The 288,358-nt window shown below is 43.4% G+C and overlaps 3 protein-coding genes across 5 annotated transcripts; 1 reads left to right on the plus strand and 2 right to left on the minus strand.

Annotated features, from left to right (window-relative positions):
* Positions 1-44,334: 44,334 nt before the first annotated feature.
* ZCWPW2 (zinc finger CW-type and PWWP domain containing 2) lies at positions 44,335-97,311 on the minus strand. Its single transcript, XM_084858289.1, has 9 exons — positions 97,270-97,311; positions 90,568-90,904; positions 89,526-89,685; positions 68,948-69,062; positions 68,227-68,285; positions 62,102-62,163; positions 58,881-58,948; positions 48,582-48,703; positions 44,335-45,351 (listed from the first exon to the last, which is right to left on the minus strand). Exons 2-9 carry the CDS (start codon positions 90,852-90,854, stop codon positions 45,178-45,180), a joined length of 1,047 nt encoding a protein of 348 aa, XP_084714415.1. The 5' UTR covers positions 90,855-90,904; positions 97,270-97,311; the 3' UTR covers positions 44,335-45,177.
* A 160-nt stretch (positions 97,312-97,471) lies between these two features.
* On the plus strand, positions 97,472-124,676 carry AZI2 (5-azacytidine induced 2). Of its 2 annotated transcripts, none has more exons than XM_084858284.1 (8): positions 97,472-97,722; positions 102,679-102,908; positions 104,865-104,990; positions 107,127-107,226; positions 109,660-109,808; positions 113,770-113,831; positions 119,079-119,200; positions 121,278-124,676. In XM_084858284.1, the coding sequence occupies exons 2-8, from the start codon at positions 102,684-102,686 to the stop codon at positions 121,628-121,630; spliced, it is 1,137 nt and encodes a 378-aa protein (XP_084714410.1). In that variant the 5' UTR covers positions 97,472-97,722; positions 102,679-102,683; the 3' UTR covers positions 121,631-124,676. The 2 variants fall into 2 exon arrangements, with proteins under 2 accessions (XP_084714410.1, XP_084714411.1); XM_084858285.1 differs by having other exon boundaries at positions 102,679-102,783.
* Positions 124,677-126,016: 1,340 nt separating this feature from the next.
* CMC1 (C-X9-C motif containing 1) lies at positions 126,017-179,901 on the minus strand. Of its 2 annotated transcripts, none has more exons than XM_084858286.1 (4): positions 179,785-179,901; positions 164,095-164,187; positions 132,425-132,515; positions 126,017-126,231 (listed from the first exon to the last, which is right to left on the minus strand). In XM_084858286.1, the coding sequence occupies exons 1-4, from the start codon at positions 179,807-179,809 to the stop codon at positions 126,102-126,104; spliced, it is 339 nt and encodes a 112-aa protein (XP_084714412.1). In that variant the 5' UTR covers positions 179,810-179,901; the 3' UTR covers positions 126,017-126,101. The 2 variants fall into 2 exon arrangements, with proteins under 2 accessions (XP_084714412.1, XP_084714414.1); XM_084858288.1 differs by lacking the exon at positions 126,017-126,231 and adding an exon at positions 128,627-130,800.
* Between the last annotated feature and the right edge of the window lie 108,457 nt (positions 179,902-288,358).

Consider the following 288,358-nt stretch of genomic DNA (forward strand, 5'->3'; position numbering starts at 1 on the left):
CGTCTTCTGATTTCCTGGCTGCAGTCAGCATCTGCAGTAATCTTTGCACCTAGAAAGACAAAGTCTGTCACTGCCTCCACGTTTTCTCCCTCTATTTGCCAGTTATCAATCAAGCTGGTTGCCATAATCTTGGTTTTTTTGAGGTTTAACTGCAACCCAGCTTTTGCATTTTCTTCTTTCACCTTCATCATGAGGTTCCTCAGCTCCTCTTCGCTTTCAGCCATCAAAGTGGTATCATCTGCATATCGGAGATTGTTAATGTTTCTTCCAGCAATTTTAACTCCAGCCTTGGATTCATCAAGCCCAGCACGTCACATGATGTGTTCTGCATACAGGTTGAATATGTAGGGTGAGAGTATACAACCCTGCCGTACTCCTTTCCCAATCTTAAACCAGTCCGTTGTTCTGTGGTCTGTTCTTACCGTTGCTACTTGGTCGTTATACAGATTCCTCAGGAGGCAGACAAGATGACTTGGCATCCCCATCCCACCAAGAACTTGCCACAATTTGTGATGATCCACACAGTCAAAGGCTTTAGAATAGTCAATAAAACAGAAGTAGATGTTTTTCTGAAACTCCCTGGCTTTCTCCATTATCCAGCGGATATTGGCAATTTGTTCTCTAGTTCCTCTGCCTTTTCTAAACCCAGCTTGTACATCTGGCAATTCTCCTTCCATGAATTGCTGGAGTCTACTTTGCAAGATCTTGAGTATTACCTTACTGGCATGTGAAATAAGTGCCCCTGTTCGATAGTTTGAACATTCTTTGGTGCTTCCCTTTTTTGGTATGGGGATATAAGTTGATTTTTTCCAACCTGTTGGCCATTCTTGTGTTTTCCAAATTTGCTAGCATATGGCATGCATCACCTTGACAGCATCATCTTGCAAGATTTTAAACAGTTCAGCTGGGATACCATCATCTCCTGCTGCCTTGTTATTAGCAATGCTTCTTAAGGCCCATTCAACCGCACTCTTCAGGATGTCTGGCTCTAGCTCACTGACCACACCGTCAAATCTATCCCCGATATTATTATCCTTCCTATACAGATCTTCCGTATATTCTTGCCACCTATTCTTGATCTCTTCTGCTTCTGTTAGGTCCTTGCCATCTTTGTTTTTGATCATACCCATTTTTGCCTGGAATTTACCCTGGGGAAGGAAACGGCAACCCACCCCAGTATTCTTGCCATGAAAACTAAATGGATCAGCCATGGGGTACAATAGGTTTTATACCATACATGTCAGCAGTGAGGCAGCATGACAGCAGCAAGTATTGATTAGCATTCATTCCCAGCATAGACTAACAGTGCTTATTCAGAAAGAAAACAATCAGAACTTTCCCAGCACAGCCACCTGTAACTTGGCATAAACATAGCCTCACTTCTCAGGCACATCCTAGGCCCTGATCAGATACTAGCCTTCGTTAGCATGGAATGTGCTGACGCCGCACTATTGACCTTTGACTCATCTCACATGCTCAGAGGCCCGCTAGCAAGGGAAATGCACTTAAAATGAACCTAAGCCAAGCATTATGGATCTCTAGGCCCCTCTAACACTACAGGTGACTTGGTTGCACTCCTGGGGCCATTATACTCAGCGAGCATGGGAGGGGGTCAAGCAGGGGCAGGTGCTCGGTCAGAGTGACTTGGAGGTTGTGGGCAGTCCACTGGAACCCCGGACCGAGATGGGTGCCCACACCATCCTTAATGTGGGCCTTTGGCAGGTGCCCAACCATGCCTGCCCTGGATGCCAGCCCTGTGCGTACATGCAGCTGTGTGTAAGCTTTGTTGGGATCATGGTGGAGGAAGGAAAGATTAAACTTCCCCTTTCCAATGCACTGTGGTTCTGATCCAGATCATCCCACCCCGGGCATTTACTTTTAAGTAAAAAATAACAACACAAAGAAACTACATGATACATATTCAGTGTAACATGTCATTTGGCCCTGTGCTTTCCCCTAAATGGCATTTTCATTGTTGTAGCTGTCAAGTGTGTGTGTGTGTGTGTGTGTGTGTGTGTGTGTAATTCTCTTTCCTCTAAGGAGCATTTTATCCACATACAAACCCTAAGCCTAGTTTTTGCAAACAGCAGTTGAGGTGGTAAATCTGCGTCTGTACTTTACTGTGTCACTCCAGACCACAGGTGATGACTCATACAGTTGAATGCTCCTCTATTTCAAATCAACAACAACAACAAAAATCTGTACATAAAAACTAGATGTCTGGCAGAAGGGTTCTAGCTTATCCTTAAATCTCATTTGCTAGGTTGGGGGCAGGACAATTTTATACATAGTGGATCCAGAGCCTTCCCACCCTCTCTGATGTTGGAGCTCCAATGTAGGAGAGGCATGGCTGGCCCTAACATTAGGCAGAGTGAGGCAGTCACCTCAGGTAGCAGATACTGGGAGGTGGCAGCAAGGTGTTGGAGGAGATTGCTGTGGGCTATACGGCCTGCCTTGTGTCCCCTAAGCTAGCCTTCAGGTTTGGTTCAGAATGTTGTCTCATTGCCAGTGCTGAAGAAAGGTTAAGCTGCCAGAGTCAGGTTTTGTCCATGGAATAGTAGGGTGCACCATCTTGTCCTTCACCTCAGGCAGCAAAATGTCTTGGGCTTGCCCTGCAGAGAGTTGAGGGGCATGGATATTTCCATGGGGGCAGGAAGGGGGTGGGTAGCAGAGATCAGCTCTCCTCCTCTAAAACTGGAACTGTGTCTCCAACCTTGGAGATGATTTATGACCCAGGGACCACAAGGTTGCTGCCTAAGTGTAGGAATCTTTTTGTGTGTGTGAAGGAGAACTCCATCACATGAGCTCTTTCCAGCAATCTCGAAATGGTAGAGCAGAAACACAGGTTTGCCCTCTCTTCTGCTGTTTTTAAGAGTTAGGCCTATGAGTAAGTGCAGAATCAGATCAGGGCCTAGTGGTAGGTCTCTGGATGATTTGCAGTAAATCAACAAGGATTCCTGACTCCCAACTGTTTAACAATAGCAAGTAAAATCAGAAGTTTTTTTTTAAAAAAAAATCTGCCATGGCTGGCTATCTCTTAGCCTCAGTGTTCCTGACCTGTAAAATAGGAGTATTAATGGGCTGCCTTTGACCAGCTCTTTGTGGAGCTCTACTGGCCACTTTGTGTTAGAATTCTTGATCACTCAGAGATGTGGATTTGTGTTTGTATAGGAGATTGTATGGTTCCTGGAATGAAGGAGGTAATTGACTCCACTGTCTCCCCCATTTTGCACCCAGTTCTGATGACTGGACCTTAGAGTTCTATTTAAAAAACCAAGTAATGGAGACTGGTGGCTCCAATGTCAGTGAGGCAGTGAATCCGCTTTGGGTTTCAGTCAGAACTCTAAAGGAGCTATCCAATGTGCTTCACACCTTGGATAGCTCCTTTAGAGTTCTGACTGGTTCTGACTGAAACCTGGAGCAGAATCACTGACCCACTGACATCGGAGTCACCAGCTTCTATTGAAACAAAGTAAATCCCACAGGTCCAGAATCTGCCCACCCTAAGACAGGGTGAAGTTGACACACCTAAGGCCACCCAAACAGGTTCGTAGCTGCATGGGGATGTATGTCTTAGTCCATCTTTTCTACAGTGCCAAATGGAACATGTTTAGTGTCCTGTGATTTATAGCAGAATTCATGGTACTGAATTTAGGGGAGGGGATTTTTATTTTTATTTTAGCACTACTGCTTCAGCCTTACAGTCTGCTTTTATCCTACAGTTTACATAAATATTCTGTCACACTTTGTAATCTAACCTTTAAGAAATAGGCACAGGGCCGAAATTTGAGATTGCATCTTTAGCAGCTTGCAGAATATTGGCTGTCTATACAGGATTTTTTTTTTTTTTAAAGTGTAATCCAATTGGATGGGACACTTTTATACACCATTATTAGAGGAAAAACTCTTATGGAGAACAACCATTGGCAAGTCACTTGAAAGGAGAAGTGGAAATATAGGAGTACAAGCCAATTCAGTTCAAGATCCCACTGTCAGCTAAACAATACTGCGCAGTCCATGACCTAAGAAAATCGGGTTGGAAGACTTCTCACTGTGTTGGTCCAAGAGAATGAGACAACAACTGCCTTTTTATTGGAACAACATGTGTGGGTGAAAGTGCATGCAGGCTTTCTGTTTCGTGAGAGCTCATCATAAGCCAAAGGAGTACTACAGTAAGTTCTATAAGAGAAGGATTGGCACACGTGCCACGTACTTTTTGTAACATTTGCCATGTTTTGAACCTACTTTATATACGTGACTGTTTCAAAACATAGCTCCCCAAAATGGAGACAGGAATCAAAATAGAGGATGATTTAGAAAATAACAGCAAAAATTGCAGATTGCATTGGATCCAGATTTCGTCCAGATTTCGTCAGGGACAGGAATCAAAATAGAGGATGATTTAGAAAATAACAGCAAAAATTGCAGATTGCATTGGATCCAGATTTCGTCATACTTAGAGCAGACCCATTGAAATCAATGGGATTTAATTTAGCCTTTACCAACTTACATCCCACTGATTTCAGTGGGTCTAGGGATGTATGAATTTTATTAAATCTGTTCCAACTGTGTTTTGTGGATTGTCAGGTCTCTTTCGTTCTGTCTTCCAGTCATTGATGGAATCGGATTGTTTTAACCAGAATTTCATTCAACTTGCATTACTTCGCATGAGCACTAATATGCACTTGCATAAATGTGGTAATGCACATTAGTTAATGTATATTAGCACATTTGCACAAGTGCACACATTAATGCTAATGAGCACTTGTGCTAATGTCTATTAGTGCAATTCTTCTCCCTTCCAAAAAGTGAAAAACCAGTTTCCAAGTCCTTGGAATCTGTGTGATGGAGGAAGAAACCAATCTGCTGAGGAAACCACAGGTTGGATTCATGGAAATGCCAACTCATTTGAATCCATTGTGGATTTCTCTGACATCCCTAGTCCACTCTAAATATGACTAAACCCAGATCCAACCCATTGAAGAGGCATTTGTTGGGTGTCATTCCTTACTCACAGTTGTTTACAGGTTGTTTAAGACATGTCCCTCCAGTTTCACTTCTGTTTGTAAACAGCACTTTCTGCAAGTATTTTTAAAGTATTTAAAATATTTATTCTGCAAATACTGCTGTATTATTTCTGATGGCAAAAGAAAGCAGGATTTCCTCTTGTGTATTTATGCTATTCCACTACACCACCATGCCACCTAGAGGTTAAGTAACAAAAAAGCAGGAAAGGAAATGCTCCTAGTATAGTGATCAGATCTCAATTCTGCAATGAAATATTAGTACGACAAAATCTGGATTGGACCCATAATGTTCAGTGGTGCTTAGCTTAGTCTCAAGAAAATGGCTTTTTAAATGGAAATCCATAAATGGGACAATGTAACATTATAATTAAGCAAGTGCTCAAGGCACAAGATGTAGCTTTCTGGAATCAAAAGCAATGATTGGGGTTTAACGTGATCACAAAATGACAAGAATAAAATGCAGAATTGACCCAAGGTTGAAGGTGGGGATTGAAAAGTTCTTGGTCTTCCATTATTATTAATGTAGCAGCCACTAGAAACAAACTTTGATGATCAGGATGTACACCCACTAAGAGAGACTGACTATGAGCAATAGGGGACTAAGGCTTCATCCTACGGAGCTTATTTTCCTCAAAATAGTAAGAGATGCATCTGGAGAAATGACGTGGCAGAAGTCGTAACATAAGCCAGTTGGCTAGTCCAGATACTTCCCCAGGCAACCAATCCTTTGGGGTTGTGGTGGTGGAGGAACGGATATATTGCCTTTTCCCTACACTATCCATGTAAAGTAATGCATGATGCGGAAGCTACTATATGCAAGGGACAAATTCCTTCCAAAAGGAGTAGGAGGAAGTACATACAAACTGAGCCCTTGCATGGCAGGCAGTGATGGGTGTATGCTGTGATTCCACAGGAATGCAAGTAAGTACACACAAAAAGGAGTACAGAATGCAGTATTGTATATAGAATTCAATTTCCTGAGAATCTTTGCTTTTATTTTATTTTTGAAAGCAAGTTTCTACCCTCATGGCTATGAAGATATGCCGGATGTGTGCGCAGACAATGCTTGCTGAGATGCTCCAAATTCCGAGATGCTACTAAAATAGATTGCTTGGGGCTGTGGTCAGACATGAGTGCTCTTTGCCTCTCCCTGTGAGCAGAAAAACAGCACAAACTGGGGGCAGGGGAAATAAGAAACCTTACTCAAAATTGCTCAGTTTGAATAATTATACAGACTGTAGAATACAACTTTTCTTCATTCAGAATTTATTCTATTTTATTTTAGTGCAAAAAGCAAAATACACACAGCCCTGCATAGGCCTTCCTTCATATGGGGGGCCCTCATCATGGGTCTGATTTGAAATGGTGACGAGAAACTTTTCAGCATCCTACTACTTGGTATCTGATCCAAGAGGTATCTGTCTTGGCATTTTTGCCAGCCGGTAAAATCACTCTCCAGCATATCATTAGTAACTAGGGCAGCTCTGTCTGGGACTGTTTCTATGGCTGATCAAGGGAAGGATAACTATATTCTTCACAAGTGACACAATTTGTGTTATACATTTTTGGATGAATCAACATGTAACAAAATAGAGAAGTGTATGCTCTTCACCTATTTTGTTTCCTCTTTCCCAGCCTCCCCCAACCTGGTGTTCCCCAGATGTGTTGGACTACAACTCTCACTATCCCCCATGTAGGCCAGTATTGAAGGGAGTTGTAGCCCAACACATCTGGAAGGTATCAGCTTGGGGAAGGTCACTCTTTCCTATTTATCTATACAGGGGAAATACCTTTTATAAAACAGCCCTTAATCTGGTTTGAATTTATATCAGGGTTGTAGACTGGACTGTCTAAACATGAAGACTGTGTGTTTCTTCACACAGAGCTTTTATCCTGCTACTGAGATTGATTACTCATGGAAGTCTGCAGGCCCTTTAGATGATGTCGTCAGCCCCCAGAGCATCTCCAGCATTAAATGACCTTAATTCCATTTTTTAAAAGATCAGAGATAATGAGCTATCAAATTACAGCGCTTGAGTTCCGTTTGCGTTCCCTCATAAAAGAAGAAAACTCGCAATAAGAGGCGCTAGACTACAGCGCCATCTAGTGGCTATATAATGAAATATACCAAATATATAATATACCAAAGACTCAGATAAGGGGGGAGAGGGGGGAAAGGGGGGAAAGAAGTGCATGTAAAGGGAATCCATCTTGATCCTGTATCTAAAATGGAAGCAGAAAGCCCTGTTTTAAATGCGGGATTTTAGGCTGGTGTAAGGTTATGCTCAAAAACCTACAAGCTAGGCTTCAGCAGTATGTGAACCGAGAACTACCGGAAGTATAAGCTGGGTTTCAAAGAGGCAGAGGAACTACAGATCAAATTGCCAACATTCGCAGGATCATGGAGAAAACAAGAGAATTCTAGGGATGGCGGAGAATTCCACCACAGATTTCAGTGAGGCCAAATGCACTGGCATTCGGCCCCCCCTGAAATCCATGGAGGAATGGCCTGCCACCCCCCGCCCCCTGCGGATCCCCCCCCCGGGACAAGACTTACTTGGGGCGTGTTAGATAAAAAGTCCTTGCTTTCGGTTTAGAAGAAAAGAATGCCAGGCAGGCAGCAGTGGATCCAACACTATTTTATTGAACGTTTTGCAAAACGGGTGCAGAGCAGTCTGGACCCCGAGACACGTGTGCAAAAGCCCTTTATATCATATCGCTTCTATTGTTCTTACCAGTAACCAATGAAACAGTCAGTACATCGGCTCACTAAGTTAATATCCAATAAACAGTCACTATCAGCTTACCAAGCTGTTAGTCATGAGCGCGTCAGTATGATTCCCTTTTTGCTCCGCCTATATTTTCCCGCCACTCGGGCTCTTACGTAACTTGAGACGCCAACGGTTATGGAGTCTCCTTTTTTCTAACAATTCCCTCCTTTAAGTCTTTATTCACGTCTTAAAGCATTTAAAACGGAGTATCTTTATCAGCACAATAAAGCAAGAGCATCTGTTTTGACAGAGCGGTTTCAATTAACCGCTGGGATAAGCCTCTAGCGCAGGGGATAATGCAACAACCAAATAACACTAAAACTCCTATCATCACTACAAGCGAAATAAGGGTTGAGGCTGCTAGGTGTTTCCATTTTCCAAACCATCTCTCTAACCAGTCAGTCACGGGGTTGTTAATCCCTGAATTCTCGGCTAATTCTTCAGACAAGGCGGTGAGGCCCTGCAAAGCCCTTGTTACCGTGCCATCTGGGGCAGTGTTGTTAGGGATGAAGGTGCAACACCGTCCACCTAGCATGACACAAACCCCTCCTTTTTCTGCTAACATCATATCAAGAACACGCCGATTTTCCCAAGCCATTTGGCTGGTGGCATCTAGCTGCTCAGCCAATCCTTTTACAGCATCTCGAGTATAGTTTATAAACCTCTGTTGATTATAATAAACGTAATTGATCCAATCTACATTTTTGTTAATGGTCACCCACCAAATCAGGGTAGATTCAAATCCTGCAGAAATTTGATTTCTTCCTTTGAACTCGTCTGGCACTCCCCTTGGTACTCCTATGGAGTCAATATATATTTGATCATCAAAAGGGGTTACTGATCGTTTCTGCCGGGGTTGGCCAGTCTTCTCTGCTGGATGGTATGCAATTGAAAAGGGGACTGCCAACTGAACTAACCCACAAGCTCCAGACCAATTGGAGGGCAATACCTTATACAACTCTAGACCACCACAATACTACCAGAGATCAGCTCGTGGGATTGAAAGGGAATTATTCCTAAAGCGGGTGGAATTAACACATCTTACTTTACTCATCAGGTTCCCTATACGCCCCTCTGTGTCTGCAAGGTTTCGGTGTATGCATCTGGTATGGTTTCTTCTTTGCAGGAAGACTGTGGAAGGTCTGACACGATCCTTTGATTTGAGTGGGGGGTATAATTTATTGAGGGTTTGGCATTCCTCCTCTCCCCATGCATCAGGGTGTTGGAACAAACGGATCACGCAGGTGAGGAGGGAAGGAGTGTCCCATCCCAGTGGAAAGGGCAGCATCTTTGCTACAGATCTCCCTGTGGCACAAACAAAACAGTCAGACTTATTTAAAGACTTGGCTGTATACTTTATCCACTCTAACCACACATTATCAGTTTCCTCTGTTATTGGGATCCCTAACCTAGTTCTCCAGGGACGCCTCTCTTTCTCAGGGATCTGTACCAGAAGTGGTCTGAGGGGTGTTGGTGTGACATTTCGGGGTTTTATCTTAAAGCTGTCAAGCCCAAGTCCTTGAGGTATCACCATCCACGTTAATATTTCTTTAACTAACATTACCAACACCACCCACAATACTTGCTTCATATTACAAGTTTTTTGTAATTCGAACCCGAGCTTTTCCCAGATGTTGTGACTTGTATATTACAGGCGATTGTGGCTCCTGGATGGCTTCTTCGCCTGTGTCCTTGGCAGCTTCCGGAGGGGTGCCAGGGAGCAAAGGACCGTTGCCTGTGTCCTCCTGTTCTTTCCAGGTGACAGAAGGAAGCGAGGGTCGCTTAAATGGCTTTATCCGGCTGCAATGTGTCCATTTACTAGAACCCACAAGCTTTACACACGAGTGGCTGGTTGGTCCCACCAAATAAGGCCCCTCCCACCCTTCCTTTAAAGCTTCTTTATTCCACTTTTTCAGCAACACCTCGTCTCCCGTCTGGAAGAGATGGATAGGTGCATCTAACGGCAGTCTCTGAAATGGAACGGAATAAGCTCGTAGCTGTGAAAGAACAGACTGTAGAGAAGTCAACTGATCCCTTAGCATCTGATCACCCACCTCCCACTTGACTTCCTCCCTCCTTCCGCAGTGTACCCGAGGCGGGAACCCAAACATCAGTTCGAAGGGGGACAATTTTATGTCCTTTCTTGGCATCCTTCGAAACTTCGTTAAAGCTATTGGCAGAGCCTCAACCCAAGTGAGCTTCACCCCTCATTGGAGTTTGGTTAAAGTCTCCTTGAGGATCCGATTGATTCTTTCAACCTGTCCACTTGCCTGGGGCCTCCAGGGGCAATGTAAATGCCACTCTACTCGCAGAGCTTGTGCCAGCCCCCGTGTAATAACTGAGGTGAAATGTGAGCCCTGATCGGATTCTATAACTTCAGGCTGGGAGAACCGGGGCACCACCTCCTGTAACAATTTAGCAACAACAGTTTTAGCTTGGCAGTTCCTACATGGAAACGCCTCTACCCACCCTGTCATTTGACATACTATTACAAGCAAATACCTGTAACCCCTACATGGTGGCATCTCAGCAAAATCAATCTGCGCCCTCTGGAAAGGATAGTAGGCCCATGGTCGCCCTCCTTTTGGAGGAGGGGGTGCCCCGGGAGGGTTGGTTTTCTGGCAGACTTCACAGGTTGCGGCTAGTCGATGGGCGCATACAGTTAAGCCAGGGGAGACAAACAGCCTCTTGCAATAGTCGATCATGGCTGATGCTCCAGGGTGTCCAAGAGAATGGTGAACTTGCTCTAGAACAACCCTCTGCAGGGTCTGTGGAAGAAGCAGTCTTCCATCTGTCATCTGGATCCATCCATCATCGCAGGGACTTATTCCGTGTTCTTGTGCCATCCGTAACTCAGCAGGGAAGTATGTGGGGCGCTCTTTTCTTTTGGGTAGAATGAGGAATGTTCCTTGGATTCTCTCTCTGGCTGCTGTTTTTGTGGCCTCATCTGCCTTCTGGTTTCCCTGTCTCCATTTTTCCTCTTTTTCTTTCCCATGGGCTCGGACGTGGACAACAGCTACTTGTGAGGGTAGCTGGAGGGCATCCAGAAGATCCACTATTAGGCCGCCATTAGCCACTGGAGATCCGTTTGCTGTAAGGAATCCCCTCTCTTTCCACAGTTGCCCATGAGCATGCACAATGGCGAAGGCATTTTTGCTATCGGTATAAATAATTACTCGCTTTCCCTTGCTGGCTTGCAGGGCTCTTGTCAGGGCTACCAGTTCAGCGGATTGGGTGGAGAAATGAGGAGGCAGCCTTTCCTCGCGCACACTCTCCTCTAGAGTAATGACGGCCGCGCCTGTGTAGCGCCTTCCATCCAGCATATAGCTAGATCCATCTAAAAACAGATCTCTGGCTCCCTCTATTGGTTCATCCTCAAGGTCCGGTCGGCCTTTGGTGTCTAGGTCTAATACTTCAAGGCAGTCATGATCTGGGAGTCCTGATCCGTTTGTGCCCAGTAATGTTGGCAGTAGTGTGGCGATATTAAAGCTGGAGCAAGCCTTAAAAGTGAGGTTTTCGTTTGTTAGTAAACCTATTTCATATCGGGAATGCTGGGCTGGGTTGAGAAATTTGCTTCCTCCTCCTGATCCCAAAATTTGTGGCACTCCATGCGGCACCCAAACTTCAATGGGTCCTCCCATTGTAATTTTCTCGGCTTCGGTACAAGTCAGAGCTGTTGCCGCTACTGCCCTCAGGCAACTTGGCCATCCTCGTGCTACGACATCTAGGACCTTGGAATAATATCCCACTGGTCTCCAAGAGGGCCCTTTTCGCTGGCAAAGCACTCCCGAAGCTATGCCCTTATTTTCATGCACATAAAGTCTAAATGGCCGGCTGGGATTTGGTATGGCTAGAGCAGGTGGTGACACAAGAGCAGCTTTAAGACTGAGAAAAGACTTATTCATTTCCTTAGTCCATTTCCATTTATCCAGTCTATCTTTCTGCAGCGCCTCATACAGCGGCCGCGCTGTCTCCCCATAGTTTGCTATCCATAGTCGGCAGAATCCGGTCAGCCCCAGGTAGGCCCTCAATTCGCGGGGGGACTTAGGGACAGGAGTGTCACGGATGACTTCAACTCTTTCTTGCCCTAGGCTCCGAGTCCCTTTAGTTATGTGGTAGCCTAGGAATTTTACAGTTGGTTGGGCCAACTGTACTTTTTCTTTTGACACTTTATACCCCCCCCCCCGCTAGATAGTTGAGGAGGGAAACCGTCCCACTCAGGCACGCATTCTTGGCCTTGGCTGAAATCAGGAGGTCGTCACAGTACTGGAGGAGATGCACCTCTGAGTGCTGCTGGACCCAGGGTTCGAGATCCTTTTGGAGCTGCTGGCCAAAGACCACCGGTGAGAGATTCAGCCCCTGAGGGATGACTGTCCATGCTAATTGAACTTTTGACCCCCCCCCCGGGCTTTCCCATTCAAAGGCGAACAAAGGCCTTGAATCAGGGTGGAGGGGGATGCTGAAAAAGGCATCTTTTAGGTCTATGACAGTGAACCAGGCGTGCTCTTCCGGAATTCCTACAAGGAGGGTGTGTGGGTTGGGGACCACAGGATGGGGGGCCTCGATCTGCTGATTAATGAGCCGGAGGTCTTGCACTAAACGAAAGCCCTTGCCCCCCCCTCCCCTTTTTGGCACAGCGATGATGGGCGTGTTATAGGGGGACATTATCTCAATGAGCCGGCCTTCTTCTCGGAGCTTTGTTATTACTGGTTGTAGGCCCTCCTTTCCTTGGCGGGAAAGGGGATACTGTTTCACATGAACAGACCTTGCTCCCTCCTTGAGGGGAATTTTGTATGGTGCTGCCGACTTGGCAAGAGAGGCCCCTCCAATCCCGGCCCAAGCTAGAGGGTTGACTCTGTTTTCTATTAAGCTCCAGTCCTCAGTGGCCTCTGGGGTGGATTCTTCTGCAACCTTCAAAAGGGCCATTTGGTAGTTACTACTCTGCTGTTTAGGGAGCCGTATCTCCATCCTTCCGTCAGGAGTAAAAGCAATCTCAATTTGGAGTTTAGTCAATAAGTCCCTCCCTAGCAATGCCACTGGACAGGAGGGGGTACAGACAAATGCATGTTCTAGGTGTGTTTTCCCAACCTTGGTGAACAGGGGACGAGAGAGGGGCACTTGGGTTGCCCTTCCCTTGACCCCAGTTATGGTGGTGAACCCCCCACCTCCCGTTGGGGGCTCACTGAGGGGGAGGACGGACAGGGCGGCCCCTGTGTCCACAAGGGCTTTGTAGGAGCGGCCCCAAACCTTTATTTTGACCATGGGGTCCCGTCTTGCCTCAGAGATGGCTAAGAGGGGGCCAGGCCCCGGTCTGTCCTAATCTCTTTCCTGTTCATACAGAACTCTCTGCGCTCCTCCCGTATTTTCCCCTCTCTCTTTCTGCTTCAAAGCCTCACAGTCACGCTTCCAGTGCCCCATTTTCTTACAAAAGGCACATTGATCTTTCCCCAGGGGAGATCCTTTCCTTCCCCCTTTCCTCCCCTTCCTAGCTCCCTCTTTGTCAGGTTTAAGAACTGCAGCAAGGAGCTTGGCCTGCCTCTTGTCTTTTTCTTTTCCTTCTTCTTCTTCTCGCCTCTCATAAACCTTTTGAGCTACTTCAACTAAAACTCCTAGGTCAGCTGCCAACCCTCCTTCAACTTTTTGCAACTTCTTTCTGATGTCCTGGCAGCTATTTCCCACGAACTGAGTCGTGAGGATCCTTAAATTATTTGGATCATTCAAGTCAATGTCAGTATATTTAGCGAAGGCTTCCCACAGCCTTTGGAGGAACATGGCAGGAGGTTCGTTTTTGTCTTGCTTTAGAGTCAGGACATTTTGCAAATTGGGGGCCCTTCTCGCGGCTTGCTTCATGCCTGCTAAAATGAGTCGAAAATAGTCAGCATGTAAGCATCTATGTGCCGCTGTGGCCACCCCCCAATTGGGTCGCCCTGTGGGCAGAACCTCCGCCGTCTCATCCTCAGTTGCCTGGGGATTTTCCTCCCTATACTTGGCTCGTGCCCCCACAAGGATGGTTGGCTTTTGGCTGAGAAAACAGGTGTTCAATAGCATTTGTGTATCGTCCCATGTGGGGTTGTGAGTAAGCCTCACATTCTCCATAGACAGGAGTGGCCCGGGATCCTCTTCAAAGGAGGGGTTAAATTGTTTCCAATTATACAAATCAGATGTTGTGAATGGGACATAAACAAACATCGTCCCTTGAGGATGTTGGGCGGTAGGGTCGGGGACTTCTCTGATGGGGAAAGTGAACTTCACCGGTGGTTGGGGGTCCTTTCGCAGGTTGTAGTTAGGTCCCCCTTTTGCCTCTCTCTGTAGGACCTCCAATCTTTCCTCTAGGGAATATAGACGATCTTGGAGAGTGTCCTGGCGTTCAACTAGAGGGGTGGGGTCCTCTGGTACTATTTCATGAGAGGGGTCCTTCTCGGGGGCATCTAACCGCTGGGCGGGCCCCTCAGGAGAGGGTGGTGGTTGCAACGAGCGCCCTGCGACGGCTGTCCCGTAGGGAGGAGGAAGCAGTAGGTCCTCCGGTGCCGTGGCCACGACCCTGGGTGGTCCTTCTTTTGGTGGTTTCCTTTTGACCACCATGGGAAGGGCAAGGGACATGCATTTAACAACCCACGGAGCAGGTCTGCCGCCAAGGGGCACACAAGTTGCCCACGAATCAATATAAGGGAACTGGTCCCAACTTCCCCTCTGTGCTACTATTGTTCGCACATCAGATACCAAGGTTGGGTCAAAAGACCCCTCGGGTGGCCATTTGGGTTCTAATATTGGCCATTCCCGGGTGCAAAAAAAGACAAGACGATCCGTTGTCATCTTAGTTCCATAATCCTGCTTAAAATGTGACCAATTGCGCAAACAACACTCCAAGGGCGTATGGGACTTCTTTGCAGACTTAGATTGGGACCCGCCCATGACGGTGGGAATTTCAGTCAGCAATTCGTGCGCTTCGCCCTCCTCTGACCTAGCCCGTCTCCGGGGTAAGGAAATGCAGATCGGGGCTCCCCACTCGCTTCGCCTGTAGGCGTCTCACACAATCACAAACACACCACCGTCCCGCGTTTATCCCCTAATGTAAGCTGTTTCACTTACCCCAAAAGCCTCTTCTGTCCCGCCCGCAGCTGTGTCCAGCTGCTTATTGATCCACTGCCGGTGCCTAAAAAGACACGTCTCCCTCTTCCTCTGGCGTTGGTCCCCAGGCGCCTCTGCCGCCACCGTCGTGAGGAGAAGGCAGTGTAAAACAACCGCCTGTGGCCACTTCTCCTCCGCAGCCCCTCGGCTCAGCGCGAAGGGGACGCGCCCCGAAGCAGGATCCAAGTCACGGCACCAAATTGTTAGATAAAAAGTCCTTGCTTTTGGTTTAGAAGAAAAGAATGCCAGGCAGGCAGCAGTGGATCCAACACTATTTTATTGAACGTTTTGCAAAACGGGTGCAGAGCAGTCTGGACCCCGAGACACGTGTGCAAAAGCCCTTTATATCATATCGCTTCTATTGTTCTTACCAGTAACCAATGAAACAGTCAGTACATCGGCTCACTAAGTTAATATCCAATAAACAGTCACTATCAGCTTACCAAGCTGTTAGTCATGAGCGCGTCAGTATGATTCCCTTTTTGCTCCGACTATATTTTCCCGCCACTCGGGCTCTTACGTAACTTGAGACGCCAACGGTTATGGAGTCTCCTTTTTTCTAACAGGCGGATGTTCCGGACGGCGGCGGCTCCAGCGGCGGTTGCGGTGGCTGGTCTTCCGACCGGCTGCCGCCACTGCCATTTGCAGTCTTTTGTTTTTTGTGTTTTTTTACATAGATGTGATAGGCTACATAAAGACTTACGTGGCCTATCACGTCTGGGTTAAAAAAAAAACGCGTACGCAAATGGCGGCGGCTATGGCAGCCGCCATTTGCGTTCCTTATTTTTCACCATCTTAGTCTATGTAAATATTTACGTAGACTATTACGGTGAAAATAAAGGGGAACGCAAATAGCGTAGTGGGCGCTATTTGCATTCCTTTTTTATTTGCTGTTTTACGTAGCCTATCACGGTTGATATTTACGTAGCCTATCACGGTTGAATACAGGGATGCAAACAGCGGCGGCTATGGCAGCCGCCATTTGCGTCCCTGCTACCCAGCAGCCGGATGTCCGGCTGCTGGCAGAGCCGGCCAACGGCTCCCCGGAATCCCCACGGAGCGGAGCCAGCTGGGCAGGACTCTGGGGGGAGGGACAGAGCGCCTCCCCCCTGTCGAGGATTCTGGGGGGAGGGACGGAGTGCCTCCCCCCCACCGCGAAGCAGATCTGTGAAACGGTAAGTAACTTCTGTACATCCCTAGAGAATTCCAGAAAAATGTCTATTTCTGCTTCATTGACTACGCTAAAGCCTTTGATTGTGTGGACCACAACAAACTGTGGCAAATTCTGAAAGAGATGGGAGTACCAGACCACCTTACCTATCTCCTAAGAAACCTGTATGAGGGTCAAGAAACAACAGTAAGAACCGGACATGGAACAACCGATTGGTTCAAAATTGGGAAAGGAGTACGACAAGGCTGCATATTGTCGCCCTGCTTATTTAACTTATATGCAGAGTACATCATGAGAAACGCCGGGTTGCATGAATCACAGGTCGGAATTAGGGTTGCCGGGAGAATTATCAACAACCTCTGATACGCAGACGATATCACCCTAATGGCAGAAAACGAAGAGGATCTAAAGAGCCTCTTGTTGAGGGTGAAAGACGAGAGTGCAAAAGCTGGTTTGAAACTCAACATTAAAAAAATGTAGATCATGGCATCTGGCCCCATCACTTCCTGGCATACAGAAGGGGAAGAAATGGAAGCAATGACAGATTTTATTTTCTTGGGCTCCAAGATCACCGCAGACGGTGACTGTAGCCATGAAATTAAAAGACACTTGCTCCCTGGGAGGAAAGCTATGGCAAACCTAGACAGCATAGTAAGAAGCAGAGACATCACCTTGCTGACAAAGGTCCGTCTAATCAAAGCTATGGTTTTCGCAGTAGCAACGTATGGCTGTGAGAGCTGGACTACAAGGAAGGCTGAGCACCGAAGAATCGATGCTTTTGAACTGTGGTGCTGGAGAAGACTCTTACAAGTCCCCTGGACTGCAAGGAGGTCAGATCAGTCCATCCTAAAGGAAATCAACCCTGACTGCTCACTGGAAGGACAGATACTGAAGCTGAAGTTCAAATATTTTGGCCACCTAATGCGAAGAGAAAACTCCCTGGAAAAGACCCTGATGCTGGGAAAGATTGAAGGCAAAAGGAGAAGGGGAAGGCAGAGGTTGAGATGGATAGATAGCATCACCGATGCAATGAATATGAACTTGAGCACACTCCGGGAGAGAGCGCAGGACAGGAAGGCCTGGCGTGCTATGGTCCATGGGGTCATGAAGAGTCGGACACGAATGAACAACTGAACAACAAGAAGAAGAGATGCTCTGTATGAAACCTAATACACCCCCACAGAGAGAGAGAGAGAGAGAGCGCAATGGCTTCAGAGTTTGCATTGTGTCCCATGATGTGGAAGCCGCAATTGCCCTGGGATAATTTTGACCTTTTGCAACCCTCAAACCATTTAAATCAAAGTCTTTCTCATTTTGACTCAGACTCCTTGGGGCCCTCAGTCAACACCATATCTGTCAACTGGCATCCTGGGCTCTTTTACCCTCTAGGCTGTGCATCGCAGAGTTGCTTCCTCATGCACACACTGACCTTACTGATAATTCCCTCTGTACTATATGTTTCAAGGTAGATGACATGGATGTACATTGAGTTGCTTCCCCATACATCGATCACGGCTCCTCTAAGGGGCTTTGCAGCAAGCGTACAAACATCCCGCTGTATAGAGGTTACTGACATGCACAAGCTTCTAGGTGTACAGGCCCTTGGAGATTTGCCTTTGAGGCACACAGTCATCTACATTCTCAGAACGCCAACCTGACAGAAATATGCTGTGGAACAACATTGTTCTACCATGGACATGGAGAGAGGGCTTCCATGAAATCCTTTACACAATTCTCACAGGAGGTAAACCCTAAGGACCCCTTTTGGTGTTAACAGCATCAGTGGGTTTAATTCAAATCTGTGTGTGTGTCGGGGGGGGGGGTTGTTGTTTTTAACAACATGTCTGTGAAGCCTTGGCTACATATTTAATAGCTATGATCGAAGCTATGATTGAATAACATTTGCACTGCGTTGTCCTTTTGTGTGGCCGTGGTTTAGCAGAATAGTTCAAGGCCAGTTCTACCTTTAAGTAAGGCAAGGAAGCTTAAGCAGTGCTTGGACTCGGGGGGGGGGCGGGGGGAAGGCAGGGCGGACCCTTAATGGAATCCATAAGCTCCACCTCCTGGCGGCTCCCCACCCACCATTTTAGCCAACTCATAGCCAACTTGAGGATTTTGAGGGCCCTAGGGCAAGGCACCCTCAATGCACCCCCTCCCTCAGAGAGTCTGCCTTCTCATCGCTGTTGTCACCTGCCGCAACTGCTCCTCACCCTCTTTCTCATCTTTGCTACCACGTGCTTGGCACATGACTGTGCAGCCAAATTCTGTTGGCTTCTCAGTTAAACAGGGATATGAAAATGGAGAGACATGGAGAATTTCATCTCATTCCCCATGCTATTTAACATTTACATGAAACCGTTTGGGAGAGTAATTTTTGGAAGACTCAGGTTTGCAGTGTGAGTGTACTCCTGGATTCAGCTGATCACGTATAGCTCTATTTTATTTATTTTATTTATTTATTGCATTTATATCCTGCCTTTTTTCCTCTTGCAAGGAACCCAAGGCAGCTTACATTATCCTCCTCCTCTCCATTTTATCCTCACAACAACAACCCTGTGAGGTAGGTTGGGCTGAGAGTGTGTGACTGGCCCAAAGTCACCCAGTGAGCTTCCATGGTCGAGTGGGGACTAGAACCCAGATCTCCCAGCTCCCAGTCCAACACTCTTGCCACTACACCACACTGGCTCTCTATTTCTATTTCTCCTTTCCGACTAAATCCAAGGAAACTGTTCAAGTTCTAAATCTGATGTTGGTAAAGGACTGAATGAGAGCTAACAAACTGAAGCTTAGTCCAAACAAAACAGAAGTGCATTCAGTCAAAAGGTGGGACTGCAAGAGAGGACTGTCTTGGTGGCTGCTCCCAGACACTTGAACACGGGAGGCCAGGCGAGCTCCAACTTTGATGTCTGTCCACCAGCAGGCAAATATGTTGTTATTTAGAAAGGCATTTGGTCTTTAAGCTCCCCTGTCAGTTGGTTAAGATAGGTTTTAATTGGCAAGTGCTGTTTATTTCTTAATTTTATTGATGTATTTTAGCTGATTTGCTTTTGAGTTATTGATGATAATTTTGTATTTTATATTTTAGTTGCTAGCCTCCTTGATTACCATCTCTGGGGATAAAGCCAAGAAATATATTCAATTTAAAAATAAATAAATATTTTTAAAAATATTTTTTAAAAAATCAAGCCACTCCAATGAAAAATCTTCAACTGCCCTGATGTTCTAAAGAAACTTCTAGCATTTTTTAAGGTTTGAGCTGTCTGAAGGTAAAGCTGATTCATGTTTGGCACCTTCTGTGGAATTTTTCAAATGACTGTATTTGCATCCAATATGTTCTAATTAAATGACTGCATCTATGCTGAAGTGCCTATGAAATGGATGTACATAGATGCATCATTTTCATGAAATTGCTTTTCAATTTCTGAGTGCTTTTTAATGATAGAATACGTTTATTGCAAAACTATTGCATGCATTTGTCTTCACTCTTTTTTTGGTTTTCCAAAACATTTTGGTGCCTGTGGTGGAAAGGTCCAAATAGCACCCCTCTCCCACAAATTAACATAGAGTTCAATCCACTAGTGCATTTTTCTGCTCTTGTATAGCTCCTGTTCATTCCAATGGGCCTTGTGCAAGAAAGTGCCCTGGTGGCTCAGGCTCCAAAAGCATTGTAGCAGCCTTATGCAGCTTCTGTTTAGGACTGTGCAGAACCCCTAGTGGATTGTACTAGGGCTGTGCACTGCTTTGGCCTGAAGCCCAAGTTCCGAGCCAAAATGGGGCGCTTCAGGCCACTTCTGAGGCAAGGCGGAGGGGGCATGAAGTGACACAAAGCAGGTTGGGTCGCTCTAAAGTGCTTTGGCGGAACTTTGGGGCAATCTGGAAGCCCAGCTGCTCCACCACTGCCACCGCCCAGCCCCCAGCTGGGCCTCAGGACGTGTGCCGGTGTTACAAAAATTGTGTTCTTTTCCCTGGTAGACTTTCTAATTTGTTTACCAAGAACGAGAGGAGGCAGAGATCTGGTCCAACACAATTTTATTCTGCAGAATAAGGCAACCCTTGGGGCTAACGCTCCAACAAAGGTCACAATCAAGTGATGTGATCCAAAAGTTTATATAGGCAAGAACTTTGGGGGCTGTCTTATGCTTGCGCTGTACTAATCTCTTTGTCTAGCTGAGAGGGAAACAGAAGACAGGCAGCACCTTTGACATATCTAGGCATGCGCAGAGAGGTAGCCTTGTACTCTAGTAAACACATTCTTGGCATTCCTGAGTCTCTGATAAGGCGCTGTGTCTTTGTTTAGCATGGCAGTCTCACAATGAGGTAAAATAGACATAGCCTAGCTTATAAAATCATGGGATAACAGACATACTACAACTGAAATTTCTATAACACTCCCCCCTCAAAAGGCTTTTCTTAAATCTTATACCTCTCTTTGGTCCAGCAGTGGACTACACACTTAAAGGCACAAACCATCATCAATAGTATCATAACAATCAAAACTGCATTGATTACAAGTTGTTTTAACCATGCAAAATCAGGGAGCCAGGAAGTCAACTATAACCAAGGATCACTTGCTCCTGAATAATTCTGTCCAATCATATCTTGTAGTTTGGCGATTTCATTTTCTATGGTTTTGTTTAAATCATGGAACTTTACTCTACACCCTTGCTTCACTAGGGTGCAGAAGCCACCTTGGCGTGCTAAGAGATAATCTAAAGCAAACTGATACTGGGCCACTAGCTGGCTGAGATCTTCAATTTCAGATTGCGTGGCCCTTACCATTATGGCTGTGGCACTGATGGTCTCTTCTAGACGGCAAGTGAGGCCTAGGATACTTTTTCTGCAATAATTTCTGGGTATAAACCCAGGGTAACCAATCCTGTAACTAGTTCACCCCCTACCTTGTTTGGTTCTGAATCTGACAGTTGTTTTCCAATTATTACAGTGTCATCACAGTTTTTACTCATTTGTTTTATAAGTTGCCCTATTTTTCTAGTGGTTTGCTACTTTAACGGTGGCCTTCAGGTGGGTCAGCTTCTGGTGTGACCCTCTCTGGTGCAGGTGATGCTTTTATGTGGGTATGATGGATCCACTTCTTTCTTCTAGCGACTTTTATAGCCGTGTGAGTGGTGAGTAGAACCTGGAATGGACCCTTTCATTTCTCAATAAGTGGTTCATCTTTCCAGGATTGGATCACCACCTAATCACCAGGACTGAAATTATGCACTGGAGCATCTAAAGGCAAGGATTGGTATGGTGCTGCGAACCTGTGAAGACAAGACAAAACAGACTGCAAGGCAGTAACATATTCATGGATCTTTAAAGCCCCTACTTTTAAGTTTATATTTAAGCTATCAGCCATAGGTAACATCTGAGGTGGGCGCCCATACAACATTTTAAACGGTATCAATTTAATACTTCGCCTGGGGGTGCACTGTATTCGAGTTAAGGCGATTGGCAAGGCCTGTGGCCATTTTAATTTAGTCTCTGAGCAAATTTTAGTTTGCTTTGCCTTGTGTTTAAGAGCTCTCTCATTCTCAGCTGGAGAGTAGATTGGAACCAAGTCTGTACTCAAATATGGGATTAGGGGTCTTTCATAATGCACCTCCTCACTTCTTATTTGTGCGGCTTCTTTTGCAGCCTTATCTGCCAAAGCATTGCCTCTTCTTTCTTTGGGATTGGCACTCTTTCCATGCGCCTTTTCGAGAGTAACTACTGCACATCTTGTGTATCTACAAACACTTCAAGGTTTGGCTTTGGTAACAAGGAATCAGTGAGGTCAGGCCTGATCAGGGTTACCTGACTCTAAATTTTTAAACACTCATGACAATTTAGATCTGGCTCAGGGAGCAAGGTGGCAGGATGAGGCCTGGGCTTGAAAGCAGGGAGATCTCATAGCGTGACTGGCGTGACGGATAAAAGCGCAGTTGCTGCCACGGCCCTTAAGCAAGCAGGCCATCTCTTTGCAGTTGGATCCAGAGTCTTCGAGTAGTATCCTACAGGTCTCCAGGAAGGACCTGTCCTTTGGGTCAAAACCCCTGATGCCACTCCTTTATTTTCATGTACATAGAGCCGGTACGGTTTATTGGGATCTGGTAAGGCCAGAGCGGGTGGCGACACCAAGGCTTGCTTCAGCTCAAGAAAAGCCTTTTTCCATTTTATTTGTCCATTTCCAGTGGATGATATTTTCCTTTGTCAAAGCTTTATACAGGGGCTTCGCCTTCCCCCCATAATCAGGTATCCACATTCTACAAAACCCGGTGAGCTCAAGGAAAGCTCACAACTCTTGAGGGTCTTTAGGCCTCTGTGTCTTCTGTATGACGTCCAACCGTGCAGCGCTCAGGTCTCTGGTTCCCTTTCGAATCAGGTAGCCCAAGAAGGTGACATGGGTCTGGCAAATCTGAGCCTTTTCTCTTGACACTTTATAGCCTTTCAAGTTTAATTCTTGCAAGAGGGAGATAGTCACTTTAGCACATGAGTCCTCTGTCTGGGTGACCAGAAGAAGGTCATTTGAATATTGAAGCAAGGATACCCACGGCTGGTCCTCTTTCCTTTTATGGCCACCATCGCCCCCCTCTTCTTCCCCTTTCACTTTGGGCAGTCTTTTTGCCAATGTCCTTTCTCTTTTTTTTTTCTGCCTTTTCTGCTTTATACCATTGAAATCTAACAGCATGACTGAAAAACATTTTTTTGATGGCAGGGCATGGTGGAGCAGATCTGGCAATCATACTGTTCTTCTGCCTGCACAGCCAGGGCCCATTAAGATCAAGGGAAGGGCATTTTTATATATGCAAAAAGTTTTAAGCCACCATTTTTGCATCAGCAACTCCACACTTTATGAATTTTGACAGAGTGTCAGGCTTGCCTCTGAGCATATAGAGTGTCCAGACAGTTCAGATTTTGAGAAAGAGCTGGAACACGTGGGGCAGGAACTTTCTCAGGCTTTAGAAGCACAGCTGGGCTTAGAGATGCCACAGGAGAAGGGGAGGGGGAATTTTCCTCTCTCACTTTTTAAGACAATTTATTGGCCCCCTTTTTTTCTAAACGGAAACTAACTTTCGTAGTTTCTCTTTGAACTTTTTGAAGGCTGTTTCCTTTGTAGTCTGTGAATCTCTCAAAGCCTTGGAAATACAGCTTTTTATCTGAGTGTTGAAGTTACAAATCAAACTGTGCACTGAGCTGATCACAAACAAACACACAATCTACAACAACCGGAGTTTATGGCTATGACAAGCCTCACAGTACTGTTCATGGCAAGTCTCTAACAGTCTAAAGTTCTAATCCATGTGCAGAGTGCCTCTCAAAAATCTAAACAATAATGGATCCAAACAAAAAGCTTTGGGCAATAAAAATGGGATGTTAGCAAAGGCTGTCTGTCTTTTCATTAGTTTAAGAGTGGAAGGTGTAACCTTACACCTCTTTTAGATTCTTCGACAGATAAGAGCAAGGTCTGCTTAGCTTTCCAGCTGTGATGCTTTAACTTGGGCAATTCTTTTGCAAATCTTACTGTTTCTATTAGGTCCTTACAGACATCTTCTGGTGGGGTCGGGCAACCCCCCCTTAGCTCTGCTTTCAATAGACTGGCAGAGATAAGCTTACACAGACCCAGACATTGCTCTGTCTTTGTTCCTTTAATTTTGCCACAGTCTTTAAGACTTCAAACAAATCTCTTTCTTCAGAGTTTACAACTTTTATGTTGTTGTTGTAGCTGTTCTTGCTTCCTCTAACAAACTTGAATACACTGGAAGATGTTTCAACTTAGAAGGAGCTAGACTGAGCGAGACTTGGGGATGTAACAGATGGGTTCTCCGTGGGGGGGGGGCTTCTCTCCCTCCTCCCAACCTAACAGGCCGAATAGGGCAGGGGAAACCCAGGGAGCCTTGGGCAGGATCTCTTAATCTCCAAGCTCTTTCCGTGGGGCTTGAGTCAGGGAGAACAGGGGCTTTGGGCTTCTTCTCGGAGCATACCATCATGACTTTACAATATTGACCTTTATATTTTCTTACTCAATCAGGATTTTTCAATATCCACATTTGCCAAGCATCAATATAAGGCAGCTGATCCCCATGGTTATCAACAATCACTTTATTATATACCTTGGACCCAACATTTTTTCAGCTTCCCCCAGTTGGCCAGCCAACACTAAATGTCACCCATTCCCCATTACAAAACTTTATGAGCTCATCTTTTGTCATTAAACAACTTAAAATTCTTAAGCATGCATCCCAGTGGGTCTTGGCTATTTTCTCCTATGAAAGTTTCGATCCTATCCTGTCGGCCAATTTTTTTATTTTTTCTTTCCCAACTGCTGCTTAAGCAAGGCTCAGTTAGACAAGAATGGGAGATTTGCACTCCCCAGACGGCCCAGAAAGTGCAATCCGACTTACCTCATAGCTCAGCCTCTAAACGACCCCAGAGTCAGACAGCGTTTCGTCCTGTCCTCCAAAGACCACCACTCGCATTGTCTCTTCAGGAGTCCTTTGCTAGCTGGGTTGCCAGGCAACAGCTGCCTCAAACCTCACGGTGAACCAAACAAGGTCCAGGGTGCCCTCCGCTTGGGTTGATCCAGCGTTTGCCTAGCTCCCAGGTCACACAGGGCGTCCCTACGGCAGAGTCACCAAATTTGTTACAAAAATTGTGTTCTTTTCCCTGGTAGACTTTCTAATTTGTTTACCAAGAACGAGAGGAGGCAGAGATCTGGTCCAACACGATTTTATTCTGCAGAATAAGGCAACCCTTGGGGCTAACGCTCCAACAAAGGTCACAATCAAGTGATGTGATCCAAAAGTTTATATAGGCAAGACCTTTGGGGGCTGTCTTACGCTTGTGCTGTACTAATCTCTTTGTCTAGCTGAGAGGGAAACAGAAGACAGGCAGCACCTTTGACATATCTAGGCATGCGCAGAGAGGTAGCCTTGTACTCTAGTAAACACATTCTTGGCATTCCTAAGTCTCTGATAAGGCGCTGTGTCTTTGTTTAGCATGGCAGTCTCACAATGAGGTAAAATAGACATAGCCTAGCTTATAAAATCATGGGATAACAGACATACTACAACTGAAATTTCTATAACACCGGCAGCCCTCTTCATGTTAAAATGGTGACTCTCTGGGTTGGGGGTTGAAGGCCCCCCGAAGCAGCCTGAAGCAAAGTGAGCCCACCTCAGAAGCCCTGAAGCAGCCTCCAAGGCAGATCAGGTAGTCCGTGCAAAGCCCTAGACTTTATTCCATAGGCCAGATTTGTCTATTTCCCACTCTGATGCCCTTAATTCCAATCCAAAACTTGATGATGATGATTCCTGCTCCTCAGCCCAAAACATTCCTGGAGCAGCTTACATGCAATCAGGGAAACAAGGCAGTTCCTTCCTACAGGCTTACAATCTAAAATGACATAATACAGAAGGAAAGGGGGAGCGGGAGGGTGGAGGAGAATAAAATAGAGTCTTTCAGCAAGGCTGGTGAAAAGGCCCTGCTTCGCCTCTCATCCCCTCTGCAGAGCCTGCTCCGATGGCTTCTGGTGATGATGGCTGAGGGAGGAGGCTCCTCCAAGGGGATGGTTTTCAGTTGCTGCCTGAGGCAACTGCCTCATGGTAGAGCTGCTTCTGAATGGTACCTGACCATAATGTAGTAAGCAAGAGCAGCCAACAGGCTCTCCATGTGTATCACCACCAGAAAACAGGACGACAGAAGTGTTGTCCCTGCCTGGTGAACTAATTCTCATGCAGAATGAGCCCTACTGGGCTGTTGACTACTCTTTGTCCCATGTGAGAAGCAGGGCTAGGGGAGAAATTCATTCAGTTTGCATTTTAATGCAAACATACCTAATTCCTCACTTTGGAACCAATATGTGAGCTGAAACTCAATTATCCTTCGAAATTTGCACTTTTTCAAATTTTGCAGCGGATTGCTCCAATCCAAAAATAAATACATGTGTATATTAGGGGAAAGTGCACACAAAAAATGTGTATATTCATGAAAATAACATTCAAGAACACATTATATTAGGAACATTGCTTGAAGAAATGTGATTATTAGACAAAATTGTGTACAAAAATGTGTGCGTTAAGAGAAAGGTACACAAAAATGCATACGAATGTTCATGCCAACTTTTAAAAAGATGTCTCAAAATTCAGGGCAAATCAAACTTGAGATTGGAACCATGAGGAATGGAGAGAAACAGACACTGAGAGATTTGTCCATCCCTTCTGAGGAGTGTCTAAGGGGCATATTCTTGATAGCATAGTGAAGCAAAGTCATTGGTGCTTGTCTGGGATTTGGCATAGCCCCGGGTAGAGCGGAGTGTCAGAAATCAAGTTGCACTGGGACGTCCCATGCCACTTTGTTTTTTTTAGAGCTGTAACAACTACATCCGGTTTCAGGTGGTGCTAGGCAGCTGCCATTCCTCCCCTCCCCTGGAAATGACACTGGGTCCAGGCAATGGGCGGGGGGGGGGAGCCGCCAAATGGGGCTGCAGAGAAAAGGTTTGCTACTGCAAAAGCAGAAAAATAAATGGTGTTTTTTAGGGGGAGGGAAGTAAAGTAAAAAAAGAGATCACTATTGCCATGGTACATCCCACTCTTTGGGCTGGATCCAGGATCTGCCTTCCTCCAGAAGAGGGGACCTTCCAAAAGGGGAAAGGCTCTGTTCACGGAAGGTCCCTCTGCCCCATTTCGGGGGATCCATCTCCATCACACACACCATAGTTCACCCCAGTCAGCACGGCCTCCTGACTCTCTGTGTAGTGTTTTCACAGGGGTGGAGGGGCTGCCATGGGAAGGACGGCGTGGCGAAGTCCACTTCCACCAGCCCAGTTGATCCAGCTTCGATCTGGATCCAATCCCTGAACTTTTGGATGATATGTTGTCCCCTGCCAAAATGGATTTAACGGAACCAAAGTCTGATTTCATTGAACCAAGTTTTGAACCAAAAGTAACTCAGCTCTGCACTAATTTGAAGATTAGTTTCAGGCAAGCTACATAGCTTACTACCTGAGGTGGCACACATTCAAAGCTGATTTGCATAGACATCCATATCAGCCTGTGTGTCATCATTCACTGACTTATCACTGGGTGATCTGCATCTGAATGAGTGAACTGCCTCTATTAAAAACAATTGTGTTTGAGGCTCTTTGGGATGACAGAGAAAGCTCTGTCTACAGTGTTTGATCTCTGATAGCTGTTTCAGAGTCATGCCAATCATAAAACATGATGTTTGGGGGCCAATTCACATCCACAGCCCCACATGTCAGATGTATACATTGAGGAGCATAGAGGCACATACCCTCCTTCTCCTTTAATATAAACCAGAACTTATGTACACAAATTCTTATGGGACTAACTCCTGCTCAGGCCATCTGTCAGCTGTGTTAAAGAGGGATGGGTGAATGTTGTGAGTGGGGCCTACTCACTTGTAAATGCAGGCCCCTGATCACACTAAATCCTCCATATCTGCTGGGGGAAGGCATGTGAAATTGTACCCATGTTTTTACCTTCAGTAGTCTTTTCTTGCTCTTCCAACAGTCCTCATCAAACCATGCCCAACTCTTAAACCTGCTGCTGCCAGTCTGTTGACTGGGGCTGGCTACAGGGAGCATACAACTCCCCTGTTAAAACAGCTTCACTGGCTCCCATTCTGTTTCTGGGCACAATTCAAAGTGTTGGTCATGACCTATAAAGCCCTATGTGGCTTGGGTCCAGGTTATCTGAAAGACCATATTCTCTCCAATGAGCCTGCTCGTGCCCTGAGATCTTCAGGGGAGGCCCTTCTCAAGGTCCTGCCACCATCACAGGATCGTCTGGTAGGAATGCGGGAGATGGCCTTCTCGGTGGCTGCTCCAAGGCTCTGGAACTCTGTTCCCAGGGAGACAAGAGTGGTATGTTTTTGGTATGTTTTTGCAGGCAGGCAAAAACTTTTTTGTTCCTGCAGGCCTTTGTGGATAGATAGTCTGGACCAGTGAGAATATGATGGATTGATACTATTGTTTATATTGTTGTTGGCTTTTTTAAATTCTAAAATCTTATATAATTTTAATTTTATTGATGATGTAATTATATTTTTAACTTTTGTATATTTCTATACAAAAATTATTATTAATGTTGTAAAGCCGCCTTCAGTCCCAGTATTGGGAAAAAGGCGGGATATAAATAAATTAATAACAATAACAACAACAACAACAACGTTCTTTTTTTAATCATACTAGTTGTAGTCATAAAAGATCATATTTGTGTGATTAAACTCTCATAAGCACCGATAATGTTGCTTGTTTCGAATACAATTTTCTCCCTTAGTATAGCAAAATCAAGGGAGTCCAAAATCTTAGTCATTTTTTCCTGGACCTGTCCATTCCATTTTAGCCTCCTATTACAGAGTATCAAGTACTTTGTTTCTTCTAATGATTTAGGAGAAGTGGGAGGAGAGACAAGTTGTGCTAGTGACAATTCGAGAGAGAAGTGGTCGCTGTCAGCCCTTGAAATTATTTTGAAAGTATCTCGATCTGGTTAGAGATCAATATATAGTCAATAGTGCTAGTGTACCCACTATGAGAAATAAATTCTACATAGCCCTCCTGGTCCCCTAGTCCACGTCCATTGCATAACAAAAGATTGTGCTTTATTATCAGTTCACAGAGATACTTCCCCACACGATTAGAAATCAGTAAACTTCAGTAAATGTTGCATCATGCAGGGGTGCAGAACCCCTCTCAGCCCGAGAGCCACATTCCGTCTTGGAGAAGCTCTCAGGAGCCGCATTCCAGTGGTGGGCAGGATCAAAGGCAAAAGGGATGGGGCTGAAAGCAAAAGGGACTGGGCCAAAATACCAAAAATACCAGCATATTTTAGCTTACAGAGCTTACTGCCAAGAACTAAGCCATAAGAACATAAGAAGAGCCCTGCTGGATCAGACCAAGGGTCCATCTAGTCCAGCATTCTGTCCACACAGTGGCCAACCAGCTGTCAACCAGGAACTCAAAAGCAGGACATAAGTGCAACAGCACCCTACTACCCATGTTCCCCAGTAATTGGTGTACATAGGCTCACTGCCTCTGGTACTGGTGGTAGCACATAGCCATCAAGACTAGTAGCCATTGATAGCCTTTTCCTCCAGGAATTTGTCCAACCCCCTTTTAAAGCCATCCAAATTGGTGGCCATCAGTATATCCTGTGGTTCCCATCTGTAAAATGGGAACCACAGCACCCTATTTGACGGTGCTGTCATTAGCATGGATGTGATGAAGACACCATTTGCATGCTCAAATTTACGGCAATTAATTATCCATACATAAAACTGAAAGGAGACCCCTGCTGGGTCACATCAAAGTTCCATCAAGTCCTGAAAAGTCCCCCACCCCACTCCCCTACGGGGCAAGCCAGATGCCTTTGGGAATCTTACTAACATTCTGTTCTCTTCCTATCCAACTCTTCCTATCCAATTCTGTCAATATGCAGACTGATACCCGAGCATTTTTGTAAAGTTCTAGGTGTAAAAAATGGTACCAATGTATGTAATGGCTAGAGCTTGGGTTCTAGATGCGGAAAACCCAGGTGCAAGAATTCTATATAGCCATGATGCTTGCTGGGTGTTCCTACAAAGTTTGCTATGTCTCAGCCTAACCTACTTTGCAGGGCTTTTGTGAGTGTAAAATGCTCTTCTAAGTTCCTTGGGGGAAGGGTAGGAGGAAAAACTAAGAAGCCAAAATCCGTGGAACTGTAGTTTTCAGTCTGGGACAGCCTTCCCCAGTCTGATGCCCTCCAGATGTATATCTCTATATCACCTATCTGCCTAGATAGCATGCCAGATACCTTGAGGGCACCAGGTTGGGGAAGCCTGGCCATTCTGGCTGGGAATAGTGGGATTAGCAGTCCACTCTGGAGGGGAAGGCTGGCCTAGGATATGGATGTTTGTGTAAAAGTATCAGAACCAGAAGCTGAAGGTTTCTTTGAGTGATGTACCTGATATGCCTGTATGAACATAAGCACACACTTTAAATATTTTCATTCAACATACTGCTCATTCAGGGTATTTCTTCCAATATTTGTTCATTTTATTTCCTCTTTTAGATTTGCCTCATTACATCTCATTGCTATTTCCCCTGGGGGAGAGGAGGTGGAAACGATATGTGTATGGTAGATGGTAGCTTCGGTTAGGAAGTATGTCCTTTAAATAGGCTTTATGTTCACCAAGCGCTCATACACTTTATCCCAGGACAAGACATAAAAGGCACCAAGTCTCATCCTGATCATGTAACAGCCCAGCATCATATAATGAACTTGGCTGGATCTGGGATGTGCCTCCCCCCACCATTTGGGGGGATCCTCCCCTTCCCACACACACACAGCTCACCCCATTCATCAGGGACTCCTCACTCTCTGTGTAGTATTTTCAGGGGGCTGGAGGGCAGGAAAATCCACTTCGATCAATGCAGTCGATCCAGCATAAATCTGGTTCCAACCAAATATCTTTTTAAAAAACATCCGAATTAGAGTAAACCAAGTAAACTCCAAGAGTTGCAGAAGAACAAAGACAGAGACAGAGGGATGCCGCAGATGCATATTAGCGCTAGGCCAAAATAAGATAATACATTATCTGCCCGTTTGCATCTCACGTGATTTTCTGTGTAATGCCCAAGAAACACATCTTTTAAATTACAGCTGTGAGGGGTGTGTGATCAGATTGGGACTGCAGCATGAGGGGTGGGTGTCTTAACCCTTTCCCCCCAACATGATCCCAACAAAAATCCCCTCTGCCCTGAAGCTGGCATTCACCCTGGGATGAAAGCTTGCCATTTATCTCTCTTGTTTTGTTTTTAATGGGGAAATTGTGTAGTCCTCATGGGGAAAGAACTGTGCAGGCAGAGTAAGCAGTAAGAAATAAACAAACAAAAAAGTGAAGTTGTTGTTTTCAAAGCTTGCTCACTAAAGTTAATTTAAGTTAATTAGAACGGTTGAGTGCTGAAACCACATAAATAGCTTTGAGAGCTAAGGTACCAGATGTCAGTTACGTGAAAAAAGATGTGACAAGGATTGATCCCTTGATCTTTGAACATGCTGCATCAGACCAGAGAAGCTCTACCTAGTCCAGCATTCTGTTCCCACAGTGGCCAGGCAGATGCCTATGGTAAGCCCAGAAATAAGACATAAGCCCAATAACAAATATGACACGAGCCCTCTGACTCCATCAAATAGTATTCAGAGGCGTTCTGCCTCCAGAACTGGAGGTAATATATAGCAACCACTGATAGCCTTACCCTGCATGAATTTTATGATTAGTCGCCTTCAGCGCAATTTTTGGATGGAAAGGCAGTATATACAATAAACAAACAAACAAACCATCATCTTATTATTAACTAACAAAGCCACATGTGTTATTCTTTCTAAAAGGTTTTTTAAAGGAGGGATGGGCAACGTGTGGCCCTCCGGTTATTTTGGCCTACAACTGCCATCATCCCTCACCACTGGCTATGCTGGCTAGGGCTGATGGGAATTGTAGGCCAAAGTTTCTGGAGGGCCACAAGTTGCTCACCCCTGCTTTGAAGCATTTTAAGGGTTCTGTGTAATAGACCTATAAGGTCTAGGAACTTGACCTCTCGCCTAAGGCAGGCAGTTTTTTCAGGCAGTGGTGTCAAATACGAGGCCCCCAATCCAGCAGGTGGTAGTATGGGGGTTAATGATCGGGAGGGAGGCCCCCTAACACAACTCAGAAATCAACTGCCACTCTGGAATACACACTGTGCAGTGCTGAAGGCCCAGGCCTGGCATCAGGAGTTGGCCCAGGCGAGCAGCTGCCGACTGCCCAAAGACTCAAAAGGGCCCAGCCCTGGTCCTGCCACAGCTGCTGCCAGGGCTGGACCGCTACTGCTGCTGTGGTGGTGGCAGCTGCTCCTCCTCTCTGCATCCCTTTGCCCGCTGAGGAGGAGGCCTGGAGGAGGAGGAGGAGCTGCTGCCACCCCTGCCCCCAAACTTCTGCCACCCCACTCCTGGGCTGCCACCACCAGGGTAAAAAAAAGGAGGGAGAGAGGGCTAGCTCACCCAGTGGTGGCAGGGAGGGGGGTGCAAGCGGGAGGCCCATCGGCAGCACCTTACTGGTTCTGTAAGTCGCCCACTGGAGACTGGTTCTGGCCAAAGGGCAGCCTTTTATCACTGACCGTTGATGTCGACTGTCCAAAGATATGTATAAGTGATGAATGATTTCCTTGGTAAAGAAGCCATCCATCCACATTTTACAGCCATGGCTGAAAACAAGCTGGGGTCTGGGGAGGGTGTCTTGGAGAAAATGCTCTGCATATGCACTGGGGAACGTGCTGCTTTATTACAAGCTTATTGTTGCCAGGTTGAGGAATGCAGCCCTCCCAGTTCATATGAATTTAAGCCCTCCTGGTTTAGTGGGATTAGAATCAGGCTGCCCATGAGATCATTGTTTGTGCATGGAACACCCTGCCAGCTTAGTTGCAATCCATCCAACAAAGGGACACCAGTCAGTCCCCTAGCTTGTCAAAGATCAGGCATTTTGATGACAGACTGAAAGTAAATAAACAGTGTAATGGGTATAACAAACATAAATTGGAACTGAAGGAAAAATGGCAGTTCCAGTGAAATGTGCAGTCAGTAGGACATGACATTGTAAGATCTCAGAAATCCTTGAGGGTTAACTTAAAAATCAAACCCACCGTTCCCTATAGTGGATGACAATAGCTTGGGCGCATAGTTTTTGCTCATTGTCATTCTATTATTGGCAAGGAACGTGCACCTACAAAAGCCTACACACGCACGACCCAGGCTGGGTAAACACATGCAGGTGGGGGAGCTGAAAGTGCATATTTATTTGCAAAAAAAGAGGCTGAGTTCCAAACTTTGAATTTACATAGGTACATGGTTGTACAAACATGAAGTGTGGTTCTGCTTGGAAACAAGGCTCACTTTCTCCATATACCTTGTTTTCCTGTGAAATTGCCACAATTATAGCTGTTGCTGCAGCAATTTGGCATTAGTGGGAATGGGGTGTGGCCCCTGGTGCATTCCAGTGGGGGCAATGCAGCCCCCAGACCCCTGGACCTTGCCCATCCCTGGACTAGATAACTTCCATGGTACCTTCCAACTCTATGACTCTATAAACCCAAGTGGATGCACAGCATGCAAACAAAATATCTCTTAAGACTCTGTCAGAAGACAGCACTGTGAAAACTTCATATTGTGAGACTATGTTCCCCACATTTGTTTATGAGCAGCACAAGTGGTGTCATATCTCCATTATTAACTCATGGTGCTTCCAGATGGAAGACTCCTAGCGCTATCCAATAAAAGGCATTGTACAACTTTTCTGTCTTTTCTTCCTTTAGGGATTTTTTTTTCTGGTAAGAAAAAAAGACAGAGGAAGCAGTGGCAAAACGGGACGGCTTCAAATGGAAGATGATGATGTCTGGACCCCTCGTAAAATTCTGTGGATGAGGCCAGCACTGGAAGCACCCTCACACATGCTGGAAGCATGCTTTTCTTTTAGCAGAAAAACGGAATATGTGAAAATTGAAGCCTAATAAAATAATCGGGCGCACTTGACTTTATGCACTTAATATAAGAGAATTGCCTGGAGAGAGAGACAGAGAGAGAGACAGAGAGAGAGAGAGAGAGAGAGAAGGCGAAATGGCAGTTGTTATAAACTGCAGGGTCCAGCATTAGCTAGAGGATTGGTACTGTAAAAAAACCCCTCTGTTCTGTTAAAGCAAAATATTGGGGATTACTGGCAGCTTCAAGGGGCTCTGTGCACCTTATTGATTTCTCACACAACAAGGTCCGGCTTATACTTTTCAAAAAAAGTCTCTTACAAGTTCTGTGAAATCAAGTTGGCCGTCCCTTTTATTTTTTTCAAGTGAGGCACATTCTAGTTGAACGAAGTGGATATACCCGTAGGGATGTTGCAAAAATTCTCAAGTGCTGAGTTCAGAGGCAGTTTCAGTTCTCTGTTGAAGAATTTTCCATTAAAATGGAAAACAAATGGTAATATACAATGCTAGTGCAAATTATGTTGCACTAGCATGCACAGATGCTTGCGTAACATACAGTCAGGGCCAAAAATATCGGAACAAGGATAACTGTTTTGGCAGTTGGCCTCTGTACACCACCAGATTGAAGTTGAAAGGAAACACACCCAGATGGGAGCGAAGTCAGGACTTTCAGCCGTAATTCAAGGGGTTCGACAAAAGTGGGGCACTAACCATTCAGGAAGTACAGCCAGTGGCATACATACACACCCGTTATTGGGGGCTCATAAGTAATGGGACGAATGGCTGACAAGCAGCTGCATGGCCAGGTGTGGCCTGTTTCCTGGGTACCCCATGACCAGTCCTGCAGATAAAAGGCCTGGAGGTGGTTCTGAGTGTTACATTTGCATTTGGTAGCTGTTCACTGGAACCCCCAACTAGGAGTGCACGAAAGCCACTTACCTGGTCTCGCAGCTTTTCACGGTGGGGGGGAAGCGCTTCGCTGCTCTCCCCCCGAAATTCAGGCCAAGGAGGAGGCGCCCCGCCTCGCCCGGCCGCGAAATAAAAAGTTTAAAAAAACAACAACATCGCCCCCGTGATAGGCTACGTGACGATTAATGTAGCCTATCATGGCTAGATCTGCAAAGTGAGCCGTGATAGGCTACGTCAATCGTCACGTAGCCTATCACGGGTGACTTTTAAAAAAAAAAAGCGCGTACGCAAATGGCGGCCCCCATAGGGAGCCGCCATTCGCGTACCTTATTTGGTCGCTGTAGTCTACGTAAATCTTTACGTAGACTACGGCGACCAAATAAGGAACGTGAATGGCGGCTCCCAATGGGGGCCGCCATTAGCCATACGCGCTTTTTTTTTTTTTTAAAGTCACCCGTGATAGGCTACGTGATGATTGACGTAGCCTATCACGGCTGACTTTGCAAATCTAGCCGTGATAGGCTACGTTAATCGTCACGTAGCCTATCACGGGGGCGTTGTTTTTTGTTTTTTTTTTACTTTTATTGGAATGGCGGCGGCGGCAGCCGGTCGAAAGATCGGCTGCCGCCCCCGCCCCTGACGAAGACCCGACGAACCGCCGCCAGGACCCGCCGCCGGGAGGGACATTCGGGAAAGGTAAGTCCGGCCCCGGGGGGGGGTGCGGTGCGGTGCGGAGAATTTCTCCCCGAAACTTCTTCGGGGGGCCAAACACGTTGGCGCTCGGCCCCCCGAAGTTTCGGGGAGAAATTCTCCGCCAACCCTACCCCCAACATGAGGTCCAAAGAGGTGTGCATGTGAGTGAAGGAGGCCATCATTAGGCTGAGGAAACAAAATAAACCCATGAGAGAGACAGCAAAAACATTGGGAGTGGCCAATACAACAGTCTGGAACATCCTGAAAAAGGAATTAACTGGCAAGCTCAGCAACAGCAAAAGGCCTGGCAGACCACGGAAGGCACCTAAAGTGGATGACCGCAGAATTCTGCTCATGGTGAAGAGGAACCCTTTCACAACGTCTAGCCAGGTCAAGAACGCTCTTGTGGAGGTAGGCATGTCATTGTCAACATCTACAGTCAAGAGACGGCTTTATGAATGTAAATACAGAGGCTTTACAACAAGATGCAAACCGCTGGTAATGCTCAAGAACCAAAAGGCCAGATATGCCCTAACCCTGGCGCCAGCTTGTCTGGCTGAAAGGGGGGGGCATTGCGGGCAGGTGGGGTGACAAGACGTAGGGGCCTCTGATTGGTGCACCCCAGTGGCACCACCATGCAAGGAGGGGCAGGCTGAGTTGCCTTAAACTCAGCCCCCCTCCCACTCTCAGCAGACTCGTCGTACGCCAGAACGGGTGCTCTTACATGGGCACGTTATGATGTCTTGAGCTGCATGAAGGGCTTGTATGTCGTCTGCAGACTTCAGCTTCTGTCACCCCGACACATTAAGATCCAGTGGCTTCACAGACAAGGCATACGGTGGGAGTCCCCTCCTCACTCTGTTCCACCAAAGTTTGTCAGTCTTCCTCCGCAGATCCAGGTGCTGCACATTGAGAGGAATGACTTTGGCTGGAAGCCAAGCAAGGTCCTGATTGAACAGGCCTTGGTTGAGATGCAGGTGGTCTGGCATACCTGGCCGGAAGTAGCCTATTGCAGTCCTCACCGCTCCCATGGATCAATGAGAAGGCATGGAATTATGTTGCCAGTGGCAGGGCACGTCGGAAAGTGCACAGAGAAATGGCTTATGGCGTATGCAAATGAGGTGATGGATGCACCACCTGCCAGGAAATTCTGTGGACATGGAGGGAGCGTTACAGGAAGGACGGTGTCCGCCTGTCTCATGTAGTGAATAACATATTTCTGTCTGATCTGCAAAGGGGCCTGCGGGAAGTTCTTCTGCGCAGGTGGGGGGAGTTTCACAAGCGCTAGGCTTGTGACTCCTGTGGCGGGTAGGATGGGCAAAACAGGAAGGTAGGGATGGTGTGCATGCGGAGGCACCTTATGGTGACAGGTGACGCCTGAGGCCCCCCGAACGGTTTGTGCGGCTTGGCGGGGGGATAAGGGTTGCCTGGGAGACCAACCCAGGTGTTGTGCGGCACCGGGTTGAGGGTGACACCGGAAGGTCTACCTCCCCCAGAAGGGGCAGTCCAGAGGGATGGCGAGATCACCGCCACCCCTCAGGCTGGGTGTGGTTTCGCCCAAGAAGTGCCAGCCAGCCGCTGTCACAGTTAGATGCCTGTCCTAGTTACCCCTTTGGAGGTATTTCAATAAATGTGGCCCAATTTTCAACCCAAGCTTGTTGTCTGCGTCTTCTTTAACCCATCTCCGCTCGCAGTAGCCTTTGCCAGCAAACACCTAAAAAAGCTTGCCCAGTTCTGGAATAAGATTCTTTGGACTGATGAAACCAAGATTAACTTGTACCAGAATGATGGGAAGAGAAAAGTATGGAGAAGGAAAGGAACAGCTCAAGGAACTGGCAGAAGAACTCTCAGAACCACTGTCTATTCTCTTTGAGAAATCATGGAGGACAGGGGAAGTGCCAGAAGACTGGAGGAGGGATAATGTTGTCCCTATCTTCAAAAAGGGTAAAAAGGAGGAACCTGGGAACTACAGACCAGTCAGTCTGACATCAATCCCTGGGAAAATTCTGGAGCAGATGATAAAGCAATCCATCTGTAAGCACCTTGACAACAATTCCATGATTACTCGAAGCCAACATGGATTTGTCAAAAACAAGTCCTGCCAGACAAATCTGATCTCATTTTTTGATCAAGTAACCTCCCTTGTAGACCGTGGGAATGCTGTAGACATCATATACCTTGACTTCAGCAAAGCTTTCGACAAAGTGCCCCATGATATCCTGATGAGCAAACTAGCTCAAAGTGGGCTAGATGAAACAATGATCTGGTGGATCCACAGTTGGCTACAGAATGGGACTCAAAGAGTGCTTATCAATGGGACCTTCTCCAGCTGGGGAGAGGTAACGAGTGGGGTACCGCAGGGCTCAGTCCTGGGCCCAGTGCTCTTCAACATTTTTATTAATGACTTGGAGGAGGAGGTGCAGGGAATGCTGATCAGATTTGCAGATGACACAAAATTGGGCGGGATAGCGAATACTTTGGAAGACAGAAACAAAATTCAAAGTGATCTGGATAGACTGGAGCGCTGGGCAGGAAACAACAGAATGACATTTAATAGGGATAAATGCCAAGTTCTGCACCTAGGAAAAAGAAACCAAATGCACAGTTACAAGAGGGGGGATACGTGACTCAACAACACTACAAGCAAGAAAGATCTTGGAATTGTTGTCGATCACAAGCTGAATATGAGCCAACAATGTGATGCGGCTGCAAAAAAGGCAAATGCTCTTTTGGGCTGCATTAATAGAAGCATAGCTTCCAAATCCCGGGAAGTACTAGTTCCCTTCTACTCAGCACTGGTCAGGCCTCATCTGGAGTACTGTGTCCAGTTCTGGGCACCACACTTGAAGAAAGATGCAGACAAACTGGAGAGGGTTCAGAGGAGGGCAACAAAGATGATCAGGGGACTGGAAACAAAGCCCTATGAAGAGAGACTGAAAGAACTGGGCATGTTTAGCCTTGAGAAGAGAAGACTGAGGGGAGATACGATATCGCTCTTCAAGTACTTGAAAGGTTGTCACAGAGAAGGCCAGGATCTCTTCTTGATCATCCCAGAGTGCAGGACACGGAATAATGGGCTCAAGTTATAGGAAGCCAGATTCCGGCTGAACATCAGGAAAAACTTCTTGTTAGAGCAATACGACAATGGAACCAATGACCTAGAGAGGTGGTGGGCTCTCCCACACTGGAGGCATTCAAGATGAGGCTGGACGGCCATCTATCGGGGATGCTCTGACTTGGATTCCTGCATTGAGCAGGGGGTTGGACTCGATGGCCTTGTAAGCCCCTTCCAACCCTACTATTCTATGATTCTATCCAAAGCGTACCACATCATCTGTCAAACATGGTGGAGGCAGTGTTATGGCATGGACATGTATGGCTGCCAATGGAACTGGGTCACTGGTGTTTATTGATGACCTGACTGCTGATAAAAGCAGCAGGATGAATTCTCAAGTGTATAGGGCTATACTACTGCACAGATACAGCAGAATGCTGCCAAACTGATAGGACGCCACTTCATATTGCAGATGGATAAGGACCCAAAACATACGGCAAAAGCTACCCAAGAGTTTCTCAAGGCAAAGAAGCGGGATGTTCTTCAATGGCCAAGTCAGTCACCTGATCTCAACCCAATAGAGCATGCTTTTCATTTACTGAAGACAAGACTGAAGGCAGAAAGACCCACAAACAAGCAGCAGCTGAAGGCAGCTGCAGCAAAGGCCTGGCAAAGCATCTCGAGGGAGGAAACTCAGCATTTGGTCATGTCCATGGGTTCCAGACTTCAGACAGTCATTGACTGCAAAGGATTTTCATCCGGGTATTAAAGGCAATCCTTAAGTTTGAAATGATGTTGGTTTGTTCCATTACTTATGAGTCACCAATGATGGGTGTGTGTGTATGCCACTGGCTGTACTTCCTGAATGGTTAGTGCCCCACTTTTGTCAAACCCCTTGAATTACGGCTGAAAGTCCTGACTTCACTCCCATCTGGATGTGTTTCCTTTCATCTCCAATGTGGTGGTGTACAGAGGCCAACTGTCAAAACAGTTATCCTTGTTCCGATATTTCTTGCCTTGACTGTAACTAGTTCAACTGGGCAAAGTGATGATTTGACACTAAAAATCAGTGCTGCTACTTTTCTCTGTTTTTTCCTGTTTCTACAACCATTGGTTTATGCTAGTGCAAAGTCATTAGTACTAGCGCGGAGGCACCATTGGATATTACCTATTCCTAGAATCTGGCTTCAGGATTTCCCAATTGTAAGAAGGAAAGGAAGATCCAGAGGCCTTGAGATCAGGAGACTATAGCCTCTCATTGTACTTAGCCCACTGCCAGATGCCTAGGACAGCCTTCTCCAACTTGGTTCCTAACAGATGTGTTGGACTACAACTCCCATTATGCCCAGCCAACATGACAATGGTGGCTGGGGGTGATGGGAGTTTAGTCCAACACATCTGGAGGGCACCAGATTGAGGAAGGCTGCATTGCCATGAGGCTAGTGATAATCCATCTTCTTTCCATCTTCTTCTAGATCCTCTTTCCATCTTCTGTGTCAGTTGATAAAAGCCAGTTATCTGGGAGCATCATATTTTTCTTATGTTTCTCACCACATCCTGGTGATTAAAAATGGACAAACTATTAGGGTTCTTCCCCAACTCTGTCAATGCGTATGTTTATGTGTACAGTATTTACTATAACAAATATAAATGAATACAGGGTAATAATTCATGAGAAGATGAAGATTAATTCATCAGAGATAATTACTCTGAAATAAAACAATGTCGAAATGAACCCCCAAACTCTTGAAAATTTACCACAAATAAAAAACCAAACAACCTCTGAGGGCAGAATGTTTCAAGAGTACTTTGTTTATTGTGAATAGCCACATTATCAACTGATTAAGAAATCAGTGATAATTAATGTAACAGCAAAAGATTATGTGGACTCAGTCCTTTTAACAGATGCAAGATCACCAGCAGGAAGTACCTTCTAAAATGTATATTTAAGACATTCAAAGAGGGATAAATATGAATAGCCTTGCAGTCTGCTAGCTATTTTGTAAAGAAATAGTTATTCATTAGCCACCATTTCTAAGAGATAAAGATTGCCAGAAATTTATGACTAAAGTAATGCCATTCCTCTTAGTCTTGGCAATCACTCTCTTTTAAAAAAATGTGAAAACTTCTATATGTTCCATCTAGCTTGCAATAAAATTGATCACTTATATGTAGGGGTGGACGAAAGTCACTTATCTTTTCTCGCAGCTTGTTCGCGGTGGGGGGGAGCGCTTCGCTGCTCCCCCCGCGAAGTTCAGGCCGGGGGGGGAGGCTTCCCGCCTCACCCGGCCGAAATTCAGGCCGGGGGGGGGGAGGCTTCCCGCCTCGCCCGGCCGAAATTCAGGCCGGGGAGGAGGCTTCCCGCCTCGCCCAGCCGCGAACACGAAAGTAAAAAAAAAAAAAAACAACGTCCCCTGATAGGCTACGTGACGATTCACGTAGCCTATCACGGCTAGATCTGGAAAGTCAGCCGTGATAGGCTACGTGAATCGTCACGTAGCCTATCACGGGTGACTTTAAAAAAAAAAAGCGCGTACGCGAATGGCGGCCCCCATAGGGAGCTGCCATTCGCGTTCCTTATTTAGTTGCTGTAGTCTACGTCAATGTTTACGTAGACTACGGCGAAAATAAGGGCAACGCAAATAGCGTTGCCCTTATTTTCACCGTAGTCTACGTAAACATTGACGTAGACTACAACGACCAAATAAGGAAGGGGAATGGCGGCTCCCTATGGGGGCCGGCATTATCCGTACACACTTTTTTTTTTTTTTTTTAAGTCACCCGTGATAGGCTACGTGACTATTCACGTAGCCTATCACGGCTGACTTTGCAAATCTAGCCGTGATAGGCTACGTGAATCGTCACGTAGCCTATCAGGGGACGGTTTTTTTTTTTTCTTTCATTGCAATGGCGGGGGCGGCAGCCGGTCGAAAGACCGGCTGCCGCTCCCGCCCCGCTCGAACACCGGACGAACCGCCAGCCGGACCCGCCGCCGGGAGGGACATTCAGGGAAGGTAAGTCCCATCCCGGGGGGGTGCGGGGTGCGGAGGATTTCTCCCCGAAACTTGTTCGGGGGGCCGAACACGTTGGCGCTCGGCCCCCCGAAGTTTCGGGGAGAAATTCTCCGCCATCCCTACTTATATGTTTGTCCTCTTTTTGTTTTCAAGAAACCATGCTCAGCATGCACAGGACCAAGTGAAAGGTTTACAAAGGCAACTAGCTGAGAAAAAGGCAAAGGTCTGTAGACAAAGTTGAAGATAACTTTATTAAGTATATTTGTTTGTTGTTGTAAGATTGTGTTTGCAAATTAATAGCAGAAATATGGTGTTTCATTTCTGTAAATGGCCTTAGAGACTGATGGGTAACAATATGAAAATAAATAGGTGCCAATTTGTGGCCTAGCTTTTGTGCTCAAAAAGAAGGCCTCAAGCACCTCATTTGCTTCTAGAGAGTGTCCCAAGCAAGAGTAGCAGCACCACAGAGGGACTACAGCAATTACTCTATTCAGCATATGTAGGATAGGAAGAGAAAGAAAATATAAATATTGTATTATTCTTCAGTCTGCTGCAGCCCACCAATGACCAATATTTAAGGTAGCTTGTCATGACATACAAAGAGTCAAAGTTAGTCTGTGATGGACTTCATGACCAGATCGTTATGGCGAAAAGCCTGCATGGGTTAATTTCCCACCCCTCTACCCCATGTTGGCTACCATGTGCTAGGTGGTAATGAGTATATTTTGATTAGATGAGTCACTAGGATAGTGATAGTGGTGGTGGGAAATAACAGTGTATTATCAAAGCCTAGCATTGGTTGTATGTGAGCTTCATGGCCCCTTAAGTCAGCAGTTCTAGCTATGCTGATATAGTCTCTGTGAGGGAACAGCTGCAGTTTCCTTATTTAGTTTTGGATGGTCACAGTGAAAGTAATAGATGTACTCTTCATTACAAAGCAACTGGTTCTCTACCATGCGGATGGATGTACTTTTATGTTCTGTAACACACACACACGCCCCGAAGATAGTCATTTGCTTGTTCTGTTCTGTCATACACACTAGAACGTGCACTGTAGTGGTGATTGCAGTAGACCCACCCAATAAGAGTTTGTTCTATTCCCTATGCAAATTATAGAACTTTGTGAGTAAGCTGTATTATCTATGCTTATTTCTAGACTATCCTGTTGTCTGACAAGTGCAGAATATATACCTAAAGGCACATGCTACTAACTGGGGAAGGCACTCAACTGCAGAAACACATGCCTTTCAAAGTAAAGAAAGCAGTAACTAACTGTGGAAGACACAGCATGTGTTTTGCACATGGGCAGCAGGTGGTACAGTTAAAATAAATGACTTGGAAGCACACTATCCTTAAGACTGTGATTCTCAAGAGTTCAATCATGGTATATTTCTTTTTCTCTTTCCCCCTGTCTTGAAAGGAATGTTTATATCTATATATCTACATCTATATATCTATATTAAGACGTAACAGTGATTTTCAGAATTGTTTAAATAAATCTTGAAAGCTGCCAATCCTAATTGGAGAGACTAAAGTGGCTGTGATAGTGTTAATTTCTAAAGCTGAACAATAAATAAGCAACCTGTCTTTTAGTGTTCTCTCCAAATACATGTTTTTATAGGCATTTGTTTTTGTTAGGAATATGGGGCCAGTTTCATGGCCCTTAGGAATTCACACTAAGACATCCCTTTTCCATTCCCTACCTCGCAAATCAGAGTAAAAAAAACAGTGGTCTAATCCAGCTAAGGAGATATGTGGGCTGAGGCAGGATTCTTGGTGGATCAGGAACCATGCGTGCAGATCATATCCATAATGGAATATACATTGAAATGTGGATACCATCAATCTCTGTGCTGTATCGCTTTCAGTGGCATGTGCACATTGGCTCCTCATTCCCTTTGCTCCACACATTAATCAGCATCTACACCATGTGTACATTTCCTCTATATAAGTTACGCAAATTATTCGGATAGTAATGGTCCAGGACTACTAAGTGACTGCCTCATTCAAGATATAGTGCAGTAAAACAAATCCCTTTTGTGGTCCTTTTCATTCTCCACTATGCTAATACCCCACTATGCTACTCTCTTGGTACTCTTGGGTCCTCCCTTGGACATTTTTTCATTCCTGTGATGGAACAATCATATCTGATTGACTTTCACTCAAACTCAGTGGGACTAATTTGATTGCTCTGGTCTTAATGGCTCCAGCCTGCCAATAATCCCTATAAAAAGGAGGAGCTGCGGGCAGACAGGTGAAGAATTCTTGTCTAAAGTGCTTTGTGCTCAATGTGTACCACTGCATCTCTTCTGCATTTTTCACCCTTCTGCGAGCAGTTTCCCAAGCAGCCTGTTCTCTGCCTTAAATTCTTGTCCAGTCTTGACTGCCTACCTGCCAGGTCTGGCTTCCCTAGCCCAAACCCTGTCAAAATTTGCCTTCCAGACCCTGATGCAGTTAACAGTGATCCGGTATCCTTATGCATTCTGGCAAATTCCTGGCTCCTGATGACTTTTCTCAGGCTCATCACATTGCTGTCATATTCCTTTGAGATGATGTTGAGCTTGTCAGTTCAATCTATGGCAGCAATGGACAATTTGTAGCCCTCCAGATATTTTTGGAGTGCAACTCCCATCAGCCCTTACCAGCATAGCCAATGGTGAGGGAAGATGGGAGTTGCAGTCTATCATCAGCTGGAAGGCCATAAATTCCCCACTCCTGGTTTATGGCTTCCAGTCCACTATATTGTAACATTTCCTGTCATTATTTGTGGAGAGTCATCAATCCTTCAAACTATAGAACTTAACTTTTTAAAAGTTCTGGAAAAATTTGAGAAATTACTTGTTTCATTGTCTTCTTTAAAAAATACTCACTTTTTTCCCTTCAGAGTTAGTGACTGATATATAGATGTGACCATATTCTGCATAATCCAGTCATCACAAATTGACATGCAGCATATTAAATTGGTACTGTGGGTATTATTTGTTGCTGCATCACAATTCCCTTTAACTCGGTTCAACCTATGTTCTGAATATTTTTAGGTGAGTCAAGTGATATAAGGAGATGCAGAGCAACACATCGATTGATCCATGACTTCTACTGATAGCACCAGAGACAACATAATGCATATGCTACTATTATTCCTATGAATCTTTTATCATCTACTCAAATGCAAAATATGACAACTTAAGAGAGGAAACATCTTTAGACAAAATATTCACCTTCCATGGCTAAATATTCACCCTCCATGGCTGAATTATCTTCAGGTGAATCCCACTGAGTACAGTTTAGTTGGAATTATATACATGGAACAAAGCTCTGATCCATAAGTGTTTCGTACTAGAGAAACTCATGTAGTTAAAGTTGTAAAACTGAGATTATGATCCCTATAGGATTTTCTTAAATTACTTCTTGAAGAGTTGTAAGCAACCTTTTTGTGAAGCCTCAGAAATTCAAGGCATGCTTAAAATCTCTCTATGATTTCTCTTTATTTTTGTTCTGATTTTTATTTTATTTTTTAAATTTTTTTGACTTAATTTTTGTTCTCCTTTGATCTTTATAAATGAAATAAAGAATACTAACAACATAATCACCATCTACAGTTTCCAACATTACAGTATTTTTGTTCTGATTTTTAGAAGAAATTTAAAATTTGCTTAAACCAAGAAAAATATGTATCTAACAGGGAAAAGTATCTAAAATTGAGTGACTTTGCTATTAAATCCTGCTTTTTTATCTGAACACAGACTAAGTCTGATATCAATTTTATCAGTGAATGTGATGGGGGCGGAGGATACTCTGTTAAAATGATACTAACTTCAAACTAACAATACTGTTGAACTGCTGTTAAGGATCTCCCACTATATGTGAAAAAGGGTGTACTCTAAAGCTGTAAATAGTATAATAGGTTCTCTCTTATCAGTGCTACAAGCTGTCTTGGAATTCAGCCATTAAAGAATCTATTTCCTTAAACCTGTCTGTTATGCTCTCAATGCACTCTCCAGCCTTGAAAGCTTTACCATCAATTATAATACAGTCCTCTTGGGTGTTGATTTCCATTGGCCTTTTTTCAGTAAACTCCATGCAGCAGTTAGCTACCTAGAAGAAAAACATTTATACTGTGGATATATTAAACACAATTTTGCAACAAAAGGCCTTCATCTGATCCACCAGCAGGAGGTTTATGCATGTGCAGCCAATGTGAATACAGATGTGCATCTAGATCCACATCACAGTACACATCTGGTGAATCACCTAGATGTGTCATTTGATGAAGATGGGAATATGGGTTCTATCCAGAAACTCTGGGTTGGATCTAGACTTAGTCATGCTTAGAGTAGGCCATTGAAATCAGTGGAACTTAAGTCAGTAAAGACTAATTAAAGGCCCATTGATTTTAATGGGTCTGCTCTGAGTATGATTAAGTCTGGATCCAGTCCTCTATTTCTTGCATTAGAATAGCTGTAATCAACTAGTGCTGGATGGCGGGGCGGCAGTCATTGTATATTATTTTTGGTTTTAAGATCACTCAACTCTCAGTCACCTTATCTATAAAGTATACAGGAAGAAAAAATGTGGACTAATCTGTACTCTCCATATGCATACAAACAAAATGAAACAGTTAAAAAAGTTGAATTTTTTTGTTTCATTCTTCACAAAACTACTACAGGAAAAGGCTGAAAAGACTGTAATAAGCTATGCAACAGAGATTATTTTAACAAAATTATTATGGGAACAGGCTGCAAATACTATTTTGCCTGAAAGTTTCAAGAACCCATAACAAAAAATAATTAAGAGACTGATGGATACCTTCATACTGTTGGGATATCTTTATATAGGTTTTTGAAGGTCAATGAAAAAAATGGCAATAACCCTCCCCACTTTGTCTCATTTTCCATTTCAAAAACTCTGAGAGTATTGCACAGATGAATGGCAAGAAAGATATAGCAGGGCTGCTTGGTGGAGACTAACATCAAGGGGCAAAGCAGTTCCACCTATCTTGCCCTACCGCCTTGGAGCCTGATAAACCCTGTGTAATGCAGACCTGCCACTCCAATGTCTCTCTCTTTAAGCAAACTACAAAATAATAGCTCTGGTTCAGTGTAGTCTATTCCACAGAAAAACAAAAACGAAGGGGACAGAGAGAGACTTGACCAGCTGGAGACTAGGAGCTTGGGGGAGCAGCCTCCTTACATATGAGTAAAGGTGCCTTACATCAGGAGAAGCACAATTGCTCCCAACACAGGTTGATGAAGACTGTGTGATGGCAGCTTTCCAAAGGTGGATAATTCATTGCTAGTGGTCTGCATTAAAGGGTTGGCACTGGAACAGCTGTTGCTCCATTATTATACCCTGCTGCCTGAAGACACTGCTGGAAGGGGTGCTTGGTGGAGAGAAATTGACTAATGTCAAAACTGACTGTCAAGAGAGGACTGACAATATTTATTGGGCAGTATAGAAATGAAATAAAGTAAATAAATAAAATAAAATTGTGAGTGTATGTGGGGCTTGAAGGAGGGCTGGCAATCTTTACTGCCCTACATGAGAAATGGGGAAGGGACTGAGAGAAGAGACCCACGCAGGATCAGGGAGGAAGGCTCCCAGAAATGAGAGGTGTGGCTGCCAACCAGTGCTTGTAGGTTAATTGTGGAGAACTCTATGGAATGGTGATCATTTGTCCCTGTAAGTAGTTTATTTTTCCCAGTCTTTGGCTTTTTCCTTGCTCCTGTTTAGTGCTAAACTGTTGGATTAGGTCAGTTTATTTGTACTGTTTTATTCAAAATACAAACTCGAAGATGACAACCTATCCAATGCAGGGCGGGCAGAGCGCGGAGGGGATCTTTGCCTCCATGCTCCAGCCACCCTGCATTTGTGGCTAGATGGCTGATTTAGATTGTCTAGCTGCAGCACTTCAGAGTGCATGGGGGGGGGGCAGACAACACATAGGAAGCATTGTATTGGCCCTTCCAAGGTCCCCACCCATCTCTGCCCCAGGGAACACCCCCTTTCCTCCTGCTCTGTATTGCTCTTACGAGCGCAGAGCCCAAGATGATCTGCACCACCTACGAGGAGGTGGGGATGGGGAGGTGGTTTCCTGGGAACCGACCTCAGAGCACTGGCTCCAAGGTCAGTTCCCGAAAACCAAATAATCCTATGGCTGTCTAGCCACTGTCTAGCAGCCATAGGATTGCGCATTTATTTATTTATTTATTTAAAAATATTTCTTGGCTGCCTTTCAGGTCAGTAGCCCTCCCAAGGCAGCTTACAGCAATAAATTTATATTTTTAATATATAAATATAAACATACTTATATTTTAATTATGCATCTATTGATACTGTGGTTATTGATAACTGTTCCTATGGGGTGTTTTATAATTGCTGTGTTCATTACTGTTTGTATGATATGTTGTGAACCGCTTTAGACACAATCTTATGGAAAGGCAGCATACAAATAAACAGATGCTGCTGCTGCAAGTGGAAGCTTTGCCAGAAAGCAGTACAGAAATGTAACACACAAATATCTAGTTGCAGATGTAAACTAAAAGGCTACCACATTCCTATCCTTGTAAGAATGATTTTTTAAAAGTGAACAATTAATAAAAGAAACCAGTGCTTTAGTCTCATGTGGGTACATGCTCACAAATCATTCTGAGACCTTGGACACATATTATGTTCTCTGTGCATTCCTGGAAACAGTCAAAGCACATTGCATAGAGTAGCTGCTGAATGATGTGCTAGGCCAATGTTGCTAAAACGCGACAGAAATAAATACATGTGATGCTGCAGCTTTGTTTTCTAGTGTGTCTGAAAAATGTCCAGGTGTTATATTGTAATAATAATAATTCTATATAGTACCCTTCTTTCTCTCGTCTTTATAAACAAAGAAATAAAAATGCTCAGAATGCCATAAGTTCCCTCTATCTGTTTAAAAAAGCTGTAGGGGGAACTTGGCGTGGCAAAGGAGTATTAAAATGGTAGCTGTTTTGCCTGTTTGTATGCAGATATATGCAAAACAAATAATAACAAGGTTATCAGAGAATGCAGCTTCCCTGGTCTGGGATCCCAGTGATAAATATTAATTTCAAAAATGGTCTCGTTAGATGCACGTACTTATTGAAGTGTACATGATTTTAACAATTGTATTCTTCAAACAGTATTATAATTTCTCAATATATAACCCTTTAGAGTCTGGTATGAATATTTTTTGTAAATACATTATAAGCTTAGACAATATTTCAAATTGTGTTGCTTAGCCAAAAATAAGCATTCTGCCAAAGTGCTTTTCCTAATTATTAGTAGTTAGTAGAAGAGCTATGAATAATTTATACCTCTTCCCTCACATCATTGTCCTCTCCATCCAGAAATGACTCAAAGGATGGCTTGGAGGTGGCTGCAACACGCTTGAGAATTTGGTCCAAATCTTTTAGTATACTTTCTGTCTTGGAGACAACTAATAAAACAACAATATTAATATTTTAGCTAAAATATACATTGTATATTAATGGAATGCTATTTATTGCTCAGTGAACTGCTTGGACAACAGGCACTAAGTGGAAGGGGTAATCATCACATTTCTTAACACAAAAATAAGTTTCAAATGACATTAATCCTGCGCAACAAAATGCAGTGATTGCTCTCACTGGGCTACATCCAGAATACTAGGACTGGCTTCTACTGACAGCACTATTTGTACCTATTTTTTAACCATTTAAGGGAGCAATCCAATGGCCACTAGACACTGTCTAGAGGACCATAGGATATGCTCATTTCCAGGAACCGACCTCAAAGCCCGCACTCTGAGGTCAGTTCCCGGAAAATTGACCTCCCTGCTTGTCCGCGCTGCCTTGGAGGCAGCGCGGAGAAGCCCCAACCTCCACGCTCAGAAGAGGAGCACGGAGCGACTGAAAAGGGGCGTTCCAGGGGGGGCGTTCCGGGGCAGGGATTGCGGAGCTGTGTGTATGACACATCCAATGTGTCGTACAGCAGCTTCCTCTCCTGGTCAGTCCACCCACCTCTAGACAGCTGAAAACATGAAAAATAGCAAGGCAGGAGAGGCGCGGAGGGAACGATCCCCCCCGTGCCTCTCCTGCCTTGCTTTGGATAGGCGGTTGCCTCCGCATTCAGAGGCGGCAGCCTATCTAGTTAGGATTGCGCCCTAAGAGATATAACATTCCTTACATACAGCTCATATCACAAACCAGTTGAGACAAACTGCTTAGATTATATTGTTCCACTAGTGTCAAAGTTAATTTGATCAATTTGAATCCAACTTTTTCAGTTAAAATGGATTACAAATTGGAACAATACACAGAAATTACTAACAATTACAATCCTACTTGTAAATGAGAAATAGGAACTTCTTATTGCATTTGGTGGACTTAATAGCGTGTAAGGTTTGATCTGATATTAAAATGGCAATAAATAAAATGATTGGTTTTCTCTTAGACACAGACTCAATATTAATTTTACTAAGGGCAGAATGCTATGCACGTCTGAACCGAAGGAAGTCCTACAACTCCCAGCGTTCTCCAGCTAGCATTCTAGCTGGGGACTGCTGGGAGTTGTAGGACTTTTTACAGTCAAAACATGCATAGGATTGCACCCTAAATTACACAAAAAAATCTTCCACTGACCCTTTTTGAAATGGTAGCATACATGATTAATATACTTAGAATATTGATGTGTGCTTGATACATGTGTGATGTACTGAAGGATAGATAAAATCCCAAGTATAAGGGAGTGGGAAAGTAAACTACATGAATACATATTTTCTGCACAATTAACTCATTAAATTTGATGTACAGAAGAAAAGGTGACAAAAGAATAGTTTTTCTTAGAAACTAACAAAATTTTATAAACTGTTGGAGAAAAAGTAGTTATCTTCCTTTTACAATCAATAACTGTGGGCTGGATCCAGAGTATGTTAGTTGGACATAGTTCTCACTGAAATCCACAGAATAATCCTAACCTTCAGATCTGCTGGCTGGAAGGAGTTAGGAAAGTGTAAAAATGTTAGTGGAGAGGGGTTCTGCTAGTCGAGGGGCCACTCCTGGTGCACCCCGGAATACCCACAGAAAGCTCCACATACATATATGTACTGCCAGCAGTGTTTCCTTTGATGGTAGACCTCAAAACAAGGTGTTCTGGGACAGGTCAGAGGCGGGCTTGGACCTACTAGAGCTGGCATAGGTATTTTCCTTCAAAGCACAACCTGACAGGGCTTTGAAACTCATGGACGCTCTGTGGCTTCACTCCCCCCTGCCATCCCCACTTATAATTGCTCTGCCCTTTGTCCCATTAATTCCAATGTTACCAAACTTCAGCTAATTTAGTCTGGATCCAGTCTTCTATGCTTGATCTATTATAATCCTAATTTTTATTGTCGTCTTATTTGCTTCTCTCTTTGTACATTTTTTATAACTACATGTATGTTAATATTAACATTTAAAAGGTGGAAACGGGCATCTATCAATATCACTGCTACTCATCTTTCCCGCTCATCTATTTTTCCATCCAGTATCCAATTTGAATCTCTTTACTTTCCAAACTTTGCTTTCAAATGAGGTAAATTGGTAACAATGTTCAATTTGTTTAATGTAAATGTTTTTTTTAATCTTATATTTTAATACCATTAGCTTTAGGAAGTTTTAGAAGGCTACTGTATTTGAAGTAAAAAAAAACAAAGAAAGCAAAGAAACTAATCTAACACAACAAATTCTAAATAACTTTACTTGTTGAAATAAAAATGCTCAATTGTGCTCCTGGAAGCCAGAGCTAATAAAGCATCAAGTAGAACCTTATAGTTGTGGTTAGATATAATCTAAACCAATTTTCACTGATGTCACTTAGATGTGTAAGGTAAGTTATCTAGTCAATTTATTGCATGCCAGAAGCTACTAAAAATTAATAGCAGGATTTACACAGAAAAGACATTTGTATATTTTGTTCAGCTGTTATGACATTAACATCTATGAAAATTATGTGCATGGCAAGGTATTGTTTGGGAACCATTTACCTATAAATGAATAATTATAGATCATATGTTCTTTTTATGGGGGTGTAATAAATCTGTTTCTGCAGATCCTTGCAGACAAACCCAATGCTAATTTGACACTGTCGCCATACTGGTTCTGTACTGAAGGAGATGCTTTAGTACAGAAAAAAGTCTCTCTTTGAAATGCACCAGTCATTTCCAACCTCTAGTTCTGAAGAAAAACTTCTTTGTCCCCTATACTGCATTTCCCCCAATGTCTACTGCCTGATAGCTTTCCCTTCAAGCCCTCTTCCACACAATACAGGCAGAAGTCAGAAAACCACCTGAGTGTACCACATATGCATAGCATCTTATCACCATGAGAAATTATGTCATGTAGAGTTTTTGATTGGAGAAGGAAATGGCAACCCACTCCAGTATTCTTGCCAAGAAAACCCCATGGAACGTATCACAAGGCTAAAAGATATGACGCCGGAAGATGAGCCCCTCAGGTCGGAAGGTGTCCAATATACTACTGGGGAAGAGCAGAGGGTATTTCCAAGTAGCGCCAGAAAGTGTGAAGCGGCTGGGCCAAAGCCGAAAGGACACTCAGCTGCGGATGTGTCTGGTGGTGAAAAGAAAATCTGATGCTGTAAAGAACAATATTGTTTAGGAACCTGGAATGTCAGATCAATGAATCAAGGTAAGCTGGAGGTGGCCAAACATGAGATGGCAAGATTGAACATTGACATCTTGGGAATCAGCGAACTAAAATGGACAGGCATGGGCGAATTTAATTCCGGTGACCATCATATCTACTATTGTGGGCAAGAATCCCTTAGAAGAAATGGAGTAGCACTCATAGTCAACAAAAGGGTGGGAAAAGCAGTAGTGGGGTACAATCTTAAAAATGATAGAATGATCTCAGTATGAATCCAAGGCAAACCATTCAACATCACAGTAATTCAAGTCTATGCCCCAACCACTGATGCCGAAGAAGCTGAGGTTGATGGGTTCTATGAAGACCTACAACACCTTCTAGAACTAACACCAAAAAAAGATGTCCTCTTCATCATAGGGGATTGGAATGCTAAAGTAGGAAGTCAAGAAATCACCGGGATAACAGGCAGGCATTGCCTTGGTGTACAAAATGAAGCAGGACAAAAGCTAATAGAGTTTTGCCAAGAGAACACGCTGATCACAGCAAACACTCTTTTCCAACAGCACAAGAGACGACTCTACACATGGACATCACCAGATGGTCAATATCAAAATCAGATTGATTATGTCCTTTGCAGCCAAAGATGGAGAAGCTCCATACAGTCAGTAAAAACAAGACCTGGAGCTGACTGTGGCTCAGATCATGAGCTGCTTCTTGCAAAATTTCGGCTTAAATTGAAGAACGTAAGGAAAACCACTAAACCATTCAGGTATGACCTAAATCATATCCCTGATGAATATACAGTGGAGGTGAGGAATAGATTTCAGGGATTAGACCTGATAGAGTGCCTGAGCAACTATGGATGGAGGTCCGTAACATTGTTCAGGAGGCAGCAACTCAATCCATCCCAAAGAAAAAGAAATGCAAGAAAGCCAAGTGGCTGTCTGATGAGGCTTTACAAGTAGCTGAGGAAAGAAGGGAAGCGAAAAGCAAGGGAGAAAGGGGAAGATATATCCAACTGAATGCAGAGTTCCAGAGAATAGCAAGGAGAGACAAGAAGGCTTTCTTAAATGAACAATGCAAAGAAATCGAGGAAAACAACAGAATGGGAAAGACTAGAGATCTCTTCAAGAAAATTGGAGATCTCAAGGGAACGTTTTGTGCAAAGACGGGCATGATAAAGGACAAAGAAGGCAGGGACCTCACAGAAGCAGATGAGATTAAGAAGAGGTGGCAAGAATACACAGAAGAACTATACAGGAAAGATCTGAATGTCCCTGATAGCCATGATAGTGCGGTCACTGAACTTGAGCCAGACATCCTAGAGAGTGAAGTCAAGTGGGCCTTAGGAAGCATTAGTAACAACAAAGCTAGCGGAGATGACAGTATTCCAGCTGAGCTATTTAAAATCCTAAAAGATGATGCTGTTAAAGTGCTGCACTCAATATGCCAACACATTTGGAACACTCAACAATGGCCGCAAGACTGGAAAAGGTCAGTTTACATTCCAATTCCAAAGAAGGGCAACGCCAAAGAGTGTTCAAATTACCGCACAATTGCGCTCATTTCACATGCCAGCAAGGTGATGCTCAAAATCGTACAAGCTAGGCTTCAGCAGTATGCGAACCGAGAACTACCGGAAGTACAAGCTGGGTTTCGAAGAGGCAGAGGAACTAGAGATCAAATCGCCAACATTCGCTGCATCATGGAGAAAGCAAGAGAATTCCAGAAAAACATCTATTTCTGCTTCATTGACTACGCTAAAGACTTTGATTGTGTGGATCACAACAAACTCTGGCAAATTCTTAAAGGGATGGGAGTACCAGACCACCTTACCTGTCTCCTGAGAAACCTGTACGAGGGTCAAGAAACAACAGTAAGAACCAGACATGGAACAACCGAGTGGTTCAAAATTGGGAAAGGAGTACGACAAGGCTGCATATTGTCACCCTGCTTATTTAACTTATATGCAGAGTACATCATGAGAAATGCCAGGTTGGATGAATCAGAGGTCGGAATTAAGATTGCTGGGAGAATTATCAACAACCTCCGATATGCAGACGATACCACCCTAATGGCAGAAAGCGAAGAGGATCTCAAGAGCCTCTTGTTGAGGGTGAAAGAGGAGAGTGCAAAAGCTGGTTTGAAACTCCACATTAAAAAAACGAAGATCATGGCATCTGGCCCCATCACTTCCTGGCATATAGAAGGGGAAGAAATGGAAGCAGTGACAGATTTTACTTTCTTGGGCTCCAAGATCACCACAGACAGTGACTGTAGCCATGAAATTAAAAGACGCTTGCTCCTTGGGAGGAAAGCTATGGCAAACCTAGACAGCATAGTAAGAAGCAGAGACATCACCTTGCCGACAAAGGTCCGTCTAATCAAAGCTATGGTTTTCCCAGTAGTAATGTATGGCTGTGAGAGCTGGACTATAAGGAAGGCTGAGCGCTGAAGAATTGATGCTTTTGAACTGTGGTGCTGGAGAAGACTCTTACGAGTCCCCTGGACTGCAAGGAGGTCAAATCAGTCCATCCTAAAGGAAATCAACCCTGAGTGCTCATTGGAAGGACAGATACTGAAGCTGAAGCTCCAATATTTTGGCCACCTAATGCGAAGAGAAAACTCTCTGGAAAAGACCCTGATGCTGGGAAAGACTGAAGGCAAAAGGAGAAGGGGACGGCAGAGGATGAGATGGCTAGATAGCATCACCGATGAGAGCGCAGGACAGGAAGGCCTGGCGTGCTATGATCCGTGGGGTCACGAAGAGTCGGACACGACTGAACGACTGAACAACAAGAGTTTTTGATATTCTACATTGAAGATAGCTTCTTATTTATCTGTATTGAGTTGGTGTGACTTTCCCTCTTTTAAAAAAAATAAAAATGTCTTTTTAAGTGTTTTAAAAATAGTGTGCAAAGTCATTAGATCATTTATATTTGTAGACATTCATTAAGCTGTTTTCCCTATACCAGATTTTCCTGATTTGGAACACAATCCAAATCCCACTGAAGCCAACAGTAAAATTCTCGTGACTTTTAATGAAGCTGGATGGCATCCTTTATTACTAGATATAAACACCTGCACTGATGGGAAAAGTAGAGGAGCTAAGGCTGCAAACTGAACTTTAATAATTTTAGTCAGCAGATACTTCTGTCTGTGTTAATGTTAACTAATAACGCTCCTAGTGTGGCATTTGGAAGGAAACAGAGTAGCAGGAAACATTTAATTTACAGCAGCTTCTTGCTGTTATTGCAGACATGGCTGTCAGAGTACTAAGTAAACACTTTGCACACTGTTTTTAAAATACTTAGTCCTAAGACTGGAAAGAGAGGAGAAAATCACAGAAACTCATAAATAATTTTATTTATTATACATCAATAAAAAGTTATCTTGAATACAGGGTATCTTCAAATTCCATATGACATAATTTCTCCTGGTGGTAGGTAAGAAGCCATGGATCTGTGGTATATTCAGATCAGCCATTCATGCCATAGAAATGTGATAGTAGGTTCACAACTACAAGCTTAACTCACCACTTATTATTATTGTGTTTATTATTAAAAAGCTAGCTTGAAGCTAACACATCCTGTATGTTTCAAGCCATGATATGATAACTGCAATCACCATGTAAATCCACTAGGAAAAACAGATGGCTTACTGTAATGTATGAACTAGCATCTATAATTTGCTAATTTAGAGAATTACAGAAGACTCACAAGAATGAAAGCAAGGCTGAGAGATGTCTTTACAAAATCCGGAATGTACAAATGGACTACTTCTTAAATATTACATATATTCCAAATTATTCACGATTATAATAATTTACAATACCTTTCCCAAAGTTTTATGCATGTAAAAATTATGGAATCTTAGAATTGGAAGGGAAGTCATTCATGGGTCATGAAGTCTATCCCTACCTGACCTGGTTCGCACAGAATGGACAACCCATGGTTAACAAACTATGGGTTGTTTGGGAGAATATGGGAGCAAGTGTTCTGGCTCCCGACCACTTGCCCTCTTCCACTGTGCTAAACAAGCCAGGGATGCTGCATTCCTGGGTTGTTCTCTGTGATGTGTGAACCTGGAATTCTGGTTGTTGAGGGAGAAGCAACCCAGGGTTTGAACTCATGATTTGGGTTAAAATTCTGGATTGGTTCTCCATTGCCAGCCCAGAGTTCTGGGTTCACACATCACAGAAGAGCAAGCCAGGGACAGACCATCCTTTGACTGTTTAGTGCAGTGGAAGTGGGTGAGCAGGCAGGAGCCAACACCTTCACTCCCATGCACTCCCAAACAACCCACAGTTTATTAACTATGGGTTGTTCAGTACATGCGAACCAGGTCAATATCTGTATCATAAGATCATCAACAGAGGCATTTTCCTAAGTGCCATCTCAGTCTGAACTGTGGAGGTTGGCTATGAGAAAGAAGGTCTTCTCAGGGTGGTGCTCTCTCTAGAGAGGCTCACCTGATGTCTCTTTGGCACCAAGCAAAGACGTTCATGTTCTCTCAGGCCTTTTATCATTTCCTCATTCTAAACCAAAGACGGATATTAATATCATTGTTTCTGCTTTTATCCTGGCTGTGTTGCTTTTAGCTGTCATGTTTTTAGCTCTTTTAAGATGGTTTTAGCTCTCCATGTGACTCCATGAATTTTTATTGTAGCTGTTAGTAGATTTTATTATCTGTGCTGTTTTGGATTTTACTGCAGTATTTTTACATCAGGAGTGATTAACCAATATAAATGAATAACTATGGTGGTTTCCCATTGGTGTTCCTCTGCTGACAGAAGGCATCTGTCAGAGGATCAGAAAGGGAGGGCGAGTTTCAGCGATTCCCCCTCTCACCTGCAGCTCCCCATGCAGGGTTGAGAGATCCTTCAGAACACTGTGGGAAGTGGCACAGGGGACTGATGGGGGAAGGGGAATTGCCAAAAATCACACACACACCCTCCCGCTGCTGACAGATGCCTTCTGCTAGCAGAGGGGCACCAATTGGATACCATCTAAACAAATACATAATCCCATTCCCTGACAAATTCCTCATGATTTATTATTTTCTTAAATCATCCACTGAAGGAGGACCAATTTCTTCCTAAGGCAGCTTGTTTGATTGTTGAACAGCTATTAAAAGATGTTTCCTCCAGTGTTTTAACATATAGATGTTTGAGCTATGTTGTGTTATCTATATGTTTTATCTATATGTTTATCTATATGTCACAACACTCTGTCTGACCATTTCCATATTGTCATTAACTACCTAAAGTGAATCACTCAAAAAAGTGAACATGGTATTTTAAATCAGTATTTTAAACCAGTACTGGATAGAGAGCTACACTTTTACTTTCTTCAGCTGTTTTAATGCTGACTATGATGCTGCTCATAATACAACCTAAGATAGCATTGTACTTGTGTGCTACAATATAATATTGCTGAATCATGTTGATATATTTAAGCCATCATGACAGTGCTACTGCTGAATATCCTTCACCTTTTTTGTATGTTTTTTCTCCTTTTATCTCTGACACTCGCGTATTGCTGTTAAAAATTTCTGCAGTCAATATCTGGTCTTAGATATGGAGCCAAAGAATAGACAGAAGATATACAACTGTACATGTTTTACTTAAAAAGTATAACCCAACATCTATATCAGGGTGACAGCTAGCACTAGCAGCTGTGATCTGGACTGTACATTCGCATTGTTGGTGGTAGGCGTAATAGTATGGGAACTCAATATAAAGGGTCTGTTCTGCTGCATGGATATCATATTCCTTGGATATGTAGGCAGGGACTCTACAATAAGGTTAAAATGGAATTTGCCAGCACTGAAATGGCTTGAATATTTGCAGCAGCTGAAAGGGCATAATGGAGCATTTGGATTGAGCTGTCAATGAAACAGATGTAAACAAGATCATGGTTAAACCCTGGGATAGGGGAAAAAATCCCATATACACAGAAGCTTAGTCTAAGGGCTGGTATATGACTTACTTCACCTCACCAGATGTACTACAGTGACCTTCTCCCAATCAAGCACAGCTTGATAAGAGTCCCAGATGATACAATAGCAAACAAAGCAACTATTTGTTCTCTTCCTCCCTCTCAACAACATTGTCCCTTGACCCAACTCAAGATGTGGCAGTGCAGCAGCTACAAGCAAAGAACTGCAGATCAGCAAATTACTAATCAGTGCTTAGGTACTGGTATTTCATACCACCTATTTTCAAGTAAAATGTTAGGAAGCACTCTCTGAACTTCATAGAAAGCTATGTCTATAATCAAATCTGCCTACAAACCCCTTTACCAAAAAACAATGCATCTACCTTAACCATTCTATCAAAAGAAATCTTCCATTTATAGTTTAATTACCTATGTGGCATCTGATAAAATATAAACTAGCTTGTGACCCAGGTGAACAAGGGCCCTTACTTCGAAACTGGCTTTATAATGTCATGGAATCCTAAAGCTGGGAAAATGTATTTATTGATTGGACTTACAGTTTGCTCCATTATAAGGACTTGGGACAGGTAACAGTATACTAATTAGTCCAACCTATTCCTCCCTGTTCCTGGCAAGTAAATCCAGAGTGAATAAGAAGCCTTATACTGTTTTTGGAGGATGTAAAAATTGGGCTTTGATGAGTTTGTAGGACAGCCTTCCAGATGTTTGGGATGAACTCCCAGCATTCTTGACCACTGGCCATGCTGGCTAGAGCTAATGGGAGTTAAACTCCCAAACATCTGGAAGGCATCAGGTTGAGGAAGGGTGTTCTAGGGAAAGAGAGCTCTGCAGTTCAGGAATGCCACATGGTCATGAACTTTTAACCCCTTAATGATCCTCCATACTTCAGACCCCTAGAAACTAAACCCCAATTAATCTAGACTACATTGTCCTGCAAGGAAAGGTACATGTTCTGTATCCTATAGAGATGTGAATAAGTTCCTCAAAAATTTGACTCTTCTGATTAAAGATACTTGTACATATTTATACAAACCTAGATTTTCTGTTGACAGGATATCTTCTGAGCTTTCTATTTCAAGTGAACATGTTAACATTCTTTTTCTAAAAAATGAGAAAATATTTGTTGCAAATCACTTACCCAGAATAGTCAAATCATGCCTGTGAATATATAGGGTTGGATCCAGACTTAGTTAAATGTAGAGCAGGCCATTGAAATCAATGGGACTTTAGTCAGTCATGATTAGTCAGTCCTCTAAGTATAACTAAGTTTAGATCCAACCCATAATGCTTTATGCACAAAGCTATCTTCCATTTACACCAGAAGGCTATTGATAGCCATTGGTGAAAAGTACATCATCATTAACACTGTATCTGCTTGTACTATAACTTATCTCAAACCACTTGATCATTTATTAATGGGATTATGTTCCCCTAAGAAGATGTGTTAGGAGGGGCAATGTTTATGTATACCTGCACAGAGATAAATCTAATCACAGGCCAAATTTTAGTCACTGAAATGTCTAAGACCTATACTGTATCTACTAATCATCCACCCAGATAGCTAAATAATCCAAATCAGGGGTGGGCAATATTTTGTCCTCCAGACACCGCCCCCCGTGAGTGTAATAATAATATTAATAATAATAATTTATAAATGGCATCCATAGTGGCTATAGAGTGCCTAAAGGGTCAAACGTTGCTTGTTTCCAAGCTATTTTTGACCCTTTAGGCACTCCATAGCCAATATGGAAACCACTACAAATTGTTATGGATGTTGTTGTTGTTGTTGTTGTTATATTTATACCTGCCCTTTTCCCAGTACTGGGACACAAGGTGGATTACAAAAATTAAAACATATACAATTAAAACATATGAAAATATACAAAACTTAAAATATAAATTAAACAACAATTAAAATTATATTAAAACATTAAAACAGCATTTTAAAACAGCATTTTAGCAGCTTACCCCGAGGTTCCAACTATGTCCCAAAGGCCTGCTGGAACAAGAATGTTTTAGTCTGCCTCCAGAAACACATCAAGGAGGGAGCCATCCTAGCCTCTCTGGGAAGGGTGTTCCACAGCCGTGGGGCAGCCACCGAGAAGGCCTTCTCCCGGGTTCCCACCAAACGTGCCAGTGTCAGTGGTGGGACTAAGAGAAGGTTCTCCCCAGAAGAACTCGGGACACGGGCAGGTTCATAAGGGAAGATACAGTCTTTCAGATAACCTGGACCGGAGCTGTATAGGGCTTTATAGGTCATAGCCAGCTCTTTGAATTGAACCCGGAAACAGACTGGAAGCCAGTGAAGCTGTTTTAACAAGGGAGTTATATGCTCCCTGTAACCAGCCCCAGTCAACTGTCTGGCAGCAGCTCTTTGAACCAACTGCAGTTTCCGAATACTCTTCATAGGCAGCCCCACGTAGAGTGTGTTGCAGTAATCCAAATTTACTGAAATTTGGGGGCAGCAGGGGGCGCATGTGGCCCATAGGCCATGTATTGCCTGCCTGCCCCTGATTTAAATTGTATATAAAAGTAACTGTCTGCAATAACTAAACAACAATAAAACTTTATGAGAGTCAAGTTGGAAGCTTAATCTGCTGCCATGCAAATTAAATAATTTAGAAAGGTAAATGGTTATGAATATATGAAACAAATTAAGAATATGCATATTTAAACTATGTAAAAATGGCTCAAATTGTAAATATCCATTCCTTGAGGGTTCCTTTCAGAGTAAAATTTCCCCTTTCAATCCTTAGAGTGCCATTCTGTCATGTTAGAAACACAATAGAGGTTGCATTGGAATATATATTATTTATTTATTGAAATATTTCTGTCCCACCTCTGAGTCAAAGGCACCAATATTCCAATAAATGAAGAGGTGGCTAACAATATTTTTATTGTTTATTTTTAGCCGTTGATTATCTTAGTGGGTTGGATCCAGACTTAGTCATACATAGAGTCAGCCCACTGAAATTAACAGAACTTATATTTGTCATGTTATTTTGGCCCCTCCACCTTGGCCTTTGGCCCCTCCCACTACTGGAAAATGCTCCCTGAAAGCCTCTCTGAAATGGAATTCAGCCCTCGGGTTGAAAGAGGTTCTGCACCCCTGCTGTAAACTTCAATGAAGGGAGAGAATCTCTCTTTACATATAGAATTCTCTCTAATTTCAAAAAGCAAAGGTAGCCATGTTGTCCAAAAGAAAGACCACCACCACCCCAATTTAGCCAATGCTAAAATCTGTATTAAAGGTATTACACTAATATGGGTTTTAACATTTTTCTTTTAGAATTTCTCTTATTTCCATTTTCTTCTATCCTTACTGTGTCTTTCATGTGTATAAGAGCGTTGGTAAGGTCTTTGAGCTCTTATGTCCAGTTTGTCAGTAGTGCACTTCCTGTTCAGCAGCAATCTTCTTGAGCTCACATGGAGGCTCTTGTTTCCCTCCCAGTTCTTCCCTGTGCTCGCTGTATTGTTTAGCATGTATATGCACCTGGGACAACATGTTTGCATGGAAGTTTTCAGAAACAATATTTGAAGATGGCTTCACAGCTTCCTGAAGAATCCCTTTGAAGAAGGCAACTGTCTTGGTGTGTGCTAAGAGTAGAGTGTAAGATATGAGATCATCTGATATTGGGATCTTCATCAGAGGCCTAACTCTGGGTGTCTCCATCTGAGGTGAAGTCAGTGGCACAACCAGGGATAGGGCCTTCTCAGTCATGGTGCCTCAGTTATGGAACTTCCTCCCTATCAGTTCAGCAGGCACCAATATGATGTGTGTTAGGTGCCAGGTAAAAACAGCCCTGTTTTCCTGGAGTTGTAATGGTTTTAATGGCTTTTAGTGGCTCTCATTGATCAGATCTGCTGCTGTTGAAAAATGCTGCTGCTTTATCTGTCTTATTGTTTTTATTATTTTATTGTAGTTTTTAAATGTATGTTGTAAGTCACCCCCCAAATATTTTATCAAAGGTCAGGGTACATATATTTTAGATAAAGAAAATATGTATAGCTGCTATGTTATGAAAGAAAGATTTCAGTTCATAAAATTCCCTATTCTACTTCTTTCACCTGTCAAAAATAGGTTTGTATCCATGCTCAGAAACATAAAAACACATTCTTCCTAGCATCACGGGAACTACAATCTCATCTTACTTTCTCTTTCTTTCAATTCTGCAGCTACTTTTCTTCCCAACACTGGTGGGATGATTTAAAATTACCTAATAAAGCAACTTAACAACTCAGTCTTAAACTTACTTTCTCTTTCGTTCAATTCTGCAACTACTTTTCTTCTCACAAGTTTTTGCCCACCCTTTTATCTGGGAAACAAAATTAATCAATAAATGTTTATATTTGAACATTGGCTATACTTAATGGGTTGTATCCAATGTAGCGCTATTGGGAAAAGTACAAAAATACAAGAAGTGGTGTTGTTCCACTAGACGTTTGTGTTCTGCCAGCAGTTGTGCAAGCACTAGTGAAACAACTACCGGAAGCAACACCTAGTATAATGAAGTGATAATGAGTTATGAAAGTGTTTGTGCAATGGCTTGCACAGGTGGAATCACTGCATCTGACACTTGCACATGTTATATTTACTATTCGGGTCGGCATGCATCAGCACACCCAGTACTCAACATGTGAGCCACGGCTACCATACAGTTGGTTTCCCCATCCTCACCAGCAGCCTCCATTGACATGGACTGGAGTTTAGGAACCTTACCATATGATGGCCCAGCTCACATGTTGAGCCCTACTAGCTGATACAGTGTGTGTGTGTGTGTGTGTGTGTGTGTGTGAGAGAGAGAGAGAGAGAGAGAGAGAGACAGACAGAGAGAGACAGAGACAGAGACAGAGAGGGATTCATCAAGGGGATGCCATTATGTGATGAAAGTAAGGTTTTGTTCAGCCCTATGTCCCTTCTGCAAAAGTGAAGATGTCATTTTGGCCCTTAACTGCTAAGTCAAAACCAGTGGTGTACTGTACTTTATTAGAGCCCATAAAATAATAAAATCACTGTTCTCCCCACACTCCTAATCAGCAGGAACTGTGGCTGTGGTTAATGCTAACTGTGGTTCAAACCTGTGGTTTGAAGTTGGCTTTTTTTAATGAACCATAGTTACTGTTAACCTTGTTTTGTTACTCCAGATGACACAACAAGCCACAGTTAAATAAAACTGCAAGTGAAAGCCTCTGAACCCCTCTCGGCTGCATAGGAAGAGGAGAAGGGATGGGGATCACATGAGCCTGAAGCTTGCAGCAGCTTTTTCATCTTGTGTCAAACCATGATGTTTGAACATGGCCTATTTCTGATATACTAAGGAAGAGAAAAATAATTATGAACTAGTGGTACCTATTACAAGTTGCAATGCATTGCTTATTGATATTTCATTCTAAGTTTCTTTGGGGGTCCTTTTTCAAGGGAAAAGGTAGGATATTTCCCGCCAGTCTGTTTCCCACCTCCCAGCTGAGCAGAGCAGAGCAGAGCACAGCACAGCAAGCTGCTCCAGCTGGTCCAGGGACTACAGAAGCAAGCAAGCTCCCAGAGAGCGAGCAACCAGAGTGAGCGAACAGGGGGAGCAAACAGGAGTTGGCCGGGAGAGCTGCAGTGGTAGAAGAGACAAAGGAGACAAAGGAGACAGAGGCTAAGAGGTGAGTGGGCTGCAGGAAGCCCAGGGGGCTGCCCTTTATCCTTCTGAGTGGCTGTGAGCTCACCAGGTGCTTCTGAGAGCTCCAACTGAATTGGGTGTGTGTGGCCTGAGTACTCCCAGCAGCTGAGTGGGCGGGAAGCTTCAGTCCTCCCAGCTGAGCAGAGCAGAGCAGAGCAGAGCAAGCTGCTCTGGCTGGTCCAGGGACTACAGAAGCAAGCAAGCTCCCAGAGAGCAAGTGACCAGAGCAAGTGGACAGGGGGAGCGAACAGGAGTTGGCCAGGGGAGTTCGGCAGGGGAAGTCAAGGGGGAGGCCCCTAACATTTTTTTTATTTCTTTTTTTCATTTTTTCATTTTATTTTATTTTTTAACTAACTTTTTTCATTTATTTGTCTTGTAACACATACTTCCACACCAGTGGGACTCTGCTTTTAACCTCTACTGAGTAGAGGAGTAGGCACAGGCTAGTCTAGAACAATCACAAAGCTAAACACAAAAAGGGAAAAGAGGCAATGGAAGGACAAGACTCTCCAGTGGTGGTGACCTGCAGGGTGTGTGCAATGTTTGTTTTCTTGCCTGAGAACAACATGGCCTACACCTGCAACAAGTGCAAATTGATCACGCTGCTGGAAGAAAAAGTAAGTGGACTGGAGCAGCGACTGTAGACCCTCTGGGGAATAAGAGAACATGAAGAGTTCTTGGACAGAATGGGGGAACTACAGCAGCAAAGGGAAGACCAGAAGCTTGAAGAGCAACAGCAAGATGAGGCAGTGGGAAATGCTGAGGTGAAGAAAAATGGAGTAGAGGATACTCCTTGGAAAAGAGTGACAGTTAGGAGAAGAAGAACTAGATGCCACACTGCACCAGTGGAAGCAGTGGAGCTGTGGAACTGATTCCAGGTACTTGCGGATGAGACTGGAGGACAGCCTGCAGAGGAAGAATCACAGGGGAACCTACATGAGAGTGAGCAAGAGGCTGAAGGTCAGTCAAACAGAGGTGATGAAACCCAGGCTTACAACAAGAAGAAGAGAAGAGTGGTAGTAGTGGGAGACTCCTTGCTGTGTGGGATCGAGACCCAAGTATGTCGCGAAGACCCGTGGACTCGCCAGGTATGTTGTCTCCCGGGAGGACGGATTAGAGACGTGACTGAAAGGTTGCCTGCACTCATAAAGCTCACTGACAGGTATCCCTTTCTTCTCATCCATGTGGGAACAAATGATACCACCAAGCAGAGCTATGAAGAAATCACATCAGACTTTGAAGCTTTGGGAAGGAAACTCAAGAACTTTGGGGTCCAGATAGTTTTCTCATCCATACTTCCAGTAGTTAGAAGAGAGATAGAAAGGGAACGAAAAATAATCCAGGTGAATGACTGGTTACGAAGGTGGTGCCGACGAGAGAGATTTGGATTCTGGGACCACAGGCTATACTTCCTGGAAGATGGGTTGTTGGCAAGGGAAGGGTTGCACCTCACAAAGGATGGGAAGAATGTGTTTGGCCACAGCATGAAGAACTTCATCAGGAGGGCTTTAAACTGAATCCTACTGGGAAGGGAGATGTAATATTGGGGGTAACAATGGGCGTAGGCCCATGCACTGCAATGGAGAGAACAGCTCTGATAGCTATGCCCAATAATAGTCTTCAGACACATGTAGGAAGAAAGCCAGACTATGAAGCACATGGTCTTCGATGTCTATATACTAATGCCCAGAGTATGGGAAACAAACAGAACGAACTTGAACTCTTAATACAGGAGGGAAATTATGACTTGATAGGTATAACTGAGACTTGGTGGGATGACTCTCATGACTGGAATACAGTAATTGAAGGATATAACTTGTACAAAAAGAACAGGAGGAACAGAAAGGGAGGTGGGGTTGCACTGTATGTGAAAAACACATATCTCTGCACAGAAATACAGGAGGAGGAGCTTGGTAGCCCTATCGAGAGCATCTGGATCAAAATAAATGGAGCAAAGAATAAAAGGAACCTGGTGGTCGGAGTCTACTACCAGCCACCCAATCAAGGAGAAGACGAGGATGAAACTTTTGAAAAGCAAATAGCCAATGTTTTAAGGAAGCATGACGTAGTAGTAATGGGGGACTTCAATTTCCCCGATATTTGTTGGGAGACAAATTCTGCAAAACATGGCCCCTCCAGGAAATTCCTGACTTGTGTGGCGGATAACTTCCTCCTACAGAAAGTAGAGGAAGGAACTAGAGGATCGGCTATCCTTGACTTGATCCTAACCAACAGAGATGACTTAGTGGATAAAGTAGCAGTTAGAGGAACTCTGGGGGAAAGCGACCATGTTGCACATGAGTTCTTGGTTCTAAGGGAAGCAAAAGCCGAGTGTAGTCAAACACATACCTGGATTTTAGGAAAGCTGATTTTAATAAACTCAGAACAATGGTAAGTAAGGTCCCATGGCAAGCGACGCTAACGAGAAAAGGAGTCCAAGATGGGTGGGAGCTTTTAAAAAAGGAAATTCTCAAGGCACAATTACAAACAATTCCAACAAGAGAAAAGGTGGAAGACAACAGAAGAAGCCAATGTGGCTTCACAAAAAGCTTAGGGATGACCTGAAAACAAAAAAGGACACATATAGGAAGTGGAAAGAAGGCCAAGTAACAAAGGAAGAGGGCAGGCAGGTAGCACAGAATTGCAGGGATGGCATCAGGAAGGCTAAAGCTGAGAACGAGCTGAGGTTAGCGAGGGATGCTAAAAACAACAAAAAGGCTTTCTTCAGCTATGTGCATAGTAAAAGGCAGATGAAAGAAATGGTTGTTCAGCTATTAAATAAGGATGGCAAAACGATAACAGATGACAAAGAAAAGGCAGAGGTGCTCAATTCCTACTTTGGCTCAGTCTTCTCCCAAAAGAGGGTCTATGACCCCCTTGGCAAAGGCGAAGTACAGGCTGAAGGGGCAGGATTGCAGCTTGAGATTGACAGGCATATGGTCAAGGAACACCTAATTACTTTGAATGAGTTCAAATCTCCAGGGCCAGATGAACTGCATCCTAGAGTAATAAAAGAACTGGCAGAAGAACTCTCAGAACCACTGTCTATTCTCTTTGAGAAATCATGGAGGACGGGGGAAGTGCCAGAAGACTGGAGGAGGGCTAATGTTGTCCCTATCTTCAAAAAGGGTAAAAAGGAGGAACCTGGGAACTACAGACCAGTCAGTCTGACATCAATCCCTGGAAAAATTCTAGAGCAGATGATAAAGCAATTCATCTGGAAGCACCTTGAAAACAATGCAGTGATTACTCGAAGCCAACATGGATTTGTCAAAAACAAATCCTGCCAGACAAATCTGATCTCATTTTTTGATCAAGTCACCTCCCCTGTGGACCGTGGGAATGCTGTAGACATCATACACTTCGACATCAGCAAAGCTTTTGACAAAGTGCCCCATGGTATCCTGATGAGCAAACTAGCTCAAAGTGGGCTAGATGAAACAACGATCCGGTGGATCCACAGTTGGCTACAGAATGGGACTCAAAGAGTGCTTATTAGTGGGACCTTCTCAAACTGGGGAGAGGTAACGAGTGGGGTACCGCAGGGCTCAGTCCTGGGCTCAGTGCTCTTCAACATTTTTATGAATGACGTGGAGGAGGAGGTGCAGGGAATGCTGATCAAATCTGCAGATGACACAAAATTGGGCGGGATAGCGAATACTTTGGAAGACAGAAACAAAATTCAAAGTGATCTGGATAGACTGGAGCGCTGGGCAGGAAACAACAGAATGACATTTAATAGGGACAAATGCCAAGTTCTGCACCTAGGAAAAAGAAACCAAATGCACAGTTACAAGATGGGGGATACGTGGCTCAACAACACTACAAGTGAGAAGGATCTTGGAATTGTTGTCGATCACAAGCTGAATATGAGCCAGCAATGTGATGTGGCTGCAAAAAAGGCCAATGCTATTTTGGGCTGCATTCATAGAAGCATCGCTTCCAAATCCCGGGAAGTACTAGTTCCCCTCTACTCAGCACTGGTTAGGCCTCATCTGGAGTACTGTGTCCAGTTCTGGGCACCACACTTGAAGAAGGATGCAGACAAACTGGAGAGGGTTCAGAGGAGGGCAACAAAGATGATCATGGGACTGGAAACAAAGCCCTATGAAGACAGACTGAAAGAACTGGGCATGTTTAGCCTTGAGAAGAGAAGACTGAGGGGAGATACGATATCGCTCTTCAAGTACTTGAAAGGTTGTCACAGAGAGGAAGGCCAGGATCTCTTCTTGATCATCCCAGACTGCAGGACATGGAATAATGGGCTCAAGTTACAGGAAGCCAGATTCCAGCTGAACATCAGGAAAAACATCCTGACTGTTAGAGCACTATGACAATGGAACCAATTACCTAGGAAGGTGGTGGGCTCTCCCACACTGGAGGCGTTCAAGACGAGGCTGGACAGCCATCTGTCAAGGATGCTTTGACTTGGATTCCTGCATTGAGCAGGGGGTTGGACTCGATGACCTTGTAGGCCCCTTCCAACCCTACTATTCTATGATTCTATGTATAAATAAGCTTTATAAACAAATATAAATAACCTGTCAACACTATATCAAAGTTGAAACAAAGTCAGGTTTCTGATCAGGGAAAATGCAAAAATTGTGGCAGACAATGGAAATACTGGTTAGAAATTTCAGTTGAAAGCACAGGTTTGGTTTGCAAACAGGTACTGATCAATTAAGATTGTAACAATATATATTTAAATCTTACCATTTTCCTGCATACGATTGCCTCTGTTCTTGTTTTTGTTTTGGCTTCTTTATCTTTGCCTATAAACCATTGTGAAACCAGTAAAAGCAACAGTTGAATGATAATAATTTGCAAATAAGATTATTTTGCATAGTTTTGTTCTGTTCACAACTGCATCAAGTTGTAATAACAAAATGTAATACTTAAATGTGAATTATTTTCTTAATTATATAACAAAGGATTGAATGGTATGTTTCCATGCTATATAACCACCCACATAGGATTCTCATCCCTCTCTCTTTCACTCACACACACACACACACACACACTCACAGAGAGAGAGAGAGAGAGACTTCTGCATTCATTTAATCTGCTGTGCAGTTGTTTTGTAACATACTACCACCTCCACATGTCATGTTATAAAGATATGGGTATCAAGACTCCAGGCATCTACAGGAAACATGTCATAGGTGTTGCATGGAGGGCAGTGACAGAAATCCAGCCAGCCCTTGAAGGGGATATTTGACTACTAACTGGCTCAACCCCTACGTATCAAATAGGTCCAGAGACATGTCAGAAATGAGCACTCAGAGTAAAAGACACAGAAAAAAGGTATACTGATCAAAACAGTGGGAACTGCAATAATTATATTACCATGGACTTCTGCCACAATTATGGGGGGTGGGGATGACAAATAATGAAGTCAATGTATAAAGACAAATAGAAAACCAGGTAATTGTACCCTTTTTAGATAGGTAGCACATTTCAAGCTTTTGCTGCGCAGAATAAGCAAGCAATTTGTTTGCTTCTTCCAATGCACTTTTATACCAGGCTTTTTTTCTCTTGCATACATCAGCCTATGAGGGAAAATCATATTAGTTGTCACAGTATTAGTACTACTTCTGCTTAAATTCTGTATTGGTAGAAAAACATGCAAAAATGGAAAAAGAATGCATAGACAATAAAAATAAAATTAGAATCAAGTATGAAACAATTTTAACATCAACATCTTGAAAAGGCACTCATATCCATTTTTCAGAACTTTATAAGAACCAAAGTTAGATATCTGATCTGTAGGGCAGATTTGCTATCCTATTAAACGACAGCAAATTGTCCATCTATTTCTTTCTTTAAACAAGGGAAGGTCATTTGGTTTTTCTGCCTCAGAGATCAAAATATCTTCATCTGGCCCTGGGAAGTTGCTATGGCACACATGTCACACTTGTGGGCTTCCCACAGGCAATTGGTTGTATGAACAGAATGCTAGACTAGACAGAAGTCCTAAACATCTGGAGGGCACCATGTTGGGGAAAGCTGTGTTAGGACTTATATACAGTTTTAAAACTAGGTCTTTTTACATTTTTGGATCTTACAAATGAATATAAATCCAGACAGGTACAATGACCACATTTGTGGAATCCAGTGTCAGCTACATATACAAACAACTTTTTATAAAACATTTGTATAGCAGTTTGCAATAGTACAATTCTAAAATGGATATATGGAATAACACAGTAAGCCAATAAAAGTATGCTGTTCTCATTTGTGTACTATCTATAATTAGGTTTGAGAATTATTTTGCTTTGAATGGGAAAAGAAATATGTTTTCTGAGGTGAAAAGAAAGCTGTTTTAAGGACTTCTGGTGTGATGAAACACGGAGGAGAAAGAAGCCTCCCATAAGAGTATAGAGAATAATGGGGAAAGTAAAACAGTACAGTTTGGACCAGGAGTAGGCAACATGGTGCCTGTAGGCACCAATGTGCCCCTGGACACCTTGCTTGGCAACTTCCAAGGTGTCCTGCCCCTCCCACTTTTTTGTTTTAATTAACACATTTACTTACCAGCAGATGGGATTGCTGTGAAATAGGTTTCTGTTAGTGCTGAAAACTGTGGGTTCAAAGGAGTTGTTTAGTGTGTTGGGGCTCAGACCCCACCTCTGCCTTATACTCAGTCTTTGGGGCAGGCTACTTGTCTCTTATAATGCCTCCCATGGTAGCCATTTTGTGGTGATGCCTAGGACAGTTTTCAAATTGTCAAGGTGCCATGGCCCAAAAACGTTGCCTACCCCCAGATTAAGCAAATGGAAACACTGGACATTATCCAGTACTACCGCTGTGCCTCAGTTGGTTCAGTTGCACTTGTGGGACCCACTGTGAGCACAATAGGAACTAGTGCTTCCTCAAGGAACTCTGGAAATGAGCGGAAATGCTCATTTCTGGAACAGGACAGGTCAGCAGAGCTCCCTTCTGCAAACTCTACTGACCTGCGCCATTCCAGAAATGAGTGTTTCCACTTGTTTCCAATTACTTTGGGAACCACTAGGTTCCCATTGCACTAGTGGTAGGTCCTGCTAGTGCACGGGCAGTATTGGATACTGCCCCCAGTGTTTTGCAAAGAATTCAACCTCTAGAAGCAGGACTGTAGAAACCATGCTTTTTTACATGGTATCATGACACACCCCATTCTGCTATGAAAAGAACAATTTGTTTCAGTTGTTGCCTCACCTATCTCATAGGCTGAGTGTAGTGAACAATTATTTTAACAGAATGAAAAAAATGACCTGGGATTTTAAAAAAAAATGAAATTGTGTTCAATACAGTACTTGCACATCAAATCATATATTGCACCTTGATAAATGTTGTTTATTAATATTTATATTTACTCAACTGAAACTAAAACTGGTTGTTTTCCCAAGAAAGAAAACTCCAGTTAGAAATCTATAGGGGCAATGATGAAAGATTGCTATTCTTAATTATTCAGTCCATAATATAAGCTATATGATGAAATATACTTAAGGTTAGCATGCTACCTTCATGTTTTAGAATTAAACAAATCTAACAGAAATGCCTCTAGCTTGTTGCTAGGCACCATTAACTAAACTCGGCATCTAATCCCTGCTTATGTAGAAATTGTAAATTGCATTCTGATGATGATGATGATGATAATAATAACAATAATGAGAACTGATTAGAAGTTATTAATATTTTCTCTATTTTTACAAATATCTTGTCAACAGACAAGACTATTTACTGCAGTACTGCTTGTTTTGCAGTTGGATTTTTTTTCTATAAGAAGATAAAAGGGGGAGGGAGAGAATCCTATCCAGCCATCTATAGACAAAAATGAGCTTTCACCAGTACGGTATTATTTCTTCTGAGAAACACAGGACAGTTTGACTTCTGCATACTGTGGTTGTTGGGTATTGTCTTGAGCCTCAGTTTTAGCCTTTGCTATGTTTGTGTGGTACAACAAAATGTGAAATCAAATACAGAATATTTTTCTCTAGCTAACTATGCAAGTAAGCCAAAAGTGCAAGTTTAAGCTGGTTTCATAGTCTTCTTCTGTCAACATATATTTTCTAGACATTAGGCATGATGACACCAGCCAAGTACAGCTGAAGTGGCAGAGCTCTCATATACAGGGCTGGCACTACTATTAGGAAAAGTGAGGTGGTCACCTCAGGCAGCTGATTTGGGGTATTATTATTATGTTGTTATTGTTATTTCCAGTGAGAGGCACTTGTGGGATTTTCTGCCTCAGGTGCTAAAATCACTTGGTCAGCCTTGGGTATTATCCAGTGACTGGGGGTGGGAGGAGCACCATTTGGTCTTTTGCCTCAGGCAGCAAACTGTGTTTGGCCAGTCCTGCACACACATTATATTTAAAGTTGGAACTCTTAGAGAATGTGTAAAATCAATACATCCTGAGGAGAAACATAGTTTAAATGTGGTATAAATGTAAAAAAAACACAAGAGTGTGTTATGTGTTATAATATAGTTTGGATTGGGAATAGTTAACTGTGAGAGGTGCAAAGGTGGGCAGTTTACCTCTAAACAGTTACATTATATGTGTGGCCTGTGATTGGCAGTCTGCCAAGAGTCAGCATGCATGTTATTATTACCAAGGAAGTGATTATAGGTCTTAATGGGCTTACAGTTAGCTTCAATTATTTTTACAATGGACAGAACAATATAAAAAGGACAGACTGTGATAGTTTCATTAAAAAACATTCTGTTTTGCTCATTGGCTCTTACATTTCGGCTAATAAACTGGCAGTTAAACAGGTGTTAAAAAATTACTGGTCAGAGGGTTCTGGCTGCAAAGTATATAAGGGCAGATATAACACTGAGCCTGTTCAGATGTCATGCTAAGCCATGATGGTTAGGAGTTTTGAGCTAACCATGATGGCTTAGTGTGACATCTGAACAGGGTCAGACCCAACCATGGTGGTTTATTAACCATGCAAAAATCATACTCACTGACCACCTGCTGCAAGATGCTTAGTGGTTCTAACCATAGCCTAGTGTAATATCTGAACAGGCCCCCGTGGTTAATGGAGCACTTCCATCGAGCTCCACAGCAAGAGTGGCTGAAAACAGCCATTACAGAAGCAGGGCTGCTGATGGCTGTTGGTGGCCATTTTCTTCTTTCTTTCTGATTCCATTACAGAAATAAGGAAAAAATAAATAAAAATGCCAAAAAAATATGCAAAATCACCATATCACTAAAATGTGCATTTGCGCATATGCGCAAAATCAATTTGGCCGCCAACAGCCATCAGCAGCCCCGCTCCTTAATGGCTGTGTGAGCCACTCAGACTGCTGGGATGCATGATGGAGCAGTTGGAGGACTACAGGAGGGAGGGTAGTTAGAGAGTGGTTAGGCTAACCACGCTGCGGGCCATGGTTAGCTGCATGTGTGACAGGGGCTCTCGCAGTGGTTAGTGGTAACCACCCTGCAACATAGTTAGCCTAACCACCCTGCCCCAATGTGTATCTGAAGAACAGGGTCACTATGTAGGGTCAGTAGGAGTTGAAAGGTAGAGCCAGACAGAGAAGAGCATGAGGGAGAAGAATGTTTCAGTAGGACCTAAGTGAAGCAGCAGAGCTGAAATCACAGAACGCAGGAGCTGTTAAGATTTTCTGGGAGAGGAATATTCCAGCAGCAGTTCTACATGGAAGCTTCTGGTAAAATTCTTGGCTGAAAGAAGCTGACATCAGGAAGCTGTGAATCTTCAGCAGGAGGTAAGATTCCTCTTCTCTGCTGTGTCCCTATCAGTGAGTCCCTGACCCATTTGCACCTTCTCCTCCTCTAACAGTGCAGTCCTATGCATGTTTACTCAGAAGTAATTTAGGACTTTAGCCTTAGGAGACATTCCAAGTCCTGGTGTCATCCAACAGGGATGGGCAGGTGTTTGGAAACTATGGATGTCTGAGACATCACAACTCTGGTGTTCTCCTTAATTTACTCTCCCTACTGAACTCCCTATGCTTGGAAGAATTAGTGTAATCCACAAAAATTACATAAGAGTTCCTAAAATTGCTTCTTTTCTTGTACACACTTCAGTTTCTGATGCAATCTACTATCATCTTCTTACATGCAAACTTTCTTAAAATAAATGGTTGTGCCTAGGAGCAGTACTTGATGAATGTGTCCAAATGCAACCCTGAACTCAGCCAGGCTTACCAACAACATCTTTTCAACCAATGAAACCCTATGTATTCCATATTGCTGTCCAAATAGGTGAAGCTAACTGTTTTTCTCAGGTATATTTGCAATACAAAAGTCCTTGCCTGCTCTTTGCATGTTGTGCTACATATCCGATTTTGCGGGTCCTTCTGAACCTGGACCTTGATATTACATAGGAACATATGCAGGACAGAATAAAAGGTGAACTTTTAATAAACCAAATAAAATTGCATTTCACTGTTCGTTTCTAAGCTTTCAAATTAAAAAGAAAATCAGGCACAATTGTTAAGAGCAGGGTTCAAAATAAACAGAATTGTTTTCTCAGATATCCATAGTTGCTTCCAGTTACTCAATCTTCCATTGTTTTCAGAATAAGCTAGCCCAAATTCCTACTATTTTATTTCCCTTAATTGGTCCAAGTAATTATGCATAGTGAGCGACCTGGGGCTGTATCTAATTCTGCCAGTGCAACACACCACTGGTGAAGAGAATGCCCCTCCCCCTGCAGCCCACTGTGTATACCTCAGATAAACTCCAGAGAGTTGGGGGACCCTCCAGACCAGATTTGGGGGGGCATGCAGGGGGGGAGGAGAAGGAAAATTCCACCTGTGCAAGCAGACGTCCAGTCACGCAATATTGGATTTAGCCCTTGTTTGCCCTGTGAATAGTTGCAATTACAAAACAAAGAAAACGAGAATTATTCAAGTAAAAGTATTTATCTTCAATGTCTCTTATTTCGTAGGATGAACAAGGCAAATACACACTAATTACAAGGAAATATGTCATTCACAAGCTCTTCAGATTAATATAGTAATGTTATGTGTACAACAATTCAATCTTAACTTGGGGAGGGAAGTAAAGAGGTGGATGATTCGCCACTTCCAAATCCCTGTCGGTTTGTGCCAGCCAGGGCAGAAAGATGACAATGGGTTTTTTCCTCTTCAGGTGATCCTTTATTTTTTAAATCCCCCCATTAGTTTCAGGGGGAGGGGCTAATTAAGTATGTCAGCTCCAGCATGGCATAGTTGAGAAGCCCATTTTTTTACTCCCTCACAGGGGAACAAAGGGACTTTGGAACCAGCTGATCCAAGGCTGCCTCTGACCCACCCTGACATGCCCTGTTTTGCTAGATCTATGCCTATGGAGTTTTCTGCAGATGTAACTGGGGCCTCTCAGGAGATATGTCCCCCACTGCTGGCAGGGCTCTTCTCCTCTCCATCCTAACACCCCTCCTGCCAGTGGATCTGGGGAGGGGTTCCAGTGGATCTTAGGCCTGTTTTCATAGTAATGTGCTGATTTTAAAGGAATGACATAATGATAAAGCATATTTAATAGCTGATACTAGATCATTTTCCTCACAAAGTTAGTATACAAAAGGAATTTCTAATAAAATTGTTTAGAATACTAAGGAAGGAAGGAAGGAAGGAAGGAAAAAGGATATATTCAATATATTAATGGATGTATGCCACCTTGTGGTGAGACTCTTCAACATTTTAAAGTATTATCTTTGCTGAGTAAGGCCAGGCATAGTCTATTTAATCAAAATAGACATACAAGTGGACATTCTCAGTTTCAGAAGAACATTGTCCCGCATCCAAATTGATTTGGTACTTATTTCCTCATGTGGGTGTTTTCTTGCTCACTGCAAAAAACTACAGTTCCCAGCAGCAGCAGCATCTGCTTTCAGTCTTTCTCACTCACATTCTGGTCTGCTGCTTCTTACAAGATTCCACTTGTAATTTGCAAACCGCTGGGCTATTTACTATTGTGATGTCAGGAGTGTTTCTGAGTGCAGGGAGGGGGATAGCAGTTCAGATTCTGAAGGAGAACCATCAGACATGGGGGAGGTGTTTTCCCAGGCTAGTCCAGATATGAGTAGGCCTGCTGAGCATGAGGGTCCCTCCTCACACCCCCCCCCTCCTGTGAGAGGCAGCGAACAGGAGGAGGCGGGGTTTGGGGAAGATGACCTAATAGATGCTAAGTGCAGGCACACAGCAAAGAGAGAGAAGGCAGGGGCGGAACTTAGACCGTCTACCCGATTGGCCTTGCGTGAAAAGCTGTGCTTAGAGGCCTCATGAGAAGAGAGGGGCCTCCCCGCCCTTAAGTTAGGCTAGCCAGACCGCCTCCCTCTTCAAATGGCGGGAAACTCTCATAAATCCCATTTGAACCCCTGAAGGCATTCCTTTGTAGACGGAGAGTCTCTGAGAATTTGCATCTGTATGACCCTGTGAAGTAATGGATTAAAAGCGATAGACTGAAGCCTCTCGTCTGTGTATGTTTGGGCACTGAAGTAAAGTGGGGGCCAAGGGAATCCTTTTATGTACCTCCTTTGCTGCTGTCTCTGTTACTATTGATCCTATTGCTTCAGGAGACTTACCTCCTATTAAACATCACCATCATGGTTTCAAACAACCACTTTCAATGTACATTATGTAACAACATGATGCTAGTATAAGTAGTAGGCAAAACTAATGAGAAAGCAACAGTTCAAGTACTTAAACACCATTCAAATACCAAAGAGACTTAAATTGCAAAACTATGCAGTAAAAAATAAAAATCAGAAATGTATTATATTATAAAATGCCACTAAAAAGGTATTATCTAGAAAAACATATAGATATATTCCTATATTAATCCACAGTAATTATAGAAATATTTTCACACCACTAATCACTTTACCAACATCTAGTAAAGATGTTCACACCATTAGTCACTTCACTGAAACATATTGAATGCAAATTAATAGTCATTACAATGACTAGGGGAGTGGTAGTCCAAAACATCTGGAGGACACCAGGTTGCCTACCACCAATACATAATTGCCTGGCAGTCAGTCTCATTGAATTTCTGAGTAGACAGGTATAGGATTACACTGTAAATTAGTTGAACCTGGGTCCCATGAAATCAATGGGACCAGTTAGCTGGGGGGCAATTCAGTCCCCCACCTCAAATTGGTTCGGCACCCCTGCTTTTGAACAATGACAGCAGAAGAACATGGCAAACCTGACCTAACATGACTGTCTGAGGTCTTGGGTTACACAGTCTTTCCAGTTCCCAAATAAAACATTTGTGTGATAGCCACCCATGCTTAGAGGTTCCACAAACATAGAGCCCAACTAGATATGACAGTAACTCTTAATGCAACCTGGGTCATCCAGAAGGCCTATAAAGCAGCCTTCCCCAACCTGGTGTCTTTCAGATGTGTTGGACTGCAACCCCCATAATTCCTAGCCAGCATGGGAATTTATAGCATAGGCTGCTATATGTCTGTGGGATGTCAAAGTGCAGTATGGATAGGAGGTAAGGAAACTGCTGAACTCCCCTCCTCCGCCCTCCCACCATGCTTTTCTGCAAATGGCTTCTTCTCAGCCTTTTTTCTCCTGGCAGAGGTTACTTCTGGTCTTGGAGCCCCATAAGAAGGAAAACAGCTGGAAAGAGGAAGTTCTGAGGGAAAGCACAGGAAGGAACACATTCCACTATTGATAATGCACTTTAATTCCCAGCACCGCCTCTGCTTCAATGGCAGCAAGATTCCAACACCAAGGCCTGCAGTCATCACATCTAGTTTGGGTCAGAGATTCAAAACTCTGTGTTAATAAGGGAATACTGGGTGATATTTGTGCAATATTGATGCATAGAACGAGGCTTTGAATGCTCCTGTTTAGGAAAATTGAGGCCAAGAGGGATTCTGATTAGGACTGTGCACGAACCCCCCCACTTCCCTTTGGATGCCACTTCTGACCTTCTGAAGTGGCCCCGCTTTACTTCGGACCAATTTGGACCCCATCTGCTTCGACTTGGATCCTAATCTGAAGCGAGATTTGGACATTCAAATCACTTGTTTTTGGAGTTTTCCCATTGACTTGCATGGGAAAACACAAACAGCCATAACTTTTTCAGTTTTCATGATACATACATGGAATTTAGGGAACTCTCATCCCCTCTGGAGGGGTGTCCACGTGCCAAATTTCAGGCAATTTGGCCCAGTAGTTTTGTGCTAGGCACTGGTGAAATTTGATTTTTTTCAAGGAAATCTCTCAAAGCAAAGAGCTATAACTTTTCACTGCTTGCACAGACGTGCATGAAGGTTGGGGAATGCTCATCCCTCCTAGAGGGCATCCCATGGGCCAAATCTCAGACAGTTTGGCCCATGAGTTTTTGTGCAAGGCGCAGGTAAAATGTGCTGTTCTCAGAAACTCAAACCAAAGTTCATAAATAGATAATCAAGTTAGGTGTTGAAGCAGTGAGGAGGTCACTGTCCCTAAACTCTGCTGTAGGTTTCTTTGAAGTGCAAATAACCCCTTTTCCCTAGAACTACTTCCCTATTCACAGTCAATAACCTCAGGGTCTCTTTGGCTGAATTGCCTGGGGAAACACTGGCTGGTAGGCTGGAAGCAAAAACAGCTAAGAACCCTGCCAGGTGAGCACATTGACTTGAATGAAGAGCAAGGACAGTTGTCTGCTGGACTGACAGAGGTAGGAAGCAACACAGCAACTCTGCCAGGGGGGCCCAGCAGCACCTCGCCCACCTCTGCCCCTGCCAAGACCATGAAGACGCCTCATATTGGGCTTGCTTGCTTAGCAACACACAGTGTAGCATTATATTATTTAAATAATAGCTGCTAATGCGTGTAGTGCTTTGTCCACTGTTTTTGGAATGTGCACTGTGTGCACTCCTTTGACACACACTGTTTGCTTGTCCATACAGCACGCGTGCACGCGTGCATGCACACACACGAGCAAAAGAACAGCAAACACTGAACTACAAGCAAAGGGGAGGGGGATAAGTATAATCATAACAGAAGAGAAAGGGGTTTGATTTTTTTTATTTTTTTAGGGAAAGGAGATCAAAAATGGGAAGGGATACAGGAATATGGGAACTGAGAAGGGGAGGTGGAGGGGATCCAAGAACAAGGAAAGGAAAGTTCTATCTATCTATCTATCTATCTATCCATCCATCCATCCATCCATACACACACACACACACACACACAAAGGGCTAGATGTGCCTGATCTCGTCTGATCTCGGAAGCTAAGCAGGGTCAGCCCTGCTTAGTACTTGGATGGGAGACTGCCTGGGAATCAGGCTTCCTGCATTGAGCAGGAGGTTGGACTCGATGGTCTTGTAGGCTCCTTCCAACCCTATGATTCTATGAAATCTAGACAGAATCAAAGTAAGGGCAAATTAATGGTTGAAAGAGAATTGAAAAGCTAGTGGTGGGGGAAAGATAAGCAACTACAGTGAAATTTTCTGGATTTTTAAATGAACAAACAAGAGAATTAACTGTAAACGTATTACAGAAGGGTGGGGAGAGACTAACACAGCTGTCATAGTACACGCCTTTTTCTTGGCTTCATTCTGCCAAAGGAGGGCGGGAAAGATTAATCTCCTTCCTGCTCTTCCTCAGCAGGATGCCAGCTGCTCTAGTGCCATGGCTTCCTCTGCCATGCCTAGCAGAGACTGGCACAGTTGCTCTTGGTGGCCACAGCAGAGGCAGGAAAGGACTGGAGCCAAGACAGAAATGCCATGGAGCTTCCCTCTCAGCTCCCATCCCATCCTCCTCCTGCTGCCGCTGCTGCCACCACCATTGCACACAATGGCAGCTCATCAGGGCAGCGGGAGGCTGCTCAATTATCAGGCAGCTTGCGCACCCCGATGGATTGTCTTGTGCACCCCCTGGGGCAGGGGGGTGCACCCCACTTTGGAGACCACTGCTGTAGCCAAATAATGTTCAGACAGTCCTCTCCAGTTACACCACCTCTTCCACAATGAGCAAATGGAGGCTGACTCATAGCAAAGCTCATTCCATCCTCCTCCTCCTCCGCCTCCTCTCCCCTTCCCCCCTCCCCCTGCCCCTCCACATGATCTTTCAGAAGTGAATACATTTTGGAGACAGCCTGTCTGGGCTGCTCAGAAAGCATAAGAAGAGCTACGAATCACTGAGGCGGACGAGGCACTCCTCAATGAGCTGCGTCACTTCGGGGTGCCTCACTGCTATTCTGATCTGCTTCTGATCATGACAAGGCACCTCCAAATCAGCCTGCTTTGCCTTGTTATTCGGGCTTTGGACCGAAGCGGTGCACAGCCCTAATTGTGATATTGTTATTTTTTTAAAGGAACAACAGAATTTTCTCATTCATATGCGTTAAGAGAAGGTATACTGTCATTTAGAGCATTGTGGGTACACATCTGGTAACTCCATTTCAAAGATGATCTCATAGAACTGGAGAAGGTACAGAAAGGGGCAACAAAAAGTTTAGGGAAGAGAGGCATCTTCCTTATGAAAGGCTAAAGAGGTTGGGGTCTTCAAGGTAATTTTTAAAAGGATGCCTAAGGGGAGACATGGCAGAGGTTTATAAGACTTTGATTTGGAGAGAGAGAAGACAGAAATGATTGCCTTTCTCAAAAGTTTAGTGCTGAAGGTGATCCAATGAAATTGCTGAACTATTTCAACCACAATGAACAAAAGTCAATTAGGAAGTAATTGCCAAGATGCAGTGAAGGTTACTAACTTAGATGGAGTTGAAAACTGATTAGAGAAATGTATAAAGCTATATAAAACAAAAGTATTTGCCGGAGCCAAAATGGAACCTCTATATTCAGAAGCAGCATACTTCTAACAACCAGATACTTGGAGGAAACAACCCAGATGGCTGTCTCCATTGTTGCCCTGCTTATGAGTTTCCTAGAGGCATCTAGTCACTGTTATAAATAACACGCTCAGTTAGATGAGCATTTGATCTGATTCAAGAAGGTAATTCTTAAGTAAAAACACACTAGAGCTCTTTCAGGATACCTCATTTTTGTATTCCAGTTTATTTCAATCCCTGATCCATTATCAAATTAACCTGCCATACAGATTTAAGATGATTATATAGGTTTAAGTTCTAGTTCTTTGGGTTAACTGAACTGTATTTCAGGCCATCAGTGATTTTGGAACTAGAATGAAGCTTTTTTTGTTGTTAAATAAAAAAAAAGCTTTTCAAACATTCCACTTAGGAGTGATTTATCCTATTTTGTATTGCTTATTATGCTATTCACTTTGGGATAATTTTTTCCATCAAACCTATTTCTCAGTGTGTGAGAAACACATCAAAAAGGTTAATCAAGATATAGTACAGGTTACAAATTCTGAATTGCATTACAAGAAAAAAGTGATTTGAGATTAAATAGTGTGTTGCTATTTATATAGTTAGATACGATCTGCTTATGTGGCAAAATACTTTCAGTTCTTACAGAGATTGACAACTATTAAAGAAGTGCTTGCGAAGATTGCATTTTTGAGGAAATGCAAGTTAAAGGATCTAATAGTATGATGGAGCTTCAGTTCTGAGAGACATCATTAATCATTTGCTTGAAATAAATTTGACATATCATTGAGGTTTGTTGGGCTGGTAACCACCACATTTGAGGACTTAGTAATACTTGCTTCAAAGGAGAAATCTTCTTCAGCTCAGATTAAAATCTTTTTGGCTTACTCCTGCTTTGAAGGACTGCACCTGAAAACTACTGTTTGAGAGCAATCACCCACCCATCACAGGGGACCCTCTTGCCCCAAGGGTTCCCTATGGAGAATGGGCTTGTCCCCTAGCTGCAGCTATTTGGGATGCAGTCTCAGAAAGCCACCCTTATGCTAACTGTTGTTTTCACCTGTTTGCATTGTGAAGTTGCAACTACAAAAACTGCTGCTGACCTCCCCGCACCCACAGCAGACTCTTGGGGCTAGAGGGTACCCTGTGGGGGTTGGCTGTGTTCCACAGCAGTAGTTTTTCAGACTGCAGCCTCAGAAAACAGCCTGTGCACAAACAGATGGAGACAATCATCTCCAACTGTTTGAACAGGGGCTTCTTTCCAAGGGCTCCTTCACCCTGAGCTTTTATCCTGCGATTGAGATTGCTCCTTCACGGACGTCTGTGGGCTCTTTACATGACGCTGTGATCATTCACGGCATCTCCTGCACTTTGTTCTGTTTTGAAATAGATCCCAGATCATGAGCTATCAAATTACCCCATTGTGTTCTGCTTCAGTTTCCTCCATGAAAAGAGTAAAAGCGGCAAGAAGAGGAGCGAGATCAATGAAAGATAATGGAAGACTCAGATACGGGGAGAAGGAGGGGGAAGGGGTGGGGGGAAAGGAAGCGTGTGTAAAGGGAGTCAGTTGTTGATCCTGCATTTAAAATAGAAGCAGAAAGCCCTGTTTTAAATGCAGGATTTTAGGCTGGTGTAGAGATGCCCTTCTGCACTCAGAAAAAAAAAGCTATTGCTGAGAGACAGGGGTCATTTTCCAAGATTGGCTCAGAAAATGACCCGAGTTCTTTCTGATCAGTGAAAAACTCATTCATCTCTAAAATGCATCTATTAACATCTATAGAGTGATACAACTGATAGATGGGTTCCAATCCAGAATTGATACATAGATTCCAATTCAGACTTTCAAAACCAAAATATTTTGAACTTTACAAAATGTAAATTATCTTGATTTATATGCAGGAGAGAGGTTCACAAGTAATTGACCTGGCAGCAGTCACTGAAATTCTTTTGTGCAGGTTCTGCTGGGGAAAAACTGCAACTGATCTTTGAAAAGTGATTGTTAGAGCTTAATATTAAAGTATTAAAACATTTATTTTGAACTTTAGAATATCCCAGGAATGTATAATTAAAATGCTTAAGATATGCCCATCCAACTTCAAACTAAATCAGAGAGGGAACACAGTGTGCAATGAGCCTCTGAAAGCTCCATCTCTATGATGGGTGCTTTATGCTCCAGTGGTGTGGCTAGACCTAGACCTTGGGGCCAAAATCCAGGGCCCCACAGCTCAGGGCCCCCCCCAAATGACCACCCAGAGAGTGGCAGTTGAAGAAGCAAACTCCACTTTATTCCTGTAGTCACTGTGGTGGTATTCTTTAACTGAGTTTAAAATGCAAAACTGCACATGCTCAGAGAATTCATTTTTTAATCAGGGTTGGCAAACAATTTTGTTGTCATTCTAACATATCAGGAATGTAGAAGCAGAGTTTTAAAGCATGGAATGGCAGTGGGATGGGGGTGGGGGGGAAGAGAAATGTCCATTGTGTACTTCACAACTGAAGTAATACACATGGCCATCTAAAGCCGCCGCCACTATCACCATACACACACACACACACACACACACACAAGACCATTAAGTCCAGGGTCTAAAATTACCTAGCTATACCACTGACATGCTCATGCACGTTTTATGATCTATGCAGCTCACACTGATTGAGATGGGTGATCACAGGACCAGTGTGAGCTGTAGCCAAAATAACTGCCTTTCCAGCATTTGCAAAAATTGAAAATGCATTTTCAATTTTCCTGAAATTGCATTTCAGTATTTGCATTTTCCTGAAATTCTGCCTGGTAGAGCGCCAAACTGCAAAGCACAAGAAGTTGCACATGTCTTTAGACAGTATCTGAACCAGACATACAGTGTGGACTTAAATGCTTGTTGTCTCTCAGTATGGATATTCTAGGAATAAATTCTATGATACTTCAAGCCTTTAGTTAATCTCTTCACTAGATCCAGTTAATGATAATTATATTATTAAACTAAGCCTTCCTCATAAGATTGCATAGGATAGTATATATAGTTGAATTTCTGAGTTGAATATACTGGTTGAATTTCTAAATATTTCTGATAATTATTAATTGGTAAAGTTTCTGGGCTTCACATTTTATCTCTCTGCTTATTTTTAATATTAATCTACTTAACTCATATACAATTATTTTAGCCAGTTATGGAAAGTTAGAAATGTGTGTGTGGGGGTGGGGGGGTCATCTTAGTGTTTTTTTTACTATTCTGACATGCTGCTATATGACACATAGTGTTTTCATATCTATGAAGGTAGTAAGTTACTTGGGGATAAAAAGGAAAGTATAAGGAACAGGCTGATTTTAGAAACCATCAAAAGAATTCATAATATCTAGAAGCCTTTAAGTGCAATAAATGGTAATTATATCTGAAGTCATCTTAAGTAGCAGCCTTGGGTTGTACCCAGTGTTAGTCCTACATAGAGCAGACCTGTTGAAAGGAATGGGACTTGCATCACAACTGTCATTCATCCCATTCATTTCAATGGGTCTACTCTAAGTAGGATTAACATTGGATACAACCCTTGTCTGCTTAAGAAGTAACAGCTCCACTTCTTGGGCTCTCTTCACACCTGGCATTTTATCCTACTATAAAGTGGTCCTTTTGATTCCAGACCTTTTCTGGGATTTACACAGGCCCTGTATACAGACATCTGTCATAGCGCATCCCTCCTCATTATATCTTTTCATGGCTGGGACAAGCTGCATGGAACAATCAGGACAGAAGGGGGCTGCTGGCTTCATACCTCCACCCCTCCCCTGATCATTGATTCCTGAAACATGATTGATGGCTCTGCCCCATCCCTCCACTACTCAGCAGGGTTGTACCCAGGCCAGGAGGGAAGTCAGAAGCAGTTCTAGTAGCATGGCTAGGGTCTATGGGAGCTGGTCGCCTCTTTCCTCCAAGGGAGAGAGAGTCTTCTTGATGGCTTACAGAGGGTGCTGGCGCTGCTAGTCCTTCTCTGCTAAATATGTCAGTGTGTGATGGAATTAAATGCAGTATATTGCTTGCACTACTGATTTTGAAGGGTATACCGATTTCCGCATTCCCAACTACAGCAGTAAGAAATCCACAAACAGACTTGTATACAGTCAATGCACCAAGCCATCCCTAGCAGCCCCCACCCCCTAGGCAACTGCTTCAAGGGGGACACCTTCTTCTTTAAAGCCGGCTTGCTTACCCCCACCCCATGCTGTTGTTGCTCTTCCCCCTTATTCTGGCTTCCCAACAACCCTTCAAGGTGGGCTAGGAGAAGAGATAGTTGCTGGCTAAGTCGGAGGGAGTACTATGGAAAACCACCTCAGCATTACTGCATTGTCTAAAACAGCTCCACACCCAAAAAGGAAACTATAAAAATGACCATTCCAAGCTCTGCATGATGAATTCATTCAGGGCAGGAGAAAAAGCACTTTTAATACCCATTGAAATCCTAACTGTCAAGCCTTTCTCCTGAGAGGCTGAGAAGGGAGACTCCCCCATCCACCCTGGGAGGAAAAAAGCCCATCAATCTGGTGAGAAGAAGCAGTCGGTGAAGTCAATGGGATGGGGAGGTTTAAAGTAAATGCATTGGAGGATATGGGAGACCTTCAGACTGCTACTCTAAGTACACTTACAGTGCACTCCTATGCATGCCTACTCAGAAGCAAGCCACACAGATTTAAATGGCACTTCCTCCCAAGAAAGGAAAGCCTTACAGCCAATGAGTTTACTCAGAAGTAAGCACTGCTGTGTTCAAGGGGATCTGGGAGCCCATAGTGGAATGGGAGAGAGGCAGAAACTGTCAGTGACCTGCCCCCCTTTCTCACCAATTTGTTGTTATGACAATGTTATTCAACACCACCCAGCAACACCCCCTAGCCCATGCTTACATAAAATGGAACAAAGCACTAAGGGGAAATACACAAGGGGAAAATGACGATTTCAGTTGCAAGCACAGAAAATACCGGGTTTTCCCCAGTCTCAGATAACACAAGAAGAGGGAAGGAAAGTTGTGAGATAGCAGCAGGAGAGCAGCAGCATCATTTAAAGCTCCCACAAAACCAGTGATTGAAAAAGAACGATCTTCCTAAAAACCTCAGGTATGAAGAGAGCCTTGATCAGCAGACCATCATCATCCTTTGCCTATAGGCCACTTAAATGATCTATGAAGCTTACAACTGGGCTCTGTTACTGATATTTTTTCCTGTCATCAAGATGTAACACTATTACTTGAATAGTGCTTATCAATGGGACCGTGCTTATCAATGGGACCTTCTCAAACTGGGGAGAGGTAACGAGTGGGGTACCGCAGGGCTCAGTCCTGGGCCCAGTGCTCTTCAACATTTTTATTAATGACTTGGAGGAGGAGGTGCAGGGAATGCTGATCAAATTTGCAGATGACACAAAATTGGGCGGGATAGCGAATACTTGGGAAGACAGAAACAAAATTCAAAGTGATCTGGATAGACTGGAGCGCTGGGCAGAAAACAACAGAATGACATTTAATAGGGATAAATGCCAAGTTCTGCACCTAGGAAAAAGAAAGCAAATGCACAGTTACAAGATGGGGGATACGTGGCTCAACCACACGACAAGCGAGAAGGATCTTGGAATTGTTGTCGATCACAAGCTGAATATGAGCCAACAATGTGATGTGGCTGCAAAAAAGGCCAATGTTCTTTTGGGCTGCATTCATAGAAGCATCGCTTCCAAATCCCGGGAAGTACTAGTTCCCCTCTACTCAGCACTGGTTAGGCCTCATCTGGAGTACTGTGTCCAGTTCTGGGCACCACACTTGAAGAAGGATGCAGACAAACTGGAGAGGGTTCAGAGGAGGGCAACAAAGATGATCAGGGGACTGGAAACAAAGCCCTATGAAGAGAGACTGAAAGAACTGGGCATGTTTAGCCTTGAGAAGAGAAGACTGAGGGGAGATATGATAGCGCTCTTCAAGTACTTGAAAGGTTGTCACAGAGAAGAAGGCCAGGATCTCTTCTTGATCATCCCAGAGTGCAGGATACGGAATAATGGGCTCAAGTTACAGGAAGCCAGATTCTGGCTGAACATCAGGAAAAACTTCCTGACTGTAAGAGCAATACAACAATGGAACCAATTACCTGGGGAGGTGGTGGGCTCTCCCACACTGGAGGCCTTCAAGACGAGGCTGGACAGCCATTTGTCAGGGATGCTCTGACTTGGATTCCTGCATTGAGCAGGGGGTTGGACTCGATGGCCTTGTAGGCCCCTTCCAACCCTACTATTCTATGATTCTATGAATAACAATGTATTTGAGGAGCCATGCAGCAGTGCTCCAAGACATGTATGGCCTAAAAATTATATAATCCTTAGCTGGTGCCTGTTCTATTAATGCCTGAGCAATGTACTTCAGAAGGGTTTTGTGTGTGTGTGTACACACACACACACACCTCTGTGTTTATTATATGCTGAGACAGAGAATTCCTATGATTTCTCTATCATGCAGGGGTGGGCAACATGTATGCCATGGGCAACACGTAGGCCATGGGCCACACTTGGCACAGGATGGCCATTTGTGTGGCCCCTCAGTCACTGCCACTGTTGCCCCTCTGCCACTGAAATCTCAGCAACTCCAAACAGCCCCATTCTGCAAAAAAATAGGGTGTGTGATTACCACACTCATTGTTTCCCAGCAGCATTGAGTTCCCAATAGCCCACTAAACAGCTGTTGGTGGGCTGTCTGGAGTGTAATTATGCTGGGAAATAAGCTGTGTGCTCCCTGTGCACCCTGTTTCCCAGCAAAATCACTGTTTCTGTAGAGAAACAGGTCATGCATGGATCACGCACCCTGTTTCTCTGCAGAATGGGGGTTTTGGGTAACCAATTCTTCTGGGTAACAGGGTACATGCTCTCCATGTGCCTTGTTTCCCAGCATAATTGCTGTGATTCCACTGGTGTGACCACTTCCAGTGGCAGCAGGGGAGAGGCGTGGTTCCCACAGGGATGGGGGGGAAGCAATGCAGCTCCTGAAGATGCCCACCCATGCTAGAATGCATAACCACAAAGGGGGATGTCCTGACAAAAGGATGCAGAGAGAGGTACACAGAAGAGTTCAAATATTGTGACATTTGGGATGAATCTAGCTGCCCATCAGTGCTACCCATTTTTAACTAAACCCGTGTCACCTGTGTGGAAACACCGGGAGGCTTTGATAACAATTTTAGGGGTTTCTGTGTGTGTATGTTGAATCAGTGAGCTATAGCACCTGGTGCAACTGCCTAAGGAAAAGTAGGAACATTTAAATGGCATAAGAGAGGGTATAAGTGAAAATTCCACCAGGCAAAGCTTTCCATACACCTGTAGCACTGTGACATGACAACTTGCATCTGCTGAAATTACCTCTTCTACATAACCATTAAAAGGTATATGAGCCTACATTTCCAGGGGTTGGTCATCCCTATTCTAAAGGATTGCCTATGAATATACGGATTTGTGAAACTTATGGACTGGTGGCCCAGTAGGGGTGGAGCAAAGACTGTAAGCTGGAGCAGCTGGAGCTAAGCCACATTTGCTTCCACGGACACTGCAAACAGAGCTGCAGGATTCTTGCCTTTAGAGGAGACCATACAACAATAACCAAATAAAGACTGTCTATGTATATCAGCTTTCAGACTTTTCTGTCTTTCAGTTAATGACATAGAAAAGTCCAGAGAAATCATCAGTCAATTCTATAATCAGCAGTGACTGTCCTTGAATTTAGAAAAGGAAGAAGTAGCAGATTTGCAATGTCACATAAAAAGAAAACAGGGCAAGTAGGGAATGAAAGGAAGAATAAAGAATAAAAGATGATAGAGTTTAAAAGATCAGTCAGGGAGAACAGAAGAGCATTTATTGATAGGCAGGCATTTGAAGTGGAAATGGCAGAAATAAGAGTAGATTTAAGGGCACTTTATCAAACTACTAAATGATTGGCAGGAGATTTAGCTACAGAAGAGATCATCCAATAAAAAGGGAGAAATCTCACTCATACTAGTGGAGTAAAAGCAAAGATCTGAGCAGCATTTTTATGTTATACCAAAACCAACACTTAACTTTGATAACATAGAAAAGATGATGGAACTTGACATTTACTCTTTGAAAACCATTGCTGAAAGCTGAATATTAAGGAGCCAAAGGAACATCACAGCACAACTGCTCAACACAAGTGATGCGGTCAACTTAAAACCACTACAGCATTTCTTCAAATTGAATAGGAGAGAGGTTATAATCAAAATGCTCCCAACAGTGATGTAGCTAACTGCATAAATTGGTAGGACTATGAGGGTTTCCATTCCAGAAAATATCATCTTCAAAATGATGCTGCCTTTGAGATTTTTTCTCACAAAGAGCAAGCCACCTTGACCTGATTAAGTGTTATTACATCAAAGCTTTTATCCTACCTAAATACCTCAAGCTATTTTAAAGAAATAGATCATATTGTAGAATAGGGCCTATAGGCCATGCAACAGGATATAAATACAGTCAACTAACCAACAAAAATTAATAGATAACTTGTACCATATAGACAGGTAAGTGTGGCATTTGTCATATTATTTAATTTATCAAAAGATTGATTAAATTTTCAGTATGTACTGAATGTAGATGAGGAACACCAGCGATAACAATCATCTTATTATGTTTTGAGTCAAAATTGCTCCAATTTCTCCCATTAAGTTCTCCCTATCCTGCTGTTATTCTCCAGCAACTGATATTCAGAGGCATGCTGCCTCTGATTCTGGAGTTAAAACAAAATTTGTAAAAACAAAATAGGCACACTATTAATGAGCCAGCAAGTTTATGAAAGATCAGTTTGTAGATATTCAACTGTTAGAAAATATATGTTGATAGCTGAATTCATGTTAACAGGTAACTGTATAACTTAATGGTGTTCAAGTCTGTCAGTTCTGATATCACCAATCATCCATTAAAGAAGTGGGGAAACCAAATCCAGGTCCCTCTTACCATGCTATCCCAAGCAGGTGATCAGTGGGAATTTGTCATGGAATCCATGCTGCTGCGCATGCAGATCTATGAAACAGGAGTAATGTTTCTGGGATTTCTGTAAAATGCTCAAGACTTTGTAGAAAAGTTAAAGATAAAGTTCTCAGCAACCCAAAATTTTGTTTACAATTTTTTTAGGTACATTGGGTGATCAAGGAAGTCCATATCTATCTGATGTGTATTATGTTGTTTTTAATCTTATAGTCTATAAGAAACAAAACTGCAGCTTTAAAAGTCCCTACCTTAAATGAACTAGGATAATGGCCAATGTATTTCATGGCAGCCCAACCCCTGGAATGGGGTTTCCCCAGAAATTCTACATGATGACTTTCAACATCTCCATCCAAGTCATATGTCACATACTGACCATCAACAGGATCAGGACAAATAATGCCAGGCCATCTTGAAATAAAATGTTTTTTTTAAGATCAATGCAGAGAAAGATAAAACACATAATGTGCATGCTCTTTACCTCTAGATAGAAACACAAGAACAACTACATTTTTGTTCACAAAAAGCCATGTCAAGAGAAGGATATTTAATAGTGGGCAAAGCAATACTAAGTTGGGGGTGGGGGAGTGAAATAGCAGACAATCTGCCACCTCCAAAGGAGGGAGGGAGTTTTTTGGAAATGTCTGGTCCGGTGGATCTTTGTTGTCTAGAATTTTCTCCCTCACGAAAGCAATGCGGGAGATGGGTAAATATGTTAGCTCCAGGCTGGCATAGTAGATGGGCTCAATCATGAGGCCTCTCAGGGGAAAAAAGGAACTTTGGACCCAGACTTCCTCTGACCCACACTTGGAACACCACGTTTCTGCAGGCATAGCGAGTGCCTCCATGGCAGATGTCCCTCTTCACCAGCAGAGGGGCACTCTCGCTCCAACCAAACCCTCTCCATGCAGCAGATCTTCCTGTTTTGCTTGCACTGTTAGACATCAACTTAACTTGCCTTCCAAAATGATGGCATTCTAATTTGCTTATCCAGCTTTTTTCACAAGTTTGGAGGTAACATTTGTCTGTGTTTATCATGAATTATCTTTGCCTGTCAATAATAACCTGCTGTTCCCTTTCCTGTAAATCTTTTCAAGAAAGATACTGTTCTGGTATAATTTTTAAATAAACTTAATTTTACAAAATTTCAGAGCACATTTTCTATAGAATAGTTGTTTTGTCCCCTCTTTTTTAGAGAATAAAACTGGTTGCAATTCACACCACAATAATACATTTTAAAATTAGAGTGAACTTGTATTATCCGCAATTACATTTTAACTTCTTAAACCTTACCTTGGCCACATTTGCATCTTCACCAAAACTAAACTTCCCAAAGGAAGTTTTGAATACACATACTTTAATCCATGTTTTTGAAATTGAGACTCCTCAGGAAAATAGTCTTCAGAAATAGAACATTTATTAAATTGTGGATCAGTATTCATATAACAGTACCATGGTGCATTGGGATCTACATATGCTGCATCATCACCTTCTAATAGTCTCCATTTTAAACAGCTGCTATTCTCGCACTGTACCCACACTTTACCTAAATAAAAATTATTATCTGTTACAGAATCCATATAACAGTCTTCACTCTTATAGGTCAGAGGTTGTAAAAGTCTTGTTTCCTCTGAAATATAAAGAAAAGAACAGCATCAGACTAACACAAATGCAAATATATTATACTTACCATGAAGAACATGCTCACATGAAGCTCCTCAACTAATAACGCCTTTAATAAGCTCTCTAAAGTAAGAGATAGTTAATGCTTGTAGCTCAAGGGAAACTGCAGAAAATGAGCTAAGTATTAACATACTCCCAGGGTAACTACTATTCTAAAGACTTCTGGAGAAGAATTAACTATGGGGCTCACAAACTGGTCGGCAAGAGATGCATCACTTTAATATTTAGTCTAACATTTCAATAACACCTGAATATTTAAAGATGGGAGTGAACATTCCATCCAGAATCATTGTTATCTTTTAGGTCTGTATTTGGGTTGCCAGGCTGCAACCTGTAAATTCATGCTGTACTTTTATACTCATGGAGTGCGACACTAAATAATCAAGTCTTCTTCCTCCTGTTCCTTCCCTGGTACTGTTATCTGCCCTATCTCCCAGCCTCTGAGCAGCACATCTGGAGTCCTGGCTTATAGAAAAATGCAGGAAAGTTCACAGGTGCTTTATCTGTGATTCTAAATGTACAGCATGAATCTCAGGGTTGCTGTTGAGAGTATTTGAGCAGAGCAAAGCATGTGACCTTTTTTATTGTTGCTACCCCAAACATTTAACCATATTACAACTTGCAAAACCCTCTCTCTATAATGTGAGCCATGATATTTTTAAAAAATTCCATTAGAACTATTGAGATAGTTGTGCGGCCAGCTTGATCACTGTGAATGAGTGAGTGGCCAAGGACCTCACAAAATAATGTCAATGTGTCTTAATTCCTGTGGATGATTTCCTGAATGGAGAATTCACCGGCAGGTGGAGAGTCCTAAGAATATTCTTCTGTCTTCTAACATAATACTTTGGCCAAGAACAGACATAATGTTTGTGGTCAAACAAGATGTGGTTTGTTGGAGTGATAACAGGTGATGAGCTCCTGCTCTCTTTCTAGTCTAGGAAAGATATGGAAAAAAGGTACTGCACCTGAGCAAAATTGGAACAGGAGCATTTGAAAGTCTTTCCCACTCAGAAATGATAGTGATTATTATATCCAAAATCTGACAAAATTGAAGCATGGGATCACACCAAAATTTGCATTTCAAAATGGCATTCGTGTGCTAATTTGAAGTTAAGTGTAATGAACTGAGCACGGCTGATATGTCATGGAGTTCATTATTTATTTATAGAAAGTTATAGAGTTTTCAATCCCCCAAAGTCATGGGGTGGTGTCCAAGTGTTACCTGTGAAGGCATGTGGAAAAAATAGATAGTTGCATGTATCATCACTGAGTTGCTGTCGAATGCTATAAATGTTAGTTAACTTATGTTATGATATTTGGGTATTGTTGAATATCTCATATAAGTGTTCATATAAGTTGCTCTGGAAACTGGAGCTAGTGCAGAATGCAGCAGCTCGGCTGTTGTTGGAAGCTGCCCCTTTTCAGCATGCAACTCTTTTGCTGAGGGAACTGCACTGGCTGCCCATTCGCTACAGGGCCAGGGTTAAGGTTGTAGTATTAGTGTACAAAGCCCTAAACAACTTGCAGACAGGATACCTGAGAGAGCGCCTTCTCCCTTACCAACCTGCCCGGTCACTGAGGTCATCAGAGGGCACGCTCCTGGTGATTCCACATGGACCCATGGTCCAACTGGAGACCACTAGTAAAAGAGCCTTCAGTGTGGTGGCTCCCTTTCTATGGAACTCCCTGCCCCTGGAGGTCAGGCAGGAGCCAACACTTTGTTGCTTCTGGTGCCTCCTGAAAAGAGTTGTGTTCCAGGAGGCATTCCTTAAATGACCAGCCATGGTTTTTATTGGCATTCTTTAATAATTTTAATATGCTGTTTTAATTTTTTAAAATCTTTTTTACTATTGTACTTCTTGTGTTCACTGCTCCAGAATCTGTTTGGATAAAGAGCAGTATACAAATGTTGTAAATAAATAAATAAATAAAATACATAAATATTTTTGTCACGCTGTGTGTGTGTGTGAGAGAGAGAGAGAGAGAGAGGGACTGTGAGAATGGCCCCCTGTTGGATGCCTGAGGAGGACATTTTTTGTCCCTACGGAGGACCCATAGGGGGTTGAAGGAATTTGGAGAGAGAGAAAGGGAGAAGTTATCCAGTGAGGAAAAAGCATTTAGGGAGGAGAAGGGTGAGCAAAGGAGACAGCAGTGCCACCGATGCAGCTCACAACCTGAGACAGTAGCTGTGCTGGCAGGCAGTGAGTGACTAACTGAAGGCCTTTTACTTATGTCCAGTCAAGGACATGAGAGACTCTGAGGACCTCATTGTCAGCCTGAGATTTAAAAATATGGCTGGGTTGGCAGACGTTTGCATAATCTTTACAGAAATAGTAAAACTACAAGAGGTCTCAACACTAAGAGAAAAGGGGGAAGAAAGGATCAATTCTAAAAGCAAAGAACATGGCAGTGACATATTTTGCAGCTGCTGGCTCAAAAGTGCATGTTGCATGCCAGAAGCTGTTTACCAGCATAAAATCCATAACTTGTAAGAAAAAAAGGTTGCAATGTGATACCTTCAAAAAGAAGTATTTGTTTAAGTCAAGAGTAATTTAATAGTCAGACTAGGTTTAAAGATGTGTACTCCAGACTAAATGATCTCACTGAGGAACAAGCACTCAAGTCCTGGGCCCAGTGCTCTTCAACATTTTTATTAATGACTTGGAGGAGGAGGTGCAGGGAATGCTGATCAAATTTGCAGATGACACAAAATTGGGCGGGATAGCTAATACTTTGGAAGACAGAAACAAAATTCAAAGTGATCTGGATAGACTGCAGCGCTGGGCAGAAAGCAACAGAATTACATTTAATAGGGATAAATGCCAAGTTCTGCACCTAGGAAAAAGAAACCAAATGCACAGTTACAAGATGGGGGATACGTGGCTCAACCACACGACAAGCGAGAAGGATCTTGGAATTGTTGTCGATCACAAGCTGAATATGAGCCAACAATGTGATGTGGCTGCAAAAAAGGCAAATGCTATTTTGGGCTGCATTCATAGAAGCATCGCTTCCAAATCCCGGGAAGTACTAGTTCCCCTCTACTCAGCACTGGTTAGGCCTCATCTGGAGTACTGTGTCCAGTTCTGGGCACCACACTTGAAGAAGGATGCAGACAAACTGGAGAGGGTTCAGAGGAGGGCAACAAAGATGATCAGGGGACTGGAAACAAAGGCCTATGAAGAGAGACTGAAAGAACTGGGCATGTTTAGCCTTGAGAAGAGAAGACTGAGGGGAGATATGATAGCACTCTTCAAGTACTTGAAAGGTTGTCACAGAGAAGAAGGCCAGGATCTCTTCTTGATCATCCCAGAGTGCAGGACACGGAATAATGGGCTCAAGTTACAGGAAGCCAGATTCCGGCTGAACATCAGGAAAAACTTCCTGACTGTAAGAGCAATACGACAATGGAACCAATTACCTGGGGAGGTGGTGGGCTCTCCCACACTGGAGGCCTTCAAGACGAGGCTGGACAGCCATTTGTCAGGGATGCTCTGACTTGGATTCCTGCATTGAGTAGGGGGTTGGACTCGATGGCCTTGTAGGCCCCTTCCAACCCTACTATTCTATGATTCTATAAGTACCTCCCAAACAGTCAGAACCTTTTGCGTATGAAGCTCTTTTGGGGAAGGATGTGTAAAAAGAGAAAGTTGGTTCAGCTGGACAAAGCTTCATGCAAGTTGCATGGCCTCAAAATATAATAGCTCCTCTACAGCTTGGTCTAGTAGTAAGGGTGTATCATAATTTTAGATTAAGGTAACCTGACTGATACTCTCCATTCAACTGGCTTTTCCTTGTCATACGAGATGGGGGGAAAAAAGAGTGCAATGCGGCTGCTGTCACAAGGTACTGATTTCATTGATACATTAGAGCAGCCTTCCCCAACCTGGTGTCTTCCAGGTGTTTTGGACTTCAACTCTCATCAGCCCCAGTCAGCATGGCCAATGGCCAAGAATACTGGGAGTTGTGGTCCAAAACATCTGGAGGGGATCAGGTTGGGGAAAGCTGCACTAGAGAGTATATCTGTTCTTCTAGGTTCAAACAATGTAGACCAGAATTCTCCAAAACATCTGGAGGGCATGAAGTAGGACTACAACTCTCAGCATTCCAGACCATTGGCCATGCTGGCTGGGATTGATGGGAGTTAAAGTCAAAAACATCTGGACAGCACCAGGTTGGGGAAGGCTGATGTAGACCGTAACGTGTGCACCCTGAATGGAGAGGATACATTCCATGGTTTGCCACACAGATTGTGGCTATCACATGATTGCAGTTGTTTGTTCAAAATCCTTAATCACCCCTGAACATTTGCAGCCAACAACACCACAAAATATTGCAGCCTTTGCACATACTTCCAAATCCTACAGTAGGAGTCAATACAACACTCAGACCCCATTTGAACAGCATGGTAAGCCACCATGGATTAATTCACCCACAGGGCTCTGAGATGTGCGACAGCTGCCATTTTGAATATGCAAGCCATGGTTGGCAGGGTTGGGGGAAGTGCCGTAGCTTGTTGTGTAGTGCGAACTGGGCATCATGGGTTATTTGAGGGATAAACAACCCTCAGATGTTCTAGGGTTATCGGAGGGTTATTTACCCCTCAAATAACCCACAATGTCCACGTTTGCACAACATGACAAGCTGTAACTCACCCCCACCACAGCTTGCATATTCAAAATGGCGTCCAGAGTGGGGTGAATTAACCCACTGTGGCTTATTGTGATGTGTGAACCAGCCCTCAGTCAATGCTGAAGACTGGGGTTGGTCTCTGAAAGATGATGTACTGGCCAAAAATGTCTGATATAGCTGCAGTTCCTGAATCACTTCTGAAAATGATTAGGCTTAACTGTGTAAGAGTGTGTTCATTACATCGTGGATACAAACTTGGTTCAACTCCTTGTGGCAACTGCCAAGTCAGTGGATGTGACAATGGTTTGACAGTGTAGTATGACGACAGGGATTGTGAATCACAGGTTCATTGAAACTGTTTTGCCTTGAAGAAGTTTCATTATTTAACTTAGCTATATAAGGGAGCAATCCATTTCCCCTTGACAGCATCTCAGGGGGACATAGGATTGTTCGATTTCCTGGCTCTGAGCTCATAGACAGAGCTCTGAGCTCATAGACAGAGCTCTGAGCTAGGAGCCAGGAAATCGCAGTCTCCTCACCCTCATAGCCGGTGTGGAGAGAACTGTGCCGGCTACCTCTCTGAGCTCACAAAATAGAGTGCGGAGATGGGGGAAAGGAGGCATTCCCGGGGGCAGGGCAACAGCCATAGGATAAATCCTATGGCTGCCCCAGCCTCCTCCCCTTCCCCTCCAGTAGACAAGAGAAAATGCCTGTCCAGCTTAAATGCATAGTGGGCCCCTGCTCTGCATAGGATACTCATAAGCCTCTGAGTTCAGAAGCTTAGGAGTAGCCAGGGCTCATTCCATAGGATTGCACTCTTAGTTTATTATTAGTTATGTTTATTATGTATGAAATGGAATACCGTGTTCCTGGGCCTGCAGTGGTTATTTCTTAGACATTTAATGATTTATTGCTAGCCACTGGGGCATTACAAAATTGAAAAATAAAAGTTTGAGATATTAACATCTGCAAATTAGCACACCCCCTCCATTTTAAAATGCAAATCTGCGGGAGTTACCATATTACAATTTTGGATATGCTCATCACTTATTTCTGAATGGGTAACACTTTCAGGCGTTCCTTACAGTTTTCCCCCACTATTGTTCCTAGACTATTCCTCCCCCATGTTCTTCTCACATACCCAGCTGCAAAGGAGACTTCTTGGCTTGTTAAACCCGTTCCCCTACGAGCTTGAGCCAGGAAACTCATACAGAATGCTCTTCCAGGCTTTTAATTGTCTTAATGTTTGTATTATCTTAATTCAATTGGTATTACTGAAGCAGGCGTGTCTTTGTTTAGCCCTGTGCGATTGCTCTGGTGTTCGTATTAATCAATATGGTTATAGTTGCCTGCGCTGCTTTTTACTTGCTGCTTTTAGTTTAATCTGGTGCGTTTTGGTCTTATTTACTGTTCGTCGCACTGAGAACATTTTTGTTACAGATCGACTGCGGCTCAGAGATGGCATAAGTATATAAATACATCGCCCCAAGAGGTCCAACGGTAACTACCGGGTGACTTAAAGGGGAATGGGGATAACTAAGAATGAGTCGCAAGCAGCTCTTCCTCCTCCGAGGGCGAGGGAGGAAACGAGAGGCGTAACACGAGGCGATTCCTCTCACCGCACGGCCTCATCGCCGCGCGAGGCGGCACCGTAGGGATTCTGACAGGGCCACGCACCGGACTACAACTCCCTGCTTGCTCCGACTCCTCGCGTTGTATGGCGGGAGCAGAACTCGCGCGCTCTAAGCTCCCCTCCCCCGCCCCGGAAACGTGAACCTACACATCCCGGCATGCCCCGCTTCCCTACGACCGGAGGTGAAAAGGTATTGCCGGCACACGTTGGTGTCACGTGAGGGGAGGGGGCGGAAGCTTGGCTTCCGGGGGGGGGGGTGAGGCGAAAGGGAAAGAAGGGTGTCCCGCGGCTGCTTTGGTTTTGGGTTACAGCTGCTGCGCTGGGGCTGGGCGCAGGACGATGAGCGTCGTGAGGGGGCGGAGGAGCTCCAGCCGCATGGGAACCTCCTTCCCGTTCCCCTCCGCGGCGGCCCCGTCGCGCTGTTGACTTGCGTGCCCGGAGGCGAAGGACACTCAGGCAGGGGCTGCCCGCTTCTGCGACGAGCCTGGTGGCCGCAGGTAACGCCCCGCTCTTAAAGCGCCGCTTCTGCTTAGGAGTCCCGTCCGCTGTTCATCCCCACACCCATTTCCTCCCAGGTACACCACCCCACAGCCTTGTTCCCCGCCCCGCTTCCTCCCTCGCACAGGGCTTCCCCCCGCACCCCACGCCCAGGAGATGCCCTATCCTGGACGGCAGGGCCAGTGCGATTCGCAGGGCGCAGCAGATTTTGACCTGTTTCTCTCTCTTTTTTTATAATACTTATTCTACTTTTATCTTTTTAAATGAAATAAAGAACGCCAACCACATAGTCTTCTACAGTTTCCAACATTGCAGTATTCTTAAGAGGACCCATCAATAATAAAATAGAGGGAAAAAGAGAAGGGAAAGAAAAAATATAAAAAGGAGAGAGAAGAACAAAGGGGAAAGATTTTGACCTGTTTCTCACAGCCAAGGTAGTTAACCCATGTGACCGGGGTGGAGGGGAGAGACTTCAGGATTGCAAGATCTGCTTACCTTTATTATTATTTTTAAACTAGAAGGCCAAGAGCCACCAATTAGAGCCTTAAAGAATTCTGAGGCCAGGAAGTTGTTTTGAGTACCAGAACTGAACAGAGGTCACGGTCGTTGCAAACAAAAATCCACGCCTGGTTACCCCAAACTTTCTTCATTTCAGCAGTATGATTTAGGGCAGGGGGTTTGTTTTGTTACTGCTGTTGTTAAACAGCTGGGAGTCAGAAACCATTGCCAATCTACTACAAATCACGTGGAGATCTCCCAGTAGATCCAGATCTACCTTTTGCTCATCTCTTGTCCAGATAGTACTACTGCAGACTGCAGGTAGGGCTGCTAGGATCAACACCCAATCCTATGCATTGGTTGTTATTTATTAAATCCCTTTCTCTAAAAGCAAGACTCAGGGTGTCTTATGCAGGAGCTAAAGCAATTAAAATGCCAAGACCTGGTAAAATAATTAAATTAAGAAGCCTCGCCATATGTTGTCAAATGCCTACAATACTCGTAGGACACAATCCAAAATACCTGGGGAAGGGCACAATCCTATCCAGATAGTCGGCAGCCTCTGAAATCAGAGGCTGCTGAGTATCCAACGCAGGGCAGCTGGAGCACGGAGGCAGTCCTCGCCTCCATGCTCCGGCCACCCTGCATTTTTGGCTAGATGACCAATTTCAGTTGTCTAGCCACAGCTTCGGGGAGAGAAAGAGGCTGAGCAGCACATAGGAAACTGCATAAAGTGGCTTCCACTGCCTCCTCCCTGCCCCTGGGACTGCCCCCTTTTTCCTGACTGCGCTCCATTTCTGAGAATGGAGACATAGGCAGCACAGAGAGAACTGATACAGCTATGAGGGGCCAGGGAGTATGGTGTCTGGGAACTGCATTTGGAGCTCTGGCTCCAACCTCGGTTCCCAGAAACCAAACCTCTAGACTGTGTCTAGTTTGCCTGTAATTTCTATGTGAAAGTGTCTTCTGTTTAGGAAACCTTTTGAATGTGACGCATGACATTATCCATGTTTTTCCTACTTCAAAGTTATTTCTGTATAGAGAAAAACTATTCTACAAAACATCCAATAATATCTCTTCTCATATCTATATCTCCATATCACCCAAATCCCTTATTATAATAGCTTTGTGGCACTGACTAAGCTTACTCCTGTGTGAGTAGTCCAGTCGTTTAAGTCAATCTAGACTAAAATGTTCAACTGCATGTACACCAGCTTCAGTAGTTGTGAATTCACTTGGGAAATGAAATACTCTTGGATGTGTCTTTTATTTCTTACACAAAGAATCTATAGCAATAATTACAATGTGCCTTTGTGGAGCTCTTATCCATGGATATGCACAGACCAGCTTTTTGCTCAAGTGTTATGTTTACACCCTTTCCTCACAGCACCTTCTTCAGCTGCAGATTTCCTTCACTTTTTAATCTATGTTCAGTCATGTTCTCTCTCTCCTCCAATCTGAACTGGTGTCTTTTATCAACCTTCCCTTGCTAAGCAATTCCCTCTGAAGTGATAACATTCTCCAGTCTACCCATGGATATATAATACCTCAGGAACATCTTAGATTTCTTTGGCTTTAACCCAGCCTTGCAAATAAGCCCACAAAAGTTACTAGCCCGCAAAAAAAAAAAAAAAAGTACTAGCCTGATGGGAGCTGTCAGATAAGGGATGGAGATCTGCATTTCTTTGCCGGGTAAGGAGGAAGGGCTTCCCTTCTCTAGCAGTCCACTTGGTTTCTGTGCTGGCCAAGAGAAAGGAGTGCTCTGTCCCTCCTTTGCCAGCCTGCTCACTCACCTCTATACAATTATTTGTTTATCTATTGCAACCTGATGAATGCATAAATACAAGGCTACTTTTAATCGGGGTCATTTCATTTGATGTGTGGATTTGACTTTTTCAGACGTACTGTTAGTGGGCAAGTTTATGTTTGTAAACCACAGTGGCAACTGATTAATCACAATCTTTGTGTTGATCAAAGATGCTGGTTAAAATTGTTGTTATCCAGGTGCTGTGGAACTGATTCTTCATTATTGCATTGAGGAAAGTCCAATGAAAAAGAAATCTGTTTGAATAGGGCTACTTTTAATAAAAGGTAGGGAAGCTGTGCCTCAGAAGTTGGCGGTTGCCAAGTGTCATTAAACATATCCGCTGCTGTTTTTAAAACTTGAGCAATAGAAATGTTCATTTCATATGAAGAGTGTGGGAAATTGACAGGTATGACAAAGCTTTTAAAAATACATTTGCAAAATAAAGTGGGGGTCGGGGGGTTGAGGAGGTATTAGACATTTCAGTTTAGAATACTTGGCAGGAAAAAAACCCACCCAAGTTCTTCCACTTCATTTTCTGTATCCAGGAAATTGGATTGGGGATAACTATTCTTAGACTGCTTTTATGTCTACTCTTAAAGCAGTTGGAAAGGGAATCAGAGATCAGTGGTATAGGCAGTAGACAAGGTATTTGCCTTGATCCATTAAGGAGCCCATCTTTCACCTTGATTCTTTGTTTGGAGTCCTGTAGTGAGGTGGACTCCCGAATGGGTCACAGGATCTGTTTAGGCTCTTGCCCAACCCCACTGACCTCTTATTCCAGTCTTAACTGCTTTACATCTATCCTCCGTTCTCCTGTTGAGCGACACCTTTCTCTGCGGTTTCTTGTGAAGATTGAGGAGTTCCTGGGATTTTTTTTTTTCATTTGTGTGTTCTGTGTTCCTGATATCTCACCTCTCACTCCATGGAGCCCTCCTAGCCCAAATTGTATCTCCCCCCATTCCCCCCCACAAAAGCTTGAGCCAAACGTGAAATCATCTGTGCTTCATACACTGTTCAGGAGCCTTTGACTGTAGTGAGAATGGGAAAAGTGTTAACAGTTGACACGAGTCCCCCCGGCAAAAAGAACTAGGGTGTACTGCTCTCTAAGACTTGGCTCTCATTTGTGGAGCACTTGTGTGAAAAGTTCTTACATAAACACTGTTATCATTAGAAGGTTCCAACAAACAAATTGCTTTAAGCCTTTGTAGATTCTTGTTCTCTATCTTTGGCCCTTCAGACTGTAATTTTAGATTACATGGATAATATTTGTCAGAAAAGTATTTCTAAACAATACTCTTTGGGTTGGATCCAGAATCTACCTTTTGTGGACCGAGGGGCTCTACTCACAAAAGGTGCTTCTGTCCAATTTGGGGAGACATTCCTCCCCCCACAACACAGCTCACCCCGTTTAACAGGATCCCCTGACTGTCTGTGTAGCATTTCCAGGGGACTGGAAGGGTTGCCATGTAGCGCAGTCGCCAGCCCAGTTGCACTCTCCTAAATCTGGATCCAATGTTCTGCTTTAGATGTAACCTACCATTTCTCATTAGCTGAGAAATGGTAGGTTATATGAAGGGAGGTGATTGTGGATTATGTAAGAGATATGTAATTAAATTATGTAAATATCACCAAAAGGGAAGTTGTACCAGACGGAAATTTTCTTGGGCACCTCTTTCCCATCTGAACTCTATAATATTCATTTCAGCGTCATGTGTTGATTTTAAAACAAATATTCATACGGAACCAAAACCAGATGCTACTCACAGGGGTTGGGGGGATGACGATCAGCAATAAATCTGAAATGTTACTTGAAAGCTTTTGCTGAAATACTACTGAGAGGCATTTCTCAGTTGTTGCCCCCCGGCTCTGGAACTCCCTGCCAAGGGGTGTCTGTCAGGCTAGTTCCATCATTGTTATCCTTCTGCTGGCAGGCTTTATTCAGACAGGCTTTTGACGTGTTCCCTAAAGTGGATTTAACGGGTAGGTGCTGTTTATTTTTATTGTGTTTTTAATTATTTGCTTTTAGGTTTTAACTATAATTTTGTATTTTATCTTATATTTTATTGTTAGCAGCCTTGAGAGTTACTTGAAGTGGAAAGGAGGGATTTAACTTTAATAAACAAATAAAACAAATAAAACTGGGGGGAGAAAATCAACTTGTTAGTTTAGGATAAATGTTCAAAGACTGCTTTTGCTGTGTGGATTCTAAACTGTATTTAGAATGCTCATGTTTGCCATCCTACAGCAGAAGTATTTCACACACAGCAGAAACATCTGGAGGGATTTCTATGCACAGTAATTTCACAAAATGTAAAAAAAACATGAAATTATGAAGTGGGCCTTAGCTGACAGTAAAGTATTGCGAATAAGATCAGCTGCTTGCCTTTTTGTGTGTAAGCCTGGGGTAATATTTTGTGATAATAGCAAAAGTGTAACAGGTACTATACAGCTGGGGTAGGTAGACTGGTGCACTCCAGATGTTTTGGGCTGCAACTCCCACAATCCCTGACCATTGGCCACGCTGGCTGGGGTTTATGCAAGCTGTAGTCCAAAATACCTGGGGAAGCATCAGGTTTCCCATAATTCTTAAAGTTTTAAATGTTTGTGAGGTATACTTACAGCGTTTAATAACATTACGGCTTTTATTCAGCTGTCATGGATGAATTTGCCGAAGATGATATTGATATTTTGAACCATGAAAAAGCAGACACTCATCATAAACGAGATGGAGAGATTCCCATTCCACTGTATACAGGTGAAGAATCTGTTGCTTCACATTTTGCACTTGTCACTGCTTATGAAGATATAAAAAAACGACTGAAAGAGACAGAAAGGGAGAACTCTCTCTTAAAGAAAAGAGTAAGACTGTTAGAAGAAAAGGTATGTAACTTTTGAGCAATGCATTGTGCTCCCCCCCCCCCTTGACATGATAAGGTAGCTTACATTTCATTTGTGATAATAGCAGGGTGGATTTATTTAAATCATAGATTTAAATCAGCAAGAAAAAGGGTTGATTTAAATAACTGATTTAAATAGAGTTTCTCATTTAACCTTTTCATATATTTCCTGAACAATATAGCCACTAAGCTATATTAATTTACAACTAAATAGAGCAGCCTTCACAAACCTTTTGCCCTCCAGATGTGGAGGGCACCAGGCCATGATGGCTGGGAATGATGAGCGATGTAGTCCAACACATTTGGAGTGTGCCAGGTTGAGGGAGGCTGAAATAGAATATTATTTACACTTTCATTCTTCTATGCAGGCTTTGCATATTTGTCTTGCTTTATATACTTTGCATGCTTTCCTTTTTTACCTGTAGAGGATATTATAGGCTCTTATGACCAGCACCTATGACAGTTTCAGTTTAACAAACTCAGAAATACTTAATGCTTAGCATACTCAGAAATAAGTTACATTGAGTTCATTGGAGCTTACTCCCGGGTAATTGGATATAGGATTGCAGCTTACGTATGGGAGAACAGGCAATTGCACACTGGACAATTTTGTCATATTTTTCTTTCCACTGTTGCTCTTTTCTGCTTTACTCTTCCTTGGCCCAGCTTAGCCCTCAAAAACTAAGTAGGAAACAAAAATGAAATGCCCACGATTGATAGGTCAAAGCGTGGTTTGATAGTTACAGCACAGGCTACAACAGTCTGTTTTCATCAGATGAAAAGGAAATATTTATATTTGGGTAGAGTATAAATATTTGAGAAATTATTCTTCATTGAGATATAAAACCTTCCTTTAACTTGAATATAGCTGGTAGAGGCATTCATTCAGTTTAGAGATGGCTAACAGGCTTCTATCCAGATTATTTAATGTTAACCTAGTTACTAGTTAAGAGAAACTTAATATTTATATTTTTTTAAAGATACAATTCAATTTTTTAAAAAACTGGTTGTTTTTTAAAAAGTCATTGAATTTTATCCACCGTCTTACACTGTCTGTCCTCTGACCTTTCTTCTGTCTTTCTGTCCTCTGCCTTGCTTGGCCCAGCTCCACCACCACATAAGCACAGAACAACAACAATCCAGACTGTGTGTTTGAAAATGTGACTTTCCTCAGAGAAATAGAAACCAAAATCTCAGAATTTTCAAGAAGCTAGAGGTGGTAGTTAGGCTGGACAGAGCCATTTTCATGAGATGAAAACCTACAACGAACGCCCATGTTTGATTGAATTTCCTACCAATGGGTCGGTTCACATGATCGCAGGGTGGTTAATAACCCTACAACAGTTCTGGATTCTGGGTGGTTTGTTACCTACCCCAACAGGCCACTCTTGTTAGGTTCGCACAACACAAGAAGACGTGCCAGTGAGGGCAGTTACACAGATCTGGCCGGTGTGCACCAGTGGCTTGTTAACCACACTGCAGTCATGTGAACCAGGCCAATGTGTGTGGATGTGACAGGGCCGTTAATTCATATTTATGAGACTGTAATTGTAGGTTTAGCATGTTTATGATGAGACTGAATTGTAGCTATGTTATTTTTTAAATGAGAGAAATTTATTATGTATGGTGTTTTTTAATTAAAAATCTGATTTAAATCAACATATTTTCTTGTTTTTTATTATAAAAAATGTTGATTTTTATCCACCCTGGATAAAAAGGGTGGGAGATCCACCCATAGTAAAAGTTCTAGAAAAAATAACATTTTTCTGATATGTAATGGTTAGGATAATTAAGCACAAAGCGGGACAGTAGTTGGTTTAAAAAAAAGTATTGCTGGCTGTAAAATAATGCATCAATTAATTGATTTGGTGTAATAGTAAATATTTCCATTTGACAGTATTTGAATAATAAAGCAATCTTCACATCTTTGATCTTTTAGCTTCTTGGCTCCCATTTGGAAGAAACAACAAGCTCTGTAGGTCGTGAGCAGGTTAACAAAGCCTACCAAGCATATCGGGAGGCTTGTATTGAACGAGATAATTTGAAAAGCAAACTGGATAAAGTGGTATGTGGCGGCGGGGGGTTGCAGTGGGTTAAAAGGATCTGTGACTTTTATAGGGCAACCAAGATAAGACCTTCTGACCACTGAAGCAAGTAGTTGTTAGGCTTACTAGTCACTAAAAACATTGGCTGTGATCTAGCTGAAGGCAAATACTAAAGTCATGTTGATTTCAGTGCAAGAGCTAAACATCTACTTAAACCTTACTGAAATCAGTTGGAATGAAAAGTGCTTATGTATGACCTATTCAACCTGTACGCAGAACAGATCATGATGAAGCCAAGGCTGGAGTTAAAATTGCTGGAAGAAACATTAACAATCTCCGATATGCAGATGATACCACTTCGACGGCTGAAAGCGAGGAGGAGCTGAGGAACCTCATGATGAAGGTGAAAGAAGAAAGTGCAAAAGCTGGGTTTCAGTTAAATCTCAAAAAAACCAAGATTATGGCAACCAGCTTGATTGATAACTGGCAAATAGAGGGAGAAAACGTGGAGGCAGTGACAGACTCTGCCTTTCTAGGCGCAAAGATTACTGCAGACGCTGACTGCAGCCAGGAAATCAGAAGATGTTTACTTCTTGGGAGTCCAGCAATGACAAATCTTGATAAAATAGTGAAGAGCAGAGACATCACACTGACAACAAAGGTCCGCATAGTTCAAGCAGTGGTATTCCCTGTAGTAACCTATGGCTGCGAGAGCTGGACCATAAGGAAGGCTGAGTGAAGGAAGATAGATGCTTTTGAACTGTGGTGCTGGAGGAAAATTCTGAGAGTGCCTTGGACTGCAAGAAGATCAAACCAGTCCATACTCCAGGAAATAAAGTCAGACTGCTCACTTGAGGGAAGGATATTAAAGGCAAAACTGAAATACTTTGGCCACATAATGAGAAGACAGGATACCCTGGAGAAGATGCTGATGCTAGGGAAAGTGGCAGGCAAAAGGAAGAGGGGCCGACCAAGGGCAAGATGGATGGATGATATTCTGGAGGTGACAGACTTGACCATGGGGGAGCTGGGGGTGGCGATGGCTGACAGGAAGCTCTGGCGTGGGCTGGTCCATGAAGTCACGAAGAGTCGGAAGCGACTGACCGAATAAACAACAACAATGACCATCATGTCCAATCTATGCTCTTTATGTTCATGCACTTCATGAAGAGAGAGAAACTTGGAAATAAAGCTAGGTTTCGTTCACATTGTTCATTTCCTAGATAAATTTACAGCTTGTTAAACTAAGAAAGCAAAGAGTTGTAAGCTATACAAAAGTAGATAACAAGTGGGACCTGCAATAAAGTGTTGTACTGTATCCTTACCCTCTAACAAGAATGCTCCTATTCAGAGTTACAGCCAGCCATGCCCTCCTCCAGGATGCTATAAGGGACTCAGGCAGGCCAATTGAATTTTCCTGCCTCCCCACACTTTCTCCGTTTTCTGTTTTTCTTCTTGATCTGACACTCAACATTTTGTGGCTCCTGGAGGCTACCCATCATGCACAGTCCTTCTTGGGCTGTCTTTTGGTTCCTTTCTGCCCCTCCCCCCTTTTTGTTTTTTAAAATATTTTATACTTCTTCATACTTTGGGATTCACCCAACCACGCTAATACCTCTCTTATTTCTCAGTGACCCCATTTTAGCCTCAGTCTTTTTGGCACTCAGCCACCTGAGTTTGCTTCTAGAAGGCATGATGATATAGGCCTGACACAGAGGTTTCAAGTAACACCAGCCTTCTGGAGATACAATATGCATCAAGTGATAATAATATTAAAAACAACATTGAATGTGGTGCAGAACCTTTGGAAGACAGAGAACAGATAAGGCAAAGAATAATAAAACAAAAAGATGGCAAGCCTGCGAAGTAGTTGAGCTCAGTTTGATGGGCTGTCTTAATGGCCACAAGATTTGGTCTTGTGCCCTCTCAAAACAAAGTACTATCTTTCATAGTGTACAATGATTTGATATCTGTATCTGATGTTGACTTGTTTATTGTTTCTAAAGCACTAAGTGAGTATCTAACAGATTAGCCATCTGATTATGAAAAGCCAGTTGCCATTTAGTCTCTTGAGACTTCAGGCAAGTGTGGATTTTATTAATTACTGGCAAGCTAGACTGACAAAGTCCTGACAGTGTGTTCTTTTCCCAAATTAGATGAAAGAGAACACTGAATCCCTGAAAATCTTGAATGAGCAGCTGCAGTCTAAAGAAGTGGAGCTCCTACAACTAAGAACTGAAGTGGAAACTCAACAAGGTGTGTATTGTCTATTGGAGGATAAATGTATACACCTGACTACAGAGCTGCATCCATGTCTGCAAACCACGTGGCCTTTATCTGTTTTTTCTGCTAATGCGTTCAGTTTGTGTATCAGGACATCGCTGCAGTTCCCCATATTGAAGCATAGCACACTGTCTTTCTGTTTGTTACTGACATCACTATCACTATGATTATATTTTACCAGCATTTCCTTCCCAGTTGGAGAAGGAAAGCTGACATTGCTTCTAGTTTAACTAGATGCAAACAGATAAGGCGAAAATATTTTGTAACTATTTTTTGCACCTTTCAACTTAGTACAATACAATTCAGTGATATTTTATTCATGCCTTGTCCTTCAACAGGTTCCTAGAGTGACTTACAGAAAGTTAATATTACAATAAAACAAAAGAAACATTCAAATCTCACAGTATATAACCCCCCCCAATAAAAACAAACGCCAAGCATTGTACAGGGGATTTAAAAGCCTGGGGAAATAAAAGGGTCTTTGGCCCCAAAATGACATCGGAGTAGACACCTGGCAATAGATGTTATCTGCATATTGATGACACCACACTCCAAACCTCTGAATAACCTCATTCAGCAGTTCAATGTCAATCTTAGAAAGAATCAGAGACAAAATAGAACCTTGAGGGACTCCATAACACAAATGCCAGTGAGCTGAGCAGCAGTCCCTTAGCACCACCTTCTGAAATTGGCTGTCTTAAGTAGGAGTGGAACCACCTTAGCACAGTATCATCAGTCCCCAGCCTAAACAACGAAGGATACCATAGTCAGTGGTACTGAAAGTCTAGGAGAATCAACACTCCTTCCATCTATTTCTAGCACAAGTAATCTATTAGGGTGGTCAAGGCAGTTCCATGTGAGCCAGATTGCAAGAGTCTCCTATAGAAGAGACTTTCCTAAATGACTGAAGCGTTGTTTGATGCCAGAGAAGGCTGTCAGGTTATCTCCGGGCCTGTAAAAACTGCTCAATCGTGTTTAAATCAGCCATCATGCCCATTCTCCAGGCATGGAGGGTGGTACTTTTGGAACAGGAGTAGAAAGCATGCCCTATATGCAGTCCCAAAGCAAGATTTTCAGGCAAATTGTCGAGTTTCATAAAGGAAAATTAACACAACAGGTTCTTAGTTGCTACTGGTCAGGGATGACTTCATACTTTAGGGAGTATCCTATTTCTGCTTCAAGGACCTAGAGATTGACAGCAAGCACACAAACTAACACCTGCCAGTAAAGAAGGCGAATGTGTCAAAGGAAGAATCTTGGTCATATACAAATGTAAAGTGGGTTAAATTATATACATAGGTCTATCAGTAGCCAGTAGTTAGAAGTCAATGGAGCCGCCATGATTGGAGGCAGTGGTGTTGGAACGGGGAGGAATGGGATTTGGCAACCATGTTTAGAAACTTATTTATTTATTTATTTCTATACCGCCCAATAGGCGAAGGTCTCTGGGCGGTTCACAAAAATTGGTTGTCTTAAGTAGGAATGGAACCACCTTAGCACAGTATCTCCAATCCCCAACCTAAACAACGAAGGGTACTATAGTCAGTGGTATTGAAAGTCTAGGAGAATCAACACTCCCTCTTTCTATTTCTAGCACAGGTAATCTGTTAGGGTGGTCAAGGCAGTTCCATGTGAGCCAGATTGCAAGACTCTCCTATAGAAGAGACTTTCATAAATGGCTGAAGTATATAGTTGACCATTGCGGGAAACAGTGCTGAGACGAGATTAACTGTGGTTTCGATTCAGCAAGGTTATTTGTATGTGACCTACATACTACTAATTCTGGATTGCTTCTAGTGTTCGAATTTCATATACACAGATATACATTTGAGTTTGAAGGTGAATGTTTTGTATTGTGAGACTGGTACATTAGTCTTTTTTTAAAGCAGAGTTAGAAATTAATATTTCAGCTTCCAGATGCCTGTACTGAGCTGAAAAGACACTTGTACAACTAATTCCATATTATAAAATATACATATCTTCATGCATGGCATTCTACCTGCATATGAAATTATATTCTTAGAGGTAATCCGTGGACTCCTATGAAAAATGTGAATGTGGGCCCAGCCTTTTCTGTTCCTTGCTTCTAATGGTTTAAAGACAAGGTAGTAAGGGAGATTGTGGATGTCAGGTTTGGTATATGAGTATGTGAGAACTTCTACAGTAAAGCTTTCCCCACCTGAAATATACTGTTGCCACATATTGTTTCTTAATAACTTAGTTACTTTATAATTAGCAAGCAACTCGTATAACAGATCCAAGGCCTGGCTTCAAAGTTTTCTTTAGGCTCACAGAAGGACCTTTTCTGTGAGCCAAAGGAAAACTTTGGATCCATCCCTGTTACCCTTACTGCTGAATTCAACTGTATTGAGACTAAATAGTTGGTCTTTTCTTGTTTCTTTACAGTGATGAAGAGTCTGAATTCAAACCCATCTAACTGGGAAATAGACAAACTGAATAATGCCCTGAAGGTGCACAGTTTGGAGCAGGATTTGGAGAAGCTGAGAGAAGAATGTAATGATCTTAGAAAAGAATTGCAAACATCTGTTCAGAAGGTATTACGGTATTAGGGATTCTATTATGAAGATGGGGAGAGAGGGTGCATGAAACTATGAAATTGAATGTTGGTATGGTCCAAAGTTAAATTTTTGTCTTGCACGTTATTGGCCGGGATTGAAAAATCTATGTTAAGCACACCTAAAAGCTTTTGCATACCCATGTATCCAGTGTTAGGCTAACTTATGTCACATTCAATTCAACGGGTCTATTTTAACTAGGACTAACATTGGGTACAACCCATTGTGACTCTTGAAAAGCCATGCCATGCTCATGCACTGTTTTTGGAGGTGGTTGTCTTTTTCAAAAGAGGTTTGCCATGTGATTTGGGCAGTATCTGTGTGTGTGTGTGCGTGTGTGTGAGTGTGCGTGTGTGTCTGCTGTCCGAGAAACACAACCCCAGGGCCCTGTTGCATTTGCAGAACTAATTGCATGGTTCTCTGGATTTTGGCCGTTATGTAGAAGAAAACTTGTATTATCGGCCACCCTGAGCCAGGCAGAGCAATTGTAGTATTTTCCTTGATAAGTTTACTGGTGTTCTGCATGAGATGTATGCAGTGTATACTATTCTCCCTCCCCACTACATTAAGGCTTTTGATGACAGTCTCAGAACTAGGTAAATGTAAACATAAGTGGAAGTTGCCTCAGGTTGGATACTCAGATGGTTTTAAAGCCACAGTTAAAGAGTCTGGGGAGAGATGCCAAGCAGAATGTCATGGCAGTCTCCCAAATTAGTTTTAAAAGGGTCAGCTCTGTATTCCTCAACATTTCAAAGTCTTTGAAGTCTTTGAGATACGTTTAGTTGGTTATCTAGACAAAAGAAGCTGATCAGTAACTTTTGATACTACTTCCAACAAAGTGAACAAGTAAGGGTTTCTGCAACTGTCTTTCATTTTATTCCTCTGGGTGGGCTAATAGGCTAATTACAGTTCTTACTCCTTTGGCTGGTTAAAATGATATACCTTAGTTTACTGTTAATGTTTCTGAGGTAGCAAAAACTAGATTGCAGATTTCGAGAAGCTCCACTAGATGGTGCCAAATACAAGATGATGGCTTGAGTTGATGTTTGTGGGAGAATTGGCATCTTTTCAACCCACTGCTTAAAATATGCTGAACTGAGCATGTAATTCATGGCACTTATGAATCCTTCTGATTTCAGTAGGATTATTCATAAAAAAGCCTTTTTTCCAGTTGTTTCTCTGTGGAAGCTGATTAAAGCATAATTTCATTACTTCTGTTTTATTTTTTGTTGAGCAGTCATGCGCTTTCACTTCAGTAAACTCCCATCTGTAAAATGTGGTATGACTTGAAAACATAATATGACTCAAATGAGTTTACATAGAATGACTACGATTGTACTGAAACTGAAATCATATGGGCTACTGCTTCTGATATGCCAGGAAGTCTTGAATGTACAATGAAATTTGAAAACAGCTGGCGTGTATGTGTGTGAGAGAGGCATGCTAGTCATTAGCTTCTGAATAAGTTCTTTGGTACTTACAGTCTATATATAATAGGTTCTGTGCGATTGATGGAGGTCATCAACACGCCTTCCATTTCTCACAACAGAGAGAGGGGGAAAGGGAAGGCTTTGGAAAGTGTGGATCCAGGTGGATCTGTTCTTTTTAGGATAACAGTCAAATGAACTCTATTCAGGTGTGGCTCTAATAATACAGAGCCTGTATAAGGTTGGAAACCGGGATTGTTCTTCCTGTTCCCTACCCCCACCCCAGCATGCCTCTATGAGCTCTAGGCCCACTTGTTATCTTTGCATTGGACATGGGAGCCAAGATACAATACCTGTCCACTAAAATTGGGAAATAATGATTGTACAGATCATGACCTGTATTCCAATATCAAGTCCAGTGCATGGGTTTAGGTGGCCATAGAGAGTGAGTCACATGCTCTGGATGATGGGTTGGAATGGGGCAGCATGATCCCACACCTCCACTGGGTATAGGCTGTTTGCATAGGACAAGACTAATTTCTAACAGAATTTCTTCACTAATTCTGAAAATAGAATTATAATGGCTTACTTTATGAGATAGCTATGAGAGAACAGGAGAGAGGCTGTAAAATACCAATATAAATAAAAATGTTATACACATTAGAAAACATTGAACTCTTCCAGCTAGCATATAAATTTTAATATTGTAGTAGCATCTTTTGTAAGCTGTAAACATTTTTTACCTACACTTATGCAACTTGGAATATTTCTTAGATTGTGAATAGCTGTTCTATAAACATGGAATGACAGACTAATCTAATTTATATTTCTAAACCATTTAATGTTCACAAGGCTCTTGTTACCAGAAGAGATCCAGGCAATAGTTACTGGTGGTGACAGAAGCTGTTTATCCAGGCTTTGGGATGCTTTGATTGGGTTTAAGAAGTGGTATCCACATGGCAGTGCATAATTTCCTCTTCAGTCGACAGAAATTGTTTCATACTTGGGTCATTTGGGAAGTTTCCGATTTCTTACAGGCTTTTTGCTTCAGTGATCCTGCTCCATAAGACCTTAAAACAGGGATAGGCAACCCAGTGCCCTCCAGATGTTTCAGACAACAACTCCCATCCCAAACCATTGGCCATACTAGCTGGGGCTGATGGGAACTGTAGTCCAAAACTTTGGGAGGGCACTAGGTTGCCTACCTCTGCCTTAAAGCATGGGTGGTCCCCCTTTGCAGCCTTCTCCCTTCTTTTAATTTAACCTTGTTTATTTTACAATGACTGTCCTGGATTTGGGATCAGAGGAAGCACTGTTAGCCTGTGACGTGTTTCGGACAATTGTCTGCAGATAACTGTCTATAATAGTCCCCCCCCCAAAAAAAAAATTTACACTACTATGTCTTTTTGCAGAAGACATTCCATTTCTAAACATATATAGTTTCATAACATGAGAAATATAATGAATGGATACAATAATAGTCAAACTGGGCAGTTTCAAAGCTGTAGTTCAGTGCCAATTTTAGCAAAAAGGTGGGATATACATTTAATAAATTAACTTTTTTCAGGTGCTATCCCTGGAAAGCATGCATGTATATATAATATGAAAGCATAGCTGAAATTATTATATTGCCAGTTTTCAGTGCCTTTGTCTCTTTGTTTTAACAATGGGCAGTATCCAGCAGGGCTGCTGTGCTTCCGCTGATTGTGTTGCACCAACGGGAGCAACTTCTAGTGCAACGGGGAGTTAGTGGTTTTAAAGGTAACCCTGGAAACAAACAGAAATGCTAGTTTCCAGAATGGGGCAGGTCAGTGGAGCTCCCTTCTGTGAGCTCCACCAACCTGCCCCATTCTGGAAACAAGTGTTTCCACCCATTTTGGGTTGCTTTCCAAACTGCTAACTCCCCATTGTGCAAGTAATCACTCCCGCTGCACATGGCACAATAGGATACAGCCCAATGTAAGGATGTGTATGCTACTAAGTTCTCAAGTCTTGATGATATTTACATGAATTCCTATAAACATAATTTCCAATTTGAATTTGTTTGCATAGAACATTTAACACAATTATAATGCAATCTAATAATACCTGCTCAGAAATAAATCCCATTGAGTTCAATGGGGATTACTTCCAGTTAAGTAGAGATAGGGTTGCAACCTTAAGTGTGATTTATAAGATTTTTTCCTTGTCAAACAGTTGAAATGCTCTTGGCCCAGGCTATTGGAACAACTTTTGAGATATTTATATAACATGTAAAATTTAACACACCATTATTTTAGTTTTATTTACTAAATATAAGTCAAAGATACTAAATTAAATCCCAGTTTTGATTTAGCGTATCTAAAATTTCTGATTCAAAATATATGGAAAACTCATGCGACTGCTGCCAGTTGAGCTTTCCATCTTTGATTTTGTTTTTAAATTAAAAAAGTATAACTTTTTTACTTTGTCTAAATAAGACAGAATTTCCCAAAAGCGGGAAAAGTGAAATGTTTCCTTTTGTTTTTTTTCAGGTTGAATCTGAGGAAGGAACTGCAATAAATGGAGAGTTTGTCCAACAGCAGAACATTCATAGGTACAACGATCCCATGAATTTGTTTGAACTTTATTATAGAGTACAGTGCAGAGGAGTCCCTATGACTAACCCAGACCACATGACTTAATTCCAAAGAACACATTGGTTTGAATAGAAACTCATTTGGGACCTAACCAATCAAATATGCCCTAGTGACATCCTGGTGGGGCATGTTAGGCTAGTTCAATGTGTGACTGTCTTTGAAGAGGGTTCAGAATTGACAACAGAATGTGACTGCAGGACAGGACACAAAGAGCATCTAACTCTGATTTTGAGACAAGTTCACTGGTTTCCAGTTAATTCTGAGCCCAATTCAAAGTGCTGGATTTGATCTTTAAAGCCTTAAACAGTTTGGGTCAGGGAAACCTCAAGTACTGCCTTCTCTCATATGAACCTAAACATAGGCCATGTACAGAGAGCCTTGCTGTCCCCTTTTCCCTTGCTGTCAGAAATGCAGCGGTTGACTATGCCAGACAGGGCCTTTTCACCGCTGGCACCAGTGGTGTAGAACTGTCTCTCTAGGGAGGCTTGTCTCATTCTGATCCTGATAGCATTTAGATGGCAAGTGAAAGGAATTTTTTCCAGAGGGCTTTTGAAGTAAATATGATTTACAGTGCACTGGCTGTTGGGCTTCCGTTGGTTTCTTGTTCTTTTGCTGGCTGCTCTGTGTATTTTCTTCCATTTTGTTGTCATTGGGTTGGATCCAGAGTTCTGACTTAGAATAGACCAGTGTGATTTAAGTTCCATGGCTAAGTCAAGTCCAATCTATTTCAATCGGTCTACTCATGGGATTTAAGTCTGGATCCAACCCACTGATTTTATTCTTGTGGTAGAAATATATGAGTTGGCTGTGTAATAAAATCGGTGATAGTAAAAACAGATCCAGTTATGGGCAGTGGCCCCAAATGTTGAAGGCAAATAATACAGTGATTGAGGTATATCAGCATATATAAATGGTGCATAATTATATAGATCATCACATTTATGTGATCAGAACACTGTAGAATTTGGAGCTGAAGCATGGACTAGAAGACCACTGCCCGTTGCCTTGTCTCACACTTCTCCTTCCACCTAAGTGCTTACAGCTGAGGACCTTTGTGGTGGTGCTTCCCTAAACATTTGCAAGGTTCAACCATTCACTTCTTCTTTGGCCTTTTTTCAGTTAGCTGATGGCACTTAGGATGCAGCTTTTTGAGAGATGTCTTCACAAAACTCAGGTTCAGCTGGCTTAGGAGAGGGAGAAGGTTTTCTTTGTGAAGCTTGTAATCATTGTCAAATATGGATGAAATCAAACTTAAGGCATGTTAGAATAAGAATTGGCAAAAGGACTTCAGATGCTGTTCTGTGAAAAAGAAGCAATACAATACCTTATCTCCTAACCATTATCTCTTACCAAAGTTTAAATTACTCTTCATAAGATGTTTTCTAATGTATTATTTGATGCCCTTCTTTGGAATGCTGCATGAATCTTGTGTTTTCTCTACCTGCTTCTTGTCTAGCATCCCTCGCAGGCTGTGGATGGAAACTGCAAGAGAAATCTGTGCAGTGACACAGCAGAGCAGACAAGCTCGGGGACTGCACTTTGAACTTTCTGCTCCTCGAAACATTGACCTAGAAAGAAGGGTGGGGCTCTTCAAAAATGCTGTACTGTGAGCAGCATAGAGACTGAACACTAGGCAAATCAGTGACCACTCCCTTCAGACCACCATCTATGCAATGTGCAGTTAAGCATGACAGCTCCTCAAAGCGAGAAAAGGCATCATGGATTATAACATCCTTATTGATATTTTCCTTGGAAATGCATTTTCCTTGTTTTCCACATGAGGGAGGAATAGGACTTGGTTAGAAGAGGTCATTTCATAAGCTACTTTGGGACTTCCTTTAGAAAAAGGGAAGGGGGTAGACATGTAAGAGTGTATTGGGCCTCCGCTGTTTTAAAAACGTATTCAGCATAACCTTTATTCATCTCAATTAGTTGACTAATGTTCTTGCTTCTCCAAAACAATATTTAGATAGCTTTTTGGTAAGTGATCACTCTATTAGAGAGACATTTATTTTTAAAAGTACGTCTTCTGTATCAGCCTGATATGTAAATTAGCACATACAGACTTTAAGTTGCAAAACCAACTATAATTCACATTGACTGTGAAAACGAGTCTGTAGCTCCACTCACACCTACAGGAAGTTCTTTGAAATGTTTATTTCAGCAAGTACCCTTTGATTTAATTTGGATGTCAATATTCACTTACCTAATATTCTTGTGAAGTATTTGTCACTTGTCAGTGACACAAGAGATTCTTTGATCAAATATGAATTGTTACTTAAAAACAGCTCTACTTTGGGTAGTGCCGTGGGATTGTGTTGATTAAAAGGAATTGTGACTTAATTCACAAAATTTATGGTAGTGAATTCTTATATCAATTTTTATTACCGTAATAAGGGTAGCTACAAGCAAAGGCAGATTAGTTTTTCATACTGAACAACTGAAACACATCTGAGGAACAGGGAATGGCACTGGAAAATAGTTTTTTTAAAGGAAAAGAAACTATTTTTTTAAGTTGATAATTATGAGTTGTGTGTTCATAACTGGAGAGAAATCTGTGTATTATTTAGTGCAAGGGTGCAGAACCATTTTCAGCCCAAGGACCGAAGTCCATTTCAGAGAAGCTCTCGGTGGATGCATTTCAGTGGTGGGCAGGGCCAAAGGCAAAAGGAGCAGGGCTAAAATGCCAGCAGCTTGGAGCGCTTGCAGCCTGTAACTAAGTCTTAGGAGAGGCATTTGAACCCTTTAGAATGGGGGGAAAACCACATAAAAAGGGGGATACCCCCAAATGATAGGTGGTTGGGGGCCAGGGGAAGGGAGCATGGCCCTCTGGGATTGGGACCCCGGGCAGGCTGGGGTTCTGCATACCTGATTTACTGTATGCTGACTACAGTCCAGCCTCATCTTGCAACTTCATTCTGGAGCTGAAATTTTGTAGATCCTTCAGCCTTGTCCCCAAGCCCAAGATTGTTGCTGTGGCTCCTTGGCTGAGTTCGATGCAAGCCTAACACTAAAGTTCTGCATCTTCAAAAGCCAAAGTCTGTGAATGATCCACACACGGAATCAACTGGATTAATTTTTCACTTAAAATTTGTATTCATAGGATGCAGTAGATCCAGCCAAATTAAATAGAGCATCAGCAGAAGGGATTTATTCAAGATGCTGCCACGTAGTTATGAAATAGCTGTCCTAATTGTTGTAGTTGGTGTTAGTCATCTTGTCCTAACTGGAAACTGTACAGTAATTGAGGTGAGCGATTCAGGGGATACTGGCAAATAGTAGGCAGGGTGGTAGAAATGGGGACTCAAATCCATGAGCAAGGGAGATATGAAGAACCTTCCTGGCTCTTACTCTTGCGCTACAGCCTTCAGCTTTTTAAAAGCTTACTTAGCCAACCATGTGTCTAGAAAGTTGGGATTATCTAGAACAGGGGTACAGAACATTATTGTTGCAGTGGGCCGGTTGCCCTCTGGCAGGCCCCCCACGCCCACTGCAGTCATCCTGCCCTGGGGCCCTCCTCGTTTAGCTTTTCTCCAAATTCTAGAAGCTAGCAATTGGGTGAAGTGAATACATTGGTAGGCAAACTCTGAAACTGAGGGTATTATTGCTACTCGTCTGTAAACTATTGTCTGTAAACTATTATTGCTACTTGTCTATAAGCTATTGCCGGCTTTTCGTTCTCTGTACTATCATTGTTGGGGTGAGGGGGTTGCCTTTCATCACTTGAAATGCAGCTTCTTAAAGACACCACCAGCACTGAGTTTGGTGTTATCTTCTTAAAGAATGATGAAAGCCATTTTCCATATTTATGGGGCAGCCTGTCACATCGTGGGGGAATCTCTGTGAAATGCAGCTCCCACTGGTTTGTTGACCAAATGCTTTCACAGACACAGAGACCTTACAAATCATGTAGGAAAGCCATGCCCAGTCCACGTTGCAAACACAAAGGCTTGTCTCTCTACCATGTGTGAAACAGCTGAGTTGTTATGTTTGCTTCTAATTCCCGCTGAAGTCATGGAAGGCCACAGAGAGTTGTCTCTCCCTCCCTCGGCAAATGTTGTACTTGTGAATCAACAGTACTTGGCATTTACATAGCAGATTGCAAGGCAAGTGGTCAGAGTATTTCACAGGGATTCTCTCAGGAATCCTCACAGCAGCACATTAAGTTAGGCCTATAGGAGGTGTGGGTAACTTGTGGCTTTCCATATCCTTTTGCCTTCAGCTCCCATCATTGTTGGCTGTACTAGCTAGGGCTGATGGGAGTTGTGGGTCAAAACATCTGGAGGGCACATCTTGCCCACCCTGGCCCATTGTGTAACCTTGCTCCCATATTGCAAATGGGGAATGGCTGAAAGAATGGTGGCTTGCTTAAGACAACCTACTGAGTTGTAGCTGAAGTGAAAGTTGAACAGGAAATGGGAAAGGCTAAGGTTTGTGGGTCATTTTCATCTAGGGAAAAATGATAGGTGGGAGCATAATAGGCACGAATGCTGTGGGGTGGGTGAATGGATAATTTTTTTCTCCCTCATAATTTTAAAACTTGGGATCACTGCAGGAAGTGGATTTGTGGTAGCTTCAGGACAGGCTAATGAGAAAGTACTTCTCTGTGCAATATGTAATGAACATGGGGAATTCACTACCACAAAATGTGTTGAAAGCTGTTTCGTTTAGATTTAAAAGGCTCAGCCAAATTTATGGATAACTACTGGTACTCCATCTATAGAAGTGGTATGCTTCCAAAGAATAGATTGCTGGGGCAACACTTGGGGCGATCGCCATCAGCAGGCGATATTTATGAGTGCTCAGAGGCATCTTGCTGGTTGCTGTTGGAAGCGGGATGGTCCTTTGGACATGGGCTAAGAGGACCTTTGTCTGATCCAGCTAGGCATTCCTTCCATTCTCCTTATGATTCCTCAGCTCTCACCTCTGTGTTAGCCCTTGTGCTGTACCAATCATAAATAAAAGTGCATTGTATTCCTTGACTTAATAGCTGGATAAATGGATGGTGGTGGTGCCCCAATGAGATATGAACTTTGGATACACCTGGAAATAATGACTTTTTGTAGTGAGTTACAAAGCCTTTTTTTACTAGCTCTGTGAACCAACTTCTTTTGCTTTGAGAAGCTTTCCGTAAATGGCAGTGATTATAGGAACTGAGAAGTGTAAGGCCAGCTGAAATTTCAACTTTAAAAATGTGTTTTCAGTGAAAAAGTTCAGCAGGCATACTGGGAATTGAAGAGGGAGATGTCTAATCTGCATCTGGTGACTGAAGTGCAAGCTGAAATGCTGAGGAAACTGAAACTGATCCCACCTGCAACCAAGAAAGGCAAGTCAAGGTTTGCAAGATGTAGTCTTGCGAATGCAACCCACGGTCCATAAGCTATACCGTTTTGGAGTGCAGCTTGCTATTGTAGCTTATCAAAACCTCATCAATTGAAGCCGATAAACCCCATTTTTATTATAGTTCCAGCCTCCCCATTTTCTGTCTTGACTTCTTTCTCGTACTGGTCAACTTCACACTTAAAGGTGTTGCTGATGGGTTTTTTTTTTCCTCTTCCCTTGTGGCTTTTTCCTCAGTCAAGTGTTGCTTATTTGTATGAGGCTGAGGTGTTAAGTTTAGTTGTATTTGACCTTTTAGCACAACTACTTCATATTAAAAAAGCACCCAAAGACATTCATTTTTCAAATGCATCCCTACTCTACAAGGAGTGATCTCTTTAAAACGCACACGCACAAAACCAAAATATGAATACTCCATATTTCTTAACCACTTACTGGGATCATTCATTAATCCTAAGAGCCACTTTATACACCATGAAATTTGTCCTTATTTTCTTCCTGATAAGGAGGTCTCCTATGCTGTTGTGAATTTTTAAGTGGACAGTCTTGTCTTCAGCATTGAGAAGCCCTAGAATGTAGACTGTCACCTATTTCTTTACACTTTGGGGCCAAAACAGACACACATGTTTGTTAAACACATGGTTGCTAGCTCAGCTATAAGTGGGGGTAGGTGTTAACATTTTAACCCTAAAAGGAAGACACAGGGTGTGGCCAAAACCCATCTACTTCCCTGCCTTACCACCTTATATACTGCTACTTTAAGATGTTTTCTCCCTACAGACTTACTTTGGAGGTGGCTGGGGGAAAATGTTTGAAAGCAGCAGAGGACTGGGAGAAGCAGGCAGGCTGGGGGTTGGCCCCTCTTGTTTAGATAATAAGGATGTTGGAGAAATCTTCAGCAGATTCAAATGAGTTCAGATTTCTATGAATCTGACCTGTGCATTCCATGGCAGAACAGGGCTCTCCAAGTCACACAGATTGCATGGACTTGTGGGCCAGTTTTTCACTTCTGGGAGGGGGATTTACATTAATGTGCATTAATGCACACTTGTGCTAATGCATTTTAGTTAAATGCATTAGCGCTAATTCACATGCACAAGTGCACATTAGCTCAAGTAGAGCGAGGTTCTGGTTTAAAAAATCCGATTCCACCAGTGAGCAGACAGCAGAACGAAAGATGCCTGACAATCTGCGAAACACAGATGGAATGGATTTTACAAAATCCATATATCCCTACGCCCACCATTCTGTTAGTTTGCCTCATAGTGTGCAGTTTAAGCAGGAAGAGGTATGAGAGCAAGTAAGGGAAGGAGCAAGAAACCCTCAAGAAGACACAGCAAGAAGAGACCATGCCTCTTCTATTCTCTCTATTCTCTCTCTAAGATTGGATTTATTTCCCCATACAGGCAGTGTCTTGGTTCACACATAATGGCAATTCATGAGTTGTTCAACCCATAAAGTGACAGGGCTACACCCAAGCGAGTGTGCTGTCTCCGGCGCACTCCCCGCTTCCGCTTTACATCCACTTTCATAAACAAACCAGGAACTCCCCGTTCCTAGGTTGCTTGATGCAATGTCCTAACCCAGAACATGGGGTTGATGTGGGACAAACGATCTAGAGTTTTAACACAACTTTAAATCATGGGTTAAAGCTCCGGTTGGTTCTTCAGTAACCCAGAGTTCCAAGTTCGGATGTTGCATCAAATAATCCAGAAACAGGGTGTTCCTGGGTTGTTTATGAAAGCTGATGCAGCAAAGTGGCGTGCAGGAGGCAGCATGCTCGCTTGCTGCTGCATGACCCCAACCAGGTGGCTTGTTTAACTCATTGTTAGTCATGTGCGAACTGGGCCAACGTCTTTTACTCAGCTCTTGAAGAGTTAAGCATGGGGTGTTGAGGTTCTTGAAGAACAGTATTGAGTCACAGTAAAGCCAGATAAATGGACAAGCTAAAGATTACATTATTAGTCATTCTGGTCTGTTTAACAAAAATATGAAAAATATATTAGTGTTTTGAATGTCTTTTGTGTTAGCAGAGAACTAAGACTATTTGGTTATTTCCATAGTGTTATCCTATACTGCTGTTCAGTGTATTGAAGACCTTGAAAGGGACACCACAAATCTACATTTTGCGGCTTCTGGAGCAACATGCAAAAAGAGGTTACTTCCACCAAGTGACCACATTTTCAGCAATGCTGTGTCTTCCCCATCATGTACTGAGGAGAGACTTTGTGACTCTCCATTTCAGGAACATAACTCCTACGGAAAGAGTTCTCTGGAAGATAATTCTTGGGTCTTCCCAAGCCCTCCAAAACCTAGTGAGACAATGTTTTGGGAAACGAGAAACAGGGTGTCTCACTTAAACTTTCCAGAAAACAATTTGGATCAGTGTAACCAAAACTGCCTGCACAAGAGCTAAGAACTTTAGGACAAAGTTGATACAGCTTTGAATAGGCTCATGTATGTGTAAGCGGAAAGTAGCTAATGTGAAGGAGGATGAAAGTGCAGCAATCCAAGCTGGATCTTACTCTTTCCCTGTTGTCTATATTCAAAAGCAGTCCAATGAAATCAAAAGGAATGGGATGCGATGAAAAGCCTGCTGTACGTGAATCAGTCAGTCTTCAGTTCTGATTGCACACATGCAAATTACTAGAGTATTAAGCCTCAGACTAAAATAAAAGCTGTACATTGCAGCTAATTGTGTGAATAACATTGCTTTGAAATACAGTATCTTCAGACATTTCTATAAGCTGTGAGACTGTCCTCTTTTTTGACAATATGTCTCCTCCTTAGGCTTCTCAGGTAAAGAATGTAACGTGATTTAGTTCTGAAGCAGTTACTGGGTTTTCCTAATGAGTGGTATGTACTGGGAAGAAAAGGTGAACAAATTGTGACTTGTGTAATAAGCCAAATTACTAGAATTCCTTGTCTCAACTCTGTGTCCTCATTATCCTTACGCAAGAATCTGACATAGAAAACTGAGAATCTCTTAAATATTATGGTAAATTCTGCTATCACTTTACAAATGGGTAATGGCATTATGTACTTATTGCTACCAGTTCTGGGGTTACCCTAACCAAAATGCAGTGACCATTTAGGTGCCTATATGCCAGTTACCAAAATCTTTGCTTTATGATTTCTAAACCCACTAACTTTCCTTTGGTATAAAACCTCCAGGCGCCCTAATCTAAGCAGGAAGAACTGTAATATTCTAAATGCAATTAATCTTTTTATAACGCATAACTGATTTCCTATACTTAATAAGATGCATCAGGTGTCCGAACATTATGTACATGGGTAACTCAATATTTTAACTGGCAGCATTCAAATAATTTTAAGCCTTGGCTCCCTACCCTATATTACTGATTAGTTTGGAGCCAAGATTTAATAGTAAAATCTGTTAATCCACATTGAGCTACTTCAAGCAGAGAAGAGTGGATGCCTTTGGAAGTATATAAATCGACAGGTTTCTGTGCTGCTTTTCCATACTTAGCTTTTAAAATGCACGGAGAATGATGGCCTTTTATACTGAAGCTCTGATGAGGACCTGACAACACAATGATGGACCAGCTGTATGTGTTGCTAGTTCAATGCCAGACTCTCATCAGATCATTCTGGTATTTACAAATTCATGTCTTCTGTTGTTTCCCCCTTGCATCCCAACATGCACTTGAAACATGAATAGGGAAAAGTAAAATCTGTATTGGACCTAATAGATGCATGTTCCTAAATGATGATAAATGACCTGTCACGGAGCTGTGTAGATAAGTACCTGAGCAGCACAACCATATCATTCGTGTACTGTGAAAGAGGGAAAAGTGTGTCTTTTCTTCTTTGCATTTCTATACTTCAGTGTTGGCTGCCGTATTCCTTGTCTCACATTGGAGGGAATATAATCTGTGAAGGAAGAAAAAGGATGCCTTCTACTGTGTTAGTGAATGGCATACATAAATAATGTACATTCCATTCACCAGATATGTTTGTTTTATCTCTTATCTTGCTCACGTATCCTGGCTTGTCTGTGATTAATGGAAATGCTGTCAGATGCTGGAATTTATTCTGACCAATGAACATAGCTGACTCGAGGGAGTACAATCTCCTGAAGAGTAATAGAACAAAACCCAATATGCATAAAATAAATCCAAGTCACTAGACTTTAGCTGATAGAACCAAGTACCTGTGTAATAACAAAGCAGCAGAAGCCATTTCTCATGTGGCTGCAAACCTCTGATGTGTTTCTCAGGGCTGCTTCTTTGGTTATAAGAAACTTGGATAAGTAACATTGTCCAGCACGAGAGCTGCTTAAGATTTTGAACAATCTGATGAACTGATGAAATCGTCTTATTTTTAAATAAATTATTTTTGTTTGAGAATTCTATTTGTAAATTGATACAAATACAGTCTCCTTTGACTGCTGTGAACAACATGTTCTTGGCAAATGCTGTCTTTTTATTACCTGGGGCATAATTCTATATCTGTGCAATCTCTGCTTTGATCCCCTCTGCCTCAGGTGTCTGGCTTGAAAGCCTTAAAGCAGAGCAGCCTTGCCCAGCCTGGTGCCCTCCAGATGTTTTGGACAACTCCCAGCATTCCTGACCATTGGCTATGCTAGCTGGTGCTGAAGTCCAAAACATCTGAAGGGCATCACATTGGGGAAAGGTGGGACATCATGGGGGATTCTTTCATTTTGTACACCTAAGCAAAGCAAATTTACTTAAAATCATTTATATACTGCTGTTCTTCCTAAAGGAAAGCAGAATAATGTATGCTAAAAACAGTAAAACAATATAAACAAATGCTAGCAAACACCAAAACTCACAGCAACCAAAATACCTAGGATATTTTCTGAACTCATTCCTAACCAGGACAGTTGTATCTCTTACAGGCTGCCGTATAATTTTGATGACATTTTAATCTGCTTGGTTTCTTGAGATGGAACTATTCATGGAAATGTTTGTTCTTTCTCTCCGATCTTCCCATTTTAAATTCCAGCAGACATTGGAACTAACATGCTGTGTTACATGATTTTCTAAACTGCAGTGATAATTGGGATGGGGCTAATTTATGGAGAAGAGACACTGGCTTTTAGGAGGGGAAGAATTGCTGTAATTTGGATTTGTAATCCAGTTGTTTCTAATTACCCCCCCCACACACACACTGCTCAAGGGGAACTTTTTGAGTTTGAAGTCACTTGGGAACTGATGAGTTTATGAAGCTTTCATATATTTGTGAAATTGAAAATCCTGCAATTAGACTAAATAAGTGCCTGTCACTTTAAGTATCTTCTTTTCAAATCAAAGCTCTGTTGCTCTGGCTCTTAACTTGAACCACGGTAAAAAGAATAAGGGCTGTCTTTTGTATACACAAATCCAGCCAGTTTGATCAATATGAAAGTATGTGTGAAAGCTGGAAATTCCCAGAAGTGCTGAGAGAGATGCCTCTGCAAATGGGCAAGTTGCAGGATTAAAAAAACAAACTTAAAAGTTTTGAGTTGAAGTTCATTTGGTCAACAAGTTGGATATGTGGTGGTGTATATTTGATTGCTTAATGTTACAGAATTGAAACAAATATATTTGTTAGGAAATATTTCTTATAGTGAAAAAAGGAAGGTAAATACTAAATATTTGCTATTTTTCACATGCTTTAGTAACTCTTGGATGAGGAGCGCATCACTGAAATCATGGAGGGCCACTTCTTACATTTTTATTAACAGCATCACTAGCTGAAGGGGGCTACATCAGTACCTTAATGGCAGAAAAAGTTATGACTTCACTCAACTCTTTCTTGAATCAGTCCTGTTAGCCCCTTCTCTATATAACTATGTCTACGCTATCATCTAGTATCACCCCTTCTTCTCTTTCCTAACCCATGGTTAGCTGTCCTCTTGCCTTCCTCTTTCCATGCTTCTTCCTTTGATTTCTGTTCATTGAAATCTTACTGCCTTGCTCTTATTTATACTCCTTGGTAAGAGCATTCAGTGCTTTTGTTTTGCTGCCAACAATGTTTGTGGATCTCAAAGATGCAAGTGTATCACATCGGGATGGAAAACATGGTGCTAACTCCCCCACATGCCTTTTGAGGCTAGGGGTAAGGAACACTACACATACAGTGAGGCATGCAATCTTCTGCTCCTACTCCTATCCTGGAGAGGCTTTGGGGGGCTTTTAGATCTTCCCATGAAGAGATGGGAAAAGCCCACAATGACTTTTTGAAATTGCTCCACAGGGCTGTCAAGGGCCTTCTGTTATTTGTAAGTTGCACTATAGTGTTATTTAAACATTTCCCCAAATGTAGCTACCTTAACACTTCACATCCCTTTGGGATATAAATGAGGGTGGGGGACTGGCCATAGGGAAAAGGATTATAGTGCAATGCCAAGTTACATACAGGATCAGTGAAGTGTTTGCAGATCCCTAGGGGCAACAACTGCCTTCTCCTAAATTGTAGCAGTGTTCATACCAGGGGTGGGGAACCTCTGGCCTTCCAGATGTTTCTGGACTCCCATCAGCCCCAGCCATCATGGCCAATGGCGAGGTTTGATGAGAGTTGTAGTCTAGCAACATCTAGAAGGTCGCAGGTTCCTCACCCCCTCCTTTTATAAGACTTCTGAAAACAAGCAGTGGACAGCTGCCTTCAAATCTAGCTATATTAAGAACTAGTTCTAATGGAGATGTTAAGCCTAGGAGATAGCTGTAGCAGTTTAGAATACTGGTGGAGGTTTCTATGACTGGATACCTCCAACAAAGATTCCCTGCACATAGAAAATCACTATGTGATTGGTGAGTGCTACACTAGGCCCCTGACCTTTGGTATTCTGTATGGAGGAGCGAGTCCTTACCTGAAATGATAGAGCAGAGACCCAGGTCTGCCGCCTCAGTGATGATTAGGGCTTATGAGACAGAGTGACAGTCCCACTTGCAAAAGAATTGGTATTCAACTTGAGGAGCAGCTATTCCAGGACTCCAAGCCAGAAGTTCCTCAAATGGAGAAGAGGGGCTCTTGCTCTTCAGGAATGGCAGACTAGAAAAGCCAAACCACACTGTTATCGGCATTTTCTTAAGTTGTGCCTACACCGTGCGCTGATCAGTGAAAGCCACTACATGGTGCTCACCCTTCATGGTGGTACCTGATGCTTTAACTGGAGACATCAGGGACACGGATTTTCTGTGCTTTGCCACTTAACTATGGTCTCTCTCCATAGGAAGAGTGTGGATGAGAGGAACTGCAAGAAGGCAAAGTTCAGACTAGGGTTGCCTGGAAGAGGAAGAGTCCAGATATTCTCTAGTTACAGAGAAGCTGCAGGTTCTCGCTGGTGCCACTTTTTTTTCCTGTATTTGGTTAGGTTAGCATCACATCTAGATTTGTGACATAGGGTGACAACTTTCCTATTTAATAAGCAAGCCAGTACATATGGTACCTGCCCTTAGAACCACTGGTTATTGCCACACAAAGAAAGCACCAACCATTGTCTTAATTTCCCTTTGAAGAACCCTTGCATTGTCATTCCCATTGTTGTTGTTCAGTCGTGTCGGACTCCTCGTGACCCCATGGACCATACCACGCCAGGCCTTCCTGTCCTCCGCTCTCTCCCGGAGCGTGCTCAAGTCCATATTCATTGCATCAGTGATGCTATCTAGCCATCTCTTCCTCTGCCGTCCCCTTCTCCTTTTGCCTTCAGTCTTTCCCAGCATCACGGTCTTTTCCAGAGAGTTTTCTCTTCGCATTAGGTGGCCAAAATATTTGAGCTTCAGCTTCAGTATCTGTCCTTCCAATGAGCACTCAGGGTTGATTTCCTTTAGGATGGACTGATTTGACCTCCTTGCAGTCCAGGGGACTCGTAAGAGTCTTCTCCAGCACCACAGTTCAAAAGCATCAATTCTTCGGCGCTCAGCCTCCCTTACAGTCCAGCTCTCACAGCCATACATTGCTACTGGGAAAACCATAGCTTTGATTAGACGGATCTTTGTCAGCAAGGTGATGTCTCTGCTTCTTACTATGCTGTCTAGGTTGGCCATAGCTTTCCTCCCAAGGAGCAAGCGTCTTTTAATTTCATGGCTACACTCACCGTCTGTGGTGATCTTGGAGCCAAAGAAAATAAAATCTGTCACTGCTTCCATTTCTTCCCCTTCTATATGCCAAGAAGTGATGGGGCCAGATGCCATGAACTTCGTTTTTTTAATGTTGAGTTTCAAACCAGCTTTTGCACTCTCCTCTTTCACCCTCAACAAGAGGCTCTTGAGATCCTCTTCGCTTTCTGCCATTAGGGTGGTATCGTCTGCATATCGGAGGTTGTTGATAATTCTCCCGGCAATCTTACTTCCGACCTGTGATTCATCCAACCCGGCGTTTCTCATGATGTACTCTGCATATAAGTTAAATAAGCAGGGCGACAATATGCAACCTTGTCGTACTCCTTTCCCAATTTTGAACCAATCGGTTGTTCCATGTCTGGTTCTTACTGTTGCTTCTTGACCCTCGTACAGGTTTCTCAGGAGACAGGTAAAGTGGTCTGGTACCCCCATCTCTTTCAGAATTTGCCAGAGTTTGTTGTGATCCACACAATCAAAGGCTTTAGCGTAGTCAATGAAGCAGAAATAGACGTTTTTCTGGAATTCTCTTGCTTTTTCCATGATCCAGCGAAAGTTGGCAATTTGATCTCTAGTTCCTCTGCCTCTTCGAAACCCAGCTTGTACTTCCGGTAGTTCTCGGTTCACATACTGCTGAAGCCTAGCTTGTAGGATTTTGAGCATAACCTTGCTGGCATGTGAAATGAGCGCAATTGTACGGTAGTTTGAACACTCTTTGGCATTGCCTTTCTTTGGAATTGGAATGTAAACTGACCTTTTCCAGTCTTGTGGCCACTGTTGAGTGTTCCAAATTTGTTGGCAGCACTTTAACAGCATCATCTTTTAGGATTTTAAATAGCCCAGCTGGAATACTGTCATCTCTGCTAGCTTTGTTGTTAGTAATGCTTCCTAAGGCCCACTTGACTTCACTCTCTAGGATGTCCGGCTCGAGTTCAGTGACCTCACTATCATGGCTATCAGGGACATTCAGATCTTTCCTGTATAGTTCTTCTGTGTATTCTTTCCACCTCTTCTGAATCTCATCTGCTTCTGTTAGGTCCCTGCCTTCTTTGTCCTTTATCATGCCCGTCTTTGCACAAAACGTTCCCTTGAGATCTCCGATTTTCTTGAAGAGATCTCTAGTCTTTCCCATTCTGTTGTTTTCCTCGATTTCTTTGCATTGTTCATTTAAGAAGGCCTTCTTGTCTCTCCTTGCTCTTCTCTGGAACTCTGCATTCAGTTGGATATATCTTCCCCTTTCTCCCTTGCTTTTCGCTTCCCTTCTTTCCTCAGCTACTTGTAAAGCCTCATCAGACAGCCACTTGGCTTTCTTGCATTTCTTTTTCTTTGGGATGGATTGAGTTGCTGCCTCCTGAACAATGTTACGGACCTCCGTCCATAGTTGCTCAGGCACTCTGTCTATCAGGTCTAATCCCTGAAATCTATTCCTCACCTCCACTGTATATTCGTAAGGGATATGATTTAGGTCATACCTGAATGGTTTAGTGGTTTTCCCTACGTTCTTCAATTTAAGCCGAAATTTTGCAATAAGACGCTCATGATCTGAGCCACAGTCAGCTCCAGGTCTTGTTTTTACTGACTGTATAGAGTTTCTCCATCTTTGGCTGCAAAGGACATAATCAATCTGATTTCGATATTGACCATCTGGTGATGTCCATGTGTAGAGTCGCCTCTTGTGCTGTTGGAAAAGAGTGTTTGCTATGATCAGCGTGTTCTCTTGGCAAACTCGATTAGCCTTTGTCCTGCTTCATTTTGTACACCAAGGCCATGCTTGCCTGTTATCCCAGTGATTTCTTGACTCCCTACTTTAGCATTCCAATCCCCTATGATGAAGAGGACATCTTTTTTTGGTGTTAGTTCTAGAAGGTGTTGTAGGTCTTCATAGAACCCATCAACCTCAGCTTCTATGGCATCAGTGGTTGGGGCATAGACTTGAATTACTGTGATGTTGAATGGTTTGCCTTGGATTCATACTGAGATCATTCTATCGTTTTTAAGATTGTATCCCAGTACTGCTTTTCCCACCCTTTTGTTGACTATGAGTGCTACTCCATTTCTTCTAAGGGATTCTTGCCCACAGTAGTAGATATGATGGTCACCTGAATTAAATTCGCCCATGCCTGTCCATTTTAGTTCACTGATTCCCAAGATGATGTTCAATCTTGCCATCTCATGTTTGACCACCTCCAGCTTACCTTGATTCATTGATCTGACATTCCAGGTTCCTAAACAATATTGTTCTTTACAGCATCGGATTTTCTTTTCACCACCAGACACATCCACAGCTGAGTGTCCTTTCGGCTTTGGCCCAGCCGCTTCACTCTTTCTGGAGCTACCTGGAAATTCCCTCTGCTCTTCCCCAGTAGTATATTGGACATCTTCCGACCTGAGGGGCTCATCTTCCGGCGTCATATCTTTTAGCCTTGTGATACGTTCCATGGGGTTTTCTTGGCAAGAATACTGGAGTGGGTTGCCATTTCCTTCTCCAGTGGACGACATTTTGTCAGAACTCTCTGCCATGACGTGTCCGTCTTGGGTGGCCTTGCACGGCATAGCTTATGGCTTCACTGAGTTACGCAAGCCCCTTCGCCACAACAAGGCAGTGATCCATGAAGGGGCATTCCCATTCTATCCTACCATTAAAACTTCATGTGGAGTTTGTCCTAATGTAAACATCCCTGAAAGATTCACAACCAATTAAGGTTTCTACAGCTCTTGGGAGCAGGTTCACTTTTGGCAAAGTTAACACTGTGAGCAAGTTATAAAGCATTTGTGTAAAAGGAACTCTGCTCCGTTACTTTCAGAAGTTAGCTATTTTGCAACAGACTCCAGGTAAAGTTATTTCCTTAGAAACCTGGTGTGGCCCAGAGACTCAGAAGCATAGTGACAGTCTGAATATCTGAGAGCTTTAAGAAACTTGTACATGCTTCTTCCCCTCCCTAATACGTCTTTGTCTACTGAATTTTAAATATACTGTAAGTGACCTCAAGCGCTTCTGTTAGTAGGCAAGGTATAAGTACTCCAAATAAATAAGGATTACAGGTAGGGCTTTTTTTTTTTAATATGCAGTACTCTGAGAAGTTATACATTTAGCTTAAGATGTCAACCGTTGTGACAATCTTGCTTCATGTCTGATTATTCATTAATTGAATAGTTACTTTTACTGTACAAAGTTTGATAACTGAATTGGATAAGATTCTCTTGCTGTATTAATCATACCTTCTGGATTCCTGGATCCAGGGTACATTGTTTACAATGACAGCATACAAGCACCATTTATTTCAGTACAATCAAGCTGAGAAAAATCGTAGGATCTATTCAATTCCATTATTTAAAGGCATATGTTCAAGTAAAAAAACTTCAGCCAAGACATTTAAAACTTTAAATGCTGGTAGGAAGCTTCTGCTGCTTTTGACCAGGTCGGATTCCTGTTGCTCTGTATTCTTCCCTTTGCTTCAAATATTCATCCTTGCATTCTTCATAAAATGCTGGATCAGTATAGCTAGAAGATGGGAAGTGTGATAATTAGATCTAATTATTTTTTACCCACTTGCATTTACTTTTAGACTACTTACTGACCTGTAAGTAATGGCGCAGGGAAAGCACTAGCACCATAACAATCCTTGGTCTATGTGCATATTACATGTAAGTGTATAATTGTATCTGGTGTTTACTCTGAGACTCATGGTTTTTATTTTTAAGAGAAGCCAACTCCTGAGCGTGCTGTTGCAAATATATTGGAAACTGGGGTGGAGCGGTGGTGAGGAAGAGATATGTGAATTTCAAGAGCCAGTTTTCAGGGTTCTGTACCTGTACTTCTTTTCTACCCTAGCCACATGTATACGTGGATGGAAGAGGTTCAATATAAACTAGCAATAAGTAATAACATTCTTCAAAACTATTGTGCGTCCACATTTTAAAATTCTTGCTGCATTGCTTCCAAGGATAATAGGACAAAACACCTTCCTTCCAAATACTTGGCAGCTGGGTGTGGGATGTTTCTATAAATGATGGTGCGATACAATGGAGTATATGGTCCCAAATCCTTTAGCGTATATATAGGAGAAAAATGGTTTTTCTCTACAAAAACTCTAGGTCAGCCAACAAAACTGGCATGTCCAATTTAGGCACTAAAAGGATGCAAGTCCCAATAGGTTTTTTTTGGGGGGGGGGGGATTTAAAATAGGATTTAAGGAGGGAAGAGCATAAGTGGCTGTTCCAGATGAACGTATTCTATTCAAAATTATTTTACTTCTATCTCTTTTTTTGCGCTTTATTAATTTGATCATGACAATGTTATTCAAAGCTCATTAGCCACTTTTTAACCTTAGACATTTGTCAGTAAGCATTTTCAGGTTTTACTGTTAAGATAGTAATATGTTCCATGCTTTTAAATTGAAACTTCATTTTCAGATTCCTTAATATAATTAAGGAATTCTAAGATAATGCAAACTTTTACTTTTTAAACAAATAATTTCAGCTTTCTCCATAATGTTTTTTTGCAAGACTACAACATGATATATAGTTGCATTTTTAACATTTGCCTGCAGATCTAGGTTGTCTTTTTTAAAAAAAAATCTTGGTGTTAAGTACCACTGGTGAGTGTCACATCTTCAACGTGGGAATGCGAACAAGATCATTTTCATACATAAACTAAACAGGCTCAAATGATCATTACGTCATGGTCTTTCCCAATGTGTCAAATTGTTGCTTATCTACAGCTTTCAAATATATTGCAGTATTTAAGTAATTAAATTTTACAAGAGGGGCTTCCTCCCCCTCCCCAAATTGTCACAACTTGGGTCTTCCTGCAACAGCTGGGAAAGGATGCCACAGTGGCCTAGCTAGGATCTTTGATAGAGGATCAGCTGCATCGATGAGGATAAGTGAACCAGAAGGGTAACAACCAGTAGCAGTTATTCTAATAAAGAGACACCCTCTATGTATCGATACAGTGTTCTGCTAATTGCCAAATACTGAAAGTAAGATCAGCTATCTTTCCAAATTCCAAAGGACATTTTTTGAGTCCTAGTCAAAAACAGCAGAACCCGCCCAGCAGCAATGGTTAGATGACTCATCTCTTTATTATTGCTAGGTGTGGACTTCTCTCCCTGCATTATACTTACTAGTGAGTGAGACATTTTTTCAGGGCTTTGTTTTCCTCTTGGCATTTGACCACCATCAGAACACTTGTGTTTTGACAACATTGGGTAAAGGCTGAAATAAAATTTGAGACAAAGTGGTTATGCTGGGATAAAGTGTCAAGGTAATACATGTTCAAAGTTGTGACCCTTGCTTTTGATTAATAATCTGATCTGTTTCACTTTCTACAACTTTCACATTTTTTGAAGCACGAGTGAGTTCCATCCTGTTTCTGCATCACTTTGCAAACTGGTTAAAGCACTGCATGAAAATTTATACACATTTTTGTATGCATTTCCCTTAATTCATGTATTTTGTACACAATTTTTCCCTAACGTACACATTTTGTATGGATTTTTTAATCAGACTGCTGCAACACAAAATTTGGTCAAGTGTGTATTAAAATGAAAACCAAACAAATTTCTCCCTCATCCCAAAGTCTAAAATGCAGTAAACCATACATTGAGATCAGTAATGAACTTTGCTGCTGAAAAACTGTACCGGTGGTCCAGACCACATATGAACATCAACAGGGTCTGAAAATGTATTTCAAGCAACTAAAAGGATAAATTGATATTACTTGTATGTGGTAGAGGCCTATCATACAACTGTACCACCTCAGAACACATTTGACACTTATTTTGAAACTGCTATGTACAGTAAGGCATTCTGATGGTATCTCTGGAATAGGAGAGGCTGGGTACAAGTACGAGGTAGCCATTACAGTCAGGTCTTGCTTGTAAGCTTCTAGAAGCATCTGACTGGCCACTGCTAGAGATAGTACTGTACTCTAGGCTGGCACAGCCCTGCAGCCTCTAGAAAGTGTAAAGCAGGGGTAGGAAACTGGATGCCCTCCAGATGTTTTAAATTACAACTCCCATTGGCCCCAGCCAGCATTGCCAATGATATATTTATTTACTCTGCATTTTTGTCCCATTTTTCAGAGAACGGAGATCAGTTTTTCAAGGCCAGAACAAGGTTGTGAGCTATAAGTAAGCATTTAAATGCACTTCAGGCCAAGTTGATCATCCCTCGCTGGTGTTCCTGCTTGAAAAGCAATTGGTGGCTCTTGTTCCAATGGATAGGGCCAAAGAGTTCTGTCCCCTCACTTCTGCAGTCCCACTACAACTGTCAGCTGGAGCAGAGTGTGCTTTCTGGCAGGGAAGGGGATCCGTTTGGGCTCCCCCTGCAATGGGGAACCTACATAAATACAGAAGTCTCCTCCCTGCAGAAATTTGCCCTCAACAGAGGATGGGGACAGAGCTAGCATGCTTGTCCTTGCTCCTCCCCCCTCTCACATGTTCATTCTTCCTTAAAGCAGAATGGCTGAACAGGGCTATAGAAGCATCAAAGTGGTGTCAAAGAGGGAGTTTTTCTTCCAGCAGTTGCTACAGCAACATGCAGGCTTCATGGTTGCCTAGTGATGAAGGCCTGGTCCTGCTCTACTCTGATGGTCTGCAGCCCTACCATCAACACTTTAGTGCAATAAAAGGACACCAGTATTTTAGTGGTGTATGTTTTTAAGGCTGTTTATCACTACTCTTCAGTGGCATCCACATATTCTAGTCGTTACAATGTGTATTAGGAAGCTGTCCAAGTCACCAATAATGTGCCATCATATTAGTCAACAATAAAACAAGTCTTTGTAGAGGAATATTTTCTCACTCTGTGACCCAGTCTGATCTTCCAGCTTAGCCACTCCTGGCCTGCCGCCTGAAGCTTTTTGTAAGGTCTTTCTCACTTGTTTAGCAACAAGGTTGTAATTAGGATTTTCCCTTCACACTGTGTAACAAATTAACACTGCTCATACTTGGAGTGATCTTCAATACTACTAAACTATTTATGAAACTGTATTATTCTATAACAAATTCAGGAGGTGAAACCCTTCTCCTTTTCATACTGCTTTCAACAAGTCAGAGCCCGTGTGATAACACAGCTAGTCTTTGATTAGCATTCTGTATTGGTGGTTCCTATGGACCACTTCACACAAGTCTATTTCCTTTTGCAGATATAACCTCTGCATCTGAAAAGCGATTGTACCTTGTAACGTGTGATAAACACACACATGTAGTCTGTTACATATGCAAAATCTCTGTTTGGGAAATCCAGAAAGAGAGCAGTTCTGCTAGTATGGCTGTCACTCAGAGCTGCTGCCGGGCAGAAGCATTTCTGGCACCTTCTGTGACAGCCACAATGCAAGAATTGGCCCAAAGTGCTCAGGTGGCAACACTGTTATTCTTTATCTTTAGAAAATTTTGAAAATTGGGCTCTGATATTGACATCTCCAATTGAGCTTGTGTAGAGTTAAACACTGAATCGATCCTTCTTTTAAGACTAGGACTGTGTTGTTTAATTGGTTACATTAGATCAACTAAAAAAATGCCTTACTTAATTGGGCACCACATTGTGTGTTTTTTATACACCTTTTAATGTAAGTATCTATAAAAACTGCATTCCTGCTCCTCACTGACATGGTAGGGAATGCCTCTTCTGTGTATGACACATGTACATCATCTAAAAAAGAAAGTATGCTTCTTGCTTAAGTACTGCTATTTTCATGCCTATGTAAATTTATATAAATTCAATTAATTTAACAATTAATGGACCAATGAACTAAATTCTCTTCTTCAGCCCTACTTCAAATACAAAGGTTAGAGCTGTGTGCTCTGCGTTAAAAAAAAAGAGGAAAAAAGTCAAAATTCTGGGCCAGTAATAACATTTTGCAACAAGGAAAACAAATACCTAGGGAACCAGGCACCTAAGAGTTTAAAGCCTTGCATATCACATCAGATACATGTGTTCTTAAGAACTATGACAGCGACCACTAAACCTGGAGCAATGTAAACATTCTGTAGCATCAGCAAACACATATTCAGTGTTTAAATTTAAAGTGTCTTAGTGAATCATACATGTTCTCATTTCACATAAATATGATGGATATAATTAGCGGGAGGGAGCATTAATGGGGTTCTCAAGCTTAACTTGGTCCAGACAGCAACTGGATATGTGCTTCCCACTGGCACCAGCCTAAGTAAAGTAGTGCTGTGCTAGCTTTTCTTCTTCCTTTTGAAATCATTTCTCTTGAAAGCTGTGAAGTAAAAATACGCACATGCACATACAAAATAAAATAAAAGCTGAAGACAACGGGAGGTCCTTCTCACTTGTTAGCTCACCAGCTTCAGTTGGTTAAAGGTGTGATGTCCTAGTGAACAAAGACCGAACTGCTACAGAGAGGATACCCCGGCTTCCGAAAGGCCCTGCCTAAGCTACAGGCAGCCGAAGCGGCACGCACAGGAAGAATCATTACAATGTGATAAAAAGTGCTTCCAGCTATATAGCTTTACTGTTGTTAATGCTAACTAAAAAGGAAAAGGAAGGGAGGGAAAAGGAACAGGCTCGAGAATATTAGAATCCAGCCAAATGGACGTATAACACGACTTAATTACTACTGGCTTTTGTATCCAGAGCCTTTTAAAATCCCTTTGCTGCTAAAAGAGAGTACGATTCAGACTATTCAATTATGAATGTTTACTAGAGACTTTCAATGAGTCTGAAAAACCTGCACCTCACATTTTTATTATCCAGTTCTGACAATTCATGAAATCTCTTTGGGATGTGTTTTTCATGCAAAACAGAACAGCTTCTCTATTAATTAAAATCCGGGGGGGCAGACTCAGAAATCAAGTGGAATTTCAGCTGTAAAAACTGAGAAACATTAAAATTAACTTCCAGCAAATCACCCCACTTTCCCCCACTCCATTTTCCTGATTCATGTATTTCCATGATGTCAGTAGATTCCTTCAAGGTGGGTAATGAGCTGTAGAAATGATAGTAACTACATGAGGACAGACTAAAGGCAAACAATAGTTTCAATGTTTTCACAGTATTTTCCACAAGCTACCAAATGAGATAATAACTGCAGGGCACTACGCTTTTCATAATCAGGCTGCATACTGCATGCTGAGTGAGGAACAGTTGGCCTTTCAAGTCTAGTCTCGTACTGCAAGGAGAGGAGGGGGAACAAGGCCATCCCAGAATCCATAAGGGTTATCATTTTATTTTGAGCCTTCTTTAAAAAAATCACAAGGTTTGTAGTAAAATAATGAAACCAGTTTCCTGTGGTTAAAAAAGGTTACCGTATCGCAGATGTGAAAAACATGCAGCTTCTGTGTGGCTGCACTTTTGTGTGGCTTATGGCCACAGTTTAGAAGCCTGAGAACATCACTTTTCATTTAAGAAAAACAATTGCAGTTCTGGCTTTCATGGCTGCAGAGGTATGTTCAGCGAAAAACCTGCTCCGATGGGTGGGTGGCCCTCCAGAACAGCATGGGAGGTGGCACGGGGGGCTCCAGGCGAAGGGGAAATTGGCAAAAAAAATTGCCTCTTCCTGCTTCCTCTAGCAAAGCGTCCTGTGAGCTAATGAGGTCAGGATCGCACCCACTCTCCCCATCTCACCCTGCTTCCACCACTTTCCCCTTCCTTTGTTTTCTCCCCTGTATTGAATTTTAGATGGAAAGCCTCTCAGGACAGCAATCTATCTGCTTATACTTTATCTAGTGCCATCCAGATTGATGTTCCTACATAAATATTAAACTGGGTGTATCCTTTTCAACGGTGGGTCCAGCCAAAACGATACTCCACAAATAGCAAATGGTGTATGTACAAAGAGATTAATTTAGGCATCAACAAGATTTTTAAAGATCCATAAGCATGGATCAGTGATGGGGAACCGCTGTCCACTGAGCTGGCCCTGGTCTGCAGAGGCTTCCAATCTGCCCAGTGGCCTCTTCTTCATCTACCCTGCAGCCAGTCCTCTACCATGGAAAACTTCCAACAACTTGCCTGCCTTCCCAGCTTTCTCTCTTGTTGCTTAGAAAAACCAGTGGCTGCTGCAAGGAGAACAAGAGAGAGACCAGGAACTCGGAGGCCCAGTCATGAAGTGCAGTGGCTAGAGTAGCATAGCGTCCTTTGGAAGACACTGTAGACACTGTACTTTGTGATTAGGCCTCTGAGCTTGCTTGTCCATGCAGCTGCCTCACAGACTTTATCTTGTTCTTGCTGTGGTAGCCACAATTCTTTTAAAGTTTTAATTAATTAATTGAGAAATGTTATGTGTTTGGTATCCCAATACTGGATCTTTTAATAAATTGAATTCAGTAATTTTAGAGGATTTTTTTTTTAATTAAGGTAAGCCCTTGTTGAATGAAATTATTTTTGAAAATTACTTAATACTAACTAGCATTTATATAGCACTTTGAATACTGCATTAGTGCTTCAGAATATATTATCTCCATAATCCCTGTTAACAACCCCATAAATGTAGTTATTCCTATGCTTATCTAGTTATTTAAAGAGTTTATATATCATCCTGTATTTCCAGGGCAGATCACATTTTACAAAGACAGACATAAAAGAACTTAGAAAGCGAAGCAATGTAAAATGATCTTCCTGGATCTAAATAGGAAACACACACATTTTGGGAAGTTAATCAGTCCATGGAATTATGCAAATAGAGATTACCAGCATTTTCAACTATTTTGCCAAATTTTTTTATTATTGTTCACACCAGAAAAAAACAAATTTTAAAGTGAGTGTGTATGTGTATTGGGTATTCCTTATGTACCCAATATAAATCAATCATTGCCCATCACCAAGGTAACACTTACGATTTTAGGACCAGCTCTGTAGTTTATATAAAGGGTTTACAATTTTACTACTTAAGAGTCGGTCCTATGGAGGTGTTATCTCACCATTTATATTTTCTTCAACACTTATGATATTGCTATCACACTCTTAAAATAGGAAAACATCTACCATGAACCAGAACAAGCTAAAGTTATACCCCCCTTTTTGGACAAAAAGAAAAAAAGTATATTCCCTATGGTTCACATCATTCTTTCTGCAGTACAATTCAATGCGGGGTGGGGGGAGAGAGGCAGGGATGGGGGGGAATCAACAGTGATTAGGTATTAGAGTGTGTTGGGTATTTGAAATTATGTATTTTGTAAGACATCTAGGGGATACCTAATGATTTATGTCAGTATTTTTAAAACAAAGTTAAGTTTTAAGTTTTGTATTAAATTGTGATTTATTATTAGCTTGTTATTTTGAAGATTACATACTGTGCAAAGAACGGATTTGTGGGTGCATTTAATGAGGCAAGTAGAAGGTACGGCAAACATGAAAAGACTGTTCTACATTGTAGTGTGTGAGCTGTTTGATATTTCTGACACAGTACAAAAGGCAGCTTCTCTGTAGATTGATCACGGTTCAGTTAACATCACTGAATATCTAATACCTCCAACTCAATTAATTCTCATCTGATTAAGATCAGACTGATATTCAAACTAAATCATCTCTCCAGTCAAGTAGAAATCAATATTTCTTATTTTACTTTTAAATTATAGCAACAAATAAAATATACACATCATCAGTGTGCCAGGAGTGGCTTTCATAGTCTGGCCCACTATGGCATGCATAACAGAGCTGATTAAAGAATTATTTTAATTTGAGCAAGAACATATAGAAAAACAAGATTAATCTGAATATGGTGAGATGAAAAGAAGTAATTATAGGGCAACCAGAAGATTGACACAGCATAAACTCTCCCTAAAAAATTTACCTCATTTTTGGCAGATCTGATCATCTATTTGCGTTTCTATTCTTGTCTGCCTCACTGTGCTTATAATCCCATATTAAATAGTCACCCTTTCCCCACCAAGGGCTCTATCGTGAATTCAGCACATCTTCTTTAACGTAGCCATTCAAGATTTGGCAAACATTAACAATGTATGTGATCCAAACCAGGGGTGGGTGACTTTTTTGTCCCCGAGGGTTTCATACAGTGCCAGCGGAGAGGAGGTCGAGGGCTGCACGTGCACAACTGTGCTGTTAGAGTAGTATACCAAGGTTTATGGGACCTGGGAAAAACTCACAAACGTGCCATCCTAAATGCCTTTCAGCCAACACACACAAACAGAGCTACACCTATCATGAGAGAAACAGGGAGATCAGAAGAAAGGGTAGATTCCAAATCCTTGGGCTCTTTCTGGACCTCTGCTGTGTCCCACATCCATTTACTTGCAGGTTGCCGGGTCCCCAAGCTGCAACTTGGTCCTCAACGTTCACAAACACACTTTCTCCCTTTTCAGAACTGACTCACCCATGTAATTGCTCAAAAGACAACAATGGGACAAACCATTCTGTCATGGTTATGACGCTAAAGTACTCATAAAAGTCATAGCAATTCTGAGCGGGTAAAATGGTTCATATTGAGCTGAAGCAGCAGTGCATCCAAAATACACCAAGTTCTCTGTGAACACCTTTCAGCTTTCCAGAAAGGTTTTTACAGTCACCAGGAGGAGAGCTAAGAAGCTGTTAAGTACATAAGGGAAAATCTGCCCTCCCAGAAAGGGAATCCAATTTGGTCCCAGCCCAGAAAAGCGAGTGCTGGGCAAAGGCGTGAACTGAAACTTTAATAGCAGTTTGGCAGGACAAAGACCAGTATCAAAGCCACTGAAACAGTAGTAGTGAAAACAAAATTAAAGTAGGCAACAGGCCACAGAACTAACAGCAAAGACAAAGACTGGATGTGTCTGAGATCCCTCTACAATAAAAGGTTTTTGCGTAGTGCTTGGTTGTGTGTGTGTCTAATCATGACTGTGCTCAATAAAGCATTAATCCACTGAAGTTGTCCTCTGAATATTTATTTTAAAAATTTATATGCTCTCCTTCAGCAGTACTTTACAAAAATAATTCAAAGCTCAAGCTAAAATATAACAATTGTAACATGTTTAGAACAGTAATACATTTAAAAGCTTGAGAGAATAAAGATGCCTTCACCTTGCACCAAAAAGATAGCTGATGTCAGGAGAACTTCTTCGGAGACTGAGTTCCATAAATAGGGTGCCACAACTGAGAAGGTCACCACCAGCCTCACTTCAGATGGAATAAAATGTTCACCTCAGATACTACACATGTTCATATATACTACATTTAAAAACCATGGGCAGTATCCAGTGTAACACTACCACTAACAAATTATGTTGCATTAGCATAAACAACCTCTAGTGCAACACCAATAGTGCTTGCTGACGCCACTGGTTTTCTGGGGGAACCCATCATGCCAGCAAGCGCCATTACGCTAGTGCAGCGTAATTTATGTTAGTGGTAGTGATGCACTGGATACTGCCTCATGTAACAGTGATGAAGCCATTGAAGGACCTAGCCAGAGGGCTTCTTCCATAGAAGTACACCTGGTGAAATGTTTGGGTGCAGCTGGAACAGTGAAAACACAGCTTTTCAGTCCAACAGGTGATGCCCCTGTCATAAAAGTACCCCGATAGACCCAGTGAGGTCTCCATGTGCAGATTTTACAATAGGAGCATACAAATCCGTGCAAGCCCTTGCACCAGACAACACAGTGGCAATGGGGCCCAAGGGGATGGAGAAGATCCTACTAAGAGGGAACACAGGCCATGGTTCCCTACTCTCTTTTCAATGCAAACAGCTTCAGGATAAGCAGGGAAGAATATTATCATCACTTCATCTTCTGGCAGAACTGCATTTCCTAGTGATCTCCCACTAGGTTTAAGGCCCTTCCTCACTTAAACCAGCCCCTTGCATGATCTTAGAATAACCAACTGGCAGCTGCAAACCTATTCCCCTTCTCGCCCCAAATCAAGCCTAGCGCAGCCAGACCTGTGCTGTTTGGTTGCCTATGGGGTTTGGCCTTAAGTGTCACATCTAGGGACAAGCAAAACATTTCGCTAAGGTGGTGAGGAAAGTAATATTGATTCATGTTTCTAAACTGAAAAATGAGAGCTTAAACCCTGTTCCATAGATTCACCAAGAACAGGTTGTTAGCACCGTCCAATATCTGTATAGTGGAAGTATTTGCAGATCCCATCTACAGGATGAACCTGTACAGAGCCCAGGTGTTGGATGGGGGATTTTCATCCCACACAGTAGTGTTGTATGTACGCACATAGGACACAGTCCAAAGGATGATCCATATGTAGAAACCTGATTCTGTGTATGGATTTGCTCCCTTTGAATTTGGCTGTGAATCTATTACCAACTTTGAAGCTAAAAATATATCTGAGATCAATCTGAACATTTGAAATTATCACAAACAACTGCCGTTCTGGCAGAAGATGAAATAGCGTAACATGATACTGTGCTATGGCTTCAGGGGAAAAAAAAACAGAGTAAGCAAAAGGTGGCAGAATCAGATCAAAGAAAACTGGAATAAAATAAATAAGCTAGTTCTTGGTTGACGCTCTTCTCTGTTATCGTTTTCTTTTACCTCTTATAATGCCTGTAAACATGTGTATGTACACAATAAAAGTTTCCTTGGCCCATTCCAGCCAGCATCTTCTCTTCTTATGATAATTTTCTTCCCCAATTTTGGAGGTTAGAAACCTTTGATACCTGAAAGGATCACAACAGAGTTCAAAAGATTTCACAGTCCCTCATAAAATGCACCCAGCTGTATCTTTAAACCAATGGTTCTTTGGCACCACAATATTACACTCCTGAGAGTGCTGGTATAGGAAAATGCACCATCCCTGACGACTGGCCATGCTGGTTGGGGCTGATGAGAACTGTAGTCCAGAGCATCTGGAGGGCAACAGGTTGGGGAAGGGTCATATACTGGCTGACTAGCTGGAAAGCTCCTCATTTTATTCTTGTCTTAGCTGCAGGAAGCTTCTTAAACATTATTAACCTAAACAAGTCACCGGATTCTACTGCATTTAGCCTTCCAATGTATTTAGAGAGTGAGAGAGCATGTCCCCTTCCTTTGTGCCCTCCTTTTTAGTAGGCTAAACAGGCCCAGTGGGGTCTTCATTCTCAAAAATGTTCATTTTATGGACTTCTCCTTCCTCACGTCCCAACACTTGTGAAAACGAAGCGGGCTTTGTCAAGAAGCAGGTCTAAATTATGTGACAAATATAGATCTTTTTAGCCTATTAAGCTGGTCTCTGTCAAAAAGAACTGCTACCGCTAAGAACACCAGTACATTTCATATTGGTTTTCCGTCTCCAGATTAAGAATTCTTGACATCAAGCATTGCAGGCTCCAGAAGAGGCAGAACTAGAACACTTACAAAGTTTCCCTACAGCTATCACCCATCAGTGCCTATAGCTACATTAACCTATGTCAAACTCAAGCATACTAACATAGCCTCAGTCGCAATTTTCCCTTATCCTGTAGGATCAACCATCCTGCTTGAAGAAGGGCAGTTGGACAACAGCTGGTGCAATACTGATTCTAAAATGTAGACAGTTCAAAGCAATGAGACTTCTAGGTATAGCTTAAGTTGGTATGCAATAAGGGGAAAAAACGCAGTATACCCCGCAAAAAGACTGGCACCTTGATGGTGAACAGACCTCTTTTCACCACAAGATGGGGATAAAGCAGATTAGATTTAACAGATGCTTTAGCTTCTAAGTCTCTATACAAATCCTTTGGTACTTCAGATCCATGCCAACGCCACCGCTCTGGTCTGAGACATATAACTCCATGTTTCATTAACACCCCTCTGACTTTGATGGGAGAACACTTTCTTTTCCAAGCAAAAGATGGAAGACATGTCCCCCCCCCTTCCTTTTTAGCTGAAACAGAAGAATCTAACAGGCTCCATGCCTAATGGGGCTCCTGGGATTTTTTTAAAAAAGACATCTTCAGCCTAACACAGGCTTTTGTGCACACATCAAGCATCACACAAAAGGTGAGGCTATAACTCCCTCTCATAAAGACTTCACAGAACACAGGAAGTACAGGGCACACCTTTGACCAATTCTACATGTAAAAAGTATTAATAACTGTATTTCTCAAACCACAGCCCACTCATGTTTCCATACAAGTAGCACACCATTCATGCTATTTGCCCTAAACATATATAGTTAAGTTATCATGCTTTCCTAAAGCACTCTCCAAATTCACATTTTCACTGAACAGCATCCTTGACAGCTTAGCAGTGCCAGGTGTCTTGGCCCACATCTGAGCCCCAAATCAGGCATGGATTAAGGGTTTCCCATCATGGAGAGAGTATCCCCATCCTACCTCTTAAACTGGGTTCTTTTAAAATATCTGCAGTTCACAAAATGCCTGCTGTTAGTCCTCATTTAGGAGACAAGGGATAACAAGTAATGGAGACATGGCCACATTATCAAGCGGAAGAGAAGTTAAAACACAAGTAATCCTGGAAAGCATGAAAATCAGAATCCTATTAGGAGTGTTAAATATTGCAGAGGCAGGACAGGATGGTATTGACAGCCTGGAGTTAAAGAAAGATATGAGCAAGGGCTGCTTTGCATGTGACAAGGAAGTGGCAATAGAGTGCATGCAAGAGACTGCACATCTTCTTTCAAGGCAATGATATGAAGATCTAACTTGCATATGTCCACCACATGGAAATACATGTGTTCCTGATACCAGAGACACTGCACTGGGAGCACACAAATCCGCCTTCATAGAAGATGTGCCTGCCCCCCCCCCACACACACACACACAGTACACAGAAGCATGAAAAGTGGCTGCATGAGTAATCCATACATCCCCCTTTTCTTTATGAAGTACCATGTGAAGTGTTTCCGATACAAAGAATGCTCTCAGAAAAAAGAGCATGTAGGTCAGACTGTGGGACACCAGCATATGCTTCAGCACAGGGACCAAAACATGACCAAAAGAGAGGGCTACCCCACATGGAAAATAGGAGTAGAGGAAACCCCCACAATAGGCATAACCACTCACTCAAGAGAAGAAGAATGTAAAGGCAAGCAACATATCAAAGCAGAATCAATAAAGAACACACAAATCATTTTAAACACATTGGGAACATTAGTTTATCCATTAGTTGAACTTCTGTCCTACTTGAAATCAATAGGACAAGTTAGACATGACTGAAGTCCCACTGATTTCAATGGGAACTAAGCGCAACTAACTTAGCCCGGATCAAACTCAATATATGTACCGAAATTACTTTCTAGAGCCTAAGTCCAAAATGGACTTTGGAAGAGATGTGCCATTTCATCACTTGCTTTGCCTTCCGACTATCAGATGAATTAGAGATGTTAAAAGCTCTTCTGAATGCAAACTCTTTGATTTACAATTGTTCCATCAAATACTTGAAGACTTCAAAACCAGAGAAAACCTAAAAGGCTCTCACAATGTCCTGTGTGGCTGAAGCAGACAATAGAAAAGCCCAATAAATTCACTTGATCCTAACATTTCCCAGAGCTCTATTGACATCTCAATTTTCATGTTTTTTGCTGAAGATCTGGATGTCAGGAATTCCTCCAAGACACCAACTTCTTTTTTAAAAAATCCAACAACCTACAGGTGCTTGAGATATCATAATGAATCATTCAGATCTCAGAGCTAGTGTAAAAGTTTGATGAATACAGAAAATATTTCAAGGCTGTTAAAATGAAATGCTTCTAATACTTCTAACACTGAGCAAAAATAAATGTATGTCCATTTCATTAATATAATATAAAAAGGATCAAGATCCTCTAAGAGATAATACATGAATATGTGCTCCATTGTACTGCTTTATTAACGTAAAACCTCTAGAGAGCAGCTAAGTTTGGTTAAGTACCTGCTTCGCATGTAGAAGGTCCCAGGTTCAATCCCCAGCATCTCCAGGTAGGGCAGGAAAAATTATTGCCTGAAACCCTGGATAGCCGCTGCCAGTCAGTGTCAACAATACTAGGCTAAATGAACCAAAGGTCTGATTCACTATAAGGCAGCTTCCTATGTTCCTAAGTTTCAGAATAGGCCTTACTACATGATCAATTCCTTAACCATTTTAAAAGGGGGTTTTCAATTTTAAAAAAATAGTATCTCTCGAGTACCAAAGTTAAAAATAAATCAGCCCCTGTCTACAGGCTTACAATCTAAAAAGTGATTCAATGCACAATAGTCATTCAGCAAGAGGTATAGCTACTCCACAGACTATAGCACCCATAGTCCATTGGGTATGTTGGTAGTATTCTATGCACAGCACTTGGGGAGGGGGAGAGTATGCATATCTCTAGAACATTAAGGCTTTCTCTGCTCACTACTCCTCTAAGAATGGGAAAGATTATGTTTCCTCGCTGCTCCTTCCCACTCAAAACAAAAATTCTTTCCGAAGTGTGTAGCTATATTTGCCAAATGTGCATGGATTTGGGAAACACACACAAAATGGGAAAATAATACATACAAAATAAACGAATAGATGGAGAAAGCAATCCTATGGCTGCTAGTCAGTGGCTAGACGGCCATAGGATACATTGGTTTCTGGGAACCGACCTCGGAGCCCACGATCCAAGGTTGGTTCCTGGAGAACCGACCTTCCCCCCCTCTTGTGCTGCCTCGCAGGCAGCTTGGAACAGCCCCATGCTCCGCGCTTGGAAGAGGAGCACGGAGCGGTGAAAACGGGGCGTTCTGGGGCGGGGAAGGCAGAAATGCCAATCCAACAATCCTTTGTGTCACCCAGCAGCCACTTCCCCTGTTCCGCCTTCCTGCGGCTAAATAGCTGAAATCAGCTGTCTAGCTGCAAATGCAGAGCGGCTGAAGCATGGAGGGGACAATCCGTTCTGTGCTTCTCCTGCCCTGCATTGGATAGGCGGTCACCTCCAAGTTCGGAGGCGGCTGCCTATCCCCACAGGATTGCACCCTAACAGAGTTATTGAAATCCTGGGATAAATACAGAATTAAGCTAAGTCCTAGTATCTCTCTACTGGCATCTGTTATCAGGAACTTTACATTTAAATATAGGTGTTTTGTTTTATGAGGCTTTACTCAGTAGGAATTACCTAGCTTTTTAGATTTAAGGCTTAACTCATGAAGTATAGCCTTCTTGTTATCAATATGTTCAAGTCCAGTACTCTGTATATGACAGGAATCAAGGTATAAGCAGCACCTAACAAATTTAATTCAGTGTGAAGAATTTCTGGGAAGGGAGAACTGGAATGAACAGAAAACATTCAACGCTATATAAAATAATCTCAGGTTTAGAGATTGAGGGACTACATTTGGGTGAGAACACTGGGAAATGGTGTGCGAAAACAGAATTTGGCAAAAGGCCTGTATTTCACTTAGACTATTTTCCCTGTGGTCATCTAAGAGACAAATACTACCGCTGTACAATAAAAAATATATTTAGAGCAGTTTTAGAGCTAAACTTCATACCAACTGCGTAGCGTGTAGGTCAGAGTTAACTTTTTATTAACTCTATTGTAAGCACATGTGACTCTGATTTGGATTAGGACCACTACAGTCTGGAAGAGAAGGATTAAGTCTTCCCATACACACTGTTTTACCCCCCAAATCCCCCCACTCTCCATGCGCAAGGTGTTAACAAAAGAACGTCAATGGAGGCTTTTCTCCTTTGCGCCCAGGAGCAGGCGGAGGCTCAATTGAGCCTGTTTGTGTGCAGCAGGGGGAGGTAGCGAAACTGCCTGAATGACAGCAGCTGGGCTGTTTCCTTCCTTTCTTCCCAGGGCTAGTTGTAGTGTCAATCTTAGTGCTAAGCAGTCAGCAGTCCAAAGTCCCTGGTTTCCCTTTTTAAAAAGGACTCACACACACCCATCACTCGCTGGACCTCTTCAGATGACCTATCTTTAAAAAAAAAAAAAAATCTGAAATCACCCTAAGAATCAAACTATACATAATGTGGGAGAACTGGGATGGGATCCCCAGTATTGTGTTTAAAAACAAAAAAAAACCCTTTAACACAGGTGTATGTGTGTGTGTGTGGGGGGTAGCATTAGGCAAACTGAGGTGACCACAGCAGGTAGCTGATTCTGGAGTCAAGAAAGGGCAGCACATTTTTGTTTATTATTATTGTATTTTTACTGCCACGGAGGGGGAGTGGTACTCCAAAGCGCATAAAAACTGTGGATCATAAAGCCCTGCACTGCCATTTTGTGACCGGCTCCACACTAGTGCTGCCATTTTGTGACTGATGGTCCTCAATAATTTTCAGCCCTTTCAAGTGGGCCCTCGGGCAGCTTGTGTCTACTGGCACTGGTGGGGCGGATAGCAGGGTGTCTAGCTGCAGGAGGAGCCTTGTATAGGTGGAGCCAATGGCACCCAGAGCCAGCACAGCTCAGTTGTGCAAGATTAAAATAGGGTTGTGGGGAGAGAAGGCTCTCACAGAAACTCATTTCACAGGAAGGCAAAGTAATGCAAACAGGCAAGTCACTTGACAGACAAGTTGACTGTAAGGCAGAGGAGGGATCTCATGCCCTCCACACAGAAAAGCACTCCCTTGAACCCACATTTCTTTCTGCTCTTGCAGAAACCCATTTTAGACAAAGGCATACTGAGGCAAAGAGGTCAGTAAGTTCACCAAGATCCTGAGTGCAACAAGTGCGGGTGGGGTGAGTACCACAACACACAAAAACCATTACTTTGAATTCAGATGTGTCCGCTCTAGCCAGCAGAAACATGTTGCACAGAAAGGCATACTGAGGTTAAGAGGCAAGTGACGCCTTGACCAAAATTCTGGGTATAAGCAACACAGGAGTGGGAGGACTGAGCACCACAGCCCACTGAAGCATTCCTTTAAAGCCACAGTTCTCTGTGGCAGAAACCAGGAAGACCAGAAGCAAATGTACGAGGGAAGAGAAAGGTATAAAAGAATAAAAAGGGGAGAAAGAATTAAAAAGGGGGAGAAAGGCAGAAAGGGGAGGAGGGCAAATTAAGTAGGAGCAAAAAGAGACAGCAGAAGCAGGGTGGGGAGACAGGAAGAAAAATAGAGAGCAAAATGAAAATGGTCAACAGATCAGTGGAAAGGGGAGAGTGGGAATGAACAATAAATAAATCCTACACTGGAGTTATAATAGCAACCTACCTGCAACACTGCTTGCTTGCTTCTCTCTGGTCTGGATTGGTGAGTATGCCATCATCTGGTTGGCCACTGCACCAGGGGACCCCTCTCTTTCTCTTCCCCAATACCCTCATAGTCCCCATGCACAAACATACACACACTCTCTTTTTTCCCTTTGTCCACTGCTGCTCAGTGTGTGAGTTCTCTCCCATGTTCTGGGCCAGCCTCACAGAGAGTGAGTCAGCAAACCCCCAGACGGTGTGGGTACACTACACAGGTGATTGGGAGAAATGTTTAAAAAGAAAGTAAACCCATTGGCTGGGAGCGTTCTACATAAACGCTCTATTACTAAACAAAGAGCTTTGTCCTGATTAGCACAGGAGAACCAATCAGAAGGAAAATGGGGGACTCGGGCAGAGTGTTCCTCCCAGACGCACTGCCTTTCTCAAGATCTAGGAAAGGATTATTTTCAAGAAAGAATCCTGAGCATGCACATTGGGGACAAGAGGCAGGCAAAGGCAAGCCAGGCTGCGGAGGAGTGATCTGACAACAGATAGACTGCCTGGCTTCAAGTCAAGGCTCAAGTACCTTGCTGGGAGGGGTGTCTAGTGACAACAGGATAGCCCGGGGGGGGGGGCAGTGCCCTTCTGCCTCTAATTGCCTCTGCCCTGGGGTAGAAGGTTTGAGAATCTCAGCTATGGATGGATGTGTGCTGCATATGGCAGTGGGAATTCGGAGCTTGATAGAAATGATTTTTTTTTCTATAACTGCAGTTATAGGTTAATACTAAGTTGCTTACATTACTGATATACAGTAAGAAGTTAGAACAGTTGAATTCAATAGAATTTTTGCAATTAAAAGAGTACATTTCTTTTTAGTTCTCCAAAGCAACATTGTTACTGTGACAACTCAGAATAATGGCTGCTTTATGAGGTCTGCTGACATCATTTGTCAGGAAGCAACTCAATTGGCTAGTAGTTTTGAATGCACCAAGAGTATTACTTAAATGCATAGCTCTGACCAAATGGAGAAGCAGTTTTCCAGCAGTGAAATAAATGATTTCCATAAGAGACACATTATATCCAACAGCAGAAAAATAACCTATTTCTAGTGTGAAAGTAACCTTAGGGCAATTTTAATAATGTATATTCCACAGAGATATTTATGCACATGTACAGGAAATATAGTTAGGAACTTGGTGAAATGTATTTACACACACACACACACACACACACAGCTAACCACATTAATCCAGACTGTAGAATGAAAAGAGGGGAGGCTTCAGATGGATTTCTTTAGTATAAAGCAAATGTGGTTTCTATAAATCAGTGACTGTGGAAAGAAACCTTTCATTTTCATATTACTGTTTCAAGCAGTCATTAACAACATGTTGTCATATGCAGCTATCATAGCAACATGTCACTGCTATATTATTTTTAGAGCATCCAAGTGGCATATGCCACAGTATTTGCAGATATTTCTATTCTCACTTAGATGTGCAATATTAATTGCCCTGAAACAAAACCAAAGTAAAGCCCTTAAACAAGCAACAACGACAGACTAACTAATGTAAACAAATAACCAAGTGCTACATTTCTTTTGTGCGGGCAGGAATGAAGAATCAGCAGATGCCACCTCCATGTACCAAAATCTTTTGAGCCAGATTTTGTGGTTTATTAGGATAGCTTATTAATGCTTTACTGGAGTGCAAGCAACAAAGAATGGCTATAACTCCCTGGGAGAGCATGTGATCTGCATATGTAATGTCCCAGGTTAAATCCCTGCCATTTTTGGTTAGGGGAGCTCAGGTAGAGATGGTGGGGGAAGAAAACTCAAGATTTCAAGAAAACTAGCAGGAGGGTACAGAGCAAATTCCAGGAATTTTTCATCTGTGCAGCAGCAGCTGCATCTTCAAAAGCCATGTAGCACTTTGGGCAGCAGGACTAAGACTGGCCATCACCTGCCAACATAGAGCTGTTCTTCAGGTAACACACCTAACAGGGAACATCCATAGTTTGGGGGGGGGGGAGAGAAGAGAGAGAGCACTGTCATAGTATATTTACACACAACTGAAACATTTTTCAGCATGGTAATCAAAACTCTTTCTTTCACACACACCACTACCTACCTCTATCTGCGCAGGGCTAGTTTAAAATCCCTATGGTGCCACTCTGTCAATAAGACACAATCACAGTTTATTAAGAACCCCAAATATGGCCATCCCCTAAATCAGAAGTGTGGAACCACAGGCCTGGTGTACCAGTCCAGCCCTCCTGGGGTCCCCAGGGGGCCATGCCCCCTTCCCCTGGGTCCACCCCCTCTCCCTCAACCTCTGGCATTTATGCAATTTTTCTCCATTCAAAAGTGTTGAAATGCCTCTCTTAAGACTTAGTTACTGGCAGTAAGAGCTTTAAGCTAAAATATGCTTTTTTGCCCCAGCCCCCAGCAGAATGCGGCCCCCAGGACCTTCTTCAAAATGTGGTTTGGGACCCAGCCTAAAAGAGGTTCCACACCCCTCCAGTAAACATTGCATTTGACTACAGAATCATTGTGCAAAGTTTTATACTACAGTAAAACGTCAGATGCTGCACAGCTTAAATGTTTTAAAGTGAGGAGAGAAGAGTACTGGAATATTGGCTGGAAAGAATGGCTATGAATGTAACTGAGGGGACTGGAACTAGTCCAGGAGGAGAGCCGATGGGGAGACCCTGAAGGAAGAAAGACAGTCCTTGGGAAAAGGCTCCAAACCTAAACTGGAAACTAGTTCTTTGGGGAGAGGAGCCTAATATGAGCACAGCATCAGAAAAAGATTTCATTTTTCAGTATCTTGTGAACTACCTTGACTCCTCAAGAAGAAATCACCTTGAAGAAGGGCTTGACCACTGCGAAGAGAAGGTGGCAAGTTCCAGGAGCTGATTTCCGCCATCTATTTCCTTTACACTGAAAGCACTGCTTTTGAACTCTACTCTTCTCCGCTCCCCTATCTGCTCTTTTTGGCTGCTACTCCTGCGCTTTGCTGTTCTTGTTTTAATCTAGCAATGCAGAATATAATTCTACATATGAAGCATATTTCTTCTTCTAAGAACCAAGGGTAAGCACAAGAAATGGAAATTCTGTACTTGCCTGTGAATTTCTGTTCTCTTCAAGTGAAGGACACCACCTAGACTGGGGGTGTAAAAAAACAGTGCATCCCAGGGTGGGCCAGCCAAAGGCCCACCCTACGGGTTAAAGATTCTCCGGAGAACTTGCCTTCCAAAGGCCCTCTCTGAAGAGAAGAAAGTACTGATCTTGTGACACCTGGTGAATGTGTGGCGTGAGGACCAAGTTGCTGCCCTGCATATCACATTGAGCATGCAATGTATTCCCTTAGCTAGGGGCCAGGAGGAGGCAGACATCTTCTTGCTCAAGGTGGCAGGCTTAAATAAGATAAAGAGCGCACTATTTTGTCTATATGGTCTGGTCTTACACAGGTAGAATTTCACAGCCCTTTGTGCATCGAGTGTGTGCCACTCCTTCTCAAGGGTCATGCCTGGATGCAGGCAGAAGGATGGTGGGACTATCTCGTGGGCACTGTAGAATGTGATGTATAGATACTTCCTTCAGTATGAAGGAAGGGACTGGCCACTGATGTGATGACCGCTAAGAATATGGTCTTCAGAGTTAGGGTTCTGAGTGAGACCACCCCTAGGGATTCAAAGGGGGCCTTGGTTAAGGCCCTTAGCGCTACACTGAAGCTCCAAGTGGGGAACGTCCTGCCTGAAAGGGGGCACAGTGGGAATGCTGCCCTAAGGAAACTCCTCACATGAGGGTGAGACCCGGGGGGTGGGGCTTATGCAGGTCCCGTAAGATGCTGGACTAAGCAGAGACTTGTATCTTCAGCATGTTAGGCCTAAGGCTCATCTTAGAAGAAGGTGAGAAGCTCAGGGACCTTAGCCTGTAAGAGGTCCCTTCCTGGTTGGTGGCATCATCCTAGGAAGTAGGTTCTGTTGGTGGATGTTCTTCCTGAGGTCAGGAGAGTGTTGATGACCCTTATCAAGTAACACACTGCAGCGGCCATTCAACCTTCAGGCCGTCAACATCAGAAATCGCAGACTGCGGTGAAGAATGGGACCCTGACTCAGCAGATCTCTCTGAATGGAAAGGATTATTGGGTCTATTGTCAAGAGACTCATGTGGCTGAGAAATCATGGCCACTTCGAAGCTGGGTGGATTACCTCTGCCTGCTGGTGCTTGATCCTTTGAATGACTCTGGGGATCAAGGGGATAGGTGGAAAGAAGGCTCTTGGGCTAGTCTGTGGTCAGGGCAACCATAAACACAGTGCACCCTTCTCCCGATACCTCATTGTGAACCTTGGCAGCTGGGCGTTCTATTGAGTCAACGGCATAGAAGTCTGAGGCATATGGTCATCTCAAATAGCCTTAAGTAGAGGGACTTCTCCCCTGGAGCCATATCCTGGTGCCTGAGCCAGTCAGCTTGCACATTTAGAGTTCCTTTTAGGCATTCCACTTTTAGGGATTCAAGGTGATACTGGGCCCAGTGGAATAAATTTTGGGGTTCCTCCATCAGGGTCCAGATTTTGTGCACCCCTGCTTGTCGATGTAGGCCTTTGGAATGATGTTATCTGTTCTTACCAAAATGAGTTGGCCCTATGGAAGTAGGACCGAGTGAGGCTAATGGCTCTGAGCTCGAGGACTGATGCTTGACTGGGTTTCCTCCTCCATGTGCCCTAAGTGTAAACCTCTCCACGTGTAAACGTCTGAGTGTAAACCTCTGGATGGCTCCCCATCCAGTCAGGTTGGCATGTGTTGTTAGCGTGATGCATCTTGGTTCCTGAACATGTACTCCCTTTCCTAGGTTTAGAGGGTTGGTCCCTGAACCTGTGTAGGGAAATCTCTTGACTGAGGTTGCTTGTCATGTCAGGTTGGAAGACATCCCCTCCCCATGCGTCCCTCTCTTAGGGATGGGAGGGGGGGTGATGCCTGCTGGAGTATGAAGTGGCTCAGGACCTGTACTGCCTGCTTCACCTGTTGCTGCAGCTCCCTCCACAGGAGTGAGAACAGGTTCGACTATGCCTCCCTCAGGAACTCCTGTCCCTGGACCTGCTTCTAGTCCGGTGGGATGGGGTTTAGGATGCCCTGGATCCCTTGCTGTTGGCAATGGGTCCTGACTTGTTTTCTTCCCTTCTTTAGGACTGTTTTGGGAAGGCTCAAGAGCTCTTCCTGTCCAGCAGAGGAAGGGGAAGAAGGGGAGGCGGAAGCTGGTCATCTTCCCTGCCCATGATCCCACCTGGTAATGGGCACCCTAGCACCCCTTGGGGTGATCTTGCAGGTGATCTACTTAACAGCACTGCAGTTGCAGGAGAGACCATGTGGTCCTGTCCATACCTGGTGGGGATGCTGCTAGAACTGCTTCTCATGGTGGGGCTGCATCAATGATTACTCCTCCTCTATTGTTTGGTTCCCTCGTCTCTGTGAGAGGTTTCCTCCTCCAAGGAGCCACAATAAGTGGGGGCTCCTATATGCACCATGGCAGACCTGGTCCCTTCCTGCTCTAGAGAGAAAAATATGAGATGGCTGTCCCACAGGCTCCTGTCAGCTGGAGTGGCCTCTGGTGTGCCAGGAAAGTAACCAGACAGGATCATTTTTGTGCTTCTGCTGGTGCATTCTTTTTCTTTTCTTATTCGGCTTTGCATGTGCTTGGGAGCAGAGGACTGTGTCTGCCTCTTGCCATGAGGCAGGAAATTTAAGTGGAGCTAGAGAGGGAGTGTCATGGGTGCTCTTACAAAATGGCTGCTATGGTGAGCATGGCTGGTCACAGAATACTCATTTCCCAGCAAGGAACTTGCCCAAGAACCTAAGTACAAGGCAGAGGTGGGATCTTAGTTTCAAAACACAAAACACTCTTTTGAGCCCAAATAAAGATGGTGCTGGAGGGCAGTACTTCACTTTTTTTAATTAAAAAAATCTCAAAACATAAAAACCAGGGCAGGGCAGGGCACGGAGAGGTGTGCCTGGGTATATTGGTGCCCATGAGCACCATGTTGGAGACCTAGCTCTCAATCATAATCACAATAAGAGAAGGGCCCCTGAATGGGCAAGGTCAACCTAGAAAAATGTCTTGTACAGTAATAATTTCCTAAAGAAAATTTTCTTTCTTTTTTATATATGGGAGCAATATATGCTCCCATATATAAAAAAAGTAGAGAGTTTAAAAAAAAATCCCAACAGTTTTCATTCTGAAAAAGCCAGTTGGGATCAATGCCACCTCAAATACATAAGCTGTTTTTAAAAAATTGCAAATTCAGTAACCACAACCACCAAAAAACCCCAACCATAAAAGAGCGGGGACGGACGGACCACAAAATAGAGAAGGAAATGGAAAAAGAAGGGGAGAAAAGAGCATATCTTAAATCATATCCATACCCAATAATCATTTACATCATCCTTGAAATACATTTCGAAAAGGAAGAGGGAAAAAGACTTAACACTCCTGTTTCGTGTGTGTGTGTGTGTGTGTGTGTGTGTTAATATAAGTAGTCCATATATCTAAATAAGCATCCATGTGAAACTGATGACTATAGGAGATATGTTCAAATGTATCAAGAGCAGTAAGATCTTCAGTCCTTTGAATGATAGGTGGTGGGTTCTTTTCCTTCCAAGCTTGAAGCATAAATCTTTTTACAGCTGTAAGAGCTCTCAGTATACACTTTTGCTGTCCATCTGTTAATCCCCACATAACAGGGATGCAATTTAAAAGCACACGGACATCGACTATTATCACAGATTTTTCAAGAAAACGTATACGACCACTGACTTCCAAACAAAAAGAAGCCACTAGAGGACATAAGCTCTTTAAACACTATCACCAGTGGAGAAAGTAAGAAAACTCAACGCCTTTTCAATACACTTTATTTTCAGGAACACAGTGTTGTCCTCCTGTGGAGCAAAGTTCCTCAGCCCTTACAGGCCATTCTTAGGATTGTTTACACAGTAATTAAATCCCATTGAACTCAATGGGACTTACTTTCAAGTAAACATGCATAGGATCAAGCTTCATGCATTTTACAGCTCCTGAACCTCGATACCCATGTTAACACATCACCACACTGCTCGCATATCATCAGAATAGCTAATGATGAAGATGTACTTAATTAGCAAGCTACTATTTAAGCCTCAGGAGTTGGCTGTATCAGAGTTCTTGCTGTGGATATTAATGCAAATGTATTCAGGGAATGTGTCAGGATTAAACACCTCTCAGTTAATGGCAGTGTTTTAACTTGATGGCTTAACTACCTACATTATAATGATTAAGATAGTAATGGCATATTGACCTCAAATTACCCAAGATACTGAGTCTCAGTTAAAGCTCAAGCCCAATGTCAATTGTTTAAAGAGCCAAAATGAAAGATAATTGAGGAAATACAAGCAAATCTGCCATCATGCATACCTTCTTTGGACACTGAACTGGAAGCCTAGAAAATTAGAGAGATGCAATTAAAACTTTATTGAAGCTAATACAAAATTTAAGGCAGTGCCGGTAGGAATACGACAACCTGGCTGAAATTGATATTCATTAGGATACTCCTTATATGAATAGGAACCATTTGGACTTCGTAGTCTTTATAAAAGCCCCAGCTGGTAATGGTTGAAGGTTAATGCCTTACCCCATTCTGTTCAATTTTCTGTCCTAATTAGTCATCTAAATCTATAGCTGTGAGCACCAAGTGTCTCTGCTCAAAAGAAACTAATTAATGCTAGCAAATTAGATCAAGTCCAAAGATCCAACAGCCAAACTCTCAAACACTCCTTGTTAATAGGAAGTGTAGCTGTCAATAACTGCTGTTGGTGGCTATAATGAGGCCTCTTTCTTTCACTGAAAGTGATTTCATTTCTCTTTGTCCTCACAAAAGCTGTTCCATTCCCTTAAAAAAACATGTAGTTGCAGTGGTGATGTTAGCTGTCTGACCCATTTCTTGTGATCAGCTGGGCTGAAATGACATGGAAAAAATCCCTAGTAGGGTAAGTCTCCCCAACCCCACATTATGTTTCAAACAACTTTCCTTGAAAGCCCTAATGCTGGCTTGTGAATATCAAGGTTTTCTTCATCACTGAACACAAATATCTAAATGAACGGTGGTGGCATATAACTGTTTAGTTATTACAAAAGGTGATATCCACAGCCGAAGGAAGTAATTGGATCCAAAACCTTTATCTCTTAACTGCAGTTTATATGTTGGTTTTCTGGGGTGCTTTGCACATTGCAATATAGGAGAATACACACTGAACATTTAGCTTGGACTGTTGTCTACCCCATAATATGAGATGTGACTATGTGTGTTTACTCCACTATGCAAAACATGCCCCCTGAATTAAACCATGATGTAATGATGATAAATACACGATATAGAGTACAAATGGTTACATGCTAAATATTTAACACATAACTCCATATACCGTGTAGTGTCTGAAGCAACTCCAGCCAGTCCAGGCTCAGTTTGCTGGAACCATGCTCAGTGTGTTACAAGCGATCTTTGAAACAGTTCATCCAACTACATAGAACGAAGGTAGATAGTCAAGGATTCAAGAATCAATAAACCTATTTTTTTAATTGACGCTAATAAGTACGTTTCATATCTGAAATCACCTACAAGATGTAGCAAGTCCTTCCAAACAAGTGTTTTATGAATGGTCCATATCTGTAAACTCATGAGATGCTATTTTTAACAAACATACACCACATAAGTACAACCCAAGGTTATACACTCATTTTCTGTATGACTGAATAGTAAACATTCAGGGTGACTGCTCAACAGTCACCAAAACAGTATGTATAACTTTTAATACCCCTCAGTATGGCCTTGATTGGCCAATGCAACCTCCCGCAAACAGTAAACAAAATGCCTCAATACTGCTGGCACAGGGAGAAGCAGAGTTCATACCATGTCAATTTTTTTCCTGTCACCTTTTAGCACAAGACTTACCCAATCTACATGATTCTGTTAGGTCATATCAGCTGCAATCAAACCATGGTTTATTGTGCTGGGAACAAGACCACGCCTCTCCCCAAGCTTGCACATCCCCCCCCCCGCCCTTCTCCTCCTCTGGCGCACCCACAAAGAGCTCAGAAGCTTTGTTTTTAGCGGTTGTTTAAGCATGGCTTGTTATGTTGCCCAACTCCGACAAACTGTGGTTAATCTTATCTGTTTGGGGAAAAAAAAGCCATTTGAAACAAGAAGTGGTTTATAAAGATACCTTCTTTCAAACAAAATAAGATTATTTTTATTTTTTGGACAACATGCTACACTGCTGTTCATCTAAAATGGAAGTGAAAGCTTCTGATCTTCTCCTTGTTGAAGGAATAGAGTGGAGAGCGCAAGCCCAGGGGGAAGCTAAGCTCATTGATAATGAAAATCCATGGTTTATTGTGACGTCCAAATGCAGCCAGTGTGGATACAGCAAGCAAGCTATCATAATATGGACTCTGCTGCTCTTGCTAGCAACCTCACTCTCCTCCCATCCATGTATGTGGTATATGCAGGTAAGCATGTATGGAGTTAATGCAGGTAAGCAAGGGGGTGGAAAGGGGTATGAACAGAGAACTGATCATAAGCTCTTCTTCATATAAAAACCACTGTTCCCAAGTCATTATGTTAATAAATACACTTCCTGTAATGTGCTGATCTTCAACTTCAACCTACAATGTAAGAGCCTGTTTTACCATATGTCTATCTTTCCTCTGTCTTTAGGAGATCACCTTTCTCTCAGTCTCTCTTGCATTGTCTCCTCCTCTCTCTTCTCCAAAAACAAAACAATACTAGAGCTCAACAAAATCAAGAGTACCACTGGTATGACCCACCTTTCATTCAAAGCATGTCCCCAAGAATTAAAGACCAATCTTGCAATATAAAGCAAGTCAGGAAATCTGCAACAGTGAATAATACATTACTTGGCTCCAAGAATTATGTAGCTTTATATTTCTTCTCCCAAATAGGATTGACAGGTATATACAGTTTTTAAATAGTTATCAGTTTACATTAAAAAAAATTGAGGAAAAATTCCTTGCTGATGAGCTAGTATCCCAAACTCTTAGCACTGTAAGTACTCGCACCAAGCTATGCTACCTGTATTTTGTAACTCCAGCTACCTGGGCCAAGACATTATCTCTATCCCAGCCTCTGGAACATACTGCATTCATGTAACAGACCTGGTACTCTCTTTTTTTTAATTACGTAAGATAATAAGTGATGGCCATAAACCAATCCCAGCATGATGCTACTAAGTATTTCACACATTTCCTTATCTACATTTCTGATGAGAGAACACAAGACATAAAGTGCTACTTCAGGTGTCCTTGGGCATTTAAACAGGCAGTGCCAACATCTGTCCAAGCTTCGGGATTGCTTTCCTTTTGCGGATCTTGATGTGTCAGGTGCAAGGGTCATGCTCTGGAGCAGGTGGCCCCTAGAGGGACAGGCAAGATCCCAGATATAGGACTGCTGATTAAGTGTGTATTACTGAAACCATGGTTGACACTGGCCTTACTCTACTATAAGGAAGCCTGAAGTGGTGTTTCATCCCATCATCTTTACTAAGTATCAATGCAGTCCCTGGGGAGAGGAAGAATGGTGGCATTTGGAAATGGCCTTTACCGGAACACTTCCCTAATTCTAGCTGTACAGCTCTGCCACACATTTATAATTGTAAGGGGCTATTCAGCCATATACAGACCTATAAGCATCACAATTACACACTGTAATGAAAGCAATTGTATTCAGACTATTTGAACTGCACCACTTTGATTGATGAAGACCCAATACAAATGGAAGGATACTCCCCTTTTGAATCCCCACTCTATCACAACCCCCATTACTCAACAACTTTCAATACCAAATTCTTAAGGGCAAGACCTAAATGGCAAGCAGAAAATAATTTAGATTTTGGGTGGCATCATGACTATCCAACATTAGCAGTGTTCCCAATGTCACTTGAAGATTTTCATCATTCAGAGCTATCTTCAACTGTTCCAGGAGAAATCAGATGACCACATCTTCAAAACCCATTTCTAGATCAACTGTTTAGATCTTTTAGACACCCCAAGGTATCAAAAGTTGATCAAGTTGGCTATCTACCCTAACTTGATCTCTCTCCTCAGTTACTTTATTTCCCCATCAAAAGATCCTGTGCTCAGAAAAATATTGCAAATTAATCTGGGCGAAGACAGCTCTGTTTTAAAGCTTACATATCTGCATCAGTGCAACCTAAAGGTTCTCAGAATTATTTTCCTGTCAGAGCATGTACTTACTTCTTAACAAACCTGCACTTCCTGTTGGACTCAGTTCCCCCCACTCTTTCAAATGCATGAAAATGGACAAAATCGGGACTAATTCCCTTTATATATTGGACATACAGCTTGCCCCAACTCAATGGTCCAGGAAAGACATCAGTCTGCTAATGATTCTACCCTATCCCTGGCCACCAAAAACCCAATCTGAGCAAAATTGCGCTAAACTCCTTCCAGAAGGCACCCAGGCTCCATCTTTCACAAACCTCACGGGGAAGAAAGCTCTAAACTGATACGGCAGCCACCAAGAATACCTCTACCCTCACTCTTTCAGACCTGATTTGGTATATAGATGATATAACTGAGATGGTATTTCTGGTTGAGCTTAAGGATTATGGTGGAACATAGGGGGCTAGCCCATTTGGGGCTTTATAGGTCACCATCAACACGCTGAATAGAGTTTGGAAGATAACAGGAGATAGTGCAGATACTGCTGTAATATACTTCCGATGTTCCACACCGTTCCACAGCATTTTACACTAGCTGACACCTCGAAATAATCATCAAGCACAACCCTACATAAAGCTTATTTCAGTAGTCTAGGCTCTATTTTATACGGACTGACGATTGCCAGACCTGCATCTTTGAGAAAACACGACGGCCTTCTCACTAAATTGTCTGAGAGCTTTTCTTACCACTGTTCTTCTCTAGGTAGTAGCAGACCCTCAATGGAATCTGAATGCTCTTTCACTGAAATACCTATCTTTTAATAGGATTAATGTGCAAATTAAACATACCTGAATAAAGGGCCTAAATTTAAGACAGACCCTGTAAGCAATGTTGGCTCAATATATTATAGTTTGTAACTTAATACCAAATTTGTTCGCTGCCATTAAGAAGAAAATGAACAGCCTGTTTGCAGCAGAACAATCAGATTAATAAAAATATATAGAACGAGAATTCTACTTGTTTGTGTTTTATTCACACCTAGACAACATGATCACAACACATATGTGGAAGTGTAAACTTGAACACTGTGGATTTTACAATGTATCACAATTATATGAACACCTGTATTCAATATTCCATAGCTTTCTTAACAGATTTCAATGCAGTTGGGAATAAGAATGCAACTTTTTATCGTAGGGCCATAATCTATGTGATAGAGACAGCAGAATATACATTTGAGAGTGACTGTTATTACATGAAATCAAGACTGATATTTGGCATGGAACATACAATGGCTTGAATCCCAAGTTGCTCTTCCATTGAAGCAAGGAGGGGGCAATTTCTGCCACCACCACCCCGATCTGCAGCCCCCCACACCATGCCCCATATATACCACATCCCAAGGGTCCCCCAACCCCCAGGAGCAGATTTTCAGAGAGCACAGGGAGTTGCAGAGGGACATGGGAGGCAATAAGCCCCATTCTGTGAAGGGAACTCTGTTTGGAAGGGAAGTGGGGATCCACGCCCATGTTTATATCATACATAGATGTGTAAATGGGAGAGTGCTTAAGAGCTGCCATACTAATTGTGAACGTTCCATCTGGGCCAATATATCATCTTACTACACATCAAGAGGCTATTATAGACTGCCTGAATTAAGAATGTGTCTGATTTGGGGATAAATATTTAAATTATGCTTCAATCATCTCCTCTTATTGATTCTCACATCCCTACCTTTCACAAACATGTCTGGACCTTTAAAAAAAAACAACACAATTATACACTAAGGCAGGGATAAGCAACCTGGTGCTCCCCAGATGTTTTGGACTACAATTCCCTCCTGTTCCATCCAGCAAGGCCAATGGTAAGGGATTCTGGGAGTTGTAGCCCACAACATCTGGAGGGCACCTGGTTGCCTACTGCTGCACTAACATGTTTCCTGAGTTTGCTTTGGTTGGTGATTGAAACACCCAAATGGGAAGCACCTTTCAGAAGAGATTGTTTATGTTGTGGGGCAGCTTTCCCCCACCTGGTGCCCCCTAGATGTTTTGGACTACAACTCCCAGCATTTCTGACTGGCCACGATATCTGGGGCTGATGAGAGTTGAAGTCCAAAACATCTGGAGGGCACCAGGTTGGGGAAGACTGTTGTTTGGAGCTGCTGTTGAAGTGCTTTGGCATGACATTAGATCTGCTAGTTTGTTTGGAATAGCAGTGATTGGAAAGGCTCCCACACCCTACCCCTTGAGGACTGAAGGTGCCCAGAACTCTGCTTCAGTATTGATCACCTGCAAAACTGTTCATAAGAAAAAGACCCTATTGGCTGGTGCTACATTTGGTGGCAACTTGTTACAAAGATCAACTACTTTGTTTTTTAAAAACACGGTGCAAATTTCATCCCCTCCACCCAATCCTCCTCCGGAACCCTTCCAGTTTTTCTCTTTTGGAGATGGGGCATCAGAGGCTTTACAATATAATTTGGTATGTTTCTATCTTGCTTTCCTGCAAAGGAACTCTGAGCAATGTTTTAGCTTTACTTCAGACCCATGAATTTACTAGGTTCAACATGAGATGACACTAGTACACCAGAAATACTAATATTATTAAGTATCTGTAAAAGCTCTTGCATGCACAAAAATACTACCAGGCTAGGCATTTAAGATTTTAGGACACAAAAGTTTTCATTTAATTATTTTTATAGTTATCCTTGTATGAACTGCATAGGGTCTATTTTCAGTTATCCTTAGGTGCATAGCTTAGTGACATTTATTATGCACATAAAATAAATCAGGATCTTACTGTGTACAGGTAACCTTCAAAAAATCAACACAGACGTTAAGCCAAGAAAGTAGTCAAAGAACTGTAATCTGTAGTTTCAATAAATATGCAATTGTTCTTTTGCTTTCCTTTACACAAAATACCCCTCTCTAAAATGAATGAGTTCTTTGTATTCTTTATACACTAAATCATGGTCCCAAGTTCCTTAGGTGTCAAATACTTCAATGTTAAAGTTTTCTTTAAGCAGTTTTTAAAATCTCAAATCATTCATATTGTCCTTTTATGATCTACATACCCAAAATAATAGCTATAGCGCCTGGCAGTACAGGAACTACCCCCAGCTATCTGACCTACTTCCCCTGAGTGAATGCTTTCAGCCTCTCTATTTCTCTCCTGTTCACAGGACTTGGGTTATTTTGCAATTTTCACAACATCACACCTCTTTCCCCTGTAATTCCAAAACATATGGGGAGTTGCTCCACACGTTGGCAGTTTAGCTGAATGCAAAGATGAGAGCCTTATGCCATTTTCTTCAATGTTATTTTTCCATGCACTATTATAAATCAAATTTAATTTTCATTTATTTTGGTTTATAGTTCAACCTATCCTAAGGGTTTAGAACACAGAAGAGCAAATGTACGCAAGCATTCAGAAGCAGCCCTGAGCCTGGTGAACTCTTAAGTACTAATTTCAAGGCAACAAAGAAGACTGCTGATATTTTTATTTTAGATTTCTATAGGTAAATATTATTTTATACAGGGCTATCAGTGTGCATTGCTCCTTACAGGATTTAATAGGGAAAAATAAACAGGCCCTGTCCTCAAGGAGTTTCCAGTCTGCATTCTGCCAGCTGACATACGTTCCTGGCTGCCACTGAAAATTCCACTTCCTCCAGTCCGAGGTTTATTAAAGCATATGAATGAGGAACATTCCATGCCACCAATGTAACTAAGTGTACAATGCTATTTTCAAGACCAACTGAATCTGAAACTCTATAGTATCAGCTAATGCTAACCTGTTTTCTTTTTCTAAGGCATCTGACCATTACATGTTTGTCTGAATAGGGATAACTGTAATACAGAACAGGGTTAGTGATTCTAGGTGTGTCACTGCATATGGTGACTTCAAAAGTCATCATGTGTAATTGCTCTGCTAATATGCTGCTCTGTGGATATAAAGATTAACTAGCTGGAAGGGGGCTCTGAAGGAACAAGAGTACACTCTATGCCAGGCGTAGGAAACCTGTTGCCCTCCAAATGCTGCTGGACCCCAACTCCCATGGCCAATGGTCAAGAATGATTGGAGGTCCAACAACATCTGGAAGGCCACAGCTTCCTTGCCCTATGCTGTCCTTTGCAAACAACGGCATAGTTCTACAGGTTTCCAGATTGGCAAGAAAGAATGGCTGGGAACAATACCCTTGTCTTCCAGTGCGAGTACAAGAATAATTTTTTCATCAATGCCAACCCCTTGGTTCAGCTGCAACTACAAAACTACCAGAATAAACTCCATGCTTCATTTGTTTTAATCTACTAAATAGAGTTGTACAGCAATCATCATTATGCACCAGCTTTTCCCACCATGTCTTCCAAACAAAAGTGCTGAATTCTTCCATTCTTCAGTGGGACATCCATGTTAAAACCAACTTATTTTAGCAAATAATTTAAACCCAGAAGCATCATTCCATGTCCTGAACTCGGAATAAAATTGAAGAGATACATATCATACACATACATATGCTGCTTCTATAACTGTCTGGCAAAGGATAAAATTCAGGTCACATAAGTGATCAGATGTGATATTTTGTGGAATTTCATACTCACCTTGCACTTGATCAGAACATAGCTCCCTGGCCTTCTCTCTCATGAGTTTTGGAATCAAAACATCCTTTTCTACATGTCTGAGCTTTGGTTCCTCTGAAAGAGAACAACAATATTTCCATTTTTAGATGCAAGTCACAGGTGAACAGAAAAAACAAGAATGCTGTTTAGAAGTGACATATGAAGTCCAGAGTTGTGCATCAGAACTTGCATCAGAAGTATCTTATTTCAGTGCCTGTGTATCAGTTTGACTCCTTGTAAATTGCTCTTTAATTTATCATAATGTCCAATTATCAATAACAGCAAAGTCCCACTGGCAACTAGATATAGTGAGGTAGTTCTAAAGCTGACAATATTTCTATTTACCACATTTGTAAATAATGGATTAGATCCAGATTTAGCCAGGTGCAACTGGGCTGGCAGAAGCAGACTTCCCCGCCATGTGCTCTCACCTCCTGAAAATGCTACAAAGAGTTAGAGGACCCCGCTGGATGGAGTGAACTATTGTGCAAGGGGCATGGGTAGATTCCTAAAAATTGGGTAGAGCCACCTTCTATGATAAAGCCCTTCCATCAACAAAAGGCAGATCCTGAATCCCACCTAATATATCATAGGAACATAGGAAGCTGCCTTATACTGAGTCAAACAATTGGTCCATCTAGCTCAGTATTGTCAACACTGACCTGGTTTGCACATAACAACAGCCCATGGGGTTAAACAACCCATGGTCTGTTGGGGACAAATGGGAGTGAGTGAGCATGCTGCCCCCTGTGCATATGCCACTTCCATTTTTACTCAATAACCTATGATCGGCCTGTTCATAGGTTGTTGAGTGTGACGTGCGAACCTGGAGCAAAATAAACCATGGGCTAACTTCTGGGTTGTTAGCCCCTAAACAACCCAGCACTCCTGGTTCAAACATCATGCTCAACAACCTATGAATGGGGCAATCATAGGCTGCTCATTGAAGTGGATCAAGCAACATCACATAGAAAAGGTAACATAAGAACATTCAACTTCACAGTACTGAACAATATCTAAAGTCAAGATAGAAACAAAAACTAGGACCAATACGAGACTTTGCTATATTAGCTAATATGACACAAGCCAGAGGCATGCATCACAACAGCTGAAGCAACAACTTATTGCAGGGCAAAGTTAAAACAGTAAACAATCAATAAAATACTCCTTCAGTTCCAGAGCTATAGTTCTAGAGGCCCTAAAAGGTATAGGAAGCTGTCTTATACCTGATCAGACAGTCTGTCTATCTAGGCCAGTATTGTCTCATCTGACTGCCAGCATATCCTCAGGCAGACTTATTTCATATCAGCTGCTATTTGCATGTTTTAACTGGAGACAATGGCAGACTCAACCTGGGACCTTCTGCATGTAAGCATGCGCTCTACCGTCAAGCTATGGACCCTCCTCATACGTTGTTCGAACATGTTGTGGCCATATAATTGCCTTTTTCAACCAAATAGCACTGAAGTCACATACATATCAAAAGAAACACATAGAACTAACTGCAATTCGTTCTATCATCAGCAACTACTTTGCTGTCCTAGCCTTGACAACTTCCAGGTAGAGTTTCCATTGCAGCACAAGCTGCAATAAAAATTGTAGGGTTATTGGAGCGTTGTTTCTGCCCTCCAACAAGCCATGCTGCCCTGGTTCAGATGACATGACAAGCCACACCTAAGCGATAGTTCTGAAAATCATGCCCAGCATGAGTTGTGATTTAAGTAAGCCACCATGGCTTAAATAATGGGCCAGTTTGCAAGCCACCTTGACTTAAACAAGCTACGATGACTTATTTGATCATGTGAACTGACCCATTGTTTTACCCAGTACAATAAACTAAAAAGGTCTATTAGCAGTCCCCTGCACTAGTTGTCCGGATCCATTCCATTTTCTTGAGGCTAAAGAATGCAGAGCTATTCCATAGGTCAGGGCTGGGCAAAAGGTAGATCTCCAAATGTTTAGTACAACTCTCAGAAGCCCTGCCAGCTAGGGATGGCAGAGAATTCCGCCACGGATCTCAGTGAGGCCAAATGCCAGTGCATTCGGCCCTCCGAACTCCGTGGCGGAACGGCCTGCCACACCCCCACAGATCCCCCCCGGGACGAGACTTACCTGGGGTGGATCTTCTGGGCGGCGGCAGCAGCTGGTCTTCCGACCAGCTGCCGCCGCCATTTGCAGTCTTGTAAAAAAAAAAACACACGACGTGATAGGCTACGTAAAGATTTACGTAGCCTATCATGGCTGGGTTTTTTAAAAAAAAGCCGCATACGCAAATGGCCGCGGCTATGGCCGCCGCCATTTGCGTTCCTTATTTTTGGCCGTCTTAGTCTACGTAAATATTTACGTAGACTATGACAGCGAAAATAAAGGGGAATGCAAATAGCGTAGCGGGCGCTATTTGGGTCCCTTTTTGATTCGCCGTTTTAGCCTACGTAAATATTTACGTAGGCTAAAACACTGAATCAAAAAGGGATGCAAATAGCGCCCGCTACGCTATTTGCATTCCCCTTTATTTTCGCTGTCATAGTCTACGTAAATATTTACGTAGACTCAGATGGCCAAAAATAAAGAACGCAAATGGCAGCGGCCATAGCCGCCGCCATTTGCATATGCGGTTTTGTTTTTGTTTTTTTTCCCAGAGCCCTCCGCGGCCGGAAATCCAGCTGCGGACGGCTCTGGCCTGGCTGGGCCTGGCCGGCTGCTCCGCGGAGCACAGCCGGCTGTGGAGGATTCCAGGGGGGAGGAATGGATCGCCTCCCCCCCCCCCACCATCAACATAATCCGCGGAAAGGTAAGTGACTTTCATACAGCCCTACTGCCAGCATGGCCAATGGTCAGGAATACTGGGAGTTGAAGGCCCAAACATCTGGAGTTCTACTTTCTGTCCACCTCTCCTATAGGTTACAAAAGGGTGGGATCTTCTAATTAAAAGAGGTGATTCCTTGGATCAGAACAGACAATTTATCCAAGAGTACTTTTCCCATCAAAGCTAGTCCGAGACATCAGACATGTACTTTCCCCATATAACTGCTTACTTTCCATGCATTTCCTGTACCTTAGGTGTTCATTTCACGCATGCAAACAGCTCACAAGTGTGCAGGGGCCTCCACCAGGCTTGCAGCCAAACAGTGTTCACGTGAAGATGTCATTTGGGAGAACCCATGCCTCCACACAGGGTGGGGGGAAGGGCATATACTTACAGCTGCCATATAGCCTCTGTGTGTGAGGTGGCCCTCTGGCACAAAAAACGGATCACTTGCACACAAAATCCTAAGATTTATTTTCCAGATTCCCTGTGAGGAATAAACAGGGAATCCATGAAAATGTTTTTGCAATGCACATTAGGAAGGTACTGATGTTTTCATCAGTACCCACAGAATCTGAAGTTGTTTGTCAGTCTCTCTCTCTGGGCTATATTATATACACTTCATATTATGGTTTCCTTTAGGAAAAAAACTTCATATTTTCAAGTACATAGGTTCCTTTTTTCCCATTTTACCAGGCTGCACTGTTCAGACAAGCTGAAATTAGATTGTGTTTGAAAAGACTTTGGGAAGGTGACTCATTTCTGAATAGTTTTGGGGTTTTTTAATCTTCATCAGTCTGCAGCTCTGGAAGTTTTCAGAAACATGGAACACTTAGTACAGTGATAATAATGCACACAATAATGGATAGTTCCTTCCTTTTTGATTTCAATAAAGTTATTACAAGTGTGTATATTTGGGGAAATTTCAAATGCAAGAAATAACTGGATCTATTCTAATGTCCATAGTACAGTGTTCTAAAAACAATGGGGACTACAATTCTTTGTCTAAAGAAAACATCTTCATGTTCTTTTCAAAATTCTAACTTTCCAGCTCATTTGTTTTTCTGTTCCATTTTTTTCCTTACTCCAATGAGAGAGAATTAACCACACTAACTCCATCGCTGATGTAGTCAAGTGCCTTTGGGGGTGGGGTTATTGGTGGATCCAATGAGGGAGCTGTGGATCCAAGACCAGCCCCAATCACCCTGTTTCAGCCCCTACAGCAAAACACCACTGATTATTTAAATAAGCCACTATGGCTTAAATAATGGGCCAGTTTGCCTATTATACAAGAAGAGCTTTCTGCTGGTGTACAATAGGGTTCTCCAGGGACATAAATGCCATCTTGCCAACGGAGCAGTACTCACGCCACTTCCTGTGGCACCTCAGTCAGCTTTCAGCCAGCTGTAGGACTGCAGCCTTTAATCAGGTTTACACATAGTAACTTGTTTTGTCACCTGTGATGGGCAAGGACCACCACCAGACGACCAGGAAGGGGAGCATTTTTTTTCTTTTCTTTTTTACGAATGATCAACATGTCACACCTCACTAACAAATGTGTGGGTAGCTGAGCCAGTAAGTATGCTAATAACTTCTGTGGAGTTACTTCCAAAACTGTCTTTAGCAAGCCCTACAGGGTATAACTAAACCTATTGTTTGCTGTCTGAACTACATGTTTATGCCCAAATCTTGCCAAAGGAAACTTGAAAGAATGTCATGCCCATACCAAGTCAGACTAAAGCCGATAAAGAACACAGTCCTGTAGCTCAGTTACACCTTCAGAATACTTGTGCTTCCAAGCTGTAGTAGAATGATGGAGTGGTACTGTTTAACAATGGTGTGGTACACAACAACCATATTTGCAGTTGTTTCAAAGTTTCTAGTTATTTCAATTGAAGCAGAAGAACAAACAGCAGGCAGCAAAAAAAAAAAAGTGGGGGGAGGCAGATGATATGTTTAAAGGGTTGGGAAAGTTAAAAAAAACAAAAACAAAAAACCTTCACCCACTGGTGTCAACAAAACATGAAAGTGGGTGCTAGGAAAGCCTCCCTTGGGGAGAGCATTCCAAGAAAGCCTTTCACTGGTCACCACCTGTCTCACTACAGAAAGAGTGGTAACTGAAGTTTCCAAAACATTTTAGAAGGTAGCTCTGCATAGAATTGTAATAATCTCATCTGGAGGTTATCAGGGCATGGATTATTGTGGCCACCAGGCCAATTCTGCCTAGATGGGGATGCAGCTGATATGCGTGGCTAAGTTGCTTAAAGCTGTTATTTCTTCACAAAGCGCATAGTTAAACTAGGGAATTCGGTACCACAAGATGTAGTGATGGCAACCAATCTAGATGGCTTTAAAAAGGGATTAGGCAAATTCATGGAGGATAAGGCTATCAGTGGCTACCACTCATGATGGCTATATGCTACCTCCAGTATCAGAGGCAGTATGCCTACGTACACCAGTGGCTGGAGAACATGAGTGGGAGGGTGCTATTGCACTCATGTCCTACTTGTGGGTTTCCCACAGACATCTGGTTGGCCACTGTGTGACCAGAATGCTGGACTAGATGGACCCTTGGTCTGATCCAGCATGGCTCTCCTTATATTGCCACCTGGTCCCCCAATGACAGATGTGGATCAATCAGCATTCCAGACTATGGGCCTGGTTCTTTAAAGGGAGTGCAACTCCATCCAGAACAGTTTAAACATCACTTTCTAAGTCAAATGAACTACCCACCAATACTACCTCTGTCTTGTTAGGACTGAGCTTCAGTTTATTGACCCTCATCCATCCTTTTAACGATTCCAAGCACTGCTTCAGCACTTCTACTTGGGAAAAAGTGCATGTTTGGGAACATTTGTTTTTCTCATGGACAACATACCCTACACACACACACACGACTCTGATGGAACATGGCAGAAGCCAACAGAAAGCAGAAATGGCTACCCCTGAGTGGGTTGTTAGAACCTTCCAGCCCCCATCCTATTAACAATTTGGTAATCCAGGGTACAATCTAATACAGTTCCTTGGAAGTAAGTCCCATTGAACTCAGTGAGATTTCCCATTGTGTAAGCATGAGTAGGATTGTGCTGTAAGTAGTTTCTTTAGCTCCCTGGGTCTACTTCTATGTATAAATTGACTTCTAAAAATAGTTTAGAAAATTAAATATATTTGTATTTTCCATAAGTTTCAAATTTTGAGATTTCACTACCTTACATTCGCATCAATTCAAATTAAGAGAGAGCGTAAGGATGACAACACTAGGGAAAAAATTTCAAAGCTTTTACTTCTCACTATTCTATCATCACCTTGAAGTCAATTTTCACCTTTTTCACTGGCTGAATCTGTTATCTTACATTTTGCTTTGGGGCTCATGTGTTCTTGCAATATAGCAGTACTGGATTATGAGAATACTGACAAGCATGTTTGCTAAAAAAAAAGAGAAGTCACAATGCTTATATTCTTGTAGGTCAGGAATCAGATTCTGAAGCAATTCTGTAATATTTGGGAAATAAATGTAAAAATATGAACAGAGATAAAGCAACTATATATGTTGTGTAATTTGGATGTAAAACAGTATAAAGAAAGAAAAGAATATCCAGCAATGACACAAAAATAACATAAAATCAGAAGATAGTGCTCACTTCTGCAAATAGTTTAATCTGACCGGCTGTTGATAAAACAGCCATTTCGGAATAACCAACATAACTCTTGAGAGATGACAGGTCAGTTGGCCCCTTGGGAAACTACAGGAAGGAGCAGTAATTGCCACAGCCGGGGGGGGGGGAGTTTTGTGGCTCACAACTGGGAAGGAAAGGGTTCAACCTCCCTGCATGCTGTAGTCTGGATGGAAATTATCCCCCTGACACTCAAGTATTACCTTTTAAAAGTTGACAATGAATTATGACACACATACTACACATTTAATGCCACTTGTGCTGGCCCTGGATCACATAGCTGAAGAAGCAAAGCTAGCTTTTCCTAGAATGGGGGTGAGAAGCAAACACATAATCAACATAGATCTTTTAGTACTGATATTGTATGGTCTTGGCAGGCTGCACAAGGTAAATTCCTGCTGCCACAATTTGTAGTTTCCAAATGTTCAAAGTAGCTGAACTTTTCAAAGGCAGACAAATGGAGACTGCCTTATATTACTCTAAACTAGAGGTTACTCAAGGCATGGATTACGGAGACAAGATCCTGATGATTAAGGAAAGAATGTGGCTTGCACACCACTTGGAAAAAAACACTCAGCTACAATCACCAGATTCCTGGAACAAAGCGGTGCCAGAGGAGGAAGAAAGGATACACCAAACCCTGGATGCTCTGAATAGGGAAGTATTCCCAAGTAAGTATACGTAGCATTGCAGGATTGATAAAGGCCATAATAATGACTGAGCCAGTCACAGAAGATGATCAGATTACCGAGCAGGTTGGCTTCTCAAGTATAATATGTTCCAATTTAAACACACACACACACACACACACACAAATCACTTCCTCTCTGTAAGAGATATACGCACACATCACAGCCACAATCATTGTAACCTCAATGATACACATGACAGCAAAGAGAAAGTGGCAATGGCAGTCACTTAAGGAATTTAACATTGCCAAAGCCAAACATAGCTTTTCAGCACATATTGCTACTAGCAAGAATGGTCCCAGGAGTAAGATCTCCGAAAACCATATATCAGTCATACATTTATTAGCACATCACCAGCCACAGGTGACAATGTGCCTTGACAGAACCTGGAATGAAGAGCTCCTCAAGAATAAAAAAAACTGTTTTTATAGGGAAGGTGAAAACATGAGAGAGAAGGTTTGCACCCCTCTGGATGACACTGTTGTAGCAGGGAAAAACAAATCAAATAAACATGCGAGCTAAGTGATTAACATAAAACATGCATCTGGAATAAGGAATGCAGTTAGTGCTGGACCAGTGTATAGCTCAGCAGCTACAGGGCCGACTTTAGAGTCAGAAGCAGACACTGGGACTGCATAGTCTCTCTCCTCTCCTGTGGTGATGTGGGTTTTCCAGCAAATTTTGAACTGAAAAGCTTCCCATGCAAATTAGGAAAATTTGCACAGCGTAATTTGCATCAAAACTAATTCAATTTACCTTCAAACATGTTCTGAAGCCCTAGAACGTGGGGTGGCAACTTCTGGCCCTCCAGATATTTTGGCCTACAACTCCCACCAGCCCCAGCCATCATAGCCAATGTTGAGGGATGATAGGAGCTGTAGGCCAAAACATCTGGAGGGTAACCCCTAGAGAGTGGTCTAGCTTAGCATCCTTATTTTACTTGTAATTAGTAAATAGCAAAGCTAAAAAAAAAGTACCCCATGTTATTATTTTTTTGCCTCAATATGCTATAAGTATTTGACCTGAAACACTAGAGGAAAAACATTACAAACACACTTAATATGATTTAAATGTTATATTATGTAGCATTTGTTACTGGAATATGGAATCACCTGAAAAACATTAATTACAACTTTGAAATCGCCAAGCTTGCTTAATATTATATTTGCAATTGGCATCAACTCATTGTTACTAAGGAATTTATGAAACGGAATTTTTTCTATAGAAAAATAAAGCAACATGAAATGGAAAACTTTCTGACCCACGTCACTGCTCTCCTGCAGTAACTTCTCTAGCTCATGTTAAACACAGTTAAAGCTTACTTTTGCACCACGGTTAATGCAAACCATGGTTTGCTATTAGCCAGAGTTTTGAAACCAGCTTCAGACACTTCTGTACTGTTAACCACAGTTAAAGTTAGTTCTTAATTATCTTGATTGCTTGGAATTCATCAAATCCTGTTTCAGACAGGGTAGGTACAAGAAGTTTTAATTTAGATTCTCTAAATTGAACCCCAAATATTATTCACTATGACTAAAATAATGGAAGTACTTGATTAAATAGAAAGGGAGTTGCTGTTGTTGCTTTTAAAGTTAATAAGTGCAGGACATATACTAACCAGGTTCACACTGTCATGGGGGGAAAATAAGCCATGTTGGCTTATTTTCCCCCGCCACGCATGCCGGTCATGAGCCACTATGTTAGCATAATTACCCTCACCGGGTGCAGGTTGTTGTGACATCTGAGCCTGGAGAGGGTGAGTGGCTGGGGTGATTTACAAACCATGCTGCAACCCATGGCTTGTTCAATATAGGGATCCAAGAGCCATTCATAAAATATTTTAGAAATTCGACTGTGAAGAAAACTTTGATGACCAAGTGTTAAGTATTTCATATATATTCAACTTGTACAGTACTGCCCATCTCCCCTGACATATTGGCCCAGTTTGCATGTCACAATAAGCCGGCTTTCCAGAGCCCCTAAACCACCAACAAACCACAGTTTACAGCTCTAGCTTGTTTGGGGAAAGACAAGCCAGAATCCCCACTTGAGACATCATGATAACCAAACTACAGATGGGGGGTCCATTGTTTATTTAGACACTCCCCCTGGCAGAAGAATTCCAAAGGGAGTGATCAGGGAGCATGCACCAGCATACTTGCTTGTTTACAATAAGCCAGGGTTCCCCTGGAACCCTGACTTGCTGTGATATGCAAAACAGCCCGTGATTCCTTGATCACAGAAGGCAAACCCACAGGAGTTAGCATGTCAGCCCCATAGATTACCTACCCTATGTCATATTGTCTGATGGACCAATTTAAGGTCCAAACTAGAGAATTACTAATTACATAAAGGCAATTACCATGCACTTAAAAAAAAATATAAAGAACAGCAGCAAAGGAAGGGCAAGCAGCAGCTGGGATAACAATGCTGGCTTCCTGCCCTATTCTAATTGCTGCTTCACAGAGGTGACTTTCATCAGAACTGTGGTGGATGTGTTAAACTCTCCCCCTCAGCTCCTAGTTGCTGCTTCCCCCACACACACCCACAGCTGCCCTTTACATTTTAAAAAAATGTGCATGTTCATTACATCCACACAGTTAATTTGTCCTTATGTTGATCTATTTAATAAGTTTTTGGACTTTGTTTTCTTCATCAGCAAACAGGTGTACACAGCAAAATCACCATGAACATTTATGAAATTGTAGGACAGGTTTACATTATAGAATCATAGAATCATAGAATAGTAGGGTTGGAAGGGGCCTACAAGGCCATCGAGTCCAACCCCCTGCTCAATGCAGGAATCCAAGTCAGAGCATCCCTGACAAATGGCTGTCCAGCCTCGTCTTGAAGGCCTCCAGTGTGGGAGAGCCCACCACCTCCCCAGGTAATTGGTTCCATTGCCGTATTGCTCTGACACTCAGGAAGTTTTTCCTGATGTTCAGTCGGAATCTGGCTTCCTGTAACTTGAGCCCATTATTCCGTGTCCTGCACTCTGGGATGATCGAGAAGAGATCCTGGCCTTCTTCTCTGTGACAACCTTTCAAGTACTTGAAGAGCGCTATCATATCTCCCCTCAGTCTTCTCTTCTCAAGGCTAAACATGCCCAGTTCTTTCAGTCTCTCTTCATAGGGCTTTGTTTCCAGTCCCCTGATCATCTTTGTTGCCCTCCTTTGAACCCTCTCCAGCTTGTCTGCATCCTTCTTAAAGTGTGGTGCCCAGAACTGGACACAGTACTCCAGATGAGGCCTAACCAGTGCTGAGTAGAGGGGAACTAGTACTTCCCGGGATTTGGAAGCGATGCTTCTATGAATGCAGCCCAAAATAGCATTTGCCTTTTTTGCAGCCACATCACATTGTTGGCTCATATTCAGCTTGTGATCGACGACAATTCCAAGATCCTTCTCGCTCGTAGTGTGGTTGAGCCACGTATCCCCCATCTTGTAACTGTGCATTTGGTTTCTTTTTCCTAGGTGCAGAACTTGGCATTTGTCCCTATTAAATGCCATTCTGTTGTTTTCTGCCCAGCACTCCAGTCTATCCAGATCACTTTGAATTTTGTTTCTGTCTTCCAAAGTATTAGCTATCCCTCCCAATTTTGTGTCATCTGCAAATTTGATCAGCATTCCCTGCACCTCCTCCTCCAAGTCATTAATAAAAATATTGAAGAGCACTGGGCCCAGGACTGAGCCCTGCGGTACCCCACTCGTTACCTCTCCCCAGCTTGAGAAGGTCCCATTAATAAGCACTCTTTGGGTCCGATTCTGTAGCCAACTGTGGATCCACATGATCGTTGTTTCATCTAGCCCACTTCGAGCTAGTTTGCTCATCAGGATATCATGGGGCACTTTGTCGAAAGCTTTGCTGAAGTCGAGGTATATGATGTCTACAGCATTCCCACGGTCTACAAGGGAGGTGACTTGATCAAAAAATGAGATCAGATTTGTCTGGCAGGACTTGTTTTTGACAAATCCATGTTGGCTTCGAGTAATCACTGCATTGTTGTCAAGGTGCTTCCAGATGGATTGCTTTATGATCTGCTCCAGAATTTTCCCAGGGATTGATGTCAGACTGACTGGTCTGTAGTTCCCAGGTTCCTCCTTTTTACCCTTTTTGAAGATAGGGACAACGTTAGCCCTCCTCCAGTCATCTGGCACTTCCCCGGTCCTCCATGATTTCTCAAAGAGAATAGACAGCGGTTCTGAGAGCTCTTCTGCCAGTTCCTTTATGACTCTAGGATGCAGTTCATCTGGCCCTGGAGATTTGAACTCATTCAAAGTAATGAGGTGTTCCTTGACCATATGCCTGTCGATCTCAAGCTGCAATCCTGCCCCTTCAGCCTGTACTTCGCCTTTGCCAGGGGGGTCATAGACCCTCTTTTGGGAGAAGACTGAGCCAAAGTAGGAATTGAGCACCTCTGCCTTTTCTTTGTCCTCTGTTATCATTTTGCCATCCTTATTTAATAGCTGAACAACCATTTCTTTCCTCTGCCTTTTACTATGCACGTAGCTGAAGAAAGCCTTTTTGTTGTTTTTAGCATCCCTCGCTAACCTCACCTCGTTCTCCGCTTTAGCCTTCCTGACGCCATCCTTGCAATTCTGTGCTACCTGCCTGTACTCTTCCTTTGTTACTTGGCCTTCTTTCCACTTCCTATATGTGTCCTTTTTTGTTTTCAGGTCATCCCTAAGCTTTTTGTGAAGCCACATTGGCTTCTTCTGTTGTCTTCCACCTTTTCTTCTTGTTGGAATTGTTTGTGATTGTGCCTTGAGAATTTCCTTTTTTAAAAGTTCCCACCCATCTTGGACTCCTTTTCTCGCTAGCATTGCTTGCCATGGGACCTTACTGATCATTGTTCTGAGTTTATTAAAATCAGCTTTCCTAAAATCCAGGGTACGCGTTTGAGTACACTCGGCTTTTGCTTCCCTTAGAACCAAGAACTCAAGTACAACATGGTCGCTTTCCCCCAGAGTTCCTGTAACTGCTACTTTATCCACTAAGTCATCTCTGTTGGTTAGGATCAAGTCAAGGATAGCCGATCCTCTAGTTCCTTCCTCTACTTTCTGTAGGAGGAAGTTATCCGCCACACAAGTCAGGAATTTCCTGGAGGGGCCATGTTTTGCAGAATTTCCTTTATGATACCATGAAAGTTAAAGATTACCTACATCAACCACAAATGCGTGAGAGAGTTTTAAACAAATGATGGCATTAAAAAATTCCCAATCCTAGGAACTTGTTATAGGGTAACGAATGTAAATAAACAACCAAACCTACAAGCAAACAAACAGAGATAAGCCCAATAGAAATGTCAGATATAGAATTAATTAGAAATGTGCTGTCAGATTTGTCCGAGAGGATACACATAGATTTACCCATTTCACACCATCAAATAACTTCATGGTTAACAAAACATGGGTGTTCATGAGCACACTGGAGTGAGTGAGCACGCTGCCTCCCACCCACTCTCACTTCGCTAAATAATCCAGGAACCCGTTCCTGGGTTGTTGTGATGTGTGAACGTGGCACTGTTTAAGGACAAACAACCCACAGATTTAACCCAGAGTGCCAGGTTTGCACATCACAACAACAGATTGTTTACAATCTGGAAGTGGGCGAGAGACAGCATGCACACTCACTCCAGTGTGGCCATGGCTAACTATGGGTTGATTAACCTATAGCTAGCTGTTATGTGTGAACGTGTATTTGAATCATCTTTATTTGGCTGAATATTTGCTGGGGTAAGAATATGCATGTTTGCAAGTTGCTTTCAACTCTTTACCATACTACATGCAAAGACATTCTGGCTAACCAAAAACCATACAGACCCTTCCCACACTAACAGGAAAATGGTTCAATGAGAGATAGATTTAATATATACAGATTAGATGAACTGAATAATAAACTGCTGTCATTTAACTGTAAACCTGACAAAAAATGAACACACAAATAGGCAAACTAATGCTTTTATCACTGCAACCTGTAAACCGATGCATAAGGAAACAGCGCATAGGCTACAAGTTCATTTACTACTACCACAGTTCATTTACTGTATAGCAAAGGCTTTCTAGTCATAAGATTGTCAAGGCTTGAATTCATCCACATAGAAAGGAAATTCAAAATACCAGGCCATTACAGAGAATGGGGGAGGGGGGATGTGTTCCATAACCCTGTTCAGACCCCCCCCCCCTTCAATCAAGGAATCAATCAAGCTTGTCCTTGATCAAGCAGAAAGGTTAGACAGAGATATGGAAGGTGTGCACAAACTCCCCATTCTCCATAAAGGTCTTGGCATACTGAGCACCTGTGCATGTACACCAAGGGCAGAGATGGAAAAACCAGGCTCTGTTGTGTCCTCTAGGGATTTCTACATGCCCATAGTGGCCAGGATCAAGCCAGTAGTGCAGTTACATAATTCGTGATTTTGGACTTAACAGTCCTACCAGGGGCGGGGAGCCCTTTCAATGGTAATATGTGAACATCACTTATTTCATAATATGGTAAGCCAGCCCTGCTATGTTTGGGAGCCATCCTGCTTGTTCTGCTGAGTGGGGACTGGACTTTCACCCCTAAGTCCTGGCCTGACCACACCACTGGATCAAACCCTATTTATTCCAGATTGGGAAAGGGAGTGGCATTTTTTATATATTTGCTTCCGCCTATCACCGCCATGATGTGATGATATATTGCAGCGTACTTTTACATATACAAACAATTGTGCTGGCATCTTGTTAATCTAGGAACTGCAGTGCTGTGCCAGACAGCTGCAGTTAACCACACTGAAACATTAGTATAAAAAGTAGGGACAGTCATAGAAAAACTGTTTAGTATTAGCACAGTAGCCTGATGCTTCCCTGCTCCCGCCAAGACTACCTCTAGAATCCAATATCTCATAATAGCCTTATTCTGCTTTCTAAAGGAGTGTCAAAGGAACAGAAGCCAAGAGTAGAAGATTCACAGTGCAATCCTATACATGCCTACTTAGATGTAAACCCAATGACATTCTCAGATGTGTCTAGGACTGCAGCCTTAGTCCCAACATGCCAGTGAGTTACCATCTTAATAGGCACAAACTATATCCACACATCAATGTTACCTTTGCCACAAGCTCTATGGCAGAAAAAAAAGTGTTTGCAAAGAAAATAATGGAAATATTCTGGCAGCGCCAACGTCATTGTATCTGCATGTGTTCAAGTGTTGGTTAGGGTTGCCAACTCTTGAAATCAACATTTCTGGAAACTGGTAAACAATTTTATTTTTAAATGGTGGGTAGGGGGAGCACTACCTAGACCTTTAATTTTCTGGCACCTAGTCCAAAAGCCAAAACAAAACAAAAAACAAAAAATCACCTAGCCAGGCATTTTTATTTCTTAGGGCATGTTTAGACAGGGGAAAAAAAATCCTACTAGTTCTAGGTATTTTTTTCTGTCTAAACAATTTTTGTCTAAACAAGCATGGGATTGTACCCTTAGTCAGTTGGGCAACCCTACACAATAGAAAAACCACCCACTGCCACTTGCTTTGGTGAGAGGAACGGCTGTGGTTCAGTGGTAGAGAAAGTGCTTCAAACGCAGAACATTCCAAATTCAATCCCTCGCATCTCCACTTACAAAGACCAGGCAGCCAATGACGGGAAAGACTTCTGGCTGAGAATCTGGATTGCTGCTGCCAGTCAGAGCAGTCCATACTGGGCCAGATGGACAAATAGGGAGCTTCCTATGAGCGTGTGCCTGCCTGCCAAGCTACTTTTGCACAGACTACTTCTGGCAGCAACCGCACTCCTAGGCAGGGGTCAACTGCTGAAGCTTAAATAAAGTGTATGGGTAAGTCAACCCTAAGAAAGCATTTGAAAATGCAAAAAAAAAAAAGGGGGGGGGGAGGATAAAAACAGTTCCCACATACTGTGGCGATTTCACGAGACCCTTTTAACACCAACACAATTTGCAAACACTGGAGAGCTGGTGCGGCGTAGTGGCTGAATGGCAATGAAGCAGGAGGTCTCTGGTTCAGACGTCATCTGTGCTATTAAATCCCTCAGCATGCCACTTTCAGCAGCAGCTTTCTGCTCCCATTTTTTCGGGAGGAAAACTGAAGAGTGTGCTGAGGGGGGGGGGGTGATCTAAAGTCACCGGCAACACTACCCACTGGGCCAGCCTGGCAGTTACTCAACCCCATTTCCCCCCACACACGCACACCCTCAACTTTCATTCACACATGGTTCCACTTTTATAACTCCCACGGCCACGCGACGAGGAGGAGGCGCACACCCCTCTGCCTTGCCCATCCACAGCCTCCCATTGGAACCGGGAAACTTTCTGGAGGGCCATTGGCCAGCAACAGCACGTGCCGCCCTAAACACTGCCTCAGTAGTCCCGACGTTACTCCTCTCCTGCAACGCAGAAAGTCACGGAAGAGGGGCGGGGGCGGGTGCTCCCGCTTCTGCTGCTAGAAGCCCCTGCATCATCATGACTCAGGCACGCAAAGAGCAGGGGGTAGCGACCGCCCCTACCTGCAGCGCCATGGGCGGGCTCCATCCGCAGCTCCCTCGTTTAAAAGAGAACGGAGGCGGCTGCCGCTGTTAACAGCTGCTGAGGCGACGGCACCATGACCACAGAGCCCCGAGTCCGGAAACATTCGGCGCACGCGCGAACAGGCCGCCCGCAGGCTCCAGCGGGCGACCTAGACGTCAAGGGCTCTCGGCCTAGGGCGCATGCGCTGAAGAGAGCCCCGCGTTAGACGCCAGGATGGCCCAGCAGTGCGGCGGCGCATGCGCCGGCGCTGAATGAAGAAGAGTCCGGGTTACAAGCTAGCCGGCGAGCGCCTGGCCGCTCTGGACTGTTCCGTGCTGGGGTCGCCGCCGGGCGCGGGGAGAGAGAGTCTCAGGGAATTAAATGCAGGGACGTTTCCTTTGGGAGGGGACCCCCGGCGGCCCCCTGGAGCTGAAATATGGGGTGGGGGCGCCTGGGTCCATGAGCCTCAGCTGGGTCCACTGTCAAAGGTGGGCACTGGTCTTTATTTATTTATTTATTTTATTTATTTATTTATTTCTATACCGCCCAATAGCCGAAGCTCTCTGGGCGGTTCACAAAAACTAAAACCAAACAACACACATTAAAACAATTTAAAATAAATAGAACATTAAAACCACAATATAACAATACAACCACAATAAAACCTAGCAGCAGTACAGGAGTTTAAAATACAGATTTAAAACAGCAAAGATAAAAATTTAGAAAGCTAAAATGCCTGGGAAAATAAAAAGGTCTTCACCTGGCGCCGAAAGGAGTACAATGTAGGCGCCAGGCGAACCTCACTAGGGAGCTCATTCCAGAGCCGGGGTGCCACAACAGAAAAAGCCCTCCTCCTAGTAGCCACCCGCCTCACTTCCTTTGGCAGGGGCTCACGGAGAAGGGCCGCTGCTGATGATCTTAAGGTCCGGGCAGGCAAATATGGGAGGAGGCGATCTTTCAGGTAACCTGGCCCCAAGCCGTTAAGGGCTTTGAATGTTAACACCAGCACTTTGAATCGGGCCCGGAAATGGACCGGCAGCCAGTGCAGCTGGAAAAGTACTGGCGTAATATGAGCTCGCAGGCCAGTCCCTGTTAACAATCTTGCTGCCCTATTTTGGACCAGCTGAAATTTCCGGACCGTTTTCAAAGGCAGCCCCACGTATAACGCATTGCAGTAATCCAGACGAGAAGTTATCAGAGCATGGATAACTGTAGCTAGGCTATCTCTGTCCAGATAAGGGCGTAGTTGGTATACCAGCCTAAGCTGATAAAAAGTGCTCCGTGCCACTGAGTTCACCTGTGCCTCAAGTGACAGTTCTGGATCCAAGAGCACCCCCAAACTACGAACCTGATCCTTTAGGGGGAGTGCAACCCCCTCCAGAACAGGTTGATTATCACCTAGCCGGGCAGACGAACCACCCACTAACAGTACCTCCGTCTTGTCTGGATTGAGTTTCAGTTTATTGGCCCTCATCCAGTCCATTACCATGCCCAGTCTTGCGGGGTTGTAGTGGCCCCTTGGGCTTCAGGCGTTTCAGACTCATGTCTGTAAGGCTGCGTTCACGTGAACAGCCTCGGGCGCTTTTGCAGGAGGGGGAGGGTGGGAGGGTTCCCCAGAAAGAACCTCACTGGGCTTTCCGCCCAGGGGCATCTCTTCTCCCTTATCAGTTAGTCTTACTGTGTTTGATAAGGGAAGGGTGAGGTTTGCTGTTGTAGCGTTCACACAAACAGCTCGCGAGTTAGGGCTGGGATAGGCGACTTGGTGGCCTCTGGATGTTTTGGATTACAGCTCCCCCGCCAGCATGGCCTATGGTCAAGAATCCTGGGGTTTGCCCTTTAAAACATCTGGAGGGCACCAGGGTATGTTCTGTTTAAAGAGGCAGCTGTACTTCTGTTCCTTCCTCACTTTAGCGTCTCTTTCCTTCAGCAGGACGGGAGTTTAAAGAGCATTAAGGCCACAATCCTAACTGCACTTCCTAGTAAGTAAGCCCCATTGAACAGAGTGGGACATACGTTTAGTTATTACATTTCTATACTGCCCAATAAACCAAAGTTCAAAAAAATCAAAACCCTATAATTCAATACAATAAAACATAATATAAAACCTTTGAAAGTTTACAACAGAGTAAAAACTTCCTGCCAACAGGCAACCTACGTAGGGTTGCACTGTAAGAACTGCAGTTTGTTAAAACGGAGTAACTTTCAGGGTGAACATGGCCAGAAAAATGAAGAGAGAGTTCCCGGATCTGGTCTGCGGTGGTCCAGAATTATTTTCCTGGTGTATGTGTGAAGACTAGCGCAAAAAAAAGTTTTAGGAACTGCTTGAAATGACTGAAAAGTGGAGTTTATAAATGACAATGAATACATTTCCCATGCACATAATGTGGTGTTCATAAATAGCTCCACCTTGCAGTCATTTCTGTGTTTGTCTACCATTCATATTGTCATTTGATTAACTAATCACCCATTTTCTAAAGTGCGAATGTGTTTTTACACTTCAACCAAGACAGTGTTAACTATGAAACTATAGATAGCAATAGAGATTAATTATCTATTTCAGAAGTCTCCACACCTTCTGCTTCTGAGATAAAGGCGAACTATAATCTGTTCAAAGGTGTGGTTAACAAAAAATAAAATTTAAAAGCCAAACCATTCTGGACAGTGAGTTGAGCAAAACATGGTCGAATGACACCTCTTCTAAACATAAACTGTTTAACCTTTTTCCAAGCCTGTTTCTGTGAAACTCATTCTGTGATGGGGCTTTAAATATGAACCAAAACTAAGCATATTTTAATGGTGTTAAAAGGCTGACAGTGTTTGGGGAAGTAAATAAATTTTTCTGACATATGTGGATGCCATTTTACCATTACTTTCCAAAACACTCTTTTTAAAAATGGATTTTTCTCATTAGGTTATGTTTTTACTTTACCCTAAGGCTATCTCCCTACAACACCATCACCATCATCATCATCATCATTATTATTATTGCTTCTTAGACACCTTTCCCCCAAAAGACTCAAGGTTACCTACAACAAAATTAAAAAATATAAAATTTAAAATAGCTAAAGGCATAATCCTATGTATGTTTAGCAGAAAAATGTCCTACAACTCCCAGGGAAGAGGAGGAGAAGGAGAAGCTGAGAGAGGTAGTAGAGAAGGATTGAGAAGAAGGGACTGGGAAGGATCCAGAGAGACCAAGAGCCAGGAAGAACAAAGATGGGCTGTGGAGAGATGGCTCCCAGTAGGAGAAGCAGAGGAGCCGCATAACTCAAGAAAGTGGGGACATCGAATGAGGAGAGCAAGGAAGGGGTTCAGGTGAGAGTAAACAAGATGAGCCACAAAGAAGAGAAGAGAGAAGCCAGAGTCAGAAGACAATTAGGCTCTGCTCTCGGAAGGCCTACCTTGCAACCGGGATAGCCATACCTCATCACCCATAGGCCTTCCATGAGCACCTACAAGTGTGAGGAGATAGTCTGTAGTACAAGGACAACCCCAAGAATTCAACATCTGTTTACAGCACCCCAGGAAATATGAGAGAGAACAAGCGGAGAAGTAGCATACCTGTATCTCAAAAGAGACCAGAGCTCCTTCCCTGTTTATCTGTGTTGACATCAGGAACAAAGGAACTCAGAACTGTGAAGCAAGCAACTGTCATGTAATGAGGGCCCTAATAAGCTTTCCAGAGTGTGGGCTTTATTGGGGATGGAGATTGAAAGTTTTGAACAGAACTGATCAACAGATGACATTCACAATAATAAAGCAAAGGCTTCCATTTTTTAAGGGAAGATAAATTTATTACTATACATACTGCTGCCTTTAAGACACAGTATTTGTCATTTCCCCTTCATGGATCACTGCCTTGCTGTGGCGAAGGGGCTTGCGTAACTCAGTGAAGCCATAAGCTATGCCGTGCAGGGCCACCCAAGACGGACAGGTCATGGCAGAGAGTTCTGACAAAATGTGGTCCACTGGAGAAGGAAATGGCAACCCACTCCAGTATTCTTGCCAAGAAAACCCCATGGAACGGATCACAAGGCTAAAAGATATGACGCCGGAAGATGAGCCCCTCAGGTCGGAAGGTGTCCAATATGCTACTGGGAAAGAGCAGAGGGTATTTCCAAGTAGCTCCAGAAAGAGTGAAGCGGCTGGGCCAAACCCGAAAGGACACTCAGCTGTGGATGTGTCTGGTGGTGAAAAGAAAATCCGATGCTGTAAAGAACAATATTGTTTAGGAACCTGGAATGTCAGATCAATGAATCAAGGTAAGCTGGAGGTGGTCAAACATGAGATGGCAAGATTGAACATCGACATCTTGGGGATCAGCGAACTAAAATGGACAGGCATGGGCGAATTTAATTCAGGTGACCATCATATCTACTATTGTGGGCAAGAATCCCTTAGAAGAAATGGAGTAGCACTCATAGTCAACAAAAGGGTGGGAAAAGCAGTACTGGGGTACAATCTTAAAAATGATAGAATGATCTCAGTACGAATCCAAGGCAAACCATTCAACATCACAGTAATTCAAGTCTATGCCCCAACCACTGAGGCTGAAGAAGCTGAGGTTTATCGGTTCTATGAAGACCTACAACACCTTCTAGAACTAACACCAAAAAAAGATGTCCTCTTCATCATAGGGGATTGGAATGCTAAAGTAGGAAGTCAAGAAATCACCGGGATAACAGGCAGGCATGGCCTTGGTGTACAAAATGAAGCAGGACAAAAGCTAATAGAGTTTTGCCAAGAGAACATGCTGATCATAGCAAACACTCTTTTCCAACAGCACAAGAGGCGACTCTACACATGGACGTCACCAGATGGTCAATATCGAAATCAGATTGATTATGTCCTTTGCAGCCAAAGATGGAGAAGCTCCATACAGTTAGTAAAAACAAGACCTGGAGCTGACTGTGGCTCAGATCATGAGCTGCTTCTTGCAAAATTTCGGCTTAAATTGAAGAACGTCGGGAAAACCACTAAACCGTTCAGGTATGACCTAAATCATATCCCTGATGAATATACAGTGGAGGTGAGGAATAGATTTAAGGGATTAGACCTGATAGACAGAGTGCCTGAGGAACTATGGACGGAGGTCCGTAACATTGTTCAGGAGGCAGCAACGAAATCCATCCCAAAGAAAAAGAAATGCAAGAAAGCAAAGTGGCTGTCTGATGAGGCTTTACAAGTAGCTGAGGAAAGAAGGGAAGCGAAAAGCAAGGGAGAAAGGGGAAGATATACCCAACTGAATGCAGAGTTCCAGAGAATAGCAAGGAGAGACAAGAAGGCCTTCTTAAATGAACAATGCAAAGAAATCGAAGAAAACAATAGAATGGGAAAGACTAGAGATCTTTTCAAGAAAATTGGAGATCTCAAGGGAACATTTTGTGCAAAGACGGGCATGATAAAGGACAAAGAAGGCAGGGACCTCACAGAAGCAGATGAGATTAAGAAGAGGTGGCAAGAATACACAGAAGAACTATACAGGAAAGATCTGAATGTCCCTGATAGCCATGATAGTGCAGTCACTGAACTTGAGCCGGACATCCTAGAGAGTGAAGTCAAGTGGGCCTTAGGAAGCATTAGTAACAATAAAGCTAGCGGAGATGACAGTATTCCAGCTGAGCTATTTAAAATCCTAAAAGATGATGCTGTTAAAGTGCTGCATTCAATATGCCAACAAATCTGGAACACTCAACAGTGGCCACAAGACTGGAAAAGGTCAGTTTACATTCCAATTCCAAAGAAGGGCAACGCCAAAGAGTGTTCAAACTACCGCACAATTGTGCTCATTTCACATGCCAGCAAGGTGATGCTCAAAATCCTACAAGCTAGGCTTCAGCAGTATGCGAACCGAGAACTACCGGAAGTACAAGCTGGGTTTAGAAGAAGCAGAGGAACTAGAGATCAAATCGCCAACATTCGCTGCATCATGGAGAAAGCAAGAGAATTCCAGAAAAATGTCTATTTCTGCTTCATTGACTACGCTAAAGCCTTTGATTGTGTGGATCACAACAAACTGTGGCAAATTCTTAAAGTGATGGGAGTACCAGACCACCTTACCTGTCTCCTGAGAAACCTGTATGAGGGTCAAGAAGCAACAGTAAGAACCAGACATGGAACAACCGATTGGTTCAAAATTGGGAAAGGAGTACGACAAGGCTGCATATTGTCACCCTGCTTATTTAACTTATATGCAGAGTACATCATGAGAAATGCCGGGTTGGATGAATCAGAGGTCGGAATTAAGATTGCTGGGAGAATTATCAACAACCTCCGATATGCAGACGATACCACCCTAATGGCAGAAAGCGAAGAGGATCTCAAGAGCCTCTTGTTGAGGGTGAAAGAGGAGAGTGCAAAAGCTGGTTTGAAACTCAACATTAACAAAACGAAGATCATGGCATCTGGCCCCATCACTTCCTGGCATATAGAAGGGGAAGAAATGGAAGCAGTGACAGATTTTACTTTCTTGGGCTCCAAGATCACCGCAGACGGTGACTGTAGCCATGAAATTAAAAGACGCTTGCTCCTTGGGAGGAAAGCTATAGCAAACCTAGACAGCATAGTAAGAAGCAGAGACATCACCTTGCCGACAAAGGTCCGTCTAATCAAAGCTATGGTTTTCCCAGTAGTAATGTATGGCTGTGAGAGCTGGACTATAAGGAAGGCTGAGCGCCGAAGAATTGATGCTTTCGAACTGTGGTGCTGGAGAAGACTCTTACGAGTGCCCTGGACTGCAAGGAGGTCAAATCAGTCCATCCTAAAGGAAATCAACCCTGAGTGCTCATTGGAAGGACAGATACTGAAGCTGAAGCTGAAATATTTTGGTCACCTAATGCGAAGAGAAAACTCTCTGGAAAAGACCGTGATGCTGGGAAAGACTGAAGGCAAAAGGAGAAGGGGACGGCAGAGGATGAGATGGCTAGATAGCATCACGGATGCAATGAATATGAACTTGAGCACGCTCCGGGAGAGAGCGCAGGACAGGAAGGCCTGGCGTGCTATGGTCCATGGGGTCACGAAGAGTCGGACACGACTGAACAACAACAACAACAAATTTGTCATTTATTTCAAATAAACGTATTGGCTTTATATTGACTTCTTTTGGGATATTTTGCCAACTTATTTCATACACCTTGTTTTTCAAAGCAGTCCTATACATTACAATCGTGCTTGCTGCCAATGTCCTCTTTATAAGGATCCACGTGAAAAAAAAAACCTTTCTGAATTTAGGCTTAGAAAATATTTTGTGAATTTGGATGTTTCCTGGTGTTTAATAATGAAAAGTATGTTACCTTGTGTGTCTCACTTATTTGCACTCATGGCTAGGATACAGAGCTAATTTTGTTGCTCATGTTTGAATGTTTTTCGGGGCAGGAGGAGGTTGCACTTGCAACCAAAAAAATAGGAGCTGTGAGGCCCCTGATCCAGATTGGATTTGCGAAGGGGGATTTAACCCCTTCTAGCAATAATCACCTCTCAGAAGCTATTTGCCCTAGGATAGAAGCTTTATGGGAGGTATTTTCATCAAGAAAACAGTGCAGTGATAAATGGTTAATCTAGCCCTGCCATGGTCCAAATCTGGATTCCCCTTGGCTATATACAAACACAAGTACAAACCATGCATTTAACATAAAGTGTAGTTTGGCCGTCCAGTGGGTAGCCTTTGCTAGTAATTTTGATGGTGTGACAACCTTCAAAGTCAGTGTGAAAAGGGCTAACTATAAATGCCAATCAGTCTTTCCTGGAATGGCAGTAGCCTTTTGCCTGTGAAAACATTCTGCCTCGCATGTCTTGTATGGCATGGTGCCATGGAACTCTGGTATTCCTGTAAGTTAGGAGTAGAACCTGGAACCACCAGCCCACATAGGACTACTCAAGAAAGCCGAACAGAATGTGGTCTGAATCCCAACAAGCAATAGAAGAAGTGGACCAAAACTAGATCTTGAGTTCTATTTTCTTTTATGTTCTTCATGGCACTGAAAAAACAGCCCTCTTTCAGGGTCCCCTTCTAAATAGGTAACATCCTGGAGGGAGCAATCCTACCAGGATAGGCGGCTGCCTCTGAACTCTGAGGTGACTGCCTATCCAATGCAGGGCAGGAGAAGTGCGGAGGGGATTGTCCCATCCACACTTCAGCTGCCCTGCATTTGCAGCTAGACAGCCGATTTCGGCTGTCTAGCCATGGGAAGACGGAGCAGGGGGAGCAGCTGCTGGGTGACACATTGGATGTGTCATACTGGCATTTCCGCCTTCCCCGCCCCAGAACGCCCCGTTTTCACTGCTCCATGCTCCTCTTCGGCACGTGGGGTCATTCTGAGCTGCCTGCAAGGCAGCGCAGGAGGCAGAGAAGGTCAGTTCTCAGGGAATTGACCTCGGACAGCAGGCTAGGAGGTCAGTTCCCAGAAACCGACTTATCCTATGGCCATCTAGCCACTGACTAGTGGCCATAGGATTGTTCCCTTAAGCCACCTGGTCCAGATCTCCACCTTGTGTCATATTGATATGATCCCACCATAGTGATGCTATAACACTCTTGCACATTTAAACCTCATAGCACACACAATGACATCTGTTGCAGTATTTTGAATAATATGGAATAAAAAGTGGGAAATAATGCTACAAAAGCAGTATATGGAATGTGCAGTGTGTCCCGACAGTTATCAGAGCACTTCAATACTGATAAAAAGCATTAGTGTAGATCTAGCCCTGGGAGATCTAGCCATCTGAGAGGATGTAGCTGTGGTCCCACCTTGATATGATAAGGCTTTTGTTTGATCCTTTCTTGGAACAAAAAGTACAGTAAAACTCGAGAGTTCTTCGGGCAAGGGCTTGTGCTATTCAAAAAAGAGCTTTGAGAAAAATCAGTTCAAGAGTGATTTATGGGAAGGAATGTTACTTCTGTGGCTGCTGGACTTCAATTTTCAGGGTGTTGTTTGTTTGTTTTTTAAATGTAGCCCAGCCACAAACACGCATTTGTTACCTGAATTTGGGTGGGGGGAGGGGACGCTATAACATGTTGCAAACTAAACATTCCAGTTATATTCTTCAGTTGCAGTGTTTTGGGCTTTTAGCTTTTTTTATCTACTGGAAAAAGAAAAAAACACTACACTTTCAGGCTCTGGAAACTTGAAGGCCAAATGCAGCCTGTTGATCCTTAGGAGAATCCCATCATTTTCAGGGCATTCACATTATAAAAACCCTCAGTCCATAAGAAGTGAATTCATTAATTCAAGAGCCGTTTCACATAACCAAGCTGTCACACTGCCATTATTGCATCATCAAAAACTGTGTGAATCAGATCTTACTCTGTGACTCCTCTTATCACCCTCAGTTATGGCCCATCGTTGTACCACATTATTTTATAATTTTAAAGTGCGCGCACACACACACACACACACACACGGGGCCCTTTATAAATAAGAGACATGTGACAAATAATCCTGCTAATCCTGTTTTATTGCAAGGGGACTGTTCCTTCAGCAAACACCTCACATAGTCCTTTCTTTTCTAAGTATGGTTGATCTGTATTCTCTTTCTGATGACTCAGATTGACAAAGATGGAAAGTCTCTGGTATTTCATAGTCTGATAGTCACTTCCATGCATAACAGAAAATACCTTAATGGAAGGTTGATTTTATTATGATGGCGATGTTGTAGGGATGGGCTCTGTCTTTCCCAGGTCTTTTTTCTTCTTCAAATAATAGTCGGTGGTGAGGTTGGTTTAAGAAAAAATGGTAAGATACAGGATTCCTTGGCAATTTGAAGGTCATGTTTCATCTTTTTTTGGCAGGCAGAAGGTTGAAATTTCTCTCAGGCTGGTGTCTGTTCTTTTCCTTTCTCCTCCTCTTCTGTTCTTAGTCTTAAGCCAGCCATAGAAAAGGGAAAGGATGTCTTTCTAACGAGTCTTGCTGTAGGCAGCTCGCCTGTTGTATTTCCTTGGCATGACTTGCCTCAAGGCACTTTGCACATCTGAGGAAATTATGGAGGGGCGTCTTTCCTTTCTCCTTAGGCGTTCGGCTTCCCCAGACACTTTTCTGTAGATGCCATCTACATAAGAGTGCAACATGCCCCAAGCATCTCTAGTCATTCGGACTTTGTTAGTCTGCAGTCTCTTTGGCAACTTGGAGCTGGTTCTAGCTGAGGGTTTCTGCCTTCGGCAGCTTCTCACAGACCTCGTAATTCTCTTTCGGACTGTGCGCTTTCTCCGTCTGGTCTGTACCCTGTACCGTGGTCTCCTGCGCATTGGTCTTTTTGAAGCCATTGTTTCATACACCAAGATTACGTGTGTGTGTGTGTGTGTGTGTGTGCACGTGACTGCCTGCCTGACTGCCTGCCTGCCTGCAAATGCCTGTGCCTTCATCCTAGTGGTACTCTTATATAAGGCTAGATATTCAAATGAGCAGCCACTTCTGTGCCCAGTGATTGGTTGACTAGAACAAAGACCCAGTTAGGTACGTCATAATACCTGACTGTGACCTGTGTTGAAATGAAGGATATTATCCAAAGCTCCATGCTGTTTGACAAGATGATTAGGTCAATTAAGGTTAATGTTTTAGCATATTCTGTACATTTGGGGGTGAAATCATATGTACAAATGAGTTAAAAATATGTAATTTTCCTCGTAATATGTTCCATATATTCACACACAATAAAGGGGTGGATTGTTCTATGGTGTCTCAACATGCCCTCCATATAATTGTGTATGCTTTTTGGTGGCGGCAAGGGGTCGGAGTCAGAAAGGGAAAAAGGGGACAATCCTATCCATGTTTAGACAGAAGAAGTCCTACAAATCCCAGTGTTCTTAAGCCAGCCATTTTAGCTGGGGAATGCTGGGAGTTGTAGGACTTTTTTTCTGTCTAAATATGCATAGGATTGCACCATAAGGAAATGATGAAACACTTACATCAAGGGTTGTGGTTGTTCAGTCGTTAAGTCATGTCTGACTCTTCGTGACCCCATGGACCATAGCACGCCAGACCTTCCTGTCCACTCTCTCCTAGAGTGTGCTCAGGTTCATATTCATTGCATCGGTGATGCTATATAGCCATCTCATCCTCTGCCGTCCACGTCTCCTTTTGCCTTCAGTCTTTCCCAGCATCAGGGTCTTTTCCAGGGAGTTTTCTCATTAGGTGGCCAAAATATTTGAGCTTCAACTTCAGTATCTGTCCTTCCAATGAGCACTCAGGGTTGATTTCCTTTAGGATGGACTGATTTGACCTCCTTGCAGGCCAGGGGACTCGTAAGAGTCTTCTCCAGCACCACAATTCGAAAGCATCAATTCTTCAGCGCTCAGCCTTCCTTATAGTCCAGCTCTCACAGCCATACGTTACTATTGGGAAAACCATAGCTTTGATTAGACGGACCTTTGTCGGCAAGGTGATGTCTCTGCTTCTTACTATGCTGTCTAGGTTGGCCATAGCTTTCCTCCCAAGGAGCAAGTGTCTTTTAATTTCATGGCTACAGTCACCGTCTGCGGTGATCTTGGAGCCCAAGAAAATAAAATCTGTCACTGCTTCCATTTCTTCCCCTTCTATATGCCAGGAAGTGATGGGGCCAGATGCCACGATCTTAGTTTTGTTAATGTTGAGTTTCAAACCAGCTTTTGCACTCTCCACTTCCACCCTCAACAGGAGGCTCTTTAGATCCTCTTCGCTTTCTGCCATTAAGGTGGTATCGTCTGCATATCTGAGGTTGTTGATAATTCTCCCAGCAATCTTAATTCCGACATGTGATTCATCCAGCCTGGCGTTTCTCATTATGTACTCTGCATATAAGTTAAATAAGCAGGGTGACAATATGCAGCCTTGTCGTACTCCTTTCCCACTTTTGAACCAATTGGTTGTTCCATGTCCAGTTCTTACTGTTGATTCTTGACCCTCAGGATGTTTCTCAGAAGACAGGTAAGGTGGTCTGGTACTCCCATCTCTTTCAGAATTTGCCACAGTTTGTTGTGATCCACACAATCAAAGGCTTTAGCGTAGTCAATGAAGCAGAAATAGACATTTTTCTGGAATTCTCTTGCTTTCTCCAGGATCCAGCAAATGTTGGTGATTTGATCTCTAGTTCCTCTGCCTCTTCAAAACCCAGCTTGTACTTCCGGTAGTTCTCGGTTCACATACCGCTGAAGCCTAGCTTGTAGGATTTTGAGCATAACCTTGCTGGCATGAGAAATGAGTGCAATTGTACGGTAGTTTGAACACTCTTTGGCATTGCCCTTCTTTGGAATTGGAATGTAAACTGATCTTTTCCAGTCTTGTGGCCACTGTTGAGTGTTCCAAATTTGTTGGCATATTGAGGGCAGCACTTTAACAGCATCATCTTTTAGGATTTTAAATAGCTCAGCTGGAATGCTTCCTAAGGCCCACTTGACTTCACTCCGGCTCAAGTTCAGTGACCGCACTATCATGGCTATCAGGGACATTCAGATCTTTCCTGTATAGTTCTTCTGTGTATTCTTACCAGCTCTTCTGAATCTCATCTGCTTCTGTTAGGTCCCTGCCTTCTTTGTCCTTTATCATGCCCGTCTTTGCACAAAACATTCCCTTGAGATCTCCGATTTTCTTGAAGAGATCTCTAGTCCTGCCCATTCTATTGTTTTCCTCGATTTCTTTGCATTGTTCATTTAAGAAGGCCTTCTTGTCTCTCCTTGCTATTCTCTGGAACTCTGCATTCAGTTGGGTATATCTTCCCCTTTCTCCCTTGCTTTTCGCTTCCCTTCTTTCCTCAGCTACTTGTAAATCCTTATCAGACAGCCACTTTGCTTTCCTGCATTTCTTTTTCTTTGGGATGGATTGAGTTGCTGCCTCCTGAACAATGTTACGGACCTCCATCCATAGTTCCTCAGGCACTCTGTCTATCAGGTCTAATCCCTGAAATCTATTCCTCACCTCCACTGTATATTCATAAGGGATATGATTGAGGTCATACTTGAATGGTTTAGTGGTTTTCCCTACGTTCTTCAATTTAAGCCGAAATTTTGCAATAAGACGCTCATGATCTGAGCCACAGTCAGCTCCAGGTCTTGTTTTTACTGACTGTATAGAGCTTCTCCATCTTTGGCTGCAAAGGACATAATCAATCTGATTTCGATATTGACCATCTGGTGACGTCCATGTGTAGAGTCGCCTCTTGTGCTGTTGGAAAAGAGTGTTTGCTATGATCAGCATGTTCTCTTGGCAAAACTCTATTAGCTTTTGTCCTGCTTCATTTTGTACATCAAGGCCATGCTTGCCTGTTATCCTGGTGATTTCTTGACTTCCTACTTTAGCATTCCAATCCCCTATGATGAAAAGGACATCTTTTTTTGGTGTTAGTTCTAGAAGGTGTTGTAGGTCTTCATAAAACTGATCAACCTCAGCTTCTTTGGCCTCAGTGGTTGGGGCATAGACTTGAATTACTGTGATGTTGAATGGTTTGCCTTGGATTCATACTGAGATCATTCTATAGTTTTTGATATTGTACCCCAGTACTGCTTTTCCCACCCTTTTATTGACTATGAGTGCTACTCCATTTCTTCTAAGGGATTCTTGCCCACAGTAGTAGATATAATGGTCTCCTGGATTAAATTCGCCCATGGTTGTCCATTTTAGTTCGCTGATTTCCAAGATGTCGATGTTCAATCTTGCCATCTCATGTTTGACCACCTCCAGCTTACCTTGATTCATTGATCTTACATTCCAGGTTCCTAGACAATATTGTTCTTTACAGCATCGGATTTTCTTTTCACCACCAGACACATCCACAGCTGAGTGTCCTTTCGGCTTTGGCCCAGCCGCTTCACTCTTTCTGGCACTACTTGGAAATACCCTCTGCTCTTCCCCAGTAGTATACTGGACACCTTCCGACCTGAGGGGCTCATCTTCCGGCGTCATATCTTTTAGCCTTGTGATACATTCCACGGGGTTTTCTTGGCAAGAATACTGGAGTGGGTTGCCATTTCCATCTCCAGTGGACCACATTTTGTCAGAACTCTCCGCCGTGACCTGTCCGTCTTGGGTGGCCCTGCACGGCATAGCTTATGGCTTCACTGAGTTACGCAAGCCCCTTCGCCACAGCAAGGCAGTGATCCATAAAGGGTACTGGATGGTTAAATGACCCAACATCATAAAAAACTGGGGAGACCCATGTTCAAATTCTCACTCAGCCATGGAGCTTACTGGGTAACCTTGGGCCAGTCTCTGGTATCTCACAACCTAACCTACCTCACAGGGTTGTTTTGAGGATAAAATGGGGAGGGGAATAAATAGTAGAATAGCTACTTTATATTATTTCAGCAGTTAAATAAGAGATAGTTATTTAGTGTTGTTATTTACTAGGCCTCCAGGAGGCTTTCAGTTGAAGGGAAACCTACATGAGTAAAGTGTTAGGTTATTTTAGTTTCCCATAGGAATTAACATTGGTGGCTGTTACTGATGCCAGATACCATTCCTATGTAGTTGTACTCCTGTACTTATGAACAATAAGCCTTACATTGGAATTATGATCAAATACATATTTTGTGACTTAATTGGGCCTATTTGGCAACATATCAAATTAGCAAACCCTTTTTCAGACAAGCACAGGTGGGTTAAACTGTGTGTGATCCTTTGAAAGAATGCAGCCCCATTGAGAATCAGGGATCTAAATATTTCTATATGAGTCAGCCATCCCACCATCAATATCTCCATTTTTTCTACATTGAGCTTCAGCTTCCGGTCCATCATGGGCTAGGCACCTATTTAGGGCATCTACCACCCCACATGCATATGTCAAAATGAGGAAATTGAGCCAAGTGTTATCAGCATACTAATGACACCTGACCCTATCACCCTAATGTTACATCATGCTCTTCCCTGCTTTTCCCTACACATCTTTTGTTTCTCTTCCAGGTGCTCACTAGTGCTCAGTTATGGCTGGCAAATTTCCTGATGACACTTCTGAGGCACAAAGTAAAAATCAAACAAGCCACTAGTTATAAATAGGCATGGCTGCACCCACATGGGAAAAAGCATCTGCTGGTGCCAGATGCCAAGAGAAGAGCCCCTATATGGGCATATGGATGGCCTGATCAATCAGGTAATATTTTAGGGAAGGCAGAGTTGTTTGTCATTCTTCACCTGACAAAGTACCACAATAATCTGTGTGTGCCTTACCATTTATTTATTTGGTGGATTTATATCCTGCTTTTCAATTTAAGTCCTCAAAGTTGCTCAGAATATTAATAAAATGCAATAAATACATTTAGGGTGCAATTATCCTTTGGCCACTAGTCAGTGGCTAGATGGCCATAGGATAGGTTGGTTTCTCGGAGCCCACGCTCCAAGGTCGGTTCCCTGAGAACCGACCTCTACCCCCTCTCATGCTGCCTCATAGACAGTGCAGAACAGCCCTGCGCTCCGTGCTCAGAAGAGGAGTGCAGAGCAGCAAAAACAGGGCATTTCTGGGGGCATGCTGGGGTGAGGAAGTCAGAAATGCCTGTACGATACATCCTATGTGTCGTCCAGCTGCCGCTTCCCTTGCTCCAAGGTCCCACGGCTAGGCACCGTTGACCCAGATAGGATTGCTCCCTTAAAAACAGACAAAAGTAGCTTAATAGGAGCAGGTGATTGGTGTTTTCTTTACCTGGCTCCATTTCTCTAATTATCTGATATCTCCCAATCTTTTGCAAAAGCATTCCAAAATAAAATAATAATGATAATAATGGTTAGGTATTGGTTTATTCATGGTTAACACATTTCTCCATGGTCAGTGTAAACACTCTACGGATGAGCAGAATATATTTGGGACCTTGAAATCTTGGTTTCATCAGTCCAAAGAATCTTATTCCAGAACTGGGCAGGCTTTTTTAGGTGTTTGCTGGCAAAGCCTAATCTGGCCTTTCTGTTCTTGAGCGTTACCAGTGGTTTGCACCTTGTTGTGAAGCCTCTGTATGTACATTCATAAAGCCGTCTCTTGACTGCAGATGTTGACAATGACATGCCTACCTCCGCAAGAGCTTTCTTCACCTGGCTAGATGTTATGAAAGGGTTCCTCTTCACCATGAGCAGACTTCTGCGGTCATCCACTTTAGTTGTCTTCCGTGGTCTTCCAGGCCTTTTGCTCTTGCTGAGCTTGCCAGTTAATTCCTTCTTTTTCAGGATGTTCCAAACTCTTGCATTGGCCACTCCCACTGTTTTTGCTGTCTCTCTGATGGGTTTATTTTGTTGCCTCAGCCTAATGATGGCCTTCACTCGCATGGACACCTCTTTGGGCCTCATGTTGGGAGTTCCAGTGAACAGCTACCAAATGCAAATGTAACACTCAGAACCACCTCCAGGCCTTTTATCTGCTTGATTGGTCATGGGGCACCCAGGAAATAGGCCACACCTGTCCATGCAGCTGCTTGTCAGCCATTCGTTCCATTACTTATGAGCCACCAACGATGGGTGTGTGTGTATGCCCCTGGCTGTACTTCCTGAATGGTTAGTGCCCCACTTTTGTCAAACCCCTTGAATTACGGCTGAAAGTCCTGACTTCGCTCCCATCTGGGTGTGTTTCCTTTCAACTTCACTGTGGTGGTGTGCAGAGGCCAACTGCCAAAACAGTTATCCTTGTTCCAGTATTTCTGGCCCTGACTGTAAGTGATCCACAGGTGAATGTTTTCTTTCTTAGACCTGTGTTTAGCTATACAGTTGTGGTCTGGGGATGCAGCTGTAGGTTTCAGGATTCCTTCAAATGTTTTTTTTTTTTTGCTGCGATTGTCATTCTTCATTCATGGTATTTCCCGCATACAATACATGATGTTGTTGTCCTGCAGCAACTGTCCTGCAGCTTCCCCATTTTCCCCATGATATTTCTGTATGTGGAAAATGTGATATTATTTGCAGCCATGCAATGGATCCACCATCACCTGCCCATATATTGCTGACATCACTGTATAACACGCTTTGTGTAGGCAGATGTTGGGTGGTGCAGTGTTGACGTCACCTAGTGATGATGATCGGGTGGGAGTGTCACCCTCTGGACCTCCCTTGCCCTCCAGCCTCTTCACCATTCCACTCCTGGGAACAATGCTGGGAACTTCAGAAGAGCAGTATATTGGTGTTTCACTAGAACAGCATGGCAGAGACCACTGCTGCTCCAAACGCCCGCAATGTTGCAACCCCTTTCCACTCAATCCCCTCTCCCAGTGTATACTCAAATTAAAAAAGTGTTACTACTTGCTTTTACAAGGACAGTACTGACTTGTGCACGTGGGCAGTGCGGGGGAGGGCAGACTTCTCAACCTGTGAACGTACTGTGGCTTGTATGTAGAAGTTGCCAAGGTAGGGATTGGAGGCAGCAGAAGTGAAAAGGGGAGGCAAGGAAGTTGAGATGAAAAAGTTTATTTTTTTTCAAATTTTTTATTGTGAATTTCAACAAACAAAACAAACAAAAGCATAAAACCAAAAAGAAAAAAGTATAACAACATTCTAAAACCCTCAGTTTTGAATTATTATAATATTCTAGGAAGAGTAAAAAAAAAAAAAAAGGAAAAAAATAGGTTACACATAAACTTCAGTAAAAGCAGACCAGATATTCACATATAAGTCCACTTGCAAGTTATGCCTATATACCACTCTTTCGAATGTGTCTAGTGTTGTTAAGTCTGCAATCTATTGTATTATAGGCGGTGAGCGTTTATCCTTCCAGTATCGTAGCATCAGTCTTTTAGCAACCAAAAAGGCACAAAAAATCCATTTACGATGACCATGTGTTACATTCCAAGAAGCAGGTAAGTAATTTAAAATAACATTTGCATCAATAAATATTAAATTGCTTTTCAATACAAAATTTATCCATATAATAACTTCCTCCCAAAAGGAGGCAACCATTGGGCATTTCTAAAACATATGAATAAGAGACACATTGACTGCATTACACCTCCAACAATTAACTGAATTTGACAAACCTTTATTAAAAAGACTTTGTGGCATCCAATAGACCCAAAACAAATGTTTTTGCTGAATAAGGCATAACTGAAGATCTGTTGAGATATCTGATACAGACGCCAAAATGGCAGTCCATTGATTAAACAAACTAGGATGTTCCAATTCCCTGTTCCATTCCTGCTGTAAACCACTTGTATCATATTTATTCATTGATAATAAATATTTACAAACATGAATCGTAGGTCTATACATCTGATCAGCTTCAATGAGTATTTCCAGTAGCGAAGGAGACTCTGAAGCAGTAAAAGCAGCAGGACCGAATCGAGATACCAACAAATGTTTTAATTGCAAGTACTGCCATTCTGCTGTAGCAGGCAAATCAAATTGATCTTGCAAAGTTGAAAATAACAAGAAATCATCAGCCCCCATTAATTGATCCAGGGTAAAGATCATTTTATCTGTCCAGGACTGCCATAAAAACATTTTCTTTCCAATTCTTAAATCTGAATTTCCCCATAAAGTCAATTTAGGATGGGGAAATGGAAATGTTTATGCCAAGAAGGGGGAGGGGCTACCCCAGAGGGCGTGGACAGGGGCGTACAACACTACTGACATCCAGTAACATCATGCCAAGCTCCACCCACCAGTGTAAATGGCAGATACTGTTATGCGGTAAAAGAAAAAGCAGCAGTGTAAAGAACCAATTTAAATCCCACAAATAATCTGGAATCAGAAGCCCCAGTAAGTTGTGGGATAAAAAGCCTGGTGTGATGAAGCCCTCAGTCTCTTTCAGGCCCTTGACTGTGGAGCAGCTGCTGGATGAATACTGTCTTAGAGCAGAAGAATGCTGATACTACCTCTTCTGCGGGCTTCTCTGGATGGCTGATTTTTACTCCCTTTCTCTCTGTAACCCCTCAATCTCTTTTCCTCTGAATATCTTCAAACAACTGTTCTCAGAACTCCTTCCCAACATCCTCAGACAAAGCCCTTCAGTCCTCTGCAGTTACTCCTAAAGGCCAAAAAGGAATGTGTTCCTTCAGGCATAACACAGAATTACTGATATGAGGAGACTGCAAAATCTCACTGGTGAACAGCTCTTGATAGATGATGCTTGACAGATATCATGGGAATTATGAATACTTATAATTGAACAGGCTGCAATGTTGACAACTCACTGTGATTGGAACTAATATTGGACATGCAGGACATAATCCTATGCATGTTTAGACAGAAAAAAGTCCTACAACTCCCAGCATGCATCATCTAGCATCGCTGGCTGGGGCATGCTAGGAGTTGTAGGACTTATTTCTGTCTAAACATGTATAGGATTGTGACCTTAATGAGCTAAAGGGACCAACTTCTCTCTTTGGAAGTCTCCAGGAGTTGGTAACTCAGGGCTATATCCTATGACATGCAAGTGGACTTCCTCTTCCTCTACTCTCCCCTGTACACACACCTCAAATGTGCTCCAGAGGATTCCCCCAAGACTCCAGAGCAGATTTGCAGGGCAGTGCAGGCAAGAGGGCGAATCCATTGTGTCCATTCAGCAGTGCCCCTTTCTCTGGCAGATGGACACCACTGGATACAACTCTCGTATTATAGTTTTGCTTTAGAAGACCTGTGAGTTCTTGTCAAACTACCCTTGAGAATTTTAAAGCTCTAAGCCCCTTGCTTTGTTCAGATGGCAAAACCATGGTTTGCCATTGGGGCTGTCCCTGAGACTTGCTTCGTTCCCTTGAATACTCCAATTCCCTCATATGCGACAACTGTAGTATGCCGTGATATCTGAATTGGGCCAACTACAATTACTGCAATCCATAGTTGGTGTCCAAACCAGAGTTAAAAACCATGCTTTGAACTAAACTTCCAGTTCTAGCTTGGAGGCAAGCTATGGTTTATGGCAACTGCAGTTTGCCTGATTTGGTCATCAGCTCAAAGTATTATCTCAAAAGAAGATGTGAGGGAGAGAATTGGAGAGGGGGATTTGAGGAGGGAGGGATGAAGGCATGACCTTGTTTTGGCTGCAAAGTTCGAACCAGATCATTGGTTTAAGTTTAGTTTACTGAAACTAAATTTCCGTTGCCTAGAAGGGAAAGTATTGCATCAGGTGCTAATATCAGTATTATGTCTGGTACTTTAAAAGGTTGGTAGGCAATATTCTTAGCTTGTCTCTTTTTCTGTTGTCATAGCATCTTACCTCACAGTAGTGTTCTCACATCATTCTGTCCTAGTTACCCAGGCTTTGTCCTCACTTCACCTGGCTACTGATCATACTTAAGGATAACAGGCAAAAGGAACTTTTTGCAATATTTTTTTTTCTTTGGATCAGGTCATATATATTGTTTTTATAAAAAAATTGTATATCCCACTTTGATCAGGTGCTAGTATCAGTAAAAAGCCCCCGCCTCCTAAAAGCAGCTTAAAATGGAATAATAATACAATAATGGTTGCTTACTGGCTGTATGATACCTGCTAACGACTGAAATAGCATGACGTGTTTAGAAAATGTCACTACATTTTTAAATTTAAATATATTTAATTAAGATAGAGATAAACAATATTTGACAGACAGCATAGGACAGACAGCATAGGACAGCATTTACCTTCATTAAGGGAGCAATCCTATGGCCACTAGACACTGTCTAGGGGCCATAGGATATGCTCTTTTCCAGGAACCAACCTTGGAGCCCGCGATCTGAGGTCGGTTCCTGGAAAACCGACCTCCCTCCTCGCCTGCACTGCCTCAGAGGCAGCATGGAGAAGCCCCATCCTCTGCGCTAGTAAGAGGAGCGTGGAGTGACTGAAAAGGGGCAGGGCTGGGGATGTTCCGGGGCAGGGAGAGCAGAGCTGTGTGTACAACACATCGTGTCTCATATGGCAGCTTCCTCTCCCAGTTGCCCCCCACCCCTGCCGCTAGACAGCTGAAAACGGCTGTCTAGCGAAAAATAGCGAGGCAGGAGAGGCGCGGAGGGAATGATCCCCCCCATGCCTCTCCTGCCTTGCTTTAGATAGGTGGTCACCTCCGAGTTTGGAGGTGGCCACCTATCTAGTTAGGATTGCGCCCTTAACTGATGAAAAATAGTGCAGGAGTATCGCATTTTAAATTGGATTTGTAGAACTTGTCTTAGAACAAGGAACTGCTTTTTATTTAGATTTGTAAAAGCTCAAATTAAACGTCTGGCTTTGCCACCATTTCTGATTCCACATTTTCTTTTTAAACATGCCCCCAAAGAGATTACGGATAGAATGACGTACTTGAGGAGGAATAAACATTTAAGTCGGGGGGGGGGGGTCTATGATAATATTAAGGAAGGCCAACATGTGACACTGCAGTTCTTTCTAAGGTAAATGATAAGAAAAGAAAGGTTTAGACCATTTCTAGCCCTCTTTTGCATTATGAAAAAAGGGGAAATGGCATTAATCCAGTTTATAAATAATCTTTTGTGGGTCACCTTTATGGGTAATTGATACTGAAGCTAAACCCTATCACCAGTCAAATCTATTTTTCTTGTTCATTCTCTCTACAGCACAAACATGTAAATCTTTTCCAGCATCTTAATCTGTATTCAGATAAGAACCAAAAGACTGATTGCAGTGTGATGAATCAATTCCCATGATGAGGCATAAGCTTGCGGATGCCTGAGTTTCATCATTGTCTGAATTGTAACATCAGATTATGGAGTAACATCTAGATTTTTAACCCATACATTTTTAAGTCAAGTAATTCCAATCCACTATAATAAAATTCACAAAGATCATCACTGCCGCAAAACTTTTAATGTAAAACCTCTTAGAATAGCCGCTGTGTGTACATGGCAATATATTATATAGCAAGTTAATTCTAGAAAAATAGAAATATTTAGAAATATTTTTCTAAAAATAGAAGAAGTTAATTCTAGAAAAAAAATTCTGTGCTTATGGAAACTCAGGACTGCTTGAAAGTCAGAAGTCTAGCAACCCAGTACGTTCTACTGGGAATGGCGAACCTGTATATGTGATCTTGCTAGATGAATTACTTCAGCATCTTTAGTCTAAGGCACTAAATCTAGCTCTAAAAATGATGCATTCTTCTTTTTAAATCCATTCTCCAGGTTTTCAAAACATCTGCATGTTTTCTGTGAGAGTATCAAGAAACTACCTTAATATCAGCCCTTTATCCAAAGGTTTATCTTCTTAAGTTTACTGAAGGAGAAATTGAAACATTAATTTGCAAACTGTAACACAGGACATATAGCTGCAATCCTGTGTCCAGATACATGTTTGAAATCCCTACACATAGGGACTTCCATGCACACGTCTTCAGCTTTCTCCATTGACTTTAGTGGAAAGTTCTCCATTCTCTGAAGTGAATTGGGAAATGCTTGAGGGTGAAGCAGCCCCATGTCTGCCCTGGAGCCTCTAAACTTGCAAGGGATCATTGCATGGGGATATTTGAATTTCTGTTGGCAAAACCAAATAATCATTTGCAGTGAGGATGACTTTCTGATGCAGCCTTAACTCTTGGGAGTACAAATAGCACCCAGCTGAAAATTAATTTGGTTTTCATGACAGCTTGCTCTCAGTTCCACTAGTTCAAAATTCACCCCAACAAGTTTCTTCTTTACTGGTAGGATTTCATATGATTCTTATTTGCAAACATAACAGGCAGTCCCTATATGTTTCTGTAATAAGAATGTGCTTTGCTTGAGTTGAGAATACAACATCTACCAATAATATGACAAATGAGGCTGTTTTTATTGTACTCTGATGTGTGTGAAACATAAAGTTACTGAGGTCTTATTTCTTAGAGAATTCTAAATAAAAGGGAGGGGGGAATCAAAATAGCTGAGGATCAAAACAGAGTGCCAGGTGAGGCGGTGTAAAGAAAGCGGCTGGCTAATTGTATTCCCCCATGAACCCAGTCCAAATGGACCAGATGAGTGCATAATAGAGCACACGTGCCACAGTTTGAAAATCTCTGGGAATACTAAGGTGCCTTGTGCCACCCCTGATGGAGATGAAATTGTAGTGAACAGAATGCTGGAACCATGTTGTATTATCAAAGGACATGGAACCACTTATTCCAACTAAACACTTAGTGCTGTCATGCTGGTGTGACAGAAAATGGCACTAAAGCACAGACAAATGGCTATTGTAGTCTGGATAAATACTCTAGTTTGTCAAGCCCTGTTCTTAGATCTACGAAAATGTCGGGGTATTTGTAGATATATAGAAAATAAGACCACGGTATTTTGCTTAAAGGTAACTTTCCTTCAATAATTTGTGGGGTAAGGGTATGGGAAGGGGAGGGGATGGGGAAGAGACATGCTTTTCCAAGATAGTTTGAAGATATGTACTATAGCTGTACTCTTGGATATGCTACATGGGAAAACCACTTTGATGGTTTTATAAGTAACTTTGAAGAAACACTAAAAAAAGAAGGAATTTAGTTTGTAAGTGAGTTGTAGGCCTCCATTAGTAAGACTTGACCTTCAGAAGATGCAGTACTTGAACCCAAATGAGGTCAGTGAATGGAATATATGCATCAAATGCAAACAATATACACTGTCCTGAATCAATATGGATTTAAATAGTTGCTTTAAAGCTTTACTGAATCATTTTAAAACATCATATCTCCTCCTCCATCCCCTATTACCACCCTCAGACACACATAAGTAATGCTACATTTTGAAGCAATGAGAGGATTTCCAGGTCCTGCGTATGTTTAGTTGTAAATTCCAGGAGCAAGGACACTCTAAGGGTTAGCATTACATAGGGCTTATTCTCACAAGAATGAGTTGCAGCAGGCCTCTGGCTTGTATTCTCCCTCCTCCTCCTCTGACACAGCTGCATGGAGGAAGCTTCAGAAGCTTTTGCTTTTATTTTAGATTGACCACAGCTTGCCATGTTGTCTGAAGCTCGACAGATCTTACTCTTAACTAACCACAGAAGCAAGCTAATTCTAAGCATAGTTAATATGGTGTGTGTGTGTGTGTGTGTATATATATATATATATATATATATATAGTTAAATTTAGGGTTTGGCTGACACAGTTTAAGGTTTGGCTGACACACTAAACTGTGGTTAATCTAAAATAGAAACAGAAACTTCTGATCTCCCTGTGGCCACACCAGGGGAAGGGAGGAGAAATACACATGCCCATGGTTTAGTTGTTGCATCCAAGCACAGCCATTGTAAGTGATCTGTGAATCTTACCTGCAGCATGATACTATCATGATAGCAGGATGAGAATGGGAACTCATGGGGGCATGCACGTGCCATTATCCATCAACCACATATTCACTCGTGGCACAGAGGAAGAACTAGGGAGGAACATTGAATCCGCTTGTGAAGGGATTCTTCACACGGAGCTTTTCTCCTGCTATTGAGATTGGTTACTCACAAAAGTTTGCGGGCCCTTTACATGACATTGTCAACCTCCAGGGCGTCTTCTGCATGAAATGACCTTTATTCCATTTTTTAAAAGATCGGAGATAATGAGCTATCAAATTATAGTGCTTGAGTTCCACTTCAGTTCCCTTGTGAAAAAGGAAACGCTGCAATAAGAGGAGGTAGACCACAGCACCATCTAGCAGCTGTATAATGAAACATATGGAAGACTCTGATAAGGGGGGAAAGGAGGGGGAAGGAAGCTGGTGCAAAGGGAGTCCATCATGATCCTGCATTTAAAACAGAAGCAGAAAGCCCCGTTTTAAATGCAGGATTTTAGGCTGGTGTAGAGATGCTCCAAATATCTTTCAAAGCTGGCAGGAGTTCAAATATTGGAGGTGGAAGGGCAAGGACGTAGCTGGGATGAAAGACATTGAAAGAAATGTATCAAAATTAAAGGAGGCTGAATTAAAGTTAATGCCTATATAGGCACTAAGTTTCATGCTTAGAAAATAATTACAAGTATATTACTAATTAGGACAGGTTATGGGATAAGGTATGGACTGCACAATTGTTTATAGAATTTAGGTTCAAATGCCATGAAAATGAGCCAGCACAGTCAAACCTTGAAACACAACTGCCATTATTGGCATTAGCTCTCAGTGTAACTGCTGAAGATGCTTTTAATGTTACTTTTGTAATATGCAGGTGCAGCGTATTACAAAATGTGTGTCATATCCACATTTGGGAGAGAGAGAAAACATGAACAAATTATGTCTCTGAACTATAACATGCAGTTTTATTTCAGAGAGAGGACAAGGAGTTCAAAACCACTTGATACAGAGACAGCCCAAGACATTTTGGTGCTTGAGCAGAAAATCCAAAAGGCACCCTCCATGGTGATTAAAGTGATAACAAGCTAAATGCTTGCAATTTGCTGCCCTTTAATGGCACCCCAGAATTTGCCTTCTCAGGTGAGCCATTGCACCCTCCTAATGATAGCTGACATATGAGAGGATGGTTGCTGGTTATTTTACTCCCATGGACTGATATTATTAGGAAAGAAAACCCAGCAGTTTGTTTACTTCTTTGTAATGCATTTGTTCTTATTGGTGATAATAATAATGTCTAGCATTTACAAAGAACTTTACAATGTTCAGAGTGTGTCACATACATTACCATAGCAATTTTTTTCACTTATTTAATGCTTGTTTATCCTACACTCACAACAGAGTATATCCTATTGAAATTAGTGACTTACTTCCAAGTAAACAAGCAAAGGATAGTGCTGCACATTACTGAACCATCTGTATACTGCACATTACTGAACCATCTCTAGCCCATTAATAAAATTTTGATTTTTTTAAAAGGAAAATGCAAAACAACCCAGTGAAATGAATTAACCACTAATATATTCAATACTGTATTCTGTGTTACTTTTTATCCTGAAACTCATCCTGGTGCTCTTCAGATTTTTGGATGCCAACTCCCACAATCCATAAACCCACCATCCCATGCTGGCTGGAGCTTAAGGGATGGTAGTCCACCAGGTTGCCTACACCTTAGAGCTTCACAACTTCAAAGCTTCGAAGATCATGCCTCAATTAGAAAAAAAAAACATCACGGAGAAGCACCGATTTTGCTAGGATAATGCCTGAATTTAAAAAAAAAAACACCCAGAGCAGGGGATAGGAGGGGGTAAAACTTAATCTCATTTGAAGGGATACAACAACCCCCTGCTCAGTGCAGGAAGCCTGATTCCCAGGCAGTCTCCCATCCAAGCACTGACCAGGACCGACCCTGCTTAGCTTCCAAGATCAGACAAGTGCGCGCACATCCAGCCCTTTGCTTGTTGCTGAGGAAATGGGCTGCAGAGGAAGCTATGTGATTGGTAGCCAGAAGAAGACATGGGGCCATCGAGAGCTGTGATTGGACAGGAGGGAAATACAAACACCGCTGCATATGGACAGGTGGGGGAGGGGACTACGACTGGATATGGTAGAGAAGGTGGAAAATTGGAGCACATTAAGGGAAAATATTGGGATATTAGGGTATTGAAAGCGGGAGCACGGAAGTGGGAAATTCCGGCTCCAATTCGAGGTGGCTACTGCGTAGTGTGAAAAGCGGGCGGTGAAACCTCATTGGAAGCGAAAAAGGAGGTAAGTGTAGATCCAGCCCTGTTCTGCAGAAAAGCAGTTCAAACTATATTTTGAGTTGCTACATAGTTGTTTTGGGTTTGGGGTTGGACCAAATGGATTTTTAAGGAAACCTTCCAACTTGGTGATTCTTGGTTGTAAGGCTGTAGTTTGATCATGAGAGGGTTAATGAAATGAGCAGGATTGCCGAGTGGTCAAGCACCCTTGTTTTTCTTAAGGAGCTGTCTCTCAAAAGAGATAGCCATTTGAGAGTCAGGGCGTAGCCCCCTCCCCGCTTCTTGGGAGATGATGTAATCAAGGCTTTTGTCAGGAAGCTGGAAGTTTAGTTTTTGGGGAAACTCAGACAAAGGGCTTCTTCACAGCAGGCTTTTTATCCCGCAAGGTACTGGGGCCTCTGCTTCCTGATTCTTTGTGGGATTAAGATCAGCTCCTTACACAGGCTGACACAAGCTTTTTTCCAGGACTTCTTTTGTCTGCAAGTTTTACATGTTTCATTATACAGCCACTAGATAGTGCTGTGATATAGTGGACCTACCATCAGGGCCAAAAATATCAGAAGAAGGATAACTGTTTTGGCAGTTGGCCTCTGCACACCACCACATTGAAGCTGAAAGGAAACACACCCAGATGGGAGCGAAGTCAGGACTTTCAGCCGTAATTCAAGGGGTTCGACAAAAGCGGGGCACTAACCATTCAGGAAGGACAGCCAGTCCTTCACTCCCATCTGGGTGTGTTTCCTTTCAACTTCAATGTGGTGGTGTACAGAGGCCAACTGCCAAAACAGATATCCTTGTTCCAATATTTCTGGCCCTGACTGTATAGCAGAATTATGCAATTTCACACGGCCATTAAAGCAGGCTGACATTTATTACTGCATTATCCCTGATCTTTTAAAAACCAGGATAAAGGTCAGAAAGTGCATGAGATGCCCCGGAGGTTCACAGTGTCATGTAAAGGACCCACAAACTTCCATGGATGACTAATCACAAATGTGCAATAAAAGCTTCATATACAAATGCTCAAAGTCAAGGAGGCTGAGTTTTAGACTGAAAGCTAATAGCACTGGGACAGGGCGGGCAGAGGGCGGGGGCTTGTTCTCCTAGAGATCTGATGTGGGAGCAGTTAATGCTGTTAACTTCTGCTTTATGCTCAACCTGTATATTTATAAATAAATGCAAATATTACAATACCCTAGTCAGTCTCCAGTAACCTCATTCCTACTAAACTAAACCGTGAGTAAGCACCAGAACCCATGAAAGCTCAGTAGTTGGAGATCTGCTGTGTGCATAACAATAAGAACATTATTGCCACTAATTATTACCCTTTCTGGAAATCATGTGCTTAGATGGATGCAAAATAAAGGTCTCAAGCCAACAGTATTAATAGTGACCACTTAAATCGTACTGTAGCTTGTTTTGTGTATCTTGAGAGCTACCCTTCTAGAATTACCATATCTTCCCCAAAACAAACTCAGAGCAAGTGTAATCTTAGGGCATTTCGACACCAGCCTAAAATCCTGCATTTAAAACGGGGCTTTCCGCTTCTGTTTTAAATGCAGGATCACAACTAACTCCCTTACACGTGTTCCCTTTCCTCCCTTCCCTCCTCCTCCTCCCCATATCTGAGTCTTCCATTATCTTTCATTGATCTCGCTCCTTTTCTTCCCGCTTTAACTCTTTTGACGGAGGAAACTGAAGCGGAACACAACAGGATAATTTGATAGCTCATTATCTGGGATCTATTTAAAAACGGAACAAAGGGCATTTAGTGCAGGAGGGTCAATTGCAGGATAAAAGCCCAGTGTCAAGGAGCCCTTAATGAATATGCTCTCTCTTATACACACAAACAGCTTTTCTACAGACTATGCTGACATTTCAGAATGAATCCATGCTGATGGAGCACTGGAGAATAACATGATGCCAACCTAGAGAATTGGCAGTGGGCATATATTCAGCTTCCTTTAATTTTTAATTTTTTAAGAACATTGTTATGTATTTCTCTACTAGGGTAGGATAAAATATCTTGCCAGCAGTGCAGGAATGCCCTTAGGATCCCCAACAGCATTTGAAATTATATTTTATGCACTGCAAGGAAGACCGGAGGTAAATCTTTTAGATGTCTGCACTGTCTTTAAAGAGAGGGGGGTTAGTTCAGAATGGTTGTGATTTTATCCCAAACTTTTCACAAAGTCTTTTGCTTTTTTATTTTCTTGATAATCACCAGAACAAGCAGCACTGATGCTTTCGTGATTATGTGCAGTAAGCCATTTTAGTTTCATTCATTTCAAAGATATTTTCAGCTTTTCCACACAGTTGGACAAAACATGACAAAAATGCAATTTATCTTTGGTGTGTGTGATGCTCCTGCAAGTCCCTGGCCACCAAAAATACTGACCCACCTCTTAATATATGGGAGAGAGGAATAGTATTGCTATGGGGCCACAACATATCCCCCCCCCTTAAAAAAAAAAAAAAAGCCTGGTTGGATGTGTGTTCCAGCATGGGAGAAAAGAGATACTCAGGGTTGATCTACATGGCGCCCGCCATCGCAATGAATTCGGTGTCCTGTCGGGTTAAATGCTCTCTCATTAAAACATGATTATCCACACTCAGCCATTTTCCCTGTTGCAGTGCTTCATCGAATACGCGAGCTCAGTTCACACTTGAGCGCTGCACTGTTTTTCTGCTCTTAAAGATGGCGGCTCTCATTGGAGGATCAGAAACTCTTCCTGTTTCTGCTGATTCCATGCCCACTGCACGGCAGTGACGCGGGAGAGGCTTGTCATTTTCTGCATGTTTTCCTGGCCTTGGGGAAAACGACCAGCTTGTCCCTTGCCGCTGCTGCCACTGTAGCAGGTGGGGGTGGAGGGAAAAAGGAGGTACCTATTCTCTTCTCCCCCCCACCTGCTGGAGGCAAGGGCAAGCGGCTGGGGGGTGTCCGCCAATGCTCTTTTCCCCATGCCAGCCCTTAACAGCCGGTGCGAGGAAGAGGGGCAGTGGCGGCAGCACCCAGTGCTCGCATTTGGGGGGGGCTGCTGGCATCTTCGAAGATTCGAAGCTTCACGTCAGTCTGGTCAGTAGTTGGGTGGGCGACCGCCTGAGAATCAGGCTTCCTGCATTGAGCAGGGGGTTGTTCTATCCCTTCAAATGAGACTAAGTTTTACCCCTTCTATCCCTCACATCGTGTTTTTTTTTAAATTAAGGCGTTCTTTGAAGAATCGTTCTCTTCGAATTTTCGAATCTTCAAAGATCATGCCTGAATTAGAAGGGGAAAAAAAACATCGTGGAGAAGCCACGATTCTTTGAAGATAACGCCTTAATTAAAAAAAAGAAAAAAAACGATGCGGGGAATAGAAGGGGGTAAAACTTAGTCTCATTTGAAGGGATAGAACAACCCCCTGCTCAGCGCAGGAAGCCTGATTCCCAGGCGGTCGCTCATCCAACTACTGACCGGGATTGACCCTGCTTAGCTTCCGAGATCAGACAAGTGCGCGCACATCCAGCCCTTTGCTTGTTACTGAGGAAACATTGAGTGCTGAGGAAGCTATGCGATCAGTAGCCGGAAGACGACATGGGGCCGTCAAGAGCTGTGATTGGAAGGAGGGAAATACAAACACCGCCGTACATGGACAGGCAGGGGAGGGGACTATGACCAGATATGGTAGTGAAGGCGGAAAATCAGAGCACATTAAGGGGAAATACCAGGATATCAGGGTATTGAAAGCGGGAGCACGGGAGCGGGAAATTCCGGTTCCAATTCGAGGCGGGTACTGCGTAGTATGAAAGACGGGCGGTGAAGCCTCATTGGAAGTGAAAAAACCCATAAGTGTAGATCAGCCCTCAGTCTCAAAGAAAACATTCAAATAAAATAAAGCCAATGGATGGCAATGGTGATGGAAAGCTGTGGGTAGTTTTGCTCCTCTTGACACTTTTTATTAGTGCTAGATGATGACAAAATGTAAAACAAGAACATGAAAAATGATGTGGGCATGTTGAGGTTGCTGTGTTTGTACTAACTGTTATGGGATATCCAATACAGGTGCTTCCAGATGCACCTGTATTGGATGTGGGAAAATGTAAGAATCCCCCAGATAGCACAGCCATTGATTGTCAAGCACAGTGCCTGTATGTGAGCTGAGAACTTCAGAGGTCCTTGTCGGCAGATGCTCACCTTCTGAGGTTAGGGGAAGTGGTGATCAGGGAAAGGTCCTTCTTTGCTGTGGTGGCCCATGCCTGAAATTCTCAGCTGGGGCCCATACTGATGTCTTTTCTACACCAAACAAAGACTTTTTAAATTTTATTTTCCCAGACCTTTGCAAACACTCATTGAAATTAGCTTTCTCCTCCTCTGTGATGACGGAATGCTTTTTATCTTTGCTGTTTTCATTGTGTTGTGGCTTTTGTGTTTACTGATTTTTAGCTGCTTGCCTGCCCTGAGAGCTCATTGCTCAGTAAAGCAGATCACCTGGCACATATGCTGACCAATGTTAGATGGATTAGCAGGATCAGTGGGAGCAGCTTGTTGTTGTTCAGTCATTAAGTCATGTCCGACTCTTCGTGACCCCATGGACCATAGCTCGCCAGGCCTTCCTGTCCTCCGCAATTTCCCGGAGCCGACCTGAGGGGCTCATCTTCCGGCATCATCTCTTTTAGCCTTGTGATATGTTCCATGGGGTTTTCTTGGCAAGAATACTGGAGTGGGTTGCCATTTCCTTCTCCAGTGGACCACATTTTGTCAGAGTTCTCCACCATGACCTGTCCGTCTTGGGTGGCCCTGCATGGCACAGCTTATGGCTTCACTGAGTTATGCAAGCCCCTTCGCCACAACAAAGCAGTGATCCATGAAGGGGAGTGGGAGCAGCACCATGACTGTAACACCAAAACCTCGTGTTCAGGAGCATGTCTTCTCTGAAATGCTTACTGTTGAACCTCCTTTTGTTAGCACTACAATCACTAGAGAAGTTGGCATCTGGAAGAATGCACAGACAGACCAGGTTTGGACAATGCACTGCACCTCATCATGGGTTATTTAATCCACAATGAGCCACAGTGCTGTTGGGCACCAGATTACATATGCAACTTCCGCTCAGGGATTGTGTCATGTGAACCCGGCAAATGTGGGTTATGCGAGGTTTAAACAAACTTCAGATAACCTAAACCAGACCATGGGGTTATGTGGGGGATGTTTAACTCCTGCATAACCTATGCTCACCAGGATTGCATGACATGACAAACCCCAAGCAGGGGTTGCATGTTCAAAATGGTGGCCACATGCGCCCTGCAGCACCATCGTGGGTTAAATAACTCTCGGTGAGCTGTCACATCATGCAAACAGCCCCAGTCTCACATAAGACCTAGTTTTGGAACAGAAACTGCCTTGGTCACCCTGTGGGATGACCTTTGCTGGGAGAAGGAGAGGGGGAATATGACCTGGTTGATTCTCTTGGACCTTTTAGCAGCTTTTGATACCATCATCCATGGTATCCTTCTGGATAGGCTATCTGGGCTGGGAGCTGGAGCTACGGCACTGCAGTGCTTCTACTCCTGCTTGGATGACTGATTATTGCTCTGTCCATCGGCTGTCACACTATAGGGTTCCACAGAGCTCTATTTATCCTCCATGCTATTCAACATCAACATGGAAGGTCTGGGAGAGGTTGTCTGGAAACGTGAGCTGAGGTGTCACCAATATGCAGATGACACTCAGCTCCCTTCCTCGCTCTTTTTCAGCAAATACAGGAGAGGCAGTGCGCATTCTGATTCTCAGTCAGGGCCTGGGTGCAGTAATGGACTGGATGGGGTCCAATAGAATAGACTGAGGCTCAATCAAGACAATATGGAGGTACTGTTAGTGGGTGGATCATCTGCCCAGCTAAGTGGTATTCAACCTGTTCTGGAGGAGGTTGCACCTAGGGATGTACCTTTTTGATGGGGTGATTCGCGGTGGGGGGGAGGCGCTCCGCACCTCCCCCCAAAATCCTAACCCAGCTGGTTCCGCTCCACGGAGATTCCGCAGAGCCGCTGGCCGGGGCCGCCCGCAGCCGGACATCCAGCCGCTGGGCAGCCTGCAGGCAAAAAAACCCCCAACAGCATATGCAAATGGCGGCGGCTACAGTGGCTGCCATTTGCGTTCCCTTTTTTTCACTGTTTTAGCTTACGTAAATATTTACGTAAGCTATTACGGCGGGGGGGGGGGAGGAACGCAAATAGAGCCCACTACGTTATTTGCATTCCCCTTTTTTTTTGCCGTAATAGCTTACATAAATATTTACGTAGGCTAAAACGGCGAAAAAAAGGGAATGCAAATGGCAGCCGCCGTAGCCACCGCCATTTGCGTATGCTGTTTTTTTTTTTAGCTTGCCATGATAGGCTACATAAATACTTACGTAGCCTATCATGGCCTCCGCAGGGACGCAAATGATGATAGGCTACGTAATTATTTACGTAGCCTATCACAGCTATGATGAAGAATCGAATTCGCAAGTCAGTGCAGACGGCAGCAGGTAAGTGCTCCGTTTCACGTGCCTTTCATGGGGGGGGGCTTCGTTCCGCCATGGATTTCGGGGGGCCAAATGCACTGGCATTCGGCCTCACCAAGATCCGTGGCGGAATTCTCTGACATCCTTAGTTGCACCCCCCCCCCCCAAGGCTCGGGTTTGTAGTTTGAGGATGCTTTTAGATCCAGCATAGTCACTGGAGGCACAGGTGAATTCAGTGGCATGGAGCACCTTTTATCAGCTTAGGCTGATGTACCAACTATGTCTTTAGTCTAGCTACAGTCATCTATGCTCTGATAGCCTCCCATTTGGATTACTGCAATGCATTATACATGGGGCTGCCTTTGAAAACAGTCCAGAAACTTCAGCTGGTCCAAAATAGGGCAGCAAGACTGTTAAGAGGGACTGGCCAATGCGATCATATTATGCCTGTACTTTTTCATCTGCACTGGCTGCCAGTCCGGGTCCAGGCCCGATTCCAAGTGCTGGTACTAACATTCAAAGCCCTAAGCAGCTTGGGGCCAGGCTCCCAGAAGGGTCGTCTCCTCCCGTATCCACCTGCCCAGACCCTAAGATCAGCTTCAGTGGTCCTTCTCCAGGAGCCCCTGCTAAAGGAAGTGAAGTGGGTGGCTACAAGAAAAGGTCATTTCTGCTGGCACCCCAGCTGGAATGAGCTTCCCAGAGAGGTTCACCTGGCACCTATATTGTGCTTGTTTCAGCACCAGGTGAAGACCCTTTTATTCTCCCAGGCATTTTAGTTTTTCAGGTTGTTTTATCTCTCCTATTTTTAATATTTTTTGCACTGCTGCTAGCTTCTGTTTGGTTATTATTTTTACTTTTATATTGTAGTTTTAAACTTTTAAATTTTATACTGTATTATATCATCTGTATTTTATTGTCTTGTATTTTACCATTTTAACTGTTGTGAATTGCCCAAAGAGCTTTGGCTATTGGGCAGTATAAAAATGCAATCAAACAAACAAACAAATAAATACCATTATCCCAGGCAATCAATAGTTGTACTATCTGGGGGATTGTTGCATTTTCTCACATCAGGTGCAGAATGCTGTGCCCAGCTCAAAGGAAGATTTGTAGACTATGCACAACAAATATGTATGTGTTATGCGAGGAAAGACTGTATGTAAAGACTCCTTATTAGGATACAGACATTATCAGAAAAAATAAAAGCGGACAGACCCACAAGTTGTAATTAAGAATGAGGCAAGGGTAGGAAAAATGGGTTTATCTGTTCCAAGGGGCACCAAAGAGCAGAATTATATAAGGGCCCTCAATCCCTACATCTATTGCTCATATTTGCCCATTCCCCATCCATATTAATGGATTAATGCGGACCCTGATCCAAGGAGGGGTCAATGGCGTGTGCAGACTGATCTCCACATGTGGATTGCCACGACCACACTCACAAAGTCCTGTTTCTTAGGAATGTGCTTAGAAAGCTTGTCCCTTTGATTTCTCCCCAAAATGCAGTCTCCTTCCTGCCTCTCCAAGAAATGGGAGGATACGCATGCACAGTTTATGGGCTGGGTCTTACAGATTATTTGCAAAACAACTCTGTTCTTAAATCTTGCTCTTTTGGAGGGATATGTTTGTCTTTGAAAGAATTTATTCAAATGATATTTAACAGATGAAAAAAAAAATCTGATCCAGACAAAATTCATCACATGCCCATTTACATCTATGCAGTTTCTATTAGAATGGACCTTTAAAAAAAACTAATTTTGAAAATGGAGACATGCTGACCCCCTCGGTACATATAGCATATGGGTGAAGTAAGGAACATCATCTCTTTTGTGCAACAGTGAGCCCCCCCCCCCCTTTTCTGGTCCTTTTACTTTTCTGGCCTTCAAATAAAGCTAATTACAAAGGGAAAAAAAGTTGGAACTGGTAGAGAGTGATCATTTAAAGCCATTTCTTTTTCAGAATGGAACAAAAAGAAGTACCAAGGGCATGGATAGGCCTGTAAAAAAAGAAAAGAGAAAAACCATCTAATGAGGATGTTGAGATAAGTGCTTGTGAAGAAAACTGGCAAAAAAAGAGCTTTTAGTCTAAAATCCATAAATAAGTGGGCATCAGATGGGTACTAGAACATTTATAACAAGAGAGGCCACCAAGCTGTATCCTTCTATGCAAGAGCTACAACCTTAGAAATCTTCCTTCTTAACAAGCTACCTTCTCTCCTTTTCAAATATTAATTTTTAAAAAAGAAATACTTGAAAATTAAGGAGTTTTATTCATGTCTTTGAATCTATTATAGAGGCAGGCACTGTGAGGAGGTCTGCTTTCGTTATAATGATGAAAGCAGGCAGATGCCTCACGCTACATGCTGGGAGAAGCTCTTAGAGGACTGGACCTCTGATCTCTGGTGATCTTGATGATCTCGAATCCTGGACAAAATGTGTATGATAGGTGTACAGCTTTAGGGAGGAGAGTTAAAACAGTCTCATCTTGCATGCTGCTGCTCCCACCCTTGCCCTGAATAACTGGGAATTCGGATCTGCTTGGTATACAAAGATGTGTGCAGGCCAGGTATTTGAGGCTCAGTCTAATTATCTGAGAAGGACTTTGTGCTCGAGCATTGTCTGAATCAGCATTTAGTACTGCTCTTGTAGGGCATAAAAGAGAAGAGGGAAAACAAATCTGAAAGGGAAACGAGATAAAAGGAGGAAGAGGAGAAAAACATCTTTTATAGCTTTATGCTATTTTGATGTCTGCCATCCATTGTGAGCCTTGCAACCAGGACTAAGAGAATCAGCCACAGTGACCTGCCCATATGCTAAGCACCCAGCTGGCCCAGGCCCAGTTTATTTTTAGTTATAATTATCTGAACCACATGCTCCTTTGTAAACTATTTGGTTAGCTGGGCTGTCTAGGTGCTCTATGTCCTTGGTCAATAACTAAGGGCCAAACAAGACATCCTGTTTGCTGCACGAATGTAATTAACATGCATGGTGTTTGGTTTTTTGTGATGTAATAGCAGCGGTAGGGAAGCCCAGGCAGCCTCCGAACTGGGGTGGGGAAGTTCAGCTCTTTCTCTCCCTGCCATTGTCCCAGCAAAAATGGCCTCTCGGAAGCTGCTGTTTGCATTTCAAAGGAAGCCTCCATCTGGCACCAGTGGAGGTTTCCCTTGAAATGCATACAGCAGCTTGAGACTGCTAAGGAAAAGCAGGACATAAATATGTTTAATGGATTAAATGGACAGGAAGCCAGATTCCGGCTGAACACCAGAAAAAATTTCCTGACTGTTAGAGCAATACAACAATGGAACCATCTAGGGAGGTGGTGGGCTCTCCCACACTGGAGGCATTCAAGACGAGGCTGGACAGCCATCTGTCAGGGATGCTCTGATTTGGATTCCTGCACTGAGCATGGGGGTGGACTCGATGGTTTTATAGGCCCCTTCCAACCCTACTATTCTATGATTCTAGTATTCCAAGTAAAGAAATGTGCTTTAGGGCACAATCCTATGGCCATGAGTCAGTGGCTAGACGGTCATAGGATAGGTCGGCTCCCAGGAACAGACCTCGGAGCCCGTGCCCCGAGGTCAGTTCCCGGGGAACTGACCCCCACCCCCTCCCACACCACCTCATAGGCAGCATGGATTAGCCCCGCACTCTGTGCTCGTAAGAGCAGCGTGGAGTGGCGAAAACAGGGTGTTCCCGGCAGCGGGATGGGGAGGTTGGAAATGCCGGTACGACATATCCTATGTGTTGTCCGGCCGCTGCTTCCCACGCTCTGAGGTCCTGTGGCTAGACAGCCAAAAGCAGAGCAGGGGGAGTGAGGAAGAGATCCGCTCCTCACCACTTCTCCCGCCCTGCACTGGATAGGCAGTCGCCCCTGGGGTGGGAGGTGGCCATTGATCCACATAGGATTGCTCCCTCTGTGGCCGAGCTGGGACTCATTAAAATCTTACCAGCCATGGCCTCATCATGTGCCTTTAGACAAGAATTATGCCTTCTGTGAGTGCAGCTTTACTTCTGAGAATGGGAGCTCCTTCTGCAAATGGAGCAACAACATTAGATCCCACCACAGAAGGAGTTTCTCTCACAGAAGGGGTCCTTCCATGAGTGCAACTCCCTTTCAGTGATCAGAAGCTCCTCCTGTGAACACAGTGAGCATGTTCAATCCCAACATAGCCCCAACATAGCCCAACCACCCCATGTTTCTGCATAAAGGCCAAGCTAGGTGATACATGAAATGTGTGACTGCATTTCATGATTCTGTTGTTGTTTACTAAAAATGTAAGTAGCAGTCAGAGGGGTTTTTGTGAGATCAGGAATGCACAGGAAGGGCTTTTTAAAACCTTTTTCTCCCATGCAATGGTCCCAAAGTAGATCACTTCCTGTCCACACGGCTATTAGCCCCAAGATGGAAGTTTCCATTGGCATTAATGGAAGCTTCCCTCCTGGGACAAATAGCAGTTCTGGAGGGAAAGGGGCAGTTTTCATTGGGATCATGGGGTGGCAGGAAAGGCATGTGTGGCATGGTTCCAGCCATGTCTCTGTCCCCCTACCCCCATAGTTGCTATTTCATTTTTTAAAAAACAGATAAACGTAATACACCACCACATTCCATGTATCGTGTACTTTAGCCAAGAGCAGTGCCCCATGCAGACACACAACAGACAGCTGCTTGTTCTGATACAACCCACATTGTGTCATGGCCCTGCTGGAGGAATCCTCAGAAGAGGAGGTAGAGCTCCTAGAGACAACCTTTTTCTCCCATGCAATGGTCCCAAAGTAGATCACTTCCTGTCCACACGGCTATTAGCCCCAAGATGGAAGTTTCCATTGGCATTAATGGAAGCTTCCCTCCTGGGACAAATAGCAGTTCTGGAGGGAAAGGGGCAGTTTTCATTGGGATCATGGGGTGGCAGGAAAGGCATGTGTGGCATGGTTCCAGCCATGTCTCTGTCCCCCTACCCCCATAGTTGCTATTTCATTTTTTAAAAAACAGATAAACGTAATACACCACCACATTCCATGTATCGTGTACTTTAGCCAAGAGCAGTGCCCCATGCAGACACACAACAGACAGCTGCTTGTTCTGATACAACCCACATTGTGTCATGGCCCTGCTGGAGGAATCCTCAGAAGAGGAGGTAGAGCTCCTAGAGACAAACACCATCAAGGAGGAGCCCCAGCCAGAAGGCCAGGAAAAGCCTGGGCTATCAGGGAAGATGGCTGTGGTTCCATCCCTATAAGAGGAGGGGAACTTCACCTCTGAGACAGAGGCTGAGCCATTACCTAGCCCCTAAAAGTAGTGGTGTGAAGAGGCAGGCCAGAAGGACCCCTTTGAGGAGTACCTGGTTTCAAAGGACTCCTGAGTAAAGGACTCCTAGTGAGTAGGGCTGTCCTCATGAGGAGGATTTCTTCCAGAACCCTCTGACATGCCACAGCTGAGTCCTACCTGGAGCTGTATAAGCCTATAATAGAGACCTGATAGCTGCTGGAACAACACCTTCCTTTCTGCTCACAGTATGTAACTGTCCTGATCTTGCTTCTTGTTTGGGTTGATCTATTGTGCTGCTGACTCCTGCTAAGACCCTGCTCCTTGGACTGTGCTTGTTTTGGACTGCTCACTTGTGCTTGACCTCAGTTTTGCCTTAGAACCTGCTTTGGATTGCCTCTTCTCCTGACCAGTAACACTGTGTTTCTGACACCTGCCCACTTTTTGAACCCTGCTGTATGGATTTGACCATAGACTTCCCCAGGATTGAGTCTGATCTGACCGAGGCAGGACACACTGGATGTGATTAGTTCATTTAGGCACTGTAAATGCTCAGATGAAGCAGGTTAACACGCACATGCGCACACACATGCAGGCAAGGTGAGGTGGTGGAGGGGGCAAAGGATTTTTTTTGAAGAAAGGTAAGTGGGGGGGTGGAAAGGAGGAGGAGGAGGCCATGGCACATCTGCTATGTGTGTCCACCTTGCCTCAGGCAACGTATTCTCTTGCACCAGCCCTGGTCTTCATTCAATGGCAGAGTATGTGCTTTGCTTTGCATGAAAAAGATTTTTAGTTTTATGCCTGGCATCTCCTGGTAGGGCTGGGCAAGAGCCCTGTCTGGAATGCTGGAGAAGCTGCTGCCAGTCGGTATATACAATACTGAGCTAGATGTACCAATGGTCTGACTTGATATAAGACAGCTTCCTATGCTACTGGCAACTGTATTTATTGATTCTTATTTATTGTACAAATTTCTATACTGCACCATCATCAGCAAGGCTCCTGTGGTGGTATTCATAAAATTATAGAAAGAAAATAATATAACCACAATAAAAATAATGGGGCATAAAAATCCTAAACGAGCAACAACTAACAAACAATCCAAAATCAATTTCGAATGAAATTGAATTTACAATTTTAAAATCTGAAGAACTTCAAGTCACTAAAATATTTTTAAATGCTCAGGCAAACAGGAATGTTTTGGTTTGGCTCTGAAAAAAGTTGGTGCCAACTGTTTCTCCCTTAGGAGTGCATTCCAACCAGTGGAGGCTGGTGGCTCCGATGTCAGTGGGGTGGTGAATCCACTCTGGGTTTCAGTCAGAACCAGTCAGAACTCTAAAAGAGCTATCCGTGGTGCTGCACCTTGGATGGCTCCGTTAGCATTCTGACTGAAACCCAGAATGGATGCACTGCCCCACTGACATCAGAGCCACCAGCCTCCACTGATTCCAAAGTCAGGGCACCACCACAGAGAAGGCTCTCTCTATTGTAGATGTGTAAGGCACCTCTCCAATGATAGTACATAGAGAAGGCCCCCCACTGAAGATCTACAGGGGAGGGATGGTATGGGAGGAGATTTTCCTTCAGATATTTGGGCCCCAAGCTGTTTAGAGTGATCACCAGCACCTTGAATTGGGCCTGGAAATGAATAGGGAGCCACTGTGATTCCTTCAGAATTGGTATATCATGGCTCCATCTAGGCAAACTGGTCAGAATCCTAGCAGCTGAATTCTGAACCAGTTGACACTTCAGGTCTGCTTCCAAGGGCACCCCTATGTATAATGCATTGCAGCAATCCAACCTGGCAGTCATCAGAGCATGGATAATTGTGGCATGGATCACCTGTACAGTGTGGGGATAGACCACCAAGCATTGATACACATGCTGTTGTTTTTACTTTGGATTTATCCTGTGCTGTTTTATCTGTTGCTTTATTTTATCTTGTATGTTATAATATGGATTTATTTGTATACCGCCCAGAAACTACGGTTATTAGGTGGGTTTAAAATGCAATAAATAAATAAAACCATACACATATTATTCATTTCAGTGAGGTGGGCTGGGCAATGCAGCAGTGCTTGACAGATTGTACATTGCAGGGGCACAGTCTTCATAGATTCTCATCACATTCTTGGGGATTAGCTAACATTGTCTGTTAAATGAGTTATATATTATAATTATAAGCTGCAGCACTTTAATCAAGCAATCACTTGGGAAAAGCCATGTTCAGACAAGAAATTAAGAGTCAGAATGAGAGAAGCCAAGTACCGTGAATTTGTACTGATATCACCAGATCCATTCCTTGGAGATGTCAAGTATGATGACGGATAAAATCAATTAATCCCCCCCCCCTTCTAGCTTTTTCCTTTTTAAAAAACATGGAACTGATCTATAACCTTATTTTGATATTGACCTTATTGACACAAAATTGCACATTCAGTGGCTACAATGTGCAATTATAAAATGCATGCCAAGGCTGCAGTACTGCACTCATTCCTGATAATTTACCTAATTAGTTGAGTACTTAAGGTGTGTATGTGTGAAACAGCACATGAAAAGGTTGTGTGTAAAAGAGGGCTTGCAGTTTTCAGTATGCTGACTGCCTTTTTATTTTGTCATGGAGAGAGTGCTTTTATAAGACTAGAGTTTCTCAATAAAGAAGAAGAAAACGTAACCATCATCATGCATGAGGTTGAGAAATATCTGTGTATAAGTGGGCACCTGTGATAAAATCATGAAAGGGAAACAGATAGTTAGGGTGTTTCTACATTAAGCAAAATCCCTCAAAAACCCATATCTTTTCCGGAGCTTCCTGCTTTCAGTTTCTTTGCTGGATTAGGAAGGGCTTCTTTACATGGCAGCCACATGGTTTGAACTTGGGGAGTGCCTTCCTCCCTCCCTGGCGTGTGTGCAAAAGCGGGGTGGGTGGTGGTGGTCTTGTTTTTGAAGTGTAACTTCTGCTGTACTGTTTTCTCGCAGCCCCCACAAAACCTCTGACTTACTTCCGAGTAGACATAAAATGTAAGATTGTGCTGTAAGTCTGCAACCCTTGGCACACTTATGTGGGAGTAAGCCATGTTGAATTCAATGGGACTTACTTCTGAGTAGACATAAGATCACCTTGTAAGTCTGCAACCCTTGGCGCACTTACTTGGGAGTAAGCCCCACTGAACGTAATAGGGTGCTCTGAAACAACAGAGGACGTTGCTTCTGAGCTTGGTGGGTGGGGGATCAGATGTGTCTCCCTTCACTGCAGGGAGGCATTTTACCCTCTTCTCCCTCTAATTGAGAAATGCAGAGGCAGGAGATGCAATTGGCAGGCAATTCTTGCCCACGCTTCTGTCAAATCTCATCCTGACCACGCCACCAACAACTGAAAACCAACGCCCCACAGAGAACAGACACAGCGGTTTCTTCCACTATTGGAGAATTTTACAGGAAGGTCATGGCTCTCCTGTTCTGTGGGGTGGAAAAAATACCACATTTTTACGTTTGGGGAAAACACGAGATAGGCTGGAGGAAATGGCAGGAGACACCCTGGAGGGTAATGATGTCATCTAAAGAGCCCGCAACCTTCCAAGAGAGAGCCATCTCAACAGCAGGATGAAAGCTCCGTGTGATGAACCCCTTAGCTTACTCCTGCATGGGACACAGTAGTATGGCGTTTGAGCAGTGGGGTGGGGAAATAGCCCTTTCCTCCAAGCTGTTTTCTGAATCAGAACCCTCCTCCCAACCCCAGCAGCTATGTTTATTTTGTGTGTGCATGGGGGAGGGGGGACATGGAGATTAATTCACAGATCTCCTGTCTAGTTGAGGGCTAAGTTTGAACAGATGAAATGGCATCATTGGCTTCAAAGTTTCCATGGTTCCCAGAACAGTATCCAGGGGCTCAATTCACATGTAATGTGCAATCATGGCTTAATTAACCCACAAATCACTGGGCATGAGCAGGAGCGAGTGAGTGCGCTACCTTCAGCACGCTCCTTGCTTCCACTTTCAATTAACAACCTACAATCATCCCATTAATAGGTTGTTAGCATGATATCCAAACCCAGACATTATGGGTTGCTTAGGGATTAAACAACCCAGAGTTAATCTATGATTTATTGATGGGTTAACTCTGGATCGTAGGTTGTTAACTGAAAGCACTCCTGCCTGGCAATTCATGGTTTAATGAACCCACGATTATGCATTACATGTGAACCAGGTCACTGTTTCTATGAACTGTATATTTTAGGGTAATAGAGTCTCACAGTCTGGGCATTTCCACTGCTCAGTGTGTTCAAAAATTGTGCAGGGTATTCATTGGCTAGTAGATAGGAAATGGTCTGATGGTTAGCTGGGTTCCATTCTGGTTCAAATGGAGCCTGTCCCTATTATATATATTGTATAGGTTTGGCTTGTCCTCAAATGTTCCCCAGTGCCTGACAAATCTGATCCCCTCCCTCTTCCACCATGGTCTAATCCACACAGACTCTTCAGCTACACCTGTCTAGCTGACCCTGTGAATGGAACAGGTAGCATTTCAGAGAAAGCCACCCTGATGGTCCTGGATTTCAACTTCCTATCTAGCAACCACAGTTTGGATTCCAGGACCTCAGGACTACATTTCCCCATATTATTGGTACCAACATGGCTGACTCCACCCCAGCACTCTCACATAGCTCTCTAGATGGTGCGTGATATCCGCAATCTTCACAGCAGGCAATTTACCATGCAGTCTACACACCCATCACTAACACAGTTGTCTATATGATTAATGATTCAATCCCACTACTACAAACCCCCTGCCTTCCAGAGTCACATCCTTGGCACAAGATGATTTTTGTTTGTCTTCCTCAGAATGGGTCCCTTCTAAGGGATCATTTCCGTCTTCCTCAGAATGACATCTTCCTCCCCCAAAATCCGCATTCTCCATAACAGCAGAGTATATTTGTGTATTTATACTATAGCATGTGAATACACTTCCTTTACATATGTCAGTAGCAGAATAGGCAGGCAGCTGTAGTAAGCAAATGTATATGCAAGAGAACCAGAGAAACTGCCATTATGAAGAGTATTAAACTTTGCTAAGGAGCCATGCTAGTCCGTTTTTGTAAAACAACAACATCCCAGCAACAATATAGTCTTGTGGCACCTTAAAGCCTAATAGATTTATTTTGGCATAAGTTTTTTTCCCACAATATATGGCCAAAATGCTAGTCTACAAAAAGCTTAAGTCCCAGAAAATCTGTTGGCAGTGGTGGCCCTATATCAGGGGTGGGCAGAAGATAGATCTCCAAGTGATTTCCAGTAGATCAGCAAGGTCTGATTCTCAACAGCAGTGTAACAACAAAAACCCTGACTTTCCTCCTAATTTAGGCTCCTGAAATCAAGACAAGCTTGAGGGAAAAGAGAAGATTTCATAGACTCATAGAATAGTAGGGTTGGAAGGGGCCTAAAAGACCATCGAGTCCAACCCCATGAGTCCAATTTGCGTGTGAAAGGATATGTGTGTAAGCTCCAGTTATGGGACTGAAAACAAGTTACTGGGCTGAGCATGTGCTCATGGTGCGCCCTGTTCCCCAATTCTGTGCCTGCCTTCCTGAGCCACTATTTGCACCTGGCTCTAGTGCAGTTGGTGGACCTCAGGCTCTTAGCAAAAGCAAAGTAGATCCCACAAACTTAAAGTCTGCCCACCCCTCTCTGTACTATGCAGCCCCCCTGACTCTCCCCATCTGAAAGAAACCTCCCACTCCCCAGCCAACAACCCAGCCAACAAATTCATATTACACTGGAGCTGGAGGCAAGAGGACCAGGGAAGTGAGCATGGCAGCGGATGCACCGTGCATCATGATGAAGACAGCATGTCATGATCTTACACATAACTTGAATGCCTCAGTTCCCCCACTCTGTGCAATGAGTTCCTGCTGTGACCCCCTTGGCTCTGCCTACCATTAGCTGCCCTGCCCTCTGCACTACCATCTCCAGCGGGCCCCAGGGAGCGCTGTTTGTTGGCTTCCAAGGTTCCACAAAGCTCTCCTTTATTTGAAGACGTTTGGAACTCATTCTTTACATATGCAGCACTTACCAGTGAAATATATCTATTTTGGGACTGAAACATTAAACATTTCAAAAGAAGAGGAAGTAAAAGAGAATTCTGCATCCATTGTCTGTGAAGAATGTTCTCTTCTCTACTTTTCTGTTTTAGTTATGAATGGCATTTTAGGGGCTGATTTATTTGTATCCTATGGTATTGATTTCAGAGATGAAGCATAGCTGAAGTATCAAGTGAAAATATGGAAGTTGAATGAAAGAAGTAGGAGTTGTTTGCTTTGTTCTTCATCATGGCTCTTCATATTTGCACACTGCTTTATGTGGGTTTGATGTAGTGGAATTAAATCCATTCCTATTGATTTCAAACAGTGGCATGATATATCATTACCAGTGTAATCATAAGTAGGCTGATGCAGAAGTAAGTCTCAGTGTATTGGCTCCAGACTTTGTCATGCTTAGAGTAGATCTATTGAAATCAATGGGACAAGTAAGTTATGATTAACTTAAGTATTGATGTTATTGATTAAAACATGGGATTATACCTCCTAATGGACTGGTCAGGATTTCTTCTGTGGACAATATTCCTTTCCTCTTACACCAGCTATCTCCTCCAGTGTCAACCACCAAACAGACTGGAATCAATGACCCCAAACAGCAACACTTTATATTTCAAGATTTTTTTTCACAAGGAATGCTGCTGTTTTGCACTTCCTGGGCCTGGAATGTAAAGTCTACATTGGCTAAAATATATATTGGATTTTAAAAATAACTCTCTTCTACCCCCTGCCCTGCATTACAATATTTGCAAGTGACTAATTCCAGCCTAAAATATAAAATTCCAGGCTAAAATCTTTGCATTCCTTATTGTTGTTTATTCGTTCAGTCACTTCCGACTCTTCGTGACTTCATGGACCAGCCCACACCAGAGCTTCCTTTCAGCCGTCGCCACCCCCAGCTCCCCCACGGTCGACTCTGTCACCTCCAGAATATCATCCATGCATTCCTTATTAAAATGTCCTTATCCTTCCTTTGACAGTGTAGACAAAAGATTGCAGAGGAGTTTTCTCTCTTCTTTTTGAATATTGCCCTTCAAAGCAAGGATAAGGCAAAAGCACTTTTGGAAGCCAGTCCCTGCAGAGATGAATGGAGTATGGGCTGATGGGTACTGCTGCCTTCCCTAAGAACCAAACATGTGAAATTTAAGAAAAGGTGAGACAGGATCATCAAACTGAGTCAGTCCAGCAAATCTCTGAGACTTGAAGGGGCGGTAGAAAACACAAAGTCCTAGCCAGTTTGCAAAATAATAATTTGAGAGATTCATGTGGAAACCCCATGAAGACCATTGATGATCACTATATATTCAATTTCTATGAATACATTATACAGGCCATGTTTGGATATGATGGTAAACCATAGCTTAATGCTTTGTGAATGAGTCTCTGGCTCATGCTCCCCCTCTCCCCTCTTCTCCTCTAGTGAGGCCCCAAGGAGGAGATTGGAAGCATCCACTTCCATTTCCAATTTACTGCACTTCGTTGTTTCATCTAAAACTGTGGTTAGTTCAAACTATAGTTTATCCAAACAAGCCAAGATCAAACCGTTGTTTCTGATCCTGACTTATTTGGATAAACCTTAGTTAAAACTAACTGCTGTTCCCAGTTTGGATGAAACAACAAACTGCATTTACTTGAAAATCGAAGTGGATGCTTCCAGTCTCCTCATGGCTACAGTCTCCTCCTCTAAGGAGAGGAGAGCAGAGATGGTAGCAGGCCCATACACATAACTATGGTTTAGCACTATATCCATGCCAGGCCAATGTCTGAATGACTTGTGTTATGAAGCTTTTGCTTTTCTTCTTCCTTTTAAAACATGAACTATGCAATTAGAGGGGGAAATAGTTAATTCTCTTAGGGTGCAATCCTATCTAGATAGCTGTCGGCCTCCAAACTCAGAGGTGCCTGCCTATCCAAAGCAAGGCAGGAGAAGTACGGGGTGGGGGGATCATTCCCTCTGTGCCTCTCCTGCCCTGCTTTTTCTGCTAGACAGCCCATTTCGGTTGTCTAGCCATTGGGGGGTCAAGCGGGAGAGGAGGCTGCTGTATGACACATAGGATGTGTTGTACACTCTCCCCGCCCCGAAACACCCCCCAGCCCTGCCCCTTTTCAGCTGCTCCACACTCCACTTCCGAGTGCGGAGGATGGGGCTTCTCTGCACGGACATGGGGGGAGGTCAGTTTTCTGGGAATCGACCTCGGAGTGCGGTCTCCGAGGTTGGTTCCCGGAAAACAACATATCCTATGGCTGTCTAGCCGCTGTCTAGCCACTGTCTAGCGGCCATGGGATTGCTCCCTTAATTATTTCATAAGCTTTCTTCATTGCATAGCTGGAAATTTTCAAATTATGTGTGCATAGCTATTCATTATTACTTCACCAGTGTTGAAGGAACCATCATAGCTTTCCTATTTTTTTTAATTTCTGTTATTTTTTTTTTTATTTTTTTTAGTATTCAGACATCTCCAGCTATGACTGAAACCAACCACCTGGATTTCTTTTGCACTCTGATCTCACAGCTTCTAAGAAAGTCAGTGAAGCTTATTTTGGTAAGAATTATAGTTTTTCAGAATGAACACTTCTGTCTTTCTGATGTAGAAAGCTTGCATACTGTAACACTAACATGTTGGTCCAGAGCAAGATAACACATCCCCTATTTGTACTTTTTGTTCCTTGAGATCAATGCAAAAATGAGTCATACCAAACCATTTTAATTGTAGCCCTTAAACATAGTCAGCTGCAGTGTCTGTGAGAGAGAAGTTAAGATGGCTCTGCTTACTTGACCATCACAGTGGCTTTGCCTCAAGGGACATCTTTACTTTCCTCTTATTCCTGTGTTCTCTTCTCCAATCTCTTCTCCTGCTGCGACTGAGCATTATGAGATGAGTCACGCCTTCATGTACAAGTCCATGAACAAATTAGCGTGTGGAGTAAATGATACATATAGATTGCAAGGAACTGAGTTCAGGTCTGGGTCATCACGCTCAGAGCTTTCAGCCAATACGAAATATACAAACCCAGATTACTGGCTGTATCGATTCAGGGAAAGGGACTTTCCTTGTTAAGCCTACATCCTGTGCTGTGATCACCACTGTAACTGACTTGGCAATATTGCTTTATTCTGCAGATAACCCTCTGTATATCATTACCCTTTATATAACAAAGACTGGTTTCAGACATTACGCATGGAACGTGTAAAGGTAGGAGGAGCGTCTTACTGATGCTTTTTAGATCTCTTTCTTAATACCTACTTTTGAAACAGACTAGTAATGGTAACGGTAAAGTTCTGTTTTCTTTTTTTTTAAATTGTCCCGCAAGGCTGGTTGTTTCTGCTGCCAGCCTCATACCATATCTCAGTAGGTTTTACAGCGATATCTGCAGGCTTCATTTGTAAAATGAGAGCTGCTGGGGCTCAGACCTTCAGGGGAATTATGTTGCCAAACTGGGAAGCCTTGCCCCTAGATCAGAAATATATGGGACTAGGGTTTGTTCGCTCTGTGATAGAGACAGAGGATAACCTACCCAAAAGCACTTCTTTGTATATGGTCTTATTGACCTGGTTCTCACGACGTGACCAGGTCATTGTGGGATGAACTGCAGCATGTGCTGGGTTTGTGTGGCCACCATTTTCAATATGCAACAAGGTTGCGCTGTGTTGTGTGAAGCCAGACATCGTGCATTATTTGAGGGTTAAACAACCCTAACATAAACCTCGATTAGTAGTAGGATTATGTAAGGGTTGTTTCACCCTTGAACAACCCATGATAGCTGGGTTCACATGACACAGCACAATCCCTGATCACCCCAGTTGGCGGTTGCATATTCAAAATGGCAGCCGCACATGCCCAAGCTTATTGTGGGTTATAACCCACAGTGATCTGGCCGTGTTGTGAGAACCAGCCCAGTATTTCACAGGTGGGACCTGAAACAAATGCTGCAGTGTAGCTACACCTCCTAGCAGAAGCGTTCCTGTTCAGATTCCTAGCTAGCCTTGCCATCCTCCAGAAAACTATAACCTGCAAGAAGCTCAGCCCAGGGCATTACCCCCCTCCCCAGCTTTTCTGTTTTTCTTTTTCATTTCTCAGTCTACATTGGGCTGTTTTGTGTGGGAGGTTTGTCTCCTTTAGATTAAACAATTTTAATTATTTGTACTTCTGCAAACCTCAGGGTTCCCCCGAGCATGCTGGTAGCACTCTCTAGTTTCTCCATAGCCCCATTTCTGATCCATTTCTATCAGCACTCAGCACCTGGGTTCCCTATTGAAGGAAGTGATGTGCTCCAGTGCTGATCTCTGGCACTGAGATGGGCTCTGACTCTGAGGCCAATACTTCTGTGAGCTCTGAATCAATGTATTTATCTGCCCTGCAATTTGTTAAAAATATATACAAGACCAACTTCTAGAGGAGTGTAATACAGGACCATGGGCTTGATTCCTTCAGCCTAAAAATGGTTTAGTAAAGCAGTTGCAGTGCTTTCTATCACTGTACCTCATTTGGGGAAACTTCCACCTGCTTAGATTTCTCTGTGTCAGGGTTGGACAACTTGTGGCTCTCCAGATATTTTGGCCTACAGCTCCCATCAGCCCTCACCATTGGCTATGCTGACTAGGGCTGATGGGAGTTGTAGGCCAAAAAAATCCCAACTCTATGTCGTGTCCATGTTAAAGACACTGAGTTTCTGCTCGGGGAAGGGGTGAGATAGCAAATGTATTTAGTATAATTTATTAACATTATCTATAAATACAAATGTGGTTTCAGTGGGAATGAATGTAGTTTCCCAAGGGATTGTCCAGTGTATTGGAAACTGTGGAATTAAGTATTTGTATTAAAATAACAAATGCTCTCTGTTTGAGAGTTGTCTCTTCTTCTTTGGCCATTAGGTAAATGAGTTCTTCCATTTGGTATGGACTGGCCTAAGACAATGGGGTCCCTGGGACAGAAAATCCAAAGAGCGCTTTTTCTATGGTGAAAACAGAGAATAAATTAAAGAATTGATCATTTGCTGGCCTTTTAATATGACCCAAACATGCCACTGACAACTTCATGAGTTCCTCTTGCTGAGGCAAACATTTAAATAAAATAAAAGCAGAAGCCAGAAAAACTTTTCAAGCAAACTTCACTACTTTTATATATCCATACTTCTAAAAAACAAAGGTAAAGGTGTCCCCAACCAGTCGTGTCCGACTCTAGGGTGTGGTGCTCATCCCCGTTTCTAAGCCGAAGAGCCAGCGCTGTCCGAAGACGCTTCCGTGGTCATGTGGCCGGCACGACTGAACACCGAGGTGCACGGAACGCTGTTACCTTTCCCGCCGAGGCGGCGGTACCTATTTATCTACTTGCAATTTCTTGCTTTCGAACTGCTAGGTTGGCAGAAGCTGGGACTGTACCCATTAAAAGATGGCTATAAAGAAAAACAAGCACAAAAGCAGGGAGGAGGGAGAAATAGTCATCCATCAAAACATAGCCTGCAATATGAGACCATTTGTCTATTCAGACTTAAAATGTGTATCCATCTCAAGTATATCCAGTTAACAAGCAAGCACTTTTCTCTTGTACAACATTTTGCACCTATCATCACATGTTCAGCCATCATCATAATACTGCAGTGCAGAGTATGAATTAACTTTCAAACAGAGAACTGAAATTATATCAGAACTGCTGATGCAGGATGATTTCACTATTTTTTTTCTATTTGCTTTGGTTTGGACCAAAAGTGCCTGGAGGTGTTTGCTCATAGAGCAAGATGAAGTACTACGTCCTACAAGAAGACATTGAAATGAAACTTAGCCACAGGGATGGTGTATTCATCTTTTATTATAGAAATATAGGTGAGGATTGTATGAAGCTATGACTGGTTCTGGATGCAAACCACATCCCACTTGGGTGTGCCCATATTCCCACTGGTTTTTAATGGATCATATCACCATCCTCAGACTCTGTGTCAAAAAATACATTAATAGGGAACAGGCAGGGACACACTGGTGAACATGATTTGAACTCCCACCATGCATGTAGGACAGAAACTTCCACTTATCATGTTTTATGGAGCATGAGAATGAATAGGACATTCCCAACAAGGATTATTTATAATTATTATGAAATATTTCAAAAAGGTATGCCTTGTTAGAATTCCCTGTTTAGCCAAAAGGATTCCACTTGTATCATTGTTAATTTGACCATTCTCGTAGGGAAAAAGACTTAACTTCCAAAGTTCTGCTGACAATATATTTTTTTAAAAATTAAGAGTGCAATCCTATGGCCGCTAGTCAGTGGCTAGATGGCCATAGGATAGGTCAGTTCCTGGGAACTGACCTCAGAGCCCGTGCTCCGAGGTTGGTTCCCTGAGAACCAACCTTCACCCCCGTGCTCAGAAGAGGAGTGCAGAGCGGCAAAAACAGGGCATTCCTGGGGGCATGCTGGGACAGGGAAGTCAGAAATCTGGCACAAAACATCCAACGTGTCATCCAGCTGCTGCTTCCCATGCTCCGACTTCCTGCAGCTAGACAGCCGAAATCAGCTGTCTAGCCGCAAATGCGGGGCGGCTGAAGCACAGCAGGGCGATTGCTCCCTCCAACCTTTTTTAAAAATCATTTTTCAGTCCACTAAATTATAAACTAGCCACCTCTGCATCTAGAATCCTATAGAGAAAGAAGACCAAAAGCCATCAGGTCAAAAGCCAGGGCAAAGGCAACAGTGATCTGCTACAGGGTAACAGGTAGCTTGGCTTGCTTTGCACGAAGGGGTTAGGCTTGGTCTAAACAAGCAGTTCATCACATCAAAAACTATTCTTAGGATGTACTATTTCAGATTTGGTGGGTGGGGCATGTTGGAAAGAAATTTTGAAAGAATGTTAATACTTTTTGAAAGAAAGTATCTTCTAAAAAATAGCATGATCGGGGAGAAGACTAGTCTTGAATCCCTTTCTTGACATTTAGTTTTCTATGTGTAAGGAATATTTTTGTATGGGATAATATTCAGTCATGTAATTTCCTCCACTTGCACTGTGCTTTGCCATGTGATGCGTGTCAAGACCAGACCAGACCTAACCCCATGTTTCAAGCCTGGATTATCCATGCCTCAGTTTGCAGTGACTCACTACTGCCTTTTAATAAAACGGAGAAAGCTGTGAGTGAATAAAATATATGCCCTGATTTTCTGATCTATAGGGACTAATCTGTTAAATTCCTTTCATCCTGACTAAAACCAAACAATATGTTTTGATGTAGTGTGTTCAACCTTAATAAGGAACATGTTAATAATTTAGTGGGAATGAAGGTAAGTACAATTCAATCACACCCGCTAATACTTCTGGCTGCTGGAAGCTGCTGGGTGCCTAACACTTCTGAAAATCCAGTAGTTTAATGACATTGCTTAATAGATATACAGGAATTTAGCCATATGCAGTCATGGAAACCACCTTGGTTTGTGTGGTCAAGGTAATCCTGCCACATCTGAGTTTCACCTGGAAAAGTAGGAAGCCCTTGCTAGCTCATCTCCAATTTATTCTAAAGTGAAATTCTTTGAAGATGAGCCATAAGTAGGGATGTGCGAATCAGCAAAACTCGAGCTCGCTGAACTTCTACAAATTCCATCTTGAAGCTCTTTCCAACTAAAGTCCGAATCAGATTGGGAGCTTTGTTTTTTTTCTTTTCACATGAAAATGCATCTGTATTTTCATGCATATTTTTCCAAATGTACGCATCAATTGTGCACATCTTTGGAAAGTACGCATTCTTCTCCCATTGATGAAAGCACATTTGTGCATGTTTTTCTGAAGTACGCATTATTTCATGCACATTTTTCAAAGGTATGCATGCTGTTGGACACAGTTTTTTGGGTCCAGGAAATCACATTGAAAGCTCAGAAATGGACGGACTTTGACCGCAGATTGAGTCCAAATCCATGTTTGGACTAAAAGGTGCAAACTGGGTAAATCCAGATCAAAACCAAATGGAGGTGAAGAGGAAAGAGCACTGTGGACTAACCTTGAAGAAGAGGGGGACAAGCTCTACGTTCTCAAGGAAACAAAACTGAATGTGCTCTACGTGTTTCAGAATATTTCCTTCTTCGGGAGCTGTTAAAAGCCGTTTTGTCTCTTGTTCTGAAATGCACAAACATTCTTTCCTCTGGATATTTGCAGATGCTACTCTTGAAGCCTCTTGGGGTGGTGTTCAGCTTTAAATCATCCTGGATATATATGACATATACATAAAAAGGTAAAGGTAAAGGTGTCCCCAACCAGTTGTGTCCGACTCTAGGGTGCGGTGCTCATCCCCGTTTCTAAGCCGAAGAGCTAGCGCTGTCCGAAGACGCTTCCATGGTCATGTGGCCGGCATGACTAAACACTGAGGTGCACGGAAAGCTGTTACCTTTCCCGCCAAGGCGGTACCTATTTATCTACTTGCAATTTCTTGCTTTCAAACTGCTAGGTTGGCAGGAGCTAGGACTGAAGACGGGAGCTCACTCCGTCACGCAGCACTCGGGTCTCGAACTGCCGTCCTGCCGACCTTCCGGTCTTAACCACTAAGCCACCGCGGCCCCAGCGGTGACATATACATTCATTCATATATATATATATATATATATATATATATATAAATAATCTCCACACCTGATGTGAGAGCAATAGGCTTCAAGAGTAGCATGTGCAAGTTTCCAGAGGAAGAATATTTGTGTATTTCAGAACAAGGGACAAAACAGCTTTTAACAGCTCCTGAAGAAGGAAGTCACAGGGGCTGCAGCTCAGTGTGATAGAGCGCATGCTTTGCATGCAGAAGGTCCAAGGGTTGATCCCTGGCTTCTCCCGGTAGGGTGAGGAAAGAATCCTGCTTGACACCCAGGAGGGCCACTGCCAGTCAGTGTTGGCAATATTGGGCTAGATTGCCCAATGGTCTGACTCAGTATAAGGCAGCTCCCTATGTTCCTAAGGAAATATTCCAAAATGTGTAGAGCACAATAAATTTTGTTTTCTCGAGCACTGGAGCCCGTCTCCCCCTTCTTCATCAAAAACAAACTGAAACAGATTTCTCAGTCATTTCTTAGATTTCTCGTCATAAGGCATGTTCCACACCAGCACACATTCATGAGTCAGATCGGTTTTGTTGTTGTTGTTCAGTTGTTAAGCCGTGTCCGACTCTTCGTGACCCCACGGACCATAGCACGCCAGGCCTTCCTGTCCTCCGCTCTCTCCCGGAGTGTGCTCAAGTTCATATTCACAGATCGGTTTGCAGCTACGTATATAAAGCATTTGCAGTCTGCACTGTGCACTAGACTGAGTCCTTCCCTATCTGCACGGCAGATGGAAGCAATTGTGGAGTCAGCATGGGAGGAAGAGCCTAGCCATGCTGCCACCAGCTCCTTATTTCAAGGGTTCCTTGAAAAGGAACATTACATTTTAAGATTATATAATGAACAGGTTGTCAGACCTAGGAGAGGCTATACATTTGCAAGAATGATGTCCTACTGTTCTTACCAAAGTGCGTACTTGTTCTCATGTTCCTGCTTGGATCCTGGTAAAGGCTGTCTCCATTGCATAAGAAACTCAAGTGGTCTCTCGGAAAAATAATATTTTTCAGCGGGACAGTGAAGCCGTGGGCGATATGAGAGCTGCATGCCAGAATCCCTTGTAATGTTACAGAGAAAGTTGGGGCACAACTCGAGTGCTGGGGGAAGCAAAAATGTCTTGGGCCAGCGTTGAACTTGATAGAACAGTGGGAGCCAGCACAGAACTGACTGGAAAATCAACAAAAACAAAGGGAAGGACAGAAAAGAGCAGACAGGAAAAGGGAGGAGAGCAGCAGCAAGCAGCAGCTAAGTGCTGGGCCAAACCTTACTTCATGGCATTTCAAGGGGGCTGAATGTGGCCCATTTCTTTTTTTAAAAAAGCACCTTGTGTCGGTAGCTGAGGAAGGCGGCTTAATGGGTGCACCTTGAAGTTAATAAATGCAAATGCAGCTAGTGGTGGGATTATATCGTCGGCAGCATTTTGAAAATTGCAGGGAACTGCCTTCCAGAGCGTTCTGTATCTCTTTTGTTTTATGAGTTCTCAGTGAGCTTCAGCTGAACTATTGACCTCATGAAAATTCCCAGCTTTGCACTGACATCTACGTATGGCTTTTGGTGACTTGATTCAAGAGTTTTTGACTTGAAATGCCTGATGGAGTCCCAGCTTTTTGAAGAGGCTGCTGTTTTTGTTATTCTTGCTACTGTTGTTTGTTTATTCAATTTTTTGTTTTGTTTTTTCCACTCACCCTGCTGGAAAACACACCAATCTTGGGAAATCAAGCTAATGTCTCCCAGCTGTGCAGAAAAAGTGTGAACAGCCCTGTCAGATGAGCTCCCCCCATCTCTCTCTCTCTTTCTCTCTCTCTCTTCTTTTTTTACCAGACAGCATCTTATACTTGAGCAGTCCTTCACATTTGCCTTTTGAGCTGTTGTGACATAGCTGTTGTTTCATTGCCCATAGGAAAGTTTCTGTGAGGAATAAGAAACTGGTCTTTCAGCTACCCTGGCTGGAGGGGGGAAAAAAATGGTTTTAGTTGCTGGTCTGTTTTACTGGTGAATGACTAAGAAAAGCTGACAAGATAAGAAAAGGATGTGCGCGGGTGCACGCGCGCACGCACACACACACACACACACACACAGATCTCTGTCCTAAAGGTTGCTAATTGACCAAGTGGTAATCTGAGGGGGAAACATTAACCAAGCTTGAAATGCTTTCACCAGATTAAGTACATTAAATGCCTTGAGTTAACCCATTGAATGCAATGGCCAAGTGTTTCGACAGACACATCTGATGGCATAGACTCACACATTGCCTGATCAATAGTGAGGAAGCAAGTACAATGATAAGCCAAGGAAAGTGCTTCTCTGCTCAATGCAACCATTGGGAGGGGGGCATGGAAAAGTTAGTCATGGCTGACTTGTCCCATTGATTTCAGCATGACTAAGTTTGGATCCACCCCCCTATTTTTAAGGGCACAGTGACAGTTGCTTAAAAAAACAGATCTTTTGCAACGGGAGCGGGAAGGAGAGTTTAAAGGAACATTTGGGGCTGAAGCCAAGGTATAAAATCCCAGAAGATGCCAAAATAATTTTTTCAGCATTTGAAAAATATTGTAGCTAGCATTTTTCAATACTCCTGACCTGTTAGTAAATGACTACTCAAGATGGGGTTAGGGGCGGCCCCTTAATTGGGGTCCAGTTAGACTAGAAGCCTATCCGCACAAGTGACTTAGTGCAGAGGGAGAGCAGCTTGAGGTTCTTTGTGACACATGATTTTGTCGCCAATCTACAGCCAACCAACAGCTTCCCTCCTGAAAAGCTGCATTTTCAGAAAGTCCTTTTACTTTGTGCTTTTTACTTAAAGCGGCTCCCAGGTGGATATAACCAGGAAGTGCTGCAGTGTGCCCCGTCCCTCTGCATTAAATCCTGGGCATGCCTCTGTGACATGGCAGTGATCTGGCAATGACATGGTCAAGGGGTGGGGCCGCCCCTTCCCCATTCACTCTTTCCCCCCATTGGCACTACTGTTGCCAGTCAGAATAACTAGCCTGCCTTTCCAATTCATAAAATGCTACAGTACTGTTTCTCCCCCTCAGAATCATATTCTACTTGCTTTTGCCAGCCAGAGTATCTACCCTGCCTTTCTCATTCATAAAAGTGATACAGCACTGTTTCTAGCCTTCACAATTGTGTTTTAGTTCCTTTATGATTTATTAGAGAGCAATATCAGGGGGGACCCTGGACAGGGGCGGGAAACAAGCCTCTCTCATTCCCTGAGCAACACCTCCAGGGCTGATGACGTTCAGCTCTCCTCTCTGTCCACCTAACCCTGAAGTTTAAAATCCTGTGTGACTGGAAAAGTGTTCTTTAGGTGCTGTATACTCTACTTTTCTTGCTTCGTGTACTGCTGATGGACCAAAGCAATTTCAGGAAAATACAGATATAACCAGGAAGTTCATCTGATTCTGTTGTCATGTAGCTCCCCTCCCCCCACCCCAGGCCAGATCTCTTTGGGTTGACACCATATTTTTTTTGGACAGTAAATATTGTGAAGGAATTTTGAGTGACTGCATAGTTCTGCTCCATACTCCATATACCATTTCAACTACAGATTAAATGTCCCTGTTATTTTGAGCTGTTATTTTGAGCAATTCCCTTATTTAATGTTACTCTGCTGGAAATCTCATCAATAAATACTTTACGATGCTCAGACACAAACAGACCTGTAGAAAATGTGCCATACACAGATACAAATTACAAGCCACTTGCTACTATCCAATATAATTTTTATATATGATCTAAATACATATATTTATATATTTTGCCAGGGAGCATATATGGTTCTCTTTCTGCTCTATTTTATCCTTACAACAACCCTGTGAGGTAGGTTAGGCTGAGTGAGAGTGACTGGTCCAAGGTCATTCAGAGAGCTTCATAGCTGAGTGAGGATTTGAACCCAGATCTCACTGGTCCTAGTCTAATGCTTTAACCATTACATCACTCTGCATATTCACCACACATGCTTAGGTACTGGTTTCAGTCTTTTTTCAGTTGACTCCTCATGTAAAAGGTTTGGTTTTGGTGAAGCATTAAGCATTGCTATCGCTAACTGTGGTTTAATGCCTCAGCCCTGGCTAATATCCCAACTGCCAAAAAACAGCCTGTAAAGTAAGTATACAACCCAGCTTGATTCCATATTCACAAAATATTGATTTAATAATGTATACACATTCGAGCTATAATATAATAATCCATATGTTGTTCTTGTTTATTTGTTCAGTCGCTTCCGACTCTTCGTGACTTCATGGACCAGCCCACGCCAGAGCTTCCTGTCGGCCTTCACCACCCCCAGCATCCCCAAGGTCAAGTCTGTTACCTCCAGAATATCATCCATCCGTCTTGCCCTTTGTCGGCTCCTCTTTCTTTTGCCTGCCACTTTCCCTAGCATCAGCATCTTCTCCAGGGTATCCTGTCTTCTCATTATGTGGCCAAAGTACTTCAGTTTTGCCTTTAATATCCTTCCCTTAAGTGAGCAGTCTGGCTTGATTTCCTGGAGGATGGACTGGTTTGATCTTCTGGCAGTCCAAGGTACTCTCAGAATTTTCCTCCAGCACCACAGTTCAAAAGCATCTATCTTCCTTCGCTCAGCCTTCCTTATGGTCCAGCTCTCGCAGCCATAGGTTACTACGGGGAATACCATTGCTTTAACTATGCAGACTTTGTTGTCAGTGTGATGTCTCTGCTCTTCACTATTTTATCAAGATTTGTCATTGCTGCCCTCCCAAGAAGTAAACGTCTTCTGATTTCCTGGCTGCAGTCAGCGTCTGCAGTAATCTTTGCAGACAAAGATTACTAGAAAGACAAAGTCTGTCACTACCTCCACGTTTTCTCCCTCTATTTGCCAGTTCTCAATCAAGCTGGTTGCCATAATCTTGGTTTTTTTGAGGTTTAACTGCAACCCAGCTTTTGCACTTTCTTCTTTCACCTTCGTCATGAGGTTCCTCAGCTCCTCCTCGCTTTCAGCCATCAAAGTGGTATCATCTGCATATCGGAGCTTGTTAATGTTTCTTCCAGTGATTTTAACTGCAGCTTTGGATTCATCAAGCCCAGCATGTCACATGATGTGTTCTGCGTACAGGTTGAATAGGTAGGGTGAGAGTATACAACCCTGCCGTACTCCTTTCCCAATCTTAAACCAGTCCGTTGCTCTGTTGTCTGTTCTTACCGTTGCTACTTGGTCATTATACAGATTCCTCAGGAGGCAGACAAGATGACTTGGCATCCCCATCCCACCAAGAACTTGCCACAATTTGTGATGATCCACACAGTCAAAGGCTTTAGATATATAAACAATCCATATACAAACAGTTAAATCCTGATAAAAGCTACCAAGTCATTAAAAGAAGAAGAAAAACCAGTCTATCTAACACAATAGGTGCAAAGAATGCCTTTTAGGGGTGGTTGAGACCTAATACCAAACCATTGATCAATGACCAGTGAGGAGTCCTGGATTTGTTCTCTCCCTGCTCCCTGTTTCCCTTGTGCGTGGTGATTCCTTCCCTCTGATCCTAGTTGGAGGCAAACCACAGTCTGCTGTTCTGTACAAATAGGCAAACTGTGCTTTGTCCTTACCCTGCAAACTAGGATTGGAAACTGTTGTTTGTCTCAAATCAGAATTGAAAGGAATGTTGTATGGAGCACACAAGGAGAGAGTGTGAGCCTGAGGCTTGTTAATGCTCATTCATGGAACACCAAACCAGAGTTTGGCATTATGGCTGAACCATCTTCTGAACTGGTCCATGTCTTAAGATCTTCAGAGGAGGCTCATCTACAGGTTCCCTTGCCAGGGGAAACTCATTGTGTAGAAATTAGGGCAAGGGCCTTCATTGTGGTAGTTTGTCCATCTCTGGAATGCCATCCCCACTGAAGTTTGACTTGACACTGTTATGATTTCATCACCAAGTTAAAATTTGACCAGGTATTTTAAAATGTGATATTGGTTTGAACTCGATAAATGCTGCTTGCTTGCTTGCTTATTTATTTATTTATTTGCAATATTTATATACTGCTTCTCATTTGAAACAAATCCTCTGAATTACACCTCTAATCTGCTTTTATTGTAATGCTGTATGTTTTTATTTACTATAGTTGTGGATATTATAGTCCTTATGTTTTTTGGCTACCACTGTGGTATCTTAGGATGACAGGTGGGCTAAAAGACTTTTAATAAATAAATAATAAATACTTCTCTAATGCTGTACTTTGGAAAGTCATTACTGATTTACAGTCTGATCCTGAGCATGTGTACTCAGAAATAAGATCCACTCAATGGGAGGCAGTTCACAGTAAGTGTGCTGGAAAGTAGAACACAGCCACACTTAACTGAATGTCTGTCTTAATCAGTGTGACCCTATCCTTTGATTTACAGATGTGTAAGATCAAATGTTTAGAACTGGTGGTAAAAACAATTCACCTTTCCAAATTTAAAAAGAAAAACATGACCACAAGTCCATCAGTCTTTCTGTGGTGTTTCTGGCATGATCCATGTCCTATGACGGTGCTTCAAAAAAAGTAAAAACAGAAGTGACGTCTTCCAGCATTTCGGCAACTCCTGTTGGGCTTGTGCAAACAGCTTGGCATCTGCCGGCACATCTTTAGCAAGTTGGCAGCCTCGGTGCCCTTTGCAGGTTGCAATCAAACCTGCCTTCTACAGAAGCCTCTTTCTGGCTGATTAACTTTAATGTAATTTTAATTAAAAACCACAGTGTCAAAGGGTTTAGCTGCTCGAGAAATAAGCACAGATTGTGGCACAGTGGCAGCAGTCACTTGGAAAATGGAAATGCATCCTGACAATATTGTGCAGGGGCCAGATAAACAAAGCTGCAGCTCTCTTACCTTGCAGTGACTGTGGCACATCACAATTGCAAAGACCACATACAAATCACATATCCCTTTACAAATCAGACCTTTCAGATGTTTGATGCTCTCTACAGTTTTCAATGCACCATTTTAAATATTTTAAAGTATTTTTTTAAGAAACCTCTCAGCCATTTTCTTCAGTATTATGCATTTAAAGGGGATAAATGGATATGTGTGCAGCATTTCTAGTTTGTTTGTTTTTTAATTGCTAAGGCTTTTCTTTATAATCAAAAATAATAATCCATCCCCCCTTTAGGCTATGAAGAAAAAGGAAAAAACAGAAATCACCATATTTTCCCTTCATGTCTGAAAGTAAGTTCTGTATATGGAATGTTTCACTTCTCTTTGCTTCTGGTTCTTCTTGTCTCTTAAACCAAAGTGTGTGTGTGTGTGTGTGTGTGTGTGTGTGTGTGTGTATCTATCTATCTATCTATCTGTCTATCCATCCCTATCATTCTACAAATGTTACAGTACAGTTTTGAAATTGGGTGAAAACCCTATTTTCTTGTTAGGGAAACTGAATTGCATTACAATAATTTCAGTACACAGAGAACCTCTAAAGCATAGGCAGTTGTATATACTTCTTTTCCATTTACACATCTGTAAAACACTATTGCTTTATAGTTAACTCTGAAGCAGAAATGACTTGTGTTCTACCCATATAGATGTATCCAGTGTGTGTTACTGTGCTTTGTAAATAGGGCAGTTCCATCTGGCTGTGCTTAGTTTCAATTATAATAATCCAGAACTCATCAACATGCGTGAACTCCAAATAGTTTTCTGTATATGTTGCATTTGTTATGTGTTTTTGATACTCCTCTTTTAAAAAATTTTATCCTTGCTTTTCTCTAAGCAAGTAGATTTTCAGGGATGAAGTAGCATTCTGCAAAGAGATGACTTGGCAGTGACTGATAAACTCAACAGGGCTGTAAGCAGTGAATCTGCACACCTTAGGCAAAAGATAACCATTGGCATTGTGATATCTGCTACCTTGTTGCCTTTTCTTTCTAAGCTATTGGATGATACAACCATTGGATGGTTACTCTTGCCATTCATGAAGATGCAGTGCATCCATGCGTGAAGTTGAAAAACAAAAAAGTAGCATCTGTACAAAAATGTAATGGTCAACAATGTACCAAAAGTAAAAATCCAAACTGCAAAATATAACAACCGTTGAAGCTTAAAGAATATGGCTTGGATCCAGAGTTAGTTATATTTAGAGTAGACCAACTGAAATCAACATATATTATGGCTAACTATATATACATAAATCTGGATCCAACCCTGTAAGTTTAGGCTCTGAGTTGCAAAAAGAGGGAAATAGCTGGTAAATGTTCAGACCCATGTTATATATAGGACATACCTTTCAGTAAGCAAAATATTTTGTTTGGTTAGAAATACTAAACCTTCAGAGCCCAGGAGAATTCCAATCAGTGATTTTTGTTCTGGAAAGGAGCGTTTTCTCCATCCCCCTTCAGAGTGTTGGGGCATTTTAGAGCAGATGGTGCCTGTACAGGTGGGACAGTTTCCATCTGAACAGAAGGGTCACAAATGTACTTACTGAGAGGATAGACAGAGCAATGGGGGAGAGTTTAAAGCACTAGGCAAGGGGATGAGAAGTCTATACAAAATCCAACAGTGAGGAGGAGGCTGCTAAAATAAGCAGATGGGTAGATGGGGGGGGGAATATTAATGAAGGCTGAAATTGCACAGTACACCTTTCATAACCAAAGTAGTACTGAGGAACAGAGACCTAATACCATGGAGCATCAAAATGATGTGTAGAACCATTTAAAAGTGTCAAATATGGGATGCATGCATGCCCAGGAAAAGAGAATTGAAAGCAGAATTCTGTGCACTCGACATTATTCCCTGTGTGCCAAGGGCTGGGGTGGGAAGAAGGAAAACTGTGCCATGGCAATGACTAAGGACTGGTTCACGTGTTGACATTTTTGTGCACGCGGTGCCCTCCTTTCATGACTGCACACCTGTGAAACAATATTATATGATTTAATAATTTGGGCTGGAATCCTAAACACACTTACCTGGCAGTAAGTCCCATTGAATTCAATGGGACTTATTTCTGAGTAGCCATGTATAGGATTGTACTGGTACATACCTAACTTTGCTGACAGATCTCAATAACTATGGGTGTGGTCCACTTGCACTGCAGGCATGGCCCTTGTGCGTGAAGGATTCCAACCGTGCTCCATAATGCTCTGTTTTACCCCCCACCCCTCCTACATAGATGGATGGGCGCATATGCAGGCGGCATGATAAGATGTTAGGGGGAATGGAACACACCCCTATTCCCATTCGGCATGCAACCTCGCCTCAGTGCAAGTTCTCCAGGCATGAGTAACATGTGCTAAGGCAAGAAGGAGGGTTAGAGATGGGAGGTGTGTGCAGACCTCCTGTTCCCACTGATGTTCCACTGCGCTGCCTGCATGTGTGTCCATGTGCATACATCTGGTAGACAGAAGCAAGGCTTTTTTTGCCTTTTAGAAAATATTACCTAAAATGTTTTGGCAATAATTCAGATGTTTTAGCAGTAATTCAAATTAGCATGAACATGAACAATATGAGCCAACAGTGTGATGTGGCTGCAAAAAAGGCAAATGCTATTTTGGGCTGCATTAATAGAAGCATAGCTTCCAAATCCCAGGAAGTACTAGTTCCCCTCTACTCAGCACTGGTTAGGCCTCATCTGGAGTACTGTGTCCAGTTCTGGGCACCACACTTTAAGAAGGATGCAGACAAACTGGAGAGGGTTCAGAGGAGGGCAACAAAGATGATCAGGGGACTGGAAACAAAGCCCTATGAAGAGAGACTGAAAGAACTGGGCATGTTTCGCCTTGAGAAGAGAAGACTGAGGGGAGATATGACAGCCCTCTTCAAGTACTTGAAAGGTTGTCACAGAGAAGAAGGCCAGGATCTCTTCTTGATCATCCCAGAGTGCAGGACACGGAATAATGGGCTCAAGTTACAGGAAGCCAGATTCCAGCTGAACACCAGGAAAAACTTCCTGACTGTTAGAGCAATACGACAATGGAACCAATTCCCTAGGGAGGTAGCAGGCTCTTCCACACTGGACGCCTTCAAGACGAGGCTGGACAGCCATTTGTCAGGGATGCTCTGACTTGGATTCCTGCATTGAGCAGGGGGTTGGATTCGATGGCCTTGTAGGCCCCTTCCAACCCTACTATTCTATGATTCTATGAATTCAAATTAGCAGAAACAAAGAATGGCAGACATTTTTGTACCCATTTTGATGGGTACAATTCCATCGTGTCTTATTCCATGTATAGTATGTTATTGCCAACCGATGTAAAGGAATAACATAAATGAAATTAAAAGAACATGGATTGAAACGTTGATGTTGGTGCATGAATTGTTAATTTACACTAGGGGTAGTACCTGATTGGATACTAGTGCTCATGCAAATTATGTTGCACTAGTGTAAGGGACCTCTAGCGCAATGCCATGCCAATGGAGTTAGCTGGCATAACAGGTTTTCTGGGAAATCTCACCATGCCAGCTGATGCTATTGTCATTGTGCTGAGCTCTCTTGTACTAGCACAACAGAATTTATGTTAGTGCTAGTGCCTGATTTTTTATTGCCCCCCCCACACACACACACACACGGCTATGTGACTGTCTGTCTGTCAGCACCATAGCTCCAAGACCATGAAGCCCAGACACTTTGGCATGCATACCAGCAGTGTGCACTGCAGGGTTATTTGGTGGTTGAAATGCATTAATTCATTATTATTAATTTAAATGTGTCTCTCTGTTTGAAGCCTGCAGTACCATCTTCAGTCTGGCGGACTTCCCTAACTAGCCCATAGTGTTGTAGCTGAGACAGTTTGAAGCCAGGGGGAAGTAGTCCAAGGGATGTAGTTATACAGCTGCCCCCTCCCTCCTACTGTGGGCCAGGCCGCCCCTTCAGAGGAATGGAGTGGGCAAACCCCTCCTTTGGAGAGATATAGGAGGGCAAAATGGCACAGGCTGTGCCTAGGGGTGCCAGTGGGTGTGGCTTCACTCAGACAGGGCAGGCGCAATGTGTCCAACTCTGGCAGCTGGATAAAGTTGCGTGAAGGCTTTGCTGTATCAAACCAAGAGCTATTCCAACCCATGCAAAGTTGGGTCTGCTTGCTAGTGTATAATAAAAGAGGAGATGTGTCTAGCTGTTTGGCAGTGCCATAGCTCCAAGACTAAGAAACCTAGAATCTGAAATATTCCATGCATACTAAAGGACAGAGTTATATAGCTGCCCCCTTTCCCATGCTGTGAGATAGCACCACCCTCAGGGTAATAAGAGTGGACAGACCTCTCCCTTAGGGGGGCTATCAGGTGCATCATGGTGGAGGCCATGCTCAGGGGTCCCAGTAGGCTTCTCTGTATCAAACTAAAGGCAATTCCAACCCCTTACATACATGAGCTCTTCTACATGAGGTATTTGTTATAAACAGCACTTTCCACAAGATTTTTTAGAGAAGGGAAAATGGGATATTATATCTGATGATGAAAGAAAGCATGATTTCCTCTTGTGTATTTGCACTATTCTGCTGTACCACAGTGCCACCTAGAGGTTATGTAGTGGAAAAGCAGGAAAAGTAACTCCTCACGTAGTGCTCAGATCTCAGTTCTGCAATGAAATTGAAAGTAGCTGCAGCGGATTAACAGACTTGTGTAGAAAAGCCTTGTTTGTGTATATGTATATATCCCAGAGTCATACACTGCAATGGTTTCTTTCTCTAAAATGTAATGTGTGAAATGTACCTCAAGTTATTTTTAGTTCTGTTATTTACCATTTATGAGAGGTCGGCTGGGTTCATGTAAATCCAGGGAAAGAGGAATATATTGTAATTATAATTCTAGAAGGAGGATATTAGATACAGTCTCTACCCAACATAATAGTTATTTGGAATTTTATATAAACTTTTGTTAAAACTGCTTAGAAGAGTAGCAAAAGAATGAAAGAAATAATTTTCTGTTTTAGGCTTCTCTTAAAAAGCAAAAAGTGGCGTGAAGTTGTTGCTTTCTAATCAGATTAGACCTCTGGACATATAGGAAGGGAAGATAAACATTCACTTCACGTCAATAACTATAGCCACAATCTAACACAGAGTTAGGCAAAAACTGACCCATTTATTTTAGTGTGTTGTATTGTGACATATGGCCTTATTTATTTTACAAAATGAAAGACCTACGAAGTACTGCAGGAAGGAAACATCCATTGCTATATGCAAAATGCCAAAAGAATTTAGGGTCAAAGAGAATGTGTCTTGAAACTCCCTGTTGGCTTGCAGGGGACGGTGCGTGCTAACTAAAGCTCTTCCCTTGGTGTCCCTCAGTGCTGGAATTCTGAGCCCAGGAAAGCATGCATGGCTGGTTGTCAGTCTGCACACATGCTAAGTGAAGACTTATTTTTGCTGAAACAGATCTTTAATTAATTTTAAAATGTCTTTGATAGGCCGAGAAGACCAGTCTTAGGTTTTTTGAGAGGTGGTGTTTGTTTTGTTTTTAAAGAAGGCTCCTGCTCTTTTCTTGTGTTTCTGAAATCTACCTTGAGCAACTTATTTAAACTGGCAGGATTAAAAGGTTTAATTAAATAACTTCTAAAATTTCTAGAGACTTCAGAAACATTAATCTATAATTACAGTGAAAAGCTGTTTATAACAAAGGTGATCCAGGTAAGTGTGAGTGGAAGGAAAATAGCCACTAGCATTATTCTGCAAACACTTGTGCAAGAGTTCTGTTTTATGTAAATTCTTTAGCAATTCTCATGCTTCCACATATGAAAGAGGTTGCACAAGCAGAATAACTTCTGGTATAGTGTTGTGAAGCCTTCTCTAACCTGCTGCCCTCCAGACGTGTTGGATTAGAAAGCCATGCTGGCTGGGGATGCCAGGAATTGTAGTCCCAAGTCTGGAGAGCACCAGGTTGCGGCAGGCTGGTGTAACAGCAAAAAGTGTGAGCTGCAAGATGGAAAGATTTTGGTTTAAAGAGAGTTGCCACGAATTCAGTAGCTGGCCTCAGGGAAACCATTATTTATGTATTTATTACATTTACATTTCACCTCTCCTCCAGACAGCTCAAGGTGGCATATAGAGTCCCCACCCCACCCCCAATTTTATCCTCACAGCAATCCTGTGAAGCAGGTTAGGCTGAGAGATAGTAACTGACTGTTAAGGCTGGGCTGTGGGTAACACTCAAAAGTGAACCAGGTGCCACGGAACCAGCCTGTAGTCAGGGCTGAAGAGGAAGATCAAGAAACAAGCTAGACGTCAGGACCAAAGAATACAGGAAAGCACCAGAGACCTTGGGGGGATCTCCACAGCGATGGGTTTAGTTTGCTTTCCACTTTGCTGCAGTTTTTACTAGAGTTACTCCCTCTCACACCCTCCCACTCCTGCCTTGTTCCGCCCTTCCTTCTTTCTCCGGCCAGTATGTAATAGCGCCTGTCTCTCCAACCTATGCCAGATCCCCCCCACTTTTTAATAAATTAATACTCTAATTTTTAATACCCCTATACCCTCTATAGGGGTATAGCTACTCCCATTCAACGTGCAAAATGGCAGAAACATCGGGGAAACACAGGCGGGGAAAACATTGGGGAAACACCCCTTGGCCTGGGATAGTGAGGTCACAACCAGGTGAAAGACACACCCCCAGGCAGGGCTATCATGCCGGAGCAAATGCAGAGTGCTGGTGCACACCACAACAGAAGAGCAGACAAACTGAATTAAGGAAAACAATCAGACTAAAAGTAGTCTCCAAAAAACCGGGTTTTCGGTGCAAAACTCCAAGGTGGCTGTGGGATGGCTACAACGTCATGTGCCCTGAATGACCTCCAAACACAGCAAATGTGCAGTAAATCACTTGTGGAGGCACACTCCCCCCCCCCGCCCAGTTGCTCAAGCAGTGGAGGCTGGTGGAGCTGATTTTGGTGGGGCTGTAAAGCCATTTTGGTTTCAGTCAGAACCATCCAGAACTCTAAAGGAGCTATCCAAGGTGCTGACCTCTCCCCCAAATTAGGTTCAGCACCTTGGACAGCTCCTTTAGAGTTCTGGATGGTTCTGATTGAAACCCAGAATGGAATTACAGCCCAATCAAAATTGGAGCTGCCAGCCTCGACTGTGCTCAAGTAGGTCTCTAATGAAACAAGAAGCCTTCTTGTACTCTTTCCTCTCCAGGAGGAAACAATGGCTAGCCTGGGTGGGCGGAGCCAATCAAGGGCCTGAAGGTATGTCACTCAGAAGCAGCCACCTGCAGTTTAAAGTTTCACCACATGGGGAGCGGCACACATTTCCAGCAGTACCTGACACTGGCCCAAGGCATGGAGGGTAGGGCCCCTTTGCCCCTTGCTGTGGTCATGATCCGAATGGGGGATTTTTCCCCATGCAAATTGCTGGCAGTCTCTTATCAGGACTGCGGGGGTGGGGGAGGTAAAGGGTTAAAGCCCTCGTAACCTTCCCCCCTCCCCATGTCAGGGTCCCAATCCAGCTCAGGCTTCCCACGCTGGCAATTTGTGGAAGGAAGAGCTTGCACTCAAGCGCAAACTATGTGATGAACATCATATGTAGCTTAACCCTAAGTTGAGCCATTCGGAGTTTCTGCTAAAATAATAAATGCTAACACAGAAAATAATAAATGCATTGTCTGAACACGGGGATGTACAAAAGTCACTTACCTTTTCAAAGGGTGACATTCGCGGTGGGGGGGAGGTGCTCCGTCCCTCCCCCCGAAATTCTCTCTGGCCGGCTCTGCTCCGCGGAGATTCCACAGAGCCACCAGCCGGGGCCGCCCACAGCCGGACATCCGGCCGCTGGGCAGCCTGCACAGGGATGCAAATGGCGGCTGCCATAGCTGCCACCATTTGCATCCCTGTATTTTGCCGTGATAGGCTACGTAAATATTTACATAGCCTATCACAGCAAAAAACAAAACAAAACAGCAGACATAAATGGTGGCGGCTATGGCAGCCACCATTTGCGTTCCCTTTTTTTTGGCCATTTTAGCCTATGTAAATATTTACGTAGGCAAAAACGGCGAAAAAAAAGGGAACACAAATGGCAGCCACCATAGCCGCCATTTGCATCCGTTGTTTTTTTTATTATTATTTTGCTGTGATAGGCTACATAAACATTTACGTCGCCTATCACGGCAAAATACAGGGATGCAAATGGTGTCCCTGTGTTAGCCGTGATAGGCTATGTAATTATTTACATAGCCTATCATGGCTATAATGAGGAAGTGAATGGTGGCCGCAGACGCGGCCGCCATTCGCAAGTCAGCATGGACGGCAGCAGGTAAGTGCTCCGTTTCGTGCGCCTTTCGTGGGGGGGGGGGCAGGGGGCTTCATTCTGCCACGGATTTTGGGGGGCCAAATGCACTGGCATTTGGCCTCACCGAGATCCGGGGCGGAATTCTCTGACATCCCTATCTGAACAGAACACAACTCTCTGGATTAAACATGATTCAAAATCCACGTTTCACCTATAACTAATGAATGTGGCTGATGAGTCAGTGTGATTCAATCAGTCAATGCTTTATGAACCCAAAGTAAAATGATATTATTAGGGATGTACGAAAGTGACTTACCTTTCGCGGATTATGTTGATGGGGGGGGAGGCGTTCCGTCCCTCCCCCCGGAATCCTGGCTGGCGGGGGAGGCGCCCCGTTCCTCCCCCCAGAATCCTCAAACGGCCGGCTGTGCTCTGCGGCAGCTCTGCGGAGCAGCCGGCCAGGCCCGGCCTGGCCAGGCCAGAGCCGTCCGCAGCCAGATTTCCAGCCGTGGAGGGCTGTGGGTAAAAAAAAAAAAACCGCATACGCAAATGGCGGTGGCTACAGATTTAAAAAAGATTTACGTAGGCTAAAACGGCGAATCAAAAGGGGACGCAAATAGCGCCCGCTACGCTATTTGCGTTCCCCTTGATTTTCGCCGTCATAGTCTACGTGAATATTTACGTAGATTAAGACGGTAAAAAGAAGGAACGCAAATGGCGGTGGCCATAGCTGCCGCCATTTGCGTACGCAGTTGTTGTTTTTTTAAACCCACCCAACCATGATAGACTACGTAAAGATTTATGTAGCCTATCATGTCTTCTTTTTTTTTTAACCTAGCCATGATAGGCTACGTAAATCTTTACGTAGCCTATCATGTCTTTTTTTTTTTTTTTACACAAGCCTGGAAATGGCGGCGGCAGCAGCCGGTCGGAAGACCAGCCGGAGCCGCCGCCGGAGCCACTGCTGGAGCCGCCGCCGCCCGGAAGATCCACCCCAGGTGAGTCTCGTCTCGGGGGGGATCTGCGGGGGGGCGGGGGGGGCAGGCCGTTCCACAACGAAGTTCGGGGGGCCGAATGCACTGGCATTCGGCCTCACCGAGATCCGTGGCGGAATTCTCTGAAATCCCTAGATATTATTCATTTGAGCTAGGGATGTCGGAGAAATCCACAATGGAATCAAATGAGTTCGGATTGCTACATCCAACATGTGGATTCTGGCTTTTCCAGAGTTGCACGGATTCCATGGACTTGTTGATCAGTATTTTTACTTCTGGAATTTTATGCAAATTTCTTCATAGACAAATGAGAAAACAAACAAACACCCGCCGAAAATGTGCATTTCCCCCTAGGCTAACACATGAAAATGTACATTGGGGGGTGGTTTGCACATTTGGGGGATTTGCGCACTTTCGCAAGTAAGGATTTGCAGAAGTGAGGATTTGCACAAATTCAGGAAATTAGAAAAAAATCCAGTTCCTTCAATGAGCAAATGATGGAATGAAAGGCAATCTGTGAAACGCAGATGGAATGGGTTTTACAAAATTCGTGCATCCCTAATGTGAAAACATCCAAACCTTTGGAATTTTGTGGCTGAGCTTTTTATATATAGGATGCATTCCAAAGCTATTTCCCATTATTTCAGTGGGACTTGCATCATAGCTGGGGTGAATTATTCTGAAACCCTGAACCTGGTGACTGCTGGCCTCTCCACAATGAGATGCTTTCCTCTGCATTTACACCCAATTCTATCTACCCAGACAATTGGGTCCTCATGTTTGGCAGCCCTGTATCTGAAATCCTTTGGGTGCCACAACCACTCCGTTTTGCCTCTCAGTGCTCTCTGAGCTTGTGAACAAGTTTCTAAGGATATTCCATATGGGAACATGCAAGTGGTGCTTTTACGATCACCAAGGGAAGATGTTTCCTTGAAGCCTTTTTATTTCTCCCAGATAAAGCTGACCTGCTGCCTCAAGCCCATTCAGTTCACATCTACAGTTGCCTTCCATAACAAGGTTTCATGTGTTAGATAAAAAGTCCTTGCTTTCGGTTTAGAAGAAAAGAATGCCAGGCAGGCAGCAGTGGATCCAACACTATTTTATTGAACGTTTTGCAAAACGGGTGCAGAGCAGTCTGGACCCCGAGACACATGTGCAAAAGCCTTTTATATCATATCGCTTCTATTGTTCTCACCAGTAACCAATGAAACAGTTAGTACATCGGCTCACTAAGTTAATATCCAATAAACAGTCACTATCAGCTTACCAAGCCGTTAGTCATGAGTGCGTCAGTATGATTCCCTTTTTGCTCCGCCTATATTTTCCCGCCACTCGGGCTCTTACGTAACTTGAGACGCCAATGGTTATGGAGTCTCCTTTTTCTAACAATTCCCTCCTTTAAGTCTTTATTCACGTCTTAAAGCATTTAAAACGGAGTTTCTTTATCAGCACAATAAAGCAAGAGCATCTGTTTTGACAGAGCGGTTTCAATTAACCGCTGGGATAAGCCTCTAGCGCAGGGGATAATGCAACAACCAAATAACACTAAAACTCCTATCATCACTACAAGCGAAATAAGGATTGAGGCTGCTAGGTGTTTCCATTTTCCAAACCATCTCTCCAACCAGTCAGTCACGGGGTTGTTAATCCCTGAATTCTCGGCTAATTCTTCAGACAAGGCGGTGAGACCCTGCAAAGCCCTTGTTACCGTGCCATCTGGGGCAGTGTTGTTAGGGATGAAGGTGCAACACCGTCCACCTAGCATGACACAAACCCCTCCTTTTTCTGCTAACATCATATCAAGAACACGCCGATTTTCCCAAGCCATTTGGCTGGTGGCATCTAGCTGCTCAGCCAATCCTTTTATAGCATCTCGAGTATAGTTTATAAACCTCTGCTGATTATAATAAACGTAATTGATCCAATCTACATTTTTGTTAATGGTCACCCACCAAAACAGGGTAGATTCAAATCCTGCAGAAATTTGATTTCTTCCTTTGAACTCATCTGGCACTCCCCTTGGTACTCCTATGGAGTCAATATATATTTGATCATCAAAAGGGGTTACTGATCGTTTCTGCCGGGGTTGGCCAGTCTTCTCTGCTGGATGGTATGCAATTGAAAAGGGGACTGCCAACTGAACTAACCCACAAGCTCCGGACCAATTGGAGGGCAATACCTCATACAACTTTAGGCCACCACAATACCACCAGAGATCAGCTCGTGGGATTGAAAGGGAATTATTCCTAAAGCAGGTAGAATTAACACATCTTACTTTACTCGTCAGGTTCCCTATACGCCCCTCTGTGTCTGCAAGGTTTCGGTGTATGCAACCGGTATGGTTTCTTCTTTGCAGGAAGACTGTGGAAGGTCTGACACGATCCTTTGATTTGAGTGGGGGGTATAATTTATTGAGGGTTTGGCATTCCTCCTCTCCCCATGCATCAGGGTGTTGGAACAAACGGATCACGCAGGTGAGGAGGGAAGGAGTGTCCCATCCCAGTGGAAAGGGCAGCACCTTTGCCACAGATCTCCCTGTGGCACAAACAAAACAGTCAGACTTATTTAAAGACTTGGCTGTATACTTTATCCACTCTAACCACACATTATCAGTTTCCTCTGTTATTGGGATCCCTAACCTGGTTCTCCAGGGACGCCTCTCTTTCTCAGGGATCTGTACCAGAAGTGGTCTGAGGGGTGTTGGTGTGACATTTTGGGGTTTTATCTTAAAGCTGTCAAGCCCAAGTCCTTGAGGTATCACCATCCACGTTAATATTTCTTTAACTAACATTACCAACACCACCCACAATACTTGCTTCATATTACAAGTTTTTTGTAATTCGAACCCGAGCTTTTCCCAGATGTTGTGACTTGTATATTACAGGCGATTGTGGCTCCTGGATGGCTTCTTCGCCTGTGTCCTTGGCAGCTTCCAGAGGGGTGCCAGGGAGCAAAGGACCGTTGCCTGTGTCCTCCTGTTCTTTCCAAGTGACAGAAGGAAGCGAGGGTCGCTTAAATGGCTTTATCCGGCTGCAATGTGTCCATTTACTAGAACCCACAAGCTTTACACACGAGTGGCTGGTTGGTCCCACCAAATAAGGCCCCTCCCACCCTTCCTTTAAAGCTTCTTTATTCCACTTTTTCAGCAACACCTCATCTCCCGTCTGGAAGAGATGGATAGGTGCATCTAACGGCAGTCTCTGAAACGGAACGGAATAAGCTCGTAGCTGTGAAAGAACAGACTGTAGAGAAGTCAACTGATCCCTTAGCATCTGATCACCCACATCCCACTTGACTTCCTCCCTCCTTCCGCAGTGTACCCGAGGCGGGAACCCAAACATCAGTTCAAAGGGGGACAATTTTATGTCCTTTCTTGGCATCCTTCGAAGCTTCGTTAAAGCTATTGGCAGAGCCTCAACCCAAGTGAGCTTCACCCCTCGTTGGAGTTTGGTTAAAGTCTCCTTGAGGCTCCGATTGATTCTTTCAACCTGTCCACTTGCCTGGGGCCTCCAGGGGCAATGTAAATGCCACTCTTTTCCCAGAGCTTGTGCCAGCCCCCGTGTAATAACTGAGGTGAAATGTGAGCCCTGATCGGACTCTATAACTTCGGGCAGGGAGAACCGGGGCACCACCTCCTGTAACAATTTAGCAACAACAGTTTTAGCTTGGCAGTTCCTACATGGAAACGCCTCTACCCACCCTGTCATTTGACATACTATTACAAGCAAATACCTGTAACCCCTACATGGTGGCATCTCAGCAAAATCAATCTGCGCCCTCTGGAAAGGATAGTAGGCCCATGGTCGCCCTCCTTTTGGAGGAGGGGGTGCCCCGGGAGGGTTGGTTTTCTGGCAGACTTCACAGGTTGCGGCTAGTCGATGGGCGCATACAGTTAAGCCAGGGGAGACAAACAGCCTCTTGCAATAGTCGATCATGGCTGATGCTCCAGGGTGTCCAAGAGAATGGTGAACTTGCTCTAGAACAACCCTCTGCAGGGTCTGTGGAAGAAGCAGTCTTCCATCTGTCATCTGGATCCATCCATCATCGCAGGGACTTATTCCGTGTTCTTGTGCCATCCGTAACTCAGCAGGGAAGTATGTGGGGCGCTCTTTTCTTTTGGGTAGAATGAGGAATGTTCCTTGGATTCTCTCTCTGGCTGCTCTTTTTGTGGCCTCATCTGCCTTCTGGTTTCCCTGTCTCCATTTTTCCTCTTTTTCTTTCCCATGGGCTCGGACGTGGACAACAGCTACTTGTGAGGGTAGCTGGAGGGCATCCAGAAGATCCACTATTAGGCCGCCATTAGCCACTGGAGATCCGTTTGCTGTAAGGAATCCCCTCTCTTTCCACAGTTGCCCATGAGCATGCACAATGGCGAAGGCATTTTTGCTATCGGTATAAATAATTACTCGCTTTCCCTTGCTGGCTTGCAGGGCTCTTGTCAGGGCTACCAGTTCAGCGGATTTGGTGGAGAAATGAGGAGGCAGCCTTTCCTCGCGCACACTCTCCTCTAGAGTAATGACGGCCGCGCCTGTGTAGCGCCTTCCATCCAGCATATAGCTAGATCCATCTAAAAACAGATCTCTGGCTCCCTCTATTGGTTCATCCTCAAGGTCCGGTCGGCCTTTGGTGTCTAGGTCTAATACTTCAAGGCAGTCATGATCTGGGAGTCCTGATCCGTTTGTGCCCAGTAATGTTGGCAGTAGTGTGGCGATATTAAAGCTGGAGCAAGCCTTAAAAGTGAGGTTTTCATTTGTTAGTAAACCTATTTCATATCGGGAATGCTGGGCTGGGTTGAGAAATTTGCTTCCTCCTCCTGATCCCAAAATTTGTGGCACTCCATGCGGCACCCAAACTTCAATGGGTCCTCCCATTGTAATTTTCTCGGCTTCGGTACAAATCAGAGCTGTTGCCGCTACTGCCCTCAGGCAACTTGGCCATCCTCGTGCTACGACATCTAGGACCTTGGAATAATATCCCACTGGTCTCCAAGAGGGCCCTTTTCGCTGGCAAAGCACTCCCGAAGCTATGCCCTTATTTTCATGCACATAAAGTCTAAATGGCCGGCTGGGATTTGGTATGGCTAGAGCAGGTGGTGACACAAGAGCAGCTTTAAGACTGAGAAAAGACTTATTCATTTCCTTAGTCCATTTCCATTTATCCAGTCTATCTTTCTGCAGCGCCTCATACAGCGGCCGCGCTGTCTCCCCATAGTTTGCTATCCATAGTCGGCAGAATCCGGTCAACCCCAGGTAGGCCCTCAATTCGCGGGGGGACTTAGGGACAGGAGTGTCACGGATGACTTCAACTCTTTCTTGCCCTAGGCTCCGAGTCCCCTTAGTTATGTGGTAGCCTAGGAATTTTACAGTTGGTTGGGCCAACTGTACTTTTTCTTTTGACACTTTATACCCCCCCCCTGCTAGATAGTTGAGGAGGGAAACCGTCCCACTCAGGCACGCATTCTTGGCCTTGGCTGAAATCAGGAGGTCATCACAGTACTGGAGGAGATGCACCTCTGAGTGCTGCTGGACCCAGGGTTCGAGATCCTTTTGGAGCTGCTGGCCAAAGACCACCGGTGAGAGATTCAGCCCCTGAGGGATGACTGTCCATGCTAATTGAACTTTTGACCCCCCCCCCGGGCTTTCCCATTCAAAGGCGAACAAAGGCCTTGAATCAGGGTGGAGGGGGATGCTGAAAAAGGCGTCTTTTAGGTCTATGACAGTGAACCAGGCGTGCTCTTCCGGAATTCCTACAAGGAGGGTGTGTGGGTTGGGGACCACAGGATGGGGGGCCTCGATCTGCTGATTAATGAGCCGGAGGTCTTGCACTAAGCGGTAGCCCTTGCCCCCCCCTCCCCTTTTTGGCACAGCGATGATGGGCGTGTTATAGGGAGACATTATCTCAATGAGCCGGCCTTCTTCTCGGAGCTTTGTTATTACTGGTTGTAGGCCCTCCTTTCCTTGGCGGGAAAGGGGATACTGTTTCACATGAACAGGCCTTGCTCCCTCCTTGAGGGGAATTTTGTATGGTGCTGCCGACTTGGCACGAGAGGCCCCTCCAATCCCGGCCCAAGCTAGAGGGTTGACTCTGTTTTCTATTAAGCTCCAGTCCTCGGTGGCCTCTGGGATGGATTCTTCTGCAACCTTCAAAAGGGCCATTTGGTAGTTACTACTCTGCTGTTTAGGGAGCCGTATCTCCATCCTTCCGTCAGGAGTAAAAGCAATCTCAATTTGGAGTTTAGTCAATAAGTCCCTCCCTAGCAATGCCACCGGACAGGAGGGGGTACAGACAAATGCATGTTCTAGGTGTGTTTTCCCAACCTTGGTGAACAGGGGACGAGAGAGGGGCACTTGAGTTGCCCTTCCCTCGACCCCCATTATGGTGGTGAACCCCCCACCTCCCGTTGGGGGCTCACTGAGGGGGAGGACGGACAGGGCGGCCCCTGTGTCCACAAGGGCTTTGTAGGAGTGGCCCCCAACCTTTATTTTGACCATGGGGTCCCGTCTTGCCTCAGAGACGGCTAAGAGGGGGCCGGGCCCCGGTCTGTCCTAATCTCTTTCCTGTTCATACAGAACTCTCTGCGCTTCTCCCGTATTTTCCCCTCTCTCTTTCTGCTTCAAAGCCTCACAGTCACGCTTCCAGTGCCCCATTTTCTTACAAAAGGCACATTGATCTTTCCCCAGGGGAGATCCTTTCCTTCCCCCTTTCCTCCCCTTCCTAGCTCCCTCCTTGTCAGGTTTAAGAACCGCAGCAAGGAGCTTGGCCTGCCTCTTGTCTTTTTCTTTTCCTTCTTCTTCTTCTCGCCTCTCATAAACCTTTTGAGCTACTTCAACTAAAACTCCTAAGTCAGCTGCCAACCCTCCTTCAACTTTTTGCAACTTCTTTCTGATGTCCTGGCAGCTATTTCCCATGAACTGAGTCATGAGGATCCTTAAATTATTTGGATCATTCAAGTCAATGTCAGTATATTTAGCGAAGGCTTCCCTCAGCCTTTGGAGGAACACAGCAGGAGGTTCGTTTTTGTCTTGCTTTAGAGTCAGGACTTTTTGCAAATTGGGGGCCCTTCTCGCGGCTTGCTTCATGCCTGCTAAAATGAGTCGAAAATAGTCAGCATGTAAGCGTCTATGTGCCGCTGTGGCCACCCCCCAATTGGGTCGCCCTGTGGGCAGAACCTCCACCGTCTCCTCCTCAGTTGCTTGGGGATTTTCCTCCCTATACTTGGCTCGTGCCCCTGCAAGGATGGTTGGCTTTTGGCTGAGAAAACAGGTGTTCAATAGCATTTGTGTATCGTCCCATGTGGGGTTGTGAGTAAGCCTCACATTCTCCATCAGAGACAGGAGTGGCCCGGGATCCTCTTCAAAGGAGGGGTTAAATTGTTTCCAATTATACAAATCAGATGTTGTGAATGGGACATAAACAAACATCGTCCCTTGAGGATGTTGGGCGGTAGGGTCGGGGACTTCTCTGATGGGGAAGGTGAACTTCACCGGTGGTTGGGGGTCCTTTCGCAGGTTGTAGTTAGGTCCCCCTTTTGCCTCTCTCTGTAGGACCTCCAATTTTTCCTCTAGGGAATATAGACGATCTTGGAGAGTGTCCTGGCGTTCAACTAGAGGGGTGGGGTCCTCCGGTACTATTTCATGAGAGGGGTCCTTCTCGGGGGCATCTAACCGCTGGGCGGGCCCCTCAGGAGAGGGTGGTGGTTGCAACGAGCGCCCTGCGACGGCTGTCCCGTAGGGAGGAGGAAGCAGTAGGTCCTCCGGTGCCGTGGCCACGACCCTGGGTGGTCCTTCTTTTGGTGGTTTCCTTTTGACCACCATGGGAAGGGCAAGGGACATGCATTTAACAACCCACGGAGCAGGCCTGCCGCCAAGGGGCACACAAGTTGCCCACGAATCAATATAAGGGAACTGGTCCCAACTTCCCCTCTGTGCTACTATTGTTCGCACATCAGATACCAAGGTTGGGTCAAAAGACCCCTCGGGTGGCCATTTGGGTTCTAATATTGGCCATTCCCGGGTGCAAAAAAAGACAAGACGATCCTTTGTCATCTTAGTTCCATAATCCTGCTTAAAATGTGACCAATTGCGCAAACAACACTCCAAGGGCGTATGGGACTTCTTCGCAGACTTAGATTGGGACCCGCCCATGACGGTGGGAATTTCAGTCAGCAATTCTTGCGCTTCGCCCTCCTCTGACCTAGCCCGTCTCCGGGGTAAGGAAATGCAGATCGGGGCTCCTCACTCGCTTCGCCCATAGGCGTCTCACACAATCACAAACACACCACCGTCCCGCGTTTATCCCCTGATGTAAGCTGTTTCACTTACCCCAAAAGCCTCTTCTGTCCCGCCCGCAGCTGCGTCCAGCTGCTTTATTGATCCACTGCCGGTGCCTAAAAGGAGTGATCACGTCTCCCTCTTCCTCTGGCGTTGGTCCCCAGGCACTTCTGCCGCCACCGTCGTGAGGAGAAGGCAGTATAAAACAACCGCCTGTGGCCACTTCTCCTCCGCGGCCCCTCGGCTCAGCGCGAAGGGGACGCGCCCCGAAGCAGGATCCGAGTCACGGCACCAAATTGTTAGATAAAAAGTCCTTGCTTTCGGTTTAGAAGAAAAGAATGCCAGGCAGGCAGCAGTGGATCCAACACTATTTTATTGAACGTTTTGCAAAACGGGTGCAGAGCAGTCTGGACCCCGAGACACGTGTGCAAAAGCCTTTTATATCATATCGCTTCTATTGTTCTCACCAGTAACCAATGAAACAGTTAGTACATCGGCTCACTAAGTTAATATCCAATAAACAGTCACTATCAGCTTACCAAGCCGTTAGTCATGAGTGCGTCAGTATGATTCCCTTTTTGCTCCGCCTATATTTTCCCGCCACTCGGGCTCTTACGTAACTTGAGACGCCAATGGTTATGGAGTCTCCTTTTTCTAACACATGGGGCATCTAGAGGGAAATGCCCAAGGGCCCATGCCGCAAACGATGTGATGTGTCCAGCATTTCATTGCATGCACGTAAGCCTTGCCTTAGGTGTTTATCCATAACAGTGACGGGATCTAATTGCATGAAATAAAGCATTGAGCTAGAGACGGATAAGGAAATATTTAAGAACATGAAAGTAGGCTGCATTAAAGGGATTAAAAATATTTGAAATGTAAACAGCTGTAAAGGTGTATGTGTTTACATTTCCAGCAATTCTTACCAGATTAGGACAAACCAAAATGAAACAAAAGTGTGTAAGCTTTCGAGGTCTCCAGAACTCTTCCCCAGGCTAGGTGGTACAAAAGGCAGGGGATGGGGGGAATCCCCTGCCTTTTGTACCACCTAGCCTGAAGAAGAGTTCTGGAGAGCTCAAAAGCTTGCACACTTTTGTGGCATTTTCACTGGCCCTAATAAGTGTATTGCCCAATTCAGGGTGGTTTTTCTCTCATGGACCAGCACAGCTATCTTGGTGGTGGTGGTTTTATGTTCTTGCTAGAGTTACCAGCCTGTGCACTTGGGGTATAACATTAAATATAGCAAGTGTGATTTCAGTAATGAAAACCTCCTGAATATACATTTTGACATTGAATGACTGCTATGGCTGCTGTTTCAGATCATTATAGACAATTATTCTTTATGATTTCATCTGAAACTGAGAGCTAATCTGAAATTTAAATATGGTTAATGAGATAGGGGGTCTCGGCCTCTCCTTCTCGCTCTCTTTAGCAATGCCTGGTGGCAAACCTACCTCTTAGAATAATGTCCTCACCCACAGCAGGTTGACCTAAGCATGAAGGATGCTTGACTTATGGGCATGATCCTATGAAGATACTGGTACTATGGATCATTCAGTGGTAGTCTGTAAATGTTTTCCTTGCCTTTTGTATAGCTGAGTGACTGTTTCCTGGATGTTTTCACTCCTTTTTCTCCACACCTTCTTTCAGAGGATTGCTTTATTGTGAAGTAGGACCATATGCAGTGTGTGAAGAGACATGGCCATGCCACTTCTTGCCACTATAGCAGGCTTTCTGGCCTAGTGAATGCTCCTGACCATCAGAATCCCACTGTTGTTGCTAATCCCTGAAAACCCAGCCATTCTTCATGTCTCACCTAAATACTCAAAAGCAAAATCTTGGTCTTGTTATTGTATTGTCTGGAGACTAGCCTCCATTTGGAAGCCCCCCTACATGGTTCCAGAGTAACCTTGAGGTCATTAGAAATCTATGGAGCCACTGATGACCCCTCGCCCAAGTTTCCAGAATGTACAATTACGGCAAATTCTTCTGCGGCAACAGCTGGCAATCTGGGAGGTTTATGTCTCATTACACAACCTTCTGGAGGCTTGACAGGGCAAGTGTTATACAAACCAATTATCCCTCACATACCTGTGCAGCAGGTAGCTCACATTCAACCCATTCTCTAAGTGAGCAGTTGACTGCAAGAGATTAATTGGGAGGTTTTAAAACAAATATATCCTGAAAATAGGAACGCTCATTTCAATTGTTATAGTGGATTGAATTAAAACATCACAAATGACATGGTTTGTGTCTAATTGAAAGTCTGCAGGTTTTTCCACCTTGCATAGTGGATGTCTCTAGCACACATCTGTGAGGAAATGGTTAACCCTGCCCTTTTGGGGTTTTACACTTTGAGCTTAGTGCCAAAACACATGGGGAGGGTGTGAGGGTTTGTGCAATCAACGAAATGAAATGCAAAAGAATTTTGTGGGAAAACCTGTGCAATTTTGTTCCCAGCCACAATAATCCCACCCCCTGTTACATTGTATTTTTCCATATATGGCTGCTAAAAAGGTGAATGTCCACTCCAGTTGACCCACTCAAGAATTAGGGTGGACATGTGTCCTACTTTACAAAGGGCATTTGAAGGCATCCTCTATTTGAAGGGCTGCCCCTTCCAAATCCAATTTAAAGCTAAAGAACCCTAAGAAAGGAGAACAAGAGGGCCCTTGAAATTGCTCATGAACAGTTCACACCTGGACAGCAGGCTGAGCAGGCACACAGCTCACCTGGTCACTGGGTTCCCCTCCATGGTGAACGGCAGTGTATTTCTATTTAAATTGTAGTGATTTATTTCTAAATTTGCATTTCTACATGTGCAGTAGCATATGCACATTTTATGCAAATCTCTGTCACCTTTTGTCCTCTTTTTTGGTGATGCATTTTCTCTTTTTAGGTGATATGCAAGTGGCCAATCTAGGTCAGATTAGGGATGTACGAAAGTCACTTACCTTTTACGAAATGTGATTCACGGTGGTGGGGAGACGCTCCTTCCCTCCCCCCAAAATTCTGGCTGGGGGGGGAGGCGTCCCATCCCTCCCCCCCGAAATTCTGGCTGGGGGGCAGGCGCCCCATCCCTCCCCCCAAAATTCTGGCCAGGGGGGAGGCGCCCCGTCCCTCCCGCTGCGAATCCTGGCCGGCCGGGTCTGCAAATGGCGGCAGCCGTAGCCGCCGCCGTTTGCATCCCTGCAGTCAGCCGCGATAGGCTACATAAATGTGTACATAGCCTATCACGGCTGAGTTAAAAAAAAAACCCACGCGTATGCAAATGGCAGTGCCCATGGGCGCCGCCATTTGTGTTCCTTATTTTGGCATGTCTAGTCTACGTAAACATTTACGTAGACTACGGTGAAAATAAGGGGAACGCAAATAGCGTAGATGCTACGCTATTTGCGTTCCCCTTATTTTCGCCGTAGTCTACGTAAATATTTACATAGACTAGATGTGCCAAAATAAGGAACGCAAATGGCGGCGCCCATGGACGCTGCCATTTGCGTACGCGCGGTTGTTGTTTTTTTTTTTAACTCAGTCGTGATAGGCTACGTAAACATTTACATAGCCTATCATGGTATTTTTTTTAAAATCTAGCCGTGATAGGCTACATAAATCTTTACATAGCCTATCACGTTTTTTGTTGTTGTTTTTTTAAACTTGGAAATGGCGGTGGCGGCAGCCGGTCGGAAGACTGGCCGCTGCAGCTGCAGCCGCCGCCGCCGCACTGCTGCTGGAGCCGCTGCCGCCAGGGACATTCGCCCAAAGTAAGTCCCGTCCCGGGGGGGGCGGGGGGGCAGACCGTTTTGCCACCGATTTCGAGGGGCTGAATGCACTGGCATTCGGCCTCCCTGAGATTCATGGCGAAATTCTCTGACATCCGTACGTCAGATGTTGTGCGGAGATTACAGGGCCCCCAGAAAGGGTCCTGTTCCTCTGTACCTACTGTTTGTATAAAGCTACAGGGGGTATGTAAAATTAGGGAAAGTCTGGTGGTGGGGCTTGTGGATTTCAGTAAGGCCCCCTCTTCCTCCCCCCAATAATTCAAGCACTGGGCCATTGTGTGTGAAACTGTTGTTGTCTTCTGTATTCTTCTTCTAAGTGGATGCATTGCGATCCACACTGGGGGGGGAGTGGGGAGTGTGAGAAGTGGCAGAATGAGAAAGAAGGGACAGATACATACAAAGGAAGACAGGCTTCATTTAGCTTTAATACTTGTGTAAAAGACAGGATTTTAGCGGGTGCAACTTTTTCTCAGCTCTTTCTGTGAAGCTGCAGTTTCCAAAATTCTCTCCTCTGTACAACTACTAAAGGTAAAAGACTCCTGTCCTCTTTTAGGAGAAAGAGCAGTTATACCAGAAGCCCTTCAGACAGAAATCATGTCAAGGTGCTTGCATCACATCTGGGAATTGAAGGCTGTCTTCAGTGGGCCAGGAAGGCAATCTACTGACCAGAAATGAATGAGTACCTGAAGACATTCATGGGGAAATGTGAAGTGTGCAGACCTCAGAAGACTGCCATCCCAAAGAAACACTATTACAGCATGATATCCAGAGAGACTAGGGATGTCAGAGAATTCTGCCACGGATCTCGGTGAGATCCCCCCCGAACTCCGTGGCGGAACGGCCTGCCACCCCCCCGCCACCCTGCGGATCCCGCCTGGGATAAGACTTACCTGGGGCGGATGTTCCGGGTGGCGGCGGCTCCGGCGGCGGCTTTGGCAGCGGTAGTGGTGGCGGCTGGTCTTCCAACCGGCTGCCACTGCCGCCATTTGCAGCCCTGTCTTTCTTTCTTTCTTTTTTTACAAGACGTGATAGGCTACGTAAAGATTTATGTAGCCTATCATGGCTGGGTAAAACAAAAACAAAAACAAAACCCCGTGTACGCAAATGGCGGTGGCTACAGCTGCCATTTGTGTTCTTTATTTTTGGCCGTCTTAGTCTACTTAAATATTGATGTAGACTATGACGGTGAAAATAAAAGGGAACGCAAATAGTGTAGTGGGCGCTATTTGCATCCCTTTGTGATTCGTCGTTTTAGCCTACGTAAATATTTACGTAGACTAAGATGGCCAAAAATAAGGAACGCAAATGGTGGCGGCTGTAGCCGCCGCCATTTGCGTACGCGGTTGTTGTTGTTGCATAATCTGCGGAAAGGTAAGTGACTTTCGTACATCCCTAAGAGAGACCTGGGGCAAAAGTTGGTGCGGATTTGTTTAGCTGGGCAGGCAAGGAATATATGATCATTTGTGAACATCTCAGAGAGCTTCAGCTATTGGGTGGTATAGAAATGTAAATAAATAAATAAATAAATAAATAAATAAATAAATAAATAAATTTTCAAATTTGGGAGAGGCAGACAACTTATCAGATATCTCTGCCAAAACAGTCAAATGTAAGATGAAAGCACACTTTGCATGATATGGGATACCAGATACTGTATGTTCAGATAATAGGCTCCAGTTTGTTGCAGCAGAATTCCAGAAATTCAGCAAAGACAGGGATATTGAACACACCACTTCATCATCTGGCTATTCTCAAGGTAATAGCAAAGTAGAATCTGCAGTAAATCAGGTAAGAAACTCTTAAAAGCAAAAGTGGCAGGGGTAGACCCATATCTAGCAGTTCAAGGTCATCAGAACACTCCATTCTAAGGCCTAAACTCTAGTTGAGCACAACAGTTAATGAGTCAAAGAACAAAGACCTTTGTTCTTTGTTTGTCCCACTTGTTACCAACAAGTGGGAGGCTATTAGAACCAGAAGTTTACAGGAACATCCCTTGGTGAACTGAGGAGGCAGCAGCAACAGGGACAGACCCTGTATTACAACTGATCAGCCAGAGATCTTCCAGGCCTAGAACCAGGGGACCCCGTGAGAGTCCAACCCCTAAAACAGGACAGAGTCTGACACAAGGCAACCATAATTTAACATGATAACCCATGATCATATAAGGTACAGATGGAAAGTGGATAGATACTGAGATGTAATAGAAGACATCTAAAGAAAACAACAGAAGATGCCAGAAATTTGAATAAGGGACAAACATGTAACCAGCAGAGAATTCTGTGGGAGGAGACAAGCAAGGAATCATAGAATCATAGAATAGTAGGGTTGGAAGGGGCCTACAAGGCCATCAACTCCAATCCCCTGCTCAATGTAGGAATCCAAGTCAGAGCATCCCCAACAGATGGCTGTCCAGCCTCGTCTTGAACGCCTCCAGTGTGGGAGAGCCCATCACCTCCCTAGGGAATTGGTTCCACTGTCATACTGCTCTAACAGTCAGGATGTTTTTCCTGATGTTCAGCCGGAATATGGCTTCCTGTAACTTGAGCCCATTATTCCGTGTCCTGCACTCTGGGATGATGGAGAAGAGATCCTAGCCTTCCTCTATGTGACAACCTTTCAAGTACTTGAAGAGTGCTATCATATCTCCCCTCAGTCTTCTCTTCTCAAGGCTAAACATGCCCAGTTCCTTGACCATATGCCTATTGATCTCAAGCTGCAATCCTGCCCCTTAAGCCTGTACTTCGCCTTTGCCAGGGAGGTCATAGACCCTCTTTTGGGAGAAGACTGAGCCAAAGTAGGAATTGAGCACCTCTGCCTTTTCTTTGTCATCTGTTATCATTTTGCCATCCTCATTTAATAGCTGAACAACCATTTCTTTCCTCTGCCTTTTACTATGCACATAGCTGAAGAAAGCTTTTTTGTTGTTTTTAGCATCCCTTGCTAATCTCAGCTCATTCTCAGCTTTAGCCTTCCTGATGCCATCCCTGCAATTCTGTGCTACCTGTCTGCCCTCTTCCTTTGTTATTTGGCCTTCTTTCCACTTCTTATATGTGTCCCTTTTTGTTTTCATGTCATCTCTAAGCTTTTTGTGAAGCCACATTGGCGTCTTCTGTTGTCTTCCACCTTTTCTCTTGTTGGAATTGTCTGTAATTGTGCCTTGAGAATTTCCTTTTTTAAAAGCTCCCACCCATCTTGGGCTCCTTTTCTCGTTAGCGTCACTTGCCATGGGACCATACTTATAATTGTTCTGAGTTTATTAAAATCAGCTTTCCTAAAATCCAGGGTACGCGTTTGACTACACTCAGCTTTTGCTTCCCTTAGAACCAAGAACTCAAGTATAACATGGTCGCTTTCCCCCAGAGTTCCTGTAACTGCTACTTTATCCACCAGGTCATCTCTGTTGGTTAGGATCAAGTCAAGGATAGCCGATCCTCTAGTTCCTTCCTCTACTTTCTGTAGGAGGAAGTTATCCACCAACACAAGTCAGGAATTTCCTAGAGGGGCCATGTTTTGCAGAATTTGTCTCCCAACAAATACCGGGGAAATTGAAGTCCCCCATTACTACTACGTCATGCTTCCTTAAAACATTGGCTATTTGCTTTTCAAAAGTTTCATCCTCGTCTTCTCCTTGATTGGGTGGCTGGTAATAGACTCCAACCATCAGGTTCCTTTTATTCTTTGCTCCATTTATTTTGATCCAGATGCTCTCGATGGGGCTACCAAGCTCATCCTCCTGTATTTCTGTGCAGAAATATATATTTTTCACATATAGTGCAACCCCACCTCCCTTTCTGTTCCTCCTGTTCTTTTTGAACAAGTTATATCCTTCAATTGCTGTATTCCAGTCATGAGAGTCATCCCACCAAGTCTCAGTTATACCTATCAAGTCATAATTTCCCTCTTGTATTAAGAGTTCAAGTTCTGTTTGTTTCCCATACTCCGGGCATTAGTATATAGACATCGAAGACCATGTGCTTCATAGTCTGGCTTTCTTCCTACATGTGTCTGAAGACTATTATTGGGAACTATTAGAGCTGTTCTCTCCGTTTCAGTGCATAAGCCTACACCCATTGTTACCCCCAACTTTACATCTCCCTTCCCAGTAGGATTCAGTTTAAAGCCCTCCTGATGAAGTTCTTCATGCTGTGGCCAAACACATTCTTCCCATCCTTTGTGAGGTGCAACCCTTCCCTTGCCAACAGCCCATCTTCCAGGAAGTATAGCCCATGGTCCCAGAATCCAAATCTCTCTTGTCAGCACCACCTTCGTAGCCAGTCATTCACCCAGAGTATTTTTCGTTCCCTTTCTATCCCTCTTCTAACTACTGGAAGTATGGATGAGAAAACTATCTGGGCCCCAAAGTTCTTCAGTTTCCTTCCCAAAGCTTCAAAGTCTGATGTGATTTCTTCGTAGCTCTGCTTGGAGGTATCATTTGTTCCCACATGGATGAGAAGAAAGGGATACCTGTCAGTGGGCTTTATGAGCGCACACAACCTTTCAGTCACGTCTCTAATCCATCCTCCCGGGAGACAACATGGCAAGTCCATGGATCTTCGCGACATACTTGGGTCTCGATCCCACTACTACCACTCTTCTCTTCTTCTTCTTGTAGGCCTGGGTTTCATCGCCTCTGTTTGACTGACCTTCAGCCTCTTGCTCACTCTCATGTAGGTTCCCCTGTGATTCTTCCTCTGCAGGCTGTCCTCCAGTCTCATGCGCAAGTACCTGGAATCGGTTCCACAGCTCCACTGCTTCCACTGGTGCAGAGTGGCATCTAGTTCTTCTTCTCCTGTCACCCTTTTCCAAGGAGTAACCTCTACTCCATTTTTCTTCTTCTCAGCATTTCCCACTTCTGCCTTATTTTGCTGTTGATCTTCAAGCTTCTGGTCTTCCCTTTGCTGCTGTAGTTCCCCCATTCTGTCCAAGAACTCTTCGTGTTCTCTTATTCCCCAGAGGGTCGACAGTCGCTGCTCCAGTCCACTTACTTTTTCTTCCACCAGTGTGATCAACTTGCACTTGTTGCAGGTGTAGGCCATGTTGTTCTCAGGCAAGAAAACAAACATTGCACACACCCTGCAGGTCACCACCACTGGAGAGTCTTGTCCTTCCATAGCCTCTTTTCCCTTTTTGTGTCTAGCTTTGTGATTGTTCTAGACTAGCCTGTGCCTGCTCCTCTATTCAGTAGAGGTTAAAAGCAGAGTCCCACTGGTGTGGAAGTGTGTTACAAGACAAATAAATGAAAAAAAAAGTTAGTTAACAAAGAAGAAAAAATGTTAGGGGCCTCCCCCTTGACCTCCCCTGCCGAACTCCCCTGGCCAACTCCTGTTTGCTCCCCCTGTCGACTCGCTCTGGTCGCTCGCTCTCTGGGAGCTTGCTTGCTTCTGTAGTCCCTGGACCAGCTGGAGCAGCTTGCTCTGCTCTGCTCTGCTCTGCTCAGCTGGGAGGTGGGAAACAGACTGAAGCTTCCTGCCCACTCAGCTGCTGGGAGTACTCAGGCCACATGCCCCCAATTCAGTTGGAGCTCCCAGAAGCACCTGGTGAGCTCACAGCCACTCAGAAGGATAAAGGGCAGCCCCCTGGGCTTCCTGCAGCCCACTTACCTCTTAGCCTCTGTCTCCTTTGTCTCTTCTACCACTGCAACTCCCCTGGCCAACTCCTGTTCGCTCCCCCTGTCCACTTGCTCTGGTCACTCGCTCTCTGGGAGCTTGCTTGCTTCTGTAGTCCCTGGACCAGCTGGAGCAGCTTGCTCTGTTCTGCTCTGCTCAGCTGGGAGGCGGGAAACAGAATCAATCCTTGCCATGTGCTGACCAGGGCAGAGACACAGCCGAGGATAGTCCTGGGGAGATGAATGTAGAGGAAGAGACTGCAGCGAGGGCACACCCTGAGTCTACAAAGGAGCAGAATAAAAGATGGCAGCTGAAGGATGTCATCACTGAATCCACACACACTTGAAGTGGGTGAGTTATTCAGAGACCTGCACACCTGAATGACTATGCATAAGGCTCCAGTTTATTTATTTTTTCTTGAAAGAGAAGGGATGTAATAATATAAAATAAATGCTGAATTCAGCCTGAGTGGGTTGTGCTTGCTGAGAGGAACCAGGAAGTAGTAAAGGGCAACATCCACTGCTTCTGGCCTGAGGAGAGAGATGCTGCAGCCTGAGAAGCCTGAGTGGAAAGGCTTTGTTTGAATAAAATGTGTAAGTTTGTTGGAAGGCAGAGTCTGTGGGAGTCTGTGGGGTGCATTGCACCAACTTTGAAACACACGTGGCTGAATGCTTCTCCATACAAAACTAACAAAAACTAATCCCTTTACACAGGTCTGGTCCCAAGTTTGAGGGGGTGCTGGGCAATGTGCCTAGTGGACTTTCTGCAGCACCCCCTAGCAGGATGCACCAATGCCACCAAAGCAACTAGTTGCCTTCCCTGTTCAAGCTTCCTCGGATGTGGTGGGGCCCTGCAATGATTAATGTCATCTTTTAAAAAAAATCTTACAGCCCATTCCTAATAGGAGAAGCACCAAGCTGGTGGCTACAGCTGCTACCATCTTTATTTCCCCACAATGACTCTAGGCTTTAAGGCACTGGGCAAAGAAAGATGGTGGCAGCTACAGCCCCCTGGTTTAGCACTTCTCCTCTCAGCATCAGCAGTCCCTGTAAAAATGTATTTAAAGCACACATGTACAGAGTCACGAAATGCTGGCATCGGCCCCAGAGGGCTCCAGTATTTGCCCCACCATGTTGAATGTGGACACCAGGCTTACCTGTACATAGAAAATTAGCTCTGCAATCCTATATACACTGCCCTGGAAGTAAGTCCCATTAAACACAATGGGATATACTTCTGAGCTGTAAATGTCAGGGCCAGGGGAAAGGCTAGGCTAGAACTCTCCTCTGTGAGATGTTCATTTTCTCTCTGTAGGAATCTTTTTAGTGTGGGAAAGAAAGTATGCAGTCCTCCAACTTGCATTCTTTATTGCAATCAAGACACAGACTGACCATCTCATCTGCTATTTGTAAGAATGAGGCCAAAGAAGTGACATAAGTCCCATTGAATTCAATGGCATTTGTTTGAAACAAACTTTACTGGTTTGTGTCCAGGTTCTAGTTTGAAGAGCAGTCTGAAATCAGTAATATCCTAAAATGTGTGGGTGTGATCCAACAGGAAGGCAAGTGTCTTATGCTTTCTTTCCCCCTCTTTTTGTTACTTCATGAACTTCCTGTGTGACTCTAGATACCCAACTCTGATGCATTCTAGAAGTATAAATTGAAAATCTAAGACAAAGATTACATTTTACATAAAATTTCAAAATCCTCTTTAGAATTTAATTAAAGCCATCCCACAGAGCAGGAACCCCCAGGCACAATTCTATGTAACTATTAATACAGTATAAAATATTCATTATTATTTTTCTCTCTCTTAAAAGCACAGTTTTAGAACTGTTCTAAAGCTAAGTCACATCCAGAATTGAAGTTTGACCTAAGCCTATTTTGACCTTGTTCTTTTTCCATACTTGTCAGCACCAGACTTTTCATATTCAATCAGTCTTGCTTGTATATGAAAGAGAAAGTAGATTTAAGTGAACCATAGAATAATAGGGTTGGAAGGGGCCTATAAGACCATCGAGTCCAACCCCCTGCTCAATGCAGGAATCGAAGTCAGAGCATCCCTGACAGATGGCTGTCCAGCCTCGTCTTGAACGCCTCCAGAGTGGGAGAGCCCACCACCTCCCTAGGGAATTGGTTCCATTGTCATAGTGCTCTAACAGTCAGGAAATTTTTCCTGATGTTCAGCCAGAATCTGACTTCCTGTTATTTGAGCCCATTATTCAGTGTCCTGCATTCTGGGGTGATGGAGAAGAGATCCTGGCCTTCCTCTCTGTGATAACTTTTCAAGTACTTGAAGAGCGCTATCATATCTCTCCTCAATCTTCTCTTCTCAAGGCTAAACATGCCCAGTTCTTTTAGTCTCTCTTCATAGGGCTTTGTTTCCAGTCACCTGATCATCTCTGTTGCCCTCCTCTGAACCTTCTCCAGCTTGTCTGCATCCTTCTTAAAGTGTGGTGCCCAGAACTGGACACAGTACTCCAGATGAGGCCTAACCAGTGCTGAGTAGAGGGGAACTAGTACTTCCCGGGATTTGGAAGCTATGCGTCTATTAATGCAGCCCAAATTGGCATTGGCCTTTTTTGCAGCCACATTGTTGGCTCATATTCAGCTTGTGATCGACAACAATTCCAAGATCCTTCTCGCTTGTCGTGTGGTTGAGCCACGTATCCCCCATCTTGTAACTGTGCATTTGGTTTCTTTTTCCTAGGTGCAGAACTTGGCATTTATCCCTATTAAATGTCATTCTGTTGTTTTCTGCCCAGCACTCCAGTCTATCCAGATCACTCTGAATTTTGTTTCTGTCTTCCAAGGTATTAGCTATCCCACCCAATTTGAAGAACGTTCTGAGTTCATTGGTTCATCTGTGTATAAAACTTTAACGGGTTTTTACATGTGACACCTTAGAGAGCAACTTTGAACTGCTCTCATGCTGTTGGTGCCATGTGCAATTTTTTTTTTTTTAATGATAGAAAGTGGGGAAAAACATTTAAAAAATAAAACACATATTCTAGCCAAGGGGTGGACAGAAGGTAGATCTGGATGTACTGGTAGATCTTTGGGTCATTTGCAGTAGATCAGCAATAATTTCTTACTCCCAATTGTTTAACAATAGCAGGAACAAAATGACTCTCCTTCCACCCACCCTAAATTATACTGCTAGGATGGAGAAGGCTTGGGGTAACTGGGAGTGGATTGCTTTGTGGAAGGACTGTGAGCTCTGTTCAGTTCTGCAACTCAAAACACATTCAGATCCAGTCTAAGTGTATGGCTTTTGCATCAGAGTTTGATGGCTGGATCTTGGAGTTCCAGTAAAAAGCAAAGTAGATCTACTACACCTGAAGTCTGCCCAGCTCTGTTCTAACCAATATAGCTTTTACAAGCATGTTATGACATGCAAAAATACCCTTCTGAAAGGCCATTCAGACTCAAAGACTGCTGTGTAAAGTATTGAGAAAATTGGCCATTTTAACATAGATTAGGAGACAACCCCCAGAGACCCTTGGGAGAAAATACATATAGGGATACTACTGGCCAGCAGTCTCTCCTTGGGAGCTGGGGCATTTAGAGTTTGGTGGTAATCTGGAGACTGGCCAATAGAGTCCAGCATGAGAAGTGATCAAGAAAGTCATGGTCTTGAGCTGGGAGCAAATGTAGCAGAAGCAGAAGGTTGGTGTGTGTCTTGAGAATTGCCCTGAAATTAGAGCCTGGCTCCATTTAAGAACACAGGAAGCTGCCTTATACCAAGCTGCCTTGATCCATCTAGCTCAGTATTACCTACATGGACTGGCAGCAGCTCTCCAGTGTTTGAGAAGGCATCTTTCCCAGCTGTACATGGGGATTCTGGGGACTGAAGCTGGGACCATCTCCATACTAATGGGTGCTCTACCAGTGAGCAACAGCCCCTCCCTCCTCTGCCCCCAAAACTCCCCGTTTGCACGGTCCTGATCATTAGTGTTTACAGCAGGGGTCCCCAGCCTTTTTGGACCCATGGGCACATTTGGGAATTTGAGAAACTGCTGTGGGCACCACCACAAAATGGCTGCCATGGAGGATGTGGCTAGTCACAAAATGGCTGCTATAGAGGCCTGGCTAGTCAAAAGTGAGCTAAAGAGGTGGGGAGGGGAAGATAAATAGGAAGGCTAGAAGTTGGGAGAGAGGGGGAAATTCTCCAACAGTTTCTCACAGATAGGGCTGACTATTGGGAGGGGTTGTGGCATAGTTCTTTCTTTTTTCCTAAGGGTTTTGGTTTGCTGCACTGCTCCTGCAAGTCTCAGCAGCATTACAGATAGTGAGGGTGCCTGATTCCATCTGGGAATCTAGCGGAACCCCCCCCACACCCTGTCCACACCCCCGAGCCCTACTGGCCGAGCCCCTGCCTCCGCTCGTCCCCTGCCTGTGCTTGGTGAGTGGCCCACACTCACCCTGGCAGTCTTGTCAAGCTCCTCAGTCGCCATTTTTTGAAAAATAAAATGGCAGTCTCAAATTTTTTTTTTGCAAAAAATGCACATTTTCACGCATATGCAAATATGTGCATTTGCAAAAATGCATATTTTGCACATATGCAAATATGCACATTTTTGCGGTCGCTATTTTATTTTTCAAAAACGGCGGTAGTGCGGCACTTGACAAGGCCACCAGGGTGAGTGCAGGCTGCCCACCAAGCGCGGGAGGGGCTCGAGCATGGTCCAGGGACTGGCAAGCAGGAGCTGGGCGGGGGCCTGGAGAACCCAGATGGGGGTGGGTTCGCACATCCCTAAACAGTGTCAACTATGTTGAGGCTTCCACTTTTCTGAGGCAGAATGTTGAATTCCTTCTGGTTTTGGAGCTTACCTAATCACTGTGAGGTGGCTGAGGGTGCTGTGTGTGTTTTCTCCCTCTATTACATATCTTTCCATTGCTCTAAAGTCTCCCAGGCCACTTGCCATTCCTGAACTGAAAAAGCCCCATGGGAGGAATTACCTCATGATGATCTAATTGAAGTGTGGGAAGCTGAGAAGGCTACAGGCTGCCCCAGAGACTACTGTAAAATGATAGCCAGGACACTCATGCACACTCCTCAGCCACCTCATAAGTTAGGTAAGCACAAGAACCCCGAACCCAACCCATAATAAGCTCTCTGAAATTTCTTCTCCTTTGAATTTATTTTCAAAAGGTATTTCTTTTCTGTTAAATTGAATGAGAACAGTCAAAAAAAATGTGGGAGAAATTTTTAGCACAGCGCTATTCGCAACCAAAGTTGGACACCATGAGTAAAACAGAAGCAAGTTCTCTTAATGAAATGCTCCAGAAGGGAGATATACCATTCCCAGCTTTGAAGTTCTATACAACCATTTAGTGGCAGCATCTCAGTGTTTCTTTGGTACAAACAGCAGATAAAGTGGATCTGCCAAATGCTTTCACAGCTTAAAGTTAATAATGGCAAACTCTTCAGTTAAGTGCTTAAGGGCACGAAATGGCCGCTAGTCAGGGGCTAGACAGCCATAGGATAGGTCGGTTCCCCGAGAACTGACGTTCACCCCTGCCCGCGTCACCTCATAGGCAGCGTGGAATGGCCCCATGTTCCACACTCAGAAAAGGAGGGCGGAGCAGCAAAAACGAGGTGTTCCCGGGGGCGTGCTGGGGCGAGGAAGTCGGAAATCCGGCACGATACATCCAACGTGTTGTCTGGCCACTGCTTTCCCCGCTCTGACTTCCTGCATCTAGACAGCCGAAATCGACTGTCTAGCTGCAAATGCAGGGCAGCTGAAGCGTGGAGGGGACGATCCCCTCTGTGCTTCTCCTGCCCTGCGTTGGATAGGCAGTCACTTCCAAGTTCGGAGGTGGCCACCTATCCCAGTAGGATTGCTCCCTCCAAGAAGGGGGCTCAAGGCAATGACAGCACTGCTAGAGACGTTACTGACATAGTCATTTAACAAAAAATGAAATTCCTTTGGAAGCATATTGTTTCATTTGGTGGCACCACTGTGTTGGTTGGCAAAGAGAAAGAAAGTGCAGTTCTATGCCAGGCATTACAAATGGTGTAACACCAAACTGAGCATGCCATTTGGCTCAAGCTGCAGCAAGAGACAGAAATTACTCAAAAGCTTCTGAGGATTTTTGCCTTCAGCAAAGATGCACATCAGCAGAAAACAGGTTTTCCCTGGTTTGTACAGAAAATGGATTCATGAGGAAGAGATATGAGAAATATAAATCCTAAAGTGCCCTCATCTTTAAACACTTGCTGCCAGCTTAGGCGCTTGAAGGACAAATCAAATAAATATTTTAGTTTGTAAGCACCATATGGCTAACACTTCATATTGCGGTGCCAGCTGCCAATTTGTTTGTTTCCGTTTTGCTTTCAAGTTGCTGTCTGATTGATAATGAAAGCATACACTTTCCATTTTTCTGAGAAGCTAAGTGTGTCTGTTTGACTTCAAATATTGTTGTCACAGAATGGATAAATTAAGATTGTTTTCCCCAGCCCCAAATGTATGAATTGAACTATGATCTACATAATGTGTATATCTATATCTCTGTCTGTCTGTCTATCTCTATGTATCTATATATCAAAAGCAATATACATCTGTTTACCAGATATTTCAGACTATAGAAGACCATCTCCATTGTTTGTCCTTGTTGTGAGTTTAAGGGCAGGGATGGGCAACTTGCGACCCTCCAGATTTTTCACCTACAGCTCCCATCATTGTTGACCATTGGCTATGCTGACTAGGACTAATGGGAGTTGTAAGCCAAAACATCTGGAGGGTCACAAGTTGCCAGGGCCAGCATCAAGGGTAGGTATGGTTGGGTACCTGCCAAGGGCCCATTCCCCAGCACAGGCCCACTGACAAGAGGCTCCTTGGAATTGCTCCTCTTCGCCAATGCAACCTGCTTGTTCACCTGTCTCTTGCTGTGGCCCAGACAATGGTGGTGGTGAGAAGGAGCAGCAGTAGATGCCACTTCCTACATGCTCACTGGCTCTCTGCCTGCTCAGCATGCAAGCAGTAGCAGTGATGGGAAAGAGGGTGAAGAGCGAGTAACAATGGTGGTGAAAAGGTAGACTCTCTGAGGGAGGGGGGCCATTGAGGGTGTCTTGCCCAAGGGCACTCAAAAATCTGGAGCTGGCACTGCAAATTGCTCAAACCTGTTTTAGAGCTATCCGGCTGGTCATTGCTGGAAAGAGGATGCAGATCTAAATGGACCTTTGGTCTGATCTGGCAAATCAGCTCTTCCATGTTTAATTAGTTTATTTCCCTTTATACTTTTCAGAAAAGTTGACTGTGGTTCTTTACAGTTAGTGGACTTGACAACAGCCAGGTTGCCTGTTTTATTTGTTTCCTTCTGGACGTTTGATCAAAGCATCTTACCTTGACCAGAGAGTATCATCATCACACCTGTGCCAATAATGAGTAGAATATTTGGGAAGAGGGGGAGCAGTGTCCACATAATGGTCACCACACAGGGGTCACTTTAAAGTGTTCACAGTAGCGTTCAACTGTCTCCATGTGGCAAGGTGTTTGCATGCAGCAGCTTGTCAAATGGTGGATCAGGCAATTTCCTTCTTTCTCCTCTGTTCCCATTGCTTTACCTCAGGAGTGGGGAACTTTTAGCCCTCTGGACGTTGAACTTCAGCTCCCATCATCCTTGACCACTGGCCATACTGGCTTGAGCTGATGGGACTTGGAGTCCAACAACATCTGGCCATACTGGAGGACCACAGGTTTCCTACGTCTGCTCCACAGATCCAGAGAAGCAGTGGGAGAATTACATGACAAAGCTGTCTACTGCTCTGTGTACCACTCTTGTGGCTGCTTTGACTCCCCACCAGCATCGGTTGCAGAATCCAAGCAAACATTCATAGACTGGCTGAACAGTTAAACTTAGTTCATCAGTAGTTTGCAATGCTAGAACAGTTCAGAGCATCCTGATGAGAGGAGTTATCACTTCTGAGGGAAATTCTAATCTATTATTGCAAAAGATTTATTCATTTACATGCATTTATTTATTGCTGACATGTTTGGATTGCTTTAAACACACATGGATAGGTGCCTTGACCATTTTTAATTGGAAATGCAGGATATAAATGTTTCAAATAAACAAACAGCACTGGGGCAGGAGATGCCATTCCTGCAGTCCTGCAGTGTGTTCCCTCCTGGTCTCTCTTGCTCACAGCAAAGCAGGATTGGAATCCAGCTTGCTACACTGGGTGGGATGCCGAGTAGAAACAGGAAAGCTCCCATAATCCATATTCTTACTTGCAGGGGTGTCATCATTCCAGCGACAAGTGCTGCTTTTTCAACCGCTGCTTTAAGTGTGCCCTAAAATTCAAAGTCAGGACAAGAATCAGATACTATACATTTCAGTCAGCAAGGCAGACATTTCCATCTGTGTTGCTGCTTGCTTGTGCACTTAGCAAATGCACCATCATGGACAGGGCTTTGCATGACACTGCACTTGGCAGTCCCAGGTTTTCTGCTTGGCATCCCGTATTCTGTGAGCCATTTTTTCCCCTCCTCAAGCATGGCGTAATAGGCTTTAAGTTTGTTAAGCTTCTCTGCCAGCCCCCCTCCCAGTGCCCTGCTGTTCTATTATATTGAACTTGTAAGCAGGACGTTCTGCCAGCTTCACCCAGATTACTGCTGCAATAAGGGCCCTGCTGAGTGACTAGTGTCATGATAAGTGCTGGGGAGGGAGCTCACCATCTTGGCATACTGTTCTCATCTTATTAAATTCAGCTTTGTGGAAGCAGGGAGTCTGCCTCTCGGTCTGGCCGGCTCTACCTCAGTCCAACTGCTACTGTCAGACAATATGAAATTAGGAACCACCACAGCTCATGGCAGGTGCTGCGCCACAGCTGAGGAGTTTGGGAAGGGGGGGACTGGAGAAGGAAGGAAGGAAGGAAGGAAGGAAGGAAAGAAAGAAAGAAAGAAAGAAAGAAAGAAAGAAAGAAAGAGAGGCTGTGTGTGTGTGTGTGTGTGTGTGTTGAGAGGCACTTGACAGATTTAGAACCTCCAGCTTTATATGTATTGATTCAGCCCCTCATACTTTAAAAGGCACTTCATGAGATCATTTAGGCACTGGAGAAGAAAAAAACAAAGGCTTCATTATGTTGGTTTAGCTATGTTTTGAAGTTGGGATATGGTAAATGAGCATCTGGGCTGTGGTGCTGATGCTGGGAGTGAGGCCAAGGTTGGCACCATTTTGTGCCATCAGTTTGGCCCTTCCGTTCTAACCTAGTGGTGTGGGAAGCAAAGGGAGGGCTTATGATTAAAAGGTTGTGGGGTCTGTGGACTTATCATGACTCCTATCATGCGGTCTCGAAGGTGGCAGTATGAACTGACCTAGACAAGCGGGGATAAAGTCGTAGAACCCGTACAGGTAGGAAGGACACCGATGGCTCATTTGTCCTCGTCCAAAACTACCCTTGGCACGGTCCTCCCATGTGAGTCACAGTGGTGGCAGCACAGTTGTGTCCTTGCACAGCTCTCATTTGTCTCCAAGGGGCTCATATGGAAGAATTTCCCAGTGAAATAATCTCCACTTGAAGTTGATAGAAGCTAAAGCTGTAATAGAATCTAATACCAGAGGATTGTCTGATTCTGAGGCAAAATCAAAGGCGTTAGAATAGAGTTCTTCACCTGCTTAGTTTTAGGGCTTCTCCACACCAGGCTTTTTATACCACAACTTATTAGGGCTTCTGCTTCTGGATTCCTTGTGGGGTTAAGGTCGGCTCCTTACACGGCCTGACTCGGGCTTTTTTTTCCAGGGACTTCCTTTGTCTGCAAGTTCTACATGTTTCATTATACAGCCACTAGATGGTGCTGTGGTATAACAGAACTGCGCAATGACACATGACCTTTAAATTGCATTAACATTTATTACCGCATTATCCCCAATCTTTTGAAAACTGGGATAAAGTGTGGGAGACGCCATGGAGATTGACAACATTGTGTAAGGGACCCGAAAACTTCCATGAGTGACCAATCATGACTGCGCAAAAAAAGCCTAATGTAGAAATGCCCTGTGTGCTACAACTGTGTCTAACAAGACCTATAGGTTTAACTCAGCAGTGGGCAATTTGTGGCCCTTCAGATGTTGTTGGGCTGCAATCCCCATCAGCCCTAGGCAGCGGTTAGGGATTATGGGAGTTGCAGTCCAAACACATCTGGGTGGGTCACAAGTCATCCACAGCTGTTTAACCCTATTGTAACTAACTACCTAGTATGGATCAGTGATATAGAGTTAGTAAGGCTGATCATAAGCTCTTTGTAAATTAGTGGTCCTGATCTACTTTTGGTTTCTACCAATATAAAGTAGCAATCGGGTTAATACAGTCAGTTGCTTTTTACCTTGCATGTATTTGGGCAGTAATTTGGGGTATTTTCTTGTGTATTATTATCTTATTCTGAATACTATGCTCTCATTCAGACCTTTGGTATAGTTCTTGGGATACTACTGAAGCTATACCTAAATTGGCATCTGATTTGAGTTACTGATTTTGCCGATACATTTTTTTTTCAGGTTAAAGATTTGTGATGCTGAAAACAATACAATATATTAATTCCAAAGGCCAAATATGATGTGGACGGGCTATAATATGTGCTGTTGGCTGTAAGATTTCAAAATAAATTACTTGGTCCTTTGCTGTGGCCAGTTTTTAAAGTGCAAATATTTCTAACTGACAAAGGATCACTTGAAAGACTCCCTCTCCTCGTTTTGTGCTCTCTCTTCCTCCAGAGAAATCCTCATTGGTTGTTTCAAGGATCTCCAGCACTCAAGACGGGACTAAAGAGAATCAGCATGGCTGCTGGTGCAATACTTATACTGAAACTACCTGCTTTTTGAATGTTACAATCCTTCTGAAATAAAGTAAAGTGAATCATCGTGCTCTATGTACATGCATTGTCGACTACAGTAATTGAAAGCTGTTTGTCCATCTATAAAACACACACACACAACTTAAAAAAAAAAAATTCATATATGAATGTAATGTGTTTCCAAATTTTATTTCACTGGTACATGACACATAACTGCTTTGATCAAAGTATTGATGTAGAGTATAACTCAACAGGCATTGTGTATCAGAGCCAAATTGGGATCGATACAAAATCTAGACTTAAAAATCCAGCCTCTTGTGGCAGGAGTAGCTAAAACCTGGCAGGCTGCAGTTCTGCAGACTTTCTGGCCCTGTCAGTCTTCATAAGAGTGACAGGTTTGATTCAGACCCTTTGAGAGCGGCTGATGTAAAAAAGAAAGAAAGAAAGAAAGAAAACAAACCCACATTTCAAAATAAGCTCTTCCTGCCAATTTATGGCATCAAATGAACAAATCATACCAGGTCAACTAAAAAAAATACAGGATAAGATATATCATTTTTATCAGTGAGGGAGAATTGTTTTTCCACAACTAAAAAATAAAGATTGTGAAGTTCAGTTGCAAGTATATCATATGATGTGCTATATGTAATAAATGATGTTGCTGTTTTGCTTTACAATTAAATTACTTAGATAGATAGAGAGAGAGAGAGATGATAGATAGATAGATAGATAGATAGATAGATAGATAGATAGATAGATAGATAATATGTGTCACAGGATTGCCCTAATTAATTTAACAAGTGTGCCATTCATATTTTTGCAATTTGTCATTGGTAATGATTTATATCGTTTTCTAAAACCCATTTATGTCAGAATTTGATGGGGTTTGTGATTTGATTGACATCTGATAGAGCCAATGAGGACATCAGGTGCAATTTGATGTGTTTCTTTCTCACCAAGAGACATCCCCCCCCCCCGCCCTCTCAAAGAGTCTCTCCCCGACTACAACAAAGGCAGCTGCAGCATATGTATAGAGAGGGTTGCACAGTCTGGGGTTCGTTAATCCAGAGTAAAGCTAATTAGCATGAATGCTGCTAAACTAGAAATAGACTGATTAATCCAAAAACAGACAACCATCCATGCTTTGTGAACAGGAAACAAATTTACCAAAACTTATTCAGCGTAAGCAATACAGACCAGTATTCTAAACTGTATGGAGGAATGGATTGACTGTAATAGCTTTTAACTGGGGTATTTTCTATTTTAAAATATTTAGATATGTAAATGTAAATAGATACATAGAGGAAGCAAACAGGCATCCCCTTTCTGTAGCAGAATGTTTTTTGCATATAATATTGCATATTTGCGTTTGTGTTTGAGAGACAAAGATCTGGGATAAACGGTGTTAACTAAGCAAGCTGAATTATAGGTCTGCTTATTTTAAGGATAGTGAATTGATTTTAAAGATTAATGTTCCTCGGTTACTAATATCCAGGTTTGTAGCAGCATTGTTCTGATGCATGTGTAACTTTGGTCAAAAAAATTGCCCCTAGACTTATGAGTTGCCTTTTCTCATTACCTTTTCTCCCCCTACCCCCTATTTTTGCCCTTTAAAAATTCTTCAGAGGAGGCAGCTTCATAAGGGCCAGCCAGTCAGGAATGCCCACAGCCCTGCTCTGAGAAGGTAGAAAATGGCTTCATGATTGACAAAAGAGCTGGCCAATCAGGGCTGTGCAAATCCTGATTCTGCTCCAGACCAGAATAACTGGTTTCCATCCTGGTGAGAATAGCATATGTTTAGGAAAATCAGTGAGCAGGCTCTCCATTGAAATCATGTGCATCTGGACAGGGGATGTATGAGAAATTAATTTTAGTTTGTTGTTGATCAGGATTTACCCAGTTTGCAGGATCAAACCCAGACTTGGACTCCATCTGCGGTCAAAGTGTGTATTTTTCCAAGCTTGCAATGTGATTTGTAGACTCCCCAAAATGTGTTCAACAGCATATGTACATTTGAAAAATGTGCATGAAAAAATGCATATTTTTGAAAAATGCACACAAATATGCTTTAATCAATGGGAAAAGAATGAGTACATTTCAAAGATGCACGTAATTGATGCATACATCTTGAAAAATGCTCATGAAAATATATACAGATTTTCATGTGAAAAGAAAAAACAAAGCTCGTAACTTGATAGAGACTCAGGGTGGAACAAACTTAGAATACAGAGTACTTTGGGGAGCTCAAATTTTGCTTATTTGTACACCCCTAGTCTGGACACCCCCTCAGTCTTGCTTATGTCAAACTGAGTCAGAACAAGAACTTTGAAAATGTTGCTGTCTTCCATTCAGCTTTAAAGCAGAAACTTATTCCTAATGTAAATGTAGCCCTTGACTACATGAATTGCCTTCAGACTTCATCTGTAGTAAGGCCTAATCTTTGACTGAGCTTTGCAAAACACTCTGGGATTGAGACTTGTACATATAGGGTAACCCAATACATAGTTCATGAACTGCCGTGTTCCTTTTTTTTTTTTTTTATTATTATTATTATTATTAACATTTCTATATTGCCCAGTAGCCAAAGCTCTCTGGGCAGTTCACAACATTGCCTGTAGTAGTGCCATCCTTCTGCATCACTCCTGGTACATTTTTGTGGTTTGATGATCTTCATTGAGGCATAGTCTTTAAGGGAGCAATCCTGTGCAGATAGGTGGCCACCTCCAAACTCGGATGTGACTGCCTATCCAGTGCAGGCAGGAGAAGCATGGAGGGGATCATTCCCTCCATGCTTCTCCTGCCCTGCATTTTTGCCTAGATGGCCAATATCGGCTGTCTAGCCACAGGAGGGCAGAGCGGGGGAGGTGGCTGCTGTACGACACATAGGATGTGTTGTACCAGTATTTCCGCCCTCCCTGCCGTGGAATGCTCCCCGGAACACCCCATTTTGGCCATTCCGTGCTCCTCTTGTGAGTGCAGAGCATGGGGCTGTTCCATGCTGCCTGCGAGGCAGTGCAGAAGCAGGGGATGTCAGTTCCCAGAAAACCAGATATCCTATGGCCATCTAGCCACAGACTAGCAGCCATAGGATTGCTCCCTAACAAATGTTTTGCAAACGTCAGCCACACTGACATTACATGCCATTTCAGGGCCCAGTGCAAGGTGCTAGTTTTCACCTTTAAATCATTTCACAGCTTAGGATCAAGGTATTTGAAGGACCACCTATCTCCATAAACTCCTGGCCATATATTACCTCCTTCAGCAGAAGGCCTCCAGAAGGTGCCTGCATCATCAGAGTTGAGGTTGGTAGCTACCAGAGGTTTTCCCTGTGGTGGTGCTCAAAACGTGTAATGTTTCCCCCAGAAACATTTGCCTTGTGCCCACCTTGCTATCTTTTTGGCACCAGGGAAACCCCTTTTTTAAACTTTCTCAAGCTTTAACACTTCATGTATCTGATGAAGTGGACTCTAGTGCAAAAAAGCTTGTGCTGCAATAAATTTGTTAGTCCTTAAGGTAGAGATGGGCAGACTTCAATCTTGTGGGATCTACGTTGGGGTGTTTTGTTTTTACTAGAACTCCAAGGTCCACTATCCAGAACCAGGTGCAAAACAGTGGCTGGGGGAATAGAGTAGCTAGATGCAAAATGCTGGGGGAATAGATGCAGTGGCTGGGGGAATAGAGTAGATGCAGTGGCTGGGGGAATAGAGTAGCTAGATGCAAAATGCTGGGGGAATAGATGCAGTGGCTGGGGGAATAGAGTAGCTAGATGCAAAATGCTGGGGGAATAGATGCAGTGGCTGGGGGAATAGAGTAGCTAGATGCAAAATGCTGGGGGAATAGATGCAGTGGCTGGAGGAATAGAGTAGCTAGATGCAAAATGCTGGGGGAATAGATGCAGTGGCTGGGGGAATAGATGCAGTGGCTGGGGGAATAGAGTAGCTAGATGCAAAATGCTGGTTGAGGGAGTGGACTGTGAGTCAATTATCAACTGACATTGCAGTTTCTACAGATCAGGGATTCTAACACAGTTTTACGGTTGGTTACCAGAACTGCACAAAAACCTGGTCAAAAGCAACTGGAAGGGCCCTGTCAGGGTGGACACTGAGCCCATAGAATCCCAGAGTAGTTCTGATTCTGAGGAAGAGCAGTCGCTCCTGGGAGAGGAGCGCGCTCCGCTTTCCCAGGGTCCACAGCTGACGGAGATTCCTCCCACCAGCATTCCTAGATTAGAAAGCAGTCCAGGGAGTGACCGAGCAGAGATAGCAGACTTGGTGGATGTGTGACCCAGACGCAGAGAGCGGCGCCAGATGGAGGGCATGGAAAGGAGGTGCAGTGCCCGATTGGCGCGCAAACAACGGCGCCCCGAGGATCCAAGGGAAAAGGGGAGGGACTCTCCCTAGTCCTTAAGTTCAGGGGTCCACCAGTAATTCCCTTTCAAACAGGGACCAACTGTTTCAACTTAGGGCATAGGTACTCTGCTGCTCAGATCTAGTTGCAACCTGTAAAGTTGTTAAGTTATAAAAGAAGAATAAAGCTTTGAAAGGAATCCCTTTGTCTGTGTCTGGACTTGGCTACTGGATTAGACTGAGAGAGGCCTCCAAGGAGCCCTTGACAGGCCCATGGCTCAGTGTGGTAGTAGAGCCCCTGCTTGGCATGCAGAAGGTCCCAGGTTCGATCCCCGGCATCTCCAGGTAGGGCTGGAAAAATTCCTGCCTGGAACCCCGGAGAGCCGCTGCCACTCAGTGTTGACATTGACAATACTGGGCTAGATGGACCAATGATCTGACCCAGTATAAGGAAGCTTCCTATATTCTTAACCAGTTAATTGGCCAGTGGAGCTGCACAAAGGCCTGATTAAAGTTAACTAATTTACAGATCAGGACTACTGAGGCTGGGAGATAAATGATTGATACAAGATCAGACAAGGCAGGGGATAGTTTTGAGTTTTTCCTTGCTACTGTTAAAATGTTGGGAGTCAGAAACCCTTACCAATCAGCTGCAAATCACCCAAAGATCTACCAGTACATCCTGACCTACCTTCTGCCTACCCCTCCTTATGATATATACAGGACTCGTTGTTGTGGCTCCCCCTCTTAAAATTTTAATCTTGCTGATTGTTTCTATGCTGATGTTGAGATCTTGCTGCCTTTTTAGACTATTACACTATTATATATTAATTGCTTAATTGTATTTTTCATATAAACTACCCTGGGAACTTGATTGAAGGGTGATATTAAAACACTTATACTAAATAAATAAAGTACACTAGAGATTGTTGTGTATGTTGATCACCCTACTGAATCATGGCTCATGGGGTACAGAAGTAACTGGTTGTCTCTGCAGCTCTTTGGGGGCAGTTTTAGATTTTGGTTACTGTTTAGATTTTCAGATCTGTACTCAGGTAGAGACTCTGGGTTGGATCCAATTTATAGTCATACTTCAAGTAGAATTAATGGGACCTGGTCACGAATCACTATCATGGCTGTAATGGACATTTAGCTTTGGCCAAAGAGACTCCATTTTAAGTTAGCAGCCATAATAAGATTAGGGCAAGAATGCAAGGCAGAATATTTATTGAAAGGTTTTTGCTTGGAGAGAAGGTAGACAATAACAAGATGTAGTTTGTGTGTTTCTGCAGTTTCCTATAGAGCTTGTGGTCAAGCTAGCATTTTCCTGTCTATCATCGTGACCTTTATGAATTTACGTCTAGGCTTTAAGTAGAGAAGCGTAAGACATTATTGCTTTCTATGAGAAACCACAATGATGAATAGCAAATACAGGTGGGGGGAGCACGGAAGAATGTAGTTTGGCATAAGTTATTTACCACTGCAGACCATGTCAGTGTGGTCCTCCTTGACAGTCCAGCTGAGCCACTGCCATGACAGTTTGGGGGCTTGTCTGGGATCTGGCATTTGGGGTAAGTGACCACCCAAGGTCTCAAGGGACTCTGGCTCTGGCCATCCCAGGAAAAGAGGGAACCCATTTGAAAAATACCCTTAAGGGCTCAGATTCCTAAGAGACAAAGGTGTGTCCTCCTTGTCCTTCGCTCAGATTCATAGCAGTAACATGGTTCTGCCCAGGACAGACTATTGAAATGGTGAGCTCCATCTGAGGCTCGGAAGTATCTTGTTGGGACGGGGTGGTCTCCGGAGAGAGCGTAGCAACTCGGTGAAGTTGCCACCAGGAAAGGGGGCCCCCAAGGAAAGGCACAGGTTTGTTTGTCTTGTTTCGTCTGTCTTTTGTGTTCCTGCACCAGTGAAGACTCCTGGTGAAAGCCACTAGCCAAGTCAGGCAATGAGCTGGAACGATAGCCAGTGTGTTGGTGAGGGAGGTGTTGTATTAGTCTCTGTTTACTGCAGAGATGGGGTCAGGGCAAAGTAAGAGGATTCCCATGCCATCACCAGGAACGTGGCTCCTGCTGACAATGATGGTTCCAAGACTTGTAAATGGTTAGAAAGTGGAACAGGGACATTAGAGGAGACCCCAGGCTCTGGTTCCCAACTGAGGATAGTTTTAAATTAGAAATCATTTCAGAACCCAATTTCAGAACCCAATTAGAGGGTCAAGGTTCAAAGATAAATCAGTCTCAGTAGGATATATATTATGATTGGTATGCAGAGACTAGTAAACACTTATTTGAAACAGAAATTAAGAGTCTTCAGAATTCTAGTCAGGGGTTACAATAGAGCACCCCTAGACAAGATTTTACTGATGATGAGGCTCCTGAAGACTTTCTTTTTTATGCCTGTAGTGAGTCACCACCATACAGGCCACCTCCTACTCCACTACACTGATTCAGGTCAGGACCAAGAGAGGCCAGAGGACCTTCAATGTCCTGTGTGCCAAGTACCTTCCGGGGATGGGAAAAATACAATGTTAGTACACGCCTCGTTTGATTTGAGGAACTTAGTCAAACAGTTCCCTGATCCACAGAAAGACCCCAAGAAATTTAAAGAAGGAATGCCTTTGTGCTGTGAGTTGTTAAAATCCTAGTTGGGCTGATGTCAATCAGTTAACGTGTTTAATTGTTAGCCCAGTAGACTGGAATAAATTGCAAACCCAGTCACAATGGCTGCAGGACCCACCAGTGGACCATGACACAGTGAAAGCCCACCTAGATGATCTTGTGGCAACATTGACAAGGTGTTCCCAGACATGTGTAATTAGGATAAAATACACGGCATAGAATAGAAAACTGGAGAGACAGCAGCAGATCTCCAAAACCAAATTATAAAAGTATTTAAAAGATGGTCTGGTATTTAAGACCCGAAAGTAACTGCCCCTAGAGTCATAGTGGACACTATTGTGTCTGCTCTCTCTCCCCCAATTCAAAAGACCCTTAAAGAAGTAGCCATAGGGTAGAGGGGAAAGAAATTAGATGAAATTACTGAAGTTGTACAACACTGTTTAGATGCACAAAAAAGAAGAGAGAAGACCTAGAAGGGCAGATTTAAGCCTACAAGTAGTGCAGTTACAGTAACAAACAGTTCAGTTTAGAGTCAGATGGAATTGCGGAAGAGGTTGGCAAGGAGTTAGGGGATGAGGACAAAGTCATAGAGGTTTTGAGAAAGGGGAATTGGGGACGGGACCATGGCCCCGCTCCCTGTTGGAATCTTTTAGAGAGCATGTTTCCAGTGATGACATGTAGGTCACATGAAGAGAGAGTGTCCCTATGTCCCTGTCTAAAATAACCAGTGATGAGGCCCCAGCTCTGACCCCGACTCTAGTTTTGAGTGAGGGGACGAAGTATGTTAACATGAATGTATGGTGTGTGCAGCCCATATGGGCTGATATGCAGCCAAACGGGGGATGGCAAAATGATTCAACAAGTGTAATATGCCCCAGAAGTCACAGCCTTTTGCAAATTTACAGCCTCCCAGTGTGAAACTTGTCAGAGGCATAACAGCAAGAAACTGTTAAAGAGCCAGTGTAGTGTGGTGGTTAGAGTGTCGGACTGCGAATCAAGAGATCTGAGTTCTAGTCCGCACTCGGCCATCAGAGCTCACTGAGTGACTTTGGGCCAGTCACAGGCTCTCAGCCCAACCTACCTCACAGGGTTGTTGTTGTGAGGATAAAATGGAGAGGAGGAGGATTATGCATGCTGCCTTGGGTTCCTTAGAGGAGAAAAAAGGTGGGATATAAATGCAATAAAATAAATAAATAAATAAATAAATAAATAAATAAATAAGGGACACACCCTCCTCTGGAGGGGCCCTTCCTATCACTGTAAATGGATTTTATCCAAATGCCTAAGGGCCAAGTGGTCCAGGTAGCGGCCAAAAGTCTAGCCATTGAACAACATTTTCACTGGCCCCATCACCCTCAAGTCAGTGGGGGCAGGAGAAAGGCAAAATGGCATTTTCAATAAAATAGTAAAAGCTGTGAACAAAATAAGTTACCCTGGCCAGAGGCGCTTCCCTTGGTCTTATTCAGTATGAGGGCGACTCCAGGAAGAAATGAACTTAGCCCACATGAAATTCTGATAGGAAGACCAATGAGAACGAGAGTGTCACCCCCCGTGACATGTCATCTAATCCACCTTGATAACCAGATGCAAGAATATTGCAAAGCTCTAATCAAAAGTTTTCAGCATTTGATTCCACAGGTTAATGTAGGTTTGAGCCAGCCTGCTCCTGATGGCCCCAAACCACTCGTTGCCACCAGGAGACCAGATGTAGATCAAGGCCTCCCAGCAGAAGAGTGCCCTACAGCCCAGGTGGACCGGCCTGCATGAGGTGCAACTGGTGACCCTGACAGCAGTTAAGGTGAAAGGCAACCATAGCCACGTTACTCACTGCAAGAAGGCAGTTGTGCCCTGAGAGCCCTGAGAGAGCCCTGCAGATTGTCCAGCCCAGGAACAAAAGTGGTGAGCCCAAACCACCGGTCCCTTGATGCTCAGGATCAGCAGGCCGTTGGCCAGACTGGGTCCAGAAATAGATGACTGCCAGAAGTGGACAGCTGTCCCAAAACTGATGAGCCCACAACAAGAAGAGCAGCTGGCACTTGCATGAGTAGTTTTGTTTTCTCCTGAAGCGGGATAGTCAGACTGCTCATGTGGTTTTCAAATTGTTTGAGTGAAGAGAGAGAGAACAAAATCTCAGAGACAGCCAAGAAAAAATACTGCTCTATAATTGCTGTTGCTATACGTTTATTTCCTCTGCTGAAGCTTATAAAATTTGTGACTATTAAGGGAAAAACCCATGTACGAGAACCCCTAGAGAACCCGCTTCAAGGTTAGATGATTATGCCATACCTTGCTTATTGGTCCTAGTACTGTGGTGGATTTACAAAGAACAAAACAGGCAAGCCCAAGTAGAATAATAGTTTGGCTTATAATAAGAGCTGCGTTCATGTTCCTGTGGGCCGCCACTCTTTCCTGTGATGGGAACCTTGCATTCAATGGATGCGAAGAGTGGCCAATTTGACAAAACGGTGGAGCTGTGGAGTATGCTCATGTGCGCCACGTACTAGCAAGCAGCGTGTGCCGATGATTCCTATTCCCTTTGGGCCAATTGATCACACTATCATCACTGCAAATTGCACATGGGCCTAGGCTGGGTACAATCACATAGGCGAATATCTGGCCGTTGTCGCCCGAACGGGGGTTTGATGTTGGGAAGTGAGAAAAGGAACAATAAGTTTGTAAGAAAGAGTTATTGGCAATGGACCATTTTCGGGGGGTGGGGGGAAGATAAACAAGGAAAAATACTCCTAAATGGCACCGCGTGTGTATATAGGTTCAGAATCTTTTTAGACCCTGAAAATCTCACAAATGACACCACAGGAATGCAATGCTAGTCATACATAGGGATGGGCGGATTACTCACTGTCTGTTCTGCGACCATGTCCGGGGGGGGGGGAGAGGCGATCTGTTCCTCCCCCTCAGAATCCTCCAGAGCGGCTCTGCATCCAGAGGATTTTGCAGAGCCGCACTCTGGCTCCGCAGCACTGGTGATACGGTAATGGTGGCCGCCATTACTGTATTCCTTGGAGAAATACAGCTGCAAATGGTGTAGTGGACACCACTTGCAGCTGTAAGTGCTGGTTTTTACCTAAATAGACCCATAAACGGCTGCAATTAGGGTAAACTCAGGGCTTTACGGCCGCAAGTGGCATCCAATACGCCATTTGCATCTGTGTTTTCCCCGCGATAGGCTGTTCCTCCAGATGTTTTGGCCTTCAACTCCCATCAGTCCTCATCACTGATTATCCTGGTGAAGGCTGATGAAAATTGTAGGCCAAGACCTCTGGAGGGCCACAAATTGCCCACCCCTGCCATAAGGAGAGTCCCACCTGACGAGTGGAGCAATGAGGCAAGCTGGAATAAGCTATAGGCTCACACTAGTGCAGCCAATGCTGCAAAGGAGGAAATGTCGCTGTCAATAATGTATTTAGTACTTATAATCAGAAACCCTAAATCAGGAAACTTTTATCTAAACTGGGGATGATTTAAAATCTTATTTTGCCCCCAAATTAGCTGTACACGTTAACTAATAGTTCAAGGTTCTTATTTTTAATGCTGTACCAGAATTCTTGCCTGAACTTGCTGCCAGAGGGATTGCACTTCAGGGAGCTCTCAGGCAACCAGACAGGCTAACCATAAATGGGAGTTTCCCTAATAAATAGTTTCTAATTGGTTTCTAAATACTAATTGTAGGGAATCCAATTTGGGACTGTATCAGGACTGGCTGTCAGCTGTATAGCACCATACAGACTGAAGGCAGAAAATGTGCATGAAGCAAAATGGAATAGACCATTTCTTTTGGGGACGAGGCAGATTATAATATCATTGCATAATAACAACGTGCTAATTGCTCCTTTTGACCATGTGCCTGTGTTACTAAGCTATTGCGTCAATGTACTCTGTACACTGAATTACAAAACTAACACTGCATTATTTCTCGGTACAGCTTGAAAATCCTGGTAGGACATTATGCATTAGCATTAATTAGATGCAAAGAAAAGGACAGAACAAAGGTACTCACTAGCAGTTTAGAACAGCCTTGGTGATAATGACATGGATTACAATTGTTGCTCTTGCTTTCAAATGATGATGGAGAAAGCCAGCTCTCTAGCATTCTCATCTTAAGACACATTACTTGGAAGTAAGTCAATTGACTGCTGTGGGATATACTTCCAGGTAATGTGTTTGGGAATGCAGTGCAA

Source organism: Heloderma suspectum, chromosome 5 (assembly GCF_057233095.1).
Source record: "Heloderma suspectum isolate Gila_16-S chromosome 5, 16-S_ref, whole genome shotgun sequence".
Taxonomy (NCBI): Eukaryota; Metazoa; Chordata; class Lepidosauria; order Squamata; family Helodermatidae; genus Heloderma; species Heloderma suspectum.

Coding starts and splice junctions, on each gene's coding strand:
- ZCWPW2 (XM_084858289.1), bottom strand. CDS start 90,854: ATGGATTCTGTAACAGATAATAATTTTTATTTAGGTAAAGTGTGGGTA. Junction 69,063..89,525: donor ATTATCCTAGTTCATTTAAG/GTAGGGACTTTT, acceptor TTTCCCTCATAG/GCTGATGTATGCAAGAGAAA. Junction 48,704..58,880: donor CCTGTCAACAGAAAATCTAG/GTTTGTATAAAT, acceptor TTGTTTTATTAG/TTGTCTCCAAGACAGAAAGT.
- AZI2 (XM_084858284.1), top strand. CDS start 102,684: ATGGATGAATTTGCCGAAGATGATATTGATATTTTGAACCATGAAAAA. Junction 104,991..107,126: donor AAAGCAAACTGGATAAAGTG/GTATGTGGCGGC, acceptor TTCCCAAATTAG/ATGAAAGAGAACACTGAATC. Junction 119,201..121,277: donor CCCACCTGCAACCAAGAAAG/GCAAGTCAAGGT, acceptor TTATTTCCATAG/TGTTATCCTATACTGCTGTT.
- CMC1 (XM_084858286.1), bottom strand. CDS start 179,809: ATGGAGCCCGCCCATGGCGCTGCAG. Junction 164,188..179,784: donor GCCCGCCCATGGCGCTGCAG/GTAGGGGCGGTC, acceptor GTTCTCTTTCAG/AGGAACCAAAGCTCAGACAT. Junction 126,232..132,424: donor AAAAAATGTCTCACTCACTA/GTAAGTATAATG, acceptor TGGCTTTTCTAG/TCTGCCATTCCTGAAGAGCA.